A 288358-nucleotide genomic window follows, 5' to 3' on the forward strand; every position below is an offset into this window, starting at 1 on the left:
TTGTAATATTTTCTCAATCTCTTAAATCTAGATAATCAAATCAAGTCCTAGTTTGTAGCATTTGTCGATGTCTGAGGTGTAAATAATCACACGGAAAATTTTACAATCCAGTTCTGCCAAATACTGAATTCTCCCCATTTTGGTTTTGGTCTAGGCCTGTGATCCCTCCCTCTAATGTATTAATAATTTCTCTTTAATTCCCACCATTTGAGATTTGTTTGGAGAGCTGAGACGGCAAGCTTTGTCCATGTTTCAGTCTACATAAGAGGAAGGGCTCAAAGCCAGATCTTCCTGGTCAGATGAAGCCTCCCATAGCCCTTTCTTTATCACTTCACTTTTGCCTTTCTTGCTGGTATAGCTTATATCATATTTGTATTGTCATATTTTTCTGAGTAGATTTTAAATTCTGTGAAAACCAAGAAACTGTGATTTTCCTTCATCTTTATATCTCTGACACATAGTCTTATAATTAGTAGGTACTTAATAAATGTGAGGATCCAGATCTCAAAGCAGCCATCAAAAAGAATCATAGCATTTGGAGCTGGAATCAATTCCTTTTTCCTCCTCTTCTCTTCTCTTTCCATTCCTTCCTGTTCCTGCTTTTCACATCATGTGCCAGGCCAGTTGATCTTATTTCTCCAGGTCTACACCAGGACTGCTCCTGTCTGATTCTCTGACCTAATCCTGCTCTCTTACATCCTTCTCTCATTTCCCATGGCTGTGACTAACAGGAGGTACCTCCTGCCTTTTAGAAATGTGTCCCCTCACTCGGTTTGTTACTGACTTGTTTTTTATTGTAGAATTGCAATGCCCATTTGCCCTTATAAAACAGATCTTCTCACTCTGACTCTCAAAGGATGCTTACAGTCATTTTAAAATTATATTCTTGACAGGATCACAATGCTTTGTGGATCCAGATGCTCTCTTAAAGTGCTAGCTCATCTGTCAGTGGTTGACCAGAAGAAACAATTAGCTTTAAAACAAAGGCATTATCTGGTATAGCAATAGTGAGAACTTACATCAGAGCATTCTCTCTCCCAAAAAAATTCATGCAGGGTCTCTTATAAACAAAGACAGTTTCAGTAGAGAGACTAGGCACTTGGAACTCATCAGTAGACATACACAGGGAACCTATGTGGCCCACATATGTAAGGAGAAGCTGTAAGATCCCTTATCTTGCATTCTTTCTTCTGATCTTGGTATCCAGATCTCCTCCAGACACTGCCCTCCTGGGCCGTGGTGGAGATTGCTTGGCTATATTTTTAATGCTTTTTATTTTCAAAATATATGCATAGGGGCAGCTAGGTGGTACAGTGGATAAAACACCAGTCCTGAAGTCAGGAGGACCTGAGTTCAAATGTGTTCTTAGACACTTAACACTTCCTAGCTGTGTGACCCTGGGCAAGTCACTTAACCCCAATTGCCTCAATAAAATGTGTGTGTGTGTGTGTGTGTGTGTGTGTGTGTGTATGCATAGATAGTTTTCAACGTTCACTTTTGTAAAATCTTGTGTCCCAAAACATTTTCTCCTTCACTCACTTCCATCCCCTCTCCCAAACAGAAGTAATCCAATATATCCTAAACATGGGCTATTCTTCTATACATATTTCTATAATCACCATGCTGCCGAAGAAAAACCAGATGAAAAAAGAAAGAAAACAATGCAAGCAAACAACAACAAAAAAGTGAAAATACTATGTTGTGATCCACATAGTCCTTTCTCTGGATGCAGATGGCTCTCCCTCACAAGACCATTGGAATTGGCCTGAATGCCCTTGATATTGAAAAGAGCCACATCTGACAGAGTTGATGGTCATATAATCTTGCTGTTGCTATGTATAATGTTCTTTCTTGCTTCTAATCACTTCACTCAGCATCAGTTCATGTGAGTCTCTCCAGGCCTCTCTGAAATCACCCTGCTGGTCGTTTCTTATAGAACAATAATATTCCATAACATTCATACACTATAACTTTTCATGGATTGTACTCTTCATTGCCTCCAGCCTCTAACCCAACTAAAATCTTTGGAGGTTTTTCACTTCTAATAAGAAACCACACCTGAACTAACTATGTTACTCTTGTGATCACTGTTCCATGGACTTGCTCTTTCTAGGGTAAGTTGACCCAGCAGTTATTTGGAATTTCAACTGTTTCCAGCTCCTGGATTGGTTAAAATCTTCAATGAGATAAGGCAAGCTGTTTCATAGGGAGCCAGAAGCCTAACCCTAATTGGTGGGAAGTCTCCCCAGTTCTGGCCTCTCTGAGTTGTCCTGCCCATTCCAGGTGCCAAGCTTTCTGTTCTAACCCCTTGTAGAAGCTGGGGGATTTAGGAAGCCACTTTATGAAATCCCTTCTCAGACTGGATGCCTGTGTATTTTCCTGAAGTTTTATTGCAGGATGCAAGATCATTTACTGATGAGCAAAAGAGTCACCTCTTGTTTACCTTCTGTACTTTATAGGAGGCTCTTCAGAATCTCCTTAACTCACTGTGGAGACAGCTTTTTTATGTAGTCCACAAGGGGCATGCCCTCGGGATCTTCTCAGCCAATCAGTAAAAGTTCTCCCTGTTTTCATCCAATGGCCAAAGCCTTCTCGGGCTATCAGGTTGTCTAGGAAACTCCTGCCTACATTGTTGCTGGGTTTAGTGAATTCCTTTATACCACATTAGTGTGTGCGTGTGTGTGTGTGTGTGTGTGTGTGTGTGTTTTAAGGTAAACTCAATTTGATCAGAGCCTTTCCTTGATACACCTCCTTTACATTTATAAAAGCAAAAACTTTCTAGGAATCTTTGGGGGCCACCCATGCCCATTTGCACTCCCACCCCCCAGAATATCATTTTTATAGAGAAGGTCCAAACATTTTTAAGGACCAAACAGGCTAAGTGATCCAGGCAATAATGCTAGGATGGTAACATGGGGATTGGCTACACATACACACACACACACACACACACACACACACACACACACACAGTTGTAGGGCTATTGTTACTGTTACAGCCCAGGTAGAGCTTTTCTAGGTCATCTAGTTCAGACTCTTTGTTTTAGCAGATGAAGAAACTGAGACCTATTGAGGTTAAGGGACAGAAAATAAGTGGCAAAGACCAGATCTATTGCCTACAAAGTTTGGACTCTTCCCACTGCACCACACTGCCTCCCATGGAGTACTGTGGATTTAAAAAGTGAAAAGAATATGAATTTGGCATCAGGCAAGCCACTTCTGTAGCTACTCAATATTAATTAATTATAATTAGCTCCTTCTCTGGGTATGGTTAGAATTTTTCACCGGAAGTCTTTCTGAGTAAAAAACCAGGATGTTTAATATTTTAAAAAGTACGCTTTGATCTGTATTCAATCTCCATAGTTCTCTCTTTGGATGCAGTTTATTGGAGTTGTCTTGGATCACTGTGTAGTTGAGAAGAACTTAGTCTATCATAGTTGATCACCACACAATGCTGTTGTACAATGTTCTCCTGGTTTTGCTCACTTCACTCAGCATCAGTTTATATAAGTTTTTCCAGATAAGTTCTATGTTTGAATCCCAGCTCTCTCAGAACCTAACTAGGTGACTTCAGGGAAATTCCTTTACCTATCTGATCTTCAGTTTCTCCATCTCTTAAGACTGGTGAGGAAATGCAGTGTGAATCACAAATCCTGAGTTCAAATTTTATCTCAGTAGTAAGCCAACTTTATGCCCCTGGTCTTTATGCTTATTTTCTTTCTCTGGGTTTTACTTATTTCAATCCATCAATTAACAATTACAATTAGTCTTTAAATCTTTCCTATAGGCCAATTGGACCAGAGTGTGTCTGTAAAGAAGGGATGTAACATATAAAAAGGCTGGAAAAGTAGATTGGAACTAGTTTGGGAAGAGCTTTAAAAACCCAGCAGAGAAGTCTGGCTTTTATTTTCCAGTAAATGGAGTTTGCTGAGCAGTGGCCCCCATGGTCACACCTGTGCTTTAGGAATATCACCCTGGCAGCTGTGTGGAGAATGGGGTGGGGAGAAGTCTGAAGCAGGGAGACCAGACAGGGAGTGACGCACTAGTGTGTGAGTGGAGAGAAGGGAATGGGTGTTAAAGCTGCTATCAGCGTGGGAAATGTGAAGTGAGAAAGGAAATAATAATAAGGGACTGCCCTAGATCCCTGCTATGTCTTCTCAGTTCAGTCATGGTGACACTCTCTGTGATCCTGGGTGCAGGGACAGAAGGGCTGGGGAATCACTCTGTAAACTGTAAAGTCCTGTGTTATATTCGGAAGTGATTCATCATTCATTAGAAGTAGAAGCATAGATTTCCAGGCTCTCCGGGCCTGAAGCAACCTCTGGGAATAACCACCTGTCCCTGAAGACAGGATATTCTTTTAAATCTACTAAGAACTGTCCAGTCTCCAATCTTGCCCGAAGTCCTCCCTTTCTAAGCAAGACATTCGATTTGATCCCGGCTCTCTTTGCCTTCAGGGATCAAAATACTTCGTACAATCTATCTCTGCAGCCTTCCCGGTTGGTAGGATCTGCTAGGCCTTTAATGGCACAGCCTTCAAGAAGCCATTGTCACCTCCAGGCATGGAGGGAGGCTGCAAAGATAGAGCATATAGCTATCATCTGAAAACATCTCAGAGATGCTCCCCGTTAAGTCAGAGGATGATGAATCATTTGGTCAGCATGATCCTGATAACAGGTATAGAGCAGGGTAGCTTATTGTGAGAAAGCTGGGCATCCTTAAGTGTTAATGCATACATAATTTTTAAAAAGCTTTTTATTTTCAAAATATATGCATAGTTTTCATCAATCATCTTTACAAAACCCTGTGTTCTACAATTTTCTGATTTTTTCTTTCACAACTTGACTAATATGGAAATGTTTAAAATTATTGTAAAAGTATAACCTATATCAGATTACATTGCTGTTTTGGGGAGGAGAGAAAGAAAAGGGGGGAAGGGAAATCAGAATCTAAAAAAATGAAGTTGAAAACTATCTTTAATGTAATTGGTGGTAGTAATGGGGAGTATTCTTAAGAGGAAAAGAAGAAAAAAGCCTAAAGGCTTCTGATCCCAAATTATTGTTGATAGTTGATGTTTTCTCCATACTTGGGATGCTCTTCCTCCTCACTCCCTAGCTTTTTTCAAATTTCAAATAAAATTCACTTTCTAGAGCAAGTTTTTTCTCTCTTGATTATCTCCAATTTATCCCGTCTTTAGTTTTGTTTGTACATTATTATTAGCATGTTATCTCCCTCATAAAAGATTGGGAGCTCTTCTAGAACAGGAACTATTTTCTTTTACCTTATTATTTTTTTTTATCTCTTGTACCTTTCATACAGTAGGTGCTAAAAAAGTGTTCATTGGCTAAATAGAACAGTGTCCCACAAAATCTCTCTAAAGTAGGTGTTCTTAGCCACTAGACCATCTAACTGCCTCTTTTTCATATGTTTCTAATTCTTATATCTGTATTGGAAGCCAAGCAAGGCAGATATTTTATCTGTGTGAGAGGAGGAAATAGACCTATAGAGGTGAATGGACATAACTAGGGTCTCACAAGTGACTGAGCCCTGACTAGAACTTAGATCTCTAGACTTTTCTCCCAGATCCTTTTCTCCCAACTTGGGCTGCTTCCTTTTTAACTGGGCAGAATTTCAGTTATTTAGGAGAGAAGGATGTTATCATCCACTGAGGACTTTTCAGGAAAACAAGTTTATCTAAAACCTCATGCTGAGAAAAATCCAAACAAGGGAAGGGAAGAGAGTAGCATTTGAACTCTATACTCTTGAGGATGGGGTTAGAGAATGGGGGGAAGAGAAGGAACTCAGGACCAGATGTGCCTTATCTCTGATTACATTTTAGCAAGCAGCAGCAATGACAGAGCTTTAGTTAGTGTTCACTGCCTGGAAGGCCAAAACACAATTCTCGAGGTCAATATGTCCAAAGAACTCTTAAGGAGTTTCTCGTCTATCTCTTTCATCTCTCAGACCATCATGCTTCCAGAGCACTTTTTCTCCTCCAGCCCCCCCAATATCAAAGGCTCCCTGGGATCAGTTGCTATAAGGACAGAAGGGAATGAGCCCCTCAAACCCCACTTCCAACTGTGGGCCCTCTGAAGGCTATGCTGGGCTCTGTGCCCAGTATGCTGAGGACTAGCCAACTGTCTGGATCTTTGTTTTATACTCGTCAGGAACTCTGTGTTCCTGGATGGGATGGACAGATAAAGAAGCCTGTGAAGAGAGCTCTGGAGGTCATTCTGTCCCCCTGATAAGAAGCCTGAGCATGTCTAAAATAAATGGAGACATTTCCCCCTCTTCCCTTTCTTAGTCTCTAGACCTATCTTATTTTCTTGTTTGATTCTTCAAACTTTGGCTTTAGGGAAAAGAAAAAGAGTGTCTGCTCTCGTTTTACAGAAGTGGAAACAGGCTTACTGAGAGGAATGGGCAAGACTGAGGTTGTACATCCAATACATGGAGGGACCCCTGATCAACACTGATGAGAAGTCCAACCATTGTGCCTGTGGTTGCATTTCATTGGCTTCTTACAGCAGATCTGAAAGTGAACTTCACAGAGGGGAGAATCAATGCCCAGAGAGGAGAGATCACCTAACCTAAAAAGGACACATAGCTTTTAGGATTAGAGCTAATTCTCGAGCTCAGGACTCTTGTCCTCTAGAGAGGGTTCTACAGTCAATTCTCTCCCTAAATTCTCTCATTCTATGGCCTTCTGGATAATTCAAATCAGGAATATTGTAGGGGAAGAAAAGTAAGGAAGCGAGCATTTACTGAGGACCTGGAGATGTCGTAGCTGCCTAAATCTCAACATGCTCAAAACAGAACCTTTTTTTTTTTTTTTTTTTTGCTGAGGCAATTGGGACTTATTAAGTGACTTGCCCAGAGTCACATAGCTAGGAAGTATTAAATGTCTGAGGCCAGATTTGAACTCTAGCCCTCCTGACTTCAGGGATGATGCTCTATCCACTGTACCATCTAGCTGCCCCCAGAACCCTTTTTCTTTTACCCTGATCTTATCTCCCCTGCAAAACTTTGCAATCTCTGGCCCCCTGGGTTCTTCACCTTGAAGTTATCTGTTTCTGCACCTTTTCTCATCCAGCCTAGTCTTGTCATTTTTTACCTCTGTGAGAGCTTTCACCACCTACTCCATGACTCCCATACCAGTTCAGACCTTCATCTCATCTTAGCTGACCTGCTGCAGGAGCCTCCAAGCTGGCTCTCCCTCCTTCAGGACTCTTTCCTGTCTCCCATCCACTCTCCTCATAGCTGCCAAAGGGACTTTCCTAGAGCACAGATGTGATCATGAGTCTCTACAGTGAATTCCAATGGCTCCCAATAAATTCTAGTTTTTAAAGCTCTTTACAGCTTGCCTTCCAGTCTTCTCATATAATTTCCTTTATTTCTTTCAAAATCATAGCAGTGCAAAAATGATCTCTAATATCCTTTCTGGGTCTGATGTTTCTGTGACCTGTGACCCATTATTTGTAAGTCTTTGTGTTAAGTCTCAGTGTGAGTAATCTGAGATGTATTTGTTTAGAGCTGGGGGTGTGTGAAAGAGAAGGGACAAACATAGGACTGTCTGTCTCAAAATATCAGTGTGAATGAAGTAGGACAAGAACTAAAAAAGTTAGGAAAAAGTTGGGGCTAAGAGGCTTGAGGATTTGCTGGGAAACAGCTACCCCAACCCTCCTTCCACCATTCCTGTATTTGCTTCTTCAGAGCCTGGAATCCCCACCTTGGGTAAATACTATCTCCTTTCCTCTGAGCCTTAGATCCGGGTCAACCACTCCCAGGTCTTGCCAGCATAACCCTTTGTTTCAAAGGATCCAGATATACTTTGGGGACTTCTTTCACCAGGAGCTCATTCATACTACCCTAGTGAAATTGAAACTTCAATATCTGACAGCCCTTGTGCTCTGGAATATAGTCTTCTCCCTTAAAAGCACATGGATTCACAAGGCTCATAATGTCTACAGTTTTATTTTAGAAAATTAGAGCATATCTATTTTTGGGACAGCTAGATGGCCCAGTGGATAAAGCACTGGCCCTGAAGTCAGGAGGAACTGAGTTCAAATCCTCAGCCACTTAACACTTACTAGCTGTGAGACCCTGGGCAAGTCAACCTCAATCGCCTCTCAAAAGACAATAACAAAAGAAAATATCTCTTCTCTTAAATTAGTAACCTTCCCCCTAGAGATCTGTACAGTCTTAATCACAGGATATACCTGGGGATATTGCTTTGTCTGACCCAAACAACTGTCTAAATCTTTGCCAAGTAATAGCTTTTTCTGGCCTGTAGTCTTCTCATTTATGGCAAGGGTCGGGGGAAAAGTAGGGGCAAGGAATGTGTAATCTTATGTGCCCTAGAAGGAGCATGAATAGTTACCATTTTGCTTGGGAGAATCCTCTACCCCAGAATTTCAGAGTATTGAGGTCAAGTATCCCTGTGATTTGTAGTATTGAAGAGTTATGGGTAAACCTGGAATGTTTAAGTTCAGGGGCTACCTTGCTCTGGGGTTCTGTGAGGGGAAGTAAAGGAGACCTTCCTCATACCCTGGCCATACTCAATCTCTGGTGACATCATAGAGGGATTCACCCAATCCCCAGGGGAGTCCAATCTCTGCCCCTCCCTTGGGACCTCATCACCCAGGTAACCTAACAATTGGCTTGGCTGGAAACAGGTCTCAGCTGTCTATCCCAAAGAAGGGGGTGGGGGGTGGAGGGGCAGGGGGGCCTTCTCCCTATCTCCTAGAGTGGGGAGGACACTGAGGCAACCCTTTTCCACCCTCTGTCTGTCTGGATGGTGAGTAAGAGCAGACTCTTTCTCCTCCTAATATTTCCTCCAACCTGGTCAGCTTAAGGTTTAACCCAAGGCCTTTCCTTGCCTTCTCTCAGTTCACTGGAACTTGTATTGCTTGCTTCCACTGAGGGTGGATGACATTAAAGCTAACTCAATCCAACTCTAAGGACCTGAGGCCCAGAGATAGATTAGGGACTTGATCAACATTATGTAACTAGTCAAAAACAAAGCTAGAACCTGCTGCCATTGTTTCACTGTTTTCCCATCTATAAAATGTTGGGAACTGAACCAGTTAAGATTCTGTGCTTGTGGCCAAATTAAAGCCAGGTTTGAATCAAGGAGGAAGGAGATTTAGTGTCAATAAATGTTTCTTTGATGAATTAATGAACAAAGGAATGAATGACTGAATTAAAAGCAGGTCCTCTGAGAACTGTTGTAGAGAGGGGTACAGGGCAAAGAGCCCTGGGCTGAGACCTGAAAGCCCTACATTTTATATAGGATTTCTGTCAGTTGCTTTCTTTCTTGGACCCTCAGTTCCTCCTCAGGTCAAATAGGGACAAAGACCCCAAAGGGAGAGTATTAAAGTGCATTGGAAAAAGAATCTCAGGACTTAGAACTGGAAGAAGCCTTAAAGATGATCTATTCTTTAACCCTGTCATTTTACAGAAAGAGAGGCTGGGAGACCCTGAGAGCAGAAGTCCAAAGATCAAAGGTCACACAGATCACACAGATCACACAGGGTGACTCCTAAATAGGTTTTAGTGTGAAGGGGCATTACTGGGAAAAGAGAGCAGTTTATTTGATAATCAGCTAGAGGTGCTCCCTCTGCTCTCCCAGCTCAGTCTACCACTACTTCACCCCCACCCCACCCTCTGACTCCTAGGGGAAACATTGAGGTGGCACTCTGTGAATAGAATGTCCCTGTCTGTTTCCCTGGACAACCCTTCCTCTGGACTAGAACTAAGGGTTAATGGTTAATCTGTTTGGCCTTGGGCTGCAATTTCTATTTCTCTGGTTTTTCACCTATTTGCTTTGTTGTCTCCTTCAAAAACTAAGTGTTTCCTGTGGGTAGAGGGGACTGGTCTTCAGTTCTGGGAAGGGGCTGGCTCACTGAGGCTGCATTCCTCTCCCCTGCCCATTCCTACATTTGAGTCTGAGAGCAGCATCTTTTCTCGGAAGATCCTTAGTCTGAAGTGGAATGACTGGAGAAGGGAGACCTCTCCCTCGCCTCCATCCCCATTGTCCCCTTGTCTCTTCCTCCTTGGGGTCAGGGTGTCTTTGTATTACTTTTGCTACCTCCAGCCAGTCTTTCTTATTGTAGGAGTTCTAAACCCTTGATTCCCAGTTCTAGGAAGGATTAGCCAAGAAAAGGTATAATCTTAGATTCAGAATAAGGGAAAATATTTGTCCAAAGTCACATATCTAGTCACTGGGAATATTAGAGCACCAAATCAGTGACATCCATTCACATTGAGTTTTCACCTTTCCTTTCATCCCCAGTGTCTAAGCTGGCTAGCCCATTGTAAGTACATAATAAATGCTTGTGGAACAACTCACTGATATCTTAGACCTCAAAAATCAGTTTAATGAGCATCCAGTCCACTTCCTTCATTTTGTTGAAAGGAAAATCAAGGCCCTAAGGTCAGATGACTTAATTAAGTCAAATAGCAAGTTAGAGGCAGAACAACGGGCTCAGTCTCCTAGCTTCCCATCAAACATTTTAAAAATTCATCTTTGCAGAGCTCTACCTGATATAAAGTATTAACCATACTATAATCCAGCTCTTTCTTAAAATAAATATTGCAATACACAAATAAATAATACAATACAATTATAAACCATTAATTTTGTTTTAGAACAATTTATTCATTACTAAATGAGGAATACAAGTATGTATATTTCTAGAGAATCTATAAACAGTTGCTATTTTGCCAAACAGGTCAAGCCGGGAATCATGATTTGCTTTACAGAAGAATTCTTCGATATACAGAAGGGTCCCTTGTAGGGCCTGTTTGAGTCCCAGCGTCTTGGTTGTGCTTAAAATAGACTCAGCTGCACCAAGATTCCTGGGTGCCTATAGCTCTTCAAGAACACAGCTATTTCTGAGCACCTGCCACAGCCACCCCTGGTCTTTCTATTAGTGCTTTCCCGAGAGAATTCTGTTAGGTTTAGCTTTGCACCCTAGTGGGAGGTGGGGAAATAGAAGAGGCACACTGACAGTTAGATTCTATCATCTTCCCCAGGTCTCACAGAGCTGGCCAAGGTGGGTAGAGTTGGAACAGAACAGCCTTGGATTCCAGGATTCCACAAATTAGAAGCTTGAGCAAAGTCCCTCTACCTTCTGAGACTTAGTTTCCTCATCTGTAAGATGAAGGTTAGCTGGGTTTAGGGATTCCTTTTAGCAGCCTAGGGGAGAGTAAAACAAATATGGGAGTTGGAAGCCTCTGAGACCTGGATTAAAGTTGTCAGCTCCAACATTTACCAGTTGTGTGATGTTAGGCATGGGACTTAACTTGTTTGAACCTTAGTTTCCTCATTTACAAAGTGGTAGTAATGATCCTTGTAATGTCTGTTGGCAGGGAGGGTAAGGGCCTCCCCCATTCTTTTTTTTTTCTTTTTGGAGAACTCTGTATACCTTAAAATGCTATGAAATTTGGAATTTTTACTAGTATTACTATGACAATGCATATACAGCACTTTATATGTTACTTCATTTGATCCTTACAATAACCTTTTAAGTGCTATTATCCTCATTTTACAGAATTTAATGGTGGTAGTGGTAGCAACAGCAGTAGCAATCTTAGATTTCTTTTAGAACCTAAATTTTCAGAACTGGAACCCAACCCAATCATTCTATAGATGATGAAGTAGTTTCAGAAAAGGGAAGACCTTTACATACAGTGTTAAATGTTTGTTGCACTGAAGGTCTAGCTCAAAATCCTATGATCACCATGCACTGGATACATGGAGAGTAGGGGAAATACCCAGACTGGGAGCCTGCTGATCCAGATTCTACCTCTCCAGGGCTGACCAGCTTTGTGCTCTGGGTTGTATCTTCTCCTTTTCTGAACCTCTAGTGGCTGTCATTCTTGGACATGTCAGGGACATCAAGTGTGTGCAAGGTTCCCAGTTCAGCTGCCTTGTTTGTGTGTATGATTTTGGGCAAGACCTTCCATAAAACCCTTCCTCTCTGGGCCTCAGTTTCCTAAAACTCAAACAGGGATGATATTTGTCCGGTAAGCCTCAGAAGAAAGGAACTTTAAAGGGATACAAAATTAGAAGCTGTTCTTATCTGTTCTCGGGGAAGGTCTAAGTGTGTATACAAGTCAACATTTAGTGTAGGCCTTTGTTTTTGAAGTGGTACAATGTGCAAGAACTCTGGTAGCGTTTGGTGCTGAGCTCCGACTCAGCCTGGCCAAGGATGTCCTGGTCTTCGGGGGAGGGGAAGATCATCTCTCCAGGCTAAGCACTTCCCCTGCTTAGCTACCTTCTCCCCTCCCCCATCTTCCCCTTCCCTCTTCTCCCTCCTTCCCCCACTTTTCCCTCAAATCTTCCCCTCCTTTCTCCTCCCCCATCCTTCCCTTCCCCTCCTCCTCATTTTCTCCCCTCCTCCCTATTTTCTCCCCTTCCTCCTCTTCTTCTCCTCCCCTCCTTCCCTGCCTCCTCCTCTTACTCAGGTCCCTCCTTAACCCTCCTCCTCTTTGAAATGAGGGAGTTCGGTTAGACGATCCGGCAAGTGCTTTGGAGTGCCAGATTTCGAGATCCCGGCTCCCACTCCTTAGCTGGGACCAACTCCGGCGCTCTCCCCTAGGCCGTCCTCCCCCTTGGCAATCCTCCCTAACTCCATCCCCCGCGGGCCATCCCACCCCCGTCTCTCTTCTCCCCAGGCCCCACCCCTTTCCCAGCCCCCTCCTCTCCTGTCCCCTCCTCTTTCCTGACCTTCCCTCCCTCTATTCTCACCTGGCCCCCTGCCCCGCAGCCCCCTCTCCCCTCGGGCGAGGCCGGGAGAGGCCAGGCTGGGACTGGCCGGGCGGGGCAGGGTGGGGCGGGGAGGAGAGGGAGAAGCTGGAGACTGTGTAGCGGTGGGGAGGCGGTGGAGAGGTGAGGTGGGGGCGGGCGCTAGGACCCGGGGGGAGGGCGGGGCGGGGCTGGGCTGCGGGCGGGCGGCTCATCAGCTTCACCTCCGCAGCTTGGAAAAACCCCAGCTGGAGCGGGCGCCGGCTCGGGGGCCGGGAGGGGTCCGAGGGAGAAGGGCGGCCAAGGGACCGGGAGTCGGGCGAGCGGCGGCCTCCGAGTCCAGTCCCCTCGCCCCCTCAGAGAAGCAGCGGCCCCGGGTTGCAGCGGCAGCAGAGGCGGAGACTCTTGCACCCCGGGCCTGGGCGGGGGCGGCCGCCGGAGCAGGTGAGATGTCTGGCCCGGCCGGGGCCGGAAGGACCTGCGCGGAGCCCGTCACTGTCCCATCCCCGTCCCCCAAGCCCTCCATCTCCGTGCATGCAGCCCCTGCAGATAGAGTTAGTCGCAGCTCCGGGCCCCTTTGGGTTCCGAGAGAGGACCATGCCAGCCTTTCTTCTGTCCTCGTCAACTTGGGGTCCCCCAAGCCCCTCAGAGCCCCTGGTTTGCCCTGCTAACCTGGGACACCCTCGATCCCTTCCAGGATCAGACCTCATCCGGCCCCAGGACACCCTCCCTCTAGGAGCCTTCTGTGGGTCTTCACTATCCTCGAATCCTCTCCAGCTCTATTGCTCCCTTTGAATCTCTCCTTTGCTGATCTCGCCAAGTTTCCAGCTCTCCCTGTTTCCGAGGCCCCGGAATTCCCATCTTAGCCCTGGGGACACCTCTGTCCCAAAGATCTCCTTGGAGCTCCCTCTGCCTTATCCCTGAAGTCGGCTCTGCGCCCGCTTCTGTGTTCCGGGATCCTAGACTTGGCTTTATTCTGCTCAGCTCCCAAGGTCCTCTTGCACCTTTACATCGGGCCCCATGTCTCCTCTTTCCTCCCTGTCACTTTCCCCTCAGTTTCCCCTAGGTTCTCCTAATTGTTATTCGCTCAGAGCCTTGAGACTTTCCAGTTTCTTACATATGCCCCAAGATGCCTCAGTTTCTTCTTTTATACCTTCATTCTCCTCTGTTGAATGACATGACAGTCTGCTGTCCCTTCTTTTTCCTAGGACCTGATATTCGCTCTACTTTTCCCCATTCCCTCCTCCCCCCCAGTCTTCCTATGTCCCACAGACCGGTTTTTCTGCTCTGTTCTTCCTTGGAGGTGGGATTTGGAATTGCCCCCTGAAGGGTTCCCTCTGGGTTCTAGGGAAAGTACCCATTCAACTCTCTCCCCTGGTTGGGGATGGATGGACTGGTGGGGGTCCATTCTGACCCTTCTTGAGCCTCAGAGTATTGGCTATTGTGCGGTGGGGATTTGTGTGTATTCTTGTCCTCACCTCGAACCCCAGTCCCTTTCCCAGTCCTCTCTTAGCCCCTCCCCCATTCTGCCCAGAGGATAGGATATGGCCCTCAGCTTATGGTACACTGTATTCCTGCTCCCCTCTCTCCCACTCCTGTTCTCATTGTCTAAGTTGTCTTGCTCACTCCAGTCCCCAAACCGGTCTTTCAGGTCCGGGGAAGGCTGATTCAGCCTTGGCAGAGGCTTCTGCCCTGGTGAGGACCTGGGTCCTGGAGGTTCCTCCCCCTCGATCCTCCCTTCTCCATGGAGTCCTCAGACCCTGATGGACCCCAGGCCCCCCGACCAGCACTGGGCAGAGACAGCGTGCAAGTGCCCGATGACCACGACTTCCAGAACTTCAGAGCTGAGTGTGAGGCTGAAGCAGGCTGGAACCTGACCTACAGCAAGGGCGGCTTGGGGGTGTGGGTGCAGGCTATGGAACTAGATCGGCCCCTTCACAAGATCAAGGTAAGGACCCTGGGTCAGTTGCACTGCCACTGCCTTCTGGGAGAACAACAGGAAGGGGGTGGGGAGATGGTGCCAGGTCTGGCATCTTCATCACTCATAAAACCCTGGAGCTAGAAAGATCTTGGAGGTGAGATTATTTATAAATGAATAAATATAAAATAAATGGGGAAATCGAGGCTCAGAGAATACTGTGGGCTTGTCCAAGGTCACCCAGTAAGTCATGGATGGAGCCATAACTCCAGTCCAGTTCTCCTAGCCTCCAGCCCACTTTCTTTTCCTACCCCAGCTACCCAGTTCTTTAAGAAATTCTCTTTTCCCTAAAGATAATTCTCTCTCCAGTGTTTTAAGTACTTTTCATCAACACCTTTGGGATGGAAGGTCATGCATTATCAGTAGCTTGCAAAGGAGGAAACCAAGGTACAATCACACAGTAAGTCAAAGGCAAAGTCAGGTGTCAAGTCTTTCTTTCTCCATGCTCCCCTTAATATTCTACTTGGCTTCCTGAGACCTTGTCTTAATAACAATTCTCAGATTTTATATAGCCTTACAGTTTACAAAACCCTTTCTTTACAACCATCTCTATGAAGTATGCAGTAGAGATAGCTGTGTATCCATTTTACAAATGGGAAAAATGTAGGCAAGAAAAGAGAAGTGATTTGACCAATATCCTCTATGAAGTCTGTAAGAATGGGCAAGACTTGTGTTCAGATTTCTTTTTCACTGACAGAGGTCAGAAACTGTTCTCCCCCTCCCCCAGCCTTCACTGCCTTATATTCCAAGCCTCCTACTTTCCAATTATCTTGGGCCTGGTGGTCTTAGTGTTTCCCTTTTACTTAAGCAGAATAGAGGCTCAGGGCCTGGTTCTGTTAAGATTTTGTTCCCACTCTGAGGGGTGACTCTATCACTATTTGAATTTTCTCTTGTAACTATGAACAACGCCAATTTTTTTTTTTTTTGCTCTGTGTCCTGATCCCCTGCCTTTGCACAAAGATCCCCTCGTCACTACTGTTCAGCTGAGCCCCTTTGCCCCACTCTTCCAGGACCACCACCAGGCAGCAGTTCAATATTCCCGATAATATTTTTACTTGGTCATATCAGCTTGGGCAGAGCAGGGCTTCTCTGCAGTTCAACCAGGGAAGATTTCCATGATAGAGAGGATTATTGCATCTCTTAATTATTCCTCTGCAACTATTGGCCTTCCCTCAAGGGCTGGCTCCCCCTAGAACTGTCAGTACAAGAACAGAGCAAATGATATATATATATATATATATATATATATATATATATATATATATATATATATATATATATATTATATATATATATATATACACACACATATATACATACATATATATATATACATATATATATACATACATATATATATACATACATATATATATACATACATATATACACACATATATATACATATATATATACATATATACACATATATATACACACACATACATATATATACACACACATACATATATATATATATATATACATATAGATAGATAGATAGATAGATAGATATAGATATGTATATACACACATATGCAGAGCTCAGGACACAGGGAAAAAACTGCATCTACCCCCAATCTTTGTCAAGTTAGATAGCTAGAATTAAATCGAGAAAGACCTAGGTACAAACCCTCAAATTCTCTGTCACATACCAGCGCTGTGATCTGGGCCATCACTCTTGAACTATACTCTCTTCAGTTCTAAAATGGGAATAATTGTGCCTCCCATAACCTATCTCACAAGGGTACAGTGTCTTAGGTGAGATGATGTATGCAAACCTTTAAAAATGCTTATGGTACCTGGCATGTAGTAGGTGCTTAATAAATGCTTATTGAACTGACTGACAGTTGTCAGGTCTGCTTATTTGGTTGAGGGGACGGGAGCACAATATTCCTTCTCATTAATCTAATACTTTGGGATTATAGGAGACAGTAGGAAAGGGGGAGTCCCCTTCTGTGAATCCTATTTCTTTCTTTTGAGTCCTCAGCTCTTGGCTCACCTTTAGTGGGAAGATTTCTGGGTTCCATTTATCCTTTTTGGCTCTTTGTCTTTTTTAAGTGCTTAATATTTTGTACTCACATCCTAGATTGGGAGTTGAGAAAGGGGCCAACATCTTCCAACTCAGGCTGGGGCTCCCTGAGATCAAGGGCTCTTTCTTTTTGCCCATCCATAGTACCCTACATCAGCAATGCATCATTCAGAGTCTGGAGATTTGAGTTCAGGTCTTTGCTTCCCTCTTTGCTCTCAGATTTCATCTCTCTAATTTCACTTGCATACATACACACCATGCCTTGCTGGGTGGGATAGAATGGGAACATCCATCTATGAAATGGAAACTGTTGGCAACTATTTATTTCTGAGGGAGCATGTTAATTCTGTCCAGTGAGAAAGTTCTTTCCCATCATTTCATCTCACAAAACCTTTTCTGTCATTGTGGGAAGGGGTATATGTCTCAAATGAAGGTATCTCCAACTAGTGGTAACTGTTGAGATCCTCTGATTTCATGATATATTGGAAAAGTTTATCTTTCTGCAGAGACCACTGCCATGCCTGGTGTGCTCCAGGATGTTGTGTCCTGTGCAACGTAAGCCAGAGGATTATTAATTGATTTCTACAAACTTGTTTTTTGAAAACTATTTTAATATGACAGTTTCTTTTGTGATCATATTTAAAATCATGATTCTGAAAAGGAACATGGGGATTTTACCAAGCTACCAAAGGGGTCTCAGACACCAAACTAGATTAAGAATCCCCAGATTTTCTCCTAATGCCAGCCCTATCCTCAGGCAGTCTCCCACTGGCTTGCTGCAGAGAAGCAGATTGGGAAGTATGGCATGGCTAGTTTATGACCCAACTTACAGAGGGAATGGGGAAACAAGGAGAGTCATGGGCAAGATATTAGAGCTAGAAAGAGCCTGGAATATAGAGATTGGCAGAGAGTGGGAACACTCTTGGAGATGATCTCATCAGTGGCCCTCGTGCAGAGAAAGGGTCCCCTGAGGTCACCTGGCAAATTGGTGGTAAACCTGGTTCTGAATTTCAAACTTAGGGCTCTTCTGTTATTCTAACATTTATGTCCTTGACCGTGATACTCAGTTTTCAGGGACTAGAACCAGCTCCTCTCCTAGGAGAGAGTTTCATGGGATAAAATTTGTTTCCCTTTACTTCTCAGAGATTGCCCCTGTGCCTTCTGCACATCCTACTGTGAAATTTCAGAGCTGGGCAACAACTTCTCTTCCCCTCCTTCAGGTCTTTTTTTCTGTCATCTTTTTCTATAAATCTCTCTCTCTCTGGGCTTCCTGTTAGTGTTTATTTCTCAAAAAGTATGAGTAGAGGGGGTGGGGGGAGACAAACTCACTGACCTCAACTCCATCCTACCTCATCTAGGTACCATAATTCCAATACCCGGTATCACCCTCCCACTCCTGTCCTGCCTCCATATGTAAACTCATTGAGAGGAGAGATACTTTGGTTTCCATGTTTGTATCTCAGCTTTGCATGTAATAGTAACTTAATAGATGATTATTGAATTGCATTGAGTCAGAGACCCTCCTCCAGTGTTCTGTGGGCTATAGAGGGAGCAATTCATTTCATGGAATATTTTCTCAGGAAGAAGACACGGTGTCCCGCTTTCAGAGAGCCTCCCAGAGCAGTTGACACGATAACCCTGGCAGCCTGGACTATAGACCCTTGGGGAAGAACAGATGCAGGCCTGGGAGGGGCTCTCCCAGGAGGGGGGACAAGCATCACTTCTCTGGTTGCCTTTTGGCCCTTAGTCCCTCAGGGCCTCTGAAGGCTCTTCTGTTGTCGTCTGAGACTGGTATTTTAATTCAATTCAGCAAGATTGATGCCATCCCTCCACTGTGCTGAACTCTGTGCTCTAAGCTGGAGGAAATGAAAGGTTTAGCCCTCATGGAAGCAGCTCAGTCTAGTAGAGGGAGTTAAGGCTCTCTGATAGATAATTCAATTAGACATTTGTTACGTGCCAGGCACTGTGCTGGATGTGGGGAATATAAAGACAAGAATGATAAAATCCCTGCAGGGAGCATCTAAGAGGAGGTGATGTCTTGGGCAAGTCTAGAAAGGAAGCTAAGGATTCTGAGGGGCAGAGATAAGGTGGAGGGCTGTTTATGTCAGGCATGAAGACAGCCTTTGAGAAAGCAATCCCTCAAGAAGCCATCTTTAAAGCAGTTACTATGTGTCCATCACAGAGGAAGATAAATCAGTCCTACTCTGAAGAAGTTTACATTCTAATGGGAGAAACCACATGTAAATATCTCAGTAGACATACAATGTATCAGAGTTTACAAAGGCATTCTGAGAAGGGAAAGTCTTAGCCCCCAGAGAGCAGCAGGAAAGACCTCCTACAGAGACTGAGGGAGGTGGGCAGAGGTATGAAGGTTCTCAGAACTAGTAATACAATTCACAATAGTATTCTCTTCATACATTTAATAAATATACTGGGGCAGAACTTTGAACTGGACACTAATGAAAAAACAAAATGTAGATAAGACTTGGCCCCCCTGCCTTCACCGAGTTCACAGTCAGCTGGAATGGCACGTGTTGCCAATAAGTAAACACAATACCATTTTATTTGTTGAATGTGCTAGAAAGGTACAAAAATCTATGAGAGTAATGGGAGGTCAGAAGGGCCTTCCTGGAGGGGAGAGATCATTTGTGCTGGGCCTTAATGATGGATAGGAGGAATTCAAAAAGTGAAGAGGATGGAAAGAAGGAGGAAGGCTCTTCAAATTGAGGAGAAAGACTGAACTGAAGCAGAGTTGGAAGGGCACATTCAGGGTAGAAGCAATTCTCTTCTGGCTTTTACTGAAAGCTTGCTCTCTTAAGTAATTTCGGTCTTGTCTGATACCTTGTGACTCTCTTTGGGGTTTTCTTGTTTAATTGAATTTAATATTTTATTTTCCCCCAATTACATGTAAAACAACTTTTAAATTTGTTTTAAAAACTTTTGAGTTCCAGATTCTCCCCCTTCTCCTTCCTCCACATTGAGGAGGCACATGTGAAGTTATATAAAACATATTTGGGATTGTCTTGGCAAGGTGCTGGAGTGGTTTGCCATTTTCTTCAATTCATTTTAGAGGTGAGGAAACTGAGTCACATAGAGTTAAGTGACTTTCCCAAGTTCACATAGCTAGTAAGTGTCTAAGCTGTTGAACTCATGAAGATGAATCTTCCTGATTCTAAGCCCACTGCTCTAGCCACTGTGCCACCTGCTAACTGCCTTTCCCTGTTGTTTAGCGTGTACTGTTTGGTATAGAACAGAAGTGTAAGAAGACAGAAAAGAGGGGCATTGAATGCTGGGCAAAAGAGTTCGAGCAAGGGATCCACTGAAAGTTATTAAGAGTGGAAGTGTGACGTGGCCAGATCACTGGCAGTTGTTGGAAGCTTATATAGGTCAGAATGGGGTGAGATGGAGTCAGGAGGCCATGCACATGTGGATTATGGGACACTAATCTAGAGAATCCACAGCCATTGGATCCTAGAAACAGGAGAGGTAAGAGGTAAAAGCTATTGTTGATATTTCCTATTCTTTGTTTTTCTTTGAGGGTTTATTTAACACAAATGTTCAAAGCTTTACCCATCTGTCTCCTTTGAATTGGGTTGGGGTTCAGTGGCTGAAAGTGGTTGCTCTCTCTGCAAGTGACTTTATGGTATTTAAAGGAAATTTGTGAACAATCTGTGCTCAGAAAGATTTGCTACTCTCAGGAACACTAGTATCCTTGACACTGGGTACTGAATCCTTCCTGGAAGCCTTTGGAGAGCTTGTGCAAGTCTTATTGTTTCCATAACTGAGACTGAGCATCACAGTCTGGCCTGTGAATGCACTTGAAGCCTCATGTCAGTGTCTCTTGGTCTACACCAGCTTTGCTTGCTCTCATCAGTTCTTTTCTTTACTACTTTAGGCATCCCAACGGATCTGAAGGCAAGCATGTTGCTGTGGAAGAGATAGCAGCTTCTGTGAGCACAGAGCAGCTCCCTGTAGCAGGGGCTGTTGAGAGACAGATGCACTTTATATTGTGTAAGGTGACTTAGGATGAGTCCTGGCAGGGGGCCCTAATGGGTTTATATATATAAAAAAAGGGAATGGGGAAGGCTGAGACCGGATTCACTTTTTTCCCCAGACCTTTTGGTATTTGCCAGAAGATCAGAATAAGATGAGACCTTGTTCAGGGCTTCCCAAAGACCCGACCCCCAACCTACCCCAGGGATAGAAAAGGAAGAAATAGTGTGAATAGATTGAGTGTGTGTGTGTGTGTGTGAAGAGGGCAGGTGAAGACTACAGAACATACCTTTTTCCCCTTTCTGGACTTCTCAGCTCTCATCCCTTTGACAGTCACTTGATCTAACATAGAATGATATAGTCTTAAGACCAATAGCACTTTTAGAAGTCATCCAACACACTCTGTTCATGATGAGGAATTTCTTACTACAATACTTCTGAAAAGTGGTCATCTGGGAAGCTCAACAAGCTTCAACCCAAGTTAGGAAATTTGAACCAAGATTTATTGTCCCACTAACTGGGAAGGAAGGACAGGCTAGCATGACCATATTCATTTTAAAGATGAGGATATTAATGCCCTGAGAAAAGAAAAATGATCTGTCCAAAATCACTCAAATAAGTTACATAGACAAGACTGGGCCCCAGATTTCCTTCTTTAAGTCTGTCCCAGTCAAGTCCTTTGGGGCAGAGAACAGGCCACTTGACAAATGGGTAAAGAGTTTGACTTGGAGTTAGGAAAGCAAGAGTGAGTCCTGATCAGCTTTGCAACACACTGAGCTCTCTGTCTTGGTTTTTTCATGTGTAAAATGGGGAATAATAATAGCACTTACCAGTTCATATACACGCAGTCTATTGTCATCATCAGTATTATTACTAATACATTTTTGTAAAGTTTATAGAATGCTTTCCTTTTAACCCATTGAAAGAAATTTTTCTTTTTAATTTTTTATTAAAGCTTTTTATTTTTAAAACATGTATGGATAATTTTTAAACATTAACTCTTACAAAATCTTGTGTTTCAATTTTCCCTCAGAGAAATTATTATACAAATAGAATTGTACCCATTTTTTCAGATTAGGAAACAGACTTCATGAAATTACAGGGTACAGAGTCTTAACTCAAACCTAGATTTCTTTGAAAAGTCTATTTCCAGGTTCTTTCTCCTTGTTTCTTTGCTCAGATTGTTTCTCCCTACTAGGGTCACAGGGAATAGATGAATAGGTACCATCTAGATGAATGGGTGTATCACCCTGGCTCTGTAAAGAGTTGAATGAAACTAGTAGTAATAAAAATAGCTGGCACTTATATAATACTTTCAGGTTTACAAAGCATTTGCTAACATCTCATTTTATTTGCAACCCAGTCTATTGAGCAAAGTGCTATTATCATTCCCATTTTCTTGATGAGAAAATTCTGGCTCTGGTGACAGAATGCCAGTATCTGAGGCAAGATTTTAGTTGGGCTTCCTGACTCTGGACCTAGTACTCTGTCCACTGTGCCTAAGGTTGGCTTAGAGGACCTCTTTCCTCAAGCCAGGGTCCTTTCCATTGATACTGACATACAAGCTTTCAGGGACAAATGGGAGCTTCCCTTATAGATTGAGAATCTTCGGGACTCTTATAGAATGAAATATGTCATTGATACTCTCCCCTATGAAGACACATGGTTTTTCTTTACTCTTACTCCTAGGATAGAGGTGGAAAGCCATACATACCCATTATCCCCTCTTCCTCTCTCTCCTTTTACTCTCCTGCCCATCCCCCAGCTATTGCTCCAGACCAGCTGCTGCTTACCTTCAGGGTTGGGCCTGGGTAGAGCAGCCCCCTCTCCTACCTCCAGTGTAAACATAGGAAAGACCAAAGGGCCTGTCCCTTCTTTGTACTCCCATCTGGCTCTGGGTTAATATATAAGCAGGCTGATATCCCCTTATCCCTGTTTTGTTTTTGGAACTCTTTTTATCCCAGCCTGAGATAGTTAGGGGGCAAATGTATCATGAATAGACTCTACTAGTTGAACCAACTTTTCCTCCTTTAAGAGCTGGAGGGCACCTAGATTCTGTTCTCTTGCATTCCAAGAGTGATCCTTCCCTTCATCTCTTCTTCCCTGGTCAGCCTCTTCCTTTCCTGTGACCCCAACCTTCTGGACATTTGATTCACCCAGTCTTAAAATTCTAGAATTACAGGATTTGGGAAAGGATGTAAAAATAAAAGTTTTATATAAATGTGAACCACTTGTACCAGTGAGGGCCCAGAGACATAATGGGGTCTTGCCCCAAATCACAAAGTGACTCACTGTGACAGAACCAAAGTTCCAACTCTATAAGCCAGGGCTTTCCTCACTATGTTGTTCTGACTCAGTCTTTTCCCTTTGTGTCCCATAAACACATACTCTAGTTTTAGCACCTCTTTCCTTCTGTCCTGTATCTATAAATATATTTCTCCTTTGGGTCCTGTTCCCTTGCTGAGAACTCTTGAGGCCAGCCACTTGGGAACAGGGGAGCAGAGAAAACCATCTCTTTTCCTCCATACGATGTCTGTCCGTCTTCTGTCTTTCTCTCTCCCCTGATCTCTAGATTATGTCAACTCAATAGCTAGGTATTAAATATTTGAAGTTTGGGGGGGAGTTCTGTTAATAGAGAGTTAAGAGAAGCTTCCATAATTCTTCCCCAAATAAGGGGGAACTCTTAGAATTCTTAGAGGCAGTGTGGCTTTAGGACAGATCCCATCTCAGAAGCAGGACAGCCATCGTCCAGGTCCAATTATCCCTGATACTTTCTGGCTGTGAGATATAGTCCCTTACCTTCTCAGAATCCTGGTTATTCCCTTAATATTATAGGCTGCCTACCTAAATTGGAGAGGACAATTCGCCATACTAATGAAATTATAGATCCAGATATCTCCCATCTATTCCTGCTCTATTCATTTCGTTATATTGGCTTTTGTGCTTGGGGTTTTGTATCAATTAGACTGCCTCATAGGGAGATAGGGACAGATCTAGGGATCCTATTCTTGGGGACACAGAGTTGGAGAAAAATGGTTCCCTGACTTTGGGGAATTCCCCAACTCTTGAGTAGGAGACAAGATTCATACAGATGGCTCTAAAGCCACACACAGCACACACACTTTAGCACTGGTAAAGTTTGAAAGAGTGAGATCAAATTCATATGTTTCCTCTTATAGAATGAAATATATCATTGATACTTTCCCCTATGAAGACACATGGTTTTTCTTTACTCTTATTAGGAGATTCCTAAGTCAGCCTCCTAGGGTAGAGGTAGAAAGCCATATATACCTCTCTCCCCTTCTCTTGTGTTTCCTTTTACTTTCTTCTCACCTTCTTGAAGACTTACTTCCTATTATCTGGGGTCTCAGCCTCCTAGACATTAGCCATTGTTTCCTTTATTTCTTTGGGCCTCAGTTTCCTGCTCTGTGAATTTCAATTTAATAGATGTATTAAGACTTCTCTTGCAGGCTGTGCTCAGTCCCTTATGTCCTGGGTGTGATGGGGGTGGGGAGTTTAGATGTCCCACTTTGGGAAAAGATAGAAGCTTGACTACCTAGCTGTTGGTGTTCAGTCCAAGAGGTTTGCTGGCTGACCTTTTGGTCTCTTCTGGCCCTTGACTAAAGTTTCCTCTGTTCCTCCACTTTCTTTGAGCTTTTCCTCCAGCCACTTCCCAGAAATTACTCCCAGGTTCAGAGATAGAACATCAGATGTCCTCTGGGTCAGGAATCCATTCTGGGACATATTTGACAAGTGGTCATCCGACAACTGCTTAAAGACCTTCACTTCTCTCCTCTCTTCTCCGGCTACATCCAGGCCCCATACCATTTGTTCTCTGAACTGGCATCTGTTCCTCTCCCTTCTACTGAGATCTGAGCTGGATCCCAATGAGGGCTTAGTGTCCAGAATTCCCAGGCATTCCTAGGACAGATAGCTCTCTCACACTGACTTGCTTTGTGACTTTGGACAAATAACTCCCCTTCTCTGGGTCACTTTTTCTTCCTGTTATAAAATAGTTGATGGAAGCTGCAGGGACCATCCATGTGGACAAATGAAATACTTTTTGTTTACAACATGCAGCCTTCCTATAAAAAAAAAGTGGAGGTCTCTGTCTGGTTTAGGACAGCTGGCTAAGCTTGATCGTTCCCCTCCATACAATGAAAAAAAATTAAGAGGTTGGGCTATACATGATCACTGATACTCTGAATTTCCAAGATACAGGGCACCATTAGAGTAGATGGGCAGAGACTAAAAGAAGACAAAACTGGAATCTGTCCAGCTTAGGAAGGGGGATGGAGAGGAATGCTCTGTTTATACTCTATATACCCCAGACTAGAATGGTTCCCCTTGGAAGATGATAGAGTCTCTACAAAATCAGTTCAAGTCCCAACATTTTGGGAAAAGAGGAAGAGGAAACACTGTTTCCATCTTTGGGGATGGGAAGAACAGCCTGGATGGGGAGGCAGCAGATTGTAGCAGAAAGCCTTACAGTCAGGAGGATCTGGATTCCAGTGGAACTGTTTGAACCTGGTCCATTTAACCATGATTCCTACATCCTCAAAAGGGAAATATGATAAACCCTGCCCTCCCTCCTTCCTCTAACTTTGTAAATGTGTGCTGTACTGTAGTAGAAACAGGAGCTGTTATTAGTTAACAAACAATACAAGGTAACATAATCAAGTACTTCCCTGAGTGCTGGAGCTTGGGTTGAAGAATGGCCACAGGTTGGAGAGCAAACAGATCTTCTGAGTTCTGGACTGGTCTAGGGAGACCCCTGAAAGAGAGGGAGCTGAGCTGGGTCTTGGAGGTTCGTTGAAAAATGGAGTTTTGAGGCAGGTCTAAGCTGGACAGGAAGGAGATCCCAACTATCCTGCACAGTGGAATTCACTGGAATGGATTGTCCTCCCCTAGGGTGGGGGTAGTCTTGTTTTTGTCCCTCTCCTTTATCTTCCAAGTGCCTCCCATGGTACCTTCCCTGTAGTAGGTGTCTACTGATCGATTGATTGATGGTATTGAGTACAGGTAGACCTAGTGGGGAATCTGAAGGGAAACCACCTTCCCCAGAAGGGTCCAGGTTTGTGATAGAGATTGGTCATGGAAAGAATCACAGAATGTCGGAGCTGGAAGGGGCTTCACTTACGGGAGTAGTGACGAGATTACACGGCATGCAGGTTATCTGAAGAAACAGACCCAGAAACCAGTCCATTGCTTCTTGGGCTCTCGGGCTGAAAACTGCCTCTAGAAATATGTGTATGTGTGTTTCTCAATTTTAGGAAATGCTGTGGTAGTGGACTTAGTGACCACCTGGCCTCCTCCAGTCCTGAGCACACCCAGCCCAGGGTGTGTCTATTCAGACTGATGGAGAAGGGCCAGGAGAGGTGAAAGTCAGAGTACCCACCTCAGAGCTGGCTTTATGCCCATTCCCCTCCACCCCCTCAGGGGTTGGGCCCTTTAAACTTTAATGAAGTTGGGCTCAGTTTCCAGCGGAGACTCTTTAAAGTTTCAAGAGCCTAGAGAAAGGAGGAAGGGAAGCAGAGAGACAGATGGATTTCCTTTCTCTTGCTCATTTCCATGCTTGGCTAGACTTCTGACCAAGGCCGAGCCAAGCGGGGGTGGGTGAGATATGACCTCTTTGGCCTTTAGAGCTGGACTGAACAAAATGGAAGTGGGGAATAAGAGGTGGCATGGGGGGCAAGCGTGAAACTTGGGAGGGCCTGATTGCTACAGTGGTTAAAAGGGGATAAAAGTTTAGACAGATCAGATATCACAGCCAGAAAGGATCTCTGAGATCATCTGGTCTGACTTCCAGGAGGCCTCAGTTTCCCTATCTGTAAAATGAGTCCCCAGGACTAAGTGATCTCTGAAGTTCTTTCAGGGTCAGACATATAATCCTCCTGGGAAACTGCAGCCAATAGCAGCAACTGGTTTTAGGAGATGGAAAACCCAAATTCAAATTCTAGGTCTGACAGTTGCTAAATTGTATACACTTTGGGAAATTCTTTTTCTGAGCCTCAGTTTCCACATCTGTCAAAGAGAAACAGTAATCCTGTCACTGTCTTCAGTGACAATGTTTATAGACAGCCTGGGACTTAAAGTCAGGAGACTGAACTTCTAAATCCACCAGCGAGCTATGTTATCTTTGACAAGTGATTTTAGCTTTCCAAGCATTGATTCCCTCATCTGTAAAGTGGAGATAATAATACCTCACAGGAGTGCTATAAGGATCAAATGAGAAAGTAGATATAAGCAAATGTCTTCTCTATGGATTATTATTTTTAATAACTATAAGTGAAAAATATTTTGAGAAAATGAGTGGTAAGAAAAACTTGGACTGAGGAGTCAGGATTTAGGTTAGAATTGTGGCTCAGCTTATTCTGTGGTCTTAACCAAATATCCTCTGGGTTTCCTAGAAGAGGTGACATTACAGTTTTGTTTGGAAAGAAAATGCAACTGTTCTGAGATTCAGTCAGTAAGGGAATGGGGAAAGAAGTGCTTGCCTGACTAGTAGTGCGGCAGGCTGAGAGATGAGGGAGCGGGCTCTGCCATAGTAGTCCAGTTTGGCCTGAGGGGGGCTTTCATGGAGAAAAGTGGGGGAGAACTGATAGAATGTTGAATGCACAGGTGGCAGGAGGGATGGGAGCAAAGCTCAAAGAGTGAGAGCCAAGCACTCTGGTAGGAACGTTATTTAGTGGGCAAGAGGGAGCTACTGAATGGGGTTTTAAGCAGAGGAGGGCATGACTGACCACATCAGTGTATGAGGATGATTAGTCTGTCAGCCTGAGAAGGATGGATGCGAGGTAGGGAGAGGATGTGGGAGGCTGGGAGGCCTATTTGGAGACTTTCAGGAGTCCAGGAGGATCATCTATTGAACCTGCGGTGATGGCAGCTGCACAGAGAGCAGGACACTAGGTTAAGAGGTGGGACAACAGGACCTGGTGACTGATTGGACAGAAGAGCTTGGGGGGGAAAGATAAGGCTGAGGAAGTGGTGGGGCCTCTGACAAACAGGGAAGGAGGAGCCTCTTTGGGGAGCGAGAGGCAATAAATAGAAGCTGCTGAGTGTTTGGTTATTTCGTGTTCTAATTATTCTAGACTATTATTTAATCATTAAAGCAGAACCTCTAGGAGGCAGCACATGGGCTGCCAATTTCAGTTACGCTCTTCTTTAAAGTAATAAAGCTAAATATAGGTTTTTATTTGTTTTTTGTTTATTGATAAAGAGAGAGACAATGGCTCCTTCTTAGTTGAGGACTCCTTGAGGACAGAAGCTGTTTGTGCTCAGGATATATCTGTTCTGAAGTCAGGAGCACTATCTCCCCCCTTAGGAGTCCTGAGAGTGAAGGCTGAGGTTTTTCTTGCCTTCTCCTATATTCCTTTCATTGCTCCCTCCTCAGAGCTCCCAGAAGGTGCTCCATTTTGTGACTTACCTTTCCGGAAGCAACATCCCACTGAGTCTGAGTCAGGAACATTTGAGTCCCACTCCTGCCTCAGGCAGGATTTTAGCTCTGTGATATTGGGCAAGGTACTTCATTTCTCTGTTTCCTCATTGTTTTCCAATGAAGGGGTTGAACTCTGTGATCCCCAAGGCCTCTTCTAGATCCAAACTTAAGACCCGATCATCTCTTGGGATATGACTATCCTCTAACCAGCTGACTCACAGCTTTGCCATCTGTCTCAGAGTAGGGTTGGGGAGAGGGAGCCTAGGACCCTTAGCAGCTTTTCTGGCAGCCCCATCCCACCCCACCCCCAAATCCCCCAGGACCAGAGCCCTGACCAGGCTACAGTCAGCTTGGAGCCAGTCTGGGAGAGCAGAGGGTTCTGAGGGAAGGCAATGCAGAAAGAGTATGTGGCTCTAAGGGGCAGTGTGTGTATTTGTGAGACTGGGTGATTCATCCTTGGTCACTGCAGCAACAACATTGCATCGGATCCAATTATTTTTGTGGGTCTGTTTCCCAGCTCTTCCTTCTCTCTGCTTTTCCCCAGCTTTTCTCCCTTCCTAGCAGTCAGCTTTGGCTCTTTTCCCTTCCAGTCACTTTTTGTCTTTTCATTTCACTTGGTCTTTCTCTCTCTTCCTGTTTCTCTCCCAGTCCCCCTCTTAACCTCTCTGTTTCCAGCCTTTCTTCCTGTCTCTTTGTCCCTTAGTATTTCTCGCCACCTCCTTTCTGGCCTCACTGTCTCTGTTTACTTTTTCCAGTCTTTGTGGCTCCTTCCATTTCACCCCTTCTCTCCCTTTCTTCTTGTTTCTTCTCCCCTTCCTTTTGATTTCTTACTCTGACTAGTCTGGGCCTCTGGGTGGAAGGGCAAGTCATGGGGGTGGGATACAGAAGAAAATCAGGAGAGGGGCTCCATGTTGGGCTCAGGGTTAGGAGAAACCTTGGAATCGGGGAAGGATGTGTCTGATGGTCTGGTTACTACACTGCTGGTCCTAGAGTCCTCCAGGGAATGGGTGTCCAGGGAAACAGGGCTAGAGAGCAGGGAGGATGAGTCACTTGCAGAGAAAGGGGAGAGGGAGGAGACACTGAAATAGCTTCCTTAGGTCTGCATGGAGCAGAGGTCCAAAGATGATTTCTGCTGCACTAAGCGGCTTCTCCAGGATATAGTCAGGCTGAAATTCAGTCCAGTGGAATCCCTCCCTTCCCTCCTCCCCAAGCATCTTTCCTTTTTTCTCTTTTACTATCCAGCTGAACAATATTTAGTTAAGGCATCCAGAGATCAAAAAGTGCCTTTTCGTCTCTATACATTATATTGTGTTGTGTTGTGTTATATCATCATATTATATATGTAATATAGAATTATATATAATATAGGCTATATTATTTATGTAAAATCATTACTTGGTTGGAAGGCTGGAAACAGAGAGGTTAAAAGAGGGACTGGGAGAGAAACAGGAAGAGAGAGAAAGACCAAGTGAAACGAAAAGACAGAAAGTGACTGGAAGGGGAAAGAGCCAGAGCTGACTGCTAGGAAGAGAGAAAAGCTGGGGAAAAGCAGAGCGAAGGAAGAGCTGAGAAACAGACCCACAGAAATGTCCAAGCTTGGTATAGAAGAAGGAACCACAATCTTGGAGACAGAAGGCCAAGGTTTGAGTCCCAGTTCTGGCCTTTATTACTCTCTGAAAGTTAGTCATTGCACCCTGAGCCTCAGTTTCCCTTGGGGTCTATAACATGCTAACTCTCTCCCAGGGTGGTTGTGAGGGAGATGCTTTGAAACCTTAACAAGATACAGAAATGGGAGAGTAACTATTATTGTTTATCTTTCTCTATGTGTGAATTTTCTTAATAAAATAATGTATGATGGAAAGACCACTAGATTGGAAGGCACAGAACTTCTTTGTCCTCAGTCATTTCCAGACATATACCAATTCCTCCAAAGAGCACCCTATCTCAAAAAGAAACTTTAAAGCAAAACCAGCTAACAAAATGACTGTGTTTGACACTGTGTGAAACATTCTGAACCTCCAGTCCGCACCTCTTTACCTGTAGAAGGGTGGTGTGATTATCATGTATCCTCCACAGCTAAGATTAGTCATTGTCATTCCTTAGACTTTGGCTTTGTTTTTTGGTTCACATATATGAAGAAAATAACTCATCTTTGTAGAATGCTTTTGAGTTTTCAAAGTACTTTTACATCTTAGGGATTATAATAATTTATAAATTATTCTCTTGGTTCTATTCCCTACATTCTGCATCAGTTCATACAAATCTTCCTATATTTCTAGGAATTCTTTATATTCATTGTTTCCTATGGTACACAAGTATTATTTTGTTATATTCATATATCATGATTTGCTTAGCTGTCCCTTGATTAGTGGGCATCCACTTCGTTTCTAGTTACTATGAATATTTTAGTACATATGGGACCATTTTCCTCTCATCTTTTAGCTCTTTGAAGTAAATACTTAATAGTAGGATCTCTATATCAAGGAGTATAAACAATTTAGTGACTTTCCCCAAATAATTCCAAATTATTGGACCATAACACACACATCCTTTCATTTTGCATTTTTTCTAAATAAATCATGTTTTTTTGGTCACTCAAAAATCCCCTTTTATCTTTCTTTTTACCCCCTCCCCATTGAAACCAAAAGAAAGGCATTACAAACACATATAGTTGAGCAAAAACCATCTCCAAATTAACCAAGTTTGTGTGTGTGTGTGTGTATGTGTGTGTGTGAGAGAGAGAGAGAGAGACACACACACACACACACACACACATACACACACACACAGACAGGGAGAGAGAAGAAAGAAAGAGAGATGGAGACAGAGACGGAGAGAGAGAGAGACAGAGATGGAGAGAGAAAGACAGACAGACAGAGAAAGAGATGCGAATGAGATTCATGCATCAGCTTCTCCCTCATTGGTATATTCATCTTTACAATTGGGCAAATTGGACCTCAGAGAGGTAAGTGACATTGGCCCAACCAAACATTTGAACCCAAATCCTCAGACTTTGAGTCCATATCCTGCTGCACAATTAGGGTTTGAACCAGAGTAGGGTTCTTGCTCCTTTCAGTGGCCAGGGCCCCGTTGGCACTTGGTCTCGGAAGTCTAGGGGCTCTTTCTCAGAGTCTATTTATGAGCTGGGAGTGGGCTTGCACGCCTGTGATCTCTTCTGCAGGGGAGGCTGAGGCCAATGGGACCCATGAGCCCAGCAGCGGGCTAGGCTCATAGGGCTGTTGGAATGAAGCCTTGGGAAATTGAGAAGGGGGTTATGAAGAATAGCACCAGGCTGCCTGGGGAGGGGGGGGAAACCTGCCTGCCCAGGTTAGAATTGGAGCAAGTCAAGCTGCTATGTCAGCTATCACAGGCTGGCGTGTGAGTGGCCAGATTTCTGCAGAGGAGACTCAGTACCAAAAAGTCTTTTTCTTTAAAGCCATAGAATAAAATACATAGAAGTGTAAAGAAAGTCAGTTACAGTGAAATGCAGTTTTTGAGATATTTTTAAAAATAATTCTTAGAACCCAAGTTAAGATTAAACCCCAGGATTAGATTATCTCTTAAAAATTTTTTCCAGCTCCATTCCTACTCTTCTATAACAATTCTAGTTTTTGGAGTGTCCGGTACTTTTAATGTCATCTTCCTCCTTTGAAATTCTCTGTTTCTCATCCTGATGTTTCCACTTAAGGAGCCAGATGACCCTGGGCATGTCATTTATTTCTCTGAATCTCACTTTGCACATCTATCACAGAGGGCTAATCATCTCTGCATTCCTTTTCCTGCAGGCCACTTGTGGGGAATCTGAGATTAAGGCAGGGTAATTTAGTAAACCATGGAGCAATGGAAGAATGTGAATGCTGCTAGTCTTGCTGTTAATACTTCCTCTGTTCTGCAGTAGCTATCTTTGGGGGGGAAACCAAAGCCCTAACCCAGTGTTGAGTGCAGCTTAATGATTCAGCAGCTCAATTCCCACTGCTGCTTTGCTGCAGGGAAATTTAGCCAGACACTCAGACCTTTGTGAACAGCTTGAGGTTTGGGGTTTTTATGTTTTTTTTGGTGTGTGTGTGTATGTGTGTGTGTATTTTTTAAAGAAGTAAGCCGCCTAAGTTATCCCAAAAGGCGCTCCTAAAAACTCCAAGGCGGCAGGGAAACAATGCTCAATTAAAAGTCTGGTTAATGTTTATCCTAACAGCATATTCATTTTAGAGATGTGCATTGTATGCTAGCAGCAAGGTGTGTGTGTGTGTGTGTGTGTGTGTGTGATTTTCTGCTGTACCAGGGTCTCTTTTATGATCTTGCATGCAGCTTATTCAAGTCTATTTTATTTTTTCATTGTATTTGTTTGTTAGGTTTGCCATACAGTGTTTTTATTTAACATTTTTTATGACATCTTATATGTATATGTGTGTATACACTTATATGTGTGTACACATACCCACATTCTTCACACCAACACGCTCCTTCCCCTTTCTCTAGCCAGTGAACTCTTACAAAAATAAAAAAGAAAGGAGAAAAAAAAAAAAAGCAGTTTAGCACTATTCAACACATCGGAGGGATCTGACGGTATATGCAATCATAAACTTTTTTTTAATGTTAAAAAAGTTTTATCTCTGACTTACTGATTAATTAATAAGCATTTATTAAGTACCCATCATGTGCCAGGACTGTGCTAAGTGCCAGGGATACAAATAGAAATAAAAAAAACTTACAGTGTAGTGGGGGGGAAGAACAACCCACAAAAGGAAGCAGAATGGGATTGGGGAAGGTATCCAGAATAGGGGTGTGATGGAGAAGTCCCAACATCTCCAAAAGGATAGAAAATTGTGGTGGTCCCCTTCCTCAGAAGCTCTGCAGTTCCTGGCCCTGGCCTCCAGTCAGAGGAACCATTCAGAAGGGCAGAGGGCATTGATGAGATCTGAGGACCAGGCAGATTCAATCTTGCAGCATAATGAGATTTCCTAATGAATTTCCTGGGGAAGGAAGGCATGATGGAGACTTGCAAAAAGTCCACGAGCTATGAAGCTGGTTGGAAATGGGGGTTTTGGCTTGAGAACATAGTCATTTCTGTCAACGTCTGCTCCCTCCCATGCCCCAGGGACCTTTCCTTGTCACCAAAAAACCCAGGTAAGCCAAACCAGCCCAGTGACCTCATTGATCGAGGTGGGGGCATCCCACACCCACAATCCCTTCCTGCATAAAAGAGGGAGGGAGCGCATTTTATCCCTTCCCTAGGCCAAGATTATCTCAGTGCACACTGTGTTTGGCTTTATTCTAGGGCTCTTTGTTCACTTTAGCAGGACTCTTTTGTGTATGATTTTCCTGCTGCTGCTGAAGTCTCCATCAGTTCTTCTGTGTCTTCTCAGACTTCTCTGAATTCCTCTGCTCATCATTTCTTAAACAACGCCCTCAGATTTCCTTGCAGTCACATCCTGCAGTTTGGCCATTCACCTCAGGCCCTTTGAGAAGAGTTGGGCGCGGCTTGAGCGCCCGCTGGGGTCCGAGCTCAGGATGGCTCCACTAGTGCAGCCCAAGGCTGGTCTCATGGGTCCAGCTGAAGTACCAAGGCTTCCTGCGTGGCTCCAGTGGAAAAGGGTTTCTGTTTCCCAAAGACCAGCCTCATAACTCACACCTCTGTTACCACCTCAGCTTTATAAATGACTTTTCTCACAATCTTATGAGAAGGGGGAGGTCCTAATGTATCCCCATCTTGCAGTGAGAGGCAGGCTTGCTTTCCTGCTCTGCTGTTGAATTGTAGGCTCCTAGAATCATAGCATCTTAATAGTATAACAAGTGACTTGCCCATGGCGTTTGCCTAGAATAATTAATATTGGCCTAGCAAGGGATTTATGCAGCAAGGGTGTGGGATGCCACCCACAGACCAATGAGGTCACTAGGCTGGCTCAGCATAACTTTTTTTTGTTTGTTTATTTTTTGGGTGACAAATACATGACGCAGAATTTGAACCCAGGCAGGCTATAAAAGCCAAACAATGAATTTTATTTTTTTGCCCTAGAGGTGATAGGGAGCCACTGAATAGATGTATAGCATAATTATACCTCTGCTTTAGGAAGATCACTTTGGCAGCTGAGATGAAGGAAGGAAAGAAACAAGCATTTATTATTGAAGTTGGGGGTGGGGGGTGGGAAAGAAAACCACTAAAAGCAAGGACTCCAACCAGAAGACTATTGCAAGGGTTCAAGCCATGAGGTGATAAAGGCCTGAACCAGTGTATGTGAGGAGGGGCAGATAGGGAGCTCAGCAGATAGAACTCCAAGCCTGGAGTCGTGCATTCAAATGTGGCTTTAAATGCTTACTGGCTGTGTGAGGCTGGGCAAGTCACTTAATCCTGGTTGCCTTGATTTCCTTAGCTGGAGAGAAGGAAAGATAGTATTTTTTTGTTTTTTCTTTTTTTAATAATAGCTTTTTATTTTCAAAATATACCCAAAGATAGTTTTCAACATTCACCCTTGCAAAACTTTGTGGTCCAAATTTTTCTCCCTCCCTTCCCCACTCCCTCCCCTAGAAAGCAAGCAATTCAATATAGGTTAAACATGTGCAATTCTTCTACGCATATTTCCACATTTATCATGCTGCACAAGAAAGATCAGATCAAAATGGAAAAAAGGGAGAAAAAAAGGAAAAGAAAACAGGCAAATTACTACAAAAAAGATGAAAATACTATTTTGTGATCCACATTCAGTTCCCACAGTCCTCTTTTTGGATGTACATGGTTCTCTCCATCACAAGTCTACTGGAATTGGCTTGAATTACCTTATTGTTGAAAAGAACCACATCCATCAGACTTGATTATCATACAATCTTTCTGTTACTGGGTACAGTGTTCTCTTGGTTCTGCTCACTTCATTTAGTATCAGTTCATGTCAGTCTCTCCAGGCCTCTCTGAAATCCTCCTGCTGATCATTTCTTATAGAACAATAATATTCCATAGCATTCTTATGTCATAACTTATTTAGCCATTCTCCAACTGCTAGGCAAGGAATGATTTTTTACTGTGAAAATGACAATTATAATAGCTTGCATTAGTGTGGCATTTTATAGTTTTCAAAATGCTTTACAAGTAATGATCTTCTGATTTTTCTTGTGCAGCATAATAAATGTGGAAATATGTTTGAAGAATTGCAGATGTTTAACCTGTATTGGATTACTTGCTTTCTAGGGGAAAGAGGGAGAAAAATTTGGAGTACAAGGTTTTACAAGAGTGAATGTTGAAAACTATCTTTTCATGTATTTTGAAAATAAAAAGCTATTATTAAAAATTTTTTAAAATAATGATCTTGCATATTTATCTTCACAATAGCCCTGAAAAGGGCGGGTGGGTCGATGCTGTTATTATCACTTTACATCACTTGACATACACTTTACATTGACACTTTTACATGCATTATCACTTTACATAAGTGATAGGCAATAGAATTTACATGACTGGACTAGGTTTTATATGTTTGAGGTTGGATTTGAACCGAGATTTTGATTCCAGATTTGACACTTTAACCACTGCATCACCTATGTACCTTAAAGAGGGACTCTGTTCTGCATTGTCAAAGACAATGGGAGGCAACACGGGAGGCAGCAAGATCTTGGCTCTTTTGAAGTATGTGGGGCACAGAGGTTTATAGCTACCTCATTATCCTTATTAAAAATTATTGGTCATTTCTAGCATGATTTTGGTGATGGGTCTTTGGTCAGTAATGCAGCTCCCCATGGTGCACAGTGCTCCACTTCCCTGGCTCCCTGCCCAGGGTCTCCTGGGTCTAGTTCCTGTGGATCATCCTACATTGGTGTAGCTCAGTCTCTCCTCCCAATGGCTGACTTTCTGGGGCTCCTCAAACCTGGGCACTGACCTTTGTCCCTCTGTCTGTCCACCTGTAGTGTCGGATGGAGTGCCGAGATGTACCGGCCGAGACACTCTATGATGTGCTGCATGACATCGAGTACCGTAAGAAGTGGGACAGCAATGTGATTGAGACCTTTGACATCGCCCGTCTTACTGTGAACGCTGATGTGGGCTACTACTCCTGTGAGGACCTGGGACTCTCTCCTCGATCTCCAAGCTCTTCCTTCTCACTTATCTTTCCTGAGCTCCCCTTCTCACACAATCATAGAATTTGAGAATATGGAACCATAAATCTCTTAAGCTACAGTCTTTTTAAGACTCTACTCATGGTGTCTCAGAATCATGAAATTTTAGCATGATAATCTAGTGCTTTAATATTTGTGAAGCACTTTTGTATGCATTATTTGAACCTCCCAGAAAAATTCTGAGGTATTTCTAGAGATATTATCCCCATTTTACAGATGAAGAAACTGAGATTCAGAGAATTTTAAGTCCAGAATCATATAGTTAAAAAATGTTTAGATTGGGTTTGAAGTCAGGTCTTACTCCCAGGTCTAAAACACGATCCTCTCTGCCAGGCCCTAAAGATTAGAATCTCAGATATTGAGAGCCAAAAGGTTGTGTGGTCTAATATCCTTTCTTATTCAGGAATCCTTTAATGCTTCCTTGACACCAGGGTAACTCAGTCTTTGCTTAAAGAGCCTCAGTGATGGTCATTGCCTCCTTCCCTCCTGATGCAACTCGCTTCTTCATTGTGGCAAAGTCCCAACTGACATTTACAATTTTTAAGTATTTTAATATTATTAAACATTTATTTTTGTCTCCACCCAACCTTTTCCCTCCTTTCCTGCCCTGTCCCTACCATCCCCTAACAAACAACAAATACTTATAATGTATATGCATAGTGAAGCAAACAAATTACTACACTAACCATGACCAAAAATGTATCTCATTCTATTTATTTAGTCCCCTTTCTTTTTTTGAGATGTCTTTTAGACTCATAGTTAATCATATTACTTTGTTCAGTTCTTTGAGTCATCTAAAATTGTTTTCACAAAATTTTTATTGTATCACTTGTTTTGCTCACTCCATATCAGTTCATACAAGTCTTGCCCAGTTTCTCTGAGAATGTCCCTTTCATCATTTCTCACAGCACTATAATATTCCATTATACTTCTGTACAATAATCGGTACAGCCCTCTCCCAATTGATGGAGTATCCCCTTGGTTTCCAGTTCCTTGCCACCTGAAACAGTTTTTTTTATTTTTATATGTATAGGATGTATATTCCTCTTTGTTTGCTCTTGTTGGTGTAGTGTCCTAGTATTGTAGGTCAGATCCTTATGTTGATCAGAAATCTTTCTATAACTTCCCTCCATCGATTCTAGTTTTGTTCTCTGGAATCAGGCAGCACAAATTTATCCTCTCTGTTCTAAGCTAGCTTTTCACGAATGCAAAAATCGTGTTCCTCTCGCCTTCCCTTTTTTCCTTCCCCCATCTCACTTCTCTTTTCCTAGTATTTCCCCTTTACTCACCCTGTCTATATTAACCAAAGTCTCCCTGGGAGCTTGCCCTGTTCAGGATGGTGTCATGTGTCTGACAGGAGAAGGAGATCTTTCTCTGTCCCAGAGGAGCTCCCAGCCTGGGAAGGGGAAGTGATTATCCTCGACAGGAAACAATTAGAGAAAGCCAGTGTTCCTGCGTGTGGCTCTGCCATGCTCAGGGCTGAGGGGGCCTTAACCTCAGGCCTAGGTTAAGCACAGAAGGCCATCTGGGGACGGGAGGATTGCTGGGAGGCCGGCTGGCTAGCCCTCGGACCACTGCTACCCCTCAATGGCCCAGTAACTCTTAGTGGAGCATCTGGGAGGGAGCCTGAAGCCCCTCTGGGAGGGACTTGTAAGATGTGATATGGCCTGTAATTTCCAGTCTAATGGCCCTTTTCTTCTGCTTAGGGAGGTGTCCGAAACCCCTGAAGAACCGGGACGTCATCACTCTCCGGTCCTGGCTGCCCATGGGAGCTGATTACATCATCATGAATTACTCAGTCAAGCACCCAGTGAGTGTGCTGGAAGCCAGGCGCCGTTGGGAGCCTTAAGAACAGTTCTAGAACTGGCTCGAGAACTTGACCCAATGCATTATTTGGGGCAAGTTCCTTCCTTTTTCTGAGGCTCAGTTTTTCCCATTTCTGAGATGGGGTTGACATTGGTTTCCACTTACAACTGATCCATGAAGAGAATAGATAGGAAGGTGCTTTGGGAAGGATGAAGCCCTGGACAACTTGAGTCCAGTGCTCTAAATGCTTAGAGACACCAGCTGTGCGCAGGGCTGGGGTCTGGGCATCCTGAGTGAGGTGGAGTGACAGTGCCATGCGGTGGACAGAACGCAAGTCTTAGAGCTTAAGTTTTTTTTTTAATTTATTTTATTATAGCTTTTTATTTACAAAACATGCATAATTTTTCAACCTTGACCCTTGCAAAATCTTCTGTTCCAAATTTTCTCCTCCTTCCTCCTATCTCCTTCCCCAGATGGCAGGTAGTCCAATACATATGAAAATATATGTTAAATCCAATATATGTTTACATATTTATACAGTTATCTTGATGTACAAGAAAAATTGGATCTAGAAAAGAAAAAAACTGAGAAGGAAAACAAAAATGCAAGCAAACAACAACAGAAAGAGTGAAAATGCTATGTTGTGGTCCACATTCAGTTCCCACAGTCTTCTCTCTGGGTGTAGATGGCTCTCTTCATCACTGCACAAATGGAACTGGTTTGAATCATCTCATTGTTGAAGAGAGCCACGGCCATCAGAATTGATCATTGTATAGTCTTCTTGTTGCCGTGTATAATGTTCTCCTGGTTCTACAGAGCTTGAGTTTTAATCCTATAATTGACCCACGATGTGACCAAGTTATCTGTTCCAGTCTTAGTTTTCCTAACTGTAAAAAAATGCAACAATATACCTTTGAGGGAAGAAAGCCATTTTGGTTAGTCTTAAAAATATGAAGGATTATGTTCCAAGACTTAGTCATCCAGAATCACAGCACTGAGAGCTGCAAGGGACTCTAAAGATCATTTACTCCAGCCCACTATCTCGTCCTGCCATGTTCTTGCATCATGGTCTTGTCTCTGCCCTTACTTCCAGGTTATTCTGCTGTGTCTACCCTCAGTTCCTTCAGACTCTGAGATTACATATCTTGTGGGTTGACCAGTGGTCTTTGGCTCTAACTCGTGCTATCTGATGAATTCACCTCATTTCTCCTGGCCTGTTTCCTCATTTGTTAAGTAGGAACCATAACTGACAAATTAATCCACATATGTGAGGGGAAAGTTTTTTTTTTTAATGAACCTCAGAGTTCTAGAAAAATGGCAAGTGTTATTCTTTCCCTGATCAGAATCCTGTAGTGGGGGCTGGGAAACCTGGGTTCACATCCTGGATGAACCTACTTGCTACTTGTGCTGCATGCTATGGGGCAGTCCCCCGTCCTTCTCTGGGCTTCAGTTTTCTGCTTTTTAAAAATTGAGGTTAAACTAAATGACCTCTGAGGTGATTGTTTGAAACCTGAGTGTCATGACCACAGGAAAAAAATTGTTCAATAAAGATGCAAATGTTAAAAAAAGAAAAACTAAAGGTTATGAAGAAACTCAGTTTAGTAGGGGAATGAAAAGAATAATTTTATAACAAAGACATTGATTATTTAAAACCTTGAAGTGGGAAAGGGCTGAGGATAGGCGAGAGCTGGGAAAATAGGAGAGAGGTAGAGATTCAGATTGAGTCTCAGATGATTCTAGAAGTGTAACAGGAACAAGGTGAAATAGAGCCCAGAGTACAGCCCAGAGAAGAAAGTATGAAAAGATGTTTGTGGGTAAGAGGGCAATTTAGAGGGACTTCCCTTCTCTAATGTCTTAGAGAATGGCCTCTGTTACTTCTCTCTTCTTCCTGCCTCAGGTGCCAGCCATGGCTGTACCTCATGCCTATCCTTCCCTTCCTAGAAATACCCACCCCGAAAAGACCTGGTCCGAGCTGTGTCCATCCAGACGGGCTACCTCATCCAGAGCACAGGCCCCAAGAGCTCTGTCATCACCTACCTGGCCCAGGTAGACCCCAAAGGTGAGACACTGCACCTGCCCTGCCCCCTTCTCCTCTTGTCCTTTCCCTTCTGAGCATTTCCCACCCCAAAACAGAGCAATATATCTGTCCTTAGCCTTCTTCCACACCCTCCATGCCCTGATGTGTCCTTTGCCTTGTGCCAGGTGAAGTGGTAGGGCATGAGTAGGAAATATAGGTTACAAATTGGAACTCTTAATGAGGGAAGCCCCTTCAAGGAGCTTGCCATCTGGTAGGGGCCCAGACAGAAGCAGGTAACGCTAATTCAGAATGATACATGATAAATGCTTTAAAGAGCTGTCAGAAGTTAAGCAGAGAGCCTGTGTTTGGCAAACAGTGTTACAGATCAGAGAGCCTGGAAGATGAGGCTTAGAGGAAAACTTTTGGATTTGAAGATTAGCTCAAGTTATTCATGGGCACTGAGGATGATAAGAGACGGGGAAGGAGTGAATAATAAGAAATGACTCCTGGACATTTCTGGCTATGGGAAAAGCTGGAGAAGGGGGTAGGGTGTGTGGCCACCCTTTTTTATGGTTCACCCTGTTTGTCCTAGGAGTTGGGCTTAATCTCTATTTATTAGGTTGTGAGACATAACCTAACCTGTCATAGGAGTAGACTCCTGGGTGGCAGGAGTCAAGTGCTCTGGATCCAGGTTTTTCTACTTGCCAGCTCTGTGATCTTGGACAAATCCATTTTCTTTGACTAGAGTCAATTGTATTTTTTTTCCTCTTGTTAAGTGGGAATAATTTAGGGCAGCTAGATGACACTTTCTAGTTATGTGACCTTGGGCAAGTCACTTAAACTCAACTGCCTTAAAAAACAAAGAAACAAACAAACAAAAAAAACACACACACACACCCTCAAATGGGAATAATTTGACATCATACCTTCAAGGACTTTGCCAGCTTTAAAATCTTATAAATTCTCTTCTTGCTATTCCTCTTCCTTCCAGTAACAGATAAATGTCATTAGTCTCTAAGCCACTATTTGTCTACTCTTTTCTCCATGAAAAATTGTAATTTATTGTCTTTGGAGTCAAAGGTGGGGGGGACAAGAGGAAGGAATTGGAGAACAGGAAGAGAGAACACCTGAATTTTTGGGAGACAATTATGGTAGAGTGGAAAAGGAATGAATTCCAACTATGGACCCTCACACCAACTGTGACCCTCAGGTCTATGTTTGGATTTGGGTTGGGGAGCTATGGGGAAGCAAGGAAGAGAAAGGAGTTAGATTGTGCTCCTATCCAACTTTCCCTGCTCACCTCTACTCCTTGGAACCATGGACTCCTTTCAAGACTCAGCTCAAGTACCACTTGAAACTTCCTGTTTCCTCACTTTGGATTTCCTAGTTAATGTCTTCTATGTACTTATCTGTGAAGATTCATATATCATAAGCTCTCAAGGGCAAAAACTATTTATACAGTTAGGTACTTAATAAATGCTGCCTTGATTGACTGACCTTGAGGACCAGGAGAGAGGGTAGAGCCTGGAAGAGAGGGAGGAAACTGAGAAGGAGGACCCCTTTGAGTCAGAAGTGTAGTTTATCAGAGGTGTGGCTTAGCAGATAGAACATTCACTGGACTTGGAGTGACTACCTGGATTTAAATCTTACCTCAGTTCTTAGCAGATGGGGCAGGTCACTTGATTACTCAACCTCATTTTTACTTAAAAAGGAGAAACAAAAATAGCCCTACCTCTTAGTGTGAGGCAGTGTGACATTGTGGACAAAGCCAGCTCCCCAACCAGGAAGATTTGAACTTACGACTTGTCTGGCTGGGTGACTTTAGGCCAGTCATTCCCCACCTCTTAGGGCTCTAGGAGACTCTATGTTAACTTCTCCTACCCTCACTTAGGAGAAGGATTTTCCTCTCTCAGTGAAATCAGTGTTCAATCTCTGTCCTTCCTGTATCCAAGGACACATCATGGGACATCAGAGAGAGCACTGGATTCGAGGGTCAAAGACCATTTATTACCTACTTGATCTTGGGCAAGTAACTTAAGCTTTTTGAGCCTCAGTTTCTTCATCTGTAATAAGTGGGTAAGGTGAGAAAGCCTGTATGGTCTTGTGGCAGGTGAAAGATGAAATGACTTGAGGAAACAAAAGTTTGATCTTCCAAGCAATTGATTTTTTATGCTACGCCTGCCACTTCTCCAACACATCAATACCAGCCCCTTCCTCAGCTTAGGCCTGACCCCAAATATAGGGGGAAACAAGACTTCTATACATTGAAAACAATTACTCAAATAAGGCCAATCAATGAAATGGAGACAGTATAACATTAGGTAACCTGCACTTTTATCCCTTAACCAAGGACCTAGAATATCAAGACCAGTAATTCAGCCAGATAAAAGGACTTTTCTCATAGTTGTGCATCTTAAGCAACCCGTGTTTCTTATTTGAAAACTGGCCCCATACTGATCAGTCAACTAAGTTTCCATGTTCTTTTAATTGTTCACAGATACTTGAGGGGAGGAGTAGGAATCCTTTTTTCTGATTTTAGGAAACTACATGTTCACATTCCCCCTCACGACTTGGAAGTGTCCCTAATCTTCTCTCAAATTACAAATCAGATTACCTAATGTTGTATTGTTTCCTATTAGTTTGTTGACCTTATTTGATTTTTTTTAACATATAAAAGTCTGTCTCCCCCTATATTTAGGGTCAGGCCTAAGCTGAGGTGGTCTGGTTCCAGTTTGTTGGGTAATTAGCATGTATTTCTTAATAAATCTATATGCTTAGAAGAATGAACCTTTGTTTCCTCAGTCATTTCATCTTTCACACACCAAAATCTCTTTCAGCTCTAAACCTTTGAAACTATAATCCTAAGGTGATTGTGTTTTCTCCTACATTATCCAGTATATATATATATATATATATATATTTCCCTTCCAACCCCCCTCTGGGAAACAAAACAAAACAAAAACCAACACACATAGTCAAACAAAACAAACTCCCATATTGGCCACATTAAAAAATGATACTTCTTTCCCTATGTTCCATTTTCCTCTCAGCTTGGAGGTGTGGCTGTCATACTGCTTTACCAGTCTTTCAGATTATGGTTGATCAGAGAGCTTAAGTCTTTCAAAATGAATTTTTTATGGCGTCATTTTTATAGTACAAATTATTTTCCTGGCTCTGCTCACTTCTCTTTTAGTCAGTTCAAAATGATGCCTGCTTTCCCACATGATCCTTATTTGTATAGACTTTTAATAAGTCCTTTCTACCCCCATTCTTCCCTTTTCCTGCCTTGGTATATATTTTCTTCCTTCTTTTAAGAGTACCAGAGTATAACAAAAACCATATTGGGGATGCTTGTATTTCCTCCCCTTCTCCCACAAAATCCATCTTTCTCCACCCATTTTAAGTTTTTACCCAACTCGAGTTTTTTCATCAAGAATGCTTGGAAGTTTTTTTTATCACATTAAAGGTCAATTTTTTCTTCTGTAGGATTATATTATATTTTACTGAATATTTTATTTTGTCACTATAAGCCTCTATCCTTTGCCTTTCAGAGTTTTATATCCTAAGCTCTCTGCATAGTGTCAGCTATTGGATCTTTTGTGTGAGCCTGACTGTGGTTGGGACTTGGACTGTTTCTTCCTCATGCTTTACAGTATTTTTATTAATTTTTTTTTGACATGGAAGCTCTGAATTTTCACTGTAATGTTCCTAGAAATTTCATTTTGGAGCTTTTTTTTCAGGAGGTAACTGATGGATTCTTTTTATTTTCATTTTGTCTTCTGATTCAGAGGTCTAGACTATGTCCTTTCATGATTTCTTGAAATATGGAGCTTTTTTTTCAGGAGGTAACTGATGGATTCTTTTTATTTTCATTTTGCCTTCTGATTCAGAGGTCTAGACTATGTCCTTTCATGATTTCTTGAAATATGGAATTGAGATTTGTTAGTTTGTTTTGGTTATGGCTTTCAGGTAGTTCAGTGAGCCTTAAGTTACTCTCCCTGATCCTTTTTCCAGGTCAGTTATTCTTGATATGAGCTTCCTATGTTTTCAGTCATTTGACTTTGTTTTATTATTTCTTGTTTTTTTCACAGTCATTAATTTGTTTGGTTCCTTCTTATTTTTATTTTGTATTCTTGTGTCAGACTATTAATTCTCTTTCTAAATCTTTTTTCTGTAGCTCTCATTTCTTTTCTAATTCTTACCTTCATTTATACTGTTTTTAAACTCTTGTATTATTTCTTCTGACATAGTCTTGTAGACAAGCTCTGTGTATGTGCCTATATGTGTGTGTTTTTCTTTGCGACTTTTCTTGTAGATGTGTTGATATTTTTTTCTTTGAGTTTGTGTAAATGGACATCTTTGGCCTTGAAACAGTAGTTTTTATTTATTTTTTTCTTTTTTTATTTCTTCTTCTAGTTGGTTGGGTAGCAACATAGTGTTGCTGGTTTTGTTGGAAGCACTGGGGGCAAAGTCTGAAATCCTGCTCCTCCTTGTAGAACCTCTTCACTTATCCCTCTATATACTTCCTCCAAGCTTCTATTGTGTTACAGCACTGAGTCTACAATCTCTGCTCTTGAATACTGTTCTAGGCCAAGGGCTGAGTGAAATAAGATTTATTGGCTTAACTTGAAACTCTGAGCATCCTTTTGGATTTTGTCTTATTTTGGTCATTTTGTCTTTCAATTTAAATTTTAATATTTACTCTCAGTTCCAAAAGAATCCTTGCTCACTCATTGAAAAGGTAAAGAAATGCTGTAGCCCACTATACAGATGAAATCTGTATTTTCACATTAAATATGTAGAAAAAGAAAAACAAGAAAAATAGGGTGGGGGGAATGCTTCAGTTTTCTGCTACCAATTCTCTTTCTGGAGTTAATGTTTTTCATCATGAATCTTTTGGAATTGCTGTATTTCACTGTGTTGAAAAATTGGGTATCCTGTTAAGGCCCACAACCTCTCTCCACCTCCTCTTGTGCCTGGAGACAGGGCATCCTGTGCTCTGTGCTGCAGCCCTAGCTTGGAACTCTAGGCAGGATGTCTGTGATCCTGGCCTACCCTTATTCCGTGGTTCCTGTTCTGGACACTCACTCATGATCAGATTTGTGATCTTGAACTGGAAAGATGACCCTCGGTAGTTGCTCTTTCCATCTTAGCTTTGTGTACACAACACACACACACATACAACACTTCATAGCACAATTTATATGCATTATATGTTTGCATACTACATGTATATGTGTGTAAATTATGTATGCATATATAAAATATAATTTCTACTTAACGGATTATACACTTATAGGTGCATATATACATAAACTATACTTTGCAAACCTTATATCACTTTTGTAAATGTGATCTGTTACTATTCACACCTATTCAGCCTCCAAGCATTTAAAAAAATAAGTGCCTGCTGTCTGTGGAGTCAGTGTGTGTGTGCCCATTTGGCTGATCAGGCACAAATATAACTAGAGCCCTCAGTGACAAGATAAATGTGCCCCAGAGTTGCAAACCTAGGGGTACTTGGGAAGTGTTTTTCTCTAGGAGAACCTACTTTCTGCTTCTCAGGATCAGGATAGGCTTCATGGAGGAGGTGGCATATTGAAACCTTAAAGCCCTCTAGAAATGGAAGCTATCATATGTTATTCCAATGAGAGAAGGAAGGGAATGTGGTTCAGAGTCTAAGTTTCAGGTACACCTGGCATTTTTATCCTTCTCTGCTTTATCTTTGCCAGGCAATCCTCTCCATTTAAAAAAAAAAAGTCCTTGGGACAGAGTCCCCTTTTGTGACTAATGCTGTCACTAACCAGCCTGGACATGTACTTTTCCTTTTTAGTCACTAGAGACACAGGTTGTGTTTTTTGGAAGTCACCAGTAGGGGCCTGTGGAAAGAAATGAAATCCAGCAGACCTAGAGCATCCAGAACTGATCATTAGCAGGGACTGGCAAAGGGCCTTGATGTGGCCACAGTGGCTCTCTTCACTTTGCAGACCTTCTGACTTTGGCCCTTCTGAGTGAGCATCTCACTGCCTCTGAAGAGCACCTCTCACTATCTTCTTCCTAGCTTCCCTCAACTTACCTGGAGCACGGTTTTTATTTCTGGATTCTCCCTCACTCCAGAATTACAGTGTCTACCTGAAAATCAGCATGTATCTGAACAGAAATCTCCCCTGTGGTTCCCCAGAGAGCAGCCTCCACCTTAGTCAGCAAGCCTTAATTAAACACTGTACCAGCACTGTGATAAGTGCCGGGGATACAAAGCAAGGCGTAAGCAGTCCCAGCTCTCAGGGAGCTCCCCCTCTAATGGGAAAGACACTATGAAATAACAACGTGCATACAAGAAGGAACCAGGAGTGGGGGGAGCCAGAAGCGGCCTTCTTTGGGTGACCCTCCGGAAGGGTGAACCTCTTCCCAAAGGAGCTATTTCATTTGATGCTATCTGGTGTTTAGAAAATTTGTTGTGAGCTGGTCTACGCCTCTATATGTTCCCCATGGAGCTCACATGTCCTGCCTTCAGAGGCCAAGCAGAACAAATCAATTCTCCTTTCTACATGAAAGAAGGAAGAAATAAGGGAGTAACTTGCCTATAGTTACCCAGTTACCGAGTAAGAATTACCCAGGACCCATATTTAGCTCTGGTTCCAAGTACAGAGCTCTTTCCACCATTATATTCCACTGCTCTCTAAGGAGAGAAATGGTAGTCACCAATCTCAGCTCTGGACAAGATTGCCTCAAGCCAAGAGTTAGAACTCAGGTTACTTTAGAATCAATAAAAGCCCTGGGCCCTGGCTAGCACCTATTGGGAGGTTAAAACTGTGAGTCAACAAGTCCTCCTTAGTGACAAGCACTGTCTTGGGTGCTGAGGAAAGAGACAAAGGCAGCCCCTTTCTGCCCCTTCCCCTAATACACACACGCTAAGCCACAGCACTGAGTATATGGTGTAAGAAAAAGGTAGTCATCTGGCTATGTAGAAAAGGTTTGAAGAGAACAGTTCCTGTGGTTGTCCTTTGCCAAAGGAAGGGGCTTTAAAAATTGTTATCACTTTGTAGATGATTCCATACTAAATACTTACTGCACATATTGGTTGTGGACATTTAAATGTTGAAGCTCAGGGTCTTATGATGAAGACTTAATCTATGTGGCAGTGAAAAATATAAAGCCTTGTAAACTCGGAGGGGAGAGGGTGATACTGAGAAGAGATATGTCCAAGAAGGCTTCCTGGAGGAGGAAGCTTGTGAGTTGGCTTTTAAAGAGTGGGGTAGAAATTCAATGGAAACCGAGGGTGGGTGATCATCTAGGAGTGAGGAACAGTGTGAGCAAAGGCATGAAGGCGGATTGTGCAAGGGGCACAGGAAACACACCAAGTTTTATAGTTTGGTTGGGATACCATGTGTCTCTAGATGGAAGATCAGAGAAGCTTCCAGCATGGAAAGCCTTGATGTGAACTTTATTCAGCAGTAAGATATATGAACATTGTAGGTAGGTGAATAATGGTATTCCTGAGAAAATTGTGAAGTCAGATGCATATGAGTGGCTTTGGATATGTTGACTTGAGGTGCCAGTGAAGAAGACCCTGCAGGGAGTTGCAGAAGCCACTTTTCCAAGATATCTGTAGGTAGAAGGAGAGAGACTGATGGAAGAATGAAGCTCTAAGGGACCTTGTAGACCACAGAGTCCAAATTGCTGATTTTTAGGTGTCATGTGGCCAGATTTCAAATATATATGTGTGTGTGTGTGTGTGTGTGTGTGTATTGTACCTTTTGTTTTCAGAGGCTCTTGGAATGTCTTTTGGCTCCCACTTTGTCCACATTCCCATTTCAAACGTTTCCTTCCTTGATGGTGTTGAGACTTTAGAGAGCATCTCATCTCACCCCATGCTGAATGGGAAGCTTTTCATTTTCCCTAATTGTTGATTATTCAACCCCCAATAGGAGAATGTATGGAGTTTAGGAAAAGCTTTTCAATGATCAAAGCCACACAAAAGGTTAATAATCTATCTTATGTGATAGTGAGTTTCTCTTCACTTGGAGGAGCTCAAGCAGAGCTGGATGAGCCATCTGTCAGGAATATTGGAGAGGAGATTCCTGCTCAGGCAGATGTAGGAGAGATCCCTTCTGCGGTGCCCTCCAGCTCCCAGACCTCAGTTCTTTGTTTTCAGTCACTCTTCTGTTTTCACAGGATCCTTACCCAAATGGGTAGTGAATAAGTCATCTCAGTTCTTGGCTCCCAAGGTGAGTGCCTGGTGAGTGGGGTGGAAGGTGGGAAAGTTGCTGAGAGCAGTAGTGGAGGGCCAGGTCATGGATGTGGGTGGATGGGGGAGCCAGGGATGCAGGAAGTGTGGCTGTGTAGCCCTGATTCTGGTGCCCTCTCTTCTCTCCTCTGTTTGCTCTGGTCCCGGTGGTATAGGCGATGAAGAAGATGTACAAGGCATGCATGAAGTATCCAGAATGGAAACAGAAGCATCGACCCCACTTCAAGCCGTGGCTGCATCCAGAGCAAAGCCCCCTGCCCAGCGTGGCCCTGTCAGAGCTGTCTGTCCAGCATGCTGACTCCCTAGAAAATATTGATGAAAGCACTGTGGCAGAGAGCCGGGACGAGCGGGGGGCGGGGGGCGAAGGCAGTGATGATGACTCCTCTCTTAACTGAGGGATCTGTCAGAACCTTGGGGTGCCCCGGGCCAGTTTCCCCCTGTCCTGCTGCTGGAGGGGAGGGGAAGAGAAGGCTGGGATCTGGGCCAAGCTACTTTATGTCTACCTTCTCCCAGAGAAGGGGAGAGGGCTTCTGGTGAATTTTCCCCCTACCTTGGGGTTGATGATAACCCCTGGGGGGTGCCTCTTCCCCAACCCAGGCTGGTCCCCTTCTCCTAGGGCAGGGGTGGGAAATGGGGGTGGCAGATTTTGTATAGAAATAACCCCCATTAAACTGATACAACAACCACAGCCTTGGGTCAGGGCCCTAATTTTTCTCCATTTCTCTCTGCCTTTTCAGCTTTTTCCTGTTAAATCATTTATTCATCTGTTCTGTAATGCAACTTTAATCATTTATTCTTTAATCATTGATTCATCTAATGCGTTTTTCCCTAATTATCCAGTCTTGCATTTATTCTTCTACCCCTTCATTCAGCCCTTCAGTTTTATCATTTTTTTAATCTTTGACACATTCTTTTATTGATTCATTTATTCATCTAGTTGTTTGTCCATTCATTCATTCTATAAGTCTGCACTAAGTACAGATCCTCCTTTCCTTGTTTCCTATACTTAGCCAAATTCTATGGTCATTAATAATTTGCTTTCTAATGGGGAAAACTTTGGGGTTATTCATTTGAAAGGCCCTCCTGAACTGAAGATCCTGGGGAGCTCTTAGTGTAGCTGTAGGATATGTATCCTATACAGGAAGCAAGAAAGCCTAACCAGAGGTTGTGATGGCTCCTGTGCTGAGTCTCTGGGCTCTTTGACCCATCAACTTTGGGTGGATGTCTGGGACCTAATTATTTTTTTAAAATAGCCTTTTATTTTTAAAATAAGATGCAGAGAAAGTTTTCAACATTCACCTCTGAAAAACCCTGCATTTCAAATCTTTCTCCCTCCTTTCCCCCTACTCCCTTCCCCCAGACAGCAAGCAATCTAATGTACACTAAACATGTGCATTTCCTCTACATATATTTCTGTACATAAGAAAAATTGGATCAAAAAGAAAAAAAAGCAAACAAAAAAGGTGAAAATACAATGTTGTGATCCACATTTCCGTAGTCCTCTTTCTAGACGCAGATGGCTCTCTCCGATGCACATCTATTGGAATTGGTATGGGGCCCAATTTTTGAAGGCCCTTAGGGGTCTCACTGTTTCTCTGCTCCCCTGGCTCTAACTCAAAAGTCTTCCACACCTTCGTGGTCCTGAGCTTCCTTTACTCTTTGATTTAGAAGAGCTACTATTTTGATCCCCAATTACCTCTTCCCCTCTCCTTATTGTTTCCACTGTTTCTGGAGGCATTCGGGTTTAGTTCCCATTTTTACTTTCTGGCCTCTAAACATTGGATACCCAGTGTGTACATATAACCAGATGCAGAAGTTACACCAAAGGGGCCTGTGTCTTCTACATCAATCCCAGTCTTCTCTGTGTTGCTGGCCACCTCATGGCCCCGAAGGAGAACAGACTCAACATCCTGTCACTCACCTTACCCATGAGTTTAGGACTTGTTCACCCAAGTGCACCAAACCCAGTCCTTGATCCATTTTTATACTTTAAGTTCCCTCTCCGTGAACTGGTTGAGTAAGCCTACCCAGGCCAGAGTGGGTTTGGGGAGCTCTGCCAATTATGAAAAAAACCCACATAATTGTTAATTATATTTTATCTTTAAGGATCTCTGGCTTTAGTGTTAGTACTTCTTAAGGATATCATTCAGCACTCCCTCTCCTCCCCCTAGTCTTTATGGAGAAAGCAACTTCCAAACTCATCCCTCCTGGGATATCCTTGGGATGATCCAGTCATAGGCTCCTAGATCAAGACCTGGAAAGACCTTGGGGACTCTCTTCACATACAAGGAAACAGTCTCAGGATATTGTCACTTATGGGTTCCCATAAGTTGTAAGTGTCAGAAGTGAGATTTAAACATCCCCACCCAATGGCACACACTGGTCCCTTGAGTATGTCAGAGCTTATTTCTTCTATAGCCTATGAAGACCCCAGGGGTTCTCCCTAACTAGTGAGTGTCTAGATAACTATAGAAATGTTAGCTCTTATTGTGAGGCAGAAGGGCATACATGGAAAATTTTTAATAATAAATTGCGTGTCTGCAGTGTCTTGATTACAATCCTTTGAGGAAAGTAATATAGGGATTATTTCCATTTTTATAGAGAGAGCCAGTCCAAAGAGAGGGATATGACTTAAGGTCACACATTTGATCAGTGGCAGAGTGGAGGCTCTAACAATATGACGACATCTCTCTATATGGGGCTTGCTGAGTGATTGCCTTACACCCATTATCTCAGCTCACAACCTTAGGTAGCAGATAATGTTATTCCCCCATTTTTTTTTTTTTTAATACAAATGAGGAAGCTCAGAAAGATTAAGCTACTTGTCCTTAGTTACATAGCTACAAAGTGTTGGAAGTAGGAGTAGAAATCAAGTCTCTTTTGACTTCCAAGTCCAGGAGAGTATTTGTATTTTATTGCCAAATCACCTACTCCCTCACCAAGAGAAACAGGTACGGGGCTCTTTTCATCTCAGGTTATCTTTGTTTCCCATATCACTCCAGGAATTTATACAGCAATCTCCATTCTTTCTGGGGAGTTATGAGCCTGAGTGTGGTTAGGGCCCAGGGAAGGATAAAGATGGCTAGCAGCGTGGGCTGAAATGGTCAAAGAAACTGCCTGGAATTGGTGGCAGTAGAATTTGGAAGAGTGGTAGCATAAGGGAAAGAATACTGATTATGCTTGGCTGAGACTCCTTAGCTGAATGACCTTAAGTAATTCTTAAGTCACTTTCTTTGATTGGGATTCAGTTTCTTCGTCTGTAAGATTAAAATACTTTTTCATTCATATCTCAGAATTGTGAGCAAAGTATCTTGTATACCTTTAACCGTCTTAGAAATGAGAACCAATATGTAGAAAGAGCACAAAATTTGGGGTTCAAATCTTGGTTCCGGTGTGATTTCCTCACTCCGGATCTTAGTTTCCTCATCTGTAAAATAAAGGGATCGGACTAGATGGCTTCTAAGGTCCCTTCAGATTTTATATCTGTGATTCGATCTGGTCTCCACCAGCATTTTGTAAAACCGTTTAAAGACAACTCCATCCCACCCCATAATTCTGGCTCCTCGAGCGCCCTCTAGGAGGTGTCCTAACACCGGTCCCACTCAGGGAAAGTTACCCCCGGGCTTGGGAAGTTGCAGTTCTTGGTCAGAAACAGTGCCATTGCAGTAGCCTGCAGTTTGAGGGGGGTGGAGGATGGGAAGAGAAAAACCTAATCCCTTGGTGAGACACATACAGGGGAAAGGGGCCTGCTCGGAGTCATGCTACTAGCTTATCAATGGCTAACTGAGTGGGACCAGTACGCCTCCCTCCCTGAATCAGAGATCTTCATTGACTGTCCCCTCTCTCCCGTCCCTTGCTTAGGAATCTCGGATCTAGGAATGCCCACTAACTCTCGGATCTAGACTACCTAGCTCATTCTTTCAAGATCTTGACCGAGCCAATACGCTATTTATTAGGCACCTACTTGGGGTTTTCACATTTCTATGTACCAAATACTGTGCTAAGTGCTAGGGATACAAAGAAAGGGAAAAAAAAAAATCCGGTTCTCCAGGATGCTCAAAATCTGGTGAGCGAGACAATTCTGCTAATAAGGTACAGCCAGTGTAATGCAGACTGGAGTTAATTTCAGGGGGGAGGCACTAGTATTATTAGACCGGCAAAGGCATCTTGCAAGAAGTGGGATCTTCACTGAGAAGTCAGGCGGCAGAGATGGGGAGGAAGAGCATGGGGAACAGCTAGGGAAATTTCCCGGGGCGGGAGATGGAATCAGTGTCCCTGGATTGCAGAGTGAGGTGCTGGGGTGAAGTGTAAGAAGGTTGGCAAGATGGGAAAGGGGTAGGTGATGAAAACTAAGAAGAATTTTGCTCAGAGTTGGGGACGGATCAGGGACATCCCTGAGGAAGGCGGAAACAGAGTTAGATCAGGAAAGGGAGCCTAGGGACCAACTCTTGTTTTGGCTTAGAGAGAAAGATGGTCTTCCAAAGTCTCACGAGGACCAAGTACCAGAGGCTACATACATTCGAACTCAAGTCCCATTCCTATGCCCAATGCAACGTCTTCATCTCACCGACGGGAGAGCCAGCCAGCCAGCGAGGAGAGGAAGAGACAAGACAGAGAAACAGAAAGACAGCCCAGACGGACTCCGCAAGCGACAGCCTGACCCAGAGGAGGCGGGCCCGGCTCCCCCAACCCCCAGCTCAGCCTCGGCCCCGGCCCCTCCCCGGGGGCGTCACGTGGGGCGGGCGGAAGCTCGGGGGGCCGGGGCTGCAGCAAGTTCGCGGAGGCGCAGAGAGAGCTCGGACGCCTGGGTCCGCGCTGCGCGGTAGCCAGGTCAGTACTTCTCCTCGACCCCTGGTTCTCCCATTTTCCCGATTGATAAACTGAGGAGTCTTATCTAGTCTCAAGATGTCCTAGGATCCTGGGAGGTTACCTTTGACCCACGCCTGCCCCTCCCACTGGTCATTTTATCCCGCCAGCAGCCCGTGAGGCGGCGGGGTGGGGGTGGGGGTGGGGGCGATGAGGGGGTTCGAGAGCCAAAGAAGTGAGGTAGAGAGGCAGGCCCTAGCCAACCAGACCAGAAAGGCTTCCTGGAGGTAGCGTCCCAGGGTGCGAGAAAGGGGCTCAGGGAGCCTTGCATGGGAGACAGGCCACTCATTCTCTAACCTAGACTTGTATTCTAACTCGAGATGGGGCTTGGGGTCAGTCAGTTCTCTTTGGGTATCATTTTGTTCTGTAAAGTCCGATCTTCAAGTGTCCTTCCAGTTGTGATGGTCTGTGGCTCCCTCGGTGTCTCGGAGATCTGCGGCCCCTAGATCATCCTAGCAAGGGGGAGACACAACACACTGAAGTCCTTGTGGGCTGGCTTGGAGGGAGCAGCAGCCCTGAGTGGATGCCGGGAGCTCCTCAGGGGGAGGCTCCCAGGCCAGTTTGAGTCAGCCAGCCAGCCAGCCAGCGAGCACCGAGCTCTGTTTCAGCAATGAGTGGCTCAGATTTGAGGGGGTTTAGGCCAGGAAGTTCCCTGGGGAGGGAGGTATCTGGGAGGAGCTAGGTGGAGAGGGAGGGCGCTTCACCGAGGGTCTCAATGAGCCACCAGGATTGAAGTGCTTCTTGGTATTGTCACTACCTCCTTTGGGTCAGCAGAGCCCTCCACTTTTCTGCCAAAGGTGAGTCTTCTGGTGCTGGTAGGAGGCTAGGGCAGTTTTAGTTCAGAATTGGGTCACGGGGGATCTGGACCCCGGGCACTGGAGGGACCTGATCCAGGCAGGACCTTGGAGTGATTAGAAAATGCAAAAAGACAAATAACCCGAAAAGCTGAACTTTAGGAGGCGATGTGATTGTGGAGAAAGATCCTAGTCCTGTGTCAGGAGACCTGACTTAAAGTCATGCCTCGGACCCTTACTAGGCATTTGACTTAAGCCAAATCGCTCTTCAGGCTCTGGGTCTCAGTATCATCATCTGTAAAATGGGGGTTAAAATTCCTGTACCATCCACTTCACAGAGCTGCGGTAATGAAAGTGTAGAAATGACACATGTCAACCTTAAGCTGCTATAGAAGTGGGAAGTTATGGTTAAACCTAGATGGGGCCCCAAACTCAGGACTTAGGGCTCAATAAGGTGTCATTTTCAGCTGGCTTCTTATGTGGGATAAGGAAGTCTCTCTAAGGGACTCTGAAGGCCAGGAAAGAATCTAGACCAGACTTCTTGATTGCTATTTTAGGCTTCCAAAAAAGTCTGTCCCATCCTTCCTTCCAGATGTCTCTTTATGTTCTGTGACCATTCTGGCTACCCTCTTCTGCAAGGGTCAAGTCCTTTTCCCCTTCTTCGTCTTTGCCCAAGATGTTTTTCCTACTCTGTTTGAATGCTTCTCATCCCCCATCCAGATTCAGGTTAAGTACCAGCCCCTCCAGGAAAGCCACCCTAACTCCCACTTCAACTTTGATCTATCCCTTCTTTGTGTTCCATTAACCCTTAGAACCAAAGCCTTGTTCTGCTTTTTTCTATGTGAATTTGATCTCTCTCATACTGTGACCTAATCTGAACATACTCATCTTTCCTTCACCTCTTGCCCAATCCTTGGGGAGAGAAGCATTTGGGCTGGAGGGGAGCATAGAGATGACAGACTCAGAAGAGGTTATGACCTATCCTGTTAGGCAAGATTTGGATCTGAACTTTTCCCCATTCTCTGCCTGGTCCCTTAGCTACCCCCTCCCCTTCATCCTTAGCTCTCCAGCCCTGACACTCTCTCCCCCTACTCCCCTTCAGTTGGCTGGCTGTTGTCTAGGAGACTAGACCATAGTGGGACGAGTGGCTGAGACTCGTGCTTGCTCCCTTCCTAGATGTGACCCCAAGGATCACCCCAAGCTCTGTTCCTCTGAGGAGACTTGGGGCCCTAGAGAAAAGAATGCCCTCAGAAAGCCAGCCGGCTAAAGGGGAGGGGGAGTTTCTGAGCTCAGCTAAAGGCCCCCCCTCCGACCCTGGGGGGACCCAGAGCTCTAAGCAGTCCAGGCCCAGGGAACAAATGGCTTCTGTTCTTTAGAGAGGGGGAGGGGGAAGAGGGAGCTGGGCTCCTGGCCCGTCCAGCCGCTGACCTCAGGATACAGCCACCCGTCACCACAGGGGGCTGACTCTCCTTCCTTTCTCACCCAAGCCTCTTAACCCTTGGGGCTCTGGAAGGATTACCTTCTGGCCTTGGTCTAAAGGGAAGCCATGGTCTCTGGCTTCATTGATGTTCTGGTTTGAATGGGCTGGCCTTACCCTGCCCCTCCCAGGCTCTGAGGCCTTGGAAAGTAGAATTTACATTGTCAAGAGGTCTGGAGATTCTTAGGTTTGCAATGAGAAAAGGCCATGCCGGAGCAGTTCTAAGCCTCCACGAAAAGCCTTTCCCAGTTCCCTAAAATGCTAAGGCCTTCCCGTGTATCTCTTGTCCGTACATAGTGATTTACAGAGTGTTTTCTCCGTTTTGAAGGTAAGCTCCTTGAAAGCAGGATTCTTTTTGCCTCTCTTTGAATCCCTATTTTTTAGCACAGTGCTTGGCAAACAGTAAACATTTAATAAAGGTACATTAACTTACTGATGACTGTTGCAGAATAGGAAAAGGGACAAGCTTTCCATTCAGACCTTCATTACGGCTCTTCTGTACAAGAGTGAGAAAATTGCTATTTTTCAGGTGAGAAAATTGAGGTTCATCCCAAGTCCAAGCTAGGAAAGCAGGGTCCTAGCTCATCCCAGTTCTGCCCCAGTCTTTCTGCGGGGGAAGGGTTGCCCAATCTCCTCTGTGAAATGATGAGGGGGTTGGATTAGACTAGAAGATCTCCCAGAAATTCAGGGCATCTCATCTGACCTGCCTCAGAGCAGGGACCCTCCCTACGTGGTGTCAACAGCAAATGGCCAACTAGACTTGATGGGCAGCTCATCACTTTCCAGGACCGCCCACTCATCTTTGTGATAATAGTCATTGTTACAATGTTTTCTCTCTATCAAGCTTCATCTTTGTGATAATAGTCATTGTTACAATGTTTTCTCTCTATCAAGTTTCACTTTGCCTTTTTGTAACTTCTTCCTTTTGTTCTGCCAGGCAGAATAACTCTAACTCTTTGAGGGCCCTGCCTTCTAGAGCCTCAGTCTGCTTTACTGGTCTTTTTTTTTGGGTGGGATGGGAAGCTATGAGTTTTTGCCTCTGTAAAATTGTGCCCTTAGGGGTTCCAGGACCCTCCTTTGGGCATAGATGGGGTGAGGTTCAGAAGCTATTCTGCTGGTTTCCTCTCTTTGAGCAAAGATCTCATCTCATTTCTGAGACAGATGGACACAAAAGCTGCAATCCTATTTTTTCTTAAGGGACCATTTTTAACAATAACACTTCTTAAATGGATCATGGTGCTATTTATATTTTCCTGAGTTCCCTGTCTGAGGATCCCCCTGGAATTGTTCCAGCTGAAGCATCTTAACCTGGCTTCACTGGAACCCCTTGAATGTCAGAGACAGTCTGGGAGCCCGTGGGTTTATCCCTACTGTGGTAGTTCCATTGGGTATCCTGGGGAAACTGAGCCCTAAAGCCTGGAGAGGATGCTTCACACCACCCTCCATTGAGGAAGTGATGGGGACAGGTGATAGGGTATAGGCCAGCTTGCCTGGGTCTGGGATCATAGAGAGAGGAGTTGTAGCTTATGTGGCTTCTCTGAGCCTACTTCATATCACTCAAGGTCTTAAAATAGGGAATTGGGGTGAAGTGTGAAAAGCAGCTTTCTTCCTCTATCAAGGATCAGGATGATGTGCCAAGGATAGAGACTTGATTTTAATTCTTTTTTTTTTCCTTTTTTCTTTTATTTTATTAAAGCTTTTTATTTTCAAAACATATGTATGGATAGTTTTTCAACACTGACCCTTGCAAAATATTGTGTTCCAAATTTTCCCTTTTTCCCCAATTCCCTCCCTTAGATGGCAAATAATTCAATATATGTTAAACATGTTAAAATATATGTTAAATCCAATATGTGTGTGTGTGTGTATGTGTGTGTGTGTGTGTGTATGTGTATGTGTATGTGTATGTATATATATATATACATACATACACATACACATACACATACACATACACACACACACATATTGGATTATTGTGCTGCACAAGAAAAAGTTGATTTACTTCTTTCAGCATTTCTTTAGATACCTACTGTGTGTCTAATTGTTCATCTACAGAGATAAAAAGATAAAGGGGATTACAGTATAACGTACAAAAATGTTTTATGTACAGAGATGTCTATACTACAAGGGAGAATAAGATCAGTGCAAAGGAGAGAGAGATTCATGAAAAGGGCTATGGGAAATGTGAAGTAGCAGAAATCCCTTTTTTTAAAAAATCAGGATATTACTACATTTTATTTTATGTTAATAAATAAACAGAATTTTTGTCATTTTCTTCCTAAAACATCAAATATATTCTATTTAAAGCAAGAAACATTTATTAATTCCCTTTTGTGTTTGCAGCATCATACAAAGACTAATGAATAAACATAGATGTTCGTGGAGGGGCTGCTCTCTGGACCTGCAGCTCAGAAATTCTTCTATTTTTCTTTTAAAGTTTCAGTATGCTATTGTAATATGTGTTTGGGAAATGTAGTCCACTAAAATTAATAAACACACCACACTAGTCTGATAGTTTATATGATATTTTGAACTTAGAAACCAGTGTCTCTGCAAGGAGGGAGAAGATGTAAGTTTCTTTTTTTTTTTTTTTTTTCCCTTCTGGGCTAAACTTGGTTATATAATTACTCAGTGTCCAGTTTCAAGTTTTGTTGTTGTTGTTGTTTTTTTTTTTTTTTTTTTTTTTTTTTTTGGTTCTTTCCACTTACATTATTGTAGTCATTGTGAAGGAAAAATCTCTCTGAAATTAGAGGCCGGATAGGGAAGACTTCTTGGAGAGAGGTGTGATCTAAGCTAAACTTTGAAGGAAGGAACTCTTATTGGCATGAATTGGTCTCCAGAATTGGGATGAGCAACACCTTGGGAATGAGAGGACAAGAGGAGGATGGGGAACACTAGTGCAACCCAATTTGACTGGAGCACAGATTTACTTTAATGGGAGTAGACAGGTAGGTTGGAATCTACCTGCAGGCCTTGAGTGCCAGACTAAGAGGTACAACTTTGTTCAGTGGAGAGCCATTGGCAGGTGGTGCTATTGCCAGATCTCTGTGTTAGGAAGATCACTTTGGCAGTGCATGGATAGTAGATGGCAGAAGGAAAGAGACTGGAGGCACTCTGATGCCTATGTGAGTGGAGAGGAGGGAATAAATGTAAGGAGATTTAATAAGGGAGAGTCAGCAGATTGGGCAATCAGATATGGAGGATGAGTCAGGGAAAAGGAAGAATTAAAATTGGGAGGTGGGAGAAGATAATGGGTTGGGTTTTAGATATATGTTGCCTTTGAGATGAGGGGCGCCTTTCAGGCTTTTGGAAATGAAGAACTGGAGCTCGTGGGAGTGATTGGGGCCAGAGATTGAATTTATGGATTATCTGCATGGCAGTGATAATTAAATACATGGGAGTGAATGAGATCACCAAGAGAGAATAGCAAGTCAGCACTGGTGACACCCACTCAGAGGCAGTTAGAGGAAAAAGATGCATCAGTGAGGAGTGTTCATGCAGCTTACAGAGAACCAGGAGAAAGTTTGGTGTCTCAGGAGCCAGATGATCTTTGGGTGCAAGGAAGAGGAGGCTCTTAAGAGTGCCAGATACTGCAGAAAAATCAAGGAGGAATGACCAAAGAAAGACTGTTAATGCAGTTTAGCAGCTGAGCCAAGTTTTGGTGACTTTGGAGAGACTGGTTTTAATGGAATTGGGGTAAAAATCTGATTGGAAGATATTTCAGAATGAGTGAGTGGGAAAAGTAGGAAACTAGAAAGGAAACAGTGGTGGAAGTAGAAGCAAGTATAGACTCTTCTTCCTAGAGGCTTGGGCTACATAGGTCACAGAGAGATGGGATTGAAGGGTTGAAAGAAGGTGAAAAGTCTACAGGGGAAAGGTTGAAATTGAACAATCCTTCTGCTCCACCAACCTGTCTGACCATTCCTCACTGGATAAGCCCTAGCAATTTAGAACTCACAATACTCCCCCCCCCCCAAGTATACATGTATTTTTTTCAAAAATATTTCATCTCAATAGTAGTTTATTTTATTTTTCCAAATACAGGTAAAGATAATTTTCAATATTCCTTTTCATGAAACTTTGGTGTTTGAGATTTTTTTCCCTTCTTCCCTCCCTAAGACAGCAAGCATTCTGACACAGACTAAATATGTACAGTAAAGACACCAATTCTAATAACTGTTCAGTTATTTCAATTGTGTTTAATTCTTCATGACCTGTGGGGTTTTCTTGGCAAAGATACTAGAGTGGTTTGCCATTTCCTTCTTCAGTTCACTTTACAGATAAGGAAACTGAGGCAAATAGGTTAAAGTTACTTGCCCACGGTCACACAGCTGGGAACCTCTTACCTCCTCCTACACTAATGCCACCCATTTATATAGTGATTTAAGACTGGTTAAGCATTTTACATATATTATCTTATTGCATTTTTACACCAAACCTATGAGGCAGGTGCTATTACGATCCTGTTTTTCAGATGAGGAAACTGAGGCTTAGATTCAGTAAGTTGTTAAGGGCTAGCTAGTAAATGTCTGAGGTAGCATTTGAACCCAGGACTTCCTGACTCCCAGACCAATGCTCTATAATGTCTGCACTATGTTGCCTTCCAGTAAAGAGAGATTGAAGATACAGGAGGGAGAGATAGCAGATAATTGATGGACCAGAGTCCTGGAAGATGTACCGAGCGCTTGGTCTTGGTAGGCTTTGAGAAGCCTTTGAGAATGGAATAGAGGGGGTGGCGAGGTTGAGGACCTGGTGAGCTCTCGAGGTGTTGAGGAAGGGGAGATGCAAGGATTCACATCAGGATGAGCCTTCTTTGAACAGGTGGAGGTGAAATCTTTGGTTGAGAAAGACGCAAGGATGGAAGTGGGAACTTAAGTGAGAGAGGTCTTAATATCATAGATTTAGAGCTAGAAGAGTTCATAAAGGCCTTTTAGTACAGCCTCTTGATTTTATAGATGAGGAATCTGAGGCAATGAAATAGTCAAACATCATGTTCCTGGTTACACAGCTAGTAATTGTTACAGGTGGGGTTCATATTTAGTTTTTTGATTTCAAATAGAAGTAAAAGTTTGGAAAAGCTGCTGGTTCTCCTGACTGTAGGTCTGTGACACTCCTTATTCTTCACTGCTCTCTCATGTGCTTCAGAATTGCACTCACTCCTCAGCCCCAACACATCCCAAACAACTCTTTACCCCTAGATTTCTCCTATTTTTAACTTTGGGGGCATTTTGAATTCTTCTCTTTCCCTCACCATTTCATATTTAATCAGCTGTTTTTATTTTTGATAATTCTGCCCCTGTGCCATGTTTCACATATGTTCCCACTAGTCTATTTCTATTGTTACCCCACTATCCCCAGGGCTTTATTGTCCCATGAGAAGGATGTCAGAGTGGTATAATGGAAAAGCTTCTGTCTAAGACATGGATTCAAATTCTACTTCTGACACTGACCCTTTGTGTGATCTGGGGCAGGTCACAATTTTCTCATGTAAAATAGGGGAGTTGGGCTAGTGGCTTCTGAGGTCCTTTCTAGTTCTAGAACTGTAGTCCTATGATCTTTTAAGACTATTGTGATAGATCTCTAATTAATAGTTTTCCCATCTTCACTTCCTCCCTTCTTTAAACTTTGAGTGATAACACTACTTCTCTACTCATATAACCACTCCTCTGGTACAGGGTCTTCTCTACTTTGTGCCTGGGCTGTTGCAACAGCCTGCTTGTTGGTTTTTCTAACTCTAGTCTCTCATCACTGCAGCCCATCCTCCATTCAGCTGCCAACGTGGTCTCCTTAAAGCAAGGCTCCAAGTCTTCTCTTAGCCCTGATGCCCAATACAGAGCACAGCACACAGTGTGCATTTAATATTTATTATATTTTATTCAATTTTACCTCTTTTGGTTCTAATTTCCTAATGTGGAAAATGGAAATAATAGTTATTTTTTTCTCCTATGTCTTTATCATGGGTCATTTTATTTATTATTTATTTTTAAATGTTTAATTGTTGCTGATATTTTGTTTCAGTTTATCTTCATCTCTGAATATATCCCTCACTATACCTTTACTTAGCCAGATATTTCTTGTAACAAAGAACAAAAAAAGGAAAGGGAAAAAAAGCAGTTCAGTAAAATTAATCAAAAATATCAACTGAATATGATAGTATCTGCTATGTTCTACACCCATAATTCCCAAGCTCTGCTGCAGAGATGCAAGGAAGGTCCATTTTCTTAGCTCTTCTCTAAGATGAAGGCTGTTATTACAACTGACTAACATTCAATTTCTTTGTTTTTTCCCCCATTATTCCTTCCATTTGCATTGGTATAGTCATTATATATATTCTTTTCTTCATTCTATTTCTTACCTTCTGCATCAGTTCATATAGTTCATAGGAAATAATAATTTTTGCACTGCCTACTTATCTCACAAAACCATGGCTAGGAAAGCATGTGAAGATAGTAAATTCCTATAGAAAACTGAAATTGCTGAGTTTAGCTCCCTCCATTAAAACTGTTTGCCTCCTGGGTCTTGGTCCTGGACCTCTGAAGGGAGACAGGCAGACTCAGTCAGTTCTGCCACTGCCTTATCAAGCTTCGTCTACTTCCCTTTTGCTCTGGTCCTTAGCTTCTCCATCTGTAAAATAAATGTGTTGTTTTAACTGGTCTTTTTAGCCCCTTTCAGTCTTTTAGGCTGTGATCCAAAGTTCTGGCTTAAGGGCCTCTCCCAACATCAGCCCCGCTCCCCCAACCTGAGGGGGTGGGGTATGTGGATGAAAACTAGTTGGACAAGATTGGTGAGATTGTGGGTGGAGAGAGAGAGAGAGGTTGAAATCATTTCTCTGGGGGAGGGAACATTGACTGAATCTTATAGGTGAGAGCAGATTTCCTGGACAGAAGGACCTCTAGAGAAGAAGGAAAGATCCACCCCTTCCAGGTCTGCTTTTTATCCCCTGCTTTGAGCTCTACCTTTGTGTAGTGTATAGACTGTTAAAGCAGGAAGAAATCTGAGAATACTGAATGTTAGAGCACACTTCAGCAAACTTTTATGTGGTACCTGCTAAGAGCAAGGCCTTGGACATGCTGCTAGGGTTATAATGGCCCAAACCAAATGATTGTGTACTGAAGGAATAGATATTCCTCTTAAGGATGCAACATATACAGAGATAAGTAAATAAAAAAATTAAAAGAGAGAGAGTAAGAACCATGGGAGAGAACATTAATAACTGTGGCAGAGGGGATTCAAGGAAGGCTTCTTATAGCCAGAATGCTTTGAAGGAAGCTAAGAATTCTAAGTCAGTATTGAGGAGGGAGTGCATTCTTTTTTTTTTTTTTAAATTAAAGCTTTTTATTCTCAAAACATATATATATATATATATATATATATAAATAATTTTCAACATTTACCCTTACAAAACTTTGTGTTCCAAATTTTTTTCTCTCCCTTCCCCCATTCCCTCCCTAAATGACAAGTAATCCAATATATGTTAAACATGTGCAGTTCCTCTATACATATTTCCACAATTATGCTGCACAAGAAAAATCAGATCAAAAAGGGAAAAATATGAGAAAGAAAACAAAATGCAAGCAAACAGCAAAAGAGTGAAAATACTATATTGTGATCCATACTCAGTTCTCACAGTCCTCTCTCTGGGTGTAGATGTCTTTCTTCATCACAAAACCATTGGAATTGGCTTGAATCATTCATTGTGGAAAAGAGCCATGTCCAAAAGAATTGATCATTGTATAATTTTGCTGTCACCATGTACAATGAATGATCTGGTTCTGCTCATTTCACTCAGCATCAGTTCATGTAAGTCTCTCCAAGCCTCTCTGTATTCATCCTGTTGGTCATTTCTTATAGAACAATAATATTCCATAACATTCATATATATAAAACTTATTTAGCCTTTCTGCAACTGATGGGCATCCACTTGGTTTCCAGTTTGTTGACACTACAAAAAGTGCTGGCACAAACATTTTTTGCACATGTGGGTCCCTTTGAGGGAATGCATTCTTGGTTTGGAACATGACTCATGCCAAGCCATGGAAGTAAATTATGAAGTGCCAGGTTTGCAGAATAGCAGGTAGGACAAACACTAGTTGAGCCTAGGAAATCGTCCAGGAGACCCCAGGGAAGGAGTGGTGAGCCCATGGATTTGTGTAATTAACTTTTTTCAACATTCATTTTTCTAAAATTTTGAGCTCCAAGTTTTTCTCCCTCTGTCCTTTCCCTCCCCCCTTCCCAAGACAGCAAGCAATCTGATATAGATATGTAATTAACATTTTAAAAAAATATATTCTAATAGTATTTTATTTTTCCAAATATGTGTAAAAATAATTTTCAACATTCACCTTCGCAAAACTTTGTGTTACACATTTTTCTTCCTTTTTCTCTCTCTTCCTTCTCTCCTAGACAGCAAACAACCCAATAGAGGTTAAACATGTGTAATTCTTCTAAACATATTTCCATATTCATTATGTTGTGCAAGAAAAATCAGATCAAAAGGGAGAAAAATTTGAGAAAGGGAAAAAAAAACAAGCAAACAACAACAAAAAAGTGAAAATACTATATTTTGATCTACATTCACTCTCCATACTTCTCTCTCCGAATGTGGATGGCATTTTCCATCACAAGTCTATTGGAATTGTCTTGAATAATCTCATTATTGAAAAGAGTGAAGTCCATCACAGCTGATCATCACCTAATCTTGTTGCTGTGTACAAGTCCTCTTGGTTAATTTTCACTCAGCACGAGTTCATGTAAGTTTTTCCAGACTTTTCTGAAATCAGTCTGTTGATCATTTCTTATACAACAATCATATTCCATTACATTCATATACCATAACTTATTCAGCCATTTCTCAATTGAAGGGCATCCACTCAATTTCCATTTTCTTATCATTACAAGAAGGGTTGCTACAAACATTTTTACACATGTGGGTCTTTTCCCCTCTTTTATGATTTCTTTGGGATACAGATCCAATAGAGCCACTGCTGGATCAGAGGGTATGCACAGTAGGCCATAATTAACTCTTGAATACTTCTTTTTCCGAAGTTGTCTCTTACCCCCTCTATCTTCTGCCCTATATGGTTCATCTTGGGGAGCTGCTCCCTACTAAGATCTCTCAACTCCCAGAAATCTTTTTTTATCCAGACCTCCAGGGAAAGCTATCCTTCTGACTTTTGGGTTGGCTAGTGTAGGCATTTGGGATTTAGGACTGGAAAGGACCTCAGAGATTGTCTAATTTTAATTTATTTATTTTCCTCTCCTAATTTATTTATTTATTATTTTTTAAAAACACACATTGCTTTATGAACTATGTTGGGAGAGAAAAATCAGAGCAAAAGGGAAAAACCATGGGAGAGATTAAAAAAAAAAAAACAGAAAAAAGAAGTGAATATAGTGTGAGTCTAATTCTGTCCACAGAATTCTTCTTCCTATTTTACAAAGAGAAAATTGAGACCCAGCCGTGTTAAGTCACTTGCTCAAGGTTGAGCCCTACTCTTCTAAATCCAAGTACAGCTAGCCCACCCACCCCTATCCCAATAAGCCTGGCCCAGTCAAGCATCTAAAAATAAAACTAGTTAAGATAAAAGCACCTAAAATGTGCCATCAGAATTTGTTTTGTTTTCTCAACAAACATTGCACCAGAGACAGAGGTCCCTTTGGATCATAGTATCAGAAAGAACCTTAGTCAAACTTCCTCATTTTATAGTTGAGAAAATTAAGGACTAGAGAAGTTAATTTGTTCAAGATCATACAGGCATCAAGAGGTAAAGGCAGCATTTGAACCTAGGTTCTCCAAATCCAAAGACAGTGCTCTTTGTACTATACCATCTCTTATTTTTATCTTGACCACCCAAAAGGTGTTAATATAAAACATTGTTAGAATATAAGCTCCTTGAGGTCAGGGAATGTCTTTCTTGTTTGTAAGTAAATAAGTTTGCTGAACTTAGCATATTTGGCAAATGGTGTGTGCTTCATCAATGCATTTTCATTCATTCATTTATTCATTCATTAATAACACAATTGAAATATCCTTGCTGTCTAGAACCTTGAGCAGTTACCAATGCATCTGACCTTTGCTTTTTCACTGGCAGAAGTTTGAAATCCATATCCTAGAATGACTTCTATCTTTCACTTCCATGCCCCATTCTGTGGTTTAGCTTGTAGAGACAGTTTTGTAGAGACACTTAATTTCTGTTTCTCTCAGATTCCTCATTTGCAAAATGGGAATAATTATAGTATTTATTTCACAGTGTTGTAAGGATCAAATGAAATACTATCTGTAAAATTCCTTGCAAACCTTAAAATGATATATAAATGTTGTTATTACCATCACCACCATCATCATTATCATACTGATTTATAGGTGTTATTTTCCTATTGGTTCAATCTCTGTGCTGCAAACACTGAACTGAAATGTTTTTGTTTCCCATGTTGTCCCTATGCCTGGAATCCTCTTCTTGCCTCTGCCTCCTGGCTTCAACATTTAGTTCCTATGCTTGCCACCTTTGGTAGGACATCTTTTCTGGTTCCCCGGGTCCTAATGCCTTGTGTTTATTTGATATTATATATGCTTATAGACAGACATGTGGTAAATAGAGTGTAAGTACCTGAAGGGAAGTCATTGTTCCATTTTTTTTGTCTTGATATCTCCAGTGTCTAGCACATTGTAGGTACTTAAATGCCTGTTGATTGATTGATTGTGATATTGGTATGGCTAAGTGGTGCAGGCGATTAATTCCTATGCTTGCCACCTTTGGTAGAACATTTTTTTTGGTTCCCCGGGTCCTAATGCCTTATGTTTATTTATATATGCTTATAGATGGACACGTACATAGAGTGTAAATACCTGAAAGAAAGGTATTGTTCCATTTTTTTTTTGTCTTGATATCTCCAGTGCCTAGAACATTGTAGGTACTTAAATGCCTGTTGATTAATTGATTGTGATATTGGTACAACTAAGTGATACAGTCGATAATATTTTGGACCTTGAATTAGGTAAGCCTGAGTTCACATCCTGACTGAGACACTTAATAGCCCTGTGACCCAAGGTAAATCATGTAATCCTCGGCTTCAATTTACTCATACAGTCATTGTGAGGATCCAGTGAATTAATAGTTGTAAAGTGTTATATTAATGCTAGTGATGATGATGATGAAAGTGACAACAAAAGTAGTAGGTCTTTGTGACTGGAAGGGAGGCAACATAGGTGGAGCTGAGTGAACAAAGGGCTTGGAATAAGTTCCCAGTCCCTGATACCTGAGATGCTGTGTGACCTTAATCAAGTCCCTTTCCTATTTCTCATCTTTGCAATGAAGATGGTGAACTGAATGATTTCTGATGTTCTTTCCAGGTCTGGCATTCATTATTTGATAGAATATAAGCTCTATGAGAACAAGAACTGGCTTCCCTAGCACTAAGTACAGTACCTGACATATAGTAGGTGCTTACTCATTGCTTGTTGGATTTTGAGTGATGTATAGTTCTCACATTTTATGTTCTGGGGTCCCTTCTGGTTTTGATGGTCTGTGTTTTCTTTCACTCTGACAATATATTTTTTTGTGAATTTTATCTCCTCTCCCTGCTTCCTTGGGGATGGTGATCTGAAAGCCTGGGAAAAGGAAGGATGAAGAGTAAAGAGCCCAGACTCTGGGCTCAGGCTGGGGATAAACCCGAGTTCTTTCTGTCAGGATCAGAAACTTAGCTGATTGATAGCTCCATGGGGAGTGAACCTGGAGTTTTGGGGGCATATTTATCTTGGAAGATTGACCAGCCAATAAGCTTTTATTAAATGCTTCTTTCATGCTTTGCAATAGGAATACAAAATAAGGAAGTTTGCCTTCTGTCAGATGTAGCTCCCATCAGCTCCCAGGACCTCTCAAGTGAGAGATGAAGAAAGATAAGGTTGGAGGGAGTCCTTCATGTTAGATCATGTGTATAATAGAAAAGAAGAGAGAAATAATAATAATAACAGCTCCCATTTCCATATCAATAATCTGAGTCATTAATAGGAACAAGAGCCAACAAAGTCCCACTTTGAGGTTTATAGAATGCTTCAAAGATTTTATTTTATCTTTAATTAGCTCCCTAAATTAGGTGGTAGAAATATTTTGAGGAGTAGGAGACCAAGGCTTGGAGAAGGTCACATGTGATTCAAGGACACATAAGCAGCCAAGTTGAATCTGGACCTTCATTTCTCTGATTCAAAAACCTAGGGCCCCTTTCATCAGGGACAAGGGCCCCCATAATGCACCATCATCTGTTCCAGTCATTGGCCTGAAAACCCACTTTTGTCATCCCCAGGGTCTCTAGCATTGGCAGAGAGCATTGAGGGAGGAGGGGAAATTGGAGCAGTTGTGGCTAATGTTCTTAGTTTGGGTTTGGGGGTGGGGAACATCCCAGACCAGGTCCCCTCATTATCTCCATTCTGGAACAGGGCCAAGAGTTAGGTGGTATGAGGGATCTTAGGCCTGGTATCATAGTCTCTACTCCACCACTGACCACTGGGGTCTTGTGAGGTCTTGACTTCTTTTTTTGTAGTGATGCTGGTAATCTCTGAAGTCTTTAAGATTCTCAGGTTGTCTGCCTTTTAACCCAGATCCTTAGGGTATTGGGGGTCTTGGCTGAGAACCTTGCCTGAAAAAAATTGAGGCCATTTGCTGAGAGCTCTCCTCCCCTCCTCCTCAAGTTACATCTCTTGTATTCTCATACTGCCTCCCCTTTCACCTTGACTCACATGAAGAGTTGACCTTTCTCCTTGTCAAGGGAAATGCTTCTACATGCACAAGTCATTCCATCCCATCTTGCCCACCTCCATCATCCTCAATCTCTCTTCAGTCTGCCCCTCTCTGCTGACTGCTTCCCAGTCATCTACAAACACGTCTATGTTTCCTCCACTCTCAGAAGCTCCTCACTGTCCATCTTCAATAACTATAGTCCTATGTCTCATTTCCCTGTACTCCTCCACTTCCTTTCCTCTTACCCTCTTCCTAAATGCAGTCTGGCTTCTGACCTCGCCATTTGGCTTCTTTTCTTCGAGGTTACTAATGATTTCTTGGTTTCCAAAGCCAATGGTCTTTTCTCAGTCCTCTTCTCTTCAGCCTTTCTTGGTACTCTCTTCTTTTTAGATTACTATTTCTTTTTCTTCCCACCTCTCTGACTATTTATTCCTTTTCTTTTTTCTTTCTATTTTCTTGCAGAGGCAATTGGGGTTAAGTGATTTTCTCAGGGTCCCACAGATAAGAAGTGAAGGTAGGTCCTCCTGGATTCAGGACCAGTACTCTATTACTATGCCATCTAGCATTTCTGACTATTCCTTTTCAATACCCTTTTGCTGAATTTGCGTCTAAGCTCCATTTGCTAATCATGGTATCCTCCAAGGCTCTGCTCTGAATTCTTTTTTCTCTTCCTACTGTAATGTTTCACTGGGTTCATCAGCTCCCATGCAGATGATTCTCAATGAATTTTCTAGCTCTAATCTTTCTTCTGACTTTTGGTCTTGAATCTCCAACTGCCTGTTGGACATCTCTAACTGCTTGTCCCATGGACATTTAAAATTTAACATGTATAAATTTGAACTCATTAATTCCCCTCCTCCAAATCTTCCTCTATTCCTGACTTCCGTATTATTGTTGAGGGCACTGCCATCCTCCCATTTACCTAGACTCACAATCTAGGCATTATCCTTCCTTTGCCCATAGCCAAATCTGTTGCCAAGTCTTGCTGATTCTTTCTTTTATTTTTATAATAGCTTTTTATTTTTCAGAATACAAACAAAGATTGTTTTCAATATTCACCTTTGCAAAACCTCATGTTCCAAATTTTTCTCTCTTCTTTCTTTCCTCCTTTCTCTAGACAATAAGTAATCCAATATAGGTTTACCGTGTGCATTTCTTCTAAATATATTTCCATATTTATCATGCTGCACAAGAAAAATCAGATGAAGGAAGAAAAAATGAGAAAGAAAAAAACAAGTAAGCAAAGAACAACAAAAAAGGGTGAAAATGCTATGTTGTGATCTGCATTAGGCCTCCATCGTCCTCTCTCTTGCTGATTCTTCCTTTTCAGCTTCAGTTGTACAAGCCACTTTTTCTGCTGTAATAGTGCCATCAGCCTGGGACAAGCCCTTATCACCTCATGCTGAACTATTGCAATAACCTGCTGATGAGTCTGCTTGCTATGAGTCTTTCTCCAGTTTGGTCCATTCCCGACTCAACTGTCAAAGAGATCTTTCTAAAATTCAGGCTCAACTATATTACCCATCCCACCATACCCCAATTCACTAAACTATAAGGCAGCTTGGGGCTGCCATAGTACATGGAGTTCTGGGCTTGGAGTCAGAAAGCCTCATCTTCCTGAATTCAAATCCAACATCAGACTTTAGCTGTGTGACCCTGGACAAGTTATTTCATCCTGTTTGCCTCAGTTTCCTCATCTGTAAAATGAGCTGGAGGGCAAACCACTCCAGTATCTTTGCCAAGAAAACCTCAAATGGGGTTATGAAGAGTCGGACACAACTTAAAGACTCAACCACAACATTCACTAAATGCTTAGCTAAAGTCATTGACTTCCTCCAAAATCAACTCAAGATCAACTATAAAATTCTCTGGTTTTTAAACCTTTAGAACTTGATCTTCTACCTTTTTAGTTTGTTTTTCCCCCCATACCTTATCTCCCTCCACATATTCTAAAATCCAGTGACACTGGCCTCCTTGCTGTTCTTGGAACAAGAACTCTATCTCTCAACTCTACGCATTTTCTCTGGCTGTCTCCCTCACCAGAAATACTCTCCATCATCTCTGTCTCCTGGCTTTCCTGGCTTCCTTCTAGTCACAGCTCAAGTCTTCTCTCTGCCAGTCTTCCCCACTCCCGTCATACTCTATAGACCCTTCTTTCTGGGATCGCTTTGGATATTTCTGCTCCATTTCTTGTATATAGTTTGCATGTTGTCTCTGCTGTTAGATTGGGAACACTTTTAAGGCAGGCATTTTGCTTTTGCCCTTTTTAGTATTTTCAGCAATTATTGTAGTCCCTTGCACAGAGCAGGTGCTTAATAAATACTTGTTGACTTGATTTGTGATCCTCAGCCAAAGAGGTTGGATCTCTCAAGAGGATCCAGTCCAGTTCCTGCATTATACCCATTAACCAAACACTTCTCTGATCCTCCCCTGTACTGATGAGGAGCTTTTGCTCTACCTTGATTCACATATCATTGTCTTCCTTCCAATGTCTCTCATTTCTTTTCTCAAGTCTCCCACAGCTCCCTAGTCCTCTTCCCTCAGCAGAGGACTTCATTTGACATTTCCCTGAAAGAAAGGTGGCTCATTGACAGCTCTCCTTTCCAATGGTACACTTTTAAAGCACCATCATCCCTCTCTCTCTCCTCCTTGGCTCAGAGGATGGTTCTTCTTGCTAATGACAGCCCTTGATCCCTCCCTCTCCCATCATTTCTTCTTCCTCTATAATTTTCAGTTTCTTCTTATCTAGGTTTATTAGCTCCTTATCTGATGCCTACCAATACGCTCAGAACTCCTCTATCCTTTAAAAACAAACAAACCAACCAACTAACTCTTCTTTGGATCCTACCATCACTTCAAGCTTTCATCTTGTATCTCTCCTCCCTTTCACAGCCAGACTCCTAGAAAAAAATGCTGTATATACTTGTTGACTCCACTTTCTCATCTCCCACTCACTTTCTCAACCCTTTGCAATCTGGTGTTTGTCCCTACCATTTGACTAAAACTGTTCTTTTCCACCTTCCAGCTCTGATCATTCTCTCTCTGTGTCTCTCTCTTTTTCTATCTTTCTGTCTCTGTGTCTCTTTCTGTCTGTCTCTCTAGGCCTCCCTCTCTCTCCCTCTGTCTCTGTTTCTGTCTCTCTCTGTCTCTTTCTGTTTTTCTCTTATCTCTTTCTTTTTCTCTCTTTCTGCCCCTCTCTTCCTCTCTGTCTCTGCCTCTGCCTCTTGTCTTTTCTCTGTCTCTCTGTCTCTATCTCTATATCTCTCTTTCTCTTTCCCCCTTTTCTTCTCTTCCTCATCCTCTTCCCCCTAAATCTAATGAATGGTCTTTTCCCTCAAACTTCATTCTTCTTGACCCTTTCCTCCTTGGTATTTTTTCATCCCTAGGTTTTCCTGACACAGAAGTCTCCTGGTTCTTCTCCTGTCTCTTAGACTAACTCTTTTCCTCCTTTACAAGCTCACTATCCACATGTTGCCTTCAGAGGTTTTTTCTGAGCTCTTTCCTCTCCTCTCTCTGTACCAGAATTCTTAACCTGGGGTCGGGAAATCAAAATTGTTTGTGGTGACTGTATTTCAATAAGATTGGTTTCCTTTGTCATCTTTTTTATTTTATTTTATGCATTTTAAAGTATTATTTTGAGAAAGGGTCCATAGATCTCATTGCCCAAAGATTCAATAAAAGGTTAAGGATTCCTACTCTACTCTCTGTGGGGTCTCATTAGCTCCTAGGGGTTCAGCTATCATGTCTTATTTGGTCCCAGACTCTTTCCCTCTCCATAGTTCTGACAAATGTTTATGTAAATCTACTTTAGGTCCAAGTCATATACTCTTTGGGAGTTTGTTTTGGTTTCATCATAATCCAGCTTCACCACCTAGAACATACTCTTAACTTTATATTTTTCCTCAAATTCTATAGCTAATCAACTGTCAAATGTTTTCAGTCTTGCATCCTCACTATCCCTTGCATCCATCCCCTTCTCTCTTTTCAAACCACATTTACCTTAGTACAGACTCTTCTTTCCTTTCATCTGCATGATTGTAATAGGTCCCCATGCATCTCAGCTTTCTTTTCATTCTCCAGAATTGTCAAATTGTTATTCCTAAAGCACAGATATAATCATTTTACTTCCCTGCTCAGGAAACATCATTGGCTTCCTATTGCCTTTGGGGTAAAGTACAAACTTTTTTGTTTGGTACTTAAAACTATTCACAATCTGGCTCTAACTTCTCTTTTCTGGGTGACTACATATCACTCCCTGATGCATATATTGGCTGTACTGCAGTTAGGCTAGCTTACTTGCTGTTCTGTTTCCTAGTGATTCCATTTCCCACCTCTGTACCTTTGCTCGGGCTGTTTCCCATGTTTGGGATGTTCTTTCTCGTCTCGTTAGCTTCTCGGAACCCTAAGCTCCCTTCGTTGTTTTTCCTTCATTCTCAGAGAGGACCAGTGACATCAGAAGAGTAATGTCTTGACTTGCAAGTGAATTGGCTTGTAAGTAAGGTAGAGCTGTGCAAAGTCATCAGCTTCATTCTTCTTCAGAAGTCTTTTTCAGACTTCAGACTGTCATCTGAGTCCAGTGGCAAGATGTAGGTCAGGAGAATTGAAGATGACTCTGGATGCACCGGGAAGTCATGGTCTAAGCTGAGGTTTTCCCCAGGTCTTAAGTTGTATGAGCCAACATCCATGCAGTGATTTAAGACTAGGTAAAAAATGAAGTAAAAAATCTCCAGGTTTGCCTTCAAACTGGTAGTTCTGGGATTCTGGCCAGGACAAAACAATTGCTATTTATGCTCACTCTCAGCCATCAAAACCTAAATAATGATCTATGATTACTGTGTATTTAAAATCAGCCGGAGTCAGGAATTTAGGTTAAGGGAAAAATCTTCAATTTTTATTCTTTTTGAGGTGAGGGGGAATTGCGATAGCAATATGGGCAGCTGTGATAGGAAGCCAGCCAGCAGAGGTGAAGGGGGATCGGAGGTAAAGGGGGTTCACGATAGCAATGCGAGCAGCTGTGTCAAGAAACCAGCCAGCAGTCTTTTTCTGCTTCCTTTTCCACTCCCCTGCCTCCACCCACCAAAATCGTCATTTCCTATACAACACATCAGGACTTGCACAAAGAGTGGGGGGGGAGCATTCTTTCTCCAAGCATATATATTAATAGAGTATAGTCCAATTACTATTTAGCCTCATGTGCTTGGGACCTCAGTGCATCAAGTCGAGCCTTAGCCCATTACATCTCCTGCTTTCTTTTATTTTAGAACACAGGTAGTCATGCCATCCCTGACTCCTCAGGGAGGTCAGACCCCCCCAAGGGTAGGTGATCACACCCTCCCTGACTTCTTAGGAAGGGAGGTGAAAGCACCAAAGGGAAGTGGGGGTTGCTATAGGGTTTCTTGGCTGAAGGGTCTTATTATGCACAAACCCATCAGCATGGGAGGTATTACACAAGCACATAGCAATAACGCAGAGGCTATTAGTGATGACCCTCCCCACAGTCAGTGCAGGCTTGATGTGGTGTAACAAACATGAATTGTACACACAAGTAAAGGTATAACAAACAATATAAATCAACATGGTGTTGTAAAAGATTGCCAGAAGTCCTAGAAGGAGAGTATGTAAACAGCAGTCACACATACATCTTCTTTAGCAGCCAAGAGATAGTCCAAAACCAATCTATTGTCCATTGCTTCACATATCAGGGAATCCAATGATTCCCCCCAAGTTTTTGAAGTCCTGCAGAAGTCTTTTTATGTGGTAGGGAAGCCAATGATTCCAGCAGATTTTGAAGTCCTGTAACAATCTTATCATTTCTCAGAAAATCCAATAATTCCTGAGGGCTTTCAAGTATTATATCTCAAAGAATCCAATGATTCCTGAGGGTTTTCAAGTTCTACAACAATCTTATGTCTCAGAGAATCCAATGATTCCTGAGGGTTTTCAAGTTCTACAACAATCTTATGTCTCAGAGAATCCAATGATTCCTGAGGGTTTTCAAGTCCTACAACAATCTTATCATGTCTCAGAGAATCCAATGATTCCTGAGGGTTTTGAAGTCCAACAATTTTCTATGTCCATGAGTCAAACGCCATAACTGCCACGCTCTTTCAATGGTGAGCACAATCAGCAACAGAACTACTTGATATTTCTTGGGTCTTCTCCTTCGTTTCAAGGATCTGCTTCATCTCTCTGCGATGGACAAGGTGAATACAGCTCATTGGCACCCATCTGATTCCTTCTCCTTCTGTAAAAAATACAAGCAAACTCTCTTCCCCAAACAGTTAACCTATCTAATTCCCTTCTATTTACCACTTTATGGATCTCTCCACATCACCTGGCGATTATCTAAAGATAGTGGAGCTATTTGCACTGGACACTGCCCTGCTGTGTTAAAAGGTCTGTAACCTCCCCAACTGTAATCCTGAGTATTTTTCTGTTGGTTGATGATATCGGAGTCCTGAATTTCTAAAGACTCTCTGAGTGTAACCTCAGTTGCTAACATGCCCCACTTATCTTTTGATTGATACTTTGGAGCTGTGCCCTACCTCTCATTTCTCCGGATCAATCTACATTCAGAGGCCCAGTGAAAGCCTCGGTTACATTTTGGACATAGGGTTTTGGGTTTTATTCTCTCACCCTGTCTTCTCATTCTATCTCCATATCTACAATGAGCTCTCAAATGTCCAACTTTTCCACACTGAAAGCATCTACAAGTTTCTCTAGAATTCCTTTGCCAAGAAGGATCCTGTCTTTCCATATTTGACATAGTTTGGGTATAATAAGTATTTGTTTCCACTGTGGCACAGAGCCTTATGATCTCCTCTAAAGGAACATTCTTGTGCAGTCCTTGTAGAATTCTTCTGCAAACCTCATTAGCATTTTCCTTAGCAAGTTGACTTATCAAAATGTCTGTTACTGCATTTTCCCCATTAGTTCTTGTGATATCTGTCTGCAAACGTCCCACAAAGTCAGCAAAGGGTTCATTTGGCGTTTGTGTTATTTTTGTGAAGGCCTCACCCTTGTCATCTTTATTGTGGAGAGAAGCCCACGCTTTGATAGCATTAGCAGCAATTTGCTCATATGCTGCTCTGGAATAATTAATCTGTACTGCGACATCTGCATAGGAACCTACACCTGTTAGTAGGTCATAGGTGATTGCAGCATGAACTCCACTTTGACTATTTTATTGGGCTTGTATCCTACAGAGCTCACTATATTCAGAAAGACACAAGTAGTTTTGTCCAGGTTCTAAGCATACCCTTGCTATAGATTTCCAGTCATTAGGGGTTAAGATTTCTTTTTTTTTTTTTAATTTTTATTTAATAATTACTTTATATTGACACTCGTTTCTGTTCCGATTTTTTTTCCCCTCCCTCCCTCCACCCCCTCCCCTAGATGGCAAGCAGTCCTTTATATGTTGGATATGTTGCAGTATATCCTAGATACAATATATGTTTGCAGAACCGAACAGTTCTCTTATTGCATAGGGAGAATAGGGGTTAAGATTTCAAAAGCCAAATTCTGTAATAACATCTTAACATAAGTTGATGTAACCCCATAAAGAGTGCAAGCCTTTTTCAGGTCTTTAAGGATTTCTATATCAAAGGGAGCATATTTTCTACTTTCTTGACCTGAAGAATTAAACTGTTGAATTACAGGAAAAATGTGATGTTAAAATTATGATACATCTCTTCCTTCCGCCTTGGCCTTAATTAATCCCTTTTGCAATCTAGTCATAGGAGCCACTGGATGCTGAGGGGTTGGTGCTGGTGCTGTCACTGCCCCTCCCCCCCCCACTACCTCTCCTCCCTCCATCCTGGAGGGTGGAGTTGATGGAGGAGAGTCAATTACCTGCTCCTTAGGTAGGGCTGAAGTTCCTCAGATTCACCACACCCTTGAGCCTCACTTAGGTCTCCATGCCCTGTGGGGATATGGTCATTAATCTGTTCATTATCTTCCTCCTTTATCTCAGGCTTCCCCATTTGGCTATTCCTAGAGCTTTTTCCCTTTCTTCTATAACTTATCCGATTTCTTAAGGCCAACTGTATTATATTGTATAAATAGAATGCCTTCATGGAAATTGAATGAGGACCATTTTCATTGTAATATGCGGAGAGCTGTTGCCCAATTAATGTCCAATTATCTGGAGAGATTTGTTCTTCCTCTAAGAACCAAGGGGAGGTGCATTTTAATGTACCCAGAAGTCTAGCTGTCTGCTCCCAAGTTATAAGTAGCCCTTGTCCTTCTATCAGCTTAAACATGCTTTCCATAGCGCCACTCCTGGGTGGGGTTGGGGGGTTAGGGGAGGGATGGAGAATCTTTAGCTAGCATCTGTCCCATTTTAGCCAAAAAGTTACTAGTTTAGTCTTTAAGAAAATAAGTTCCCTGCTTGTCTATTATATTACTCACCTAAGTTCCTGATCCCTGGAGACTTCTTCAGTGAAAGTAGAGTCCTTGGTTCCCACGCTTGGGCGCCAAATGTGATGACCACATATTTAAAATCAGCCAGAGTCAAGAATTCAGGTTAAGGGAAAAATCTTCAATCTTTATTCTTTTTGAGGTGAGAGGGGATTGCGATAGCAATATGGGCAGCTATGACAGGAAGCCAGCCAGCAGAGGTGAAGGGGGATCGGAGGTGAAGGGAGGTCACGATAGCAATGTGAGCAGCTGTTTCAAGAAACCAGCCAGCAGTCTCTCTTTCTGCTTCCTTTTCCACTCCCCTGCCTCCACCCACCAAAATCGTCATTTCCTATACAACACATCAGGACTTGCACAAAGAGTGGACGGGGGCCATTCTTTCTCCAAGCATATATATTAATAGAGTATGTCCAATTACTATTTAGCCTCATGTGCTTGGGACCTCAGTGCATCAACTGGAGCCTCAGCCCATTACAATGATCAAGTGAGGGTTGGGCTGGGACCTATTGTTGACCAATCACTAAACTTTTTCCACCTTTCACCTTCCCTGTTGCTGAAGGGTCACCACCTCCCCAACCCCCTGGTCCCCAGCTCTGAACCTAGGAGTCACCCTGGATTCCTTACTCCCTCATCCCCCACTTCCAATCTGTTGCCAAAGTCTGTCAGTTTCCCATTTGTAGTATTTCCCAAGTATGCCTTTCTTTCCTGACACTGCCCCAACCCTAATGCAGACTCTCATCCTCCTCCTTGAACTTTACTTTGTAAGTTAGAAAAAAAAAAGCTATGCAAAACCAATCAAGAAAGCAACCACTTTTGATATAGTAAGCAATATTCTGCCTCAGTAGTTCCCTATCCCAAAAAGAAGGAAATGTGTTTTATTATTTGTTTTTTGGGTCCAAGATCCCTAACTCCTCCCCTTCCCTTTTTAAGTTTTTCAACTTAATTTTTTAAATGAATATGCATTTATTTTCTTTCATTCCAAATTCCTTCACCCTAATAAAAATAAATAAGAATAAAATCCTTGTAACAAATCAGCATAGTCTGTCTGCATAGTCAAGTCAAACAAATCCCAATGTCATCCAGGCCCTCATATCTCTCATTCTTCCTCCTGCTTCCATCATATCTCTGACAGGATCTGGGTAACTGCTTCATCATAGTGGACTTACAGTGGGCCATCGCATGGAGACAATTTCTTAAGGCAAACTCCTCATTTTACAGAGGAGGAAACTTAGGTCCAGAAAGAAAATAAATTTTTCAAAGGCTATCCAACAGCAGTGGCAGAGCCCATCCAAGACCCTTTTCTACATCATCCTACTTGACAGAGACTTTTAAAAAGCATGGCCTTTGGAATTAATTCTAATAGGTTAATTCTCATTTTTGGCTCTCTTTATATGTGAGGCTTCATGAATGTCTCCTTATAAAAGGGAGATGATCCAGCATTCTCAAAGGCTGTGCTGTTGGTACATGTCAGACCCCACCTAGATGAAAGCTCATAGAACTTGTAAAGTTTGTGCTTTTATAAAGTTTGTTCTATGAGCTCCCAGCTCTGAGATTCTCTATGAATCTAAGTTCCAAAGATTCTAAATTTCCAAAAAAGTATAGTCAGCATTGGACTGTATACCTGTCATCCGGGGACCAGCTTCTCCCATTGCCAAGATACACATCTCCACAACTTTGGCCCCCAGGGAATAAACCTTTTTTTTCTTTTTTGGACTACTGCTCTTTATTAAGAACTATCTGCTAAGGAAATAACAGAAAAAGAAACTGAAGTGTGTGTAATTATAATGACCAAGAAACTCGGCTGTTTTTTTCCTTGGAGAAAAATGTACGTCCCTCTTTTTTTTATAAGGGCGGGGGACAATATTACTCAATCCACACTGGCCATTGTATTCCTCATCTCTTTCCCTTTGTATAAGCCTGGAACATTTTTATGCGCTAGGTCTTTCCTAATATTCCCATTTGTTTTGTGATACTTCTCCCACCGCTTTGTCTCTTGGAGTCATTTCTTTGTGTATGTATTCTTCCCTGCTATCCTCACTCCTCCCCATATTTTGAGCTTCTTGAAATAAGGACAGTTTCCATTTGTTTTCTTTACACATTAGGCACTTAGTAATTGCTTATTGAATTGAGCAGCAACATTAAAGAAATCATGGATCCTTGATATATTTAAATGTTACAGTAATTAATGGTGATAATCTGAGACTGAGTAGTGTGTTATAAAGGAAAAGCCAGGAAGAATAAGTTCAAGTTTTGCTTCTGACATATATAAAAGCTCATTTTACATGAGCAAATCATTATAATCTCTTGATAGCCCCAAGCAGCTTAAAGATTTTAAGCTGTAAAAGAGTGACTGATTCATACCAATGGAAAGAATTTCCATACTGGAACTTCCCCTCACCCCCAATAAAATCACAGGTCTGAACAATCTCCCTTACTCCCTTACTCCCTTCTCCCAACTCAAATCAAAAAAAAATCTGAAAATGGAAGAAGGAGATGCCCAGGTATAACTAAATTCAGGTGATTTGGAAAGATGAAATAGGAAAAAAAGATTTTCATTAGGGAGTATGAATAGTTTATAGGAGGCTATGATAAGTAGAAGAGGTAGTGATACTCATAGCTTCTGTTACTTTCATATGAATGTGCACAGGAGCCAAAGCATAGTTGGACAAACTGCTTAATTGTGCCTCAATTTCTTCATCTGTAAAATGAGGGGGTTCTACTAGATAGCCTCAGATCTGGTTATATGGATACTTTAATCCTTTCAACCCTAGATCTGTGATTTGGCCATTTTGTTTCAAGTCTAGTTGTGCTCTTTATCAGCTTTGTGATCTTGAGGAAAGTCCCTATGCCCATTTCTGAGTCTTAATTCTATCCTCCAAAAAGTGAAGGGATTGTGTTTGGGGCGCTGTAGAGACATTGTCAGATCAAAGGGTTTGCACAGTTTGGCCCTTTGGGTGTAGCTCCAGAATGGTTGGATCGGTTCATAATTCCACCAACAATGTATTAGTGCCCCCGTCTTCCTACATCTCCTCTAACATTTATCATTGCCTTTTCCTGGAAGATAATCTCTTACTTATATGTCAGGGATCACTCTGATGGTATAATAAGTATCTCCCAGGGACGAGCCTGTCTTTGGTCTCTTAGTGGCCATGGAGGGAGGGAGGGTGAAATTGCAGCAATATTGTGTCAGTATACTATGTACCTCTCAGCCAGAGGGAGGATATAGATAATCAGTGACCTGTCCCAAGGCCAGTCATAGTCAGCAGAGTCAGAATGCCATGGAATTTAGAATCTAGAAGGCACATCATAGGCCCAGCCTCTAGTGACAGGAGTCATTAGCTTTCAAGCAGTCCTGCTCATTTGTGGACAGTCTTAATTATTATGAGGTTTTCCGTTATATCCAGGGGAAACCTGCTTCTCTGACAACTCTTCTTCTGCTCCTACTTTTTCCTTCTGAAACCACACAGAGCATAATTTCTCCCTCCAGTGTTAGCAGTTCTTTAGACAATTGAACACAGAATAATAATACAGAGAGACTTCAACTTTTCATATACCTGCTTTCTATGCTTGAAAATAATAATTTAGAAATTCCTGATCTTTCTCACTGAGAGGTTCATCTTTCAGATGATAGAAGAAATGATAAATGAGTAGAGGTGGTAAGATCAGGCAGGACTAATACTAGTTGGGGGTTTAGGGGGAAGAGAGCTTTATAAAAAGGCAACTTTTAGGTTTTACAATTGTCAATGCTAAAAAAATACCCATGCATATATCTTGTAAATAAAAAGCTATAATATTAAAAAGGCAAATTTTACCTCAATTATAATGTTAGAAAAATGTTTTATTGACTTTTTGTAGTTATATAAAAGTAATTAAATTTCCTCTTGGTGATACCTCCTAGAGAACTGTCTCCTAGTATCATTTAGATCTCAGGACATCAATTAGAAATCGGAACTTTTCTGATTTCTGAAAGGATAGGAGGGAGTGAGCTTCCTGTCACTGGAGGTCCTCAAGCAGAGTCTGTCCAGGAGATTGTGGAAGAGATCCTCGTAAAGAGATGGAGGTGGGGATCATTTCAGCTCAGGGAGACTGCGGTTTTACCCAGGAAGATGGACATTCAGAAGAAGGAGGGATTCTAGAGAGTCTTGACAGATTGGGAGTGAGGAGGAGATTGATGGGAAGAGAGATGAACCTGAGCAAAGGTAAGAGAGGCTGCGGGTCCAGTTTGAGTGGAGGCAAGCATGCCAGTGCTTTTCTTCCTTCTCCTAGTTAGGTGGTAGAGTTAGGAGAGAACCTGAGTTCAAATCCAGCTATATGATTCTGGGCAAGTCATTTACCATTATTGCCTCCAAAATCCCTTTAAAATAGGTCCCACCTTACCTAAAAAGAAAAAAAAAAAAAAACAAACAACAAAAAACTATAATGAGGAGTCATAGCAGATTCCTGAATTGAGACCTGTTGGTCAGACCTGCGCTATAGGAGGTGACTAGCCTCATGGGTAGGGAGGGTAAAGAGAGCCCACTAAGACTGATGAGCAGGCTCTGCAATTGTTCTATAATTATTGAGGCTGAGACAACTGTGATCTATACCTAAATGGAGACTTTAAGACTTTAGAAACAGCAGTCTTAGGTTCCTTTTCTGTGCTAGTTTTTAGGGATGTCCTTTTACTTCTTTCATTTCCTGTGAGTTTCTTTTCCCTCACTTTCTTTTAATAGATGGAGTGCCTTTCTGAGGTCACAGCCTGAAGTTCAGTGCAAGTTCAGATAAGAACGTGATGTTTGCCTTCCGGTCCCATTGTTGGCCCCTATTGGGTTCCCCTTTTGGGCAGAGACAGATAAAAGACCTGTCCTTCCCATTCCAGGTCTCATCATTGCAGACAAAGGGCTGTTTCTCCACAGACTGGCATCCTGATCCCTTTTCCAGAATCTCTTTCTCTGATGGCTATGGACGGGGCTGGCAGAAAGAACAGCACCTTCCCTTCCTCCCTCCCCCCCCCCCCTTATGCCATGAAATTTCTTCTCTGTCTGAACTCCTCCCCTCACAGGATTCTACTGAAAAACCTCCTCTGCCCCTTGGCATATTTGTGCCACCTGTCTCCTTTCAGATGCCCATCTCCTCGGGGAAGACAGTCTCTTGATTGCATGGCAGGAAGTGTTCACCTCCTGGTAGTGTAACAGGAATAAGTAAGTCCCAATGGCAAGTCTTTGTTCTTCCGGTAGCTATGGTAGCTGTTGGTTTGATGGTTATCAGTGATACCCATCACAGAAGCGTACAGTTGGTGGGAAGGTTGGTGGTGAGGACCTGAATAAGAATATTTCCTACTGAACAGGCAAATGGTTGTTCAATCCTAGCCTAAAGACCTTTTCTGAGGGAGAACTCATGTCCTATGGAGATAGCCCGTTTGGGCTAGTTCTAGGAAGTTGTTCCTGACCATTAAGATCTGCTTCTCCATAGCTTTCACCTATTTCTCCTAATTCTGTTTTCTGAGATCAAGCAAAACATGTTAAGTCTCCTTTCTTTTCTAAAAATAATTAGACATTTTGTTAGAAACATTTTATTGAATGTCAGAACATTGTTTAGTAACTGTTTACATTTAAATGAACTGATTTCAGTGTAGGAAGTATCATATAACAGCTGGTCTGTCCCTTATTAATTAGTGCTCATTCATTTTTTCTTTTGTGTTGCAGACTATGTACTGTTTTCTCCAATTTCTTCTTTCTTCAATTTTTTTCAAAAAGAGCTCTCCAGACTCTATATTTCTCATTCTTGATTGATGTTATAGCATTCTACTACATTAATGTGCCATAATTTAATTATTCCCCTTATTATAGGACATTTAGATTGCTTCTAGGTGCACATGTGTTTGTGTGTGTGTGTGTGTGTGTGTGTGTGTGTGTGTGTGTGTGTGTTTTCATTTTTAGTAAGGTTTTTCATGGCATTTTTTTAACAATGGAGTTATTGGGTCAAAAGATAAGTAATTGTGTTCACTTTTTTTAGAGTACTGCCGGATTGCCCCCCAAAAGGATAACATAGGTTAGAAATTCCATCAGTAATGACAGGGTGTGTCTGTTTCTCCACAACCCTGGCAGCATTGAATTTCATTGCTTTTAATTTTTTAAAATAGTATTTCATTTTTCTAAATACATGTAAAGATAGTTTTCAGTATTCATTTTTGTAAAATTCTGTCTTCTAAATTTTTCTTTCTTTCTCTTCCCTCCCCCCTCCTTAAGATAACAAGCAATATGATATGGGTTAAATATGTGCAATCCTTCCCCTTCCCACCTTTGAATAGTATCTTATTTTTCTAAATATATGCAAAGATAGTTTTCATCATTCACCTTTGCAAAACCTTATGTTTCTTTTTTTTATTATTATAACTTCTTATTTACAAAACATATGCATGGGTAATTTTTCAACCTTGACCCTTGCAAAACCTTCTGTTCCTGCTTTTTCCCTCCTTTCCCTCACTCCTTCCCTTAGATGGCAGGTAGTCCAATATATATTAAATATGTTAAAGTATATGTTAAGTACAATATATGTATATGTATTTATACAGTTATCTTGCTGCTCAAAAAAAGATCAGATCTAGAAAGAAGGTAAAAAATCTGAGAAGGAAAACAAAAATGCAAGCAGACAATAACAGAAAGAGTGGAAATGCTATGTTGTGGTCCACACTCATTTCCCATAGTTCTCTCTCTGGGTGTAGCTGATTCTCTTCATTACTGAACAAATGGAACTGGTTTGGTTCATCTCATTGTTGAAGAGAGCCACTTCCATCAGAACTGATCCTCATATAGTCTTGTTGTTGAAGTATATAATGATCTCCTGGTTCTACTCTCTTAGTGTCACTTCATGTAAGTCTCTCCAGGCCTTTCTGAAATCATCCTGCTGGTCATTTCTTATAGAACAATAATATTCCTGAACATTCATATACCACAATTTATTCAGCCATTCTCCAACTGATGGTTATCCACTCAGTGTCCAGTTTCTGGCCACTACAAAGAGGGTTGCCACAAATATTTTTACACATGTAGGTCCCTTTCCCTTCTTTAAGATCTCTTTGGGGATAAGCCCAGCAGTAACACTGCTAGATCAAAGAGTATGCACAGTTTGATAACTTTTTGAGTTAGGTTCCAAATTGCTCTCCAGAATGAAAACCTTATGTTTCAAATTTTTCTTCTCTCTTCCCCTCCTCCTTCCTCTGACAGCAAGCAATTCAATATATGTTAAACATGATGCAATTCTTTTAAACATTTTCCGTATTTATCATGTTGTGCAAGAAAAATCAGACCAAAAGAGGAGAGGGGGGAAACCACAAGAAAGAAAAAAAATGAGAAAACAAACAAAAATGGTGAAAAAGCTATATTTTGGTCCACATTCAGTCTCTATAGTTCTCCCTCTGGATGTGATTGGCATTTTCCATCCCAAGTGCATTGGAATTGCCTGCATCATCACATTGTTGAGAAGAGCCAACTCCATCACAATTCATTATCACATGACCTTGCTATTACTATGTACAGTGTTCTCTTGGTTCTGCTTACTTTATACAGCATTAGTCCATGTAGATCTTTCCAGGCTTTTCTGAAATCAGCCTGCTCATTATTTCTTATAGAACAAGGATATTCCATTACCTTTATATACCATAACTTAATCAGCCATTCCTCAGCTGATGGATGTCCATTAAATTTCCAGTTCATTGTCACTACAAAAAGAATTCGTTGCTTTTTTTTTTTCCTTGTTTTTTTCTGAGGCAAATGGGATTAAGTGACTTTCCCAGGGGTCACACAGTTAGGAAGTGTTAAGTGTCTTGAGATCAGATTTGAACTCAGGTCCTCCTGACTTAAAGGCTAGTGCTGAGTTCATTGCTCTTAATTTATTTTATGGAGTTGATAGATGTGAAGTAGGACTTTAAAGTTGTTTTAATTTTCATCTCTTTGATTATCTATGAAGTTTAGCATTTTCAAGTGACCAAAAACAATTTCTTTACTCTTTTGAAAGTTGTTCATGACTTTTGAGTATTCATCAATTATTCAAGAAATCAATAAACATTTATTAAGTATCTAAAGCATAGTCTAAATAGTAGTATTGAGCATAAAATTAAATAAATTATGTAAAGTGCTTTACACATCTTAAAACAACTATATAAATGCTAAATAAATAATAATAATCATCACTTTCTCATAAAGTGAATACCCTCCAATTTTTTTCAGGTATACCTAACTCTTTTTGCTTCTCATAACCTTTCAAGTATTTGAAGAAAGCTATTATACAGTGATTTTGGTAGCCTGCTGGATAATAGTGATTTCTTGGGTGGTATAATCTCAGTATGGAATATTTCTCCATATCTGATATATATATATATATATATATATATATATATATATATATATATATATATATACACATATATATATATATATATATATATATGTAATGTATCTGAATCCATGAGATAATGTATATTAGATCTGTAATCTGTCTGAGTCCATGTGTGTTGTGTAAGGTGTAGCCTGAGATGTGTCCCATTCCATGTTGCCTCTGTCTCTCAGGTACATCTTGAGCACTCACTGGGTTATGACATCTTGTAGATCTAGTCCAGGTAATGATAACAGATTTATAGTAGCTTCTTCATCTGAGTGCTCTTGTATCTCTATATTCCACACCTATTTCTGTCCTTCTTGTAGGTTTTCTTTATTTTTCCTTCTCCCCCTCTACCTCTTCCCTGATTCATCCTTCATATTAATCTTCCTTATTCATAGATCTGGCCAGTGTCACTCCTCTATTTAATAACAGATTCCTAACAATGAATTACCTACAAAAACTTATGTTTCATATGTGGCATTCAATGTCCTCTGCATGTAAGGCCGCCCTGTTTTCCAGGAGCATGTTAGATCTTACTGGCTTGCCTTCTCTCTGAGATTACTTGTATAGATCTTGTCCGCACATCTATCTATCCATCTATCTATCCATGCATCCATCTATCTATCTATCTATCTATCTATCTATTTAATATGTTGTTTCTCCTATCAGAATGGAAGTTCCTTCATGACAGGGATTAGTTTTTTGCTTCTTTTTGTATACCAATACTTAGCACAATATCTGGCTTATAGTATGCTTAATAAATGTATATAATTGGGGGAGGTGGAACCAAGATGGAAAAGAGAAGACAGAAACTCGCCTGCGTTCTTCCCAGTTTCCCTTGGAAAAAAAAAACATTAAATCAAGTCTCTAAAAGAATTGTGGAGTGACAGAATCCACAAAAAGATGGAGTGAAATAATTTTCTATCCCAACATAACTCAAAAGGGTTCAGGAAAGGTCTGTCTCATTTAGGTAAAAGGGGAGTGCAACTCACTGAAGACAATGTCTGGACAAGCCAGCAGGATGCTGTTACCACGACACAGATCAGCAAAAATTCCCAAGGTTTTGGCTCAGCAGTGGCATCGAAGGCCATCTGTGAGTCCTCCAGTCCCAGCACAGCAGACAAACTGCCAATCCTGGAGCCTCGGGCACAACAAGTGTGATTAGCCTGGGTCACTCTAGTCCATTGTACAAACCACCCACCCTTTAGACCCCGATGTAGAAAACTAGTGACCAGGTCCCTATCCCCCAGTGAAAGAAACTTAGGACAGTGCCCCCTTTACCTCAGGAGCAGACCCTAACTTTAAAAAAGGAGTAAAAAACAAGGAGCTCTGACCACAGAAAGCTACAATGGAAATAGGAAAGGTCAAAATACAAAGTCAGTAGGGGATAACAATGTCAAAATTCCTATATGTGAACCCTCAAAGGGGACTACGAATTGATCTCAAGTTCTATTTTTCTCAATAGTATTTTTTTCAAATACATGTAAAATAGTTTTCAGCATTCATTTTTGTAAGATTTTGTATTCCAAATTTTTTCTCCCTCTCTCCCTTACCTTTCCTCTTCCCCAGATAGCAAGTAATCTGATATAGGTTATAACTGTACAATTCTTATGGGTTTATTTCCATATTTGTCATGTTGTGCAAGAAAAATCAGATCAAAGTGTTCTCTTGGTTCTATTCATTTCACTTAGCATCTCCAGTTTCTATAGGCTTCTCTGAAATCATCCTGCTTATCATTTCTTCTAGAACTATAATATTCCAAAACTTTGATATACCATAACTTATTCAGCCATTCCCCAACTAATGGGCATCCACTCAGTTTCCAATTTCTTTCCACTACAAAAAGGGCTGCCACAAACATTTTTGCACATGTTAAGTCCTTTCCCCTTTTTAATGATCTTTTTGGAAAACATACCTGGTAGTGACACTACTGGATTGAAGGGTATGCAAAGGTATCAAAGGGTAGCCCTTTGAGCATAATTCCATATTGCTCTCCAGAATGGTTGGATCAGTTCACAATTCCATAAATTGGCTTTATTAAAAAAAAAACTAACAAAATAGATACATTTTTAGTTAATTTGATTAGAAAAAAAGAAAGAAGAAAATCCAATTACCAGTATCAGAAATGAAAAGGGTCAATTCAACAATAATGAATAGGAAATTAAAGCAATAATCAGGAACTGTTTTGTCCAACTGTGTGCCAGTAAATCTGACAATTTAAATCAAATGGATAAATATTTACAAAAATATAAATTGCCTGGAAAAACAGGAGAAGAAATAAAATATTTAAATCACCTCATTTTAGAAAAAGAAATTGATCAAGCCATAAGTGACATCCCCAAGGAAAAAAATCTTCAGGGCCAGATGAATTTGCAAGTGAATTCTACTAAACATTTAAGGAACACTTAATTTCAATATTATGAACTATTTGGAAAAATCAGCAAAGGAGTTCAACCAAATTCCTCTTATAACATAAATATGGTTCTGATACCTAAACTAGGAAGAGCCAAAACAGAGAAAGAAAACTATAGCCCAATTTCCTTAATGAATATTGATGTAAAAAAATAATTAAAATATTAGCAGAGATTACATCAACTTATGAGGATAATACACTGTGACCAGATGGGATTTATAACAGGGTTGTATGGAAGGCTGCATAGGCTGGTTGAATATTAGAAAAATATTAGTATTATTGACCATATCAATAAAAAAATCAACAGAAACCATATGATTACCTCAATAAATGTGGAAAAAGCTTTTTACAAAAACATTCCCATTCATAATAAAAAAAATTAGAGAGTATAGGAATAAATGTGGCTTTCCTTAAAATAAGTAATATCAGCAAGCATAATCTATAATGGGGTTAAGCTAGAAGCTTAGTAACAACATTGGCAAAACAAAGATGCCCATTATCACCACTATTATTCAATATTGTACTTGAATGTTAGCTTTAGTAGTAAGAGAAAAAGAAATCGAAGGAATTGGAGTAGACAATGAGGAAACAAAACTATCACTCTTTGAAGATGATATGTTATACTCAGATAATCTTAGCGAATCAACTAAAAAACCTACTTTAAATAATTAACAAATTCAGCAAAGTTGTAGTATATAAAATGAACCCACACAAATCATCAGCATTTCTTTGTATTAGCTCCAAAGCTCAGTAGTAAGAGATTAAAAAGAAATTCCATTTAAAGTAACTGTAAACAATATAAAATACTTGAGACTGTACTTGCCAAGACAAACCCAGGAACTATATGAACACAATTATAAAATACTTTTCATACAGATAAAGTCAGATTTAAACAATTGGAAAAATACTAATTGCTTATGAGTAGAGCAAACCAATATAACAAAAATGACAATTCTACCTAAATTAATGGATTCATTCAGTGCCATACTAATCAAACTACAAAAAAAAAAATGTTATAGAACTAAAAAACAGAAAACAAAAACAAAACCAGCAAAATTTACCTGGGAGAACAAAAGATCAAGAATACCAGAGGAATTAAGGGGAAAAAAAATTGCAAAGGAAGGTGATCTAGCCATACCAAATCCAAAACTATATTTTAAAGTAGAAGTCCTCAAAATTATTTGACATTGGCTAAGAAATAGAGATAATAGATTAAGCATGCAAGACACAGTAATAAATGATTATAGTAACCTACTGTTTGATAAACTCAAAGACTCCAGCTTCTGTGATAAGAACTCACCGTTTGACAAAAACTATTGGGAAAACTATAAAATAGTATGGCAGAAACTATGTATAGACCTTACACCATGAGATCCTGATACATGATTTAGACATAAAAGGTGATGTCATAAGCAAATTAGGAGTGCAAGGAATAGTTTACCTGTCAGATTTATAAAGAAGGGAAAAATTTATTACCAAATAAGAGAAAACATAATGAACTTCAAGATGGATAATTCTGATTACATTAAATTGAAAAGTTTTTGCACAAACAAAGCTAATGCAACCAAGATTAGAAGGAAAACAGAAAGCTGGGAAACAATTTTTACAGTGAATGTAATAATAAAGGCCTAATTTCTTAAATATAGAGAGAATTGAATCAGATTTATAAGAACACAAGTCATTCCTTAATTGATATATGATCAAAGAATATGAACAGGAAGTTTTCAGATGAAATATTTTTCTTTTAAAATTTTTCAGTAGTATTTTATTTTCCCAATATATGTAAAGATAGTTTTCAACACTTTTTTTTTCTGTGCCACTTTGAGGTTAGTTTATTAACATATTCATATCTCCAAGTTATTGGCATCTTTTGATGTTTTGCTGATTTGGAACTGTGGAGTTCTGGAATTTACTTTGAGATTTATCTATCATAGGACCAGAATGCTGACAAACAATACCTGTATGGTTTCTCCTAATTCAATACATATTAGCAGAATATGAATTTTGGTTAATATATGACCCAATTTATAAATTATACTCCTTTCATTTTGGGCATGATTTTTTTCAATAGTATTTTATATTTCCAAGTACATGAAAAGATAGTTTTCAACATTTACCTCTGCTATGTCTTGTATTCCAAATTTTTCTCCCTCCTCCCCTCCCTCCCTTCTTCCCTTTCTCCTTCTTCCTCAAGATAGCAAGCAATCCAATATAAGTTAAACATGTGCAGTTCTTCTAAACATTTTTCCATATCTGTCCTGCTATGCAAGAAAAATCAGATCAAAAGGGAAAAAAAGAGGAGAAATAATAAAAAAAAAAAAAGCAAACAAACAACATCAACAAAAAGAGTGAAAATATTATGCTTTGATCCAAATTCAGTCTCCATAGTCTTTTTTTGTATGTAGATGGCACTTTCCATCCCAATTCTATTACATTTGCCTTGAATCACCTCATTTTAACATTCATTTTTGTAAGACTTTTGTTTCAAATTTTTCTTTCTCCCTTTCTTATCTCCCCTCTACCCAAGACAGCAAGCAATCTGATATATGTTAAATATGTGCAATTCTTCTAAACATATTTCCATATTTGCCACATTGTGCAAGAAAAATTAGACCAAAAGGAACAACCATGAGAAGGAAAAAACCAGAAACAAACAGCAACAACAAAAAAGGGTAAAAATACTAGGTTTTGATCCATATTCAGCCTCCATAGTTTTCTCTCTGGGTGCCAATGGCATTTACCATCTCAAGTTTATTGTAATTGCCTTGAATCACTACAATGTTGTGAAGAGCCAAGTCTGTCATAGTTTATCATCACATAATCTTGTTACTGTGTCCAATCTTGGTTTTGTTCACTTCACTCACCATCAGTTCATGTAAGTCTTTCCAGGCTTTTCTGAAATCAGCCTGCTTATCAGATGAAGAAATTAAAACCATTTATCTCTAGTCATATATGAAAAAATGCTCTAAATCAGTAGAGAAATACAAATTAAAACACTCTGAAGTACCACTTCACATCCATCAGATTGGCTAATATGACACAAAAGGAAAATGAAATATTGGAGAAGAAATGGAAAAATTGAAATATGCATTGTCGGTGAAGTTGTGAACTGATTCAACCATTCTGGAGACCAATTTGGATCTATGCCCAAAGGACTATAAAACCCTTTCATTTAGCAGTATCACAACTAGGTCATATGTACAAAAGATATGTACATGTACAAAATTTTGTAGCAGTTCTTTTTGTTGTGGCAAAGAATTAGAACTTGAGTGGGTGCCCATTAGTTGGAGACTGGCTGAATAAGTGTATGAATGTAATGGAATGCTATTGGGCTATAAGATGTGATATGCAGATGGATGTCAGAAAAACTTGGAAAGACTTATATGATCTAATGTCTAATGAAGTGAGCAAGACCAGGAGAATATTGTATACTGTATCAGCAAGATTACATGATGATCAGCTATGATAGATTTTGCTCTTCTCAGTAATATAAGAATCCAAGACAGTTCCAAAAGACTCATGATGGAAAATGCTATCCACATCTAGAGAAAGTCTTAATTTAGACTTAATTTAGACTAAATTAATACTATGGAGACTTAATTTAGATGAAAACATACTATTTTCACTTTTTTGTTGTTTTTTGTGGCTTTTTCCTTTTGTTCTGTTTCCTCTTTCACAATATGACTAATATGAAAATGTTTACATGCTTGCATATGTATAGTCTTTATCTGTTTGCTTGTTGTCTGGGGGAAGAAGAGAGGTAGAAAAAAATCTTAAACTCAAAATTTTATTAAAAATGGATGTTGAAAACTATCTTTAAATGTACTTGGAAAAAATAAAAAAAAACTATTTACCAAAAAACCCTTGTGATTTAATGGATCCCAGAGTCATCATTCAAATCCAGCCTTTTGCCTCCAAGTCTAGGACTTTTTTTGTCTACCAGTTACCTTCTTGGGCCGTGACTTGGGAGACAAAAAAGTTGAGTGTCCTGTGTATGTGAGAAGCAAAAATCTTAGGGTTAAGTGACAGGGGTAGACTGACATCTCCAGGTAATGTAACCAAGAAGAAGGGGAAGGCAGAAATCTCCAGATGATGTGGCAGGCAAGAGTAGGCAGAAATCTCTGGGTAATATAATGGGTGGAAGGCCAAAATCTCTGGCTGATATGATGGGGATAGGCAGAAATCTCCCGGTGATGTGACAAAGAAGGGTCAGGTAGATATTTCAAGGTGAAGAGAGGGGAGAGTGTTTGGGAATGGGAATGATCAGAGACTAGCCCATGTCCCGGCTTCAAGGCTGTTTCCTCTGGCAGGGGGAAGCTGGCCAGGCCTGAGGGTGGGGGAAGGCTTTCTGGGCTGGGCTGAATGAGCCTTTCGCTTCCTCCTTCCCTTCCTCGCCCATAGACTGGTTCCTCATCTGGGGCCGGAGCAGGTGGAAAGACCAGAGCTGGGGCTGAGCCTCACTGCCTACAGGTAGCAAGGGGGGATGGGGTCTGGGCGGGGAAGCGGTTTTTGGGGCTCAGAGGAAGAGCTGGGAGGGGAGAAGGGCTTGGGGAGTGTTGGGGGGCGAGGTTCTGGGAGAGTCAAGGAATATTGCCAATTGTTGTTGTGTTTTTTCTATGTGGTTTGCAGTGGGTGTGTCCCAGGGTTCGCATGGGGCGAGTGTGAGCATTTGTGCTCAGCTCTGGATGGGGTGGGGGGTTTGGGAATGGGATAGCTGTGGGCGCTGTGAGAACTCAGGGTCATGGACATCTGTGGAGGGAAGCATCAGTGGTCTAGTTGTGTTTGTGTGCCTTGTGTGCCGTGTTTGTGCTGTTGTGTGTCGTACTGGGCTGGCAAAGCCCGGTGTTTTCCCTGCTCTGGGTGCTGTTGCCTGGGAGCCGGTGGGATGTTGGGGAGCAATGGGGTTGTGCACTGGCCACAAGCAGGGTGTGGGGGGCTCATGAGGCAGGCCCGGGCCTGGGTGGGGACAGATTTCATGTGGAGTGGTTGGCTGGTGGGAGAGTTGTGTGCTGCTCATGCTGTGGGTTTGTGCCCTGTGTCGTACAGCCCCGAGCATGTATTTGTGGGATGGTACATGGTGGGAGAAGGGCCTCCGTGGCATGGGTCCTTGGAGTAGACTGCAGTTCTTGTGTATTTCCATCTTGGTCCTTGCCGAGCCCTGAGCTCAAGGAGACCCAGCTCCCAGGCCCTGGATCCATGCTTTTGGGGGTGGACCACATGTGGGCTGTGGCCCTTGGGCTCAGGGCCTGGAGACCCTCCCCCTCTGAGGCATCTGAGCTCAGGGGCAGCAGGATCCAGTAGAATGGGCACTGACTCTGGAATTAGAAGACTGGATTCAAATCTTGCCTCCTGTTGCTTCATAACTGTGGGACCTTGCTCGTGGTTCCCAGGATCCCGGACCCTCGCCCAGGACCCAGAACCCAGCGCCCTTCCTCTGTGCCTCCTGGGCAGTGAGTTCCCACACATCCTCTTCTTCGAGCTGCTGGGGCCGACTCCTTCCTCTGGGCCTGGCCAGACCGGGACCGAGGAGGATCAGCGGGGAGGCTGCTTGGGATTTGAAGAAGTTCGGGCTCTCTGAAGTTGTGACAGACCTGAGTCAGTCATGGGGAGCGCTATGCAAATGTGTTTCCTCAACATTTCCTGGGCTTGAGAGGCGGGGGAAGGGAAGGCCAGTCAGACTCCTGTGGAGGCCTAGTGGGGCCGGCCTCCGAGGTAGAAGAACAGCCTAGACACAGAGGGGGGCTCCTCCTTGAGGGGCCGTGGGTAGGGTTAAAGTCAGGAAACCCCGGAGGCTGGTGAGCTGGGTGCTCTTGGGTTTGCCTCAGTTTCCTCACCTGCAAGATGAGCCAGAGAAGGAAAGAAATGGCATACTGCCCTCCAGACGGGGGGTGGACATGGGGGGCCTTCCTTGTATGGGCCCCCTCAGTGTCAGGGACAAGGCAGTTGATTAGGGGGCATCAATAGACCAATAGGGCTCAGTGAGGGGGATGCAGGTCAGTGTTAACAAAGAGTAATTAAGCCCTGGGCTTGTTATTCACTAAGTGCTGAGGATGAATGCAAAAGCAGAGAGGCAGTGTGCAATGGTGTGTATATACCTAAAAGGTTCTTCAACCAACCAGCAAACATTTATTATTTTTTATTGATATATTTATTATTTATTTATTGACGTAATGTGTCAATCACTGTGACCTAAGTGTTGGACATACAAAAAGATGTAAAAGAAAATTCCTTCCTTCAAGGAACTTGCAATCTAATGGAGGAGACAGAGTCTAATATCTGTATACCTAAAGGAGGCATGAATCAATCAATAAGCATTTATCAAGCATCTGATATGCTCCTGGCACTGTGCTAAGTACTAAAGATACAAGAAAAGGCAAAAATGCAAACCCTGTCTTCAAGGACTTCATATTTTTTATTATAGCTTTTAATTGACAGTACATAAGCATGGGTAAATTTTCAACATTGTCCCTTGCACTCACTTCTGTTCTGATTTTTCCCTTCCCTCCCTCCACCCCTTCCCTAGATGGCAAGTAGTCTTATACATGTTAAACATGTTAAAGTGAATCTTAAATACAATATATGTGTACACATCTGTACAGTTCTCTTGCTGCATGAGAAAAATCGGACCTAGAAAGAAGGTAAAAATGACCTGGGGAAAAAAACAAAAATGCAGGCAAGGACTTCATAGGCAACACATAATTACATAGTTAAAAGGTAGATTAATTAACAAGCATTTAATAAGAATCCATGTACCAAGGACTATTGATATATTAATCAATCAAACATTTATTCGTTGCATATGTACCTACAGAGATAAGAGATACTTTCTGCCCTCAGGAAGCTTCCAATCTAAAGAGGGAGACTATGTAAATAATTATATAACTGAAAAATCATGCAGTGAAAATGGAAAGTAATCCCAGATGGAGAAGTCATCTGAGTTGAGTTGAGTCTTAAAGGAAGCCAGATGAGCTGGGAGCTGGGAGTCAGGCAAGGAGGGGAACCTTTCAGGCATGGGACATAGTGCAAATATTTGGAGGTGGGAGATGGAGAGGTGTGAATGGCAGCTTGGTCTCTCTATGGCAGAGGTAATAGTATAATGGACTTGGATTTAGGAAAAACTGGTTTTGCATTTTGGCCCTCTCTGTGACCCGGGGCAAGCCCTTCATGTCCTCCCTTATAAAATGGCAATAGATACAGTGCCCGCCTGACACCGTGGAACACTAGAGTTTTGGGTGATATTTGGGATGAACACCTTCAGCGTCCTCTTGTTTTCTCCAATTTATCTTCTCTCTTTCTTTTGTCTCCCTCACCAGTGCACCTTTGTATCCCTTCCACTTAGCACAGTGCCTGGCATATAGCAGGTATTTATTAAATGCCTTTTGATCTGTCTTTGCCTTTGGGGTGATGAGAATAGCAGGATGACTTAAAATGGCCGAGATAATGCTAATAGAGCACTTTAAGATTTGCAAAGCACTTTATACATATTTTTTTCTTATTTCATTCTCCCAATAACCCTGGGAGGAAGGGGTTATTATTAGTCCCATTGAGGTATATACGCTAAGTGGTTTGCCCACCATCGTCACATAGCTAGTGAATATCCGAAGCAGAATCTGAACTTGGGTCTAGTACTCTAGCCACCACACTACCCAGTTGCCTCTATAACATATAATTAGTATTTTTTATTAATACTAAAATGAAGAAAAAATAATAAAATTAATAGTAAAAATAGTAATGTAAAAATGAATGGCAAAATGAAGTAAAATAAAAATAATAAAATAGTGATATGAAGAACACTTCTTGTCATGCTTTAAAGCTTACAGAGAGCTTTTTTACTACCCATTTTACTAATGAGGGAAACTGAGGCCCAGAGAAGGGAAAGACTTGCCCAAGTTCATCGGCCACTAAGTCCCAGTGCCAGACTTTAACATTGTCTCCTGACTCTGAATTCCCTCTCTGAGGTAGCTGATGACTGAGCAGTAGCTAGCAGTAACTATGAATTCTTTTGCCTGAGTCAGAAACCCAAAAACCAGTAATGGGGTCGATAGGACAGAGGACAGTTTAACCAGTGATATAATTAAGCTTGAAAAGCCTTCCTGCAGAGGTGTATTCTAGAGAGAACAGCCCCATACTCTTTTCAGTGGTTGGTCCAGAGAGGAGGGGAGAGTGGCCACCTCCTCTGGTCCCATGTGGAAGCCAGGCTTAGCTTGGAACATCAGCCAGAGAGCATCCAGAAGGGTGCAGGGTCTCCAGTTAGTGCCACAAGAGAAGAGTAATGGCGGCTGTGATCAGTTCCAGATATTTGGAGGGCTGCCCCATGGGATCACTGGACTGACAGGTTGTAGAAGGGATCCCTCGCTAGGTCTGGCTGCACAGGGCTTGTGGTTAAGTTCTGTGGGTCTCTTGGGACTTCTTGGACTCTCAGTGTATGACAGCTTGCTCTGCTGACTCTTGCCACTTTTTTGGTGAGTTCAGTCCCTAGTCTGACCTTCCTTCTTGGCCTTCTGATTTCTCTCCATTTCTTCTCCAGCTCCAGTACCAGACCTTGCTTCGTCACCCATCCTCTTCCAGGGCCATTCCACTGTCCTACTAACATTGGGCTCAAGAGCCTTCCTCCTCCGGCCTCTGCCCCTGCAGTACCTGCCTCCGAGGCCATGGGGAACCCCCTCTCATAGTCCCTGCCTCAAGAAGCATCCTGCCAGCCTCAGCAGTCAGGTAAATAGGGCCGGAGTAACCTTTGGGAATGGGAGGGAGGCGCTGCTGTGGGAGGAAGGATCTGCATGTGTTCGGGGAAGGGGTTGGCAGAGGGCGAATGGGAGCTCCTGGGAGGGGACCTTCCAGACAGGGAGCTTTTGATTGCCTGATCCTGCCTTAACTTTCTCTCTCTCACTTTTCACATTCCCCCTTCATACTTTTTCTCCTTCAGTCTTGCTTCTTCCTTGTTTTGTACAATCTTTCTCTGCCTCTTTTTTTTTTAGAAAATAAATTAAAATTTTATCTTTTATTTTCATTTCCCACTGTATTCCTCTTTTTCCCTCTTCCCAGAGAGCTATCCTTTGTAATAAAAATAATTTTTTAAAGAAGGAAAAAAGATCAGCAGACTTCCATTTTATTTAAAAATTATTAAATTCACATATATTATTTATTTATTATTAATATATTAAAATTATTTTAAAAAATTTTTAAGTCCCATGGTTCTCATCTTCTGCAGAGAAGCAAGAGGTGATTAGAATCTCTTCATTTTTGGTATCTCTGCTTGATTATTCAGTGCCATTCCCCCTACCTTTAGTCGATCTGGGGCTCCCCATCCTGTGAGAGTTCACCCCTCACCCCCATTTCTGACCTGGTTCTGGCTTCTGTCTGTGTGTATGTGTCTGGCTCTAGATGCAGGCAGGGATGAGCTGAAGTTCCAGAAGAGCTGCCCTCCTGTCCCCCAGACCATGGCGGAGGAGCTGGGGGATGCGCTGCCTGTGACGGAGTGGCTGCGGGCGTTGCATCTGGAGCAGTATGCCGGGCACTTTGAGCAGTACGGGCTGGTGTGGGCAGCAGACTGCCAGAGCCTGAGCGATGGACAGCTCCTCCACATGGGCGTCACGATGCCCGGACATCGCCGAAGGATCCTGTCTGGCCTCCAGAGGGCCTATGTCTCGGCCCCTGAGGAGCCTCGGGGACCCGTCCCTGCTCCTGCCCCTCGGGGGCTCCCCCGGCCCGTGCCCGCCAAGCGCCACGTCTTTCGCTCCTCCCCAGCCCTAGCCCCAGCCCTGCCCGATCCAGCCACGGCCCCCGAAGCGGCCCCTATGCCAGTGCTAGCTTCAGCACCAGTCTCAGCCTCAGTCTCAGTCCCATCCCTAGTGCTGGCTCCCACCTTAGTTCCTTCTTCGGCTTTTGCCCCACCGATCCCTCCACGAAGGAGCTGCCAACCTCCTTATCCCTTTGCTCCTCTGGAACCTGGCTCATTGAGGGACCCCAAGCTGCCTCCACTACCCGCCAAACGACACCAGGTAGAAGGCAGGGCCCCCTCCATCCCACCTCGGACCAGCCCGTGCAAGTCTCTGATGAGGTAAGGAGGTAGTGGGGGGCTGGCGGGGGGACATAACTCTGGCCTTGGGGATCTTGGAAGGGGAGACCTGGTCCCCGCCTTTGATAAGCTTTTGGACCGCGAGGAAGACATGGCTTAGGACTCTGGGGACTCAGATCAATTCTAGGGAGAGAGAGTTTCCTGAAGGAGGCAAAACTTGAATTTAGACTATGAAATTTGGGCGACAGAAGTTTTCAGTAGGTAAAAATAGAGGTGGGATAATACTCTTGGCAGAGAGGAAGTGGGGAACAAAAATTCAAGGCAGGAAAATTCTAGATAGGCCTGGAGCCCTCCAGCTGGAGAGGAGGATCCCGTCTGGTGAGAGAAAGAAGTTGGGCAGCCTTGACTTACGTAATCTGGTTTTTCTTTAAAAATGGGTCACTTTGGATGAGTCTCATTAGCTTTTAGGACAGGGTCATTGAACTGTTAGCTCAGAATGGTGGCGCCATTGATAGAATTTACCTAGATATTAGCAAACATTTGACAAACTCTCCCTACTCTCCTTGTGAAAAGACAGAGAGATGGAGGCTAGATTCGTAGATGGATTCCTTATTGGGTGAATGACTGGACCCAAGACTAGTCATTAGTGACCTGGTTGCTAGCTGGCAGGAGGTCTCCAGTGGAGCGCCCATGGATTTGGGGCCCGGACTGTCAAAACATTTTTGTCTTCAATTTGACAAAGATATGGAAATAAAGGAAGATACAAGAAGACAGGGCTGAAACAAATTTGCAGTTGACTCCGTGGCAGGAAGGGATACTTTGAATCAAAGAGTCAAGATTCCCCCAATCTTGACTGGCTAGGATGTTTGAATAAGAGGAAATTGAAGAGTAATAACCGAAAGTCTTATATTTGGTTTAAAATAACGAGCCTCTCCAGCATAGGTGGGGAAAGATTGGCTAGACAGCAGTTGTGACAATGATCTGGGAGGTGTTAAATCAACAACCAAGAAAGTCCAAATGATGGCAGGTTCTATCGAGCAGAAATCAAGGATTAGGGAGGGGTCCTCCTCTGCCCCAGAATGCTTCTGCACTATTGCCTTCAGTTCTAGAAGCTCAGTGGGAAGTTGAAGAACATCCAGAGGACAAGAGGGCAGCCAGGATGGCGAAGAGTCTGGAGACCCTCCCTCATGAAGGTTTACTAGAAAACTGGGGAGATGTAAACCGGAGAAGAGGGGAAGATGTCATATCTGTCCTTAATGATTGGAAGTGGCCTCCACGAGGCAGCTTAGACTTGGTCTGCCTGATCTCAGGGGTGGGAGGGAGAAGGAGGAGTGATGGATGTGGAGAAATGCAGAGGTAGGGGCCCGATGAGATCCAAGAGTTAGAAAAATCAAAGTTGAGGAAAAGCCTGAAGAGCCATTTATTGGTAGGAGGTGGAGGGACTTTCGTGCATGTAGACTAGAGGACCTCTCTTCTGATTTACAGCTTGTGCTCCAAAGTATCCATTGGTATTGAAAAAGTGAGCCCAATGGCAGTATGACTGATTTTTTTTAAACACCAGGCTTGTGTGACCAGTAGAAACCTGGAAGAACTGCTTCCTCAGTCTGATGGGGCAGGCCCAGTCTTTGCATATGTTAATATTTCCTTTTGCAGTCTGTTTGTGGGTAGTGGTGAGCCAAAACAGGTTCTAAACAGGGGATGGATGTGGTTAGAAGTGGGCTGTGGACGGTGTTTGTGGCCCCTTTGCACAGGAGTCTAGAAAAAAAGAGGATGCTAGAAATCTCTCAGGAGTAGAGATGGTAGGATAGGCAGGAGCCATGGGATCAGACAGCTGAAGATGGAGAGAAAGGAACAAATGTTTGTATCAGGTTTTTTCTTTTTCTGTGTGTGTTCTAGTAGATTTCTCTTTTTTTGTGTGATTTTCTGTGTTTCTCTCTATTTTTTTAAAGTTACAATGTTTTATTTGTTGAAATTAACTAGAAATGGTTACTAAATAACTTTAGGTAGCTGAATTGATTCTCAATATTTCATTTTTCACAGAACATCTTAACTACTTAAAATTTTTAATAGTATTTTATTTTTAATTACATATAAAGATTATTTTCAACATTCATTTTTGTAAATAGTGTTCTAAATTTTTCTCCTTTTTTTACCTTCCCCCCTCCCCAAGACAGCAAGCAATTTGATAAGTTAAATATGTGCATTTTAAACATATTTCCATATTTGTCATATTGTGCAAGAAAAACCAGATCAAAAGAAAAAAAATGAGAAAGAAAAAAACAAAAAGATGAAAATACAATGCTTCGATCTGTGTTGAGTCTCCATGGTTCTCTCTCTGGATGGGATTGGTATTTTCCATCCCAAATCTTTTGGAATTGCCTTGAATCACTACATTGTTAAAAAGAGCCAAATCTATCACATCAGGATTTTGAGTTCCAATTTTTCTTCCTCCCTCCCCAAGACAGCGAGCAATCTGATATAGGTTATACATGTACAAACATTTTAAACATATTTACATATTAGTTAAACCATTTAATTCTAACAAAGGAAAAGAAAGGCAGATGAAAAAAGCAAAATAAATGGCTTAGAGAAATCCAAGTTTTCCTCTGCAGACTTACTGTGAAGTTCTTTTTTAGAAAGCTGTGTTAACAGTTAAAGTGCTTCCACATACACCAGCTAATTTCATCCTCACAAAAATTTTCCCATTTTACAAATGAGGAAATCCACTCAGGTTGCCCAGTGTCACACAGCTAATAAGTGAGAGAGCCAGGTCTTATGTGTTTTCTCTTCTTTTTTTTTTGAGTCTCTTAATCTCTCCCTTTTGTGTCTGTCTATTCCATCTCTTCATTCTTCTGTTTCTCTTTCCCCCTCTTATTTGTAACTTTCTCTCTTTCTACATTCCTCCCCAGGTCTCTTCATTTCTCCCTGTCTGTCTTTCCCTCTCTCCATTGTTCATCTCTCCCTCCATTCCCTTCTCCATTTTTTCCATCTCTTCTGCTATTCCTCTCTCTCTCTCTCTCTCTCTCTCTCTCTCTCTCTCTCTCTCTCTCTCATTTGAGTTTTCTCCTTATCTAGAAGTCAGAAGCTAGAAGTAGAGAGGTCAGGGAGGAGACTTCCATCTTGGGGATGAGGTCCATGAGCATAGAGAGGAGGGGAAGCTACACGAGGCTCTGGGCAGGGAGATGAGACAAAGCTGATCTGAGAGTGGACTGAATTGGTGAGGGATGGAGGGGAGTGGATGGTATTGGTACCTCAATCAGAGTCACAGCTAAGGCCCAGCAGAGGGAATCCTGGAAGTGCAGGATTGGAGGAGGCTGTGCAGGGCATTAGGTTCCTCTATTCCTGGCTTTCTCCAAGACTCAGTTCGCAATCCCTTTTATCAGGAAGATTACCTCTAGTTATATATCTTTTATTTAGGTACATAGATTTTGATGTTGTCCCTCCCCTTAGATCTCAGCTTCTTGTGGATAGAGACATTGTTTTTACCTATTCATACTTCTAGTACTTAGCAAAAATGCTCTGCATTCAGTCAGTGCTCAATAAATGCTTGTTAATTGACTTCCAGAGCTGGGACCCACAGTTTTGGAAGTAAGATCTAGTCTTGACTTTAGTTTCATGCCTCCCTCTAGTGGCAGATCTCTGGTCTGACACTTTCCAACTGCAAGATTCTGTTTGCCCTCCCCTCCTCAATTCCCCCTCCCCATCTCAATTCCCCATAGAGGAACCCTATCATAGAGTCCATCATAGATGGGAGGAGATGTACCCTGGTTTTGGGGGTATCTTCTAATCTGTCTGAAGAGAGAGGACTCACATCCAGGGAGTAGACAAAAGAAGGACTCAAAAATCAAAAGCCAGACCACATAGGAGCTTTAAGAAAGGGATGATTTTTGTGGTTTGGTTCTGGGGGGATTGCCTGGAAGAAGCAGGACTGGAACTGGTCTCTGAGGACTTAGGAATGTGGGGAGAGGAGGGAGGAGCGACAGTACTTTCTGACTGAGCGATGGTCTCCAAGTGTTTGGAATTTCTCTGATTTGGGTCAAAGGGAAGGTTGAAACAAGGAAAACAGGATCTCTCCAGGGTTACTTCAATGTCCCTCAAGCCTCCTCCTCCTGAATCTAAACCGGGAGTGAGGTGTTAGATGGGTAGGAATGACAGACAGCAGCTGGAGCCTGGATCCAAAGCTGGCTTCCTGATTGGGGGTGGGAGATGCCAGGATGGGCAATGGGGCAGGGATGTAGCTACCTGCATAGAGTGCAGAACCAGTTCTTGAGAGAGAGGAACAAAGACAACATAGGAGCTCTCTCTTTTTCTGCCTTTCTGTCTCTTTCTGTCTCTGTTTCTCTCTTCTTTCCTCTTTCTCTCTCTGTCTCTGCCTTTCTCAGTCTGTCTTTCTTCCCTACCAGAGGTTCTCTCTGTTTCTCTCTTAAGTCTCAGTTTCTGTCTCTTTCCTCCCACCCCTGTCTCTCTTTTTCCGGTCCTTTTTCTATTTCACCCCCTGCTTTTCTTCCCCCCTTCCTTCTCTCTGTCCCTGTCTCTTGTCTCTTTCTCTTTCTCTCTTTCCCTCCCTCTCTTCCTCCCTCCCTCCTATCCCCCTTTCTTCTGTGTATATCTGCTTCTGTCACCCATTCTTTGTCTCTCTTTTCTCTCTTGTTTCCTCTTTTTCTTTTATTCTCTTTTATTTTCCTGCATCTTTCTCTCTTTTTCTTTCTTTGCTTCTTTTTACTCATCTGTTTTTATCTGTCTTTCTTTGGCCCTCATCTCTTTCTGACTCTGAATCTTTTCTGTTTCTTTTTTCTCTGCCTCTTTCACTCCCAGAGTCAATAAGCATTATTAAGCTCTGGTCTAAACGTGAAGAATAAAAAGAAAGAAAAAAAAATCTAACCCTTGTCCTTGAGCAGCTCACAATCTAATGGACAAGACAATCTGTAAATAATAACTCCACCCACTCTATAGAATAAGTAAAGGAGGGCACTGGAGGAGAGAAGAGGGCCTGGTAGAAAGCTTGGCAGAAAGTCAGCTTTTTGGGTGAGTCTCGCAGAAGTCTGAGAAGCTTGGAAGGAGCCACAGGGAGGAGGCGTGCTCCAAGCTGGGGGCAGGTGCAGATGAAGTGTCCAGAGAGTGAATATCCTTTGGAGGGAGCAGCAAGAGAGCCCAGGGCATAGCATCATTGAGTTCCTGGAGGGGGAGCAAGGTGTGAGAAGGGCTGAGGTGAGGACTGTTGACATTTGGAGGTGATAGGAAACTACTACAGTTTAGTGAGTAAAGGCTGACATGGTCTAACGTGTGCTTTAGGAAAATTTCCTTGGCTTATGAGCGAGGCTGGATGGAGTGGGGAAGGAAGAGACCAGGAACTGCTCTCTGATAGGAGAGCTATTGCAGCAGCCCTGCTGTGAGGAAATGAGAGCGTGTACTGGGAGGCAGCTATGTCAGAGGAAGGGAAAGGGGACAAAAATGAGAGATGTCATAAAGACAGAAACACATATTGATATTGAATAGGTGGGAGTCACAAATGCAACTTTTTGAGGGAATGGTCTTCAGAAGGAGTAGGCTTGTTCTCCTTGGCTCCCGGTGCAGAACTAATAATAATGATGACTACACACATTTATATAGTGCTTATTCTTTATATATATATATATATATATATGTATATATATATATATATAATTTTATTTTATAATAACTTTATATTGACAGAATCCATGCCAGGGTAATTTTTTTTTACAACATTATCCCTTTGCACTCTCTTCTGTTCCGATTTTTCCCCTCCCTCCCTCCACCCCCTCCCTAGATGGCAAGCAGTCCTATATATGTTAGCTATGTTGCAGTATATCCTAGATACAATATATGTGTGCAGAACCGAACAGTTCTCTTGTTGCACAGGGAGAATTGGATTCAGAAGGTAGAAATAACCCGGGAAGAAAAACAAAAATGCAAATAGTTCACATTCATTTCCCAGTGTTCTTTCTTTGGGTGTAGCTACTTCTGTCCATCATTTATCAATTGAAACTGAGTTAGGTCTCATTGTCAAAGAAATCCACTTCCATCAGAATACATCCTCATACAATATCATTGTCGAAGTGTATAATGATCTCCTGGTTCTGCTCATTTCACTCAGCATCAGTTCATGTAAGTCTCGCCAGTCCTCTCTGTATTCATCCTGCTGGTCATTCCTTACAGAGCAATAATATTCCATAACATTCATATACCACAATTTACCCAGCCATTCTCCAATTGATGGGCATCCATTCATTTTCCAGCTTCTAGCCTATAGTGCTTATTCTATAGCGGACACATTGCTAAGTGCTTTACAAATATTATCTCACTTGATCCTCAACAACTGGGAAGTAGATGTTATTATTGTCCCCATTTTTCAAATGAGGCAGATGGATCACATAGCTAATAAGGGTCTGATGCCAAACTTAACTCAAGTCCTCCTCACCCCAGGCTGCTGGACTATCTGGCTGCCAGAGCAGTGGGAAAGAAATGAAGTTTGGATCTACATAAAGAAGAGTATAAGAGCTGAGCTCTCTCCTTGATACAAAGGGAAAGATAAAAGTTTAGATGAGGCTCAGTCTCTGGCTTATAGTAAGGAAAAGACATGGAGAGAGAAATAGATTAGATTAGACTATGACAATTCAATTTATAAGCATTAATGAAGTGCCTACTGTTTGCAGAGTCCCATACTGGGGGAGAAGAAAGGTTAGATCAGGCTTAGTTCCTGTTCTTTATAGGGACTTCTTATTATATAATATATATAAGTGGTGTTCTTATTCCTCATGTTTAGACCAGAGCTTAATCTTGTTGACTCTGGGAGAGAGACAGAGAAAAAAAGAAACAAAGAGAAAAGATTCAGATTCAGAAAGAGATGAGGTCCAAAGAATATATATATATTTACATTTATGAACAATTTTTTCCCCTGAGGCAATTAGGATTAAGTGACTTGCCCAGGTTCACACAGCTAGGAAGGATTAAGTGTCTGACTCCAAATTTGAATTCAGGTCCTCCTGACTTCAAGACTGCTGCTCTATCCACTGCGCCCACTTGGCTGTCTCTGTTTTTATAGATCTTGAGGACTGGTAGGAGAATTAGACAGAAACATAGGTAATGACAGTACCCACTGTTGTATTAGGTAAATGCAGCACAAGTATGCAAATTAAAGACTTCTGAGGTTTAGAGCTGGGGGAAAGGGGTTTCATGGAGAAGGTGCCACAAATAGTTGGATTTTAAAGGAGACGGAGGCATTCAGCAGCTGAAAAGAACTTGAAGGAAGGCGCAGGCTCACTAGGGAGCCACCAAGAGATGTAGAGGAAGGAATTCTTTAAGGCGGCTGGTAGTACAATGGTAAGAGTGCTGAGTCTGGAGTCAGGAAGACCTGAATTCAAATTTAGCTCAGATACTTATTAGCGGTGTGACTAAGCTAGTTACTTCCCTTCCTTCTGCCTCAATTTCCTTAGCTGTAAAAAAGGGGGGTAACAATAACTCCTACCTCCCAAAATAGTTGTGATTATCAGATGAGGTAATTTAGTCTTTTATTACAATGTCTGACATATAGTAGGTGCTTTATAAATGCTTGTTACCTTGCCTTGACATGACTCTCCAGCATTAGCTCCATGATCCCCAAAGAGGGAGGAGACCCACTGAAATCGGTAGGTCTTGAGGACTGATGGTGAATGATGGAGGAGAGGGCAGCCTGGAGGTTCTGTGGTGGGGAGGTGCCCTCATCCAGCCTGACCTCCTTGGGGCTGCCCTGATGATATTTCGTCCATGTGGTTCAGCTTCTGCTCAAAGACCCGGGAAGGAGGGGTCACCCTCTCACGAGGCACCCTGCCCCCCACCCCCGACAGTTCTGCTTTGTAGGAAGTTTGTCTTCATCTTGAACCTTCATTTTTCTCCTTTTCCACCCACTGCCTCTCTGCTGCCTCCTAAGGCCCAGTACAAGCCGGATCTCTCTTCTCCGTGACCGGCTTGAGAGCAGCCATCTTATCTCCCCCACCCCACGTCCTTGCTTCTCTGGCTCAGCATACCCAGCTCTTCAGACAAGAAGTCTCCCTCTGGAATTGCGGGCTCCCTCCCTGTTCCGGCCACCTTCCTCTGGACTCGTTCCAACCTGCCATTGTCCTGAAGTTGTTCCACCCAGAATGGGCCCAGGGCTGCCTGTGTGGTCCCTGCCGCCACCACTTATCAGCTGCGTGATCTTGGGCAGGTCACTTCCCTTTTTTGGGGAGCCTTTACTTCTGAGTTGAATTGAATGCTCTCCAGATTCCCTAATCCTCTGAGTTAGACAGAGAAAGGCGCCTTCCTTCAAGTGACAGTTAGGGGCACTTGTGGTCAGTAAAGCTAAACAGACTCGGGGCAGGTGAGGAGGCGATTGTCCTTCCCAGGGACATTCTACGGCGGTTGCCCCATTTTGGAGTGGACCTTGGCAAGCCCCGGTGGGCCCAAAGGAGGCTGACCATGAGAGGAGGGGATTGGAGACCATGGCATCTGAAAACACTGGAGAGGTCTGGCTTGAATAAAATCTTTGGGAGAGACATGAGAGCTGTCTTTGAAAGGCCCCCATGTTGGAAGAGGGATTAGTGTGGCCCCAGAGGGCAGAACTAGGAGCTTAGCTGTAGGGATGTAAAGGAAACCCCACCAGCGAGGAGAGGTGTCCGGCACTGGCCTGGGCTGGAAGCATTTGTTGAGATGGGAGTCCCCTGGGGGGAGTACAGTAGGCCTATTACTTCCTTTTAGGTGGGCTGTTCTCCTAATGCATCTGAGTGTCAAGTCCACCCCAGAGCTTTTCACACATTCTGTTGTTAACCACACTCCTCCAGTCTGCTTTTGTGAAGGATTTCTAACTCTGTGGTCAGAGGACCTTGGCTCAAGCCACGCCTCTAATGCTTTTTCCTTTGTGTCTGGATGACCTTCCCCTTCCTGAGCCTCAGTTTCCTCATCTGTAAAATGAGGGAATTGGACTGAGCAACTATGAAGATCCCTTCCACATCCACCCATCATTGTTCCCATGAAATGTATTAGAGTTGATTTTTGAGCCCAACTGCAGAGCTTTTAGTCTATTAAATTTTATTTCATTATAAAGGTTTGTGAAACACTTTACAAAAATGCCATTTCATTCTCACAAAAACTTTGGAAGTAGGTGCTGTTATTACCCTATTTTACAGCTGAAGAAACTGAGGCAGATAGAAAGTGACTTGACCTGGATCACGTGGCTAGTAAGTGTCTGAGACTGAATTTGAAATTGGATTTTCCTAACTCCAGGCCCACAGCTCTCTCCACTGCACCATTAGAGGTATCTTATCCGATTCAGTCCATCATTTTAACCTGTCTAGAGCTTTTGGTTACTGATTTTGTCATGCCGTGTGTTAGATGTTCTTCATAGTTGGGGGTTAGCTGCACATTTGATGATCACGCCATCCAATGCCTTCCTCCAAATTACAGATATAAATGCTAAACTAAGCAAGGTAAAAGATGGATCCCTGGGGTCCTCCACTGGAAACCTCCTTGCTTGTTTCCTCATATGTAAAATGAGGGAATTGGACTCAGTGGCCTCCACAATCCTTTCTAGCTCAAAGGTAATGATCCTGGGTTGTTGTGAAGATCAAATGAGGTAACATTTGTTAAGTGCTTAGCATATTGCCTGGCACATAGTTACTTAAATAAGTACATCTATCCTCCCTTCTCCCTTCCTCCCTCTCTCCCTCTCTCCTTCTTTCCTTCCCTCCCTCCCTCCCTTTATCCCTCTCTCTCCCTTCCTCTCTCTCTCCCTCCCTCCCTCCCTTCCTTCCTTCCTCCCTCTCTCCCTCCCTCTCTTCCTCCTTCCCTTTCTTCCTTCCTCCCTTTCTCCCTCCCTCCCTTCCTTCCTTCCTTATCTCCCTCTCTCCTTCCCTCCCTCCCTTCCTCCCTCTCTCCTTCCCTCCCTTCCTCCTTATCTCCCTCTCTCCTCTCCCTTCCTCCCTCCCTCTCTCCCTATCTCTCTTCCTCCCTCCCTCTCTCCTTTCCTCCCTCCCTCCCTCCCTCCCTCCCTTCCTTCCTTCCTTCCTTCCTTCCTTCCTTCCTTCCTTCCTTCCTTCCTTCCTTCCTTCCTTCCTTCCTTCCTTCTTCTCTCTCTCTCTCCCTCTTTCTCTTTGTCTTCTTCCTTCCTTCTGTCCCTAGATGTCTTCATGCAAAGGAGTAATGTGGCTACTTCTGTGTATCGGAGGGGTTATAGCCAGGACTGATGATTTCAGTAAGGGCTGGTCGAGATGCCCTCTGAAGTTCTTGCCAACTCTGACTTCATTGCTGTGAGGTCATTGCTGAGACATCTCATGAAAATCTGTGATTTTTGTGTGTGTGTGTGTGTGTGTGTGTGTGTGTGTGTGTGTGTCCATGTCCATGTGTCTTCCTGTTCTCTGTGTTGGGGGGGAGGTATGGAGAAGGGGAGGGTCGCTTTCCATCTGTGTTTCACTGTTTGGCCATCTGTGCTTGCATATGTATCCATCTGTGTGTGTTTACTTTCACAATAAGTGCTAAAATAAACTTGGGATAACACCTTGGGGCAGTAGTCTCAGGTATTCCCAGGCTTGGAGTTCAGCCTGGGGGTGACCTGGAGTCAGGGACCCCTCTAGCTTTGAGTATTTCTGTCTGCTCTGTGTGTGTGTATGTATATCTAGGGATATAGAATTATATATTCATACAGGGCATCTGAGCTAGTCAGGATCTTAGAGATTATTGAGTCCAAGTCCCTCAAAGGAGGAAACTGAGGTCCAAACATGGAAAGATCTAGCCCAAGATCTTAGAGCATTTCTAAGAATTGGAACTGAAACCCATGTCTCCCAGCTCCTACGATGCTTTTTCTATCAAATGGAGGCTCCCCATGCAGATCTTGGAAGGCCACTGGGACTGCCCTTACTTTAACCAATCCCTGGCCTCCCACCTGCTCTGCCAGGACTGTTCTGTGAGGATGACCAAGGTGATACGAGTATATCGAATGGTATGATGTCATAGAGAGCTCCTTGGGCTGGGGAGCCTGGAAAACCGGCTTCTGCTTTTGCTGAGGTACTTCCCTACTCTGGGTTTCATTTTCCCCCTCTATAAAGAGAGGGAATTAGTCTAGATACCCTCAAGTTCTAAATGCCCCCCCCAGTCCCTCTGGAAAACCTTGTCCTTTCCTAGCCAATCCCAGACCCCCAAGTGGATGGTCACTTGTTGCTAGGGAAGCTCTGGGGAAGATTTTGGTTCTCTTGAAGGGGGGAGACCCTTATCATAGCACAGAACTGAGTAGAGGAAGGGGGGACACCCTCAGACTCTTACCTCCTTTCCTGGCTAGCTGTATCAATAAAAGGTGGCACATAATTGGGGAGGGAATGAAGAAATTTGGGGGCAGACAGTCTGGGGGCACTGGGGAGGAAGTATCTGCCCCAGGGGATTGTGGGTGGCTTTTTTCATTTTCTCTTTGTGGGATCATGTTTTCAGGAAGTATCAAGTGGTGAAGGGGGAGAGGCGGGGAGCAGGAAGCAGGCGGAGCATTGGACTGAGCATAGAGACACACAAACACGGGTGCCTATACACAATCGGAAAATAGATGGACATTCCCAGTCACATACTTATCACCTCAGCCTTGAGCACCCACTGATGGAAACCTGTAGATACACAGAACGATCCCACAGACATACACTGACAGACAGCACACTACAAAAAAGCACTCGCACAAACACATGCCCGCATCACAGATCCTGTTAGACACAGCTGGACAGAGAAAGAGAGAGGAGGACGAAGAGGATACGACTTGAGGGTGAGCGGGTGTGCTGTCCGTCAGTCAGTCCGGGCAGAGCCCCTGGTAGAGCAATCTGGGGAGTCTGGGAAGGCGTGTGCTGCAGGGGCTTAGTGTGGGTCTTGTTCCTGAGGCTCTCCCCTCTAAGGGACTCGTATTTTGCCTGCATTCTCTCCTCTCTAGTGAATTCTTTGCTGATTTCAGGATTTTTTGGTATTTTCTTTTATCTTGCTCTTCTCTTCATCTCTTGTACTGTCTCTCACTTTTCATTCTGTCTTCCCCTTACTTTCTCTTTTCTCTGGGTCTGATTTTGTTCAAGTTTCTATTTCTTCCATTGAGTTGATTTCTTCTTTTTATTCTTTTCTTCTGCTTCTCCATCTGTCTCCTTTTCTCTCTTCTTTTCCTTCCTCTCCTCTCCCTCCTTCTGCCCTTCTTTTCTTCTTCCCTCTCCCCTCTCTCCCTTCTTCCTTTCTCCCCCTTTTCTTTTTTTCTTTTGTTTCCTCTTCTTTCTTTCCCCTTCTCTTTTCTCTCTCACTTTCCTTCCTTCTCCTGTAATTCTAGGTATTTGTCTCTATAAGATTATCTCTGGTGGTGTTCTTCCTTCTCCCCTGACTCTATCCTCTGAGAAATGCTTGCTTAACATGGAGACGGCCAGTATAAGAAGAAAAGAATGAAGTATTTCTCTTTTTCCTTCCCCTCCTTAGCCAGGAAAATGGACCCATGGGTCCCAGACTCTCAGGCTGTAAACCTCACCCCCTGAACCCCAGGGTTGTATGTGGCTTTTTCAGGACAAGACTTGTCTGGGGATGTGGTTCTGTGTAGCTGCCTCCTTCCCCCATCACCTTTCCCAGAGACTGTGGTTAAGATAACCTTGGCAAAGTATGACTGGATTTTTGTTCCCTCCTCCCTTCCCTCCCTTTCTTCTGAGACTTTAGAACTGATTAATTCAGTGTCTGAGGTACTAGGAACACCTGGGTCAGAAAATAACCAATTACATATGCTAGGGCCAGAGCTTGTCCTGATGGGGTCCAAAGCTAAAGTTTGTTTATATTTGTCATACATAGACTTAAACCTAGAAGTGGGAATCTGTAACTGGTCAAAAATCTCTTCTAAATACCTCTGACAAGAGCCTCTGCTTAGACACCCCGGGGGGGGGGGGGGGGGCTTGCTTACTCCTGGAGCAGCCCAGCCCACTTTGGGACAGCTCTGGTTGTTGTGAATGAGGAGATAGGTCAGGGCAGATTGGTAGATGAAAGTACTTGGTGAAAAGGGTTCGGACTCTTGGGAGGGGCCTCCACAGGAGGTCAATCCCTAGAGACTGGCTGGGCAGGGAAGGCTTCTGGAAGACAGGGTAGCTTGAGCTTAAAGGATGAGGAGGATGCAGATAAGAGTACAGAGAGTTTCCCATATATAAGGGGCAAGTAGACAGGGGAAGAGCTGGAATGACTCTGGCTTATATGGAGAGATGTGAAGGAGCCTTAACTGGCTGGAAGGTCCTCTGTGGCTGGGAGCTGGGAGAGATGAGGATGAGAGAGAAAGAAGATCGAAGGCAGATTCCAGTGACAATACTGAGGAAACTGGACATCCCCTAGATCATAGGGGAGCCATGGCAGGTTCCTGAGCTAAAAAAGTGACATGGTCATCAATTGTTATAGAAAGCTAAACTTGACTCCACATACAGAAAGGACAGAGGCTACTGCTATTTTCCAGAATAGAGAGACTGAGATCTGAGCGAGATGGGGAAGAGAGAGGAGGTGGCCAGTATCTCTATTTCTCTTTGCTTCTGTTTTTTCCTCCCTTTCTCTTTATGCCTTTGACTATCAACATCCCCATCTCTTTGTATTTCTCTATATTTTTGTATCCATCTCTTTTTTTCTCTATGTAGCAGAGGATAGATAGGAGGAATCTGGCCATGAGGGACTGAGGCCTGAGCTCATTTGGAGATACTGAAGATAGAAATCATAGGGTGGATGTGGAGAAAGACCCTTGCCCTGTCCAGACTTTTATTCTAGAGAGACAGATAGTGAATTGTAGCACAGGAGAGGGTGATTGGGCCCCCCCTAAGGTAATAGTAACTGATATTTCCATGTTATAGTGGAGTTTACAAAATGCTTTACATATGTTGTCTGCCTTTTGTGGTGTAGGGGCTTAATAAATTCTTTTCTAAATGAATTGACCTTCATTTGAGACTCACAACTACCCTAAGCAGTGGGTGATATAATTATTATTTCCTCCTCCCATTTTCCAGAGCAGGATGAAGTGACTTATTCTTCTAAGAGAATAGGGTAGAGAGTGGGGATTTAAATACTGGTTTTCCTGATTCCAAGTCAAGCATTCCAGATACTGGACCTCTCTGAAACTTTGCTTTAAGACAGCAAGACACAGGCAGGAAGAGGCTGGGGATAGATCTGAGTTCTGGGTATCAAGAGGGAGCCTAGTTTCTGCAGGAAGTCCCTGACACTAACCTTGGGGTGAACCTATTGATTTTTTGGGTCTTGTGAGGCTGGGAAGGACTAGGGCTGATTCAGTCCAACTCAGAGGAAGCAGGTTACTACACAGAGAGAAGAGTGGAGAAAGTGGAGGAGGAAGACTAGAATTGAGCGTATCCTGGGCTAGGGAATAAATGAGACCTGTGGGACAGGTTCCAAGAAAAACCTGTCAGACGTTTGGGGCTTCCTCTGTTCATCAGCTGCTCTTTATTAGCATAGGTAGGGTACTGGACTTGGGCTGAGAAATGATTAAATTCAAATTCTGCCTCAGGTCCTTACTAGCTATATATTGTTATCTAAGCTCTCAGCTTCAGTTTCCTTATGATTGGATTGCTATGAGGGTCAAATGAAATAACATATATAAAGTACTTTGTAAATCTTAAAGCATTCTCCACATTCTATCTCCTGTTATCATTTCAGCCCCGATGGTAACCACTAGGATCATACAGGCTGGGGCTTGTCTGTCCAAGAGTTTGAATGTAGTCATCATAAGTTCTAGATTAACGAATGGATGATGGTTCCTTTGTCCGGCCACCTATGAATCATCCTACTTCTCAGAAAGGAAGCTCGGCCCCTGGGTCCTGGACTGAAGATGTCTGGCTCCAGGAGTGAAGACTGACCCTGTGAGTCAGTCTTTGCTAAGGCCGATGGCGTACTGTGGAGATTAGTCCTAGAGATTGGAGACTGCTCCTCCGGCTGATCTCTGCTACCAGGGAGCTGGCACACAGCACAGTGCCCTGCTGCAGGGCTTGTGTAGGAGCGAAGAGCTCTCATGTTACAAACCCATAGGGAGATATTGTAAAGATACCTACCAGGCACCTGCTATGTATAAAGTCTCCACTGGGCAAAGAGATTACAAAGATAGCTACAATGTAAACACTGCCCTCAGGAAACAACCCATAGTTTAGTAGTACAAAGTGTCATTTGTGACCAGTGTAAAGGAGAAACCCAGACAAAGAGTTATAGGAGAATTTGAGTAGGAAGAGACTGTTTTCATCTGTTCTTGTGGAGGAAAGATGGGGCAGAGTAGGAAGGTTCCTGGCGCTAAGGTGGGCCCTGAACTCAGCCCTGAAGGAAGAGAGTGGTGGAGATGAGGAAGGAGTGCATTCCAGGCTTCAGTGATGGAGAGCCAGTGTGACTTCCTGAACATGTAAATGGTTTGTGTAGTTCCATCATCTAGTCTGGTGTGAAATGAGGCTGGAAAGGGAAAATAAGAGCTAGATTAGGGAGGGCCCTGAATGCCAGGCTAAAATGAGTTTGTATTTTGTCATGTAGGTAATAAAGGAACCACTGAAGGACTCTGAAGCATGTTGGTGACATGGGTATACCTTACGTCTGTGTTAATGCTTTAGGAAGATTATTTGTAGCTATGTGAAGAATGAATTGCAGACTATTAGGGAGACTGAAAGGGGACCGTGTTCAGAAAAGGGAAAAAACTTCACTTAGAAACAGGTTCTTGAATTCTGAAGGAGACAAAGGATTTTCAAGAAATAATGAAGGATAGTATTCCATCCTTCTTCTCCTTCTCCTCCTTCTCCTCCTCCTCCAGAATCACACAGCTAGTAAGTATTAAGTGTCTGAGGCCAAGTTTGAACTCAGATTCTCCTGACTCCAGGGCTGGTGCTCTTAACACTGTGCTATCTAGTTGCCCCACAGCATTTGAGGGAAAGAGTGATGTGTTGTCTGTAACATTAGGAAAATAATTAATGGTGTATGAAAGATGGCTTGAATTTGGGAGAGATTCTAGGAGGGGAAAAAACTGCAAGAAAACCATGGAGTTTCCACGATTTGGGAAGGTTTAAGCTATTCTACAAGCTTTGGGTAGTTAGGAAGAGGTTGTTCCTAACCTGATGCAAGAAAGACCAGGTGAGTCACTGGACAGAGTGCTTATCCATTATATCAGCTAGAAAGGCAGAGTCTGCATTTCAGAGTGGAAAACCAGGAGGGTAAACAACCTTTGGAGAAAAGGGACCAATGGGACCAAAGGCAAAGAACCAGTGGAACCTTAGACAGCATATGGGGCAAGGGGATGCCACTAAATAAGGGGGAGACACTGAGCCCTGTGGCTGCGAGTGTAGGGCCCTGCAGGTCTTCTGTGTCACTGTGGGAGCCTGGTAGGCTGACCCACCGGGGCCATGGGGAACCACCCAGGAGCCTGCATCCAAAAGGAAACCAACAAGTCACTTGTCAGAGGGACAGCAGATTCCCTAGTGTGGGTAATAAGAAGAGACCTGAGTTCTAGCTCTAGTTCTATCACTTCCTAACTGTATGACCTTGGTGCTGATAAAAGCTCTGAAGTCACAAGTTCTGGGTTCAATTCCCCCATCTGATACTAGTGTAACTTTGGGAAGCCCTTTGATTTCTCTGAATGTAAGTGACCTCATCTATAGATGGGAAGATTGGACCAGATGATGCCTAAGGCCCCTTTCAGCTCTAGATTCATAATCCTGTGACCCTTTTTACTCTTCAGTTTCCTCTTTTGTAAAATACAGCCAGTCATCCTTGCTTTACCAAAAAAAACCCTAGCCTAGGAGCTCTATTAGGGGACAGAACTAGACCTATTGTTTCATTGGTATAGGAAGTTCCCAGTGTAGAAACTCCCTCTACCATAGTAGGCCATCGTGCTCTCAGCAACTGAGTCTTAGAAAGTTGCCTTTAATATAGAGAGGCAAGACTCGAAGCTGACTTTGAGACTAGCTTTCTCTTCCCAGTGATACACTGCTTCTTTCTGATAGTTTATTATTCACATTATTAGGCCATCATCTTTAGCCTCCTTCTGGCTGAGCCAGAAAGAAGAGCGAATGTCCATCCCCAGCAAGGCTGGCCTGGCTACAGGACTTGGCTGTCTAGTGGAGGCCTCTATATTTGGTGCTGGATTATGTCCAGAGCAGAGTAGCCACAGGAAGGAGGAAATGAGACGCCATGTCCAAGATCAACTGAAGGACCGGGGGATGTTGGCCTGTTGGACAGAAGCTTTAAGAGGAACATGATAGCAATCTAGAAGTATCTGTGAATCTGTCACGTGGAGGGACATGGTTCTCCTTGGCCCCAGAAGTCAAAACTACAAGTAGCAAATGGGGGGAAGTTGTATGGAAAGAGATTTCTTTTAATATAAATAGAACCTCTTAAAAATGAGAACTGTTTAAAAGTAGAATAAAACTTTTGGAGAAAGTAATTCTTTGTCACTGGAGGTCTTCAAGCAGTGGCTGGCTGGTGACTTGCCTAGAATGATAGTGTTGTTTGAGTATGGGTTGGACTAGTTGTTTCTTAGCCACTAAGTACATGTGGGGTCTTGGCTTAGTGCCCTTTCCCACTCTGAGCCTCAGTTTCTCTCTGAGGAAAATTAGATGAGATCACCAGCTATGATGAGGTCCCTCCCAGATATGGCAGTCTGTGCTTCCTTACCCCAACTTCCTTTTAAACATTGCTTTGAAAATTCTAGATTTGCCTCCTGAATGGAGACAGGACTTTGTCTTCCACTTACCTTTCACCCTGAGTCCAGGAAAGTCCCCAGGAGACCAGCCCGGGAGAGGCTCAATGGCCACTTCATTTCTGGGCCCCAAGGAGATAGAGGGAAGATAGGTAGTTAATAAGTCGGGATGGGCTGAGATTGTAGATAGGTTTCGTAGCTATAATTTTCCCTTAAGGAAATCAAGTCGAGTGCTGAGCTGTCTCTGTTTCCCCTTTTTCCACTTCTCAGTCAGCAAATCTTTGCTGACGGGAAAACTATTGACCAAGGCTTCCCCAAGTAGGGCGGGACTGGAGTCGGGTGACCAGAGATATATTCTGTGAGACTGGAGCTGGGCCTTGAAGGAGAGGAATCTTTGCAGAGAGGTAGGGAATACATCTTGATGACTAGCTTGTGGTGGCAGGCCCGAGGTTAGAACTGTTATTTTGGGCTGCCAGGAGATATCGAGAGAGACCAGAAGAGTTTTTACAGTGTGCTTCCTGGTAGCCCAGAGTTCCAGGAGCTTCCTTGAAAGAACCTCCTGGTGGTAACAGACATTCATTCTTGCTTTGTTTCCCCTTGGCTTCTGCCAACAGGGCTGCGTCAGATCTTTGAGGCCTGCCAACAAATTCACAAGTCTTTCCTGATGACCCTTGAGTACACTCCTTTAAGCTCAGGGTCATTGTGGGAAAGACAGGAGGAAGAAGAATTCTAAGGCTTTGGTATTTTACCCTGCAGATTAATAGGGAGCTACCAAAGGTTTTTTGAGGAGAGTAATGAGGTCAGGCTTATATCTTTTGGCATTTGTGTGGAGGATGGATTGAAGAGAAAAAACTGAAAGCAGGAACACCAATTAGGAGGTGTCTCCCAGAAAAGAGGAGAAGGCTTGAACTAGATGGTAGCTGGGTCAGTGGGGATGAGAAGATGGATATAAGAAATGGTACTGAGGTAAATTCACCAGTTGATTGGGCATAATCAGTGAGGGAAGATGCCAAGATGACTCTGAAGTTACAAATTTGGGTTAATGGGAAGAGAATGATGGTGTCCTCATCAAAGTTGAGGGGTAGTTAGGTGGTACAGTGGATAGATACACCGGCCCTGGAACTGGGGGAATCTTGAGTTCAAATATGCCCTCAAATATTTTCTAGCTGAGTGACTTTAGGCAAGTCACTTAATTTTGGTTGCTGCTGTTTATTTACAATTGTAAATTGAAGAATTCTTCAAGGCTAAGGATTACCCCAAATACTAAATTTTCCCAAAGTTCATCTAGTTCATGGCTAGGCTTCACACAACACCAAATCTGTTTTTTTCCTGAATTCCTAATAATCATTGTTTGTTAGGGCGAAGTGATTGTTCTCGGTATTGTGTGAAGCCAATTGTAAAAAAAAAAAAAAAAAAGTCGTTAAGTTTGGAGTAGAGGTGGTGGAGGGATGGGGAAGGTAATCGAACCCATGGGAACTGCTGAGATCACTAAAAAGAGAAGTATCAGGATAGAACTCAGGGCTATCCATTTGAAAAGTATAGGAAATAATACGAAGATCCGTCAAAGGAAAATGAAAAAAGGAAGGAAGGAAATAAGCATTTATGAAGTGCCTAGTAAGTACTGTGCCAGGCACTATGCTAAGCACCTTATAAATATTACCTTTTTTGATCTTCATAGCAGCCCTGTGAGGTAGGGGTGACCACTATCTCCCTTTTTTGTAGGTGAGGAAAGTGAGATGAACTGACTGCGGGCCCAGCAAGTCTTTCTGACTGTGGGGCCCAGAAGTCCATGCACCATGGGGCTACCCAGTTGCCCAAGCTGACCTTTCTAGACTTAATGAACATCACCAGTCTTTGTGTGTGTTGCGTTCCAGTCAAATAGGCTTTCTGTTCTTTATACCAAGGAGTTTAAAGTATTAAAGTCAGCTCCGAAGAGCCAGTTGTTAAATTTTCAGTGTGACCATTTATACTTCAAAAATTATACCTCAAAAAAAAAAAAATTAGGGTTTGATTTATCATTTTGTTGATTGCCTAGACTAAAAGTGATAAAGACAATGTAAATAGTGCTGATACGGCTTTGAATAGATTGTGTCTTTGGAGAGCAGATTGTTAAACATTTACTCCTATACTCCTGCTTATCTTGTGTGTTTTTTGGCCAGGCAGCTGGGATTAAGTTACTTGTTCCAGACCACACAGCTAAGATGACACTTAAGTGTTAAGTTTCTGAGGTCGGATTTGAGTTCAGGTCCTCCTGAGTCCCGGGTGGGTACTCTATTCACTGCACTATCTGGCTGCCTCGATCGCTGCTTATCTGTGACATTCTATCCCCTGCCTCTGTACCTGTGTATAGGATATCCTCCATGCCTGGATTAGTGGGGGGAAAGAAAGGAATGTTTACTGCTGTTGAGTCACTTCAGTCGTGTACGACTCCTTCATGGCTCCATTTGGGGTTTTCTTGGCAAAGACACTGGAATGCTTTGCCATTTCCTTCTCCAGCTCATTTTATAGGGGAAGAATTGAGGCTGACAGAGCTAGGGGACTTGTCTGGGTAGTAAGTGTCTGAGGCCAGATTTGAACTCAGTTCTTCCTGCTGCTCTATCCACTGCACCATCTAGCTGCTCCATCTATTAAGCACCAGCTGTGTAATAGATGCTGTGCTAAGGCATAAGACTGCCTTCTTGCCTCTTCCTTGTGTCGTCACTATCTCTGAAGTTCGCTGACTGATCCTTGTCTACAGGAAGCCAATTGACCACCCCAATTGATTGTGTCATGCTCCTTCCAGATTACTTTGTATTGTTATCACTTTGTGTCTGTTTCATGTATATTCTGCTTTGCTTTTCCAATTATACATTGTTTCCCTCCCATAGAATATAAGCTTCTTGAAGGCAAGAGACTGTTTCATTTTTCACTTTGTCTGGCACAGTGCCTGGCAAAGAGTAACATTTAATAAATGTTAAGTAAATGAATGTGGGGATATTCTCTAAGTTTCCTTCTGGCTAGTTCAGAATATAAAGTATAGGTCTTGGCTGGGTTACCCTGAGCAAGTCATTTAAGCCTCAGTTTCCTCTTTTGTAAATGAGCTAGAGAAGGAAATGGCCAGCCATTCTAATACCTTTGCTAAGAAGACCCCAAATGAGGTCATGAGGAGTCAGACGTGACTAATACAACTCAACTTCCACCACCAGTTTCCTTCTAGCTCTACATCTGGGACTTTATCCTCCAGTTACTTTGTATCACTGTTTTCCTCTCTGTGTTAGAGAAAGATGTCGAGTTGCTAGTTGTGCAGGGAGTAGGAGAGAAGACAGAGGCAACTTGGGTCAGAGCTGAGGGAGACTAGCCAACAAAGGTGGTGGTGGGGACAGCAAGGAGATTCCTCTGGGGATGGGCAGATGGACAGGAAGACGCTTCTCCTGGCACTACCCTGTTGTTCTGGGGCATCGTACAAAATGGGATCACCACGAATCCATTTGATCCATTGCATCTTCTTCTCCGAAAGCCTCCCTACAGAAGAGGAGAAGTCCCCGGAGCCCAAACTTGATGCACCTCCTTCCCCCCTTGCCTGGATTCCCTCCCAGCCTCCTCTACTTTCCCGCAGTGCTCCAGAAATTCCCCCAAAGCCCTCCCGCCTGCTGCCTGAGTTTGGTGAGTCTGTTTTTTCTGAATTCCTAATAATCATTGTTTCATAGGGCGAAGTGATTGTTCTTGGTATTGTGTGAAGCCTAGCCATGAACTAGATGAACTTTAGGAAAATTTAGTATTTGGGGTAATCCTTAGCCTTGAAGAAATCTTCTCAAATAGTTTCTTTTCAGTTTTCTTGTAGATTTCCCTTGGTGTCTTTCCATCCCGGTAGACACCCAACCATTTGTGGTGGGGGGAGGCAAACCTAACCTGGGGCTGATATTAATTCTTGAATTTAGTTCAAGAAGATAGTAAGAGAGCACATTGGCACTGAGTTCAACGTTGCTTCTCCAGAAGCTTCAAAATTTCCATGAATGTTACACTCTAGACCTGCAGACTAGAGTCTTTTCGGCTCACTGCCTGGTTTCCATTTGGCTTCCCCTTCCATTCCACTAGCCAGAAGCTGATTTTTTGTTAGTCCCTCTTTGGTTTCTATTGGGCTCACAGCCTGCCTTCTGTTATAACCTGGGTAGGAGGTCTGGACCATTATTTCCAGAGTTCTAGCTGAGGGTGTTTAACCCCATTGCATCTTTTTTGACTATCCAATTAAAAGGTTTTCCTTGTCCTGGGCCATCTGTCAGTTCTGGGAGCAGAAACCCATTCCTGTCTAAGCTCCTCCATCCCACCCCACCCTTCATAAGGACGGGGATTGAATACGCTAGTCGGGCAGCCCCATTCTATTGTAAGACACACTGATATTAAGAAGTTTTTCCCCTGTATTTAGCCAAATTTCCCTCCCTGTGGTTTCCACATATTGTTCTGAGTTCTGTCCTCTAGGGACAAGTAGAACTTGTCTATGTCTTTTCTGCATAATAGTCCTTCAACTGACTTAATGTTCATCTCAAGCCTTTTCTTCTCCAAACTAAGAACCTCTCCATTTCTTTTATCCAAACCGCATCTGGCCGAGCTCTAGCTCTCTCTCTGTCCTGGTTCACATCTGGACAAGCTCCATCTTGTAAATTTTTCACCAGGTCTTCCACCAGTGGTCACCAGATGACCATTAGTCCCCAGGGCCACACAAGCGCCTGGCCAGGCACAAAATTCATTTCTGGTCCTTCCCATGGTATCCCCATCCCAGTGGTCCTGAGTGATAGAGTATCCTTCTCCCCCCTTAGACCTCATGGCCTCCTCCCTCCATCCCCACAGGATGTTGCTAGCTAGTCGACACCAGGAGTGGGCTGAACACCCTTTTTTCCTTTCACACTGCTTGTTATAAATAGCATTTCCTTCCCCATTCCACTTTTATTCTGAAAGGGCAAGATGAGGACAGCTTGGGTCAATGGAGACATTTCCCAGGATCTTAGGATTTAGAGCAGTGACAAGACTTCAGATAATACCACATCCAGCCCCTGATAGTATAGAGGAGGAAACTTAGACTCAAGAAAAGTGACTTCTCTTCAACACAGAGCTAGAAAGCAGCAATTTTAATTCTAACCTAGATCCTTTGACTTTTTATGCTGTCCTCTTTTTTACTCATGTGTTCTGTTGTTTCTGACATCAGAAATTCTGCCCACTCTCTAAGATAGTGCTTAGATTAGCCTCGAGTTTCCTGGATGATCTAGTAGTTCCTTGTTTTGTCGCTATGGGCCTGTTTCCTGGGGAAAGAAGTGAATGCAGCCAGACCTGGAGGGTGGGAGCCTCCACCTGTGTGCCAGTTCGGACTCCAGGCTTACCTCTTGTGCTTCTCTTACAGATGATTCAGACTATGATGATCTCCCAGAAGAAGGGCCACCAGCCCCAGACCCCAACCCAGTGATGGTCAACAAGGTAGGGACTATTGTGTGAGCTTAGGTGGGCAATGGTCATTTGTCTCCACAAAGGCTCAATGTCTGTGTTCTCATGAGGCTGTCTTTCTGTCTTTTTTGTCTGTGTGGGACCACCTGTTCACACCTGTCTCCACAGGGAAAGCTGTCTGTCTCATCTGTTTGCCCAACCACAGGGTTGGTGCCCAACCCCTGGGAAGGAGGTGGGAGGGTTGAAATCTCCAGCCTTTTGTGGCAGAAGGTAGGGGTAGCCTAGAAGAGGGGCCATGGGCTCCAGAGAGCAGGGTAACCACAGGACAGTATACAGCAAACATCCAAGACTTCCCCTTGCTGTATGCAGAGCCTTCTGTAAAGATACAGCCCCTGCCGTCTTTGATCTCACAGTGTGGTTGGGGGTAAGGGAAGATGGAGTACAGTAAACATGGAAGATGTGGAAGCTGGAGTGGAAGCCTTGTGCCTCTTCTCCCACCTCTCATCATTCAGGAGAGAAGCTGGAGAGCCAGAAGGACCCAATCCTGGTCAGCCCAAGCCCACTTGGCAGTCTGAGCAGGACAGGGCCTTTCTCTTCTTGGACCCCTTGTGGGTGGATATTGGAGGGCAGGAGACACTTGATTATTAGAGAGGATTAACCAGGGTTTCCCACTTCCTCCCAAGCTGAATTCTCCATGAGGGTGGCTAATGAGGCTAGACTCTTGGTATACGTGGGCCAGTTTGTGTCTGTGGGGGTATGTGGATGGATAGGCTCTTTGTGGGACTAGAAGGCCAGTAGAGGGGTGAGGGGACCTGAGAGGGGAGAGCCTGATCTGGGGTCCCTGGTGGGAGCAGGAGGAGCCATCCTTGGAAGATGTCCCGAGGGCTGTGAGCTTGACCAGCCTGCTGAGTGAAGGTGACGAGCCTGAGGAGGAGTTCCATGACTATGAGGACATCCCCAAGTAGGAGCTGAGACCCTCCCTCCCTGGGTTCTTCCTGCTCCCTCTTCCTTGCTGCCCTCTCCATCCCTCCAGTGTCTGTCAGGAGCTCCTCCAAATGCCTCCCTTGCCTCTCCTGCCTTCCCTGGGGTTCCCTCTTCCAATGGGGAGGCTCTTCTCATCCCTTACCCACCCTGTCCCTGTGCTTTCCCCAGTGGCACATGGGATGATATTGGTCTGAGATCCCCAAGCTTCAGCAGCTCCTTAGTCCCAGAAGTCCCTCCGACTCCTATGGAGGGGCTGCCCTCAACTCCTTCCACACCTGTCATCAAGGTTGGCTGGCTGAACAAGAACCCACCTCAGGGGTAAGTCTCTCCTGCCCCCCATCCCTCACTCCTGACCCCCTTGTTCATCATGTTTAAAAATGTGCTGCATCAATGAATTCTGTCTGTAAGATCCCCCATCAGTAAGGCTTAGAAATTTCCTGTGGATGAGCTTAGAGGTCTCTCCTACAAGGGCTCTGGGGCATACAGTAGGGAAGGGCTGTGAGGTCCTAGGGCCTCAAGGAGATTCCTTCTACCAAGAGCAGTTTGCTAAGCTTCCTGCAGTCTCCGCCATCCCTCTAAGTCTAGGCGTGCTTTCTAGTCCCGCCTTTTGCCTGCCCCCGCCCCCAGAATCACGGGATCTCTTCTTCAGTTGAAGGCCGCCCCCTCTTCCCCCTTCCCTCCCCCCGCCCCACAAGTGGATGGCAGAGCAGGCCTCCCAGTCCAGGTCTTCATCCCTGGGCAGGGCAGGGTTGGGGGTGGGGGGGGGTGGGAGGGAAGATGGGGCCGCCATGGAGTGGAGGACCCTGGAAACCTGACTGTGCTGTCTTCCTTCAAGGCCCCACATCTCCTCCACCGCCAGATCCTACATCTATCAGAAGCGCTGGGTCAAGTTGGACTCTGATTATCTGCGCTACTTTGACAGTGACAAGGTGAGCCTCCCGGGGATTTGGACTGAGCCCTGACCCTGGTCTCCAAGTGGAGCACTGATCCTAAGGGAGCTCATGGCTCAGTGTTGGGGGGCCGGGGGCAGGAAGTTCTGAGCCCAGTCTGGCTGTAGACATTTTCTGGCTCTGTGTGACTTTGGACAAGCCATTTTATCTGCATCTGCCTTTGTTTCCTCAGCTGTAAAATGGGCTTAATAGTACTCAGCCCTATCCTACTCTTCGAGTCTTTTATATGGATCAAATGAAAATTAGCCCAGTACCTGGCTCACAGTAGGCTCTGCATAATGCTTATTCCTCACGATGTCCTATCCTGTCATTCACTGAAACCTGATCTCCACCTGGACTAGGGTCTCACCTTAGATTGAGCCAGGCCCATACTGAAGCCCTGTTCTTTCATTAGCCCTGCAGAGAAGGGAGGGATAAGGAAGGAGAAGCCGTGTGAGGGAGTGCTGGAGGGTGGGCCAAAAGGAGCCAGGTCCCTGAGTGACTCGCCTCCCGGATGGTCCTCCTCCTTCCCCTCTGATGCTCTAGGATGCTTACTCGAAGCGTTTCATCCCTGTCTCCTGCATCTCTCGAGTTTCCGGCATCAGCGATCAGAAATTCGAAGTCATCACGCACAATCGAACCTTTGTCTTCCGGACTGAGAGTGATGGTGAGGGGGATAAAGGAGGGGTGAGGAAGGGGCGTCTAAGAAGGATGCACAGTCCCTTTCCTAGCACTGCTCCCCCTGCCTCCTATCCCAGACTGAGGGAGAGACAGACCCCACATCCACAACGCGAGCTGATCAGAGCTGGGGGTTAACCCCGTAGGGTTTTCTGGCAAGAAGCGATCGTTGAACAGGCGAGGAAAGAGATAATGGCCATTATTTGGTAGAGGGAAAGTAATCCCGGGATCTCAGAATTGGATCTTCCCTTCCCTTGCCCCACGTAGCTGAACGGAAGGACTGGATGCAGGCTCTTCAGCAGGCAATGGAGGAGCAGCGGAGGCGGGCCCAGCTGGAGCCTCCCTGCCCTGGCATCCCTGACCAAGCTGGCAACCTGGAGCTTCGGGGGGTGAAAAACAAGCTCTATGTGGTGGTGGCTGGTGACAAGGTGCTGCTGTATAAGAACTTGGAGGTGAGCATGAGTCCTGAGGAGAACCCAAGGGAGTAGGGGGAGGGGGACAGGATCCTCCCTTCACCCTCATTCCTTCCTCTTATCCCTTTTCTACCTTTATCCCCTCTGTTATACCTCTTGTACCCTCATTCCTCTATACTTTCGTCCCCCTATACCTTATCTCCCCAGCATTCTCATCCCCTGTAGCCTCTTCGTCTTCATCCTCATCACCTTCAATACTCATCCCCCCATACACTTTTTACCCTCAATACCTTCATGCCCCTGCACGTTTTTCCCTCCTACACTCTCATCCCCTCCAATAACTTTATTCTCCTGTACTCTCCTGTACTCCTCCCCAGCATCATGCCCTTATACTTTAATCTCTCTGTACCATCTTCCCCTTGTCACCTCTAATACTTGTATTCCCCCCAATCCCTTTTCCCCTTCAATTCCTTCACTCTCCTGTACCCTCATCTCCTGTACTCTTATCCCCCCAGCATCCTCATCTCCTGTACCTTCATCCCCCATCCCCTCACCTCCCCCAGCATCCTCATCCCCCCATACCTTCATCCCCCCGGCATCCTCACCTCTTCCTCCCATCTCAGCCCCCCACTCCTGTACGCTTTCCTATGTAGAAGTCTAACCCTAGCCCAATCTTCTTCCCAGGAATACCAGTTGGGTATAGGTATTACTGCCATTGACATGAGCGTGGGCAACGTGAAGGACACCGATCGGAGAAGCTTCGATCTCACCACTCCTTATCGGATCTTCAGGTGAGTTCCTCTGACTCTTGTTCCCAAGCACTTGCTTTTCTCATCTCTGATCCCTTTTTTCAGCTTCCCCCTCACTTTGGAGGACTACCCCCCAATATCCCTGCAGCCCCATTTTTGTCTGTGCTCTCAGCCAGTCTTGGGCTCCTCCCACTCCTTCCATCCCAGCCCCTCTTCTCCCCTCAATCCTCCCTTCCCCCAACCCAGTCCCCCTATTTTAGACAACTCCACTCTCCTCATCCCCCTTTCTCAAATCCTTTGTCTTCTGTACTTTTTAACCTTCCTCTTGGATGACCCAGTGCTCTTCAGTCCACGGCTGCTCTCCTGACTCCTCTCCACCTCAAACGGCCATTTTCCAATACCGACACCATTGCGCCCCTGAGCTGTCCAGCCCCTGTCCGATGGGACGTTGACCGAGCTCAGGCGTCTTCCTTTCTCCATCCTTTGTCATCTTTTCCAGCCCCGAGCTCTTTCCTCCCTTTGCCTCCACCTCCCACGGCCCTTGGGCTGCTCCTCTCGCTCCCACGGCCCATCTCCTGGCCCTGTCCCCCTTCGACCAAGCCATGCCCCAGCGCCTCCCTCACCTTGCGCACCACTCCCACTCCCCAGTTTCTCGACTGAGACGGAGCTAGAGAAAGCGGAGTGGCTGGAGGCCATGCAGGACGCCATTGCGGAGGCGCTCTCCACGATGGATGTGGCCGAGCAGATCTGGGCAGACGCCCCTAATCGACTCTGCGCTGACTGTGGGGCCCCCCATCCAGACTGGGCCTCCATCAACCTCTGCCTTGTGATTTGCAAGCGATGCGCAGGTACGCGACGCCCGGCCCAGCCAGGGGGCTCCTGGGGCAGCTGGAGAGGAAGCAGGGCATGGGGGGGAGGGGGGCCTCCGGGCCTCGGGTCCCTGGGGATTCCCATGTGGGACTTTGAGCCTTATCATCAGATGGGAGCGATGGCTAAAGTGCCTGTCCCCGAAGGCTGTGGCAAGGTTCCTGTGAGACCCCACGGAGATTGTTCTCGCAGAGACCCACAAGGAAGGAGCACTGCAGGCGCAGCGTGAGCTGGAGTGGGCACAAGCCCCTCGGTTTGGTTGGAAGGGAGTTCTGTGAGATAAAAGTGCCAGGCTAGATGGCAGTGCTTGTGAAAAAGACCAAGAGGTCTTAGTGGACTGCAAGTCCCTAGACCCCTAGTCTCACAGTTGCAGGGAATCTCAGAGGCCAGTGAGTCTCATTGTCCTTGTGCCCTCAGCGCCTGCCATGGTGACCAACACACAGGAAGTGCTCTACGGGTGCTTGGGGGTTGCTGGTCCAGACCCTGCGGGGACAGGGCTTTGTCCACAGCATTTGGTTCAGTCGGACTTAGCAAGCATTTCTTAAGTATCGACGCCCTGCTGGGTGCTGGGCCGGGCCTGGGGATGCGGGCCCGATGTCACTGCGCACGAGGAGCACGTATGTGCAGTTAATAATGTGCCCTCATCCCCCCACCTAGAGGAGCCCCACGTGGCCTCTTGGGGAGGAGCGTTTGAGCCGGGAGCCCCGCCAGTCTGGGGATCCAAGGAAGCTGGGCCTGAGTCCATGAGGAAAACCTGGGCGCGCGTTCCCCTCAGACACTGATTAGCGAGGTGACTCTGGACAAATCCCCTCCACTCTCTGTGACTCGGTTTCTTCATATATAAAAAGAGGGGGTTGGACTCATTCCCTCGAAAATTGTGCTCTCTGGTGGCCCCCTGGGCGTTGGGGTCTCGCCGACATCAGGGGTGCAACGTGCCCGAGTAAATAAAAGACAGGCAGTTAGGGGAAGGCCGGCACCCGGCAGGGCAGTCAGGGGATCTCCTGGGAGGCAGCGCGTGGGCTGGGCCTTGGGGGGAGTCAGGGATTCCGAGATGGTGGGCCGAGGTGTATCAGGCAGGAGCATCTGGTGCCGCATACAAGTGGTAGAAAGACCGCCCCGTGTAGGGAAGCGTCGGTTTGTGTGTGGGGTGAGGGCAGAAGGCTGGGGAATAACGGTCCCAGGCAGGAGAGAGAGTTAGAATCAGACTCAGATCTTCGAATGCTGAACGTGGGACTGTGTCCGGTCTAAAAGGCCGCAGGGAGCCACAGAAGCTTTTTGAGCTGGGAGCGACACACCCAGGTCTGCGTGTGAGGAAGATCTCTTTGGCAGCTGTGGGGAGGACAGCTTGGAGTGGGGGCAGGGGCTTGAGGCGAGGAGGTCTGTAATAGGGTGGGTGAGAGGTGATGAGAGCCCGGCTCTCCAGGGAAATGCCCCTGTGAATGGAGAGGCTGGACAGATGGGAGCCGGGTTACTGTACTGGATCTGGCAAAGGGATTCCGTTGGATTGAGTGAGAGTGGAAAGCCACATTTGGGAATATTTTTGTGACTGAAAGAAATAGGGAAGTGGGAGGGAGGGGATGCTGCAGGGGAGGAAACAATTAAGTCAGATTGCTGGGAAGTTTTCCTTATGTCCAGTGGAAAATGGCCTTTCTTGACTAGAACCCAGGTCTCGTAGCTCCCGCTTCCATTTCTCATTCCATTTTCTCTTTTGCCCCTCTTCTTTCTTTCCTTATTTCTCTGTCCCTATTCCCCAGCCCCTCTCTTCCTCTAGAGGAGACATAGAAAAGGGCTGCTTAGGGGGTAGGGAAAAGTGAGGAAGGGGAAGGCTTCATACCTGGTCAGCCGTTCACTTACCACCCTTGTATCCCTCTGTCCCCAGGGGAGCATCGATGGCTAGGGCCTTCGGTCTCCAAGGTTCGAAGCTTAAAGATGGACCGGAAGGTATGGACAGAGGATCTGATTGAGGTGAGGACGTCATTCTCTCCCTTTCCTTTTCCCAGAATTTTCTGTTTTTGCAGCAGAGAGATGGACTCTTGACTACCCTCAATTCTACGCCCGCCCCCCTCAACCTCCCCCGCCCCAAGATCAAAAAAAGCCCAACCCAAGCAGCAGCTGAGTCTGGAGACTCTAAAATCAAAGGAAGCCCCCTCCCTGGCCCAGCCCCCAAGAGTGACCCTTTGGGCCCAGACAGGAATATTTGGCCGGAAATCAGTGGGGTGTGTGTGTGTTGGGTTGGGGAGCTGGGGTAGAGGGCTGGTTTCCAAAATCCCGCCCTCCTCATCAGGAGACAGACAGATGCTCCCCACCCCCACCCCAAGCTTTGAGAACCTCAGGAATGTAACGTTCCAGATGTTGGGTGGGGTAGAGCTGGCAGCCGAAGGCTCCTCTATCCCTCCCCGATAAATGTCTGTCTTTCTGTTCCCTTGATGTCTCCCCACTCCCTAAATACTTTACTTTCTCATTTACTCCCTCAATGTCTGTGTATTTATCTGTCTATCCTCTTCCTAAATATGTTTTCTAAATAGGTGTCCATCTATCTGTCCTCTAAATATCCATCTGTCTTTCCTTTAAATACCTGTCTATTTGGTTGTTTACTTTTTAAATGTCTGCCCATCTATCCAGCTCCTGAATATTGGTCTGTTTTTGCCCAAAGGCTGCACCTTGGGCCCAGAGTCGGATGGGGAGAAGTTTAAGTACTGACTTGTTAGATCCTCCCAGGCTTTGGGTCTCAGTTTCCCTTTTTGGAGAGAAGGGCACGGCCCATTAGGAAGGGGCCCCGAGGGTGACAATGCCAGCTACAACATCCCCTCCTCCAAATCCTGTGTCCTCAGCTCTTCCATCACCTGGGAAATGAAGCTGGGAGGCGGTTCTGGGCAGCCAACGTCCCCCCCAGTGAAGCCCTGCACCCCAGCAGCAGCCCCGAGGACCGGCGACATCACCTGGAGGCCAAGTACCGGGAGGGCAAGTACCGCCGTTACCACCGTTTCTTCGGCAAGCAGGAAGAGCTGGATAAGGTCAGCCTGAGGGGGTGCGCCGGGGGCAACCGAGCCAGCTGCCTCGTACCCTTAACCTGTCCCCGAGACTGGCAGCTGTGCCGTCCTGGGTGCTGGAAGTGTGAGAGACTGCTCGGGACAGCCTAGGGCTGGGCGATGGAGTCCTGGGGGACCAAGAACCCTCTGCTGGGTGGGGTGCCCTGTCCCCCCCTCAGTCCTGTCTCTCTCGCCTCGACGCAATTCTCCCTAGTCTCATCCTTTCTCTTTTCTCCTAAAATAAAATAAGTAGTAATAAATTTAATAATGATGATGAAGTAATAATAATAATGATAATAGAGACTGACATGTGTCTGTCCCAAAAACCCTCCTTTGGTTTTAAGCCTTAATAAGACTTTTGGGTCATCCTCTGTTACAGTTTAAGGTCTGTCCTATTTTCATTTCTTAACAAATTTGGGAGGTCAGTATCGGGAAAACCACTGTTTGCCCCGTTTTTGCTTGCTAGGAGTAGAGCTAGAAGGGATTTGGGTTCCCCCTCATCCAGTGCCTTCTCTTCTTTTGCTGATGATGTGAGACCCCCCCACCCAGAGGTAAAGGGTCACAGTTCATAACAAAGCCCCTAGACGTGGAATTATAACCAGGGTCCTTAGAACATAGTGTGTTGAATTTCTGAATCTAAGGGGCTCTTGGAGATCAATTTAATCTGTTCCCTTATTTCATGAGTGGGGAGACCTAGATAAAGAGGTCATATATAGGGGATGAACATCAGAACCAAGACAAGAAGGTTTAGAGTTAGTATAAAAATAATGTGAAAAAAACCCTGGGCTCTGGAGTCAGAAGTTCTAGGCCTTAGTTTCCCCACCTGTAAAATGAAGGGATTAGATTTGCTAATCCTTAAAGTCTCTTCCAACTCTGATATTCTGTATTCTAAGGCCCCTCCCAGTTCAGACACTCTGCATTCTAAGATTCTCCAACTCTGACATCCTGTGTTCTAAGTCTCCTCCCAGTTCTGATGTTCTGGGTTTTAAGGGCCCTCCCGGCTCTGACATCCTGTGTTCTAAGGGCCCTTCCATCTGTGACATTCTGTGTTCTAAGGGCCCTCCCGGCTCTGACATCCTGTGTTCTAAGGGCCCTCCCGGCTCTGACATCCTGTGTTCTAAGATCCCTCCTGGCTCTGACATCCTGTGTTCTAAGGGCCCTCCCGGCTCTGACCTCCTGTGTTCTAAGGGCCCTCCCGGCTCTGACATCCTGTGTTCTAAGGGCCCTCCAGGCTCTGACATCCTGTGTTCTAAGGGCCCTCCCGGCTCTGACATCCTGTGTTCTAAGGGCCCTCCCGGCTCTGACATCCTGTGTTCTAAGGGCCCTCCCCGCTCTGACATTTTGTGTTCTAAGTCTCCTCCTAGTTCTGATGTTCTGGGTTCTAAGACCCTCCCATCTTGGACATTCTGTGTTCTAAGGGCCCTCCCGGCTCTGACCTGTGACTTTCTAAGGGCCCTCCCGGCTTGGCTGTTTTGTGTTTTCCGAGCTGATGATCCTGTTCTAACCCAAGCCTCCTGTCCCTACTCCGCTCCACCAGCTGCTCCCCTCCCTTCCCTCTTCTGTCTTGCACCCTCCCTTCTTGCCGCTATGTCCTGCCAAAGGGAGCAGGCCTGACGCCCAGTGCTATTTCCTGCTGGGTTCATGGAAACCAGCTGGACTGCTCCAAACCAGTTCCCCTCGGCCCCATACCCCTCTCCCTCCCTAGGTGTATTAAGGGTCCACACCTGAGGCTTCAGGGGCTCCAGACCCTGGATGATACAGGTCCAGGGCACGAGTGGTTTGGGGGACTTCTTTGGGCCATTTGGGACCTCGGATGACGTTTCCATTGTAGCCTCTGCTATGAACTAGGAGGATGGACACCTGGGTTCCCACTCCTCTCCCTCCCTGAGTACACAGGCTCCCCTGAGTGTGTGTGTGTGTGTGTGTCTGTGTGTGTGCATGTGTGTGTGTGTGTGTGTGTGTGTGTGTCTGTGTGTGTGTGTGCACACGTGTCCTGAGGCAGGGGTTGTGGACAGCCCCGAGGAACCATCCCTCCCACCTCCCAGGAAGCCCCACCCCAGCCCAGTCCTGAAGCTGAGCCTCCTCGGAGCTGGACGGACCCAGGCGTGTGGCTCCCCAGACCTGCTCCGGGTGCAGGAATTGGCTGGTTCGGGCCCTGGGCGGGCCGGGCGGCTCCCATTGGAGGGGCCAGCAGGCGGGCGGTGAGGAATTCACATGTGGGAGGACTTTGCTGTAGAACCATCCTTCCTCAGCCCGTCCTTCCCTCCCCTCCCCAAAGTCCTGAGAGACGCAGAGCCCTGAGAGAGCTCAAGCTGGATTTCGCCCGAGACCCCGACCCAGACTCAGGACACAACTGCCGTGGGGGGTACCTAGCCAGGGGGAAGCCTGTGACCCTGACCTGGCCCTCACTTCCACTTCTCCCCCTTCTTTCGTCTTCCCTCTTTCTCCCTTCTCTTTCTCTCCTTCCTTTATGTCATCCCCTGGTCTGCTTCTCCAGGACTTCCCTTCTCCCCTCATCAGTGGGTCTCTCCTCTTCCCCTGACCCCTGGCTTGTCTGTCTCTACTTTTAGACTCCCTCTCCTTCTCTCTCTCCTCCAGATCCCTGGCCTTCCTTCCTCAGATTCCCTTCTAGCCCCCCCCCCCAAATCTTTTTCTTCTTTTGCCCTTTTCTCTCCTTTTCTTTTTCTCCCGTTGCCCCTTCCTCCTCCCTGCATCTGCAGAATTCTTCCTCTGTCTCTCCTGGTCTGTCCTCCCTCCTTCCTCATCCTCTCTTTCCCCCTGGATCCCTCTCCCCTTCGCTGGGTGCGCTCTTTTTCTGTCCCTCCCCCAACTCCAGCTTTCTCTTCCTCCTCTTCTTTCCTTGTCCTCTGTTTCCCCCATTTTTGACATTTCTTGTGTCTCCAACCCTTCACAAGAGCCTCCCCTTTTTCTCCATCCCTGAGTCTCTCCCTGCCTCTCTGTCTTCTTCTGTCTCTTTCTCTCCTCTCCTGTTTTCCCCACCCCCCACTCCCATCTCTTTGCTCCCTGTACTCTCTGGCTCCCATTGCTCCGAGAAGGGGGAGAGGCTTGAGGAGGCAGAGGAGGCCGTCTCTCTCCTGGGCCTGACCCAGCTCAATCTCACCCCCAGGCCCTTTGTGTGGCTGTCACTACCACTGACCTCGAAGAGACCCAGGCCCTGCTGGGCTGCGGGGCAGCCATCAACTGCTTCTCAGGGGACCCTGAAGCCCCCACGCCCTTGGCCGTGGCCAGGCAGGCCGGCCAGAGGCTGCAGATGGAGTTTCTCAGGAACAACCAGACCTCGGGTAAGGGGGAGGGATTGGCCACAGACACATCCGTGTGTACGGGCTGGGGGAGGTGTGTGACCATGTGCCAGTCTGCCTCTGGGTCAGCGTTTGGGGGTCTCGAGTTTGGGTGTGTTTGCTTGTTGTGTGAGTGAATGAGCTCCAGAAGCAGGAAAGCGAGAGTGCCCTTGTCAGTGTGAGCTGGTCTGCCCAGCAGGAGTGGGGGGCTCAAGAGTGGCCCAGTACCCCAGAACAGACCTGGCCTCCCCCACTGCATCCTGCAGGGGCTGGGGGCCCGAGGGTTGGGGTCCTGGTCACTCAGGTTCAGGGCCCCAGGAGTGGAGTAAGGAATCACTTTTCTGGGCCTCAGGGAGCTCTGAAACAGAGAGGGGAGATGCGAGCCCTGCCTTCAGGGAATCTCCCTGTCTGCCCAGAATGATGGAATAAGCATTTATTAAGCATTTACTATGTACCAGACTCCTGCCTTCAGGGAAATTCTCTGTTTACCTTAAAGATGGAATAAGCATTTATTAAGCATCTACTATATATAAGACCCAGCCTTCAGGGAAACTCTACCTAGAAGAATGGAATAAGCATTTATTTATTAAGCATCTACTATGTATTAGGCCCCTGCCTTCAGGGAAACTCTCTACCTAGAAGGATGGAATAAGCGATTATTTAGCATCTACTGTGGACCAGGCCCTGTGCTAAGCACTTCACAGATACTCTTATTTGATCCTCAAACAGCCCTGTAAAGTAGGTACTATTATTGTCCCCATTTGATAATTAAGGAAACAGATAAAAGTTAAAGTGATTTACCCAGGGCCACACAGCTGGTCAGTGTCTAAGGCACATTTGACTCTGGCTCCAGCTCTTTATCCTCTGGGTCACCCAGCAGGATGAACTTGGGCTGCAGCTTGGGAGGGGGCTTCTCTCTCCGAGCTTGGAGTGACCCTGTGAGCGACTGTCCCACTTCCCTTCCACCCTTGGCCAGTAGGGGCCTGGGCTGGTGACTTCCTGGAACCTTTGTCTGGATAGGGGGAAGACCACCCAGCCAGGAGCCATGGCAGGCGCAGTGTTCCCACAGAGGGGGTGGGGGCTGGCTGGCCCAGACTCCTAGCCCACCCGGACCGAGGCAGGGGGTCTCGGGGGGCTGGGGAGCGTCAGCCAGTCAGTCACTGGAAGCTGATGAAGTGTCTGCTGAGACTGCACACTGCACTTGGCGCGAGAGGAGATTTGGCTCAGACGTGGTTCCTGGCTTTGTGGAGTGTGCTTTCTGGGTGAAGGAGAAGCCCCCTCCTCCCTGGCCCTGCCCCAGGCATCACACACACACACACACACACACACACACACACACACACACACAATGTCACATGTTCAGTGCATCAGAGAGATTCTTGGTCCAGGAGGGCGGGCCCTGACTCCCAGCGCATGGAGGATGTTGGGGGGTGCGCCTCCTTAGACTCACAGACTTAGAACTTGAAGGCCCTCCAGCCTTCCTCGTGTGAATGTAAGAGAACAGTGAGGGCCAGGAAAGGGTGCCCGAAGTCCCAAAGGCTGGGCAGTAGCAGAGCCCAGAGTTTGAGCCAGGCTCTCTGATTCCTATGTCACATGGGATATTTGAGGGGTTGGACCTGCTGAGTTGGGGGGGGTGGTCAGGAGAACCTGCCCGTCGTTGACCTTTTGCTCCCTTCCTTGGGCTTGTTCTCCCCCCCCCTCCAGAGATGCCCCGGCTGGACCCCGTCAGCCTCGTGGAAAAGCATTACTCAGTCATTCAGCCCACCGTGAGCCACAGCGGCTTCCTCTTCAAGACAGCCTCCGTGGCCAAGCCCCTGCAGGAGCGCCGGTCCCGAGAAGGTGAGCGCGTTCCCCCCCGCCGGCCTCTGGGCCCTGGCTTCCGTCCCTCAGGAACTCAGACCCTGGTAGGCACTGAGGGGGGTGGGGGGGTCCTGCCCTCACAAAGCTTGTAATCCGGCAGGCACAGCGTGGCTGGGTGAGGCTGGAGGGCACGGTGACGTGGCAGGAGAAATCAGGGGGGGCTTCTTGGGGGGGTGTGGAGCTGGGGTTGTTTTGAAGGATTGGTAGGAATTCAGTCAGTGAGACGGAGAGAGGGCATTCCAGGCATAAAAAAGTCCTAAGCAAAGGCATGGTGGTGGGAGAGCTGAACTCAAGTTCCAGTTCTTCTACACAAGGCTTGCTTCTCTTAGTTGCTAGTTCTGTTCCTCCTCCATCAAAACCAAAAACCTTATCTTGGACTGATTCTTTATATTATAAAATTTATTTATATATACATAATATCATATATAATATATTCTATATATATGTAATATGTATTATATGCATATATTATATATAATTATATAATTCATATATATTATATATAATTTTCGTACATATATAATTATATGCAGGTTATTTGTCCAATAGAATTGAGAGTTCTCTGAAGGCAGAGCCTGTTTTATTTGTCTTTGCACCTTCAGTGTCTGGCACTTGGCAGATGGCAATAAATGTGTTTTTTAAATGAATGAATGAATGACTATTTGCGGGGCAGGGTCATCCAGTTTAATTAGAATGTTAAATGGAGAGCTTGTGAAGGGACATGGTAGGCGATGCACCTGGAAGGTAGGGGGGCACCGGTTCGTATTCTGCCTGATCATTCTCAACTCAACACAGCATTTTTCCAGGGCTAATAACAGCACATCAAAAAGACTGTGATTTATTTTTTCATCCTGTTTTAAAACCCTCATGAGTCTTTGGAGAAGGAAAATTGAACTATTCTACAATCAGGCATTTCCTGGGAGCATTGGAAAGAGAGAACCGGGTCCCATTCTTGGGGGGCTCCACAGTCTTAGCCAGGAAAGCCAACTATGACCACCCTTGTAGAGTATTGTGACCCCGGTCACCATAGGGAGCTTCTCAGAAAGGGTCAGTGATGGAAGATTTCTTGGAAGAAGTCCCATAGCTCCCTAGAGAGGAGGTTTAGGGGCACCGGAGCCCCCCAGTGTGGGGCGCAGGGAGGAAAGGAGGGGGTAGTGTGGAAATCGAAGAGAGAGGATGTAGAAGAGGAAGGATCCCAACCTCCCTCCCCCTTCTCCCTCTTGCTTTGGGCAGAGTTCAGCCGACGCTGGTGTGTTCTCAGCGAGGGTGTCCTGAGCTACTATGAGAATGAGCGGGCCGTCGTGCCCAATGGAGAGATCCGCGTCAGTGAGATCGTGTGCCTGTCTGTCCCCCCATCTGACGCCCATGGGTGAGCTCCCCGCCATCCCTCTCGCCGCCAGCCCCCGCACTCTCTGGAGGTCCAGCCCGCCTGGACCAACTCTCCTTTCCCTTGAAAAATCTTCCCACCAGCTCTCCCTTCTTTATCTCAGAGTTTGACCAGTAGAGCTGCTCCTCTCCATCATGGTTGGAAAGCGCTTGAGCTCGCTGGAGCAGTTAGGTGCGCAGGGTTCTAGTCCCAACTCTCTCTCTGTAGGATCTTGGGCAAATTTTCCCCACATTTGAATTCTGAACTCCGATGATTCTGTGATTCTGCAATTCTCTGTGCTGGGATTCCATCTTTTGTGTTTCTGAAATCCTCTATTCCAAGGTTCTAGAATTCCAAGTTTTTCTGTATTCCAAGATTGGAGAATCCTGTTTTCTATTTCTAGGATTCTAAAATTCCATGTTCCAAGATTATGTATTCTGTGATCTAGAACTGTGAGCAACACTCTTCAAGGTGTCACCGCTCCCTCCTTCCCCTTCTCCCCCCATTCCCAAATCCCCGTAGTTCTACCCTCTCTGCCAAGGCTGGAGAACAAGGGAACTACGTACAGACTGAACCCTCAGGGCTGAGGAGAGTCTGGGTGGGTTGAACCAAAGAAGAAAAGTGGAGGGACAGATGTGGAGAGAAGACAGAGGTTGGGTGATAGGGATGTACAGGAGGGAAGGTGAGGGAGGGGTGGGAGAGAGGGAAGGAGGGAAGCAGAGAGGGAAGGTGAGGGAGGGATGGGAGAGAGGGAAGGAGGGAAGCAGAGAGGGAAGGTGAGGGAGGGATGGGAGAGAGGGAGGGAAGCAGAGAAAGGTGAGGGAGGGATGGGAGAGAGGGAGGGAAGCAGAGAGGGAAGGTGAGGGAGAGATGGGAGAGAGGGAGGGAAGCAGAGAGGGAAGGTGAGGGAGGGATGGGAGAGAGGGAGGGAAGCAGAGAGGGAAGGTGAGGGAGGGATGGGAGAGAGGGAGGGAAGCAGAGAGAGGTGAGGGAGGGATGGGAGGGAGGGAGGGAAGCAGAGAGGGAAAGTGAGGGAGGGATGGGAGAGAGGGAGGGAAGCAGAGAAAGGTGAGGGAGGGATGGGAGAGAGGGAGGGAAGCAGAAAGGGAAGGTGAGGGAGGGATGGAGAGAGGGAAGGAGGGAAGCAGAGAGGGAAGTGAGGGAGGGATGGGAGGGAGGGAGGAGGGAAGCAGAGAGGGAAGGTGAGGGAGGGATGGGAGAGAGGGAGGGAAGCAGAAAGGAAGGTGAGGGAGGGATGGGAGAGAGGAGGGAAGCAGAGAGGGAAGGTGAGGAGGGATGGGAGAGAGGGAGGGAAGCAGAGAGAGGTGAGGGAGGGATGGGAGGAGGGAGGGAAGCAGAGAGGGAAAGTGAGGGAGGGATGGGAGAGAGGGAGGGAAGCAGAGAGGAAGGTGAGGGAGGGATGGGAGAGAGGGAGGGAAGCAGAGAGGGAAGGTGAGGGAGGGATGGGAGAGAGGGAGGGAAGCAGAGAAAGGTGAGGGAGGGATGGGAGAGAGGGAGGGAAGCAGAGAGGGAAGGTAAGGGAGGGATGGGAGAGAGAGGGAGGGAGGGAAGCAGAGAGGGAAGGTGAGGGAGGGATGGGAGAGAGGGAAGGAGGGAAGCAGAGAGGGAAGGTGAGGGAGGGATGGGAGAGAGGGAAGGAGGGAAGCAGAGAGGGAAGGTAAGGGAGGGATGGGAGAGAGGGAAGGAGGGAAGCAGAGAGGGAAGGTGAGGGAGGGATGGGAGAGAGGGAGGGAAGCAGAGAGGGAAGGTAAGGGAGGGATGGGAGAGAGGGAAGGAGGGAAGCAGAGAGGGAAGGTGAGGGAGGGATGGGAGAGAGGGAAGGAGGGAAGCAGAGAGGGAAGGTGAGGGAGGGATGGGAGAGGGAGGGAGGGATGGGAGAGAGAGGGAAGGTGAGGGAGGGATGGGAGAGAGGGAAGGAGGGAAGCAGAGAGGGAAGGTGAGGGAGGGATGGGAGAGAGGGAGGGAAGCAGAGAGGGAAGGTGAGGGAGGGATGGGAGAGAGGGAGGGAAGCAGAGAGAGGTGAGGGAGGGATGGGAGAGAGGGAAGGAAGCAGAGAAGGTGAGGGAGGGATGGGAGGGAGGGAGGGAAGCAGAGAGGGAAAGTGAGGGAGGGATGGGAGAGAGGGAGGGAAGCAGAGAGGGAGGTGAGGGAGGGATGGGAGAGAGGGAGGGAAGCAGAGAGGGAAGGTGAGGGAGGGATGGGAGAGAGGGAGGGAAGCAGAGAGAGGTGAGGGAGGGATGGGAGAGAGGGAAGGTGAGAGGCGGTGGGTGAGGGTAGAGTGCCCGGCCCCCTTTCTCCTCTCCCATGCCTTTGTCCCTTTCTCTCCAGCTTTGACAGCACTTTCGAAGTGTACACAGAGACTGAGAGAATGTATCTGTTTGGATCAGAAAGCCGAGACCTGGCCCGTGAATGGGTCAGGTGCATTGCCAAGGTGAGCGGGCTTTGTGGGCGTGGGGAGGTGGCGGGCGGGCCCTCCCGAGATGAGAGCATTTGCAAGTCTCCTGACTAAGGGATGGTCAGAGGAGCCCAGAGACGGGCCATGTCCTTACTGCTGGAGCAGCCAGGGGGCTTCCCCAAGAAGGAAAGACTTGGCTTTCTGGGCATTGAGGGGGGAAGGCGAGGAGGGCCAGGATCCAGCTGCTGGCTTTCCTTCTCATTCCAGACGCCTACAGCTTTGATGTTGTTAAGCCCCCATTTCATTCATCTTCTCTTCCCCTTTGCTTTTCCATTCTATGAACGTGGGGGACCAAGCTAAGACTGAGCCTCGGGAGAAAACCTGAGAGGGAGGCGGGGGGAGATGACAGTGGAAGTACTTTTTCAGGCACCGAGGCTCCTGTGATTTGGGCTTCTGACTGGTGAGGGATGCTGGGGGGCTGCCTAGAATAAGTCAGATCTCCTGCCCGGAGGCAGGGGGCTGCCGGAGCTGACCTCACTGCCTCCCCCCCTTCCTTCCCCCAGGCCTTCGTGCCGGCCCATGCGGAGGAGCTGCTGTGCAGGGACTTTGAGCGTCTGGGCCGCCTCTCCTACAAGGCCGGCCTCAGCCTGCAGCGGACCCAGGAGGGTTGGTTCGCATTGTCCAGGTCTGAGCTCCGGGTGGTCTTCAAGGAGAGCCCCAGCGAGGAGGCCCTACAGCTCCGAAAGCTGCAAGAGCTATGTAGGCAGGACTCTGACTCAGCCCCCTCAGCCCCTCCCCAAAGGTCGCTCGGGAACCCTGTGCCTTTAGAAGGCACTTGTCTCCCTGGGCCCATTCCCTCATTTGGAGAATTGGGGGGAGAATTTGCCCCGGCTGCTCTCGGAGTTGTCTCCTTTCGGAGGCTGGGGTGCTGCCATCCCATCGACTCCCTGCAGGATCCTGCTCAGGGATCCTTTCCTCTCTCACAAAGGGAGGGGGATGGCCCGCATGACCCCTGAGGCCCCCTCCAGCTCTGGGTCCTGCCTGAAGGCTCCAGGCCCCTGCACAGCGTCACGGGGGCTGACCCACCTGCACACGTCCCATACTGCGGGCCTGAGGGCTAGGGAACGGGAGGGCAGGGGGCACAGGTAGGGTGTGTGTCTGAACCTGTCCTCTCCCTCCCCAGCGATCGAGGGGGATAAGGAAGTGCTCGTGCTGGTGGAGAGGGGGAGGTGAGAACGGGGACCCCGGGGGGAGGGGAGGCTGCGCCCATCAGCCCCCAGCGGTCTGCAGGGAGCCCCTCGCACGGGGCATCTCCTTGGGACTGAGGGGCCTTGGGGTGGAGGGAGGAAGCGGCATTTCCCATAAGCCACCAAGTGGATTTCCCAAAACAGAAGGTAGCTGTGCGCTTGGCTACAAACAGCGGAATAGGAACAGGGCGTCAGGGGGGGCAAGAGGAGGGGGGAGGCTTCAGTGGCAGACGAGACCCCCAGCAGCCAGAGCTGCCAGAGCTGAAGCTGCTGCCCCAGGAGGTGGGGATCCCCCCCACCCGAGCAGGGGCTGCAGGGCCACCTGGCGATTCCTGCTGAGACACAGGCTGGGTGAGGGTGCTCCCTGAGCCTCTGTCCTGCTTCGAGGCCGTGGTTCTGGCCTCTCTTGCCATTAGCTTCTGTGACCTTGGAGAAGACCTTCTCTTCCCAGCAGCATTTTATTTTTTTAATTACTCGTAAAGGCAGTTTTCAGCGTGGACTTTTGTGAGGTTTTTCTCTCTTCCTTCTCTCCACCCAGATGTACACGCGATCTGAGGTGCTGTGTGCAATACCTGGGCACACATTTCCGTACCTTCCCCTTCCCAGACCCCCGTTTTCTCATCTCTAGGAGGCTGGGGTTGGGCTGGGTGATTGATCCTGAGGGATCCTTCTTTCTGAGGGTTCCCAAGGGAGCCGGGGATGGGGTCGGGGGTGAACCCCACGGATTCCCTGGAGGTGACACTGACTGGGCTCTGTGCCCAGGACCTTGTACATCCAGGGAGAAAGGAAGCTGGACTTCACCGGGTGGCTGGGGGCCATCCAGAAGGCCGCAGCGAGCTCTGGGGACACGCTGTCTGAGCAGCAGCTGGGGGACTCCGACATCCCCGTCATCGTCTACCGCTGCATCGACTACATCACGCAGTGCGGTGAGAGGCGGGGCCGGGTCAGGGAGGCCCCCTCCCTCCTTCGGGGCTCGGCGAACCCCCCCTGACGCCCCTCCTTGCCTCCCGTTGCCCAGGATTGACCTCGGAGGGCATCTACCGCAAGTGTGGGCAGACGTCAAAGACGCAGCGGGTACTGGAGAGCCTGCGTCGGGACGCCCGCTCGGTGCACCTCAAGGAGGGCGAGCACCACGTGGATGATGTGTCCTCCGCCCTCAAGCGCTTCCTGAGGGACCTCCCCGACGGGCTCTTCACCCGGACTCAGCGCTCTGCTTGGCTCGATACGGCAGGTGCTGCTGCTGGGGGAGTCTGGGGGCCACTGACGGGGCCGGCAGAAAGACCGGGCCAGCGGCGGACGGACGGACGGACAAACGCACTGATGGGGCTGGCAGAAAGGTCGGGCCAGCGGCGGACGGACGGACGGACGCACTGACGGGAGTGGCAGAAAGGCTGGGCCAGAGGCGGACGGACGGATGGACGGACGGATGCACTGACGGGGCCGGCAGAAAGGCCGGGCCAGCGACGGACGGGCGGACGGACAGACGGACGCACTGACAGGGCCGGCAGAAAGGCTGGGTCAGCAGCGGATGGAGGGATGGACGGATGGACAGACAGATGCACTGACAGGGCCGGCAGAAAGGCTGGGTCAGCAGCGGACGGACGGATGCACTGACGGGGCCGGCAGAAAGGCCGGGCCAGCGATGGAGGGGCGGACGGACAGATGGACGCACTGACAGGGCCGGCAGAAAGGCTGGATCAGCGGCGGACGGACGAATGGACGGACGGACGCACTGACGGGGCCGGCAGAAAGGCTGGGCCAGCGGCGGACGGACAGACAGACGCACTGACGGGGCCGGTAGAAAGGCCGGGCCAGAGGCGGACGGACGGATGGACGGACGCACTGATGGGGCCGGCAAGAAGGCTGGGCCAACGGCGGACGGACGGACACACTGACTGTAGGATAGATGGGCCTGCAGCCGAGCCAGCATGGCAAAGAGCCCCAAGATAGCACGCTGAAGGGGCTGAAGTTTGGCCGGGGAGAGTGGAGACTTCGGGGTGACCCGAGAGCTCTCCCCCCAGCCAGAAGGGATGGCTGGGGGAGACTTGCACTGCTTGGCCCCAGAATGCAGAAACAAGAGCCATATGGGGTGGGTAGGATGGAGTCTCAAGGTGGCAAACCTAGGCTGGAGGTAAATAAGACCCAATTCGGCCTTCCCCCTTGGAAGGGGCGCTCCCTCCTCTACTCCCCCCACCCCACCCCGTGGAGGTCTCCAGACCAAGGCTGAATGACCACTTTGGGTCTGTTGTGGGAGGTTCCTTCTCAGCCACTTTCCTGCCCCTCTGATTTTGTGACTGACAGATGGGCAGGCGGATCTGCTCACTAATAAATGAATTGACTGACTGATAGAAGAACCGATCAAATGATTGGCTGGCTGAGTGACCAGACCACCAACAGACTGAGTAACTCAACGACTGACTGACTGACCCACTTCCCCAGCTCTGCAGGCCTTTCCCTTGCCTCCCTCTCCTGCTAGACGCCCAGTTCTTTGTGCATTGGACAGAACAACTCCTGTCCTCGCCACCTTCCAGCCTCTGGGGTTTGTTATATGTGTGAAAGGACCCAGGGTGGGTGCTGGGGAAACCTGGCAGGGCTTGGGAAGAAAATCCGAGGGCCTGGACCTCATACTTTGCCATCTCCTCTTCCCAGCCATCGAGAATGAGGAAGAGAAGATTTCTAGGTACCAAGAACTCTTGGGGCTCTTGCCTCCTGTCAACCGGGCCACAGTGAAGGCCCTAATCAGCCATCTGTACTGGTGAGAGCCAAGCAAGACACAGTTTCTGTCTTCTCCCTCCCCTGTCCCACCAATGCCCCATGCTGGGAACTCCTCCTCCTCCTGGGAAGTCTCTCTCTTTTCTCCTCCAGGCCCAAGAATCATCCGGGTTGTGTCACTGCAATTGCTTATTGCTTTTTTCTGTCTTGGGGTCTTTTTCTAATGTCCCTGGGCATCCCAAGGAAAGGGGATTGTGAGGTCTATCACATTAGGGGAAGGGGAACCCTGAGTCTAGATCTTCTTAACCCTTCATAGTGTACAGTGCTTCTCGGAGACCAATCAGATGAATACCCACAACTTGGCAATCGTATTTGGGCCCACGCTGTTCCAGACAGATGGTCAGGACTACAAGGTTGGCCGAGTAGTGGAGGACCTCATCGATCACTACGTCCGAGTGTTCAGTGTACGTCTCAGGCGGTGGTGATGACAGAAAAACTGGGATGTCTGGGGCGGGGACGGGACAGCTGTTTATGACAGACATTGCCCTGGAGAGGGAATCAGGACATCTAGTGTTCTAGGGCTGCTGCTATCTCTAGCTGGCCGTGTGATCTTGAATAAGTCATTTTCTTGTGTTCGATTTTCCTCTTTATAAAAAGAAAGAATCAGATTAGATGTTGTCTCTCGAGTTCCTTAGAAATAGAACATAAAATGTTAAAGCTGAAGAGACCTTAGAACAGAAGAGGAGGCAACATGCATGGGAAGGTGGAAAAATGAGGGTTTTAGAGTCAGAGATCCTGAATTCTAATCCTGCTTTTGTTTCTTTGTAACTGATCTCAGACAAGTTCTGGTGCTATGTGCAAGTCAGGTTATCTTCTACTTGTTTCCTCATCTGTAAACTGAGGGGCTTGAACGAGATGAACTCTGTACTTCTAAGATTTATAAGAAAAGCAGGATATAGAATGTCATTGCTGGCAGGGACCTCAGGCATCCTCTAGTTGTCTAAGATTGTACAACTCCATGATAAAAGACTAGCCCCACCCATATTGTGCACACAAAAAGGCTTTTGTAAAAAAAAAAAGGACTCCTAATTTTACAGTTGGGGAAACTGAGGTCCACAAAGGGAAAGGATTTTCCTGTTGTCACACAAGGAGCCCTCACATCCAGTGATTTCCTCTGGGATCCTAGTGGGGAATTTGAGAGAGGGTCATTAGACCAGCCACCTTCCTCCTCACAGGCAATATCCCCTTCTTCTTCCTCAGTTCTTTGTTCTCTCCCTCTCCCCACAGGTGGATGAGGAAGAGCTGAGGAAACAGCGAGAAGAGATCACAGCCATTGTCAAGATGCGAGTGGCAGGCTCAGCCAGCGGGACACAGGTAGGATGGCCCAGCAGCTCCAGCCAGGCTGCAGCCTTCTCTGGCTTTGGCTTTTGCTCTTACTCTCCTTTCTGACTTTTCTTCATTGACTCCAAGGCACTAGGGAAGGAGATCCCCTTCTGCTCCTAGCGGGCTGCCGCTGGGTCCTGCCTGTCCTTTCCCTTACCCCTTCTCTTCCTCAAGTTTTTTCATTCCTTCACTTGGGTAACAAGCATCTATTAAGTGTTCACAGTCTATTAGGCACTATGCTTTTCTAGGGATAAGGGCTATATAAGGACCCAAATCCAAAAACCCCACACCCTGCCTTCAATTTATCTATCCTTTTATTTGTTTGGCAAGGCAAGTGGGGTTAAGTGACTTGCCCAGGATCACACAACTAGTAAGTGCTAAGTGTCTGAGGTTGGATTTGAACTCAGGACTTCCTGTTTCTGGGCTGGTACTTATTCCATGTACCACCCAATTGCCCCAACAAGCGTTTATTAAATGTTTTCCATGACCAGGGACTGGGCTTAGTGCTGGGGATACTTTTGTATTGTGGTTTAGTCTGTTTTCAGTCATGTCAGTCTGTGACCCCATTTGGGGTTTTCTTGGCAAAGATACTGGAATGGCTTGCCTTTCCCTCCCCAGCTCATGTTACAGATGAGGAAACTGAGCAGACAGGGTGAAGTGACTCCCACAGTTAGGAAGGGTCTGAGGTTGGATTTGAACTCGTGAAGATGAGCTTTCCAGACTCCAGGCCTGGGACTCGGTGTACTGTGGCGCCACCTAGCTGTCTTAGCTGGTGATACAAAAAATGGGGTCCCTGCTCTCAAGGAGTTCCCTGCCTGAGTGGGGAGACTATAAACAAACAGTCAGGGCAGAGATGGCCGGGGCAGCGCCTAGAGGGACTGTGATCTCGGGGGAAGGCTCTGGGGGTGGGGGAGCAGGGAGCCTGGGGAAGGCGGAGTGGGGGCTGGGCAGGACGAAGGCGGCGGGCTCTGGGGCTCGCACCCATGCTCCTTCCAAGGCGATGCTGAGGGGCCAGGGCGGAGGCCACGGGTCTGGGGTTGGAAGGAGGCTCCCGGAGGCCACAGATCCCAGGGATCTCGGGGGCACAGACCCCGCCCATCCAGCCTCTGCTTCAAGGGGAGCCCCTCCTCCGTCTGCACCTAACAGCTGGCCGCCTGCCGGCGCTGGGGGTGCGAGGCGTAGTTCCTCACAGCCCTGTGAGGCCGCCAGCGGGGGCCTGAACTCCCCTTTGCAGAGCGGGCGACGGGCTCAGCCGAGGTTGTTACTGACCTGGGCCCCAGAGCTGGTCATTGCCACAGGATCTGAAGTCACCCCCGCCTGCGCCGCTTTCTGTCTCCAGGGGTTATGGAGACTTGGGGAGAGGAAGCCCCTTACCTGCTGCCCCAAGGCCCTCACTTTGGGATAGCTTGTCCACGGCTTGGATGCTCTGCCTTACACCTGCCTTTGTACCTTTTCCTGATGGCTCCTTAGCTGGCACTTCTGTAGCCGCTGCCCCACCCACCACCACACGGCAGCCCTCTGACTCCGAGCTGAACACCTGCTGGAGTTGGGGGGCGGGGTTAGCAGCCCCTGGGGTGAGGCAGAAGCAGCCGCTGTGGTCCCTGGAGGAGCAGCCCTCTGCTCTGTGCCGGGGAGAGGCGGCCATCCCTTTGTCCTTGGCCGGCCCAGTGACCGCCTTCCACCAAGTTCCCTTTGGTCAGACCCCCCTTTTTCCCCTCCCCTCAGGGACCGCCCACTGTTCTCTGCGGCCAGAGCCCTGATTTCTCTCCCCTCTGTCTCTGCAGACCTTTTCCCGGTAGCTCCCCGCTCTGCCTTCCAACCTCAGAGACACCTCCTCCGGGAGAGGGCAGGTCCCCAAGAGGGTGGGGGTGAGTGATACGGCGAAGCCCCAGGACTCAGGAGAGCACTGATTTTCGAGCTAGAAGGATGGGGAATGACTCAGGTGCCTCCCTGAGGGAGCTTGGGAGAGGGCAGCTGGGCCACGGGCCGTGGGAGGTAACTGTGACGCACAGAAGAACGGAATGGGGGTCAGGGAAGCAGTCTGCTGCGAGAGCTTTCTGCGCGCCGCTCAGGGCTAGGTGCGGGGATAGAGAGGTCAGTGGGAAACTGAAACAGAAAGGCTTCAGAAGATCTAAGCAGGAGCAATGACTTCCATCCGGGAGGAGGCTCCCTGGGGGTGGGCGGCACTAGCCGGTCAGACATCAGCGCATAAGGGAGGCCAGAACAAATAAGAATAAGGGTCGCATTTCTATAGCAACAGCCATGTGCCCTCAGGCTCTGTGGGTGCCTAAGGCTTTGAAAATGCACATTTGAGTCTCACTACGTTCCTGGCAGGTAGATGTTATTATTGGCCCCATTTCACAGTTGAGAAAATCGTGAGGAGGTTAAGGGACTTGCCCTGCATCCCACAGCTAGAACTTGGGCCCTCCTGCCTCCAGGCCCGTGCCCCAGCCCTGCACTATTGTTTCAAGGAATAGCAAGTGGTTCAATTTGGCTGCAATGGAGGATGTAATAGTAACAACGATGATGATGATGATGATGAAAGTAATAACAATAATACTCCCATTTCTTTAAGGTTTTACAGTTTACAAAGTCTTTTCCTTTTAGAATCATCTAGATGGCACCATAGATAGAGGATTAAACCTGGAGTCAAGTAATTTTAATTAAAATATGACCTCAGACACTTTCTGGCAAATCACTTTATGTCTGTCTGCCTCAGTTTTCTCAATTATAAAATGGGGATAATAATAGCACCTCCCTTCCACTGCTCTGAAGATTAAATGAGATATTTGTAAAGCACTAAGTACATAATACTTAATAAATGCTTATTTCCTTCTAAAAATTATTGATGTCTTTATTAACATCACGTGTGTGTGTACATGTCTATTCCTATTCCTAGATCCCAAAAATCATCACTTGTAATAAAGCTTTATAGAGAAAGGAAAAATAAATTCAGCAAAACTAACAAATACTACATGTGTGTCTGATCGTGTGTATAAGGTTTAACAGCCCAGTACCTCGTCTAAAAAAGGAAGGGAAGTGAATTTTTAAAATAGCTTGAATTACATGGCATTCAGATTTTTGGTGTGTTTGGGTTAGCTGTGTGGTACAGTATAAAGAACTCTGGGCCTGGAGACAGAAATACCTGAGTTCAAATATAGCCTCAGACACGAACTACCTTTGTGACCCTAAGCAAGTGACTTAACCACTGGCTGAACCTTAACCCTAACCCTCAGTTTTCTCTTCTGTGAAATGGGCATAACAACAATTTCTTCCTCTGTGAAATAGGCGTAATAACAATTTCCTTTTCTGTGAAATGGGTGTAATAATAATATCTGTCTTGAAGGGTTGTTGTGTGGATCATATGAGATATCTTTAAATATCTTTTAAAATATTTTAAAACCTTTTTTAAAATTATTAGGATGTTAAGAAATAATTTTAAAATCTTTTTAAATTAAAAAAAAATCTTTAAAAATGCTTAGCATAGTTCCTGACACATGGTAGTTGCTATAGAATTGTTGACTATAATTGCTGTTGTTTGTTCTTCCCATTTACATTATCATTGTATGCTGTTTTTCTGATGCTGCTTATTTCACTTTGTATCAGTTCATAGAAGTCTTCTCATGCTTCTCTGTATTCTTCATATTCATGGTTTCTCGTGGTGTAGGAATATTCCTCTACTTGGAAAGCCATTCCCCAATTGGTAGACATCTTCTTTGTTTCCAGTTTTTTGCTAAGAAGATTCTTTTCTAACAGCCCTGGGTGATAGGTCGTTCTCAGTCATGTCTGACTCTTCATGGCTCCATTTGGGATTATTTTTCTTGGCTGGATAATGGAGTGGTTTGGCGTTTCATTCTCCACCTCATTTACAGATAAGGAAACTGAAGCAAATGGGGTGAAGTGATTTGCCTGAGGTCACACAGTTAATGAGTGTCTGAGGCTGGATTTGAACTCAGAGAGATGAGCCTTCCTGATTTCCAGGCTTGGCGCTCTAACCACTGTACCACACAGCTGCCCCAGATCAAGAATAGCTATCTCTATTTTACAGAAGAGGGATCTGAAACTTAGAGGATTTGTGACCTAAGGCTACTTAACCCATGTCTAGTGCTCTTTTCCTCCATCTTGAGGCTACTTTGAGGTTCCCTGTTGGTTCTACCTGAACTGGATTCATCTCATCCTCCCCAAGGGGAAGGACAGATTTGTAGCAACTTCCATTCAAAGATTCTAAGAACACAGATAAGTTAATTCCTCTGTTCTGGACCAAGGCCTCCCTCCTTACCCCCCCAACAGAGGTAGAGTGGTCCTCAATGGGAATCTAATCCCAGCTTTATACTAATTCACCCTTAGCACAAAGGATCTGTTTTCATATTCTGTCTACCTGGCAACATGTAGAAGGAAGCTGCTGGAGCACCAGTGTGTGTTCTCTAGGTGAAATGGCTGACCCTGCTCTTTCCTTTTCACCCTCTCTGACTCCCTCTCTTCTCCCCTCCATAGCATGCTGGAGATTTCATCTGCACTGTATACCTGGAAAAGAAGGCAACTGAGACCGAGCAACATGTTAAGGTAAGGAACTCCAGTGCCCAGTCTTGGAGCCTGCACGTGTCGCTGTCCTTGGTGCTGTTGCCCATTATCCAGCCTGTGAAACAGATTACTTGGTGTATTCTTGTGAGGTCAGTCTGCTAGAGAGCTCAGCGCTGGTCTGAGGAAAATTCAGAACTTATACAGGGCAGCCATAGAACCAGGCTTTGGCCAAAGTTAAAGAGATGATTATAGTAACGATAGCTCTGTTTATATGGTGTTTTCCTCAAAAATAGGTCTGTGAGGTGGTGGAAAGTGCCAAGTTGAGGATTCTCAATTTTTGGTGTGAATGAACTGAAGCTCACAGAATGAGTTTGCCTCTAGTCACACAGTTAGCATCAATAGCACCTCCCATGTCTGAGGCACTTTGAGGTATAATGGCTCTGTGCAGTAGTTGGCAAAAATATTATCATTTTGGAGATGGGAAAACTGAGGCTTAGGAAAGTAAGATTTATTTAGAATCAGTAGGAAGTTGGTGTGAGGAAGAAAACTTTAATCCTAGACTTCTGATGGGGATGGCCTTCCCCATCATTGATATCTGAAGGGAGCTTGGAGAGTGTGGTCCCTTAAGGATGAAATAAGGTGGTTCTAGCTAACCCAGTCAAATCCAGAGGTCCTACAGTGTTAATATCGAGCAGGAAAGAGCTTCATAGTTCTAGTTGGCCAATTTTCTTATTTACTAGATGAAGAAACTAAGATCCAGAGAGGTCACACAGCTAGTAAATTTATGAGGCAGGATTTGAATCCAAGACTTTAGACTACAACTCCAATCTTCTTTCCACTCTACCTTGCTGGGAGGCACTTGGACTGAAGTCTGGAGTTCTGGATGAGGCTTTCCCTCATGTCTCAGATTTTGGGGGAGAGTGTCTTATCTTTTGACTTTATGCTTCTTCCCCTCAGATCCCAGCTTCCATGACAGCCCAGGAGCTCACCATGGAGATCTTAGATCGTAGGAACGTGAGGATAAAGGAGAAGGACTATTGGACCTGTTTTGAAGTCAATGAGAGGGAAGAAGCAGGTAAGTAGCCTTTGGAATATACATGGAGTAAACTAGCAGAGATTCATGCTAGATTTTGATATTCTATGGTCTTGTGAATAGGACTGCTCACTACAGCAGTTTGTGTGAGGGTTCTCTGTGTGAATATTGGAAATGTAAAATAAAGACTTGATTAATTTCTCCCACCCATTTCACTTTCTACATTTAACAGCAAAGGCTTCTCTAAAATAGTAATTATGTGTTAACTACATCTGTATTAAGAGAATGAAAAGGAGAAAATTCATGCACAAGATTTATATGTACAAATTATATGCATTGAGTAATATCTTGTATAGCTAGCTTCCAGAAGTCTAGAGACAGAAGAGTGGTGGGTATTATAGTTTTCCATATCTTCATCTAGGTGGGGGAGATATGATAGCTCTTTTTTTCCCAATTTGTACAGGAAAAGTTGCATCTTAGGCTCCTCTTCCCCTCCCTTTCAGAAGGTTCACAATGGTGTTGGGTGGCAGTATTTTACCTATCTATTTCTATATCTGAACTTTGGGATCATTAAATATAGTAACTGGTTAAGAGGAATGAGAATATGAAATTGAAATATTCCTCGATTTTCTCCATGTTGGCTAACAAAGAGCACAGAAGTAGAGTATTTTATCTATGACCCCAGGTACTGTGAGACCAATTGGGTTGAATTCAGTCCCACATAGGGAAGTAAGGAGAATTTCTCATCTGGTTTTAGGGGTGACAGAAAAAGAAAGTCAGATACATAAGTATACAGAAGATTAACCAGTTAATATGAACATGAAGCTTTCGGGTGAATCTGTCATAAAATTTCCTGACTTTTGCCAGGAGGATAGCCTCAGGTCGTTCTTTTAAGTGAAAATCAAAAGCCCTCTGATGGAGATGTTTATAGCTTTTCTCCTGGGATTCTATGAATGAAAGTTAGCTCAGAAGAGGGAAAAACTACATAAGGATCACCAAAGGCTGGGGGAGGCTTTAATTATTAATATAACTGCCCATAAATACGTATATATACGAATGTATCTATTCTTTAGTAAGCAGTGTCAATTTATTTACATTCCCCAAAAGAAAGATGACACTTGTAGTTATAAAATTCAAAAAAAAAAATAATTATATCCTTATACAAATCTCGAGAAGGGTCATAGAAATCACAAACTAGATATAATAAAATGTATCACAATGGTTAGCACTATAGCATCATGATGATGATGGGATAAGCACTGTAGACCCTTGGCAACTTACCGTCCTGTCCTGGGGTGGGAATAATAGCACTGATGTTGGTATACATGATGGTGACTGTGGAGACTGGGGGTTGGTCACGAAGGGGAGGAAAATGGTGATAATGTGTAATAATAATTATCACAGATCTAAGAATTGCAAATGGCTTCAAAAGTGAAATGTCTGCTCCATACCTGAACAGAAATCCTTTCTACGACATCTCCCAGAGAGGCCATTCATTTTCTGCTTGAGCACCTCAATTGAGGAAAGGATCCACTCCTATTCTGCTTCCAAGCATCTTTTATGCATTGCAAACCACACTAAAAAAATCTGCACCTTCTTATCTCATGTAGCTCTTTTTCTGTGTTTCCCATAAATTTTGTAAACAGTACTCCTGTGGCATTCTAATGGCCTTTCCCTTCTAAGGCAGAGATCCCTCACAGGATCCAAGACAGAATTCAGGGAGCGTGTGGACTTGAATGGGTAAAAATCACATATTCATTTCAATATAGTTGGGTTTTGTTTTTGGCAAGGCATTTGAGATTAGGGTCACACAGCTAGTGAGAATCAAGTATTTGAGTTCAGATTTGAACTCAGGACTTCCTGAGTCCAGGGCCAGTGTCCTATCCAATGCCCTATTCAGCTGCCGGAATATAATTAGTTTTCTTTGTAAACTTATATTATTTTGTTTTGTTTTGTGTAATTAAAAATATTATTCTGAGGAGTCAGCAGACTACCAAAAGGACTTATGAACAAAAACAAAATAAGAATTCCTAGATTTTTTTTTTCATATTGCAAGAATATCTGATAGAGCTCTTAACTTGACTAGTGACTGGCTCATTTGCCTTTCTTATCATGCATCCCTTGGGGATCTCTTAGTTATGCATCCTTTAGATTTCCCCCTGTATCCCTTCTCCTATCTCTCAGAACTATCCTTTATAACAAAGAATTTTTTAAAAATTCTTTAAAATTTAAAAAAAAGAAAAAGAGGAAGAAGAAAAAAGAAACTCAGCAATGAACATACCCTAAACATCTGACATAAGCTTTATTCCACCCTCGTGGACCACCACAGAGGCGTGGGGAAAGATGTCTTTTCATATTTCTTCACTGAGGCTAACCAAACTTGCTCTTCAGTTTCACAACATCCAGTTTTGATGTGTTGTGATGACGGTTCTTTCCACTTACATTGCTGTAGTCATTGTAGATACTTTTTCCTGGCTCTTTTGACCTCACTATGCATCAGTTTCCTGGATAGCTCTTACACAATATTTTACGTGCACAAGTTATTTTTGGAAATGGGCTGCCAGTCTCTTTACACCCGCCATGCATCTTCCCATTGACCTTTGAGTCTCCTGCGATTTTAAGTTTTGCAGATTGAGTGAGTCATGACTTGAAGGCGTCCCTAGAAGAGGGCTAACATTGGTGTTAAAATGATGGTTTTTTGTTTCAGGGGTTAGCTTGAGACTGTCGGAAGAATTGGACAGTTTCCAATGTACCATCCTGTCCGTTTTCTTCCTCATCACTTCTGGACCCAATTAATTGTCCAACTGCTGTGTCTAAGACGTATTAATGGATCAACTTTGGCTTTTTCTTCCAACTTCTTCATCACTTATCTTTCCTGTGAAAATTATAGGATGAACTCTTTTGAGTGATTGTAAATTTCATTTAGGAATCACTTCTGTGTTCTAGCTTTTGATGTCATCAGCCCAAACCTGTCTTTCTACCTCACAGCAACATTATTATAAGGAAAGTGCCAATGTCAGTAATTTAAATTGGAACAATTCATAGTGCTGTTTACATAGCTTGCTATTAGCTTCCTCTCTTTTTCAGGATTAGAATTTAATTTTTAATTCTTTTCTGGGCCAATTTTGTCTTGAGGATATTAAGCCATGGGCTGCAACCTTTTCTTTTTCTGATTTTGAAATCTGCTCTCCCCAACCTAGTGTAGCTTACACTAAGCCAAGTTTGTCTCTTCTCTATAATGAGCTCTCTCACCAAGTGGTCATTTCCCCCCAGGGTTCCTGTGGTTTTTTTTTTTTCAGCAACCAGCACTTCCTACTTGATTATAATTAGATTCAAAAATGACATTTCCCCTTCTCCTACTTTCTCTACCTTCTAAAGGATAAAACTGTGATTAAGAATTCATTATTAGCTTTTTGGCAGATAATGAACTCCAGTAGATGTCTGGGTAGTTGGGCCTCTCAACATCATTGTGGAGAATGCATTTAGGGGTCTCCTCAAACTTGTTAAATAGGGGGCCAGTTCACTGTCCCTCAAACTGTTGGAGGACCGGACTATAGTAAAAATAAAAACTTTGTTTGTGGGCCTTTAAATAAAGAAACTTCATAGTCCTGGATGAGGAGGATAAACGTCCTCAGCTGCCGCATCTGGTCCGCGGGCTGTAGTTTGAGGACCCCTGCGCTACATTATACCCCCATGTTGGATCTATTATCTATTTCCCTGCTACTTGTTTCCCACTCCTCATCTCTTCTCTCCTTCTGTCTGGGTGGGCTCTGTGGTATATTCCCATGATTAGTACTTCTTCTGTTTCCCCTGACCCTCATCCGAGCGCTCTCCCCATGATTTCCTCCTGTGGTTCCTTGGTTTCCTCAGTGCGGCAGTGATTCTGATGTTAATGGCTGATCACGAAAGTCATCAATGATTCTGGTGATGATTTGTCTTGCTAGAGATGGGGATAGTGACACTGGTGATGCAAGTATCATTGCTGGGGATTGATTGGAGATGAAAAGAGTGATGATCAGAAATATGGTTCCAATAATAATAGCTACTATTGGATAACAATCAAAGATAAAGTTCCAATAATGATAATTATGATATTGATGGTTGAGAGGGTGAGAAGGCGGCAGTGATGCTGCCAGTGACTGATGTAGTGATAATGAAGGTAATAGTCATGGCCACCCTGATGGAGACAGAGATAGCAGCGATTGTGCTGCAGCATCTGTAGAACGAGTGGCTACCGCACCATCTTGGTGATATTGGCTATTGACAGCATTGTTGATGATGATGTTGCTCTCCACAGAGAGGCCCCTGCACTACACTGAGAAAGTCCTCCCTATCTTGCACAGCCTGGGGACTGACAGTCATCTGGTGGTAAAGAAGTACCTGGCCATGGAGGCCATGCTCATGTACCTCGGTAAGAAGCTTCTTACTTAGTTACTTATCCTCCCCCACTCCAAAGTCCTTTTCATTTCACTTTCAGACATTGGCCTGTATTCAATTTCTGTCTTAAGTGGGGATACAGGCTGTGTCCTATATCAAAATAAAAAATGTTTTTATTTTTGCCGTAAAACACCACATTAGCTATTATTATCTTTTTTTTTTCATAAAGTATAAATCCCATTTCTAATTTAGGAATAATAAGTTACTCAATGATCTGGTCACAAAGAGACATAAGGGATATTATCTCATAAACTAGATGTGACTAGAAAAAAAAAAAAAACGAGGATGCAAACAAATACAGCGATGTTGAAACTACTTTATATAAATGTGAATTATAGAGAGAGGGAAAAAGCACCCATGCTGTATATAGTACAGGAGCAAAGAAACTATATATAAGCCCACAGGTTTCATATGTAATCTGCATTTTTGTTTTCTGTATATTTTAAAATGTTCATTTTTGCTAATGTTTTAAATTTAAATTTTGGCAGTTTTCTAGTTTTTAATTCATGGGAAGGTTGGTAACAATATACATACACATTTATATATAATATTAATTATTTCACTTTACTTATCTGTCAGAGCCTTCCCCTTTCTGGATTTGTCGTACTTCGGGGGTTAAAATGATATAAGCAGCTCAGCCCTGACCCTTATCTTCTTGAAGAATCACAAGCCTGAGGGTGTCCTCCATCCTCGTGTCTGAGGGAACCTTGTCCTTAGGGAGCTTCCCGCTTGATGGGTCTCGTTCCTTAGGCCCTGGTGGGGCCGGGTCTGGGTCCTGCCCCGGGGAGCCCCTGGTCCCCCCTCATCGCCTCTGCTCTCCCTTCCCAGCCAGCAAGGTGGGGGACACCAAGCACGGCATGATGAAGTTCCGTGAGGATCGGAGCCTCCTGGGCCTGGGTCTTCCCACGGGCAGCTTCCACGACCGCTACTTCATGCTCAACAGGAGCTGCCTCCGGCTCTTCAAGGAGATCCGGGTGAGTGTTGGGCCCACTGCCGTGCCCCTGCGGCCGAGGCAAGCGGACCCCTCCCGGGCAGGGCCCTTTGCCCCGACCGAGAGGCGGGTTGTGGGCTTTCTCAGGCCCTGGTCCGCGGTGCCCTGTGCTGGGCCCTGGCAGGGCCATGTTGTGTCATGGCTGGTCTCTGCTCTGGGGATGAGCCCCGTTTCTCGGGGTGACCGGCACCCTCACCCTGACCTGCCTCCCGTCCCAGCATCGTCCCCTGGCATCCCCCTCTGCGCACATGGTCCTCAGCCCCGCCAGGGACGCACCCCACCCTGGCCTCCCTAACCCCCCAATCCTCTGTCAAACAGAACCCGAAGCAGCACAGTGGGGGCCCTGAGAACGTGAGTAGTTGCCAAGCCTCGGGCCGGCTCCCGCGGCCGGCTGCCGCAGCCTCGCTGCCTTACACACCGAGGGGAAGAGTCGGGCCAGGGTGGGTGGGCACGGCTCGGGGCACGGCTCCTCTGCAGCTCCGCGCCCGGCAGGAGGGCAGCTTCCTGGCACCGGGCTCTGCCCGCAGCCGCCTCTGCTCGCTTCCTTCCAGCGGCCGCACTGACCAGGTCTCCGGGCACTTCGTGCAGGAGGCTCTGCCGGCCACTGCCTTGGCTAGCTGTGCTTCAGTCGGGCCTGGGGCCCAGTGCCAGGCGCAGGCTCACTGGGGGATCGTGGCCACTCTCTCCTTTCTGCAGCTTCACTTTCCCCGCTTAGATTCAGAGGCCTCCTAGTCTCCCCTTCCTGGGCGGGCCCTCTCAGAAGCTGGTTCTAAGTAGCCTTTTGTGTGCTAGACTTGCACCAGAGAGTTGGGGCTCCTTTGGTCCCCTTCCTCTCCACTGCCTCTCATTTCCACTGATTCCCCAACCTCAACACCAAGACCAAGGTATCCATGTGTCTTGAACATAAAAATTACAGGTGTGCCGAGCAATTATCACTCCCATTTTACAGCTCAGATAACTGAGGCTCAGAGAGCTTAAATGACTCCTCGGGGATGGCCCAGCTTGTGCCTGGGGCCCCTCGGAAAGCATCAGGTTTGGGATTTTTACCCAGGTGAAGACCAGCTTCTCCTGGCCCCCTGCCTAGTGCTCTTAGACATCAGGCTGCCTCCTCTTCTCAGACCTTCAGACACAGACTTCCTTGCTTTCCTGATTTTCAGTCTCCTGGCCCCGAGGAAATTATTCTGCACCTCTCTCCGACCTCTCTCTAAGTTGAGTTCTTGTTCCACTGTCTTGAGATGCTTCTCTTTGGAGACTTTAAGAGGGGTCCGGCTGTCCTTCACGTGGCTGGGCCAGCTCCCTGGCCCTCGTGGCCTTAGCTCCTGCCTCTTACTCTCTCCTGACCCCGGGGAGCACCATCAGCTCAGGCTCTGAGCCATCCGGCTTGGGCCCGGCCCTCAGATTAGCCTTCCTTCTTTGCTCCTTTTTAATCAGCCTCCATCCGATGTGGTGGCAGTTGGCTGGGTCGGTTACCGTGGCCCTGCCGCACGCCTTCCCAGCCTCCAGTGGGGTCCCGGGCCCCTTTTGTTGCTCCCCAGGGCTGCTGCTCCTCCTGGCCCCCCTTTCCCTTATCCCCATCCTGACTGCCTTTTGCCTTTTTGTCGAGCACGAACCCTGTATGAAAGCACACAGCTGCTGATGTTCTCTCTCAGCTTCCCAGAGGTCCCCAGCCAGATTTATCTCCATCTCCAAGAAAACCCCAGTGTGAGAGCTGTTTCTCACTGCCCTCTGCCCGGCCTCCCCCCAGCCTCCCTCCTCCACAAGGGAAGGGCTCCCTCAAGCTGGATTCAGCATTTCTAGGTAGACACTTCCAAGAGCACATCTGGCCTGGCTATCAGTGCCCTCCCTTCCCTCTGTTTTGTGTACAGTGGTTCCTAAAGAAAGCACACAGTCCCTTTCAGTTTTTGAAGAGTGTTTGTTCCCGATAACTCCATCTGTGAATGCTCATGTCTGGGGCATTCCTGCAGTGTGTGGGAAGCTGGGCCGGGAATGACCTCTGTAAGCCAAAAATCCAAGATTCCATCAGCTTAGGATTCTGCAATTTGAAGATTCCAGAAGCTTGCGGCTCTTTTTTCAAACTATTCTGATTTCTAGCTTTTGTTTTTATATCACTCTTTTCCCTTCTGAACATAAGCCCGCCCCTTCCCTTCCTCATCCCTTGGAACAAAGCAAAAAGGGCTTCAGTTTTTGCCAATATAAGCAAAGCTAGTCAGCACAGCTAAGGTCTAATAGTTCTGCCATGTTCCAGACGCAGCTCTTCAGTGCTTCAAAGACTGCAACATTTCAGCCATTTTCCCCTCATTTCTGACTCTCTGTGGCCCCTTCTGGGGTTTTCTTGGCAAAGACAGGGCAGCGTTTTGCCATTTCCTTCTGCAGTTCATTTTCCAGTTGAGGAAACTGAGGCAGACGGGATTAAGGGACTTGACCGGGATCATGCACTAGCCAGATTTGAACTTGGGAAGGGTGAGCCTTCCAGAGTCCAGCCCCCTGCCACCCACTGCCCACACAGGACAGGGGCCCTCCAAAGCTAGGCTTCTGTGGGTCTCCGAGTCAGTGGTTGTGAAGGCAGCTTGGGCTGAGGGGAGCGGGGGCTGAACTTGGACCCGGGAGACCCAGAGCCGGTGGTCTCGATGGCCCTTCTGCTGCACGAAAAGATGCTCCCACCCTGCCCACTTCACAGGGCCAGTGTGAGCCTCCCCTTAGCCAGGCAGAGCTATTGCTACAGGAACAGGCTGGGCTTTAAGAGTCAGAGGCCCTGGTGCACAAAAAGGCGACCTGGACTCCCTCCCTCCTGGGACCTTGGGCAGACGCTTCTCCCTGGATCGGCCTTCAGGGGGTCGGAATCGGCGGTTTGGCTGAGCTCGCTTCCCAAGGCAGATCAATGATTCCGAGTCCTGGGCCCGAGATCCGGAGATTCTCGAGGAGCAGGGAGATAAACCTTGGGGAGGGGGCTCGTGAGCGGGCGGGCCCCGGGCAGGAAGGACACCTCCCTCCGAGGGCTGGCCAGCAGGATTCAGGGTGTCCCAGAGACATGCAGGTCAGGCTGGGCGTCAGGGATCCCAGGCTTGCTCAGGCACAAAGGAAGAATGGCGGCATTCGGGCAGGTGTGCCCGTAAATAGGTAACAACCTGCTCCTCTCCTGATGACACACTTTTAAGGATTAATCCACTTTATTATTTTCTCAGTCTAGAAATCAATGAACAATAAATCAAGTCCCAGTAGCATCTGTGCATTTCTGGGGAATAAAGGCTCACAATGGATATTTAACAATTGAATCTTAAGTTGACTCTAGCACATCCCTTGAGTTAAGGGTGAGAAAGACTTGCCTCTGCCCCTTACTGCTTGAGTGATCTTGATCTTAACCCCTTTAAGCCTTAGTTTCCCCCTCTGTAAGATGAGAGGGGTTGGGCTACTTGGCTTCTGAGGCCCTTTCTAGCTGTAGATCTGGAAAGTCCATAGAAAGAGGTTTTCTTGGATCTTGAAGGGGCTACCCAAGTCCCCTCTTTGTCTGGTCCCCTTGGACCCCCTGCTCAGCTCTTTTTTTCCTGGACTCCCAGGACCCTGAGGGAAGTTGGGGAAGGTTCCCCACCCTGAGCCCTCTGCACCAGCAGCCTCCCTTTCTCCGCTGGACCTTGGTGGTCTGTTCCAGGGAAAAGCCAGTCAGTGAGCTTGTGTTCCCCAGCCTCTCAGTGGGGCACTAGAAAGCTTTTTTTTTTTTTTAAAGCATTGAGCCTCTAATATTTACCCAAGTGTCTGAATTCTGTTTAACCTGGCACTAAATAAGAATCAGGAAACTTGGATTTGAGTCACAGCCCTGCCCCTGCCTCACCAGGGCCCCTGGAGCAAATGTCTTGTTCATTCCAGACCTCAATTTCCTACTCTGTAAAGTGGGGGAGCCGGGGCTTAGACTGTCACGGCTTTCACGACTTTCCAGTCTTCCCTGTTTTTGCTTTTTCCAAACTAAACCTCAGACCAAGGTCCCCAGCCAAGCTCCCTGGAGATTCCCTGTCACACGGGATCTGGGATCCGCCACCTCTCAGCCCCACTTCTTTCTCTCCTTTCACTGCTCTATCAGGTGCCTTTTCTAGGGGGTCCCCCAGGAGGGGCCTGAGAGGGCCATCTAGAGGGAAATCTTCTCTGGGCTGGAGGTACCCTGGGATTTCTGAAGCTTATTCTCTATACCAATGTTCCCCAGTCTTTCCCAGTCTGGGGAATTTCTCGATTATGTAGAAAGCTTTTTTGTGCTTTGAGCTTTCTCTGCAGCAGCCTCACTTCCTCAATGCTTCTGAGGTCTGCCCTTGGGCCTGAGCAAGAGCCTGGCTGGGGACCTGGGGCCCAGGGTTCCATTCTCAGCTCTGTCCCTGACTCACTGGAGCCCCTTAAACATTAGTGTCCCCTGGGTCTCAGCTGACTTCTCTGTATAATGGGGGAATTGGAGATCAGGTACCATCTCTCTCTTTCCCTCCCCACTGTCTCTGTCTCTGTCTCTTTTTCTATCTTTCTCTTGGTGTCTGTCTCTTATTTCTGTCTCTTATCTCTGTGTCTGTGTGTCTCTCACTGAGAGTCTCTCACCTTTTCCTCACTTCCCCTCTTTGTCTCTCCCTGTCTCTCCCTCTCTCTCTGTATTTGTGTGTCTCTGTCTCTGTCTTTGTCTCTGTCTCTCTGTCTCTCTCCATTTCCCTTTATCCATTTTACCTCTCCTTTCCTCCTCTTCCTTTCTTTCTTCTCCAATCTCTTCCTGTCTCTATTGCATTCTCTCTATATCCCTCCCTCTTTTCTCCCCCTTCTTCCTCCTTTCCTCCCTCCTTTTCTAATTCCTCCCTTGTTTCTTCCCTCTCTTTTTCTTCTTTTTCCCTTTTCCCCTCCTTCTCTTCCTCCTTTCTTCCTTATCCCTCTCTTCTTCCCTCCCTTCCTATCCATCCCCCCATTTCTCCTTTCCCTTCTCTCTTCCCTTCTTATCCCTCCCTCCCAATCTTCTTCCTTCCTTTGCCCCTCTCCCTCCCTCTGCCTTTCCCTTTTCTTCCCTTCCCTCCCTCTCTCCCCTGTCTCCCCTCTCCCTCTTCTTTTCTCCCTCTCTCCTTCCTCCTCTACCTCCTTCCCCTTTCCCCTCTTCCCTCTCCCTCTCTTCCTTTTCTTCCCTCCCTTCCCTCTTCCTCCCTTTTTCTTCCCTCCTCTCTCTTCTTCCCTCTCCCCCTCCTTTTTCCTCTTCCCTTCCCTCCCTCTTTCCCTCTCTCTCTCCCCTTTCTCTTCCCTCTCTCCCTCCATCTTCCTCCCTCTCCCTCTCTTCCTCCTCTACTTCTTCCCTTCCTCCCTTCCCTTCTCTCCCTCCCCTCCCTCCTTTTTCCTCTCCCTTTTCTTCCCTTCCTCTCTCTCCCCTTTCCCTGTCCCCCCCCGCCCTTTTCCCCTCTGCCTCTCCCATTCCTTTCCCCCTTCCACCTCAAATATCCTGACTCATTTACAGAAATGACACGGAGACATCCAGATTTACATACACCCAGCCTCCTCACATGGGGCTATTCATTTATGGATCTGGCTTCCCTGAGCTATAAGGTTCTTCATCTGATGTCTGGCCAGGTGTGCTGACAGGCCAGCCCAGGACCTTAGAGATTCATGATCCGTTGGAGTTCCGCCTGAATACTGCCTGGTCTCCTCTCTTCTAAAACCCGAAGTCTTCCATGGCCTCTGTTAGTTTTCCGCTCCCCCACCACCGTGCTCACTAACTCGGTGGAGAAGCCCTGCCCCGCGGGCGGCTTCTTCCAGTCCTGCCACCTGGCCCCCTTCATGTTGGCAGTCCAAAATGTTCTTAAGTCAGAGCTCAGTTTCTTCCACACTTTGTCCCCGGTGTCCTCCATGCCTATGGCTCAGCTCGTTTGCAGCGTGTGGACTGGCTTGGTCTAGGGGCAGAGTCTGCTTCAGTCCCTGCCCTAGCCCAGCTTGGTCTGGATGCATTTTTCCGGGCCTGTAGCCCAATTTCTCTCATGCTTGCTGCTTGAGGTCACATAGGCTTTGTTAGATAAAAACCCATTTTCAGGGCTGGGGCTAAGCTCTGGATAACCGGATAGAAAAGAGCTAGCTCCTTTTGGTGTAAGAAATGTGGAAGAAGGCAGTGAAGGAAGGACCTTGAGTTCAGTGTCCCCTCCCCGGTATAGAACTGTCTCTGTAAACTTTGGTGATGTCACAAAGGGTCTCTAGCAGCCCCCAGAATACTTGTCAACCTCCTCCTCCCCAGCCCGAGGTATATTTATGGCTGGAAGACCCTCTCGGAGACTGGGATTTCTGAGCTATAACTGAAGGTAGGACTCTGCCCTTCTGTCTGGGAATGGTGCTCTGTCCTGGACATGACAAGGGAAGGAGGAATGACTGTGCTAGACAGCCAGTAGGGAGGGCAGTTGGGTGGGGAGGACCCTCGGGGCGTGTTCTCTGAGTGTCAGTGTCCGGTGGGCGCGATTGCTGCCTTCCTGCACTTGGGATGCTGCCCCATAGATGATAGTTCTGACACATTTGGCCTTAGGGGAGCCCTAGGAATTGCACAGAAGGTGGTTTAAGCTGGATATCTAGAAAAAATGCCCAACACCTGGAGCCCGCTACTGGAGTCCTGGGCCACCCCTTCCCACCTCCCCAGGAAGTAGGTTCCCCCCTCACTGCTGGAGGCCATGATCAGGGATCTTGTAGAAGGGAGTGTTGTTCAGATGCAGGCCAGTCTGCACTGGGTGGTCCTTCTAGATCCCTCTCTGCAGTGTCTGAGGCTCTGATCCTCGCCCAACCAGCCTTACGGAATTATGAGCATTAACTATACTTACTATGTGTGAGTCAAGGAAGGGCTTTGCCAGCCTGAATGTGTTATATACTATAACCGCTATTTTTGACCACCTGTGTTTATCCAGGACAAATCATACCATCTACTCAGCCATGAGGTCCTTCTTTGTAAAATGAATAATAAATCGTGCCCTCCTTTTCTCATAGGACTGTTAAAAGTGCTGTAGACTGCCCACTGCCAGAGAAATGGGAATTATTTCCTACTCAGCTGGGGGCTCAGTGGTTAGAGCACTGGATGGATTTGGAGTTAGGGAGACAAGCTCAAATCCAACCTTGAGACACTGAATAGCTATGTGATCCCGGGCAAGTCGCTGAGCCTCCTTGCCTCAATGTCCACATCTGTAAAGTGGGGTTGTAGTGAGGGGAAAATGAAGCATTGTAGAATGCTTGCACAGTGCCTGGCACATAGTAGGCTCTATATAAAAGCTTATTTCTTTTTCTTCTCTTCCTATTTTCTTTCTTCAGAGGAGCCGTACCCAGGGGCTTATGCTGGGGTGGGGGAGGGAGGAACAGACTCTGCCTCTGACCCCATTTTCCGGTTGTAAGTGGTTTTATCTCCCCTGCCCCACCGCAGTTCCTTTGCTACTCCCCAGGGTGCCTGGAGGGAGGGAGCCAGCCAGCCTTTGGGAGGGGCTAACTGAAGTGGGGAGGCAGAGGGAAGAGCCCCCCGCCTCCTCGCCTCCATCAGTCAGCCTGTAGCTGCCCGCCCCTATCAGGAGTCCCGACCGTGCCTTGCTTGTCGCAGCTTTGACGTGTCTCCCCCCGTTTGTGACGGGTTCCCAGCAGAGCTGAAGGCGAGCTGGGGGCCCTGCTCAGAGGCCCAGAGCTGGGCCTTTCCCCTCACACAGTCAGCCCTCAATTGTTGGCAGCTGAGAGACGCAGTGAACAAAACTGATCTGAAGTCGGGACGACTCAGCCTCACGCCCTGCCTCAGACACTTAGTGGCCGTGGATGCTGGGCAGGTCCTTTAACTCCCCTTCCCTCAGTTTCCTCAAATGTAAAACGGGGATAATGAAAAGCTCCCGCCTCACAAAGTTGTCGTGAGGATCCGATGCGTCTGACATTTGTGAAGTGCTTGGTAGCCCTCCAGGTACTGACAGATGCACCATCATCATCATTTATCCTTCACAATGGGGCGAGGAAAGAAACAGATGGGGAGCGTTCCCAGATTTGGAGTCAGAAAAGCCCGTTCAGAGCTCCTCTAGCTAATGGTTTTTAAAGGGGCTTCATCCTTCTGGGCCTCTAGTTCTGTCTGTGAAAGGGGAAAAGTTATACACACCCTGCCCACCCCACGGGGCCACAGTGAAGATCCAATCAGAAAGCACGGAGAAATAACGGTGAAATGTCGCAGGAAGTCGGCCCCACTCTGGATGAGTGCGCCGTTTCAGCCGATAGCTCGTCAGGCTGCAGATCGTTGAGAGCTGACTGTCTGATGGTGGCAAATGTGGGGAGCCCCCGACTTTAGGGGTGGGGGTCGCGGGGGGGGTGCAGGTGACCTGAGTACACTGATCCAGGAAGCTGGATGGAGAGGTGGCAGAGGGGGTGGGATTGGGAGTCATGGAGAAAGGGGAGCTGGGAAAGATTGGGAGGTAATAAGAGAAGTAGCAGGGGCCAGGTAGGGTGACATGGGTTTCTCCCAACTTCCTGTTTGATTTTTGAATATACTGTTCCCCTCTTCATTGATCCTTTGTTTATCCCTTGGTCCATCAAATAAGGGAATTGGGCTTAATGGTCTTTATCGTCCAGATCTGACATTCTCTGTTTGAAGGTCCCTGTTCTAGTCTCATGTCTGACACCGCCTATTCTAAAGTCCCTCCCAGCTCTGACATTCTGTGTTCTAAGGCCCCTCTTATCTCTGATACCCCCCGTTCTAAAGTCTCTCCCACGTCTGACGTCCCTGTTCTAAAGTCTCTCCCGCGTCTGACGTCCCCGTTCTAAAGTCTCTCCCGCGTCTGACGTCCCCGTTCTAAAGTCTCTCCCATGTCTGAAACTTTGTGTTCTAAGGCCCCTCCCGTCTCTGACAACCCTGTTCTAAAGTCTCTCCCAGATTTGACATCCCTGGCCTGAAGTCCCTCCCATTTCTGACGTTCTATGTTTGAAGGCCCTTCGAGGGTCCCCCCAGCTCTGAATGTATGTTCCAAATCTGTGTGTGTTCCAAAACAGCTCTGACTATTCTAAAGACCTTTACAGTTTGGGCCCCTGTTTGGATTTAAGTGCAGGTCAGATTTGAGGAGAAGAAAAAGGGGAGGTGGGAGCTAATAGAAAGCTGAGCTGCTCCCGATGGGAGCCGCCTGCAACACGTCGTCCACCTTCCCAGACCCAGACTGAGGCAGCCCTTTCACTCTCTTCCCTTCCCTCTTCTATCCCCTTCTGGCTTCCCTGCTCTCAGAGTCACAAGCCAGAAAAAGAATGGCCCACTAAGAGCCTCACCATCTACCTGGGGGTGAAGAAGAAGTTACGACCACCTACATGGTAAGTCCAGGAAAATATCCATCAATGAACAACCAATTAGCATTTATTGAACAGTTGACCATTTGTTCCAAACACTGTGCTAAGCACTGGGACTGCAAAGGAAAGCAAAAATAGTTCCTGCCTTCAAGAAGCTTACATTCTAGCTGGGGAGCCAACATGGAGATAATTAGGCACGTACAAGTTATATTCAGTAGAGATGGAGAGAAATCCCATATGGGAAGGCACAGGCAGCAGGAGGAACTGGAAAAGATCTGCTTTTAGTGGGAGGCTGCAATTTGGGCTGTCTTGAAAGGAGCTTGGGAATTGAAGCAGTGTGGGTGAGGAAGGAGGCGGGGAGGGAGTATTACAGACATTACAAGCTAATGCAGAGTCACGGAGATGGGATGGAGGGTCACATCTGAAGAGCAGCGAGTTGGCTCATTTGTCTGGTTGGTAAAATGAGTGGAGAGGGTGACTAAAGTGGAGAAACTGGAAAGCTAAAAGGGGGCCAGGTTCTGAAGAGCTTTCAGTACCAGATGGAGGACTCTGGAGAGAATAGGAGTTGATGGAGTTTATTGAGTGTCTGGGGGCAGGGAGGTGGCCTGTACATTAGAAAAATCACTTTGGCGGCTGAAAAGAGCGGGTTGGGGTGGGGTGAGACCTGAGGTAGTGAGAGCAATTTGGAGGCTATTTTAATAGTCCAGGTCAGTTAGCCCATGTACGTTAACAAGAGCCTACTGTGTATTAAGCACTTTGCTTTGTATGGCCAGGGATGGGGTAAGGAGGATCTGAAAGATACTGTGGAGGTAGAAATGATTTAGAATTTGGCACCCGCTCAATGTAGATCTCACGGGAAACATGGTAACTTGGAGGCTCCTGGTACATGGACTCCCAACCTTCAGGGAAGCCCCGGGGTGTCAGGCAGACCCCACTCTGGGAGTTCAGGTTCTTAAGTACTTTAGGACATCACGGAGGGAGGAAAAGAGAGGAGGAGGTGTCTTTGTTGATTGGTGACAATAGAGGAAGGCTTCTTGGAGCTGGTGAGACATGGGGTGGATCTTAGAAGATGAGATTTGGAGAGGTGCGGGGAATGCCTTCCAAAAATCACAGGGATGGGAATGAGAGGATGAGTGTAGTCAGTAACTTGGCGAGTAAGGGTCAGGATGAGGGGGGTGTCCTTTGGCAAGGAGGGCTGGGTTCTGGGCTTTAGCTCGTGGGTTCCCTGGCTCCTAGCCCCTGACACATGGCAGATGGGGGAAAGAGAAGGCATGTGGTTTCCCATCTGCTTGCCTGCGGGTTCCCCAGAGATCTCCATGGTAACCCAACAATGCTGCCTGTTGCTAAGTGATGAAGGCGTGGGTAGGGGAGACTCACCCCTGACCCGCATCCCTCACCTGTTTCTCCCCCTGTAGCTGGGGTCTCACCGTGGTACATGAGACGGAGAAACGTGAGAGACAGCAGTGGTGAGTAGGGGGTGTGCGCAAGGCCCCAGGCTGAGGATGGGGAGGGAACACACCTAATAGGTTTCAAGCTGGGTAATGGATGAAGTCTACTTAATGAGGAAGATATGTTCTGAGCAGCAGTCTGACACCATGGAAGGAATATGAATTCTAGAGCCGAGAACGTGGGTTCGGATCTCACCAAATGCCAGATACTTAACTAGTCTGTCACTGAATCCTGACTGCCTCAGTTTCCTCATCTGTAATGAAAGGATTAGGTGGCTTTTAAGTCCCCTTCAGCTCTGAATCTAAGATTCAGGATAATGGACCCCGAGTTCACACCCTGGCCCTTCTCCTTGGCCCCCTGTGTGAGTTGGGGCAATTCCTTCCCCTTTGTGGCTCTTGATGGCCTTATCCCTAAAGGAAGAGCATTGGTTAAAGATCTGTAGGCCCCAGGGGGCCCAGCTTCTCCGTTCCCAGGCTCCAGTAAGCTGTGGTCACGTGCCACTTTTGCTTTAGGTACCTTTGCTGTGACACTCAGATGGAGCTCAGAGAGTGGTTTGCCACCTTCTTTCTCCTGCAGGTATTGGGTCCGGAGGGCCAGGGCTGGGGAGTCGGGAGGGCTGAGGCCAGTGGGGAGCCGGGAGGGCCGGGGCTGGGGAGCCGGGAGGGCCGGGGCTGGGGAGCCGGGAGGGCCGGGGCTGGGGAGCCGGGAGGGCCGGGGCTGGGGAGTCGGGAGGGCCGGGGCTGGGGAGCCGGGAGGGCCGGGGCTGGGGAGTCAGGAGAGCTGGGGCCAGTGGGGAGCCGGGAGGGCCGGGGCTGGGGAGTCGGGAGGGCTGGGGCCAGTGGGGAGCCGGGAGGGCCGGGGCCAATGGGGACCCGGGAGGGCCGGGACCAGTGGGGAGCCGGGAGGGCCGGGGCTGGGGAGCCGGGAGGGCCAGGGCTGGGGAGTCGGGAGGGCCGGGGCTGGGGAGTCGAGAGGGCCAGGACCAATGGGGACCCGGGAGGGGAGAAACCTGGGAAGGAGAAGGGTCTGGGCTGAGGAGTGAGGTGGGCCAGGGCTGGGCCTGGGGTCCTCCCAGCCGCCCAATTAACTGCCTGCTTCCTGCCCCCAGCATGGAGAGACCGTGTGGCCTTCTGAGCCCTCCAAGGTGGTTCGGCCTGCCCCTGAGTCGAGGCTGGGCAGCGTGTCACTCATCCCCTTGAGGGGCAGTGAGAATGAAATGAGGAGGAGTGTGGCCGCCTTCACTTCTGACCCCCTGTCTGTAAGTCTGAGCCCCTTCCCACCTTCTCCGGGGAAGCTGCCAGCGTCTGACCTGTTCCCTTCTCTCCCACCACTGATATCTGAGAGTAGTGAAGGTCCTCTTCATGCTAAATGCCCGAAAAGAATCTGGCAATGAGCTTAGACAACATCAGGTGCTGGGCCCAGGAGAAGTCGGGCAAGAGGCCTGAAGGAAATTGCGGGGAAGGAGGGGGTCTGTCTCCTCCAGACCCCATCCCTAAAATGTACAAGTCACCGAATATTCCCACAGGCCTTACACATCCCTTCCCAGACCCCCAGCCTAGGAGACCAGTGAGAATAGGGTCCGTATCTATCCCCACAGTGCATTGGAAGGATCCAAGCCTGGAGTAAGGGCCAGGATGGGAAGGGGATTCCCCAAAACTGCTTGGGCCAGTTTTGCCTTGTAAAGGGGTAATGAAAGAATTATGGGATAAGAAGAGAAGAATTGGCATTCACATTAAGTCATACTTGCCTCCCTCATCCTCTTAAACATTCTCCTTTTTTTGTTGTTGCCATTAACAAGATAAGTTTAATTAAAGGATTCCTATAATATCAGAGGATCCAAGATATTTTCATGTATCTGTGTTTTTAAAATAATGATAATTTTTATTTTTCAAAATACATGTAAAGATAGTTTTTCAACATTCACCTTTGAAAATCTTGTGTTTCAATTTTTTTCCCTCCCTCCCCAATTCCCCCTTCCTCAGGACAGCAAGTAATCTAACATAGGTTAAACATGTGCACTTCTTCTAAACATATTGCCACATTTATATGCTGCACAAGAAAAATCAGATCAAAAAGGGAAAAAATAAGGAGAAAACCAAGCAAATAACTACCCAAAAGGTGCAAATACTATACCATGATCTACATTGTTTTCCTAGTCTTCTTTCTGGATATGGATGTAATTTTCCATTACAACTGAACATTCTCCTTAAAGCTACATCTTTTCTTGTCCCTCATCCTTTTAAACTGTACCTCCCCAGAATTATGTCATCTTCAGTGTCCATCCCTATTTCTGGCAAAGCTAGTTACTAACCTTGTGACTGGGGTAAGACTCTTTTACTCTATGGGCTTTCCTCCTTTGTAGAATGAGATGTTTAGTTTTCCATATCTTTCACTCTTAAGATTCTCTGTCTGGTACTTGTAGATTCTTAATCTCTCTTACTGCTGGTATGATGGAAATCTAGACCAGAAGCCAGAAGAAATTGGCTTTGCCATTTACTAGCTCTTTCGTCCTTCCCCTTTCTAAGCCTCAGTTTCCCCTTTTGTAGAATGATCAAATTTAAATAGGTGATCTCTATAAAACAATTTTTGGGCAATTTGACCGGTATGGCACTGAACAAGTAGACTGTCACTTCTTAAAAAGAAGCTCTGAAGTCGTTCCTACTATTACAATTTTAGAGCAAGGGACACATAAGATCACTTAGGTGGCTCTCTTCCACAATGAGATAATTCAGGACAGTTCCAATGGTCTTGTGATGAAGAGAACCCAGAGAGAAGTCGGGAACTGCATGTGGGTTACAACATAGTATTTTCACTTTTTTGTTATTTGCTTGCATTTTGTTTTCTTTCTCATTTTTTTCCTTTTTGATCTGATTTTTCTTATGTAGCATGATACTTATGGAAATATGTTTAGAAGAATTGCACATGTTTAACATAATGCTGATTACTTGCCATCTAGAGGAGGGAGGGGGTGGAAGGAGGAAGAAAAATTTTGTAAGGGTGAATGTTGAAAATTATCCATGAATATATTTTGAAAATAAAAGGCTTTAATTAAAAAAAATTAAATAAAAATTTTTAAAAAGATCACTTAGAACATCAAAGCATGAATCACATTGGAGATCAAGCTCCTTAATAGGGACCAGGACCTTTTTTTCCCCATCTATTTCAATATAATTGGTTCTCTTGGGAATCCTGCCTTTTAAGCATTACTATTCTGAGAAGGGTCCTGTAGGCTGCCTCATACTGCCTGATGAGAAGTGCATGATGCCAAAAAGATTAAAAACTCCTAGTCTAGAACAGACTATCAGATTTGGGAAGGACCTGAGAGCATACACTGACGATACTGGGAGAAACCTTAGAATATTAGAAATTAGAACAATAGAAAAAACTGGAAGGAACCTAGGATATAGAAAGTCAAAGCTCAAAGGGGCCCTAGAACATAGAATATCAGAACTGGAAGAGACCTTAGGACATAGATTTTTCTTTTTTAAATAATAATAGCTTTTTACTTTTCCAAATACATGCAAAGTAGTTCTCCACATCCTCCTTTGCAAAACCTTGTGTTCCAAATTTTTCTCCCTCCCCACCTCCCCCTTTCCTTAGACATCAAATAATCCAATATGGGTTAAACATGTGCAATTATTCTAAACATATTTACATATTTATCATGCTGCACAACGAAAATCAGATCAAAGGGAGAAAAAATGAGAGAGAAAAAAGCCAAGCAAGCAAATAAAAACAAAAAGGTGAAAATACTATGTCATGCTCCACATTCATTCCCATAGTCCTCTTTTTGGATGCAGATAGTCCTCTTAATCACAAGTCTATTGGAATTATCTTGAATTACCTCATTGTTGAAAATAACCAAGTCCATCAGAGTTGATTATCACATAATCTTCTTGCTGCCGTGTGCAGTGTTCTTTTGATTCTGTTCATTTCACTTAGCATCAGTTCATGTAAGTCTCTCCAGGCCTCTGTGAAATCATCCTTTTAATAATTTCTTTTTTTCTTTTTTGCTGAGACAATTGGAGTTAAGTGACTTGCAAAATAATCGTTTCTTATAGAACAATAATATTTCCTAACCTTCATATACCACAACTTATCCAGCCATTCTCCAATTGATGGGCATCCGCTCAGTTTCCAGTTTCTTGCCACTACAAAAAGACCTGCCACAAACATTTTTGTACATATGGGTCCCTTTCTCTCCTTTGGGATATAGACCCAGTGGAGACTCTGCTGGATCAAAGGGTATGCACAGTTTGATAATCCTTTGGACATAGTTCCAAATTTCTCTCCAGAATGGATGAATCAAGAAAGTAGCTGCCTGAGAACCATTCTATTTGCGCTCCTTTATCTATCCCCTGACCCCCATCCCTCATTTTGCTGGAGGCCAGAGGACTTGGCTCAGATCACTGAGTGAACAATACTTAGACTGGAATCTGGGGCACATGACCGGTGCACTCCGTTTTCCCTCTTCAAAATCCCCTCTTTTCTCTTTGTAAAACTCCCTTTGCAGAGGGGGTAAGAGGAAGGAGTCTCTCCCAGTCACCCCTGCCTTCTGCTCTTTTTGTCATTTCTTACCCCCTCCAGGTCTTCCAATTTTTTATTATTCCAGACTCTTTTTTTTTTTTAATTCCAGACTTTCAAAGCTGGACAAACCCTCGGAGCCCATGTTGTCCGACTCTGCGCAAATGTTCAGAGCCCCTCTGCAGCCACATTTCACCCCCCACTCAGAAGAGAATGGGGTTATTTCCTGATATCTGTTTGCTCTTTCTGACAGGCTCAAAGTCCACCGTGACCAGGTGCTGCCCCCAGCACCCCTGACATGAGAGGGGGCCAGATATTGTCGTCTCCACAGGAGAGAAGCATAGACCTCATGAGGAAGGCCAGTTAGAGCTGCTTGCTCATCCCATCAAGACTCTATCCTGGACTTTGTACGTGTTGGGAAAGAAGATTCTCACCTCCCAGAGTTGCGGGGGGCAGAGTTAGCTATGGTGCATCAGAATAAGTGAGGGCAGATCTCCTATTTTTCCCTCTTTATCTCCACCTACCTTCTCCCTTCATCCAGGACCTTTTTCTTTTTAAAAAAATAATATAAAATATCTGTATATTTTACGTTAAGAGGTTTGTGTTTGGTAACATATCGGTATGGGTTCCTATCCAGACCCAGAAATTCAGCTTAATCTCACCTCCAGTTTTTTCCCCAGAGCCTTTATATGGGACAACCCCCTCCCCGCCCCCCCAGGTTCAGCTCAGCTCCAGATCTTGGAGAGAGAGATAGGAAGTGACCCGAAGCTTCTTCTCAAACAGCACTCAGTCCATCTGGGTACTGGAAGGGGAAGGGATTCCCACACAGTCTGGGGGATGCCAGGGGATTCAGTATTCAAGCAGTGAGATAAATCATGGATTGGATTGTCTGGACATTAGTGACACTACACTGAAGCTAACAGACTTTGCCCCTTCATCCCTACAACTGAACCCCCACTGCTTCCTTAGATTGGATGGATCCTTAAAGATTGTCTGTCTAGTGCAACCCCCTATTTTCTAGAGGGGAAAACTGAGACTCAAGATCTCATAATCTAGGATTAGAATTCAAGCCCCAGCTCAGCAGTAACCCTGGACAGATGAACCTCCAGGGAGTCGTCAATACAGCCCAGCATTTCCCAGGAGGCAGGTAGGGAAAATGAGCCTTTCTGAGTAGCTCCTTCAATTCCCTGGGAATGGTCTAAGATGCCCACCTGCCTGCCTGGGCCCAGAACTTCATTGTTCTTCCCTGCCATAGCTCACCCTATGGCTCCAAGAAGATCACAGTAAAACTGAGAATCTTACAACTCCTAAAATCAGAAAATATTAGACAGAGGCAAAGAACTTCAGTATCCCAGAATCTCAAGACTAGAATCTTAGAGACCATCCTATTAATGGATTCATTTATTCATTCATTATGAATGTTATTTGTCATTTCATCCTTCTGGGGAACTTCCAGTGTGAAAATTCCCACTTTGGAATTTGGAGCAGCCCCTTGTCAATAATCCTTCTATCCTCTGTGCTTCCTTTTCTTGCCTTGGTGTTTACCAAGAACCTTAGAGGTGATCAGATATAACCTGCTTTGTCATTCAGCTGGCTATAATGGGCTATTCAATTTAAATCACAGCATAGGCTCTTCTCTTCTAGGGAGCTGCCTTCATCCAGGACTTTTTTTCTAAAAGAAATAAGTATAAATATACAAAATTATAAAAAAGTATTAAAAAGATATAAAATATCCTACTTCTGGGCTCCTAGCTAAACAAATCCGGATTCAGGAATCCAGTTTAGGATATCGCCCTCCCTGCCTCATTCCCCGCTGATTTCCTCCATGTGGTAGGTCTCCCTTTCCTGACCTCTCAAGGATTCCTGCTCGTTTGGAGTGTACCAGTGGTATGTGATGGGCTTGGACGGGTGTTGCTTAGCGTATGGGTGGGGGAGTTGTGTTCCCCGTTCAGCAGAAACGATTAATACTGAGGTCAGGAGCCCATCAGCAGAGTCTGACTTGCCGTTTTCCTCGATCGATGCCAGTCGAACCCAGGAGAGTAGACGCTCCCAGGGCTCTGATTGACCCCTTCTAGATGGCACGCAAAGCTTTTCCCGTCCCTGATACCCGGACCAACGGGGTTCAGTCAGCCTGGGGGAGAGAAATAAAATCTTATAACTAACCAAGCATTTTTGGAAGGCTGTCATGGGAAAGAGGGCTCACCCATATTCCTCGTGGCCCCAGAGACAGAACCAGGAACAATGGGTGGAGGTTGCAGAAAGAAATATTTAAAGAAAAAGTGAAGGATCCGAGCTCTACCGAAGTGGTTGCTTCTGGAGCCGGTGTTCTCCGTGGAGGTCACCAAACACAGGATGGACGAACTTTTCCTTGGAAACGTAGTAAGGAAGATTGCTATTCCCGCCCAGGGTTGAACTAGAAGGGTCCTTTCCAACTCTTGAGACTGCTTGATTAGATAATGGGCAGCTTCCTTTGTAGTGTCCAGTAACCCCCTTCTCGAAGTCCTTTGCAATATTTGCTCTGCAGGATTCCTTCTGTTGAATCTCGAGGTGTTTTTCTCTGTTCCCTTTGAAGGAAGGCAGAGAACAGTAGTGGACTTTAATCTGGGGGACCTCAATTCAAGCCCTCCCTACAATTCCCTAGGTGACACTCACTTTAGGGAAGAAGCTAAGCTAGTTGAATTGAGCACAGCTGCCCACCAGGTGGCAGTGCGGGACAGTGCACTGAGGGACATTTGCTCACCTCCAGGTTTTTTCCAGAGCCTCTTATATGGGGGATCTCTCCCCTCCTTCCCCCTACCCTCCCCCAGGTTCGGCTCAGCTCCAGCTCTTGGGGGGAGAAATAGGAGCTGACCTGAACTCTCTTCTCAAAGAGCCCTCAGTCCGACTGGAGACCTAGAAAGGGATCTGATCACACACTGGACAGTTAGAAGGGTTACAGGGAGACAAGATTGTGGGGGGCTTGTAGGAGGGAGAGAACATTGCTAAGGGGGAAGGAGGATCAGAGATAGCATGGAAGGAAGACCTGGAAGGATGGGAGAACTTTCAGTAGTGGGAGATGAAGGGTGGTGAGGACATTTTAGGCAGAACGGGAGCAAAATATCTTAGAGATGAGAGAATGAGTAGACTGCTGTGGAGATGGAAAATCTTCAGTTTATAGCTGGATCAGCAGAGACAGTGTTTGGGAATGGGACTCTGGAGAGGGAGGCTGGAACCAGAATGTCAAGCTGAGGCTTTCCAGATTTGGCCATGGGGACGTTAGAAGACCCATGTTAGGTTCCTGAACAAGGGAAAGATGAGGGAAGAGCTGAGCTGTGAAAAAAAGATTCTGGCCCCCCAGTGCAGGAAAGACGGAAGGAGGTGGCCATAAGCTGGCTCCAGTCTTTAGGAAGGAAAAAGAGGGGCCTAGGCTGGCTGGGGGATTCTGGGGATGGAAAACAGGGACACAGACCTTTTTTCCCTCTGTTTCCCCCTCTGAGTGCCTGTTTCTTCTCTTTGAATTTCTCTTATTCTTTCTCTCTGTCCATCTGTGTCTGTATTGTTTCTCCATCCCTGTGCCTCCTCTTATCACCATCTCTTTCTTTTTCTGGGACTGTATTTCTCCCTCTTGTGTCAGTGTCTGTATCTCTCCATGTCAGTCTCTTCCTTTTCCTCCCCCTTCTTGACAAACTATTGATTGCTCCCGATGGGCCTGCTCTGGGTGTGTCAGGAAGTGGATCTGGGAGTCAGAGGAAGAGACAAAGTGAGTGAATGGTCTTTAACCTCCAGCCCTTCTCAGACTCCATAGAGACCGGGGGTTATCATTGTTGGGGAGGAAACGGAGAGGGTCAGGCCCCAGATCTTCTCCTCTCAATTCTTGTTCTTGTTCAATTCTTTCTGACTCTTGGTGACCCCAATGGGTTTTGTTTTTTCTTTGGCAAAGACACTGGAGTGATTTACCATTTCCTTCTCCACCTCTGTATTCAAACAACTCCTGAAATTCTTCCTTTTCTAGGGAGACTTCCTAAATTGAGTGGGAAGAGGTCTCACAATCCCCATAGTCCCTTTCTGCCTAAACCGTCATTGAACAAATATTTGACAGTACATCTCTTAATAGCAGGAATTAGTCTAGGATTAGAGAGACAGACATGTCCTATGCTCAAGGAGACCTAGCAGAGTAAATGTAGGCTGATAGATAAAATAGAGACATACCAATAATACAATATACTTTGGCAGCAGGGTCTTAGGAGCAGGGTGTGGGAGCTCAGAGAAAAAGAAAACACTATCAATTAAGGCTTCAGAAAGGGCTTCCTGGGAAATTAGTACCAAATCAGGATATGAAGGATGGAGGGAATTTACAGAGGTAGAAAATGAAAAATGGGAGAAGGGATACAAGGGAGGACTAAGAAATTATTCTTCCCTGGACAAACTACATCCTTAGGTATGGAAAGATGGTGTGAGCGACTCCTGAGCCATATCAGTGATATTTGAAAGATCATGGAAAACAGGAGCGGTACCACAGAGCCAAAAAAGGAAGGAGCCCAATTTTCAAAAAAAAAAAAAATTTGCAATGGTTCAACTAGTAAGCTTGACTTGAGTTCCTGAAAAGATTCTAGAACTGATCATTATTAGCAAGATGGTTGGTGAACTCCTGGAAAGGAAGCAATGATTCCAATGAGCACCCTAGCTTTCAGAATGATTCATAACCTTGATTTTTTTTTTTAAAAGAGGATTACCACAGACCTGTCTTCAGTGGATAATGAAGCTGTATTAAGATTTTGCCAATGCTAGGCACCACACTAAGTGATACAAAGAGCAAATAATCCCTGTCTTCAACTTATATCCCAATGTGAGAGCCACCATGTATAGATCTGTACATACAAGATTAATAGCCTTGAGAGGAGGATGCTAGCACCTGGGAAGGACCAGGAAAAGACCCCTTGTAGAATGGCATTTGAGCTGAGTGTTAAAGGAAGCCAGGTAGTCTAGGATGTGCCCAGGAGGAGGGAAGAAGACAGCCCCAACAAAGGAATGGCGTGAAGAACGAGTAGTGTGATTGGAGTATAGAATGAGTGTGGGGGAGTGGAGTAATTTGACAGCTAGGAGACACTGTGGATAGACCTCAGACACTTGTTGTGTGACCCTGGGTAACTCATTTAGCCCCATTTATCTCAGATTTCCTTATCTATAAAATGATCTAGAGTAGGGTCAGGCAAAACAGTCCAATACCTTTGCTAAGAAACCCCAAATGAGGTCACAAAGAGAGTCAAAGATGACCAAAATGATGAACAAGCAGGAGAGTAATGTGCTAAAAGGCTAAAAGGAGAGGCAGAGTTGGGTTACAAATTATTTTCATTCTGGCAACTGGACAATCCAATAGTTGAATGAACCCAAAATGTAGTGGTTAATTTGGAAGGAAGTCTCCTAAAGAGGCAGTATCAGGCACTGGAGAAAAGCACTAACATTGTAATCTGTGGACCCGAATTAGAATCCCAGCTCTTCCACTTGCTACCTGCGCAACCTAACTTTCTCGTGAGCCTCCATTTTCTTCTATTTAGAAGGAAGGTTCTAGTTAAGACACTCTCTAAAAGTTTCCTTTCAGCTCTCTTATCTATGATCCTAAAAGAAGTGTCCCAGGGAGCTGAGCTGCTGGCCAGTATTATCAACAACAGAGAAAGGTATACGTGGATGGTGTAGTTAGCAGATTTATGGATGATCCAAGCTGGGAGAGATGCTTAACCCTCTAGAGGAAAGAGTGCTGGCTAGACTACTGAGCTAAATTTAATAAGGTGAACTTGAATAGGAATAAACATAAAGCTTTTCTCTTGGGTTTGGGAAAATCAGCTTCATAATTTACAAGACCAGGGAAGCGTGTGAGATGATGTTGCTGTTTTTGAGGGCAGCTGGGTAGAACAGTGGAAAGAGTACCAGGTCTGGAATCAGGAAGATTTGAGTTTAAATATCATCTCAGACATTAGCTGTGTGACTCTGAACAAGTCACTTAACCCTACTTGCCTTAGTTTCCTCATCTGTAAAATGAGTTGGAGAAGGAAATGATTGTACACCAATATTAGCCAAGAAAATCCCACATGGGCTTATGAAGACATCATTAAATTAATTGAAAAATAAAATCTAGAAAGAACAATTAAGGAAAGGCTGTGAGTTCATACTTTATGAGGGCCATTTGATAGAACTGGGGATGTTTAATCTGAAGAGGAAATTAAGGGGCTCCTATTTGCTGTCTTCAAGTATCTGAAAAACATATAGAAGAGGAATTGGACATTTTCTATTTGGCCCTAGAGAGTAGAATTGGAAATGTTTGGTGGAAATTGCAGAGGGGCAAATCTAAGATTGATGACAAGGAGGGATGGTGACCCCAGGGGCAGGGAGGCTGGTGGCTGCCGCAGTTGACCAGGCAGAATGAGAAGGGGCTAGATACAGAGACATTGTGTAGGGGTTTAGGGGAGATGAGACATAGAACCTGATTGAGTTACACTGCTTAATCAGTGTGACCACTCTGACTAAAGGAGGGAATGAATATTCATCCGTCTCCCGAAGCATAACTCCTATCTCTGGTTGGGAGAGGAGCATATTCCAGGTGGTTGCTCAGCAAATCTCCCATTGATCAATCACGCCTCTTCCCCCACTCCTTGCAGCTGTCAGCTTCCTCAGTCGACTTCTTCCTCCCTGGAGAAGACACCCACAAGCACTGGCTGCCAGCACTGAGCCCGTCCCTGTATGACTCTCCGGTGTGAATCTAGTGTCTGGAGTAATCTCATACAATTTCTGGCCTCTGGGATGAGACCATAAACAGTACTGGGTTCTCCAACAAAGTCGAGTCTCCTCCCTCCCCCCATATACTGCTTACAATGTATTTAGTGATATAGATTAGGGGGGCTCATGGGCATCCCCTCTGCCATGAGATTAGTAATAACTAACACTTAAATAATTGCTAATATTTGTATCATCACATTCTTGTTGATATCCCCTAAAAGTCAGAAATTAGTAGTATTGTTACAGTTAAGGAAACGGAGGCAGTTAAGGGGCTTGCCCATGACCACATAGTTAAGTAACTGCCTGAAGCAGGAAGTGAAGCCAGCTCTCCCCTAATGCCGGGCCAGACGTGCTTTCCACCATAATACCAGATGCCTTTCCTATTGAATCTAAAAGTTTTGGCTGCTCTTGGATCAGGCCCCGATCTGAGATGTTTCTCAGCAGGCTCACTGACAGAGGTATCCTACCTTAGGAACCTCGAAGGAGCCCTTTGGACCTAAGGGAATTAGTCAGTGCCTTGTTCTTTTCCTGAAGTCCCCCATCAATGATACCCAGCTAAACACACACACATATACCCCTACCCAGTGGGCTATAACTAGTAAATTTTTGTATTGGGGTCTAGAACCACATTCAATGTAAGCAACATGAAACAGTCTCATTTGAGGAGAAAGCACAATTTAAGTCCTTATGCTTAGGTTATCAGTTTTTTTGCTTTGATGAAGCAGAGCAGCTGGGGTTTTCCTCCAAGGCTCTGAATTTAGAGGGCACCCATAACATTGGAAGTTTTTTGATACTTAGAAATGATAAAACTTGTCACTACTTAGAATTATTAGTGAAAATGGGAAGCTCCTGTTCTTCCCCTAGCCCCGTCCATACCATAACCCCATTCACTCTTCCTGACAACCAAAGGGATTTTTAACTTGGAATCTACAAACTTGGTTTTAAAAAAAATACATATTTTGATGACCATTAAGATATAATTGATTTTCTTTGTGGTTCTCTATATTTTATTTTAATCATTTAAAAACAGTATTCTGAGAAGGCGTCTATAGGCTTTACTAGACTGCCAGGGAGCCTAAGACAAAGAAGGTCTTAAAATCTCTGTCTCCCCCCAGAGAAGGTGGCGTCCTCCCTCTTTCCTAAAGCAAGAGAGCACAAAGAGCTGTGTATCTTGGGTGTCTTCTTGCTATAATCCCCAAGCACTGGACACTATTTCCCAAACCCTACTCCCACCCCTTCCTTCCTCTGCATGTCCTAGGCCATGGAAATTTCCGTACTTTCTCTGCTCTAGCTACAGTTTCTGCCGTTGTACTTATCACCCTGGAGACACAGATGGACTGGAGTCTCTCCCCCTCCTTCTCCCCCCCCCCCACCTTTGTCTCTCTCTCCTCGTCTCTTTCTCTATCTCCATCTCTTCCTCTCCACCTCTGTGTCTGTCTGTCTGTCTGTCTGTCTGTCTGTCTCTCTCTCTCACACACACACACACACACACACACACACACACACACACACCCTATAAAGAAATGCATTAAGAGATCCAGGAATCTTGTTCCTTCTCTACAACTACCTCTTCCTCCTCTTTACTTTTCCTTCTTCTCTCTTCCTCTTCTTCCTCTTCCTCCTCCTCTCATTCCCTTTCACTTCCTCCTCTTCACCCTTCCTCTCCTCCTCCTCCTCCTTTCCTCCTTAGCTTTCTCCTCCTTTTCCCTCTCTCACCTAGATACAAGGAGACAGATGAGAGGGTGTCTGGATAATTCTACCATTCATTTCCAGGGACTTTTGTCTGCCTCTTTCATAACATCTCTGAGTTTCTTGGTCCGTGTCTCTGTGTTGGGGTCTTAGTTTTTCCTTACAGTCTTCCTCTAAGTCTCTGTGCTGTGTATTCCTTCTCCAACCCCATGTCATTTTAAGTCTGTGTCTATCTCTATTTCTGCCTGTCTCTGTTTCTATGTTTGTGACTGTTTTGGTCTCTGTCTTTGTCTCTGTATCTCTGTCTCTATTTCTGTCTCTGTATCTATCTTTGTGTGTCTATTTCTGTCCTGTCCCTATGTCTGTCTCTATTTCCATCTGTGTCTGTCTCTATTTTTGCCCCTGTCTCTGCCTTTGTCTCTCTAATTTTGTCTCTCATGTATTCATTCTTTTGCATGTGTCTCTGTTTCTGTCTCAATTTCTGGCATGTGTGTGTGTGTGTTTCTGTGTCTCTGACCCTGTATTTATGACCTTTAGGGTCTCTGAATTTCCTTCTGAGGTATACCAAGAGGGGCTATGTCTCCCCCTCAAACCAAGAGTTCCTGGGGCACTTATTCCTGGGAGGGAGGGGACAGATGAATGGACTAGCATCTAATAGGCACAGTCTCCCTATCCTGAAAGAATACAGCCAATTCAGTCAAACACACTTCAGTTCCTCTCAGTCTTTTCTACCCTCCCCCAAGAATGGAGACAAATGCTACATGTGTCTTAGCACTATGACTACCGGCGTCATGGCAACACAGCTGGGAGGGGAGCACATCCTCCCCCTCATCATCTTCATCCTCACCCTTCCCATTAGGAGCATCAACCAACCCCCAACCCCCTAGCTCTTCACACTGTGCCTTTCCCTGGGATAAAGAGATCCAGTACTTTATCTCTGACTCTACAGCCTTTCAAACAGGTGTCCAGTGACCCAATTCTACTCTTTTTCTAATAACACTACTACTAATATCAGTAACACCAGATCTATGCCTTATAACTAGTCCTAGGATTATTATTCTCATTTTACATATGAGGAAATGAAAATCTGAGAATATGAGCTTGCTTGAAGTTATATCAGTAGCAGGTCCAGAATTTGGACTCAGGTTTTGACACCCCCCAAAAAAGTATCATTCTCACCCATTCCTTGTCCCCAGACCATGATATTTTTTCTATCCAACCTGCCAACATAGAGACAGGAAATAATCATGCTTATTTTTGTCCTGGTCAGGAGGTCCATTTCATAACAAAGATCCCATGTGATGTAATCAATTCAGAACTGCTTTTTGTCCAGCTCTTCCTTGAGCTTCCAGAGAAGTTTTATTTTCTCTTCGTGCCTCACCCCCAGCACAATCACTTTAGCCCTGATGTCACATATATAGATACACACACGACATAGAGAATGTCAGACTGGGAGTGGTCTTGGAAACAAAAAATGTAGAAATATTACAGGGAAATGTCTTTAATTGGTGCAACTTTAAATACTACACTTCCCCTATTTCCCTCTGTCTCAGAGTCCCTTCCCCTCAACATGGAGTTTAGAGGCCCTGTCATCTCAGATTTCTCATTTGGAAGAAAAGAGCCCTTCCTGAGCTGAGAAAGAAAACCCATTCTACCCATGCAGATAAGCTCAACTTTATAGCCTGGCAGAGTTTATTGAGGGGGATGGTGACTTGCCCAGGGTCACATAACCAGGTGTTGGACTCAATTCCTTAAGTCTCTACCCATTATACCTTTTTGACCTAGTTGTGTGACCCTGGATAGGTCACTGAATCTTGTTTACCTCAGTTTCCTCATATATAAAATGAGTGGAGAAGGAAGTGGCAAACCACCCCAGTATTTTTGCCAAGAAAACCTCAAATGGGGTCATGAAGAACTGGACATAACTGAAAATGAATGACCACCAACAGAATGGTTTGAGAATGGTCAGAAAGTGGAGTGACATTGGTTTGGTTCTGGGAAAGATAAAATGAAAGTTCACTTGCTGAAACCCTAAGTTCTAGGGACAGAATCTATCTGTTCCATTGGAAAAAGGGGGAGGAGAAAGAGGGAAAGGAGGAGAAAGGGAAGTGGAGTAGTTGAAATGTGCATTTGATTTGGAGACAGAATTCCTCATTTTACAAATGAACTGAGAAGAGAGAGAAAGGGAGTGAGGGCGGGGAGAGGGGGATGGATAGAGATTTTTAAAAATTATGTCAGAGCAGAGCTCAGCTCTCCTTGTTCTTAGGCCAGAGTTTTTCCCACTTTACCAAGCTTGAGTGTGAAATTGCTCACACAAAGGAGGAGGTGTTTATTCCTGTGATTTCTTGTCCCTCGGGCTCTTCCAGTCTTAAGGGGACCTAAGCTTCTTTGTCAGTTCTGGGCAATTTCAGGGACCCTTCCATCTTCCCTCCCTTCCCCCCATTGGGAAATATGACAGGCATTTATGAGCTGTCATAGATGACAAACTTGGGAGTGATGGTACAGGTGCCAAAGTGACAGGTGCTAGAGGCAGTGAGGGAGAAAGAGCAGGGGCAGGAACCTCCGTGTCAGCCTGCCCCAGAAGGGAGCAATAGATGCTGTATGAGCTCCCCCTTCCTTATTAGCCAGGAATGCTTTAGAGGGGATCCTTGATCTAGCAGTAAGGTCAGACTAGATGCCTTCTGAGGCCCTGCCATCTTGAAGATCTTGCTATGATCCTCTGGGGGACCAGGCTGAAAATAAGACTTTTTTTTTCTGATGATCAGCATGCATTCCACAATATAACAGGATTCCTTGAGAGGATGCTCCTGTCATTGAAGCATCCAACCAGAGGTGAAATGCCCTCCCTGTCAGGGAAGCCATATACGGCCTTGAACCTGAACACCAGTGGTAGAGGCTTTCTAAAGTCTCATTCGGATCTGAAATTTCATGAATCTGATTTTATGAGAGACTAAGCTCAACATAAGGAATCTTTTGACAGAATTATTCCACAGTGGAATGGATTTCTTTAGTATATAGTGAGCTGACTTCCCCACCATGCTCCAATCCCAGGGAAACTATCCAAACAAAAACTGTCTGATTCCTTTACAACCTTGTCAGGAAGACTACAGGTAGTATTTTTGAACTGGGAAAGAGATCAGACAAATGCGCTTTGAGGTTCTTTCCAACTATGAATATCTCTGCCTAGAGTGAGATAGTCTAAGGTCCTAAGACTCTGTGACCATGGAAGGGGTTGTGTGGGTAGCAGAAAAATGAGGAAGGAGTAGAGAACATGGGTATCACCTCTTGGACACTTCTAGGCAAGCGTCTGTAAAGAATTATCTAGGTTTTTTTGTGTGTGTAGTCTCCTGTCAGGCTAGTTTTGTGTCACCATCTACATAAAACATGCCAAAATTCTGCCCTGATGAGCCACACACCTCATTTGCCTACATCAGCTTCCAGTGGCACCAGCTTCTCCTTGGAGCCTATACAAGGAAACTCTGCCTTTAGCTCCAGAGCTTGAAACATCTATTAACTGATCACCTTCTCTGATCCCAAAGGTCTCTGAATCATTTGGATCTTCCCAGTCCTTGAACTCCAAGACTTGAAGAATAATGGACATGTTTGTTAATACAAAGTCAGAAAATAATGCATCAAAGGAAGGTGATAATAACATTTGTTTGCAAAGCACTTTCCCCAACAATCTTGTGAGAAAACCAGTACCTATGTGATTATTCTTATTTTATAAACAAAGAAGTGGAGATACAATTTGCTTGTGATCACACTGTCAGGTTTTGAAGGGAGATTTGAGCCTAGATTGAGCCTTGATTCTAAATTTAGCACTCCATTCACTAGACCATAATACCTAGTAGAGAAAACTACCCACTTCCAGATTGGATGGACTTTCTGTAAACTTCTAATTATTTCTAGGTTCAAGTTCCTCTTCAGGTCTGACAGGACCATTCTGACCTTTTCTTTGTTGGGAATGGTTGCAGGGAAAGATGGTATGTTCTTAGAATGTGAAATGTAGGATTTGACCAATGATCTCTGGATGACTGATTCATCCTTTCCATTTCAAGCTTACTATCAGTCATTCAGGAGTGATGGCCTGGTGAACCTATGGTGAGGCTCTCTGTATCTTCCCTTTTCATTTCTTGAATTCCTACTCACTCCATTAAACCCTCAAATTCATCTCCACCAGAAAGCCTTCCACAATACCTTGTGGGTGATAACTTTCCTGCTTGGATCTCAAAGACTACTATTCTTGCCCCTCCCTGATGTAGGGATAAGGATAAGCCTGGATTTGTGATTTCAATGATGTAGGAAATTCCTCAATGAGGAAACTCCCTGTAGCAATGTAGGTTGACACCTTCTTTGTTTGTTTTTTTAAATAAAAGCTTTTTATTTTTCCAAATATGTGCAAAGATAGTTTTCAACATTTACCCTTGCAAAACTTTGCGTTCATATTTTTCTCCCTTCTTTCCCCCGCCCTTATATAGTAAGTAATCCAATATAGATTAAACATGTGCAGTTCTTCTAAACATATTTCCACATTTATCATGCTGCACAAGGAAAATCAGATCAAAAAGGAAAAAAAAATGACAGGAAAAAAAGCAAACAACAAAAAGGTGAAAATATTATGTTGTGATCTACATTCAGTCCCCGTAACTCTCTCTGAATGTAGATAGCTTTTCCATTACAAATCTATTGGAATTGGTCTGAATCACCTCAATGTTAAGAAGAGATGAGTCCATCACAGTTGATCATCACATAATCTTGTTGTTGCCATGTACAATGATCTCCTGGTTCTGCTCATTTCACTTAGCATCAGTTCATGTAATTCTCTCCAGGCTTTTCTGAAATCATACTACTCATCTTTTTTTATAGAACAATAATATTCCATGACATTCATATACCATAACTTAATCAACCATTCCCCAATAGATGAACATCTACTGTTTCTAGTTCCTTGCTACCACAAAAAAGAGCTGCTACAAACATTTTTGCACACATAGGTCCCTTTTCCCTTTTTATGATCTCTTTGGAATACAGACCCCATAAAGACACTGCTGGATCAAAGGGTATGTATGCTTTCATAGTTCTTTGGGCATAGTTTCAAATTACTCTACTGAATGATTACATCAGTTCACAACTCCATCAACAATGTATTAATGTCCCTGCTTTTCCACATTCCCTCCAATATTTATCATTTTTTTCCTGTCATCTTAGCCAATCTGAGATGTTTGAAGTGGTACCTCAGAGTTGTCTTAATTTTTGGCACCTTCTTTGTAACTTGTAATCTTAACACCCAAAAATTAAGTGACTTACTTGTTCAGAGTGACACAGAGTCACACCTATGTCAGAGGTGGGACTTGAACCCAGGACTTTCTGGTTTCAAGTCCTATTCTTAACTATTATACCATGTTGCCTCTCAGCGATTTAGTTATTCCTGTATGTGTCTTTTCTATCCTAAACTGGGAACTCCAAATATAATTTGAATTGAATTGCTCACTCATTATCTCAGGTCAGAAAAGGGGATTCAAAAGTGCTTATTATGTGCTTCACTTTTGCTTCCTCTTTCTGGTGTAGGTAATTTGAGTGGAGAGGGATTGGACTTCACTGGACTGGCCAGGTCCCAAAAAACTGATGAAAGAGCTGGGGATGGTACAAAGAAACCTGGATATAGATAGGCATCTAATGACTGAGTTTGAATCCTAACTGTCACTTACACTGTGACTGAACAAGTTTGGACTTCAGTTTCCTCATCTTAAAACAGGGGGGTTGGACTACAGTCTCTGAGCTGCCTTTCAGCTCTGAGTCTTAAGATATCTGGGTTTATGAGAAGTGGCCAGTAGCCCAGATCTCCTTTGATTTCTAGTCACTTTGCTACATAATTTCCTAAAAAAAAAAATTTAACTTTACTTTGGCTATGAATCATGGGGACAAGAAGTTCACTGTGTCCCCCATCTAGGCTGGGGAAACAGCCATTACCCCTATCCCCAGGGAGAGTTCTGAAATCCTTTCTTTAAAAATTCTCCCCACCTGCAGTTCTTTTCTAGGTTGGGGGCTGGGGGTGCTCTCCAGGGTTCTGAACCCTCCTTTAGCATTAACATTCAGTAAATAGCATGTTAGGCTCCAGATGCCGCATGGTCATCTGGGAAGGGGCGGGTCTTGCTTACTTAACCACATTGTCAGTCCTCTTTAAGGCAGGATCCAGGCTTTATGCATTCAATTTAGTTCAACAAACATTCATTATGAGACTATCTGCGTGAGGCAGACACAAGGACAGAGCACAGTCCCTGACCTCATGGAGTTTGTTATCTTAAAGCGTGGCTATGAGTACAGAAATAATTGAAACAAGCTAGGGTTCAAGGGAGAAAACGCTGCAAGGAAATTTGCACAGGGAAAGAACATTTTGTGCTGGGGAGAGAGGTATGGAGATCAGAGGAGGTTTTCTGAAAAAAATAACATTTGGATTTGATCTTAAAGGGACAGCAAAATTTCAACTAGTGGTGATGTAAAGGGAATGAACTCTAGCCAGGGTTGAAGATCTGTTTCATTAAATAGAGGCAGGAAAGAGCATGAATGAGAACAAAGAAATAATTCAATTTTCTGGAATGCAAAATAAATGAATGGGGAATAGTATAAGCTAATGCTTGAAGGGTTGGAACTAGTTTAAGGAGAACTTTGACTGCCATACAAACGTTTATATATTATCATCCAGGCAAGTTTTTGGTTTGAGGAATGACATAGAAAATTGAAATAGGGAGAGACTAGATTCATGGAGGCCAGTTAAGAGGTATTATCACAATCCAGACAATTGAACTAGTGTAGGAGTGGTATAAGTAGAAAGTGGAAGAAAAGATATATTGTGAAATCAACAGGGTGAAGAGGAAGAAGGAGTAAAAGAGGATGCTCAGGTACTTGTTTGGATTATGGGAAAGATGACAGTGCAGAAATGGAGAAATTGGGAGAAAGGATAGACTTAGGAAGGAAGATAATAAGCTCAGCTTTGGACATGTCAAGTTTGAAAAGCTAGCAAGACTTCCAGGCAAAGACATTCACCTAGGGGATAGCTGAGGTTATAGGTCTAAAGATCAAGGCAAAGATTTGGGTTGGAGAGATCTCTTTGGCATCCATTTATACAGAGATTAGAGTTTTGGAAGCCTTGGTATGATGAATAAGAGAGAAAATGTAGAGAATAAAAGTCGTAGGACGGAGCTTTGAGGAACACAAAAGGAGTAATAGAAAGAATATGACACCACTGATGGAGATAGAAACAAGAGTGGAATGTAGTCTCTTAAAGGAAGCAATTATTTCTTCTTGGTCTTTGTAACCCCAATATCTCTCCGTTCATTTCACATTGTAGGAATGTAGCAAGACAGGTACAAATCATTGCAATAATAGGGTAAAGTTCTCTGTGATGGCAGAGAGGCATAAGAATAGAAAGACTAGAGGACATTACAGTAGCAATGATATAGGAATAGAAGAGATATGTCCAATTTCTCTGGAGCATATATTGCAAGGAGGGGAGTGTTAAGGCTGAAAAGATAGGACAACCTCAGTTTGTGGATGGCTTTAAAAAGCAGTGAAAGAAGACACAATTATACATGTGTGGGCCATAGGGAGCCATGGAAGGATTCCAAGCAGAATAGAAGCATGAGCAGATGTATGTATAAGGAAGGTAATCCCTATAAAGTTGGGATCATGACTGTGAACTTTATTGGGCAGATGAAAATGTTGAAGTTGTACATGATGATGATTATAATAATGATGAAGATGAGGAAAATGATAACACATTTCTAAAAAGTGCTTTGAAATTTACAAAGCAATTCCTTCATAGCAACCTGTATGGTAGGTAGTGTTGAATACCATCAATTATTGTTGAGGGAATATGGTCTCACACTGAAAGTAGCTAGGTTTTGACAAAGTTATTGTATTAATTATGTATAAATCATTGTAAGGAGAACTGGTTTGGCCAGTGATACTAAGTCTTTCTCTCTTAGAAATATTGATAAAGACTTTTAAAAGGCAATGTTTGAAAGGTCAATTATTGGAAATTTTAAAATATTGGTGTTTCTGAATATAATTCAACATTACTACTGTCCTATTATATGTTACTCTAGTTTTGTTAAAAATTTAACAACTTGTTATTAAAAATTCACAAATCTAAATGTATAATTTTAATAAATAAGCTTTCAAATGTTTTCTGTAAGCGTATAGGTATTTCAGTACTGGAATTATCAAAATTTTAAATGCCCTAAGACTTTTGAGAAGTATATAACATAATAAAAGAAGAAAACAAACATTTGTTTGGCTCCTACAATGTGCTAGGCACTGTGCTGACCCCTTTATAAATATTATCTCATTTAATTCTCACAGCAACTCTGGAAGGTATCATCCTCATTTTATAGTTGAGGAAACTGAAGCAGAGGTGAAGTGACTTATTTAGGGTCATATAGCTAGGAAGTGTCTAAGGCAGAATTTGAATCTGGGTCTGCTAGACTCTAGGCCAGGTGCTCTATTCAACTGCCCCACCTAGCTGTTAATGAAGTATAATATAATAAAATAAATACAATACAATATAATGTAACATAATACAATACAATATGATGTGATATGCTACAATGTGATATGATATAATATAAATACAATACAATGTTATCTATACTATATAATGTTATAAAATGGAGAAATAAATCAACTGGGAATGATTGGACCGAAAAGGATATTATTCCACATATAGCAATGTTTTCTGACAAAAACACATCTTTCTTTCTTTTTTTTTTTTTTGCTGAGGCAATTGGGGTTAAGTGACTTGCCCAGGGTCACATAGCTAGGAAATGTTAAGTGTCTGAGGTCAGATTTGAACTCAGTTCCTCCTGACTTCAAGACTGGTGCTCTATCCACTGCACCACCGAACTGCCCCCAAAACATATTTTCTTAAGACACTTAGGTTATATATTTCAAAATTGACTGCTTATAGAGAAGGGAAACTAGGCTGTGCAATATTATGTTTCATAAGGAAGTCTTAGTTGTCTAATTTTTAAGCAGACACAAACAACTTTTCTGTTTCTTGACTCAAGGTCTAGACAGAGGGTCTAGAGGATTTTTCTTACCTCCACATCATTTTACAGATGGGAAAAACAGCAAGTAACAGAAACAGGAAGAAGGATGGGAAAAAAGGTCAGATGAAGTTGGATGATGAAGGGCTTTGAATAGCAGGCTAAGGAGTTTGAGCTTTATTTAAAGACCAGAGACACATTTTACCCAAAGGATGTAGACTCTAGTCTCTGACTCAAAGTGGAACACACCTTCTATTAAGTGTGTCTCTACAAGGAATGTCATGGAACTGTAATATAGTCATAGAAATGCCCAAATTGAAGGGGGCTTCAGAGTATTTAGCCCAATCCCTATTAAAGAGCAATCTGCTTTACAACTCCACCCAAAGTGTAGTTTCAGCCTCTGCTTGAACACTTTCAGAGATGCAGAGCTTATTACCACTAGAGGCTGTCCATTTCATTGTGTCTGTTTCTGGAGTATCTTTGGAATCAGATATGTTTGGCTCAAAGTATGATTCTTCAGTCCATTCCTGAATTTCTTCCTCAAATTAACTGTTTCTCATTATGTTCCAATCTCAAGGACAATCACCAGAAAAAAAAATCTGCCCCAGAATCATGTCCATGTATGGGTTTTATCCTGCTCTATCCTCTCAGTTTATTCCCAGTGATGGGGAAAAGCATGATAATAATCAGCAACATTTTTATTATTCCTTCATTTGTTTCCCAAACAACCACCACATTAGCCCTGGAAGTACTGTTTTGGGGTTTGGAGGGGGTTAGAGAAGGAAAGTGATATAACTAAGTGCCAGTTACATTTTTTAAGGAAGTCTGGACACTACATTTAAGAATGGATAGCAATAAGATGAAAATCATCCAGAGGAAGGCAGCCAGTATGTTGAAGGTTCTCAAGTCCAAACTATATGATAGAGTCAACAGAAGAAATTGAGAGGAGGGTATGGTAACTGGCATCAAGTGTGATTGTTCTGTGAAAAGATTGTTCTGTTTGTTCTGAAGAGGATAGAAGTAGGAATAATGGGTGAAAGTTAAAAAAAAAAAAGCACATTTAAGCTTGGTATAAGGAAAACCTCCTTGTGATTAAGGCTACGCCAAAGTGGAATGGACTGCCTTAAGAGGGAGTAACCTCTCCTTTCCTGGAGGTCTTCAAGCAAAGATTAGATGACCACCTTTTGGCTGTATTGTAGCTGTAATTCTTTTTTGGCATAGAGGTCCAACTAAGAAACTTACTAGTTGTCTGATCCTCAGCAAGTCACTTAAGTCTCTTTACCTCGGATTCCTAATCTGTCAGATGAATTGGAAAAGGAAATGGCAAACCATTTGAATATCTTTGGCTAGAAAATCCCTAATGGAGTCACAGAGAGTAAGATGCGACTGTAACAATTCAACAACAGCAATCAGCAACCAGCACCACTATTACCACTATCACCTAGATGGCCACCGAGGTCCTTTCTAACTCTGAAATTCTGTAACATTGTGAAGTCTCTTCTCCCTTATATTAAGGCCAGATCCAATTGTCTGAGATTCTTTCCCTTATCCTCAAATCCTATTTTTGCCCTCTTGGATCTAGAAGAAACATGCTTCCTCCTCCCCCTAGCAAAACCCCAGAGGAATTGGAAGACAGTGATGGTGGCCCCTTGATGAGGATGGAGATGACAGTTGATAATGGTTCACATTGGGAACTCTATATTATTCCCAGTGTCATGGTGTTGCTGGGCTGTGGCTGTGAGGGCTGAGCAAGGCCAGAACTCCCCAGGGGCCAAGGGCAGGTAATTTGCAGAACATTGATTCTGAGGCTAAGGCGGGAACAGTCCCAGAGCGGCAAGAGGATGAATGAAGCAGAACTAATGATCTGCAACAGCTGCGACATTCCCATGCTGCCCAAGGCCCCAGCTGCAGTCTTGACCTGAGAGACTGATGTAGGTGATGGTGAGGAAGGAGTGAGGATCTTTGACTGGGCATTCTTATTTTAAGGGGAGAGGAGGAGAAGGAGGGGGCAGGAGACACAACTCCAGCTAGAAGGGACCCCCCGCCTTGTGAAGGAGGGCCCCCCTCCATGCTTTGAAGGAAAGGATCCCTACCCTCCAAAAGACCTAGGGCTGGGAGTTAAATTGGAGTCCAAGTTTCTTCACTTGAAGGAACAGGCAATATTTCATCTGCAGAATTAAAGATGGGGAAACACTATAGCTGTCTTCAAGTATTTGAAGGACTGTCATGGTGAAGAGGGATTAGACTTGTTCTGCTTGGCCCCAGAGGGCAGCAATGGATGGAAACTGCAAAGAAGTGAATTTAATCTTGATGTTGGGGAAAATGTCCTAATAATGAGAGCTTTCCAAAAATACAGTGGATATAGTAGGTTCCTGCTCACTGAAGATCTTTATGCAAAGGCCATATGTCATAGAGGGAATTCCCACTCAGGTAAAGAAGATAGTATAGTACAGTGGGAATAGCTCTCTCTCTGAAATCAGAAGATCCAAATTAAAATCATGCCTCCCATGATTAATATCTACAGAATCTTAGATAAATTGTTTAACCTCCTTGGAAAAGAAGGAAGGAAACAAGCATTCATCAAGTGCCTACTGTGTGCCAGACACTGGGTTATATGCTTTGAGTACTTCATTTTTTCTTCACAACAATCCTGGTACAATAACTATTCCCATTTTACAGATGAGTAAACTAAAACAGACCTAGGTTAAGTGACTTTCCTAGAATCACACAGTAAAAATTTGAGGCTGGATCAGTTTCTTCATTTGTAAAATGAGGGGGTTGGACTAAATGGGCTCTGGAGTCCTCTTCTGAAAGATCATGGGACCCTGTCCATACTCAGTCCAAACTAAAGAGGAGAGATTACCGGTTGATTTAGTAAGCAGGTCTGAGGAACTTCAGATATTTTCAGATTAGTCTCTCATTGGAAGATAGTGTAAGACTGATTTCAATGCAGCATGGTGGATTCAAATTGAATGGGAAGTTTTAATAGTAAGGAAGATCGTCAGAACCTGGAAGGAAATAAGTAAGAGTAAAAAGGAAATCCAAGGCCAAAAATCACCATCCTCAGAGGCAGAGATCCACAGAAGACAAGTTCTCCAAAGCTTCCTTCCAAGCCTATTTCTAGAGCATGATGGGTGATGACTTTGTCTTCAGATAAGTCTTTAGCTCAGGCTATAAAACTTTGTTCATTCCTCTCTACTCATTCCCTTCCAACTCTCAGAGAATGGAGAGAGTGGTAAAGTAATAAGGAAGGATGAGAGACAACACAAGGATATGGAACTGCTAATTGATTGCTGGAGAGAAGATCCCATTCTGTCTGACTTTTCTCATCCTCTCTATTCATTGCTTCTCCTTTTGTTTATAGGTTCATAGGATTTAGATCTGGACTTTAGAATTCATCCAGTTCACTTTTCTCATTTTGTAGATAAAGAAATGAAGATTAAAGGAGAGGAACTGATTTTTCCAATGTACTCCTGGGTAGCAAATAACCTTTTTTTCCTTTTCTTGTCCTTTTCTTCCTGATCTTCTAGTGCTATAGTCACACTGCAACCCTAGTGAATGTAGCTCAGATAAGTCTGTGTTCCTGCTCTTCTTTCCTCTTCCTCTCCTGTCTATTCTCTACCTCCCCCATCTTTATTTTTTCTTCATAAGAAGGAAAAGTTCCTGAGTTTTATGGGAGCACAATAGAAGAAAAATCTAGTAAGCCTAAGATAACCTTTCACTTTGGACCTTCCCCAGCATTTGGGATGGGAGAAGAGGGGTCCGTTGTGTGGAGCAGCTTAGTGATCCCTGGAGCAAGAAGGCTGGTTTAGGGAAAGCAGTCTACATCTCACTTCTCCTAATAAGATCCCATCTGGCCCTGGCTGGTCCTATTAGCTTAGCTGGTACTACGACCTAGGAATATTTTCACATTTCATCTTAGCTTACAAGACAAGAGACAATGGTGTCCATCTTCTTTAAACTCCTCATTTTAGACAGAAGAAACTTAAGGCCAGAAAGGTAGAGAAGGGCAAAGCTTAACCAGAAGTCATGTCTCTGCCTGTTCAGTGTTTATTCCACAATCCTGAAATGCCTCATCCAGGCTTCTGGTGACTCCAATTCAGAGGACTTCTCTTGTCCCAGTTCCCATACTCTCCCAAAAGGTGGTGTGTGTGTGTGTGTGTGTGTGTGTGTGTGTGTGTGTGCTGTAACTCTGGAATGAAAGGTGTGATATTTGCATTATTACATAAGCCAGAAAAAAAGGCAGATAGAAGGGGACTTTTTCAAAGTTAAGAGGCTAATGAAGGTTGGAATTGGCTCATCTGTAGGACTCCAATCCACATCCTGGCTTCACAAAATGTGTATAACAGTAATCAGGCAGTTCTAAGATTGAAGAAGGAACCACGGAATGATTCACTTTATTATTATAGCCTGGAGAAGTTCTGGGTAGGAAGGTGGCAAAGTGGACAGAGAATTGGACTTGAAATCAGGAAGTCATGTTCCTGAATTCAAATTTGATCTTAGACACTTAGTGTGACCTTTGGCAAGTCACTGAACCCTATTTGCCTCAGTTTCCTCATCTGTAAAATGAGCTAGAGAAGGAAATGGCAAACCATTGTAATATCTCTGCTAGGAAAACCCCAATTGGGGTCAGAGAGTAGACACGACTAAACAACAACAAAGGGGAAGTTCTGCCTTTGTGGGAGAAGTCACTGTCGAATACTTTTTCTCTCTTCATTTCCTCCAATTCTCATATCTTCTTCCTTATTGTATCAGAATTAGGTTTGTGTTCCAAGAAGGGAGTAGAATGAATAAAACCCTTTCTTCCAAACCCCAGCCTGCATTTACTGAAACAACATTCTATGTGTTTTCTTACTATACCACTGACTTCTGCTCTGGCCAGACTGCATCTAGAATATTGGATTCAGTTCTGAGCACCATATTTGAGAAAGGATATTAATAAGCTAGAACTCATTAAGTGAGAAATCACCAGCATGGTAAGAGGACTTGAAGTCAAATCCTGGGAAGAGTCATTGTAAATATTGGTACTATTTAATTTGGAGAAAAGGATATGATGGCTCTCTTCAAGTGTTTGAAGGGCTATCATGTGGTAGAGGGATTAACCTTCTTTTGATTGACCTGAAGGTCAGAACTAGGGGGTGAGACAGACAGAGAAAATGATTTAATTGAGGACAATTTTTATAACAGAGCTTTCCCAAAATCTTTTGGTGTTAGGGATTTTTTGGCAGGCAATTGGGGTTATGTGACTCTGTCTGGGGTCATATACTGGTATCAAGTGTCTAAGGTGTAATTTGAATTCAAGTCCTTTTGATTCTAGGACCAGTGCTCTATCCACTGGGCAACCTAGCTGCCTCTTTCCCAAAGTCTTAATGGGCTGCCTTGGTAGGCATTTCTTCTCCATCACTAACGATCTTTAAGCAGAGCCTGCATGCTGGGGAGAAAGTTCTTGAAGGATGAGTTGGACTAGATAAAGACAATAAATGTTCTTTTCATAAGGCTTTAAGGTTAAAATAAAACAGTCTTCATTTGAACTTCATAACATAGAGGTTTCATTGTTGCCCTCATTTTGTAGATGAGAAAGCTAAAATTCAGAGTGACTTGTCTAGGGTCATACTGTTAGTGTCAAAGGTGATATTTGAACTCTTCATTTGCCTCACTTTATGTTCAGAAGTCTCTCTGCTGAATATTACCTTCAGCCTGAGGATCAGCCAGGTCCATCTCTAGAATTTCTTCCAATATAATTCCAGGCTTCCCCACTGCCAGGCCCAAAAGGAAAGCATTCTTTTGGGCTGAGTATTCACCATTAGGAGCTATGAAATTAGGGAGCAAAGATTTGGTGACTTTTATGAACAGAGCATTTCCTTTACAAACAACTTTGTAGCAGGGCAAGAAAAATTGCCTCCATTTTATAGAGATGAAAACTGAGTCTAGAGATATATAGTGACTAAAATGTTTAATCTGGAAGAAATCTCAAAGGTCATTTATTCCAACCTGAACCTGATTTAAAAACCTCTCTATGATACCATCAATGATTCAGTTCCACAAAGAATTTTGCTAGGTGCTAGTGATTTAGAGAGAGGAGAATGAAATAATACCTGACTTCAGGAAGCTCACATGCTACTAGATGGTTATCAGTTTTCTGCCTGAAGACTACTAGTGATGGTGGGGGACTCATAACACCACATATACAGCATGTAAAATCAAGAAGAAGAGAGACCTTAAAGGAGAGGATATGTGTGATTGTGTGTGTGTGTGTGTGTGTGTGTGTGTGTGTGCGTGTGCGTATGTGTGTGTGTGTGTGTGCACTTGTAGCTGCCTGTGAGTTCAAGTATATTGGAGACTAAAGTCAAAGGTTGAATCCAGGATTTGGTTGGAGACAAGGTTGGGGCTCAGCCTGGGTCAAGGGTCAAGTAGAAAATGTTAGAATCATAGAGTCTCAGAGCTGAATAAGACCCTAGAGAACAGTTATTCTATCCTGTTGTTGTTCAGTCACATCTGATTCTTTGTGACTCTGTGGATCGAAACTTGCCACCACTATCTATGGGATTTTCTTGCAAAAATACTAGAGTGATTTGCCATTTCTTTCTTTGGTGAATTAAGGCAAACAGAGGTTAAACGACTTGTGTCTGAGGCTGGACTTGAATGAAGGTCTTCCTAACTCCAGGCCCAGTACTCTAACCATTGAGCAGCCCAATCCAGCCCTGCACCTGAAGAAAAGTCCCCTTTAAAACTAATATCCAATAAGTAGGTTATTCAGTCTTCACTTATTGCCAGAAAACTCTATCCAACTCTTGACTTAGCCCCTCATGCTTTTGGACAACACTGATTATTAGGAAGTTTTCCTTAACATTGAACCTAAATTTGTCTCCCTGGCACTTCAGTGATATTGACCCAAGTCACCAATCCTTGCACTTGCTCCATTCCCAAGGTTCCCAAATGCCTATCTTTACTTGCCCTCAACTGATTTGTCCAATTTAAGTGGTATCTACTCTTTGGGTAATTGCTTTTTAAAAGAGGAGTTTCTGAACCCAAACATAAGTCTATTTGCTGGAATAAAAAAGTGAAGATCTTTGGAGCACATTTGGAGCAGGGAGAAAGCCTTCCTGTATGTACCACTTCCCCAGCATCCTTCTCTCTACTCTTGGCGTCATTCCCCGCCCTCTCCTCCACCAGAAGAACATAGGTCAGCCAATTTGCCTGGCCACTTCTGAAAGGCTGCCAACCTCTGACTTTCCCTGCCTGTGTTTTTGTGCCACATTTATTGTTCTGTATGCCTATGCCTCGTGAGGCTCCCTGACAGGAGCCCAGCCCCCCTCCTAGGCTCGGGCTGCTGTAGACTCCACATGGTGAGGTGTGTGTGTGTGTTGGGGGGTATTGTTCTTTTTTAGGCTCCCTTGGGATTCAGGAAAAGTTCCTGACTTCTTGTTTTCCACCATCATCTTTCCCCCAGCTCCTAATCTCCCCCTTTCTCCCAACACTCTAGGACCCTGCAATGGGGGAGTTGTCTAGGTCTCCGTAGGTCTCTCTCTCTCTCTCTCTCTCTCTCTCTCTCTCTCTCTCTCTCTCTCTCTCTCTCTCTCTTTTCTTCTGTCTCTCCTCGCTTTGTCCTCCCTCTCTCTGCCTTTCTCCCAGCTCTCCTCCCTCCCTCTGCATTATCAGACCTGCTCCGGCATCGGTCTCCTAGCTAAGCCGAGTCCCCTCAGGGAACTGAGCGGTGCAAGCACCAGAGGAAGGAGGCCGATGGAGCACAGAGAGAAGAAAGCAGCCAACGAGCTAGCGCTGTCCGGGAGAGGCCGGGAGAAAGCGGCCAGAGCTGACCTGGGCCGGGCCGGGCCGGGCCGGGCCGGGGATGGGAGGGAGCTCCCTTCTCTCCCTTCCCTTCCTCTCTTCTCTCTCGGAGCCTTCTAGTCCTTACCCCTCCTCTTCCCTCCCCTCCCTTCCCTTCTTCAGCTCCGCCCCTGCCTTCCCCTCCGGGCCCCGCCCCTCCCCCCTGGGGCTGAGTGGCCCCGCCCGGGCCGGGCCGGGCGCCGGAGGATGAGGAGCGATGGGGCAGGCGTGCGGCCACTCCATCCTGTGTCGGAGCCAGCAGTGCCCGGCGCGGCCCGGGGAGCCCGAGCCGTGAGTGTCCGCTGTCCGGGGCTGCTCAGGGGTGGCCAGGGCGGCCAGCGGCGGGGGGAGCCACGAGTGTCGGGCCGGGCCGAGGGGTAGGAGGGAGGGGCCAGGGATCTGGGGTGTGGGAGCTAGTATGTGTGTAAGGGAGTATCAGATCGGAGAGAGTCTGGGGTCCTAGCTGAGTCTACAGTCGGTTCAAGGGGGATCGCCTAGGCAGGGGGGTGGAGTGTTGGATGGGCTCGGGGCCGAGTCCAGAGAGACCGGGGGAGGGGGGTGTTCTGCTCCAGGAGTGTCAGCGAGGGTCGGGAGGGGGAATCTGAGCCCTGGGAATGGGGATTGGGTGCGAAGAGAGTGGGAAGGATAATGGATCGGAAGAAAAGCCAAGGAAGGATGGGGAAGCAGGCAGTCGAGTGGGCTTGGATTTGGGGGACTGAGTGGCCCGGGGCGGGAGTCCAGGAGGGGCATGTGCGGGGGAGGGATATGGGCTCCCATAGCCACTTTGGCCAACTTTACTGGCTAGTCCAGGAGAAAAGGAGCGAAGAGAGCAGCGTGAAGAGTATCCCCTCCTTCTGGGACCGGATAATTCCAAACCACGGATAATTGTGAATCCTTGCTTTCATCCGCTCTCCGTGTGGACAGTGCAGGGGGACTCGTAGGGGTTTCGAAAGAGAAGGATTGGGAGTAAGCAGGCCAGGTGGGGCCAGGGTGAGCCACTGGGTGCCAAAGGAAGGGGTGGGGGAGAGAGAAAACCTCTATGGGATCAGGGCTGTCTCTTCGAGAGCTCTGGGGATCCTGGCCTTTCTCTATGGATTCTAGATCGAGGAAAGTAGGGGGCTGGGGTGGAGGGTGGGGTGGAGAGCGAGAAGAGCCCGGTGTGTGCACGTGTGTGCTCACGCACGTGTGTGAGGGGGCCGGGCACGTGCGAGGGGCTAGGAGCCAGGGAGGGGAGGCAAGGAGAGAGGGAGGAAGGCGGCGCCCCGCAGGTGGGATCGCAGCAGAGTCTGCCTGCGCCTGCGAGGGGCTTAGTGGGTGGTTGAGATTGAAGCTTGTGGTGGTGGGGGCGGCCACGTGTGAGCTAGGAGACTGTTCCTGTGTGTAGGTGTGTGTGCCCAGAGCTTCTTTGTGTGTGTGTGTGTGTGTGTGTGTGTGTGTATGTGTGTGTGTGTGTGTGACTGTGATTTTGGATATCTGAATGCCAGACAGTTTGCAAAGATTGTGTTTGTAAATTGTATGTGTGTGCACTTCTGTGAAAAGAATGTACTTGTGTATTATTATGTTTATAGACATATATCTATATAGGGTCTGTGTATGTATTTGGGAAGGGAAATTATTTCCCCAATATTTTATGTATATCTCTGTGTGAATGAATATGTGTCTATGTAGACACAGACATATATTACAAAGACAAATACATAAAATAGATACGTAGAAGAAATTCACATATCTGTTCACATCCATAATTGATAGACAGATATAGTTCTGCACATAGAGAATGATTCTTCCTTACTTTGTTAATTTTCTGGGGAGCTCCTAATTGATGGGGAACCTTCCTTTCTACAAGTACAACCCCAACTCGAACTCCCACACCCATTATTTGAATGAGAGACACATCCTAGAATGTATACAGTTACCACTGGGACAGACCTTAGAAATCACCTAATGCAATCCCCTCAGTTTTACAGAGGGGGAAACTGAGGACCAGGGAGAGGAAGGGACATGTCCAAGATCATGTAATATAGGTCAGAGCCAGAGCTAGACCAGATATCCTTATACTTACTAATTAGTACACAAAGCACACACATATGAATGTGTATATATTTTATATACAAACATATTCCTAACCCAACTATAATGAGTATCTCTACAGATAATGGGAGTGGGGAGGAGGATGGACATATGTAGAGGAGATGTCTTGCCATAAATTAGGAGCTCTCCAGCAATACCCTTTCTTGATCTTAACGGACTTGATAACTTCTTTGTGTGAGTATGTGTGTATCTGTGGGCAAATTATAGGTTTTTATGCAGATATATGCAGCTAGCTATAATTTTTAGGGTTTGCAAATCACTTCACATATTAATTCATTTGATCACAAACAGGTGAAGTGTCTGAATAAATATGTATATATGCATGGGTGAGTGTGTCTCTGGGGCTGTGTCTGTGTTTAGGACTGCATTTTTTAATATTTGAAGTGTCTATTTTATCAGAGATGTGATAGGCTTTTAGCTGATTTGGGACAAAACTTTCAAGTCCCCTGGAGCTCCCTTTCTGTGTCTATATCTTGCCATTCTAGCACCTTTCATTCTTTGGTAGCCATGTGCCCTCCCCCACAATGGACCCATGCAGTGTGGGCATATCTGGAAGTGTACTGGAAAAGGAGTCGGGGCTCATGGGTTTTGAATTCTAGTCTTGAATTTTGTGTCCTTGAACTACTTTAATTCCCTGGGTCTCAGTTTCTTTATTTCTAAAATTAGGTGAGTGCATTAGATAACCTGTAAACTTTAATCCAACTTAAATACTTTGAGCTTTTCAGAATGTGATGGCAGAGGGAAGTGCTTAACCAAAAAGGAAGAGACTTGAATGGAGACGTACACTTAGATGGTAAGATATAAGGGATAGTCTGGGCTTGAGGCCTACTCATTCTCTCCTTTACCACCTCCCAGGTCAATGCCACATTCTTGGAGAAGTTCTCCTGGATCGGGGTAAAGAGGAAAAGTCTCTGAATTTAGATTCAGGAAACCTGGATTTAGACTCAGGAAACCTGGTTTCTAGACTTGGTTCTGCCTCTTGTTCACTCTATGTATGTTCACTCTATATATCAAGGCCATTTTTTCCTCTCTTGGTTTCAGGTTCTTTTCTTTCTCTAAAGTGAGTTGGACCCCAAGATCTCTATAGTTCCTTTAACTTCAGTATTCTATTATTTGATTAATCATGGAAACACTGGCAATTTGTATAAGATTTAAGGTTTTCAAAACTACACAAATACCACATTTTGTCTTTACAACTACCTTGGTAAATAGTGCTGTTATAATCACATTTTACAGATGAGGAGACTGAGGCAGACAGCATCATATAGCTAATATCCGAGCATCGTATAGCTAATATGGATTTGGACTCAGATCTTCCTGATTGTAGATTCAATGCTTTGTCCAATTTACCAGCTATGATTCCTTCCCCAAAGAATCTATGAATCTATGATTCCTTCCCCAATGTGACATTCTATGTATATCAGTTTACTTTTTAATTACATATATATTTTTCACTTCTACTCCTCACCTAATTATGTTATGAAGCCTCCCATTTTCCAAATCATTCCTGAAAGAATATTGAAAGGATACATATGTTACTTAAGAGCAACTATGGAGTAACAAAAATATTTTCAAGGGAATAGTCTCTAAACTGACAGGAGGGGCATGGAATTAGTGGCTCCTTTGGGGCAGGGAAATTTTGGAAAGATAAGATAAGTAGAATTTGAAGAGCATTACAGAAAAAGAGGATAGTGTGAGTAAAATAGCAATGAGATGACTGTACATAGGGGTTTGAAGGGAAGGGGGTTGGGATTGGAGCAATGGGATTTGACTATAGAAACAAGCTAGGAGCAGATCATGGGGAGCCTTGAATGACAGGTTGAAAAGTCTAGAATCAGGGAATATGGGGAGTCATGGGAAGTTCCTGAGGGGACATTTTCAAATCTGGGCTGAAGAAAAGTGGTTGTGTCCCTCTGTGTAGGAAGAATGCAAAGAGAGAAACTGAAGGCAGAGAGATCGGTGGGGAAAGTTGTTGCAGTTATCTGGGCAGGTGGGTAAGAATTTTTATCCTGGACCTTGGAAATGGAGAGAGGAAGAAGTTGAATACAGAGACTTTAGATAGGAAGAAGGAACAGGATTTGAGGATTAATTAAATGTGGGGCAGGAAAGGGAAGAAGCAGGGAAGAAGCCCAGATCTATATACCAAGGGGTCAGGGAGGTTTCCCATCGACAGAGGAGTCAGAGGAGCAAATGACTTTAGAGGTGTCCTGGAATGGGGACATGGTTGATATTAAGGGCCAGAGGGATGTTCAGGGCAAGGTATCCAGCAAAGGGTTGACCTGCTTCTCCACTCAGAGACACTTCCTGGAGGCAAAAGTCCTATCCCCCCATTCAGAGCAAATGCTTCCTGAGAGTAAGTATCTTGCTCCCCTCCATAGAGCCCTGGGATCTTTTGGTATAAAGGTAAAGGCTCCCCTATTTCATGCTCTTCCCTCTCCCACCCCAGCCCAGGGCTGGGTCTCTTGCTGACAGACATTAAAGTATCTCCCCAGGTTGGGGGGGTTAGGGGGAGGGGTTGGCAGGGTGTGGAGCAGTAATATCAGCTTCCCTCTTCAGTACCGGCACCACAAAGGTTATATACCCCCTCCTCCTACATCCTTCCCCTCCCCACCTCTCCACTAGCCCCTCTCTGCCCCTCTTCCTTCCTTCCCATTCCCTGTCTGAGTCCCCGTGGGCCTGCTGATGGCTTGGCTGGGCTGTGGCCAGGCTGGGGGTGGGCAGGGTTGGAAGGAAAGAAGGGACAAGGATCTCTCAATTAAGCCTCTCCCCTCATTAATGGTCTGGTGACTTTCCCCTCAGCCCCTTCCTCTTTTTACTTCAGGGAGTCACTGGATTTCCGCTGAGTGTCCCACCACCTAGATGTGACACCAGATCCTTGCCTCTGCTCTTCCCTCCCTCCTTTGCTTTTTGTCTCTCCAAATCACATATTTTCAGGCCCTGCCTTAAGCCCCACTTCCTCCAGGAAGCCTGCCCTGACCTCCCAGCCCAAGGTCAAGCTTCTCAGAGTTCCTTTAGAGGAGACAGCCAAGAGACCTGGTGTCCATTTCAAGCTCTGTCACTGATTTGCTTTGTGATCCTGGATAGATCCCTCTCACCCTCAGTTTCCCTATTTATGGAAATCAGTAAAAAAAAAACCTTTACAAATTACACAGAAGGAAATAAAAGAGTAGGGAACTTAAAGTATATTCTTATCCTGTTAGGTAGGTCTCCTTCATTCTTACCTAGAATGACAAGAGTACAATGCCCTGTAAAGAGTAGTGATTTGATAATACAACACAACACAATACAATAGAATACAGACACATATTTTGTAAAAGCAAATTATACCTAAAAAATTCATAGATTATTTTACAAGTCTTTTCTTACTATATCTTACTAGGAAGGTAAAATGAACATGCTGGAAGTTCTCAAGAGAACAGGACACGGAAGACTCAAGGGTGAGACCATCTGGGCAAAGCTCATAGATTTGACCAGAAAGAAGCTGAGGACAAAAAAAGAGTTCCATCTCTTGTCTAGGATTTGAACTCAGACCCTTTGATTCCTAATTCAGCCCTCCTTCCTCTGCCTTGTGTTTGTGGAGTCAGTGAGGAAGAAACATTGGATTGGAGAGCTGGAAAGGAATTTAGAAGTCACCGACTCCAAATTCCTCATTTTATAAAGAGAGGAACTAAGGCATAGAGATTAAGTGATTTGCTCATGGTTACCCAGGTATTAAGTCCAGATCTCCCTGAGTCCAAGTGCATTGCTCTATCCATCAGTCCCTGGAGTCTTTCAATACTGGAGAGAAGAGTGTCAGGGTCTCAAAAGTAGTTTAAGGCATTTTGCTTTTCTTTTGCAGGCCAAGGAAGGGGGTGGCAGGTTCCAGGACAGGAAGGAAAGATATACTTTTTTTTTCCCCTCAGGGAACTTCCAGTAATTTTTAAAGGTTAAATATATGCTGAGCTAATGGGGAGCAAAGATGTTTACTCCCAGGGGAGGGAGCAGGTCTTGTCTATTTCCTTCTGTAATGCCCTGCAAACAATAGTGGCTTAATAAATGTTTGCTGTAGATTATGACCAGTTTGGGGGTAGTTATCAGAAGAAGGGAGTTTCCAAAACAGGCATTGTGGTGCAGTATGCTGGAATCACAGGATATAGGGTCAAAGCCCAGATGTACCCTTTACCACATCTGTGCTCCCATACATTACTCAGATTCATTGAGCCTCAGTTTCTTCAGCTGTAAAAAGAGGAAGTAGTATTAGATAATCCTTAAGATTTCTTCTAGCTCTAGATTCTGTGATCCTAAGAAACAGCAGATAAAATATAAGAAAGGGAAGTAGGGAGCCAAATTTCAGGACAGGTGGATAGCTAGGTGATATGCTGGATAGAGCACTAGATCTGGAGTCAGGAGAACCTGAGTTCAAATCTAACCTCAAACACTTACCAGCTTGTGACTCTGGGCAAGTCACTTCACCTTGTTTTGCCTCACTTTCTTTATCTGCAAAATGAGCTAGAGAAGGAAATGGCAAACCACTCCAGTATTTTTGCCAAGAAAACTTCTAAATGGGGTTGTGGGGACTCAGACACGACTAAACAACAATAGCAAAACAATTTGGGAATATAGTCTTATGTGGCAAGGGTTATTAATGGCCTCCTGGACATAAATAGAGAGGCTGATATTTCATTTGCCTCCTTTCCTCTCCACTTCAAGAAAGAAGAATTTTAGGAGGGATTATTAATTGATGACATTTCATTCATTATTTATTCAACAAACATTAAGCACCTATGGTGTACACACTCCTGTGCTTGGTGTTGAGGGAGGATAAAGATACAAAAACTAACTATAATTGACTTTTAAATGGCAAATCAATCAGCAAACATTTCCTATGCCTACTTAGAGCCAGACACACTACATGCAGATACAAAGACTAAAACCACCCCTACCCTTGATTTATGAATTCAAAATTGCAAGGAGTCATCGAGTTCAGGGCTCCTTGAACTTTTTCCACTGGATACACTTTTTGGCCCCCCAAAATTTTATATGACCCTGAGTATATAGTACGTAAAATAGGCAAGTAAATCAAATATAATTATAAAATATGATAATTAAATCACAAAGAAATTTATTTTGAAACAATTCTTTGGGATCCATATAATTTTACCATTTATTAAAGATGAAAGCAAATCTGCATACTAATCAAATGAATGTGCTTTTTTATATTTACATAAAAGAATTAAACCTTTTACTGTTGTCAAATTTTTCATGTTGCCCAAATTCATTTGTGTGACCCCCCCCCCCCCATTGGAGTCATGACCCACAGTTAAAGAAACTATTCCAATGTCACATTTTGCAAACCAGGAAAGTGAGGCTTGGGGATAGGAGTTAAGTTACCTAAGTTCCAATAGATACTGATTGGTAATATCAGGGCTTGAATCTGTGTAGCCTGATTCTAAATCTAAGAGATCACTATGCCATGCTTTTTCCCCTGGATGTTTGCAAAGCAATGGACAAGATCTTTGATCATCATCATAAGTCTGGGAGGGGAGGCAGCCTGGTACATGAGCAGCACTGACTTGAGTCTGAACAACTCAGTTCTGATTCTGCTTCTGATACTGCCTACCTGTGGGACTTGGTCTCAGTTTCCTCATCGGTAAAGTGAACAGAGTTATGCTAGATAGATGACTTTGGATGTCTTTTCCAGCACTCTCTTTATGTCCCTATGTTCTTGGTGTGAAGGATTGCCTTTGAAAATACATGGAGCCAAAGCATTTCCAAAAGACCCATAAAGAAAAATGCTATTTACCTCCAGTCAGAAAACTGATGAACTCTGAGGGCAGATTGAAGCATACTTTTTAAATACTTTTTAATTTATCTTTCTTTTTTGTGTTTTCTTTTGCAACATGAATAACATGGAAATATGTTTTGCATGACTTCATATTTATTATTGATATATTGCTTGCCTTCTTGAGGAGTGAGGGAGGGCTAGGTGGGAAAAGCCAATTTGGAACTCAAATTTTAGAATAATGAATATTAATTTTATGCATAATTGGGAAATATTCAACAAAATAAATATAAAAATATTTTTTAAAGAAAAGAAAATACATGGAGATCCGGAATGGTGGTCATTAATCAAGGTATATGTTTTTGTTAGCTCCATTCTACAGATGAGAAAGAAAGGTTAAGACTTAGATACCATGTATATCTATGGCAAGATTTACATCCAATTCCTCTTGACCTGAACTTCAGCTTGCCAGTTGGTAAAGCTTCCTGCTTCATAAGGCATGAATCCTGCCCTCATGCAGTTTACAGTTCAAAAGATATAGAGATAACTTTTTTCAAGTTAAATTTTATTTTTTCAAGTAATGAGCATTTATTTTCTTTTTCCTCCCCCTCATTTATTCTCTTTCTCCCCCTCTCCATCAAAAAAGAAAAAGCCCAACAACCTTTGCAACAAATATACATAGTTGAACAAATCAAATTCCCACATTAGCCAAGTCCAAAAAACATGTCTCCTTCTGCATATTTAGCCCTTCAACTCTGTCAGGAAATTGTATGCTGATGTTGGGCTTCTGAAATCATGGCTGGTCTTTATTCTGATAATGAGTTTTTAAATCTGAGTTTTATACAATGTTGCATACTCATAGAGGTGATAAAACTGAGATTCTGGGAAATTAAATTACTTGCTTAAGCTCATATGCCCAGTAAACAGCAGAATTAGAATTTGGAACCTAGTGATCTCCTGAGGTCCCAAGGAGCTCTCCCAATTCTTTTTGTAGCCATGCCCTGGGAAGCATTTCCTGTCTGTAACAATGGGCTTGAGGTGGGGCGGAATATCCCCAAGTTTGTCTTGGAGAGCAGGAGGAGGACGTCAGCATCAAAGGAGATGTTTTAATTCAGACTCCTTCCTCATCTGGATCTCCCATTTGGCAAGTCCCTTAGTTTCTTCATCTATAAATGAGGGCATTGGGCTGGACTTGGTTTTTGATTGTTGTCGAGGACCAAAATGACATCACTATGTTGGAGTCGAGACTTCCAGTGCTGAATGTGTGATCTGATTTATCATGCCATATATGTGTGTATGTCTATCATAGATTTAGACTGGAAAGGTCCTCACCCTTAATCTATTCCTGGCTTCAGAGAAAAGGTCTACTTAGGGGGGCCTGGAAGGAAGAAAAGGATTTAACAAGCAAAAAAAGAGCTGAAAATGCATCCCTGGCAAGGGGTAGCCTGAGTAGAGGAGGCAGATAGTATGGCTTGGCTGGAACATAAAAGGAGTGGAAATGAGGATCATGTAATATGGGAGGGAGGGAGGTTGGAGTTATATTGGGAAGGATGTGGATTGCCAGATGGAAGAATCTGAATTTTTAAAATCATAAATCAGGGGTTCTTTAACTTTTTTGGGGGGTTGCCTCTTTGGCAGGTTGGAGAATTTTATGGACCCTTCTCAGAATCATGTTTTTAAATGAATAAGAAACATAAAATTACAAAGGAAACCAATTATATTGAAATAAAAATGATTTCTCTTGTTCCCTACCTAACTCTATGAAGGGTGAATAAAGAACTGAGCCTGGAGTCAGAAAGACCAAATTCAAATTCAACTTCAGACACTCATTAGCAGTGTGACCCTGGCAACTAATTTTGCCACTGTCCACCTCAATTTCCTCAACTGAGAATAATAATACCACCTATCTCACAATGTTGTGAGGATCAAATGAGATGATATTTGTGTCCAGCACATAGTAGGTGCTTGACAGATGTTTGTTATCTCCTCACCCTTCTCTATCCATAGTCCTCTCCTCTGGACCCCAGATTTAGAAGGCCTGTTCTAGAGGTAATAGGGAACCACTAAAACTTTTTAAGGTGGGAGAGGATGTAATTGAAGAGACTGGAGGCAAAACTAGTTAGGAAGCTACAGTAATAGTCCAGGCTAGAGATGAGGAAAGCCTGAGGTGTGTGTAGGGGGTGGGGGTGGGGAGAAGCGTGGGTCCCAGAGGTTTTGCTAAGACAGAACTGGTAAAACTTGATATCTGATTGGTTGTGAAGGGGACAAGGAGAGGCAGGAGTCAAGGTGACTGAAACTTGGAGTATGAGAATATCAAAAAGAAGGGTGCTAGGAGAAGGGAGAAGACCACTAGGTGGTGCTATAGTGCATTTGGACCTGTTGTCTGGAAGTCTCGTCTTCTTGAGTTCAAATCTCAGACACTTAGTAGCAGTGTGACCCTGGGAAAGATACTTTTCCTTATTCGCCTCAGTTTCCTCATCTGTAAAACAAGCTGGAGGAGGAAATGGCCATCCACTGTACTATTTCTGCCAAGGAAACCCCAAATGTGGTCACGATGAGTCAGGAATGACTGAACAACAGCAGGAGGAAGGAGAAGCTGATGAATTCAGATTTGGGCATGCTGAGTTTGCCTCCTGGAAGTGAGGAGGTTAAGAAGGAGTGCCCACGGAAGCCAAGTTACTTTGAGTTCTCTCCCACCCCGGACCAGAGCCAGCCCTGGTCAGTGCTGGTCAGTGCTGGTCCCTAGGCATGAGAGGTTTAAAAGGCTTTGCAGAATTTAGGATGGAGAGAAGGGAGGGGAGAAAAATCAACATTTACTAAGCGCCCGCTCTGTGCCAGGCACTGTGATGAGCAGTGCACCGATATTATCTCAGCTGGTCCTCAGAAGATGAGGCTGGTCTCCTGGCTTTTTTCTGAGGCTCCTGCATGTCCCCCTCCCCCAATCAGCTGAACTCCACAGTGGAAAAGACAGGGAGAAAGTAGGAGAGGATCCAAGGTCCAAAGGAAGGGGGCATGGACACAGTTCCTGCCCCCAGTCAGGGAATCTGAGAATGGAAAATGCGTTGATGACAAAATGTGGCTGGGAGAGGGGGGAGATCGGGAGGGAGTGGGGAGATGGGGAGGGAGTGGGGAAAGGAAGCTGGAAAGTCAAGCTATATATGTATGTGTGTGCCTGTCTCTATCTTTCTGTCTTCCCCTGATTCTCCATCTGTTGCTGCCTCTTTCTATCTTTCTTCCCATCCATCTCTCTGGCTTTCTATCTTTGTTTTTTTCCCTTAATCTCTTTCAGTCTTTTCCCCTCTTTCTGTGTTTTTCTTCTTTCTGCTTCTGTTCAGTAAGCACTGGCTGCCTCATTTAGTCCAGGAAAGGTCCCAGGTGGACAAGGGACATCACTTTCAGCTGAGGCCAGCTTTTCTTCACTAACCAAACTTTTCACCAATCCTCCCACAGGAAGAGAAGACAGGGCATGAGGGCAGATATCAGGAGGGCTTAGTCCTTTCCAGGCTTAAGACAGTGTGTCAGTAAGGGCCTTTCTTATTTTCTGGGTGATCCCCTTATTTCCCAGGGCCCCACAAAGGAGGAGTAAGATGCCTTAGGGGGACTCATGGAGAAAGGAGAAAATACACAATGAGAGATAGGCTTCTGTCCATTCTCTTCCTTCTCTATCTTTATCTTTCCCTATCTTGGAGAATCTCCCTAACTGATCAACTCTGTGTTCTTCTGGTTTTTATTTTGTTTATTTTTTATTCTATTTGTCCTTCTCCCTGTCTCCCTGTCTGATGTCTTTTGTCTCAGTCATTTTTTTCCTCTCTCTGTCTTCCTAGAATAATAGAATTTAGAAAGAGGAGGGGCCTACTCCAACACCCTCATTTTCTAGAGGAAGAAATGAAGGCTGGAGAGATTAAATGATTTGCTTAAAACCACATAGGAAGGAGGTTTCAGATTTGGGTTCCAAATTCTGCCCTTCTGACTCCAAATCCACACGGAATGGTATGGATCTCTCTTCCTGTCTATCTTTGACTTTGTTCACCTTCTGTCTCTTATCCCTTTTCTTTTTCTCTTTTCTCTACTGTGGAGGAAGGCATCTCATCCCTTTGGCCTTTGTAAGGAGCATAAAAAGGGAAGGAAGGACTGGGGAGTAGGGAAGCAGGGTACTTCCTTCTAGTTCTGGCCTTTTGTAAGAACAGGAGGAAGCTGTGGGTTCTCCCCATGCCCACAATAGTGCCCAGAATACACATACCCATTCTGGCTGCTTAGACATGGGACCTCGACTGAGAGAGCTGGCATCTGCTATTGCCTCTCGGTTATTCCTGGAGTCAGTGCCCCTGCAAAGGATGGGTGACTTCCCTTTCAAGGCCTGCCTCTGCTGGCTCCTCAATTTCTGGTAAGATCCCCTTATCTGGGAGTCTCAGCCCTTCCCTTCTGATTGTAGACAAGTCCTTTTTTCCCCAAGACACATCACTGAGTTTCTTTCCTATTAAATGAGCAGAATTAGAGAAGAGGGTCTTTAAGGACTCTTGTATGAGTTTATGAATCTGGTTCTTCCTCACTTGCTGAGTGATCTTAAGATGCTCTTCTTCTCCTCTGAACCTCAGGTTGCCCATTGGGGTCAGACTTAATGGTTTCTAAGGATCTTTTGTATTCCCGTGCTCTGCCCACTACATCACACTGTCTCTCAGCTATTTCTGTCTTTCCATGTCAGCTTCTCTCTGTTTCTCTGGCTTCTCCTCTCAGCTCCCCTCCGTTAGATGGGGAGTGACCTGTGACAGACTTGCCCCTTTCTTCTTTTACCTATATGATTGAGGTAAAGGGAGGGGTGGGGTTCAGAAAATGGAGCCTGGTAGAGAACTGCGTACATGGTGGCAGGGTCAGGGGTCTCCCCTGAATGTAGTCATACTGCTGATTGCATGCATGGGGGAAATGTGGTGGGTAAGTGGATGCAGGTTCCCATGCCCATTTCAAGAAAAACACATGCAAATGTATGGAAAACAGATGCAAATCAGCTCTGCCCTGAGCTCTGGCCTTTGGGTCTGGAATGTGGACTCTGAAGCTCCCTTTGTGCCCCCCTCCCCATAGGGACAGCTGTGGCAGCTGAGTTCTTCTGAGAGCTCTGCCCATCACGAAAGAGCCTCTGGATATGGGGGTGTGGGGAGTCTTGCTCCCAAGTCAGCTGTGGCACTCTCCCCCCTTTTCTCCTCAGGGACAGCAATATATTTAGCAACAGGGATGTTTTCACACATTCATCATCCTCCATTGTTACAAAGCCCAGGGCTCTGGCTGGCACAGGGAGAGGCTGTGTCCCGAGTGATGTGACAGCTTCCTGAGGTCACCCTGCCTCACCCCTGCTCCCCTTCTCACTCCTTCTACCCCACTGCCCTTTGAAACATATAGGAGAAGGCTCAGGTTACAGTGAGAGGGACTGATGTCAGACCTAGACTTATTAACCCCTTGTATTAAGGGCACGAGGGACTTTAATGACCTAGTCCAGTCCTATGGCCAAGGTCACTCAACATGTGCCTGCAAGACCAGGGCTCTTGACCCCTTTCTACCACATTAGACTTGTGGGAGAATTTTCCAAATGCTGCTGGTGAGAGGTGACTGAAGACACTCTCACGGTGGGGAAGTAACAGAGATGATGTGTCATAGTAGAGTCAGGAAAACCTGGATTTGAGTTTTCCTTCTGACAATTCATAGCTGTGTGATTGACCAAGTTACTTAACTCCTATGAGCCCTAGTTCCTCATCTGTGAAATGGGTACAGTTCCAGTAGTCTGGCTCACAGAGCTTTTCTGAGACTCAGGTGGGCTATACAGCTCTTGGAGATTTTTAGGGAATTCTATAAATGTCCGTTCTAATAGTTAGGGTCAGGAGGAAAGACAGAGGATGGATAAGATGAACTTTCCAGGTCCATCTAGGGATTCCAGAGACACTATCAGTGCCCTTCATTCCATAGAATAACCAAGTTCCTGGATAGTTTCATACAGAGCAGATTGCTGTGAATCCAGGCACATAGTCTGTCCTGATTCTCTGTTTGGCTCTAGACAGCAGAACCAGGAACCATGGGTGAAAGTTACAAATAGCTAAATTTAAAATTGGAGTCAAGAAAGACTTCCTAATAATGAGAGCCACCCAAAGAGAGGATGGAGAAGTGGTGGATTTATCCTTTGATGGAGGTCTTCTGGAAGAAAACGATCACTTACTCCAAATATTCTTGTGGAGATTCCTTTTGTGTTTGGGTTGGTTTATTTGGCTATGATCCCTTCCGTTTCTCCATTTCTGTGAAGCTTAGCTTGCTCTTGGCTCTGATATTCTATATCCTAGGGTTCTTTCTGGCTTCTGTGATTCTAAGGAGCAGTCAAAGGTGATTCAAGGGCTTCTGACTGGGTAACCAACAAATCCTATAGTATTTCAGTATTCAGAGTCATTACAATGATGGAATTGCCTTCCCACAGATTAAGATCCCTTAATAGACTGAAATGAGAACTTTTGGTCAAGTAAGGCTTGGAGGCCCATGGATGAGGATGGTTCAGAAACTACAAGATGATTTTTCAGCATTTATTCATTTCTTCTCATCTCTTTCCCTATAGGAATATCTTCCAACCCTGGGACAATAATTCATAATTTCAGTTCCTGGAATTTTACTCTCTACTACTTCCTTAAGTCTGTAGTTACGTATCTAATAGAACTGGACTTCTGGGGGGATTATGGCCTTGGAGTCAAGAAGACCTGAGTGCAAATTCAATCTCAGACACTATCTGTGTAACCTTGGGCAGGCCACCTAACTCAGTTTGCCCCAGTTTCCTCTACTATAAAATGGGAATAATAATAATAAGCACTTACTTTGTAGGGTCGTTTTCAGGATAAAATGAGATATTTGTAAAATGTTTAGTGCAGTTCTTGGCACATAGTAGGCACTAGAAAAATGCTTATTCCTTTCCTTGTCCCCATTCATAGATCACCAGTAGGTGCTAGCATTTAAACAGAAATGGGCGAGAGCATGTATTTGCCCTCTGCAGTACAACTTAGAGCTCATTGTCCACTGGAGGCTTGGAACCTTCTCTGTAGTTCATATGGCTTGACATCACAAAGTCTATTCCTGTGGGCTATGATTTCTGGCATTTAAAACATTTGCAAGTACACCAAATATTAAAAAGCAACTCTCATTGCATTCACCATGTGTGTTTTCCCTCTACATAGCCACATACAACTGTTCTCTTGACAGAAATATTCTTTAAAGTCAGAGACAAGATGGTAGAGGCCATGGAATGCAGGGCTTAGATTTAGAGGATATGGGATGGAATCCCATTGTAGAAACTTGCTAGCTGAGAACTCAACCTCTCAAATACTCCATTTCATCCATAAAATAAGGGTATTCAAGAATATGAATATCTTGGGGCAGCTAATTGGTATAGTGGATAGAGCACCAGCACTGAAGGCAGGAGGACCTGAGTTCAAATCTGGTCTCAGACACTTAACACTTCCTGGCTGTGTGACCCTGGCAAGTCACTTAATCCAATTGCCTTAGGAAAGGAAGGAAGGAAGAAAGAAAGAAAGGAAGAAAGAAAGAAAGGAAGGAAGAATATGGTTATCTTGCTCACAATTTATGAGGAAAGCTTTTCACAAACCTTAAAAGAGTCAAAGGGAGGGCAACTAGATAGCTGAGTGGCTAGAACACTGGTTTAAATCTGAATGAAGACACTTAATGCTTGCTAGCTGTGTGACCCTGGGCAAGTCACTTAACCCCACTTGTCTCCCCCCCCCAAAAAAAAATCATAGATATGTGGACTACTATTATGGTTCTGTCTTCAGCCTGTGCCTTGATTTCTCAATCCTGTGAACTTAAAATCTTGTAAAAAAAGAGTCTCCTTAAAAGTGAGTCACAGTGGGCTAAAGAGGACTAAATGTGTGTTCTAGTCCCAGTTTTGACAGTTGCGCAGCCTCAGTTTCAGCACATCCAAAATGGAGTTAATGTTTGAACTACTCATCTTAAGGAATTGTGAGGAAAATATTTTCTTTTAAGGACATGACAAAGTAGTAGTTATTAGTGATAATAATAATAACCATGAATTAAAAATTTTGTATTAAGCACTAGAGACTGTTCTATGTTCTGGGAATGTAAATATAAAAGTTTGACACTGCCTGCCTTCAAAGAACTAGGAGAGGGATAACTTACATAGGGAGGGGAATTTTGGTCTGGAGTATCACAAGGATGGTACATGTAGCCCAGAGACAGCAAATCGTCATGCCTTTTTGAGAAGCAATGTGAGTATTGATTTGGTTACTGTTCCCAGACCAAGAGGAAGAGGATTACACAGCTGGCAAATGGTCACAATAGCCTGGGTGAATGGTCCAATGGGATGAAATGGGGTGAAATATGGTCTGGTTTGGGGCAATCTAGGTATATAATAGGCTAGGTGAGTTTGCACTCATTAATCAATCAGCTCACCTTCAAGGCATACCTCCAAAGCTGAGTGGATTAACTACCCCAGTGAGTAAGAGAATGATTTCTGAAGGTCATCATTCCAAGGAGGTTTGCCTTATTATGTGGGACATGTTCGAGTTTGTCCCATAAATACCAAGGGTAAGGTATTGAAGCAATAATCAGGAGATTAAAAGTGACCTCAGAACTTGGAGGGGATTTTGTCTTGGAACCAATAGCAACCTAGTCACCTTTGCTGAGGGTAGAAGTCAAGAATAATTTATTAAACACTTATTATATAATGTTCACCGTGCTAAGCACTGGACACACATTCAAGGAAAAAGCAAATCCCTGGCCTAGAGGAGCTTACTTAACACAGGAGAGGGAGCTGAAATAGGGGAGGAGGGAGAGCTATAGGAACATGTTGATGTAGTCTACAGAGTGACGAGTTGCTGCTTTGTTTCCTTTTTTCAAAGTGAAAATTCTTGGAGAAACTCTCCGATGGCAAGGAAAGAAATGGGCAGAATCTCCATTGTTAGGCAGTAGGAAGGTATTTCTACCTGTTAAAAGGTTAAAATAGGGCAGTGTCCTGGACAGGGCCTTTGAATTACTGTGTGTGTGTGTGTGTGTGTGTGTGTGTGTGCGCTCATGCATGCATTGAGTGGTTATGATTAAGCACATTTGTAAGGACAGTTCTCTGTGAGTGAGTAATCATCCATGTATAAGTAGACATTTTTGTGTGGCCATGTTCTTTTCCATGATCCAAAGTGATTCCAGTTGTCTGGATTTCTTCTTTCTCCTTTGCCCTGGCCCTGACTATTTCTAATCAACAGAGATAGATGATTTAGAGGGTAGAGAAATAGGGTTAAAGCTGGTTGGGTCCCCAGTTTCACACTGATGGCTCATTCACTACAGAATTCAATGTAACTAAAAAAACTATTAAGTGCCTACTGAGTGCAATCTGAGCATGGAGATTGGGGAGGGAGATCAAACAAGCTTAGCTATAATTTACAGTTTGGTATGGATATCAAGTCGAGAATCCTGATAAATAAATGGGGCTGGGGGTTGTATGAGTGGGGATGTGCATGAGCACATACATGTGTATGTGTAGTGCTCTGTGAGGATTGAATAGGAGGAGCAAGAAAGATTTCCTGGAGAATGCAGCATTTCAGCTGGGCTTTCAAGGTGGGGTAGAAATTCAGCAGGGAAAAAGTAGTGGGAGGATGTGCCAGGTAAAGGGAACAGCTTGAACGAGGAAAGATGCGGAGGTGTAAGAGTGGGTGGTAGGTTCAAGGACAGGGAATCTTCCAATTTATCTGAAGCATAAGGAAATACCTTAAACCAAGCCTGAGTACCAAACTCTGAAGGAACTGCTGTTGGGGAAGGGAAAGGCTACACAGTGATTTGGAGATCTAAAGTCAGATAATCTTACTCTCTTCCTCGAACGAATTTGTGTTTCTCATTCTTCAGGGGGAAAAAAGATCAGGGAGAGATGCTGTTAACCTGGGAAGGGTTTCCAGAAGAGGTGGCACCTAAGGCAGTTCCTTAGATTAAAGGATCTTCCCAGGTTCCAGATCTGATGTCCTGGCTATTGTACTTGTTGTACAACCTCAGACAAGTGACTGTTTCTCACTGACTCAGTTTCCTCATCTGTGAAATGACTTAACTAGATAACCACTTAGGCATTTCCCAGCTCTGTGTTCTAACTGGACACCAAAAATAGGTCCTAAGCCCAGTCCCATTTGGTCAGTAAGCAACTGACTCATTTTTAATGTAAATAGCAGTCATTTCTACTTTGGCCAGAAACCCTGATGGTTTTCCTCTCCCAGATTCATTCATTCATTCATTTATTTACTCATTTCGATTTTTTTTGGACTAGGTAAAAGATGAGATTTTTTGCCTTAATCACTGAATAGGTGCAGCCTCAGTCAAACTGAGACCTGTAGAAGATCTTAGCTTAAAAAAGCCCAAGTCTCCCATTTTATCCAAGGCCATCTCCGGTGGTTCTAATCTATATCTGGCCAGTGGACCCAGATGGCTCTGGAGGGGAAAGTGAGGCAGATGACCTTGCCTAGCCTCCCTCACTTAAATCCAATGCACTTGCAAATCATAGCATCTTCTCCCTAATGTCATGATCCTCTCAAGAATGAAGGACTAACAATTATCCAGTCTAAATCTAATAATGTGCCTGTCCCCTTCCAGCAACAAATGCGATCAGTGCCCCCTTCCCAGCCCCAGGCCCAGTATGTGGTGAGGTAGTTTTTCCTCTGAGTTCTCATTTAGGCTCCCTTTCCAAGGGATGGAAAAAAAACCCGGCTTCCTGTGGATCTGCCCTTTATCTTCGGTTGGGTGGAAAGAGGATCAAACCCCAGGATATTTAGACTTTTCCTTAACTGCCATTACCTTTGCCTTTGATAAATCAGCAGGGGCCGGCCTGGCCAGCCTGTTTCTTCCTCCTCTTGGTGGGGAGGCTTGGAAGTCAAGGCTGCCTGGATGAGCTGGGGCCAGGATTTTCTGAGAGGAGTATTCAGCTAATAGAATCACAGGAGCTTTGAATGGTAGGGTTTAAAGGAATCTGAGGATGTAGAACATAGACAGTCAAAGCTGTTAGAGACCTTTGAGATCATCTCCATTTACAGAAGAGATTGAGAAGTTATATGCCAAAAGACATGGCCAGCACACACACACACACACACACACACACACACACACACACACACACACACCCTCCTATCAAATCAACAGCAGAATCAACAACAGAAACAGAATTGAGTCTCAGGTCTTCTGTCTTCTGGCTCCAGGGCTCTCTCTGCCACTTTATGCTACTACCCTGATTGAATTTGACACACCTTCCCTACTTGTCTATGAGCTACACGAGTCCAGGAAACATATTTCACCTCAACTTTTATTTTTCCCTTTAGATTTCTCACTGTAGAAATAGAATCTCAAGGTCAGAAAGGAGATAAGAATTAAACCCATCCAACTTTGACCATGAATCAATTCTCTTTGTAGTTTTCCTAACAAGTAATCACCCAGCTTCCCATGGAAGACCTTTTGAGAGCCCATTTCCTCTTTGGAATAGGATGAGGACCTGTGATTTCACTAATGTAGGGGAACTTCCACTAATGCTGGTCGAGTTATCTTCTCTGCTTTAATGGTTTTAGAGAGGTACCTTGTTTGTGAGAGGTTAAGTAACCTATTCAGGATCCTACCACCAATTCCAAGGAAGGACTTGGATCCAAATCTGAGTTCTCCTAACTTGTGAACCAACTATCTAGCTGTCACATCAAAACATGCTGTTTCTCTGCTTAAGATTAGTTTTAATTGGCCAAAAGTATTTCTTTTCATTTCTTCCTTCCTTTTTCTTTCCTTTTCTCTCCTTTTCTTTCTTTTTTTTTCTTCCTTCCTTCCTTCCTTCCTTCCTTCCTTCCTTCCTTCCTTCCTTCCTTCCTTCCTTCCTTTTCTTTCTTTCTTTCTTTCTTTCTTTCTTTCTTTCTTTCTTTCTTTCTTTCTTTCTTTCTTTCTTTCTTTCTTTCTTTCTTTCTTTCTTTCTTCTTTCTTTCTTTCTTTCTTTCTTTCTTTCTTTCTTTCTTTCTCAACCATTTCAGTCATATCTGACTCTGTGACCCTATCCACCTCACCATCTAGCTACTCCTTTATTTCTTTATAATGAATCCAGAGCCATCACTGCAACTTCTCTCAGTGTCTTGTAGTACTCTTGGTCTGGAGCTAGGCATAGCAAGTCTATTCTTCATGACAATTTTTCAGATGCCCAAAGAAAACTTGCATGACTTTCTTATGATTTCTCTTTTTTGTTTTAAGCATTCTTGGTTCCTTCACCTGACCTTCATATGGTATAGTCTCCAATCCCCACCATTTCAGTCATCTTGACACTCTCCACTTTGTCAATGTTTCCCAAGGTCTCTTTCTCCCCTGTCTTTGAAGCTAAAATCTCCCCTTAAATATAGCCCTAGAACTGAAGAAAATATCTCTAACTAGGGCAGAATATGGTGGGACTCTCAGATCTGTTATTCTGGACACTATTTCTGTCATTCAGCCAAGGATTGCATTTTGCATGAACTGTTTTTGGTTGCTATGTTGCATTGTTGAGTTATATTGCACTTGAAGTTGATTAATCTCATAAGATCTTTTTTTCAGATGAATTGCTATCTAGTCCTGCCTTCCCCATCTTATACTTATGCGGATAATTTTTCTTAATCCCATTTGATACACTACTTGATTACTTGAGTTGTATTTATCTCAATTAAATTTCATTCTATCTGATCCATCTATCTGATTGTTCTTTATGATTACTGCTTCTTTTTCTAAATGTTTTTGTTGTATCTTTAATAATACATTACAGAAAATTATCAGCAATTTAAGTTGAATTCACTAGCCTTTAGTTTTGGATATTGCCCTTTTTCTTTATTGTAAATAAGGCTATTTAGTACATTTATGTAGTTATAAAGCACCTTTCTCTTTTTTGATGACCTCTCATCAATCACAGGCAGTGAGTCAGCAATCACATCTACCATTTCTTTCATATCCTGCATGTAGTTTTTAAAGGTTTGGTGACTTGAACTCACCTACGTCTGTTTGATGTTCTATTATTATTCTTTTATCTTGGGCTCTCTATTAGCATTTTTGTTTTGTCCTTTCTGGTCCAAGGATCATTCTCCTTGGTGCAGAAAACAGAAGCAAAATAAATATTGCTCTCTGCTATTCCTTATCATTGTCCTATCTATACCAAGCAATAGTCCCATTCCTTTTTCCTTCCTTTTCTTTTCCCCATTGTAGTGAGATACTTGCACATTTTAGTATTTTTATCAGTGCTCATCAGCTTCACCTACTTCTGAGCTGAAAGCTGTGGATATTATTCCTAAGGGACCATGGCATGATTTGGGATTCTTCCCTTATTACCTCTCCTGGCTCCAATTTTCTGTATCTGGTATTTAAATCTAAGCCAATCTATAAGTTCCATACATCTATCTCTTCTAACAACTCATCCTTTTCTTTCTCATCAGAATTGTTTCTGTTTGTGTCTTCAGAATTTAACATTCCTATGAGCTTCTCATCTCTCCTGGGATGACTTCCCATGCAGAATTTTAGGCCACAGGATCCTATCCATTCCTCTCTGAATCCTTTGAAACTTGCTTTCTCTAATTCTAAATCTGTGTGTCAGAAAGAGACTGATTCTCCTTCCTCCTCCCATATCATGGACTCTGTAATTGAATGGTCATTTCCCTGCCCTGTTCAAGGTTCCTATCATCTCTGCATCAGTGACCAGTGGCTTCCTGTTTCATCAGAATCAGGTCTAGAATAGCAGTTTCTTTCATCATTTTCCTTCTCCTTTTAAAGAACAAACTTATTATAAAGGCAAGTCACACACTTATCAGTTGCTAAGCTTTTGGCACTTTGAGGCTCTGTGATTTATTTAACCTGTAATATATGTATACTATAGTTATCTATGGTCCTGTCTTATCCTTCTACTTGTCTGTGAGAAAAGACACAATGTCTTATCTAAAGTTTGAGTCCAGTGCCCAGCATAAGACTCTGAGCACAGTAAGTCCTTAGTACATTTTTTGTCAAATTGAACTAGATTGGATTGGAAAATAGGCCTTGGTCTCAGGGAACTCATAATTCTTAGGGCTAGGTGATCAGACAGGGGCATACTTACTTACAACAGCAGGCTAGATGAGATCAGGGCTGTAGGAGAAAGAGAGATATAACTCTAAAGAGAGACAGAAAGACTCCTGGGTCTAGGGGATCAGAGAAGACTTCCTAGAGGTACTAGTATTGTATTAGGGTTTAAATGAATAGAGAGTAGACAGAACACTAGAGTCAGGAGAAATAGTTTTGAATCTTAGCTCTCTCCTAGATATATATAGGGCATATAGATGAATCTCATTTTCCTTATCCATGGAAGTATGGAAATAATAATCCTTGTTGTACCATCTTTACAGGGCTGTTGTAAAAAAAAGTGCCTTACAAACTTTGAGACTTTAGAAATAGGACTGTTATTATAATTGTCTTAATGAATAGAATTTGAACTGGCAGAGGTGGGTAGAAGTGAGAGGGAAGAAAGGCAAGATTTCCTAAAATGAAAGCAGGAAACTTCAGGGCATGCTCAAGGATGTTCAAAGGACATATAGTCACACAGTTTGACAAGAATGGAGGGTGTGATTTGGGGAACATGTAGGGGGAGGGACTGGGAAGTAGATCTGAGCTACCCTTAGAAGAGAGCTGTTATGTTTTTCTTAAGCCTTGCTATCATGATAGAGGTCTCTTCAGGGGTCAAGGAGACTGAGAGAAGTAGCTTTCTTTAGATTTCTGATGTAACTGCTTGTTACACAGAAGTAAGGGAGCCCATTGTTCTCTCACTCTCAACTGAGGCACTGGGAGCTTAGATTTCAATTGGTTAATCAATCAACAAGCAATTATTAAATGCCCATTATGTGCTGGTCTCTATTAGACATAGATGATATAAATATGAAATTGAAATAATTCCTTTCCTTGAGGAACTCTTTTGGAAGATGAGGAAAATACAACATAGTCACAGATAAATAAATGCAAGACAGAGGATGTCCCAGAAGTTTTAATTCAGCTTTCAATGCTTAACACTGCATTTACACTCTTGGGACACTTCTTATGTTAAAAAATCAATATGAAGTAATGAAGGGGGTTATTAACAAGCGGTAGAATCAGTAAGGTCCATTTGAAGGAGCTGGTACTTGAGCTGAGCCTTGAAGGGATTAGGGGTTTCAAGAGGTTGAAGTAAGGAGGGAGAGCATTCTAATCATGGGGAGAGCTTATACAAACATGTAAAGATGAGAGATGGATTGCTTGTTCAGGGGATAAGACAGGTTGGCTGGTTGGTCTATAGAATACATAGAGGGAAGTAACATGTACCAAGTCTGTAAAGGTAGACTGCAGACAGATTTGGAAAGGCTTTAAATGCCAAGTAGAGATGCTGGAGGGAAGGGGAAAGGAAAGTCAAGATTTTTGAAGAGTAGGGGATCCAAAATCTGGGTGTATTTGTGAGCACCAGGAAATGAGCCAGTGGATAAAGAGAGATTGAAAATTATGGAGAGAAAGGGTTTGATTCAAAGGGCAATGAGGAGATAGAATCTCTCAGAGGAGAATGGAGGAGGTAAGCTCAAAGACACAAGTAGAGAGGTTGGTTTTAGCCAGGAGAAGGCTCATCTTCTTAGGAACAAAGGAGGAGAAAGTGGATGAGGATAATAAATTTGGATTTGGAATTTGGGAGGAGAGAAAACTGTAGAGGTACAGATCCAATTTTTCTTTTTTTTTTTAATAATTATTTTTATTTTTTTAATTAAGGCTTTTTATTTTTCAAAATAAATGCATGGACAATTCTTCAACATTAGCCCTTGCAAAACCTTGTGTTCCAGTTTTCCCCTCCTTCCCCCACGCCCTCCTCTAGATGGCAAGTAATCAAATATATGTTAAACATGGTAGAAATATACACTAAATTCAATATATGCATACATATTTATACAATTACCATGCTGCACAAGAAAAATCAAATCAAACCAGTAAAAAAAAAGAGAAGCAAAATAAAGTTCAAGCAAACAACAACAAAAAGAGTGAGAATGCTATGTGGTGAATCACATTCAGTTCCACTGTTCTCTCTCTGGATGCAGATGGTGCTCTTCATCATTGAACAATTGGAACTGGTTTGAATCACCTCATTGTTGAAGAGAGCCATGTCCATCAGAATTGATCATTATATAGTCTTGTTGTTGCCTTTGTATAATGGTCTCCTGGTTCTGCTACTTTCATTCAGCATCAGTTCATGTCAGTCACCCCAGGCCTTTCTGAAATCATCCTGCTGGTCATTTCTTACAGAACAATAATATTCCATTACATTCATATACCATAATTTATTCAGCCATTCTCCAATTGATGGGCACCCACTCAGTTTCCAGTTTCTAGCCATAAACATTTTTGCACATGTGGGTCCCTTTCTCTCCTTTAAGATTTCTTTGGGATATAAGCCCAGTAGAAGGGTCAAAGGGTATGCATAGTTTGATAACTTTTTGAGCATAGTTCCAAATTGCTCTCCAGAATGATTGGATCCATTTACAATACCACCAACAATGTATTAGTGAAGGACCCAATTTTTCAGTGAAGTATGTGACCTTCTGAGAGGGAGAGGAGGGATGTGTTGTGTGGTGATGTAGATGACTTGAGGAGAAAAGAGAAAGTTTTGATCAGATGCAGTCAGAAATGTACTAGAGAGTCAATCAGGGAAAAGCAAAAGGATTGGTTTGCATCATTGAGGACCCAGTAGGCAAGAGATAAAATAAATTTGTACTGTACCCACTCAGCCTAATTGTATGGCTTTCTCTAATAGCATGGAGGTAGATAGTGGGAATAATGCAGGGCTGTGGTTTGGGAAGAAATGATCAAAAATAAGATGATGAAGCCATGGACCCAAGCTGAACTGGTTAACTCCATAGTCAGAATTTTGAAAAAAGGAAAAGGCTGGAACAGAGGTGATGATTGTGGGATTAAAACTATACCTCTTCTGTCTGTGGACAGGGATGATGCATGTATTGATGAATGAAGTCAGGAGAAAAGAACACAATATAGCATTGGAGAAATGGCTCTGAATAAGGAATAAGAAAATCTGGGGTTTAGTTCAAATTCAGCTGTTTAGGAGCTATATGACCTTGTTCCTTCTCTTTGGGTCTCATAGAATCATAATTCTGCATTGTATGTTCTAATTTTTCTTCTAATTCTGATGTTTTATTGTCTATAAAGTAGCTTCTGCCTCAGACATTCCATGTTTTAAGGCCACTTTTGACCAACATTCTAACGTCCCTTCTCATATATCCCTTCTCATTCTAATATGCTGTAAATCTCAATAGGGCAAGTCCATGGAGGGAATAGCTGGACTTGGTAATTTAACTAGATTGTGATGAGATTAGTCATAGTAGGGAGATGTGAAGAGGGGGTGGACAGGTTTGATGAAGTGTAAAGTGAACCATTGAGTCCATTATCATAGAGGTTAGAACTTGGCAATGTTCAACATGGCCAGGGAGGGGAAAAAGAAGGGCAGAGACAGAAGTAGAGAAGTGTTTAATATTCTGAGGACTTCCTCTGCTATTTTACTCTCAAACTGGAGCCTTTTTGAGTGTAGAAACAGTTACTTTTCCCTTAGACTGAAAGATATATTTCCTTTTTCCTCCTGGTAGAGAGCAAAATCCCCTTTCCACAGACTAAATATAATGACAGCTTCTTCTCTTAGAAAATTCTTTACTTATTTGACCTTAATTTCTTTCACTGCAATGGTGACTATGTCTGTATCTTTGAGGTTGACTCTTATAAGGCTGCTGGCAGAGAGAGAACTCTGGCCCTTAAATGTGATTTGGATTTGAAACTAAGGGTCTGAAATCTTGTAGGTCTGAGGATGGTTGAGAAGTCAGGGACCTAAGCTTTTAGTAACTGTTTGAGAGAAATCCACATTTTGATTCTAATTCTCAGTGTCTGTTCTGGACTGTGCTCTGAGATGCTAATTTATTAAGAGGCTAATTTATCAATCCCAGGTCTCAGAGAAGGTTCTGGTTCTTGATTAACATGAAGTGTTACTGTGTGAAACTGAATTAGAGAAACAAAAGCTGTGGCTCTTCCTCCAATCCTTGACTCTTGATTTCTCCTCACAGCAACACATGGTCATAGAAAGACGCTGACAGACAAAACCAACATTTAGAAACTCATAATGAAGATGGACACATAAGCTCATATAAACACACATAAGCTGGCACACACTGACATAGACACAAGCCCACACTGCTGATTACACACAGACGTACACAGAAAAACATAGACCCATTAGCCAATACCTCTTTAAGTTATACATATATAGGCACAAAGAACATATAAATACATATACATTACACAAACAGAAACAAGTATAATTACACAGAGAGACATTGAGAGACATGTGCATTCATTCTCAGAAAAGTAGAGACAGATTGGAGGGAAAAGAAAAACAATTCAAAGAATCAAGGGCTGATTCAGCACCATAGACAGTGTTAAAGACTAGGTTGGGATATAAACTCAGGGTCGCAGCTTTCTGGTTGAGACTGCTGGTGGGGACTTTCCAACATACCAGTCAATAAATGTACACTGAATACCTACTGTATGTAATCCAGTAACTGTTTTTAAACTCCAACAGGATGAAAAGCCTTTTACTTGACACTGATGAATATTTTGATAAGAAAAAACTTACAAGTCCCAAAGAACTTACAGTCCAAGAAAGAGTGAAGATACAAAGATAATTATAATATATAATATATATAATATAATTATAATATATATAATATATAATACTATATAAGTGTTTCAAAGAAGTTTGAGCAAAGTGCTACATGAGATTTGAGATAGAAAGTAGTTGTTGACTGGAGAAGGCTTACTACTAAAAGGGACATTTGAACTGAGGAAGAGAGGAAGGGAGGTAATTCTAGCAATAAATAATAGTGTGAACAAAGGCATAAAAGTAGGATGGTGAAGAACATGTTCTGGGTGAGGACTGTGGAGAAGGGGGAGTTGTTCAATGTGATTATAGCATAGGGAATATAAAATTAGGCCTCTTTTCCAGAGGGAGTTACCAGGTTGTAGAAAGTCTTGACTTTTAAGCCAAGGAGTTTGAATTTTAATAGGGAGGCAATAAGGAACCAATGAAGGATTATGAATAGAGTAGTATATACATGATTTATGTACAAGATTAGATTGGATATATTAGAAGAGTGGACTAGGAAGGTTTAGAGAGTGGAGGTGAAAAGACCCAACATTTGCTAGTCTTAATGGATGTTGATGTAATGGGAGTAGGAATAGAGAGAAGAGAAAATATTTTAGAGATGCTGTGGACTTTGACTTGACAGAAATTGGTAACAGAACTTAAAGTAGAGGGAGGCTCTGGGCTCAGTCCCTCTGGGTTTGTGTTGGGAGTATTATTGGAGGTGGGGTTTCTCATTCCAACCATGCTACCAATCAACATGTGGAAAATTGACTTCAGGAAAATCATTCTCCTTTCACTGGTATTTAGTTTTTTTCTTGGTAAAATGGGAATAATGGCCCCTAATCTCCCTCCCTCAGAGATCCATGGAGGGAATCAAATGAAATAATGTCTAGGAAGGGGCTTGATACCTACAGAAGTTGGGAAAATGACCAGCTCTCCTCCCCTGTTCAGCCAAATCTCTAGAAAGAGTTTGTATTCTTTGTCTCCACTTAACTTTGCCACCCACTCAGTCTTCAGCTCCCTATAATCTGCCTTCTTTCTCTAGCACTCAACTAGAATAGCTCTCTCCAAAGTCACTGACAATCTGCTAATCACCAATCCAAAAAGCCTTTTCTCAGTCCTCATTCCCCTCACCTCTCCTCATTATTTGACTCTGTTGGAAACCCTCAGCCCTCTGTCTATGCCACTATTTTCTCTGGGCTTTGATAATTACTACTCATATGACCTTGGATGACAACAGCAACAACATTTGACATTATTTAGCACTTTTAAGTTTGCAAAACACTTTACATGCATTATTTCATGTAGTCTCACAACAACCCTGTGAGGTAGGTACTACAGCGATTGTTTTCATTTTGCAGATGAGAAAGATGAGGCTTAGAGTGGTTAAGTGACTTACCCATAGTTATACTGTTCTTAATTGTTAAAAGCAGGACCTGAATCCTAGTCTTCCAGAATCCAGAATCCAATTAATCTGTAAACATTTATTCATTGTGTGCTATGTTTTCAGCACCATAGATGCTTGGGCACCTGAGTGTCAGTTCCCTCACCTGTTAAAATGGAGGGGGTGTTGGAATACATCATAAGATCCTAGATCTAGATGAGCTCTAGGGAATTCTTCCAACTCTATATCCATTTTCCTTGTTGTGAATGTCCTTTAAGACTCAATTCTACATTTCCTTAGCTTCTCTGTCTAGACTTTCACCCCAGTCAATCTTATTCAATCCCATGGTTTCAATTATCACTTCTATTTGGATGACTCCAAAATCAATATATTTGTCCCCAGCCTTTTCTCTGAAGTCCAACCTTACACCTACAATTTCCTGTAGGATATCACCCATGTGTCCTGTTGTCACCTCAAACTCAGCAAACTCAAACTCAAACTCCAAACTAAACTCATTATTTTCCATGCCAAACCCACCTCTCTCTTCACTGCACTTACTTCAACTGTTAATAGCACAATTATCCTTTTGGTCACAAAGTCTTGAAATTTAGGAATTATATTTGACTGTTCTCTCTCCGTCAGTCCCCCACCGTTAGTGAATTTGCCAAGTTCTCTCATTTCCACCTTCACTTTACAAAGATTCACTCCTGCTCCTATAACCACGTCATCTACACCATCATAATAACTTCTAAACTGGAGCCTAGCTCCATCACCCTTCACACACAATTAACTTAATCTTCCTAATGTACAAATTTAAATATGTTACTCCCCTGCACAAAGACCTCTTCTGGTCCCCTATTGACTGTAGGAGAAAGTATGATTGTTTAATCTTTATATTACAGTCAGTATGAGTGACTTTGCTGTCAATTGGCTTTCTGTTCTATCCTGGTTGTCTGCATTTGCTCACATTGTCCTCAAGATATGAAACAAGTCCCCGTTCCTCATCTTCTCATCTCCACTCTTTAAAAGCCTTTCCCTTCCTTCAAGGGTCACCTTCTTCAGAAAGCCAATCCCCTCATGTGAAAGTGAAGAATGAATGAACAAAAAGCATTTACTTCATGCTTATTATTGGCTACTTTTGTGTCCCATATAGAGATGGTGTGTTCCCTTAGGTAAGGAAGGGGACAGATTGATGAACCATCACATAGGAAGAATTACCATCCAGCCTTCAGCAATTATTCACTGTGTGACTCTGGACAAGTCATAGTTCTGAATTTCAGTTTCCTCAGCTATAAAATGGAACTTATAATAACATTTTATTCTCAGAGTTATTGTGAGTATCAAATGAAATAACATATGTAAAGTACCTTGAAAACCTTAAAGTGCTACAAGCTATTATTAATATCATTACTATGTCCCAGGTATACATATTAATTGGTGGAAACACATAAAGGGGAGATAGTTTCTGTCCTCCAGGAACATACATTCCAACATAGGGAAACAGCATATATAATGAATGGTAGCCAGAGAAAGTGGTTTTGATTTGGGAAATCATAGAGATGATAAAGAGTGGAGCCAAAAAAGAGTTGATTGACATGCCCTTTCCTGAAGTGATGGTAGCATTGATTTGATTGTTGGTAAGGATAAGATTGGTATCCTGTTGGCAGGATAGATGGCAAGAAGATGGCTGTACAATTTGGAACTATGCTCAAAAAGTTATCAAACTGTGCATACCCTTTGATCCAGCAGTGTTTCTACTGGGCTTATACCCCAAAGAGATACTAAAGAAGGGAAAGAGACCTGTATGTGCCAAAATGTTTGTGGCAGCCCTGTTTGTATTGGCTAGAAGCTGGAAAATGAATGAATGCCCATCAATTGGAGAATGGTTGAGTAAATTGTGGTATATGAACATTATGGAATATTATTGTTCTGTAAGTAATGACCAGCAGGATGAATACAGAGAGGACTGGCGAGACTTACATGAACTGATGCTAAGTGAAATGAGCAGAACCAGGAGATCATTATATACCTCAACAACGATACTGTTTGAGGATGTATTCTGATGGAAGTAGATCTCTTCGATAAAAAGATCTAATTCAGTTTCAATTGATCAAGGATGGACAGAAGCAGCTACACCCAAAGAAAGAACATTGGGAAATGAATATAAACTGCTTACATTTTTGTTTTTCTTCCCAGGTTATTTATACCTTCTGAATCCATTTCTCCCTGTGCAACAAGAGAACTGTTTGGTTCTGCACACATATATTGTATCTAGAATATACTGTAACCTATTTAACATGTAAAGGACTGCTTGCCATCTGGGGGAGAGGGTGGAGGGAGGGAGGGGAAAAATCAGAACAAAAGTGAGTGCAAAGGATAATGCTGTAAAAAAAAAAAAGAAGATGGCTGTAGTGGATAGCTGGATGGAATATAATCTACCACTTTCTGGTATTTCCATATTTATGTCTGATGCTCCTATTCACTTAACTATTTTCTTTTGTTTAGTCATTTTCAGTGTTGGTTGATTCTTTGTGACCCTTTTAGTTTTTTTTCCAAAGATAATTGAAGTGGTTTGCCATTTTTTTCTCCAGTTCATTTTACAGATGAGAAGCTAAATGACTTGACAAGGGTCACACAGCTGATAAGTGTCTGAGACTAGACTTGAACTCAGGAAGATGATTCTTCCTGACTCCAGATCTGGCACTCTGTGCACTATCACACCACCTAGCTCGTGTCATTTGTGATGTATGTAGATGCATGGAATAATCATTGCATGATGTAGTTACAGATGGGGTATTTAATGCCTATCAGATCATTAGAAGTCCAATATCCAGAATGAGGTAATAGTTCCCTCTTGTTTCCCCACTCTCCTTTCTCCCCACTCCCCCATATCTGATAGTCTGTATCAGATCTCATATGGAAGATTATGGTTGTTTCTGAAATCACCTTTTAGGAAGGATTTTGATAAGCTTAAGTGCATTCATAAGAATGTAATGACTGAAAACTATGTCTGAGGAAGAGACTGAGTGGGCAGATGATGGCTGTTTTTAAGTTTGGGAAGGTATGTCCTGTGGAAGAGGAGTTTGGTCCCAAGGATAGGTTTTCAACCCAAAGCCTCCAATAGGTTCAGGACCCAGGAAATGCTGGGTTTATGTAGGTATGAGGTGAGCCTCAAGACCATGAGAACAGGAAAATTTAGAAATGAATGGAAGAGGAAAGCCCAAGGGCCAAGGGCAGTTTTCCTAAATCAGTTCCAAGTAAAAATCTGATACTTGGGCCATGAAACTGTCTTCATTTCCCCCACTGCCTCCACACATGCAACTCTAAGAATGCCTTTTCTAGGATTTATCTGCACAGGAAAAGAAAATAAAGACACAAGAGTAATAGACCAGGAGAATGGACTTAGATATGTGGAAAATATATCTACATGAAAAACAGTACTACATTACTTGTCTCTTAAGCTCATGTCTATAACTAGGGTAAGACAACCAGGGTTTTGCCCCAGGACACTGAAATTTAGAGGTCTCCAGCTGTACAGATATTCCTTCTGCAGATAGAAACATTTGAGATGAGCCCTTAGTTACCATGAAAAATTAGTTGACATAGGGGACTACTTAATGTTAGACTTCTTTCCCCTGCAGTTCTTCTCTCACCAACACTGAGACTTCGTGGTATTTCTTATCCTGGGGGTCAGTATCCCAGGGTTTCTGTTTTTGCCCTCATAGAGTAATATTCTGGATCTCTTCTCTTATGGAGCCTTTGTCTTAAGGGCTGAGATCACCTTGCCCATTTTGTGGCAGTTGCTTAAAGTGCCAAAGTAACAAGTGATAGCTCTATTTAAGCTTTCTAGAATAATTCTAAAGTAAGTGTTCTCAGACTTCTCCAGGAACTCAGTATTATTTAAGAATCAGGCTACTTCAAGGCTTCCAAAGAGAATGTGGTCTTTTGACCTTGAACATCTCTAGGATGATTCTAGTTTGCTCAGCTAAGTGCAACATATGCCTATTGGTCTATTATACAATCTTGGGATCATTCCCAGCCAATCAGAAATTCTCCAGAGAATCTTTTTCCTATTACCATGTATTCATTTAGCTTATTGATGTCTCTTCTAAGGGAGAAAACATGCTATGAAAGAGTAGCTTTCTCATCACTGCAAAAATAATTACTCCAATATATAGGTGACCCCCAGCACTTTAAAAGATTCAGCTCTTCTTTCTTTACATTAACAGTATGATTCAATTGGAAAAACTACTGAATCTGAATCAGAAGACCTATGTTTGAATACTTGCTCTGCCTCTTAGTGCCTCTGTGACCTTGGTCATACTTTCTGGGGCTCAGTTAGATTATCTGTAAAGTGAATATATTATATCAGATGATGTCTAAAGTCCTTTCCAGTTTTCAATTGATGATGTTAGTAACCAGAGGTATCCCACAGTGGAACAGACTACCCTCCAGAGAAAATCAATTTTCCATCATTGGAGAAATCCAAGTTGAATCTGGAGGAAATAATTGTTCTGGAAGAGGTTCATTTAGGCACTCTTGGATAGATAAGTAAATGGGATAGAAAAGGAGAGAGAGTGAGAGATAGAGACAGAAAAACACACACAGAGAGAAACAGAGAGGGAGAAGAGAGGAAGAGAAAGGAGAGAGAGAGGAGACAGGAAGAGGGGTGGAGAGAGAGAGAGAGTGAGAGAGAGAGAGAGAGGAAGGAGAGAGAGAGAAAGAAAAGAGAGAGAGAGAGAGAGAAAGAGAGAGAGAGAGAGAGAGAGAGAGAGAGAGAGGAAGGGAGAGAAATAGGGTAGAGAGAGGGATCTGAGGGAGAAAGAGAGGAAACAAGAGAGAGCCTAAAAACTGTGGCTCTGTCGAAATGTATGCTTGGGAATAAGGCTATCTGTTTCAGAAGGAAATCCCCTGGGTTGAGTGATGGTCAGCATCAGAGAGGGAGCTCTGAGTTTCAGTGTCAGATAGGGCCCCTGAAGAATCAAGGTTTGTGCATGTCATACTTCATGCATGTTTCAGATTGGATATCCCTGAGGGCAGGATCTGTGTGTCAGGAGGGAGTCCCTTGAGCAATCTGTGTGTTTCTGTTAGTTTAGGGATCCCTGGGCAGGATCTGTGTGTGTATGTCAGGCAAGGGACCCCTAGGTTTATATCTATGTGACTGTGTCAGATTGAGTTCCCTAGAGCAGGGCTGCCTTATGTTCCTCACATAGTCCAGAAAGGCTGAGTTCAGGTTGGCAGAGCAGAAAGGAAGCTGCTTTGATGTTGAGAATGATCCTGTTGAATGTAGTTATTGCAGCCAAAATCAGCTGTATTCACTATTCCACACTCTATATAAATTGAGGCATGGGTAACAAGACAAATGGTAATAATAATTAATCTAGCAAAATAAAAAAAATCAACTGATAATCCAGAAAACTTTGTCTTTTGGCTTGAATAGGCACTCTAGGATTTCTGCTGAAATTTCCTTTCCATATTGGTCTCAGGCTAAGAAAAATGTATTTTCTTTCTTCTTAAAGTACACAGGGAAAAGAGGTAGAAATCTCAGCATGAATAATCCACAAAGTGGATAATTGATATAGAAGAAGAATAGACTGTCAGAACACTGGAATATAGAACATAGAATGGCAGAGGTGGAAAGAACCTTACAAACCATCTAGTGACAAACTCCTTGTTTTAAACAACTAAAAACTAGGGCTATAGAAAGAAGAGTCTTGGGTAAAGTTGTATAGAGCAAATTTAAATGTCATGATTCCTAGTGCAGTGCCCTTTCCATTATATTAAGCCTCCATGGAAGAAGCGTATAGCCAAGATAAACTCCTTTTTCCTATTTGCTTCTTCACCTACCTGTGGGTCATAGACCCCAAACTCCTGGGTAACCCCCCTGAGATGTGGGTGTCTCTCTACCCAGTTCCATAACCAAATATTAAAGCAATTATGTAACTAGCAATAAATTACTTAAGGGAGTGACTCATATGACTTAATTAGAGCAAGGCAGAGAGAAGATTAAGGTATTTTTAGAGCATACACCTCTCTCACCCCTCAGCTTGTGGATTCCTGGTTTCCCAGGGAGAAGAGATGAGGATGGGACCTGACTCCTGGAGGACCATTGTGACTCACATTTACATAGTGCTTTATGATTTCCAAAGCATTTCTCACATATCACTCCTCCTCAAGATAATGCAAATATTAATGCAAAAATGTAATAATATTAATGCAGTATGCAAAACCATAATACAATGATAATGCAAAAAAACCCTATTTTATAGATAAAGGAGTTGAAGCCTAATGAGATGAATAACATTCCTAAGGTCACATTGCTAATAAGTAGCAGAAGCCAGACTAGAGCCCAGTTGGTGGTGTAGAGGAAACGATACTGGGTTTGGTGTAAGAATGCCTGTGTTTTAATACAAGTTCTGTAACTTCTTTGATTTTTGAAATCATCTTTTGAGTCAGAGATTTTGAGCTGGAAGTAATCTTAGAGAACATCTAATCCAACTAGTTCATTTTACAGATGAAGAAACTGAAGCTTAGAGGGATTAAATGGCTTTTTCAAAGTCATACAGGTTAATGGAAGAGTCCAATTCAAATTTAGGACTCCTGACTTCAAATCTATGATCTTTAGTTTCCTTGCTTGTACAATGAGAAGTTTATGTTATATAATATAAGGTCCCTGACTTCTCTGAGATGCTGGTCCACTGTATTCTTTCAATTGCATTGATTGCCTTTCAATGATAGAGTTCTAATATGACTGCCCTACAGTCCCACTGATAAAGTGCACTGATGTAGTGAAAAGTGGTTGAAGTTAGATACTAAAACCTGCTGAGCCTTTATGGTAATGAAGCAATGGGGCAAGATTTTAAGGGGCTTGATAGTATGTGTTATCTATCTCAGCCTCCCTTACAGTGGAGCAAGACACAAGTCGCACATATACATTACAATGGGAAAGACAACATATAAATGGGAGCAGGAAAGTGTGTGTGTGTGTGTGGAAATATATGGACAGCAGCTTTTTCTGTGAAGTATTAAAAAGCTTGGAATGGAACAATAAAAGACAAAAGTTCATCTACTAAGGGTGAAAGGGGAGTAGCATTTGGTGGTGGTGGGGAGGAGATCATAGAGGATTTTGTATAGAAGGTGATGTTTGAACGGTATCATAAATGAAGAATAGGATTCTCTGAGGAAGATGTAAGAAGCTAGTGTATTTCAGTGCAAAAACATAGAGACTGGAGGAAAGTTGTGTATAAGTAGCAGAGGAGAAGGCTGGTTTGACAAAACCATAGAGTGCAGGAAGGAGAGTAACACATAGAGAGGCTATAAAAATGGGTTGGAGCCATGTTATGAAGTCCTTTAAAAAGCAATTAGAATAGTTTTTATTTTATTCTAGAGGCGATAGGAAGTTATTGGAATTTATTGAGAAGGGAAGTGACATGGTCATTTCTGAATATAAGGAAAATCATTTTGACATTTGTTGTGGGGAATATAGATTTGAGTTGGTAGCAACTTGAGGCAGGGAGATCAATTAGGAGGTGGTTATGATAGTCAGAAAAAAAGTGATGAGTATGACCTGAGATGGTGACTGAATAGAAAAGGAGCTAGATATGGAGAGGTATGACATTTTATTTTTGCTAAATGAATGAATGGGCTGGGAAGGGAAATGGATAAAGTAACCCTAATGATCTTTCCTGTGTGACAATTCTGGGTTCTTTTTCTTTTCTCTTGTGTCTCCCCACCATCTCCAGGGACTTTTTTTTAGGAAGCTGCCATGGTAAAAATTTCAGCACCATGGAGAGTTCTAGCGCACCTTTTCCACAAGAAAAAGTTGTTGATGGCTCTGGGCTCAAATCTATCCTGGGTTACAGTTTCTGAAGAGACAAAAGGAGGAATAGGAGATCAAGATCCTTCCCTCCAGGAACTCACAGCTTAAATCACACCTAGAATATAGAATATAAGGAACAGAGAACAAGACAAAAACAACAAAGAATCAAGGATCAGACTGTATGGTCTCAAGTGCTAAAGGCCATGACAGCTCAAAGGAATTCAATGGTCAGAACAGACTCCTTGGAGGAGAAGGAAAGAGGAAAAGGTGGGAAGGAGAAAATTTGGAGGGAGTGGGGCTTTCAGGACAGTAGTTTCAGCAAATGCTTGAAGCTGGAATGGGTCAGACATATATGTGGTGCTGTGAAGCATAAAACCCTGTTGTGACAGGGAAACAGGGAGAGATAAACCTGAAAAAATCTGGGAGTTTAGGATCAGACTAATCTCAAATGTCAGGTGGAGGAGTTTGGATTTTCTCCTGTTAAGAAATTCCTTATGACTAAAACTCCCTCTATGATTAAAAGCCCTTTTTATAATAATAGAAATAATAATAATAGCCAGAATTTATATATCATACTATGCATTATGTACACTTTGCAAATATTAACTCAATCCTCTCAACAACCCTTTAAAATGGGTGTCATTATTATTCTACTTTACTTTTGAGGAAACTAAGCAAATGGAGGACTTGTCCAGGATCACACAGTTATTAAATGTCTGGGGCTTGATTTGAACTCATGTTCCCAACCCTCTATCCACTTTGCCATTAGAGCCTGACAACAGGTGTCTATTGGAGATAGGATAGGAATTTTATGGATGAAAATCTGAAGTCGAGATAGAAGGAAGTGACTTGTCCAAAGTCACCCAACAGATTAGTAACAGAGCCAGAACAAGAACCAGGTTTTCTTGAATGTCAAAGTAATACTTTTTTCATTATACATGATACATTCTCCATAGACTATGGAGATAATGTCAGATTAATCTGGAATTCCAGCAGCCCTCAGATCTCCCCAGTGGTGGTTGGGAATACCGCTTCCCAACTACCCATCTATTCTTAAATCTGCTCCAGGATTTTGAGGCCCTAAGCACCTATTTTATGGTTCTAAGATTGAAAATTCTGCTAAATTGATTTAATAGGTATTTATGAAGGGCCTTCTATATTCATGGGACAGGTCCAGGTGCAATGGGTGGAAATTACAAAGAGGCAGATTTAGCTTTGATATTAGGGGGAAAATAACAACACACCCAGCAACTTCTTAACTATTAGAGCTGTTCAAAAGTAGAAGGGACTGCTTTGAGAGGTGGTGATTCCTTCTCTGTAAAAGTTTTACCAGAGGATGAATAACCACTTATCAGATATATTATAGTAGGGATCCCTTTCATATATGGACTGGACTATGTAAATATACAAGATCTCTTTCAATTTTCAAAAATCTCTGTTTCTATGAATTCTGTCATTCTAAAATTTAAAATTCAGTGATTCTGAGATTCTAAATGCTGAAATTACAAATTCTATGATTCTATGGTTCTAAATTCTGTAATTCTAAGATTTTTGATTCTGTGATTCTGAGATTACATATTTTATGATTCTAAGATTCTAAACTGTGGTATTTGGGTATTCTAAGATTCCATTTCTCTTACATGATTGGCACATGGGATGCTGGATACAGACTTGTGTTGTTCTCTTCTTCCTCTCTTCAAGAGTATGAAAGCTGGAAGGAGAAGCATTTGGATCTAGTTGAAGTAGACAAAAGTATTTAACCCTAATATCCCACTTCAATACTAGAGGTCCTTCCCTGCTTCCCCAGCCCCCACCCCAATTCCAGTGGCTAGTTCTTTCTCCAGCTCCTGCTGAGTGTCTCCTCACACCTCACCCAGCTCCCTGGGCTCCAGTGATGAATTAGTAATGACAAGTCTGGGCATCTCTATGGTGATAGCTAAAGGAGTTGGCCCTGGGCAAAGGGGGCAAGCTAAGGAGGGTGAGAGCTCCTATGGCTAGGTCTTTGCTAAGACAGCATTTTCCTTTGGGAAAGATGTAGTGAGTGTTGAGAGACCCTCCGGATGTGATTGCATTTGATATGTACAGGCTGGTGGTTGGCATCCAGGCTGACTTGAATCCTGGTCTAACTTTCCCAATGGTTTGAGCTTCACTCACTAATGTCCCATCTGTATATTCATGTAGGAAAATGTAGGGAGGAAAATGTCAAAGACCCAAGCAGTTTTCTCAGCCATCCCTAACTATCCTTCCTTCCCCTCAAGTCAGGGAGACTTGAACTTATAGCGTGTCTCCAGCAGTGGAGAAGGGCTGCTTCAACTCATCTTTGTTCCCTTCCCGTGCCTCTTGTGATCTGTTGTCTCAGGATGGGAGACAATAGTCAGTCAGGAACTGAGCTCAGGGTTGGAACTAGAACACAGATTGGAGTTTAAATCCCACGTTTAAAGCAGAGTCTGAGCTTAGTCTGGGGATGGAGCTTAATTAAATTATGTGATAGGAATATATTTGGAACTCAGACATTTTCTGGTTGGTTAAGGGGTCAGTCTGCATTTGAGGTCATATTTCAGTCTGGCATAGGACTAAATTTATGTATGACTTCTTGGTTTGTCAAGTTCATTGGCTGAATTATGGTCTGACAGATGGGGAAACTGATTTACAGAGAGAGGGAATCTCATATTCTGCAAAAAGTAGATATTAAAATCTGGTCTGTGGTTCTACAAGTCTCCCAACTCTTAGCCTTACATGTCTCAGCCCTCCCTCAGGCACAGCTTCCTCTTCTCCCTAGTCGCCTGACACACACCCATGCTTTCCAGCTGTCCTAGTGATGAATTGGCTTCTGGGAGCTGTACAGCTCTCTGTGGAAGCCCAGATGCCAGCCTTGTTAGCCTCCTAATTACCATGGAGGCCCAAGAGCTAAACCAATCTATCTTTCCCTGAAGCAGCCTCTTTCTCTTCCTTATACAATGAGAGATATTTCTTTTTAAAAACAAACTAGAAGGCATGCTGGGCAAAGAATAAGGAGACCTGGATTTGAATCCTATCTCAGATGTTTCTTAGTTCTGTGACCGGGGGCAAGGCATTTAACCTCTCAGGATGAATCAGTTTCCTCATTTGTAAAATGAAAATAATAATTTTTACAATTCCACTTACACCTAACAAGTTGTTGTGAGAAAAATACATTGTAAATGTTTATGAAAGTAATTTATTAAATTGCAAATGTTTCGTGGATGTTGATGAATAGAACAAGTTTCATTTTATGAGCTTTAGAAGTGGGATTAAGGTCCTTCCAAATTCTGACATTCTATGTTCTCAAGTTTCTCCCAGCTCTGACATTTTCTGCTATAAGTCCTTCCCAGCTTTGACATGGGTCTTTTCTAGCTCTAAAATTCTGAGTTCTGGGACCCTTCTCAGATCTAAGAAGTTTCAAATCTAAGTTTCAAGGATCTTTCTAGCTCTAGCATATGTTCAAACAGCCTTCCAAGATCTGACATCTTATATCTATGGAATTTTCTGGAGATGACATTTCATAATTCTAATGGACTTTCAGTTTTAATTGCTTATGAATCTAAGAATATGAGCTTCCCAGGCGAGGCATGTGGGGTCCGCTGTCATATAGAGCCAGGAAGTGTCTTAGAAGAGGACAAGATACTATCTTAAGGTGGGATGGAGGCAAATGAAGACTAAGAGAGATTAGCAATAGTCAGTAATGGGGATGGGAATAAATATCCAGCCAGAAAAGCCTTTGTCTCTGAGCTACTACAACACTGTGGTCCATCTTGCTCATGTCAATTCCTTTCTCATTAACTAATGACTTATTCATTGGGAGGGTTGATGCAGAGATAGAGAACTTGAATGCATAATATATATAAAAAGATAATGTGGAGTATTGAATAAAGAGCTGTTCACTGATCCGAGAAGATCTGACACATACTGTTTGTGTGATACTGGATATGTCATTTAACTTCTGAGTATTCTGGACAATATTAAGCATAAGTTGAAGAGAAGTTGATGACCTTCCTTGATAGAGGGATTTTCCTCATTCAGAAGCTCATTTTATTAAAGAGATCAGAGGTCCAGGCTTTATTCTTTATCCTTATGAGAGGTATATGTGGAAACAAAATGTTAGGGGACTTACCAATGAGGAAGGATCAGAGCAGGTTTCCCACAGGAGGTGGGCTTTTAAGAATCTGGGCTTTAAAGAATAATTAAGAATTCAATAGGAGGGGATGGAACATGTATGAGGGAAGTAGTTGTGCTTTCTTTCTCTTGTCTATAAATAAGCATTTATTAAGCACCTACTATGTGCCACACTAAGTGTGGGTCGAGGGAATGAAGAAGGACAAAGACAAAAACTCAGCACTGAGCATAGACTTTGCACATAGCATTGTAGACACATTGACACACAGACAGGGTCCCAGACATCCATACATAAAGGCATACATCTCAGGGCATCTTCTGTCAAAGGTTCCTCCCCAACTCTTCGCTTCCACTGAAGTTTAATCACGAGAGTGTTTCAGCCAGTTTTCCCAGCCCCCAGTTCTCCCCATCCTCCAATTCCTGATAGACCTATCTGTCCTCCTTCCTCTTATGGCCCTACTCAAATTTTGCCTTATATTATAGGACATTATTATAGATTTAGAGCTGAAAGGGAATTTTAGAGGCCATCTAGTCCATTTTATAGATTAGGAAAGTTGAATCCCAAGTTGCCTTTGGTCACACTACAAAGTTGACTAAATCCAGCACTCTTTCCATGGGCACATGATGTGTGATTTTGTCTGATCTGTTGCACAGACTGTGAGCTCCCTGAGGGCACGGTCATAGGTTTTGATCCTCTGTTTGCTTATCCAGCACTGGAACTCAGCATACAATAGGTATCAGTCAGTGCTTGATGAATGTCATCAAAGAGAGCTGAAAGCAGCAGAAATTTATACCAACATGAGCCAGTCACAAACCTGTTTTTTGGGGTTGGGTTGGGATTGGTCCTGTTGGTGAAAAGGAGTGTGAATTGGAGAAGGCCTTAGCATGTAAGACAGGAAGAAAGCCCAGGTCTCTCATCACTACCCAGATGCCTCAACCTGGCTCCCTTAACTCAACCTTACTCAGCCCCAGCTCAGCATAGGTATGGCAGCCCATTCCTGCTCAACAATGTCTGCCCAACTCAATCTTGCTCAGCTAAACTCAATTCTTTGTAGACTGGACCAGCTTTTGTAAGCTTGCTCACTCCAGTTAGCCCAGTCAAGTCCAGCCTAGCCTAGTCCAGCCTAGCCTAGTCCAGCCCAGCCCAGCCCAGCCCCCTCCAGCCCAGATTAGGCTAGCCTAGCCCAGATGAATTCAGGCTAAATCCTGCAGTATCTCTTGTCAGGGGATTCTACTTAGAGCAGAGACTGGAGGCTGAGGTAGAGAGACAACTATCGGGCGGGGCTTGATGGGGGAGCAGCCATCGATCCTTCCTTTGCCTTCCAGGAACTCAGCCTCTGGGGAGATCAGGGAACAGCCGGTCGATTTCCCTGAGCTGAGCAGGACAACTTTGGGGGTGGGGAGGAACTGGAAGGGGAAACTTCCAGTGTCAGGACCCTCTTATTTTTCTCTCCTAACTCAGGGTGGCCCTTCCCCCAAACCATGAACACTCCCCTAAAATTCCACATGCTTCTTATGGCTTAGAATAACTTAGATTTATAGCCACATTCTGTCCAACATTACACATTATCCTTAATCTATCCCCTTCTTCTTCATCTCTTTTTTTCATTCTTTCTCTCTTTCCCTCCTTCATTTTCTCCCCTTTTCTTCTCTTCTCCCTTTCTTCATTTCTCCATATTTTCATCATTGTCTTTTACTCCTCCTCTTTTTCTTTCCTTTCTCCTCCCTCCCCTCTTCTTAGATTGATTCCAGTTGAAGGGATAAGAATAGACCTTAAATAACCACCCAGGATGGTCACATATGGGCCCTGAAAAAAATCCATTTGCCACGATGTCCTCCTGACATCCAGAATACATCTTCCAATCAAATCCTTAAATCCCACCTTCCCCTTGCTGAGGATTCTGTAATCCCCACAACAAACAATGAGACCCCTCATTGTCCTACCTGCTCTCCCCCTTTCTTCCTTGGGTCCCTGAGAAGCTTCTGCTTTGTCTTGCCTGGATTAAATGTTGAGGATTCTTTTGGGCCCAGGAGGCAAAGGAAAGTCATGAGGAAAGGGAGTTCCAACAATGGAAAGAGCACTAGGCTCTGAGCCATGACACCTGGGGCTGAATCTTCATTCTGACATTTTCACTTGTGTGGCCCTGGAATCGGTAATTTCTCCTAGTTTTAGCTCTTGTAGAATTAAAATAAAAATCCTTTTAAAGTACGGCTCTTAGCATCAAAAGCAAATGGCTTTGTAAACGTTATAGAAATAAAGTAGACCTTAGCCTCCTCTCATCCAAATGGATCCTTTGTATTTCCCTCAATTCCACATTGAGCTCTCTTGAAGCCTCGGATCTAGGTTTTTTTTTATGATGGTAGAACATTTTCTCATAAAAGTCTCAGCTCTAAGATGGCATCCTCTTCCTTTCCTCCTCCCTTTTCCTTTGCCCCCTGCTGGCATGATCTGTGGCCTTTATGGGATCTTAAGAGGTTTCCAAATCGGCAACCCAAGAAAATTCCTGGAGGAAGCAGGCCAGTGGGAAGGTTTAAGCTCCCGAGCCTTTGAGAAGCATGTAGATCCACCTCCTTGGAGGGGGGCATCTTGGCTGAGCTGATGACAGGTGCTCTTGGCATTATTAACAATAATAGGGAATAATTAACATGATCTTCATAATGAGCTCAGCTGACGTGTTCATCGGTTCCCAGCTCCCCACTGTCCTGTAACCATCACAACAAGAGCTTTGTGACTATTGTGACCTCTCAGAGAAGGTGTGCATGGCAGAGAGGGGGAGGACAGCTAAAAATAATCCCCATGGAGTGGGGAGGGAAGAAAGATAAGGGCAGATCAGTCTGCCCACCACACTTATACTCTACCAGCACTGACTAGAGCTAGGAATGGGGAGATTAAGTGAAATCCCAGAATCCCAGGATCTCCCCCAAAGGGACCTCAAAGGGCTAGATTGCCGAATGATACCACACCAGGAATTCTCCCTTGATAAACACCATCCTGCTCCCAGTGATGGGAATCTCATAGAAGCAGTGTACTCTCATTTTGGGATGGCTCATATCATTAGAATGTTTTCCTTTATATTTAGCCTTAATCTGAATCTCTGCAATACCCCTTTCTCCACTAGTTGCTCCCCATTTTGTCCTCTGGGGCCACAGAGAACAATTCAAATCCTTTCTTAGCCATGATAGTACTTTAAATACTCGAAGAGAATAGTCATGTCTTCTCGTTCAAGTTAAACATTCCCAATTCCTTTAGCTGCTCCAGGTGATGTTATTCTTATCTATCCCTTCCAATTATCTTCTGCTTCCTGGTAAATCCATCATCCTCCCAACCATCTCATTTTGTCACTGTGTATCCTATACAGTTTGTTTCCTCCCTTTAAATCTATTTCTATTCTGATATTCTTATTTCTGTCACTAGCCCCATGGACCTCCCTGACTTTCAGGACTATTTCTGAGCCTTTTCCTCATTCTTACATCCAGTCAATCTTAATTCTGCCTTTCTATTGCCCCAAAGTCTCTCCATCGCCATAGCTTTTACTTGAGCTCAGACCTTAGATTGTCCAGACGATTAGAGTGGCTTCCTTGACAACCTTCCTGTCTCCCCCTTCATACACAGCAGATGCAGAGAAAGGACAGGGAAAGATCCTGAGTTTTGAGGGATTTTGAGGGATCCTGAGACATTGAGGTCTCTGTATAAGACCCTTCTCTCTGGATCTCAGTTTCCTTGTCTATAGAATGAGAGTGTCGAACTAGATGATCACTGTGGTCTCTCAGCTCTTACATCCCATGTTCTATGTCATACAATTGCTCCCAGCTCTGATGTTCTAAGATCTCATGATGGGAGGTTATAATGGTATATAAAGTACAGAACTTTCCCATATTATGGATGGGAAGACTGAGGCATCAGAATGAGACCCAAAGTCATACAGAGCATCTAGGACTTAATCTTTCTTCCAGGCTATGCCTTAAACCTGCAGCTTAAATTGTCCCAGAGATATCGCCACTAGCTCTCTTATTGTCTGGTCTTTGCCTGTCGTCAGCCTCTCAGAGCTTGCCTTCTTCCTTCCCTATCTCTCTATCATCCCATCATCTGCTCCTATATTAGTTGTCTCCTTATTGCTGTCCCTCTGGCTCTCTGCTGCTGCTGCTTCAACATAGCTATCCATCTCCAGCTGCCACCCACCCGCTCTCTAGAATATCCCTTTGGGTCTCAGCCCTCAACTTGTCATTCTCTGGCTCTCTCTCGCTATCTTATGTCTTTTTCAGTGTCAGGCTTTGACTTTGTGTCTGGTCATCTCTCTGTGGCTTTCTCTGCTTCTTCCGGTCTCTCCATATTTCTGTCTTTTCATGTTGTATCTTTATTTATGTTATGCTTTGTCTTTTTGCGTCTGTATTTTAGGCTCCAACTATCTTTAATTAGCTCTTTTTTGTTTCTCAGTCTCTGTTCCTATCACACTCAATCTCTGATGTCCTCTCATTCTATCTTCTTAGTCTTTTCTTTCAGTATCAGTCTCTGTCTCTATTCTCTGCATCTCTCTCTCTTCTCTTGGTCTCTGTCCTTTGTCTTTCTCTCCTTCAGTAACTGTCTTTCGCTTTGTCATTTTGTCCCTCTTTTGTCTCTGTCTCTGTCTTTATCTCTGGTTCCTCCCCCACCCCAATCCTGGACTAACAAGAACAGCTGTCCAGCTGCTGATGACCAGCTGTGGAGAATGTATCTAGAGCCCTGTAAGCTGGTTATACCCATCCCCTCTCCTGCCCATTGGCCTTTTCTCTGGCCCTTCCCAGGAAGCTCTGGAGACTGCAACCCCCACCCCTCATGTTGCTAGGACGCTGGACTTGCAGCACCTGGCTGCCATGGAGACAGCGCCTCAGAGACGGAATTCTGCATCTCTCAGCCCTGCAGGGGCTGCCTCTGCCGATGAACCACTTAAATCAATTCATCAACAAGTGTGCACTGAGTCTTTGCTATCGATCCAACCTGGCCACAGCATAGAAGAAAGAGAGGGAAGAGGAAAAGACTTGAGTTCTAATGCTGAATCTATTAGTGTCTTAATTTGTAACCCTGAGCAAATCTCTTCTTCCTTATAAAATAAAGAGAACACTTTCAGACTCTAATCTAGGATTCAAACAGGAGGAGGAGAAGCGCCCAGATGTCAGGGGGAGAAGATTCATTGGAAGTGATCAGAGAACAGGATTAGAGACATTCAGCTGAGTGATGTATCATGTAAAAATTGTGAGAACTTCAAGGAGGGATAGAGATCCCTGTAGGCTGGGGTTGGGAGAAGAGGTCAGAGAAGATTTGCTGGAAGAGACAGGATTTGAACTGGGCCTTGGAGGATGATGATAAGGGACAGGCTGGGGGAGAGGGAGAAGCCTACATATAGGCAAGATGGAGTGGAAAGAATGCTTAATCTTGGGGTTGAAAGATATCTACCAAGCCTTTCTCTGGCTTTTGGATAAAGCACATAATTTCTTTTAAATCTGACTTTTCTCATCTGAAAATGGGAATGCTGTTGCGTGTACTACCTTCCTCATGGAATCATTGTGAGGAAGAGCTTTCCAAACTAGAAAGGGTGATGTACCTGGCATGGAGGAGCAGGGAGTGGGAAGAAGTCCAGCTAGATTAGGATAAAGGTAAGTATTGGATAAAACATTATAGGAAATCGTTGTGTAGCAATCACCCAATGAGGGGTTCTAGGGAATGATCCCTCTGATCCCTACATTCCTCTGAGCTATATCCTTTGTCTTTTCCCAGATAGTGGGCTTTCCTATTTAACCACATCTCATTCTGTCTGGTTTTTAAAAAATTTTGTTTGTTGTTTTTCTTAAATAAGGAATTGTCAATATCTCAACGAACTTCTCTCCTAACAAAAGACACTGGCTTCCCAGTCTGAGACCTCTCTTAAGCAGTGACCATGTCTCTCCTCACCCCTCAGATTGGGTCCTCCTTCAATATAGGGACACTCTTCGTCCAAGCAAATAGGGGTCCTCAGGAATCATATCTCCAACTTTAGAGGGGGATATCCTCCAGAATAGAGAACAGGTTTCCTTCACAAGATAAGGGCTCTGGGAGGGCAAGGCCATCGTTCAGACCAAGACAGAAGCCACATCTTCCCTTTATTCTGGTACCTTGCCTTATACTTTGCTGAGTCAACTACCTGCCTTTCTTGCCCCCAATTCCAGGTCCCCTGGAATAACTGACTCAGACTCCTTGAAATGACAGGAATAGTCTCTTGGGTAGGCTGGCTGATGAGCAATTCCTCCCCCCAGGCTTTATCAAGTCTGGACAGGCCCCAGGGCATAGCAGGGACTTTGCTTTCTGCTCAGTAACCACCCCCTCTATTCCCTCACTGCTTCATGACAGCATGTCCTTCGATGGCAATATCTTTAGTTAAAGAATAGCAGATCTGGGAGGGACCTAAGAATATAGAATTTCAAAGCTGGGGGAGAGTAGAACCTTAGAACCTAGAAGGCCAGAGCTGGGTGGATCTTTAGATATAGAATATATACTTAGAACAAAAAACCTTAGAATAAAATGTTGACCCTTAGCTCAACACTGAGTAAGTTGAGACCCAGAGCAGGGAAAAGCATTGGCTTTAGAATGTTCTTTCCCATCAGTTTGTGGGGAAAGGGGGAAACTAGCATTTATTAGTCACTTACTATGTGCCAGGCATTATGCAAGCACTTTACACATATCTCATTTGAGTCTTACAATAACCTTGACAGATAGGTGTTATTATCACCCCCATTTTACAGTTGGAGAAACTGAGGCATACATTAAATGACTTGCCCAAGGTCATACAGCAAGTGAACATCTGAGACTGGATTTGAACTCAAGACTTCCTGACTTCAGGACTTTATCCATTTGACTATATAGCTGCCCCAAAGGAGGAGCTGTCTCTTCATTGGGACACTATCCATATTGGGCTCAATATCTGATGTTGACTCAGGAATTCCTTTATTCTTCTGGTCAGTTGGCCTGACTGCAAGAAGAGAAATTAATACCGTTAACCTTTAGTAATCCCTCTCCCTGGGTCTCTTCTGACACTTCCCTGAAAGAACATCCTCTTGTATGCTCAAGGGTGTCTCTATTTCCTCCCCTGCTAAGACCTCATGGCTGCAAAGAAGTTCTATGTTTTATTTTCTTTTAAAAATTAAAATAGTATCAATACTTTTTGTTTGGGGAATATGTATTGTGTTTGTAATATTCCTCACTCCACATCCTCTGCCTCTACAAAAAAAGGGAGAGGTACTTTTTCCTCATTTGCAGCCTGGGCCAGGATTGGTCAGGACAATTCCTATCTATAGCATTTGGCTCCATTTTCATGTTCATTTATGCTATCACAATTATGTTAGGAGTTTTTGCCAGGCTTTTTACTGATTTTCATTGCCCCAAAGGCTCTTCCATCTGGGACCTGCCCTTTATGAATCCTGGGAGAACAGGTGGCTTCTTTGCATGTCATAGACAGACAAGTGAAGATTCTGGAGGGTCTGGGGCTCACCACCCATAGTCTTGCTCATATAGTCCAGCCCCCCTACACTGCAGTGCTCTCTCTTGGTGATTCAATCTTCATAAATCCAGCTTCAGGAATCCAAGCAGCCTGTTAGCATTGAGTCATCCCTGAGGGCCAGCCCTGGGTGTCAGACACACTTAAAGAGTTGGTCTGACATCACTGGGGCCCAGCTGGTTGTGGGTGGGGATGGTCAGAGAATAATTAGACTAGGAGACCGTGCCACAGGCAAGATAAAACAGATGATGAGGACATGTTCAAGAGACACATGGGTGGTCCCTCCAGAGGAATTGAATGTGGAAATAGGCAAATTCTGATGTAACAGAAAGACATAGGTTGATATGCATTAGAACACCTGGGTATGAGCCCTAGATAAGGAGTCACAGGGATCTTGACTCACCATTACTGCCTGTGAACATCACTAAATTTTTCTGAACCTTAATTTCTTCCTTCACAAATGAGGTATTTGGACTAGACAATAGCTAAGGTTCCTTCCAGCTCTAGATGTAACCTATAATCTAATACTAAAACGAGTTTGAAGAAGCCCCAACTCTGCTTTCTTACCTATTTAGGTAGTGTGGGTTTGGAAGCAGAGTACTTAGATTCTGGTGCTCACTTTGAAAACATTCTCTCCACTCTCCATTTCTATAGTACTTCATAGTTTACAAAGCTCTTTACTATCCTAAGATAAGCATTCTTATTTCCACTCTACAAAAGGAAAAACTGAGGCCCAGAGAGTAGAAGATACTACTTAACTGTGGCTCCATTTAAGAGTTGGTAATAACCTACATTTCTATAGCCTTTCAAAGTTTGCAGAATACTTGGTTTTTAACAGTCCTATGAGATGAGTAGTTCGTAGTGTGAGTATCATTATTGCTTTTTTTATGGATAAGGAAATGGAAGCTCTGAGAGACTTGAATGCCTTGCCCATCGTCCCACAGCTAGTAAGTATCTCAAACATTATTCAAATTAATCTCTCTTGATCCATGACGGTTTCTATTGTGGCATTCATTTGCCTCTAGTTCTAGCGAGGTCCTGAAAAGTGGACACTGAGGGAGGTCTGGTGGTGTGTGAAAAGTCTGGTTGTGGGTGGGGTCTGGTGGGGTTAAGAGGTAGAATCTTTGGAAGGACTTCGGGGAATAAGGCAGAGCTAAATTTCTGAAATACCTGAGGAGCATCACAGGAAACTGGGACATATTCATAAGCACCCAGAGGTAGGGGGTAGGAGGGTGGGAGGATTTGCTGCAGAATCTCAGAGCTGGAAGAGACCTCAACTTGAACCTGAACTTGAACAATATCCCCAACGATGTCCAGATTGTGCTTGAAGATATCCAGTGGAGGTTTACTCACTATCTCCTGAGGCATCCCTATTCCATACCAGATAGCTCTGAGAGGAAGCTTTCCCTGGTACTGAATCTCAGTCTGCCTCTTCAACAGTCACATTATTCATTCTTTTATTTTTGCCCCAAAAGGCCACACAGAACACTTATAATCCCTTATAAGTGTTTGATCACTCCCCTTTCCTTCCCTTCATCCCCATTCCTGTCGCAACATCCACGTTGCAGGCACCAGCTGAGGCAGCTAGATGACAGTAGATAAAATGCTGTGTCTGTAGTCAGGAAGACCTGAGTTCAAATTCAGCATTAAACCCCTATTAGCTATGTCACTTAAAAAAAACCCCACAAACCTCTGCCTCAATTTCTCCATCAGTTAAAATGGGGCTAATAAGTAACATCATCCCACTTGCACCGATGTTGTAAGAATAAAATGAGATTATTTGTAAAATGCTTGGCAAATAATAAGCATTATAGAAATGTGTATTTTCTTCTATTCCCTTCCCTGAGCTGGACACAATAGTCCAGATATAGTCTAACCAGAGCAGAAGACTATTGTTATCCTTCATTCTGGACACTGAATGCTTGTATTGTCTAAGATTGCATTAGGTTGGATTTTTTTAGGGGGAAGAAGGGTTACTGTTGGTCCACTAAGACTTCCGTATCTTTTTCACAAAAATTTATTGTTCACCTTGTTGTTGTACTTGTGAAATTTATTTATGTTTGCATCCACGTGTAAGACATTGCATTTGTCTTTAGTAAATCTTAGCATATTTGATTCCCTTGACAATCATTTCAACCAGTTAGTAAAATGTTCATGAAGTAGATGGCACATGCTAAGAACTATGGGATTTATGTTTAAAATGATTGTGACCCTTAAAAAGCCTAGCAAGGAAGACAAGATACAATGCAAAAATAACAAACATTTATCAAGTGCTTTCTGTGTGAAGAGCAAGTCAGGAGGAAGAACACTGTGGTACAGATAAATGGGGATTGAGTGGAGCCCTGAATTCATAAAAAAACTGGGTTAAGCAATCTTGCTGGAAGGGCTGATGTCAAATAAAAGCTTGTTGGTTCACCTACTTGGGTGGGGGACCTGATGAGCTCCTTCCTGGGTGTCAGGAGCCTTTTACTGAATCAGATCTTGAGAGACATTGGGATAGACATGACCCAGGAGACCTTCCTCAGAAATGGTGTAGAGTCTTGTCCAGGCATATGGACCGAATGATCCCTGGGGATTTGGACAGAGTTGGGGCCCCTCCAAATGGTTTCTCTCCTCCCCGGCAACAAATACAATGTGTTGTGATTCAATAGGGACAGCAGGGGGCAGAGGCGAATTGTGGGAGCTGAAATTGTTAGAGGAAGCCTTCAACTTCTTGGTCCCATTGCTAGTTTAATTTGTGAGCTCTCTCTCTTCCTTGCTAATTGCCTTCACTTTTTTGCCCCTTAGAACCAGTGCCATTCACTTCCTCTAATTAATGTGAATTTCCCCTCAATATTATATAGTGAAGCAGAAAGAACTCTAAACTGGGAGCCAGATTTCCCCAGTTCTAGTTCTTACTTATGTCCAGCCGCTCTCTGGCTTTGAACAGCTCCCTTTCCCACTAGTTTCTTCCTCTGTACAACAAAGACCCCTTACAGCCCAAACGTTGGTTCTCCCAGAGTATGCTGGGACATACTTAGCCGCCTGCTCTCAAGGGGAAGTTGCTTGACATACTTTAATACTTTCTTAAGCTTAGACAATCAACAAAACTATAAATCAGGGCCCAGCTTGTGGTCTTTGGTGATTTTCAAAGACTAAAATGCTCACGCTGAAAATTTAACAATCTGTTTGCTGGGTTCCAGGTGGCTCAGGTACAGTTTTGATTCTATTTCTTTCCCAGTGTTGGGAGCGCAGGAAGCCCGGAGTCCCTTTGTGCGTGGATTCCATGGCTTGGATTTTTAGGTGTACGATCTTGAGTAACTTAGCAGGCCTTCTTGGGCCTGCTTTCCAGGGTCCCCAGAGGGCAAGGCTCTTTTTTAGATTGGCTCTGTAAGCTTTACCGGAACAGGGCTGGGGCTGGGAGACTTCTTAGATAAACTTGGTAGCCCTGCACATACGAGGTGCTTAATGGTTAGTGTTGCTTTCTTTCACTTGGACCCTTCCTTCCCCACTGCCCGGGACTTGGCCCCAGGGACAGCGCAGAGGCGGACTCCTGGGAAGGGGCGGGTTTCTCGGATTTCCAAATGTCCATCCCTAGATTGGTGGGGTTTCTGCCAGGCTTCACGCGGCCTGTCCCGGGCCTATCGGGCCCTCGGACCGCACCCGCAGTCTCGGGCCACGTTCAGAACGTTGCGCTGCGCGAAACTGGGGGAGACGTGGTGGGGTGAGTTAGACAGGGGTGAAATGGAACTCTCCCGGGAAGACGCGAGCCGGGTTGAGGCAGAAGGGGGATGAAACGTGGCCAGGAGGGAGCGAGCGCATCCGGAACCGGGGGAACAGAAGCCACCCGGGAGGGGGATGCACTTTGCCGGGGTGGGTGTGAGAGCAAGGCAGCCGCCTAGCCTGGCAGGGAGGGGGAGGGAAGGCTCGGGGAGGCGGGGAGGGGCGGGGCCATCCCAGAGAGGGCGGGCCCTGGGCGGGCCCAGAGGGAGGAGCGCAGCTGGTCGGGCCGGGGAGAGCTTGGCCAGCGGAGGGAGCGGAGCGCTGGCCAGGCTGGCTCGCGGGCAGGTGGGCGGTTGCAAGCATGGTCCTGGTGCTGCAACACATCCTCATCGCCGTTGTCCAATTCCTCAGGCGGGGCCAGCAGGTCTTTCTGAAGCCGGACGAGGAGCCGGCGCCGTCACCGCCGCAGCAGCAGCCTTGCGCCGACACCCTGCAGGTAAGGAAAGCGCGGGCCGGGGTGGGGGTGAGTGGCCGTGCTAGGTGGGGGAGGCACTCTGTAGGTCTCGGGGACCCAAGCGCCTAAGAGCTGGATTCCCCCGAGTACCCTAGTCCCCTGTCCCACAGTGCCCAAAGTCCGACCTCCAAGTACCTTAAGCCCCTGACCCTAAAGTGCCCAATCCCTTCATCCCAAAGAGCCTCCTAACCCTTTCTTAGAGCCTCTAAAATCCAGATGCCAAAGCACCGGAATCTGTGATCTCAAAACGCCGGATCACCTCCTAATCCCAGAGATCCAAGTCTTCCCATCCTGAAGTCGTTACTTCCTCTCCATCCCCAAATCTCTTATTCCTGACTCCATAGCCCCATAATCTTTGGATCTCAACGCTTTTTGCTTTAAACCGGTCTCTCACTCCCTATCTTTCTCTCCTTTCTTCTGTTTCTGTCTTTCTCTTTCTCTCCCAAATCTTTCCCCATCTGTTCTCTTCTCTCTTTCAATTCCCTCCCCCTCTCACTGTTTCTCTCTCCCTCCCTCCCTCCTCCTCCTATGTCTCTCCCTTCCCTTTTCCAATTTCCTTCCCCTTTCTTCTTCCTCTCTCCATCTTTCTCCTCATACCCATTCCTATTTCCCTGCACCCTTCCAACCCACCCTCTTCCCAACCCTCTCCTGATGTCTATGGCTCTGTTTGGTCTCTGCCCCAACCCTTTCTTCATCGAGGGGATATTGGGGAAAATCAGACTGCCCCATGCAGGGGATGGGGGTGAGGATGGGGGTAGGGAGGATTCAGATCCAATCAGTCCCAGGATGGATAACATCTTCAGAGACAGGTCTCTTCACCTGAAGAGAGTGTCTCCAGGTGTTGATATGGGCTGTTTCAGAGGTCTCAGATGTTGCATTAGTGGTTACTGTGTACCAGTTTATATACTTTGTGTCATATGTGTAGAGTATCTTCAGTTGTATTTGATTTGTGTTGTGCTGATGTGAAAAGGAGGGGGTATCCAAATGGGATGTTGTATATGTGTGTGTCTTCTGTACATTATATTTTGTGTCCCTGTGCCGTTTTCTTTAGGGACAAGTAGGACAGGAGGGAAATTGGGCATGGATTTGGGAGGCAACATGGGTATGGTGAAAGGTCACTGGACTTGGGGAACACTTGATTCAAATCCTGTGACCTTAGGCAAATCACTTCACTTCAGTTTGTTCATTTATAAAATATGGGGGTTGGATATTATATCCTTTAAGATTTTTTCCAGCTTTAAATCTATGAACCTATACTCTCTGAATGTCCTAGAAGGAACATGGCTGGTATTCCTCTGTGTGTGTGTGTGTGTGTGTGTGTGTGTGTGGTCACAATGTACAGTTAGAGGGGAATGTCCAAAGTCTGGGTAGGGTTTGTGAGTGTGTTGACATCTGAGTATTGGTCCAAATATCATGTACGTGTGACACTAGGGAGGGAGGAAGGGAAAGAAAGAGACAGAGAGAGATTCAGAAAGAGACAGAGACAGAGAAAGACAGAGAGAATATGAGTCTGAGCTTTAGTGTTAAAGTTTAGATTGTGAGTCTGGATTGCAGCTATGTATGGATGTATGTTTTGCGTTTGTTATGTGTTGTTGGGGAGGGAAATTTTGGGAAACTGGAGTCTGGTATGTATTCCTCTTTGTAGTTTTTATTGTGTGTTCTATATGTCTATATATGTAGTTACATGTTTTGTGTCCATGTTATTAACATGAAATATGTGAGTGCATATATATATATGAATACTTTGTATATATGGATACTTTAGCTACTTTGTTCCCATAGTGGCTGTGTTGGGAATTTAAGGTCCAGTGAATGCTTCTGGCTTTTTGTGGTGTTAGTGTGCCATATCAGTAGCTTATGTCATTTGTGTGAGGTGTGTGTTAACATAAATGAAAAATAATGCGGAGGAGGAGAAGTTCTCATTCTAGGATTTGGGGGAAGAAATATTGGTTCGCCATATGTTGTGACCTTATGGGAGCTGCTCTTCCTCTCTGGTCTCCTACTTCACTACCTCTATTTGAGGTCAGGCTGAAGGAAGTACTTGTGAGTTTGGAGCTATAACTATCTCCTAAACCTTTAGGAGCGCCCTGGGCAAGTTCTCTCCATTCAATGAATCCCACCTTTGGGAGTCCCCTCTCCCCCACTCCCAAACCTGAGAGGAGGAAAAAACACATCAATTCTAGCCAAGAACTCTCATTTCTAGACTGTTCACCAAGCACTTCCTTCAAAATAGGCAATACAGTTATTATCCTCCTTTTTCAGGTGAGGAAACTGAGGTTCAAAGAGGAAAACATATCATGTGCATGTGACACTAGGGAGGGAGGGAGGGAAAGAGAGAGACAGAGATTCCGAAAGACAGAGAGAGAGACAGAGACAGAGACAGGTCACATTAGAAGTTTGTGGCAGATTATTGATTTGAAATTAGGTCCAAATCTTGGTCCAAACTAATGATTTTTTTCCAAAGCACCTTTTTCTTTGTTTCTTTTTCTACAGTGTTTCTAAATGATTTTATCTTCTCCAAGTTTTTCCCCAATCTCTCTGCCTCTGTCTCTGTCTCTCTGTCTCTCCTTCCACCATACCTCTCCTTTTCTTTCCTCTTGGGGGGGTAGGACCAAGAGGAAGAAGGATCATCTTGGAGAAGAGCTCTGTTTTTTTCTCTTTCCAGATTTGAGTTGCTAACAAGGGACAGAGGTGGGTGGCAGTGGTGGTGGTGGTGGTATAAAGGCCTGTTGGGGGTGGGGTGAAGGTCTGTGTGGGAAAAGGAGGAAAATCAGAGAAGATGGAAGGAGTAGAGCAGTAAAAGGGAAAAGGAAGAGGGGAGAAGGAAAGAAAAAGGAGAGGAAGGTAGAAGATACCTGAAGAAAATGGGAAAAAGAAGAGAGAGAGCATGAGGAAAGGAATGACAGAAGAGGCAAGTAGGAAAGGAGATGAAGAAAGAGAAAAGGGAGAGGTGAGAATCCATGCAGTGAATAGCATGCTAGACTTGGAGTCAAGAAGACCTGAGTTTAAATCTGGCCCCAGCAACCTGCTATATGACCCTTGGCAAGTCACTTAATCCTGTTTGCCTCAGTTCCTCATCTGGGAATTGAGTTAGAGAAGGAAATGACAATCCATTCTAGTGTCTTGCCAAGAAACTCTAAATGGGTTTGTGAACTGAAACAACTGAATATGAATAACAACAATGAAAATCCAGAAGAAAAAGGAAGGAGCAGAGAGAAAGTGGGAGCTGAGGAAGAAGAAAAGGAAAGGAGGAGAAGGGGAAGGAAAGAGATGAGAGGAAGTCAACCAACAAGCATTTATGGTCAGCTACTATGTGCCAGTAACTGTGCTGTCAGCATTGGTATTATAAATAAAGGCAAAAACCAATCCCTACTTTTAAGGATTCACATTATAATAAAGGAGATGATGTGCAAACAGCTAACTATAACAAAATAGATACAAGATAAATTGGGAGCAATTGCAGAGTGAAGGCAGTAGGATTAAGGAGGACTGGAAAAGGCTTTTTGTCAAAGTGGGGATTTGAGCTGAGATTTGGAATCAGAAAAGCCAGGAGATTGAGGAAGAAATGAATTCCAGGCAGGCAGGAGTTAAAATGCAGGAGTTGGAAGATGGAATGTCTTGTTAAAAGATTGGCAAGGAGGCCATTGTCAGTGTCTCAAAGGGATGGGGGTGGGGGTGAGAGGTGTAATAAGACTGGAAGATAAGAGGGGTCAGGGCTATGAAGGGCTTTGAACATCAAACAGAGGATTTTATATTTGATTCTGGGGGTGATATGGAGCCATTGGAGTTTATTGAATGGGGGAGCAGTGAGAGGAGGAGATGAGTTGAACAAGGGAGGGGAAGACATGAGATGAGAAGATGGAAAAGGGGAAAGATAAGGAGATGAAGGAGAATGGAAAAGGGGAGGGAAAGAACATAAAGGAGAAGAAATGAGAGAGGAGGAGAAGAAAAAAGGACATAGGTGATAAAGAGAACATCTCTTCTGGTGATGGAAGAAGAGAGGAAAAAATAGGTGAGAGAGGGAAAGAAGGGAGTAAGGAAAAGGCAGAGAGCAGGAGGAGAAATGTATTCTATAAAAGACAGCTGAGTTAGGAGCATCTCAGATGTTGCCCCATGTCTCCTTCCCGTTTCCTGCTCAGCTTTACCTCAGAGTAATGCACAACATCAGGCTAAGCAGAGCAGAGAAATTTTTAATCTGTTCCCTTCTGTTTCTTCTTTTCTCTCCGCCCTCTCAGGGAAAATCTACAAGCATTTATTAAGTGTCTTCTGTGTGCCAGACTTCTCTCTTCCTCTCTGTATCTGTTTTCCTCTCCTATTACCTCTTTCTCCTTTTGGGCGTAACTTCTTCTTCTTTCTTTTACCCTTCTTCCTGTCCATCTCCCTTTTTGTCTCTCCTCATTTGTCACTTTCCTTTCCTCCTCTCGGTCTTTTTCCTTTTCTCTTTCTATCTTGGTATCCCCCCCCATCACTCCCCACTTTCTCATCTCCCCAAGCTCTCTCTAAGCCTCCTATCTGTCTGAATCAACACTTCCTTAGCAGGTTGGAAGGAATTAAGTAAAGTTGACAACAATTTAGCAAGTCACTCTGCAGGTTCAGGAAGGGCATAAGGTGTATTGGTTGTAGAGCTAACCATGAAATCGGGAAGGCCTGAATTCAGATCCTAACTCTTACATGTACATTCTGTGTGAGCTTGGACAAATTTTAGAACCTTTCAGTGCAATGGTAGTTCTCTTAAGCTCTCTGTACTGAGAATACATCTACTTACATTGGAGGAAGGAGTCTTCTCACCTGGAGTTGCCTTTATTAATGAAACTGGGTCTGGAATCTGAAGAGGCAACCAGTGCCTCAGATAATCTATTGGATTTGGAGTCAGTAAGACCTGAATTCAAATACAGCCTCAGACATTTACTAGTATATAGTGTGACTTTAGAAAAGTCGCTTAATTTCTGTTTGCCTCAGTTATAAAATGGGATAATAATAACACCTATCTCCTAGAGCTCTTGTGAGAATCAAATGAGACAATATTTGTAAATCACTTATTGCTTTCTTGCTTCTTTATTCCTGAAGGCTCATCCTTGTCTTGGCTGCCTCATGAGATAATATAAAAGACGAAAGGTTTTATTGTCCTTGAGTTTCCTGGAAAGACAGGTCAAAATCCTAGGAATTAAAGCCCTAGAACATCCCCACTTACAAAAACTACTTGACATGGTATACATTGAGTTATGGAATGCTGGAATGTTAAGAGAGAAGGGAATGGCATCAGGCACCTGTATGTGTATTGGGGTGGAGAACAGAGAGCAAGGTAGGAAGGCTTCCTGGAATCAGAGAATGTTGACCAGAGTCCTAAAGCAGGAAATGGATGAGGAAGGGGCTAGAGGAAGATAGAGGAGAGCACAGAAGCTAAGTGAGATATCCGGTTTGGGGCAAGTATGTTTGGTACATTGAGTCCAATGTATCAAAGAAGGAACCTGAACATTCAAACAGGTGGCTGAGAGTTGCTGTCTGATTCATATAGTAAGTAGCTAATCAATGTTTATTGACTTGTCTCAGGGGCCACTGATCTATAAGACCATTGTTCAAAAGGCTTTCTTATCCATTGTCTATTGAAATTTTACTGTCTGTCCTGTGGGGTGTCTAGGGCAAGGAAGGTCACTTCCATTTGAAAGCGAGTAATGAGAAGGTCCAGGGCAGTTAGATGGCGCAGTGGATAGAATTCTGGCCCTAGAGTTAGGAAAACTACTCTTCCCGAGTTCAAATTTGGCTTCTAACAGTTACCCATTGGGTGACCCTGAACATGTCACTTAACTCTGCCTCATCTGTAAAATGAGCTAGAGAAGGAAATAATCAAACTATTCCAGTATCTTTGCCAAGAAAACTCCAAATGGGGTCATATAGAGTTGGACATGCCTGAAATGACTGAACAATATCAACAAGGTGGAGGTCCAGATTAAAGAAGAAATTGACCCAGAGGTGCACTCAGTTAGTCCAAAGTGGACCCAGAATTTGAACCCACTACTTAGACTTGGCAGTCCTGGTTGTTCCCTTTTGTACAGCACCGCCTCCTTGGCTCTGATCCCAGCCGCCTGTGGTGTGGAAAGGATTATTAATGACCCTCTGGCTCAGGGTTTACGGGCAGGAAACGGCTCCCTGGCCACAGCTGGGGACCTGCTCCATGCTGGCCCCTCCAACCCTGCCAGCTTTCCTTTTAACTGGTGTCAGTGCCTGGGATATCTCCCAGGGTCCCCTTCATCTCACCTACTCTGCCTCTTGGCTTAAGTTCCAAGTTCCTATCCACATCTCTTCCCAACTCCCCAAAAACCCCTTTAAAGGGGATTTTTGCCTTTGTTTTTGTGGTTTTATTTTTCCTATTTCTATTTCTTTGTCTCTGTGCTGCTTTTCTCCAAATCTATGTCTGCTTTTCTCGATCTCTATATTTACTTCTTTCCTTGTCTCTCCCTCCATTTATTCCCTTCTGTCCTTTTTTTCTTTCTGTTTCTCTCTGTGTTTTGATGTCTATTTCTTTTTGTTCCTATCTGATCCTCTCTTCTCATCCGTATTCATACTTCTCTTTGCTAGTCTATTCATCTGTCTCTTGTCTCTCAATCTCTGCTTATCTCTTTCTCTGCTCGTTCCTCTTTCCCATCTGTATTTTTCTGCTTTCTTGCCTCTCTGCCTCCCTATCTGTAGTTGTCTGTCTGTCCATTGGGCTTTTTGTTTTTATCTCAGTGTCTCTTTATGTCTACCCATTTCTGTCTTTCTTTCTCTGTCTCTCCTGTATCTAAGTCTGTGTGTCCATGTTTATTGATTTTTGCCTGTCTGTCTCAGTCTGTGTCCTTTCTTCTGTGTCTCTGTCCATATCTGTTTGTCTTTGTCTGCCTGACTTTGCTTTCATCTGTGTCTCTGTCCGTAAGGCAGCTTCCAGGTTTCTAACGCCACAAGTGCTAAATCTCCCCTTCTCCACACCCCAACTGCTGTTCTAACATGTAAAGAAACCCATCAGAGCAGAGGCTCTAGGACAGAAATCCTTGAACTGAAATCAGGAGACCTGGCTTCTGGTCTTAGCTTTTGCTGCCGATTTGCAAGGTGACTGTGGCCAAGTCTTTCCCTCCTGCCGCCATCTCACCCATCCTCCCAGAGTTTGATTTCTCCGTTTTCAAAAAAAGGGGTTGGCTGATGGTTTGCTCAGCCCCTTCCAGCTCAGATGCCCTAAGATTCTAATATCCTGTGGTTCTAAACATGACTGCCTAGAGGCAGCTGAAGCCACAGGCTCTGTTAACGTCAATTTTTAGTTATTAAAAAAAGTAACAAGCAGCAATGGAGACAGATCTTTAGAAATGCCAGACTATACAGGGATGGGGAGGTGGGGAGAGACAGGAGAAGCTTTTTCTGAGGGGTGGGGCCCAGGATGGCTCAGGAACTCAAAGGGGGTTACAACCTTATCCCTAGATAGCCCCAGTCTGAGGGAGAGCCCTTGCACTGCTTTGGGAAGCAGATGCAGTTTGGGGAAGACTGGAATGAAGGAAGAAGCCATAGCCTCTACCTTTGAGATACCCCAATCTGTACCTCTACTCTTGAGATATCCCAGTCTGGGGGACCCTGACATTTACCCTTGGGAAGGCCTGTATTTAAGTGGGGAGACAACCCCTTCCCTGGGAAAGCCCCCAGTCTGATGGGGAACACAGGGTCCTTGACTGTTTTCATACTGTGCTGGGACTGAATGAGGAGACTCCATAGTCTTGGCTCTAAGGACCCTTCATCTTGCAGAGGGGAGGGAGACACAGCCCCTTTACACACAGTGTCCCACGACTGACCCTAAGAACTTCCTTTCCCCCATTTGGCTGCTTGGGCAGGCGAAGAAGAGGACACAACAATCGAACAACAGCCGTCAGCAGGGCTGGAAGAATGGGAGGGCTGCTTGCCAAGTTCTCCATGGGCCACAGGGGACCATGTGTGCTGGCTGAGGAGGGACCAGCCCTCTTCTCTCTTGGCTTCTCTAGACCGGGTCAGATCCTTTCCTCTTTCTGTCTCCTCCTTGCTTCTGTCCCTGACTCAATGTGTCATCCTGACCAAGTCATTTTCTCTTAGGGTTCTAATCACCAGGGATTCCTGCAGGGAATGTGGCAGAGTGAGCAGAGCTCTGGTTTTGGGGGTCAGGCCAATGGCAATTCTGATAGTAACCAGTTTTGTGACCCTAAGCAAGTCATTATATTTCTTTGATTCTCAGTGTCTTCCTTTATAAAAGGAGCTAATAATTCTTGCACTAATCCCCTCATAGGATGGCAAGGAAGGAACTTTGTCTATCTCAAAGCACCAGAAAAATGGGAGCTATTCTAACCCTATGATGCACATAGACTATGAGCATACCTATACACATGTGCAGGAATATATCATTCTTATTTCACAGTAAGCTCCTTGAGGGTGGGGGCTGTGCTGGTTTTTAAGGGGAAAAAAGCCCTTATATCTTTGAACTGAGCAGAATGTCCTGCCCACCCCTATGGGTGCTTAATAAAGATTTGTTCATTTTTTTCCCTTAATGACCCCCTGAAAGGCACTCAGAACAGGTAGAAACTAACTCTACTTTAGAAATGGAGAAACTACAGCTTGGAAAGAGAAATGATTTCTGCTTGAATTAAGCAAATATTTATTAGGTATTTACTACATGCATTTTATTGTTTGATAAAGTGATGTTGCCAGGGTCTCTTTAAGCTTTGGGTTTAGAGTTAGGAAGTCTGTGTTTGAGGACTGAAGGAAGGAGGTAGAAGAGATCATTTGTATCTAGGGGTCAGGGGTCTAGAAAGGTTTCATGAAGGGGGTGGCATCTGTTGTCATAGAAGAAAGAGAAGAATTTTAAAAGGTAGAGAATTGGATTTAGTCCAAGCACAAACACATGGGATTGGGAAAATACAGGATCCTGTTAGAGAACAAATGTTAGTCCATTTTGGCTAGGATGTATAGTTTGTAATGGGAAGCAAAATGAAATAAGACTGAAAAGAAACATAAGAGCAAAATGGTGAAGATCTAGAGTATTGAGCTAGGTACCCTGTGCTTTATTCTATGAACAATCAGAGCCACTGAAGAGTTTTGAGGGTAGGATGTCTCATAGTTTGACCTGACAAAGAAAGCTTGCTTATTGTAGCAGCTTGGGAAGATGTTCAAGTCTGGAAGCAAAGAGACTAATACAGCAGTGGAGGTAAGAGGTGAAGAGAGGTCTGAATTAGGATAATAACCCTGTGACAAGAGACAGAGGGCTGAATCTTGAGGTAAGAAAACCTGAATTCAAATCCTGTCTCAGATGGTTACTAGTTATGTGACTCTAGGCATGTCACCTTTGTCTCAGTATCTATCTTGAAGAGTTGTTGTGAAGATCAAATAAGATATTTGTAAAGTACTTAACACCATGCCCATCAACATGTAAATGGGGAGTAACCTCAGAAGTTCCTTTCCTCTGTTAATTATTTTCTATTAGTCTCATATGAAGCTTGATTTGTATGTATTTGTTTGTATGTCATCTCTCCTGTTGGATTATAAGTTTCTTGAGGGCAGGGATTGTTTTTTCCTCTTTTTGTATCCCTAGCCTTTACCATAATATCTGGCACATGGTAGATGCTTAATAAAAATTGAATGATTGATTACTACTTACTAGCTACATGACTTTTGTGTTATTCAGTCATTTTTCAGTTGCGTCCAATTCTTTGTGACTTCATTTGGGGGTTTTTTGGTTACTATTAGAGTGGTTTGCTATTTCCTTGTTTAGATGATTTTACAGATGAGGAAACTGATGCAAACAAGGTTAAGTGACTTGCCTAGGGTCATACAGCTAGGAAATATCTGAGGTCAGGAACACGCAGCTGTTCGTGATTCCATACTTTGTGCTTCATCCACTGTATCACCTAGCTGTCCCATGTGACTTTGCATCAGTCACTTTAATTCTCTGAGCCTCAGTTCCTCATCTATAAAATAAGTGGAGTTGATGTGTAGGTCCTTTTTCACTCTGAGTATATTGGGTTCCCTTGTGACTAGGGAAATTAGACTCACATACATAGTATGTTGGAAAGCATCCAGGGCTGGTAGTCTGGAGCTCTGTTCTAGACCCAGTTCCATTCTGGACTTGCTGTATAACTTTGGGCAAATCCCCTCTCCTTTGTGGGCATCAAATTCTCCATTTGTCAAATGAGAAGATTTGACTAGTAGTACTCAATTCCTTTCTAGTTCTGAGAGCCTCCGATTCTAATTGTTAGATTATGGGAGCTTAGTGAAGGAAGAGAGCTGGATGGCCTTCCTGGGGGAAGTGGGGCTTAAGCTGGACTTTGGATGAATAGGGAAGATCTGTAGTGGGAGAGGAAGTGGAGGTCCTTCCATGATCAGCATAGATGGAAAGCTAAGACTTTAGAGGTTGTCTTGTCTAGCCTCTTATTTTACAGAGAAGGAAATTGAGACCAAGGGATACAATGGTACTTGCCCATAGTCAAATAGATAATGAACACCAGAGGTAACATTTGAACCTAGGTCCTCTGACTCCAAAGTTGGTGCAGTCTCTAATACATCACGATATCTCCAGTGTGTGAGCACTCAAAGAAGTATCTCTAAGGACACCCTTGGAAAGGGTCACATTCAGGGAAACCACCCTGCAAACAATCACATTTGGAGGTCTGATAATACTTAAGAGAGATCCATAGAGCTAGCCAGATCCAGAAATACAGCCACACTCTAATTGAGCAACCAGACCCAATGATAGAGCCACACTCAGAGAGGTCCCCATACTCAGCCATACCTAGACATAAAACCATACTCAGGGAGAGCCCCTACTGATAGTCACACTCAGATACAAAGTCACACCCGAGTAAACCTTTCATGTAATAGTCACATAGAGAGACCCCCCCCAAAAAAAGAAAACAACCATACTCACTGATGTAGCCATGGTTGGGAAAATAGTCATACCTAGAAACACAGTCACATTTAAGGAGACTTTAAGAGACCCTCCCAGCCACAGATAATTTTGGAACAGTAACCTTTATGAGATACAGTCCTAGTAGGAGCTATAATTTCACCAAAAGACCCTGTTGAAGGTGGAGTCAGTTTTGTCTGGTGGTGGTGGAGGTGGTGGTGGGACAGAGACCCAGTCAGAGCCATCCTCAAGGAGGCTGATCTACAGGGTGGATAGATGAGACATTCTTCCACCCTAACAGACATGTAGCATCACAAGAACACAAAGGCATTCCCATACATGTGGCATCCAGTGATATCTTCCCCTTAGTGATAGGATCCAAGGAGAGGAAAAAGTGATCCTGGCTCGAAGAATGGGCACAGCTGGGAGCCCAACCCCGGCTTGAGAGCCCCGAGGCTGTTTATTTCTGAGCAATAATGGGTGCCTACTTTCTCTTCCAACCCCCTTCCCCCCCATCACCACATGCTTCAGTTCAAAGCTGCCAAATCAAATCAACCCCCTGCTCCCCAGCCAGCCTGGCACGGGGGCCGACAGCTGACGAAGTTGGGTGGCAGGAGGCAGACTAGATCCTATCTCCCCCTCCCCCTGGAGCCCAGCCAGGCTCAGAATATTCCCTAGCATTCGGGTTTCTAAGCAGGATGAGGGAGACTTGAGCCCTGCTTTCAGGGAGCCTAAAGTCTGAGGGGCTTCACTAGAGCTAGTATCTAATAGAGCTAGAGATCTGAGGCAGGAGGTAGCAGCCCAGAAGAGGATGAATCCAAGGTTTGGAACTCTGGGTGGGCAGAGCAGAGACTCGCCCAGTCCTAATATTTCCTCCTTTATTTTCCTCTGCCCCTCTCCCACCCTCAAGACATTGGCATGCTGTGAAAGAGTGCATTGCAGTCCTGAATTTTTATTGATTCAACCTGCCTAAAACAAAACTCATCATCCCAGTTTGTTCACTGACTCATTGGGAAGTTCCTTCTGCAATATGGGCCCTTAGTTTACTTTTCTATATAAGGAAGATGTTTGTACTTAGGGGCCTTCTACATTAAATATTCTGTCATTGTTCTGAGCTCTCTCAGATTTGACATTTTATATTCTAAGTTCTAAAGTCCCTTCCAGCTCCAAAATCCTATTTTCCAAAGGCCCTTTCAGAGCTAAATCTCAATCTTTTAAGGTCCCCTCCAGTTCTGACATTCTTGGTTTTGAGCCTTTCCCATCTATAAGATTATGTTCTAAGGATCTTTCAGTTTTGACATTCTGTATTCTTTGTCCTGATTCTCTTTGATACTTCTCTCCATTTTCCTTTCATCTCTGTCCTTCTATCTTCTTCTAGACCATGTAAAATCATGTTCTTTTCCTTAACCAGGATCTTCTTCTTGATGTCCCCATTTCTGTCATAAGTGTCATTGTCCTCCAAGTTCTCTAAGCCCGAGTTCTCCCTCTTCCTATGGCTCTGGCCTCTCTTCTCCATCCCTACCTATATCATTAGAGGTCCAAGGAAACTTCTTTCTCTCTCTTTGGCTTTATCCTCTCCTTTCTATCCCCAGCTGGACATTTGAAGGTCTCTCTGCCTGTCTTTCTCTTTTTCTGTCTCTTATCTATCTCTGTGTTTGTGTCTGATTCTCTCCGTGTCTCTCTGTATCTCTCTCTTACTCTGTCTTTCTCTGTCTCTGTGTGTGTGTGTGTCTCCCTCACTCTGTCCTGTCTCTCTGTCTCTATCTACCTGTCTCTGTGTGTGCTTCTTTTTCTCTCTTGTCTCAGCTCTCTCTATGTGTACCTCTCTGTGTGTCTTTCTGTATGTCTGTGTCTTTTTATCTCTGTCTCTGTCTGTCTCTGTCTCTCTCTGTTCCTCTGTATGTCTCTGTGTCTGTCTCTATCTTGTCTGTCTCTTTTTCTCTGTACCTCTCTCTGTGAATCTCTCTGTCTCTCTGACTATCTCTGTCTCTCTCCATCTCTCTGTCAATGTCTCTGTTTCTCCTCTTCCTCCTCTCTTTTCTCCACCCTCCCCTTAACCTTTAGAGGTCTTCTTTCTCACTTTCTTATGACTCTTTCTTCTCCTCTTCATCCCTGTGGGCTTGCTGGAGCCCAGGGTTAAACTGTCCTAATTCCCATAGCTTCATTATTGTAGTCCTGTCTGTTCCTATAGCTCCAAACTGATCCTTCTTCCCTCCATCCCTCTTGCACATGGGGGCTGAAGTCACCTTTCCATAACTTATTCTTTCTCTCCCTTGTTCCATGGTGTGAAAACACCATGTCTCCCATGGCCCCCAGGAATCAAATTTGGATTCCTTATCTAGGTATTACAGTAGCTAGAGTTCAGGAACACATGAGTTCAAATTCAGCCTCAGACACTTCTTTCTAGCTGGATAATCCCAGGCAAGTCACTTGACCTTTATCTACCTCAGTTTCTTCAACTGTAAAATGAGAATAACAATAGAACCCATTTCTCAGGATTCTTCTACTGATCAGATGAGATAATTTTTTAAAAATCCTTATACAGTGCCTGGTACATAATAGATTCTTATTAAATGCTTATTTCTTTCCTTCAGATACTTGAAGACAACAATCATATTTCCTCAAGTATTTATTTTCTTCTCTGGACTAAGCATCCCTAGTTTTCAGTTATTACAATTATCATTGATCATCATGATCACTATTATAATCACCATTATCATTATGAAAGCCTCAGGGGTCAGGCCCAGGCCAAGCCATGTCTCTTTCTTCAACCAGGGATTCTCAGACCAGGAGCTCTTTGAGAGCAAAGACTGTGTCTTTGCCTGAACCTTGGGTCTCTTGCAATAGAATCTTATCTCCCCTTCCAGGCCTTGGGCATCTTGAAGACAGGATTGCATTCATCTCCTCCCTAAGACTTTCCCTCTCTTCTCTCTATTCCAGCTTCCAGTCTTACTTCTAAGCTAGGGGATAAGGGGCAGGGTGGTCAGCTTGGGGCAGGGAGAGTTTTGACTTGATTGCTATTTTAGTGTCTCATCTGTCAAGGTCCCAAGCAGCTGAACAGGATTCTTCTCTCTCCCATCTCCCTATTCCTTCTGTCTTCTCTACCTTTTCCCATTCCACCCTTTCCTTTATCCTGAGGCCTTAACATTCCATCTGGGTATATACTTCAGCCTGCTTTTTATCCCAGGCATAATGTTTTATCCAAGGCATGCAACAGGGGAGACAAGTGTAGGAAGAGGATTCTACCTCTAAACCTGGATCCTATCTTTCCTGAGCTCCTACATAGGGGAGGAGATGGGAAGACTCATGCCCCAGGAAAAGAAAAGATAGAAGAGAGAATCAGGTCCTCAAGAATGAAGGAGTTCAGAGGAAGAGGTCTCAGTATTGATTAAAACGCACAGGAAGGACTTCCTAGAGGAGGAAAGACTTAGATTTAGCCCCAAAAGGCAGAGATTTTTTTTTAATTTAAAATTAAAAATCTTTTGTTTTTAGTCAACTTCATTTCTTAGGTTATCTTTCCTCCCTTCATTAACCATCCCTTTTAAAAGGAAGAAAGAGAAAGAAAAAAGTTCAGTCAAAATAACCAATACATTCAAGCAGTCTGACAGTGTGTACAGTGTTCCTGGGAATACCCATATATGGAAATATCCATATATGGAAATACCCAGAGTCCTTCACTTCTGCAAAGGAGGAGGGAAGGATATTTTAAAAAATCTCCCCCAGAGCTAAGGTTCTTGGTCATTGCATTATATTATGTAATGTTCAGATTTATTCCCTCACTTCCTTGTTATTCTTTCTGTCTACATTGTTGCAAATCATTGTGGATGTTGTCTATCTGCTTCAGGCTAGATCTAGAGTCAGGAAGGCTCATCTTCCTGAGTTCAAATCCAGCTTCAGATCCTTGCTAGCTATGTGACCCTGGGCAAATCACTTTACCCTATTTGCCTCAGTTTTCTCATCTGTTAAATGAACTGAAGAAGGAAATGGCAAACCACTCCAGTATCTTTGTCAAGCAAACCCCAAATGGAATCATAGAACAACCACAACCAATTTCTCGGGTTTGTAAAATACTTTATAAAATGTATAAAGTACCTGTTCAGGTCTTAGTTCATTACTTTTTTATTGGTATTCTTTTAGGATCATCAGTGTAGGCCTATAAAGTAACTTAGAATGTATCTGGCCCAGTCCTTTCACTTTATAAATGAGGAAATTAACCCCTTCCCCCCAAAATGTAATGACTTCTTCAGGATCATGTAGTAAGTGATAGAGATAGGAGTCATCACTTTATTCTCAGGTGTCATGATTTCAAGGCCATTCACTGTCTTGGTTGTCCATATGCAACTTTATGTCTGTCAACATCTGTCCTAAAATGTGATCCTGGAAGTGATAGTAATATTCTGAATGTGTATATTGTCCTTCATTCTCAAAGAGGACCAAAATGACATTGCTATGCTGGGGTCACAGTACAGTGTTTATGACTGGCTGATTAGACTAATATGAACTCAGAAGGTCTACCCACAGGCCAGGCATAAATAGTCCATATTCTAAATATACTCTGACCAGAGCAGAAATCAACAGAATTATCATCTCCTTAGTCCTAAATGTTATGTCTCAAGTAAAAATGAATTGGTATTCATCTGTGCCTTCTTCATCTGGTACTTGTCCCATTGATTTCTTGAGCCCATGTAAAAGACTTCACATTATTCCTTTTCACTTTCCTCATTAGATTTAGCCTAAAGCACTAGCTTGTCTCTTTCTCTAACTTATTGATAAATGTTTTAAACTATTCTAACTTCCAGTTGTAGATCCCTGGAGCTTCTCTCTAGAGATGTCCTTCCCAGTTGATATGGAGCCATTAGTGACAACAGTTGGATAGGTTTTGGTTTAAAAAAAAAAAGGCTTACCAAGTTCTCATCTATCTGACATCTTAAAAAAAAATTTAAGGCAATCAGCATTAAGCGACTTGCCCAGGTCACACAGCTAGTAAATGTCTAAGGCCAGCTTTGGACATAGACCCTTTTGACTCTGAGGCCTCCACTGCACCATCTAGCTAATTCTTCTAATTGACAGCTTGATGTTTTCCAGAAAAACAGCATAAGAGTTTGTCAAATGTTTTGCTAAAGTTATAGGACCCTAATATATATTATAGGACCTTATGATTCTGTATTTGTAGCATCCCCCTAATTAGCTAACCTATCACTTTTTTAGGACTAGAATTTAGTCTGGCATGACCTGTCTTTGAAGAAATCAGGCTGTCTCTTAATAATTATTGCTACTTTTCATAATAATAATAATAGTGCCATATATATGGTGCTTTAATGTTTGCAAAACATGCAAAATCTCATTTAATTTAAGTAATTTTAAAAAACTGTAGCTCTTTATTTTCAAAATATATACAAAGATAATTTTCAATATCCTTGCAAAACCTTGTGTTCAAAATTTTTCTCCCTTTCTTCCCCCACTTCTTCCCTTAGACAACAAGTAATCCAATACGTGTTAAACCTATATAATTCTTGTATGACTATTTCCACAATTATCATGCTGCACAAGGGAAAAATGAGAAATCAAAAACAACAACAAAAAAGGTGAAAAAATTATGTTGTAATCCACATTCAGTCCTGACAGTCCTTCTGAATGCAGATGGCTTTCTCCATCACAAGTCTATTGGAATCAACTTGAATCATCTCATTGTAGAGAAGAGCCACATCCATCAGAATTGATCATCACATAATCTTGTTGTTACTATATATAATGTTCTCCTGGCTCTACTCTAAGTAATTTTGAAAAAAATTAATAATAGCTTTTAATTTTCAAAATATATGCAAAGATTGCTTTCAACATTCACCCTTGCAAGACCCTGTATTCCGTTTTTCTTCCTCCCCTCCTCCTACCATCTCTCCTAGACAGAAAGCAATACAATATATGTTAAACATATGCAACCAAGTAATCTTTTAAAAATGTTTTTACTTATATTTTCTGTCTTCCAAATCACCCTAGATATCCCAAGTATTTTTCCTCCTTTTCCTCCCAGAGAGCCATCTCATAAGACAAATAATTTTTTTAGAGAGGAAAAAAATCAGCACAACTGATCAAAACAGCGAAAGTCTGAAATGTGTATAGTGTAAAATGCTTGTGCACCTCTCATCTCATGAAGGACTAGCTTGCAGATCTCCTTTCATATTTTGTATTTGTATCTTCATTGACTTCTGGTTTATCTTTACATTTTGTTACATTTACTTTTGTTTCTTTGGTATTTCTTTCCTTTCACTTACATTGCTGTGGTTACAATATATGTTGGTTTTTGGCTTTGTTTATTTTGTTCTGTATCAATTCATGTAGATTTTCCCATGCTTCTCTGTATTCATCGCACATCTTTTATCACAGCACAATAATATTCCATTCTATTCATGTACCATTTGTTTAACTATTCTCCAAATAATGGGCATTTATTTTATTTCCAATTCTTTGCTGCCACAAAAAGTGCTACTGTAAATATTTAGAAATATATGGGGACTTTGTTCTTTTTTATGGCTTCCTTTGGGGTGTAAGCCCAGTAATGTGGTCTCTGACTCAAAAGTCATGGACATTTTAGTCACTATATTTGCATAATTCTAATTAAACACTCCTATTTTTTAAACCTCATGACAACACTGGAAGATAGGAAGAATTATCATACCCATTTTATAGATGAGGAAACTAAGGTCCAGACAAAGATTATGTGACTTGCTGATTCTTAGTTCCCCCATTTGGGATTTTCTTGGCAAGGCTACTACAGTGGTTTGCCACTTTTCCACGCTATTTTACAGATAAGGAAATGGAGCAAAATAGGGGAAGTGACTTGCCTAGAATCATACAGCTAGTAACTGTCTATGAGGTTGTCTTTGAACTCAGGAAAAAAATCTTGACTCGAGGCCCAGCCCTCTGTACTGGTATACCACCTAGTGACTTACTACTCAGCCTTAGTAAGTGTCTGAGGCTGGATTGGAATCAGGGAACAAGAGCTGTCTTGACTCCAGGCCCAGCACTCAATCCAACGGGTGCCTAGTGATTTACTACTTAAAGCTAGTGTCTGAAGCTGGATTTGAACTCAGGAAAGAAGAGTTTTCTTGAAGCCAGGGCCATTACTCAATCCTCTGGGCCCTCAGGGGCTTATTGCTTAAAGCTACTAAGTGTCTGAAGCTGGATTAGAATTTAAGGAAGAAGAATCTTTTTGACCTCAGGCCCATCACTTAAACCTCTGGGCCTTTAGTGATTACTACTTAAAGCTAGTAAGTATCTGAAGCAGGCCCAGCATTCAATCCCCTGGGCCCCCAGTGACTTACTACTTAAAGCTACTAAGTTCTGAGGTTGGATTTGAATTTAGATCTTCCTGAGTCCAAATCCAACTCATCCATCATGTCACCTAATTGCCTGCCCAGCTCCATGTAAGAAGTTCTGGAGCTTCGTTGGGATTCCAAGTCAGGTTCAGAGGCTTATGGTTTGCAGACTCCCTTCCTATTTTTGAAAACCAGGAAGGCATTTGCCTTTCTTCTGTGCTGGATCCCCTCTCCCAGACAGTGAGCTCCCTGAGAGCTGAGCCTGGATCTGCTCCTCTTCTTTCTCCCCAGACTGTGAGCTCTCCAGGACTTAATGGCTTTGGGAGGGGCTAAAGAGTAAGGCCAGAGCCCTGGGCCCCCGGGAAACCCAGAGGAAGCTCTCCAGCAGGGGCTAGCCCATCCCCTGCTCATCCTGGTTGGTGGCATCTTGGCGGTTACTAAGCAGAGTAATAACAGCTCTCGGCTTCTCTCTAGGCTGTCGGTGAGTGGCTAATTGGTGTCGATCCTTCATTGCCTGCCCTTCTGCTCTCGGGTGCTGAAGCTCTAGTGTTTCCAATTAGTGTTTCTGGAGCTGTTCGCAAAGCTCGGGCTCCTCCTCCCATGAGATGGGCATTTCTAGGGAGCTGGACAGCCTTCCATGATGACAGCTCTGTCCCCCCTCCCCTTCCCCAGCACTTCTTTGTCTTCCTGCCCAGCCCTGCCCCCTCCCAGCTTAAAGGCTCTTCCCTCATCCTCCTCTTCGTCTTCCTTTTTTGGAACCTTAGTCCTTTCCCCGTGCCTGGCGCCTAGTAAGTGCTTAATAAATGACAGTGTTGTAAGTGGGACAGCTGAAAGTAGCCTCCGTGCCCAGCTCTCCAAGACTCCTTTTACAGATGAGTATTAGAGTCCTTGAGAGGGGGAGAGGATGTGCCCCAGCACCACATCCAAAGCTGGGAAGACGTTTCATTCTTGCCACTTTTCCTTGTTAAACTGTGGTTAGAAAGGGATGGCTTTTTTGCCTCTATATCTTTAGGGCCTAGAACAGTTGGCACTGTTGTCAGCACATAATAAATACTTGTTGATTTTTTAGAAGCTTGGGATACTGATCTGAAGTGTTGATGCTCTCTGCAGGGTTCCCAGCCTGAGATGCACCTGGTCTGACCCAGGTCTGACATGGCCCCTCAAACTCTGTCTTGGGGACCCACCTCCCTTCCCATCTGTACTCCCAAGCTCCCAATCTGTGATTAACGGATACCATACTTAAATTGGAAAGCTCTGTGGAGTCCATTTGGACACATGCATCTAGATACTGCCCCTGAGGACCCAGGTCTGACATGGCTTCTCAAACCCAGTCTTGGGGGCCCACAGTCAGACCCCTTCTCTTTCTCTCCTCACTCCCAATTTGTGATTGATGGATACCGTACTTAAACTGGAAAGCCCTTTGGAGTCCATTTGGATACATATATACATTGAGTCTTTGGTTAGCTCTTGGGTGGGACTCCCCTGCCTTAGACCTCATGCAAACCGTGACCTCAGGGTTTCCAGTGTGACATACAACCCCTTTCCTCATGGGATCCCATCTGACACATATACACAGTCTGAAGTCAGAAGCCCTGAGTTCAATTCCCAGTTCTGGTTTAGTCACTTGATCTTGGTTACAATGACCTCATCTGGAAAATGAGCATTAGCTGACCTCTGAGATCCCTTAGTGTTCGATGATACCGGTGCTATGAAACCTCCCCAGAGGCGACCAGTCTGAAATAGGCATAAGCACAGTCCCTGACCTCAAAACCCGACTGCCACCTTCCCATAAATCCTGGCCAGGAGCCTCCAGTCTCGCTGGGAAGAGCAGAGTCAGAACGATGGGCAGATATGTTAGTGCACCTCCAAGAATGGGCTAAACTGGTGTTGGGCTGGGGTCCCAGCTCATTTCTTGTGAGTTCAGAGAAGAGCAGCACTGTAAGGGAAGACTTTCCAGAGTTGTTGACACCTGAGTGGTCTGCAGAGTATGATTTAAATTGGCAGAAAGAGAGCAGAACCTTCCAAGGGAGGGGACACTCAGAAATTCAGAGTTGAGAAGGAGTCTGAGATTGGGTGGGTGGGGATGGATAAAGTTGAAAAGGGGGCTCGAATTCCCCCTCTCCCTTATTCCTAAGGGGATTCAGGGAAGAGAAGCTAGAAAAGTTCATCTCCGGAGACCTTGAATGCCACCTAAAGGTTCTCCTGAGAAGCCATGGCAGATTCCTGAGCAGGAGGAGTCGCTGTGTGGTCAGACCTGGCTTCCATGATGGGATTTCTGGCTGATTGTGGAGGGGGTTCTGGTTAATTCTGGTCCTTCAGTAGGGGGCTCATCTGGGCCCTGAAGTGTGGTCATTAAGGGACTCTCAGGATGTGGACTTTTAGCTGTACTAATAACAAAAATAACAATAACTGGCATTAATTTAGTGTTGCAGAACCTCTTCCTATCCCCCCCTCCCCTTAATTCCCTTTCACTTTTCTCTTGTCCCTGTCATTGTAACTGGATGCCTAAGTCTGACATCTGCTACTTCTTTCCCTTTTCCCTTCTGACCCCCAACTCCTCCCTACCCACCCTCGGGCTAAATGAGGGGAATTTCTAGGCTTTATTCACAAGGGAAAAAAGAATCTTTGCATTGAGGAATAATGTACCAGGAGGCCATTAGATGTGTGAAGGAAAGAAATAAACGGGAGAGTCCCCTCCCTAATCCTTCTAACAGAATTTTTGATTCTCAGGCCTAGCCAGCCCATCTCAGTCCTTTCCAGCCTGAGAAGCTCCCGATGAGAATGTCATCTTTCCCCCTCTCCCCACCCTTCCTCCACACTGCCAGGCAGTGTGAAGGGGGATTTACCGGCTTGGCTGGGGTGGGGGCGGGGAGCCTGAGAGCAGCTTTCAAGTATCTGAAGAGCTCTTAGAAGAAGAGATTTACTCAGCTCATTCCCAGAGGGTAAGACTAGGAGCACTAGAAGCAGAACCAGACGCAGGTTGCCGTCCAGGTTAGAGAGCTGGCTTCAGAACCAGGATCTGGGTTCAGGTCCTGCCTAGTCATGTCACCAGCCAAGTCACTTTTGACCTTTTCATGGTGACAATTCTCAAGGTTGCAGAGAGGTTCCAACTTGCACTGGCAGAGGAATTTTCCTCAGCAGATGTTCCTTCCACTAGTGAAATCACAGATCTGCTTCTAGCCTTCTCTCCATGGGGAAAACTTATTAGTACTCCAAAGTGTTTCAAAGTAGGAATAGATTTCTCTGGACAATGTTGTGCTAGTAAATGTTTAAAACCAGGGTTTGTTTGTTGTTTTTTTTTGGGGGGGGAGTAACTATGATGCATGTTGGCAAACATTTAACAGCCAGCTCTTGGGGAGGGTGTCCATGATATATGCTTGTGAACATTTAATAACCAGCTCTCTAGAAAATGCATACTTGGCACACAAGTTTAATCTTGTGTTAACAACATTTAATAACCAGCTCTCCAGAAGAAAAAGATGTATTGTGGCATAGTTTCTCTGGACAATGTTGTGCTAGTAAACGTTTAAAGCCGGTTTGGGGCGGGGGGGGGGGGGGGGGGGGGGGGCTTAGAGGAGGGAAGTACCCATGATGTATATGGGAAACATTTAACAGCCAGCTCTTGGGGGGAGTGCCCATGATGTATGCTTGTGAACATTTATTTAACAACTAGCTCTCAAGGGAGCACTCATAATGTGTGCTGACAAATAATTAACAACTAGCTCTTTAGAAAATTCATGTGCGGCATACTTAAATTTAATTTTGTATTCAACAACATTTATTTAACAACCAGCTTTCCAGAAGAAAAAGATGTATATGTTACACAGTTTAAAGTTGAAGCAGAATCATTATTATTTTCTCCATCACTTTCTGAAATCTAGACAATCAACAAAATAATAAATCAAGTCCTGATTAGTAGTATTAATAGTGTTTTCTGATTTCCAAAGTGTACATGCCCACAATGAAAATTTAACATTAGGCTTTCAGCTCAAGCAAGCTTGAGCACACAACCTGGTTTTTCCTCACTGGAGGTCTTCAAGGAGAAAATGGATAACTACTATCAAGAAGACTTTCAAATAAGTAACAGGAATTCAAGGGAGATCTAGCAGTATATATCGAGGGTGGGCAGGAGTATAGGAGGGAAATGAAGCTGGGAAGCACTGAATGAGAAGAGTCTGAGTTCTCTTCCATGAAGCATAGGAAGCCATGGGACTTTCTTGGGCAGGAGAAGAATGTGATTAGGGGTGGACTATGGGAAGATGATTCACTCACCCCATGCATAGGAGGATAGAGGGATAGAACAGTCGTGAGATTCTTGGGAGCCTGTAGCAGGCACTACTTACTTTCCTGTTATCATATTTTAAAAAATTTTTAACGCTTTTGATTTTCAAAATTTATGCATATAGTTTTCCACATTCACCCTTGAAAAATCTTGTGTTCCCAATTTTTTTCTCCCTCCCTTCTCTCCACCTCTCCCTTTGACGGCAAGTAATTTAAATATATGTTAAACATGTGCAATTCTTATATATGTATTTCCACAATGATCATACTGTACAAGAAAAATCAGCTGCTATCATATTTCTTTACCCCAGCCTGGCAGATGAACCAGTCTCATTCTTACCACCCCAAGCTCTGGAGGCCTGGCATCTGGAGTGACCCTTCCACAAGCAGTCTCTTCAGTGCCCCTTATGCCTGCGAGAAGCTGTCTGTTAACAGGTTTATGGCACTGGCTCCAGGCTTGGCAGGTGCCTAGGGCTTAAGGCTGAGTGTGTTTGTGATGCCATCTGCTAATGCCCACCTGTTGGGGCTGAGCAGGGAGCAAGGAGGTTGTGTTCGTATGTGTATTGAGGGTGGGAGCAGAGAGGCACAAAGAGTAGAAATGACTTCATGCACGTCAATGTCTGTTCTTCCCCCCAGATTTAATGGAGGGGACAAAGATGATAAAAACATGATCCTCTTCCTTGGCCTGAGGGAGGGTGTGGCTGATCATGTCCTGACCTTCTGAAGCTTTTCTCATCCTCCTCCTGGAATCAGACCTCTAGGGCACTCCCCTCTTCCCTTGCTTCCCTTCCACTTCGACTCAAATACCCAGTGAATGAGTCCCACTTTCTGAGAAATCTTTATCAGCTGTGGTGTGAGGAGTGTGTGCAATGGATCTTCTTCCTGAAGGGTCATGGCTCAGGGCAGGGGAGCCCCAGGTGGAAAGGAGACTTGGCTTTATTTGACTCTCCTTCCAGGTCTGGGTTTAGAGCAAAAGGCAGAAAGGGGGGAGCTGAAGAAAGGCCTGAGTTGCCTTTTTCCTCCTCCTTCCCCTTTCCTCCCAGTTCTCTAATTTTCAATTTGTAATAATCTCTGACCCTCAGAGCTGAAGGGCCTTCAAAAGCCTCTGGATCAGCTCTCTATTAATGCAGAAAAATTCACTCTCCCTTGTCCTCTTGGGGATATCCAATCTCTGCTCGAACACTTCTAGCAATGGGGAGCTCATCCTCTTCTGTCAACTCCTTTCACTATGGGATTGTGCTGATTGTTAGAGTTCTTCATGTTGGGCAAAATCTCCCTCCCTGAAATTCTCTCTGCATGGGTCCTTATTCTGCCCTCTGGGGACTAATCAGAACAAAAGAAATCATCAGTTGCTCTGGAGGAAGTCTTGGAGCTCTTGGGATCATCTCTTTTCACATGTCAGCCCTTTAGGCAGCTCGGTGGTACAGTGAATAGATTGTGAGGACCAAATGGGATCGTTCTTGTAAAGTGCTTGGCACACAGTAGGAGCTTAATAGAAGCTTGTTTCTTTCCTTCTTTAGTTGTGTGACCCCAAGTTTTTTTCCTCCAGGCAAAGTTCTCCCTAGTTTTTTCAAATACCCCAAGATGACAGCTGCCAGCCCTTTCACTGTCCTAGATGTTCCACAGGGAACTTTTATTGCTTATCAATAATTTTCCTCAAATATGGTACCAGAAATGAGCAGGAGACTAGATGAGGGCTAACCATTTCCTTCAAGGCCTGTCCCACTTCTTGGGACCCTTCCTCACCTCGCTGAACCCTCTGAGCTTCCAAGGCTCTTAGAGTAAGAAAGGAGATTTAACACTGATAGGATGGCTTGTGTCTTGAAGTCCACCCTGCACTCAGCCTCCTGAAGGCCGGGCTCAGCTTGGCTCCTTCTGTCTCTCCTCCTTGAGTCTCCTCAGCCTTCCATACACACATATATACACACAACTCACTCACATACTAAGGGCTCCCCGAGGGCAGGGCCTTCCACAGTGTGGGATAGCTTAGGACTTTGTTGAGGTGGAGGATGGGGGGTACAGGACTGACAAAGTGATAGAAGGGAGAGGATCCTTCAGGGCTTCTTGGGCTGGAAGCCTGCTGGGAGGGGTAGATAGAATACGGGTGGGCCTCTCTTTGTGGCAGAGGGAAGGGAAGGGGCTTTGGGTGGTGAGGAGTCCAGAACAGGCCCCGTGTTCAGGAAATCCTTGGAGGGAACACGGGCTGTCCTGAGCCTCTTGCTGAACAACAACAGGAAACAGCCTTGACACGGGCAATAGCCCATTGTCGCAGGGCCGCTCTTAAGAATTGGATCCTGAGCCAGCTGGGAGTGTAGGGCTGAGCGTGTGGGGCTTCTTGTGTGTGTGTGGGGGGGGGGCAGTGAGCACAGGACCGAGACCTGCACATTGTGTCCATCTGTGAATCTTGCAGTACTTTAGGTAGATGTATATATGCTTTATGTGCAAGAGGGATTGTGACTTGTATAACAAGGTCATTTGTGTGATGGTGTATGATAGTATTTGGGATTGTGAGTGCTGACATATGTGACTTTGTCTCTGTTTTGTTTGTTGTTTTTATTTGACCTTTCCTCTCGAAGAAGACCATGACATCAGGAAGGAGATATCACGACATCCAAGTGAATTGGATTTAAGGGAGGGAGGGCTGTGCAAAGTCACCAGTGTCACTTTCTCCTCCAGAGCCATCTGGGCCCAGAAGCCAGATATAGAGCAGGATGAAGGGAGATGGCCCCAGATAATGCAGTGTGTGGTCATGGTGGAGGAATGGTGTGTGTCTTTGGATAGCATCTGTGGCTCCCTCCTTCAGCTCCAGCCACACCCCCTGTCCCATTTCCCAGAGTAAGGAAGATGCTAAGAAGAGATTTCTGGTCCCTTCTGGGTATGTGCCCCTTGGGACTAGGGCTAGAGGGAATTAACTCCCATGACATAGGAATGAGATGTTATGACCCAGACACAGAACTACCCTGAATTCCCATATTCTGGGGACTGGGAAGGGACTGGAATTCAAATGTCCAGGGTGCAGTGGGATCAGGGTCCATAGCCTGAGGCTAAAAAGAAATCTGAATTCACCTCCCATCTCTCATCAGTCCAGAAAGGATCCCTGAGAGCAATGGGGCAGAGAGAGGAGGGTTTGGGTAATGGAAAGGAATTAGTTCCATTAGTCATTTAATCATCTAGTGTTTATTAAGCATCTACTTACAGGAGTCCTCAAACTACAGCCCACGGGCCAGATGTGGCAGCTGAGGACGTTTATCCCCCTCACCCAGGGCTATGAAGTTTCTTTATTTAAAGGCCCACAAAACAAAGTTTTTGTTTTTACTATAGTCTGGCCCTCCAACAGTCTGAGGGACAGTGAACTGGCCCCCTATTTAAAAAGTTTGAGGACCCCTGAATTATACTGGGCTAAGGGAAAAGATAGTTCCTGCTCTCAAGGATGTCACAGTCTAAGTGGAGAGACAACATACAAATAACTCAATTGAAGATAACCAATTAGTGTCTGGCTCCCCCTTGCTCCCTCTCTGTTTGTCTCTCCCTTCTCCCTCAGTCTTCCTCCTATTGTCTTCGTATGACTCTATGTCTCTATCTTCTCAATACATGTGGCTTTGCATCTCTTCTTCTTCTTCTTCTTCTTCTTCTTCTTCTTCTTCTTCTTCTTCTTCTCCTCTATCTCTGTCTCTTTTTATCTCTGTCTCTATCTCTCTGTCTCCCTATTTTTCTCTGTCTCTCTCTCTGTGTCTCTTTTTATCTCCTTTGGTATCTCTCTGTCTCTCCATCTTTCTTTCTCTGTCTCTGTGGGTGTCTCTCTTTTTCTCTTTCTCTTTCTCTCTGTCTCTGTATTTGTGTCTGTGTCTGTCTCTCTCTGTGTGTCTCTTTTTCTCTCTCTTGGTATCTCTCTGTCTCTCCATCTTTCTTTCTCTGTCTCTCTGTGGGTGTCTCTCTTTTTCTCTTTCTCTTTCTCTCTGTCTCTGTATTTGTGTCTGTGTCTGTGTCTCTCTCTGTCTCTGTCTCCTTTTCTGTCTCTCTTTCTCCCTCTCTCTTTCCAGTGATTTTGGCCATGGCCTTGGTTGCAGCCCTGGGCCCCTGCAGCTTCATTTGATTAGACCAAATTTGTTCACAGAAAACAGAATAACCCCGTTAGCCACACAAGAGCTGGAAGAACAGTGAGCCTGGCCTGACATGGTTTGGGATGTAAGGGGAGGAAAAGAAAAGACGGTGGTGGGTGATGGGGAGGGGGGGGGCTGATGCCATCATACTAGTACCTGAAGCCTGAGGCAATTGTCTCTGCTGCATGTCCTGACCCTGGATCATCCTTACACCCTATGTACTTTCAGAGTACATGGCAGGGAGTAAATGGTAAGACTGTTTGAATGCCAGAGGATTTTGCATTGAATTTAGAGGTTATTGAGATCTTTGTCCCATTTTCTAGAGCCTCAGAGGGTGACGCAGGAGTGTGTCTAGTACATAATGGGAGCTGATGGTGACCCAGGACTGGGTTGTGGGCAAATCAACAAGGCAGCTAGATATCAAAGTGGAGAGAGCGCTGGATCTGAGTTCAGATCTTGCCTGAGTCTCTTCCTTGCTGTTCATCTATAAAGGGAAATGATACTAGAACCTGTCTCCCAGATGTTTTAAAGCTGAAACAAGGTTTAAAGTACTCTGGCTATGATGGTGACTCTTACTAGGGACTTGGGTGAGCAGGAACGGCTTGGGGTCAGGCTCCCCTCACCGCAGTGAGGTATGGCGTCCCCAGGCTGGGGCATGTAGAGTAATGCATGATAGCACACACCTACCCACAATCTCATGTGGACACTCAGGCAACAAACAAGGATTTATTAAACACGACTTACGTGCAGATTCCGTTGCTATAGCAAGTGATACACAGAATTCACAGCTGGACACAGACCTCTCAGCCGCCCGAGTCACACGTACAAACATCAGTAATTGTGTGATCCTGGGCCAGTCATATCACTCTTAGGACCTCAGTTTCCTTCTTTGTGATTCCCCCCCCACACACACACACACAGTCCTTCATAGCCTGTTTGCCTCAGTTCCTCCTCTGTAACATAAGCTGGAGTAGGAAATGGCAAACTGCTTCAGGATCTGTCTCTCTGCCAAAAAAACCCCAAATGGGGTCACAAAGACTGAACATGACTGAACAACAATAACAACTGAAGAGGGCCAAAGTTACCTCAAGAGCAAAACTCTAAACCGTTCACTTCAGGGTCACAAATGTATTTCTCATCATTTGATTTTTAAATATTATTTTCTTTATTTTCTGGTTATATATCTACATAAATTTTTTTTAAAATACACATTTCTTTATGAATCATGTTGGGAGAGAAAAATCAGAACCCAAGAGAAAAATCATGAGAAGAAAAAACAGAAAAAAAGTGAACTCATTTGATTTAAAAAAAAAAAAGCCTTTTGTCCCTGCTATACATCACACAGCCATAAACGTGTATTGTTCGGCCATAGCTGTATTATATAACACAGTCATGCATATGAGCTCTAGAGAGATGCACAGCCAGACAGCGTGCAGCGAGCCGCTCACAGATACATAGCATGGTTACACTCATTTGTGTCATGAGCACTCACACTGTGAAGGCTTGGACTTGAAGAACAGCCACAGTCCCTTACACATCTGACACCCAGACCCAGATCCGCACAGAGACTCCCCCAGAGCTTCCCACTCCCACTGACCAGCCTGCCTCTCACACACAGCCACGCTTTCCCACATCTCACACACAGAAGTCCCGGGCCTGACACATGTGCTCAGGAAATGGCTCTTATGCTGTTGCCCAGCCTGCTGAGAGCTCGATAAGGGCTTAGCAGGAGGTTCCGGATGTTTGCTGTGCTTGGGCCCCTAAAGGCAAATAACATCAGATGTCCCAGTCATTCAAGGGAGGATGGGAAGTGCCAGCCAGGGAAGGGAGAGAGCAAGGGAGATGGGAGAGAGCCAGGGAGGAGGTGAGGATGAAGGGAAGGGAGGAAGGAGAGAGCCAGGGAGGAAGTGAGGATGAAGGGAAGGGAAGAAGGAGAGACATGGAGGAGGTGAGGATGAAGGGAAGGGAGGAAGAAGAGAGCCAGGGAGGAGGTGAGGATAAAGGGAAGGGAGGAAGGAGAGATTCAGGGAGGAGGTGAGGATGAAGGGAAGGGAGGAAGGAGAGATTCAGGGAGGAGTGAGGATGAAGGGAAGGGAGGAAGGAGAGACAAGGTGGAGGTGAGGATGAAGAGAAGGGAGGAAGGAGAGACAAGGAGGAGGTGAGGATGAAGGGAAGGGAGGAAGGAGAGAGCCAGGGAGGAGGTGAGGATGAAGGGAAGGGAGGAAGGAGAGAGCCAGGGAGGAGTGAGGCAGGGAAGAGATGAGGAGACAGTGAGCCAGGGAATGGAGAGTCAGTGGGGAGAATGACTGTTCATCCAGTTTATCAGTCTGGGCTAAACAAAAGCCTAGCTTCATGCAGGAAAGAATCTGGAATGGAATACTGGGAGTTAGACCCTGAGAGAAGCAGAGACACAGATACAAGCTGCCGAGACAGACAGATGGGAGGCAGTGTTTTTGTGGGCCCATTGATTAGCGCACCCCTTCTGTAAAATGAGAGGATTGAGACTCAGGAATCTTGGGGATACTTGTTCCTCCTGGGATGGTAGTCAGAGGCCCCAGGATTAGGAGTAATGGGAGACAGTCAGGGTGAGGGCGGTATGTACTGGGCTGCAAGCTTGGAATGAGTCACAGTATGACAAGGCACCCAAAAGAGACAATGCTATATTTGACTATATTAATAAAAGCCTAGCGTCCAGGGCAGGAAAGGTGATAGTCCCACAGTCCTTTGCCCTCATGAGACCTTATCTGGAATATTATATTCAGTTCTGGGCATCACATCTTAGGAAAGACATTAACAAGAGAAAAGGGTGGAGAGGGGACTGGAGATGCATCACAAATTAAATTTAACTCAATAAGCATTTATTAAGCCCCTTCTGTGAACCAGTTATGGTGCTGTGACTGGACACGTAAAAATCAAAAGCAGTCCTTGGGAATTTATACTCCGAAGGTACAAGGGTTGCTTGGCTTGGAGAAGAGAAGAATATGTATATGTGTGTTTGGGGGGGGGGGGCACTCTTTCTAAATGTTGGAAAGACTATTGTGGACAAAAGAAATCTGACTTTTCCTGCTTGTCCAAAGAGGGAAGAAACATGAGCAGTGGGTTCAGGTTGCAAAGAGTAAGATTTACGTTTAATGGAAGGAAACACTTCCTCACAGTGCAAAGGGGTCGTGAGCTCTCCAGTCCTGGAGGTCTATCGGAGGAAGATATACTTACTCATGTAAGGATTGAACTAGATGGGAAATTCTTAACTTAGTGTCCACAAAGTTTAAAAAAAATTAATAACTGTATTTCAATGTAATTGGTTTTCCTTGCAATACTATGTATTTTATTTTATGCACTTAAAAACCCAAAGGGGTCTGTAGCCCTCACCTGTCTGCCAGACGACTCCAGGACCCCACAGATGTTAAGAACCCCTGAATTAGATGACCAAAGCCCTATTTCACTCTGAGAGTCTGTGATTTGGAGGGAGGGGGATACATGAAATGACCTCTGTGAAATCCTGGAGGGTGGGGCCAAGTGAATGTCAGAAAGGGTTTAGAACACAGCAGATTCCAATTCTTTATCCTGCACTGCCTCATCCCCCTGAACCACCCTCCCCCCAAGCCAATAAAGGACTATTATTAGGAACTATAACACTGCTCAAGCATTCTGTCACATTCTTGCAGCCCAGCTTGGAATAGGAGCAATGCCCAAAACCCAAGGGGGCAGTAAGGAAATTCCCTGGGTGGGGCAAAGTCTCTGATTACTGGTTTAGAGCCTGGTCCCAAGGAAGGGAGCCACCCCCTCCACCCCTACCCCTACCCACCATCCCCACCCACCCCCACTCTCCAGTATCCTCAACCCTGAGCATCACACTCCTGATTGCCTGTTTGTCTGCCTGTATCTGTCTTCCTGTTTCTACCCAGCTCCCAAATATCTCCCCTCTCACCGATTTACTCTCTCCCCCAATCTGTGTCTGGGGAAGGGCCAAGCAGAAGATGCTGCCAAATAGAGCTGGAGGGAATGTTGTCTATAAGTGTTTTGGAGTGTGTGTGTGTGTGTGTGTGTGTGTGTGTGTGTGTATACACCTTGCTGGTTGATGGAGAGACAGAGATGAGTTAAGACAGCCCTTACAAGCACTGGATTTGGAGTGACAAGATTTCTCATGGAATCCCATTTCTTCCATTTGCTCAGTTTTGTCATCTGCCAAATGGAGACGACAGTCCCTCTTGGGACTCTGGTGAGGATCTCATCGGTGGAAATGTGGCGTGATGGCAAGAGCACTGGGTTTAGAATTAGAGCTCTTGGGTTTGAATCTCAACTTGGCTACCTTCTAGCCATGGGACCTTCACAAAGACATTCACCTTAACGTTGTAAAGTGAGGGCATGGACTGGATCTCCGAGCTCCCTTTGAGCCCTGAGCTTCTGTGATTCTGTGTGTTCATGTGCACATGTTCACTGCTGGGTACAGCTTTGTGGGAGGGCGCATGGCTGTGATGGGGCACAGAGCACTGAGCCTGAAGTCATAAAGACTCATCTTCCTGAGTTCAAATCCAGCCTAAGAGACACTATCGGTGTGACCCCGAGCAAGTCATTTAAGACCGTTTGTCTTATCTCCTCATCTGTAAAATGAGCTGGAAAAGGAAATGCAAACTACTCCAGTATCTTTGCCAGGAAAACCCCCAAAGGGGTCATGAAGAGTTGGCCATGACTGAAAAACTACTTAACTACAGCAAACATGACATATTCTTTGTTCTGTGAATGGATTAGTGAAGGTCATGTGTGTGTGCTTTGGGATGTATGACTTTGTGTAGAGATCAGAGTGGATAGCTCTCTGTGTGCACGTGTGTCTGGGTCTTGGCGTGTCTCATTGTGTGAATAAATCAGTGTGTGATATTTGTACACACACATACATACATATACATTGTGCTTTTTGGATAACTGGTTCTCTGTGGTCAGAGTGCAAGGCTGATGGGGGTCGAGGAGAAGGAAGTTTCATGAATCTATATGGGCTCTCTTTAAGGGAGTAACTCTAGTCATCCAAGTTATGGGGGAACGAGGAGGTAAGGCTGTCGAGCTCAGGAGTTCTGAGCTGCAGTGGGTCATGCTGATGGAGTGTTCTTATTAAGTTCAGCATTAATTTGGTTAGGTCTTGTGAACTCAGGGCCTCCAGGTTACCTAATGAGGGTCAGGTAGGTTAGGTAGAAAACAGAGTAGGTCAAAGCTCCTGGGTCCATTAGAGTAGGACTAGGTCCGTAGTGGCCCTTGAATTTCTAGGCTTGACAAGGTAAGGAGATTAATTAAAAAATAAGAAACAATTCTTATTTTTTTTCTGTACTTCTCTTTGTCTTGTGGGCCACCAGATGCTCTGTGTGTGTGTGTGTGTGTGTGAATGTGTGTGTGTGTATGTGTGTGTGTGATGGGGGAGGAAGCATGGTTTGTATTCAGTGAATCCCTATGGAGAAAGGAAAGAGGGGTCTGAAGGCCCACCACAACTTCTACTACTCCATAAGCTGACAGGTATATGGGAATAAGATTTCCCCCTTGAGTGAAGAGAAAAAGAAAGAGCTGAGATTAGGGGGAGTGGAGGCTGATCTCTGGTCTGGCTAACAGGCTAATAAATCTCTCTCCGGTTCTATGTGAATGTTTTTAGCAGAGTTCAGAACCTAATTGGCTCCTTGTCATTTCTCTTCCATAATTCCCTGGAAAGTCTTTGGGGATTATAGGAGAGAAAGGACTCTACTCTCTGCTACTCTGAGTGGTTCAGGAAAATTGGAGCAGCACAGACGGAAGGGACCTCTATGTGGAGATCTCCAGTAGTGAAGAGCTTATTTCTTCCTGAAGCAGCTTGTCCCATCATGGGACACTTCTGCTCCAAAACAAGTTCTTTATATGGAGCTAGAATCTATTTCCCTGTTCAGTCTTGTGCAATTGGATGGCTACTACCCACTTGTCATGATTCATGTGCTTACAAATAATACTGCCAGAAGGAGCCTTAAAAGTATTGCTAAAGGTTATGCTGTTCAGGCAGGAAACTCAAGATTGCAGGGGGAGAGGCAGGGTTTTCACCACTGTTGACTTTCAAAGGCAAGGGATTAAGAAGAGAAAAAAGGAGGAAGTGAAGGAGGGAGAGAATATGGAACTCAAAATTTTAAAGAAATGAATATTTTAAAAATGTGCTTACATGTAATTGAGAAAAAAATTAAAAAAGAAGAGAAGAATACATTTTAAAAGTAAAGCATGGATTACTAAGATGGTGTCTGGAATGCAGTTTGGATTTTGGACCCTGGTTTAAAATACAGGAAGGACAAGCTTCTGGTCAGGGATGGAATACACCTAAAAAGCTCTGGCAAGAATTAATTTGCCTGGAATATTGCAAGCCTAATCAAAATGCTTTCAACTGAAAAAAGAATAAGGAGGAAAAAAGATGAATATGTATATCAACTATACCACTGAACACCCAGAAATTCACAGGAAATAAAATCTAAGAATAGAGCCAGTAAAAAGGTGCATGGCCTGAGAAATTTATTCACACATGCACAAAGTGTGGCTGACAAGTAAGATGAACTAGAAATTCAAAAACAAGTAGGCAAATTTGACATCACTGAAGCTTAGTGGGACAAGAACCATGAGCCTAGAAAGGAGCTTAAACAAATATATTAAATGGAAAAAAAACTTAAACAAATATATATATACACACATATATTTTTTCTGTTTATATGTATATATGAGCATACACACACATATATATCATTTTCCAGTTACATATAAAGCAATTTTTTACATTTGTTTTTAAAACTTTTGAGTTCCAGATGCGCTCTCTTCTTCCTTTTCCCTCCCTCTCCCCCATTGAGAAGACACATGTGAAATTATGCAAAACAAAGAAATAATAAATGTAAAAAGCAAAGGTAAGGATTGAGTTAGAATATCATTGTATACTAAGAAGATATATTTATATTAGGAAATTTAGGAATAAAAGTGGGAAAGCATGGGGGAATATTTGAATAAAGGCAGTAGATAACATAATGCAGAAATGGAAACATGGTCAATAGGCCACATGCCCTCACTACATTCCTAGTTAAAATATAATTGAGAAATATTTAACAAAATAAATAAAAATACAATATAACATAGATAATATTACATTTTAAAACTTAGTCAATATGCAATCTACAGGGATCCTTATATATGACTTACTGGCCACCTGTTTCTAATTGAGTTTGTTATCACTGACTGGCATTATGGATAGAATCCTGGACCTGGAGACAGGAAGACATGAGTTTAAATTCTGCATAAGATTATTACTAATTGTGTGACCCTAGGGAAGGGTCACTTAAACTTTCTCAGTCTCAGTTTTCTCACATGAATAATGAGGAAGTTGGACCAATGACCTTCAAGGTTTCTTTCAGTTCTACATCTGTGATCCTGTAAGGATCAACGAAGACAGAGATAGAAGGGATTTTGCCATCAGAATATACCACAGAACATAGAAATAGAGAAGAGATAAGTAGTTTAGAAAACATCATAAGGCTGGCATAGAGGGAGGCATGTTACAGTAGTGATTTCATTTGTACATACAACTACCCAGGGTTTTCTTTATGCCCAAAACAGGACAACTAATATTTTCTCTTTTTTGTTATTCTATTTATTTAATGTTTTTCCTTGCTACAAAAATAATATTTTCTTGGATTTGAACTTGTAGGATGGTCAAACCCAAAAAGAAGATATTAAAGGTTTGATATGAGCTTGGAAATGGATTCCCAGTGGATTGCCCTATGGATCTTTTCTCATACTCATACTATGTAATGTTTTTGTCAATGATCTGAGTTAAAAAAAAAAAAACTAGATGTATTGTGTGCCATGTTTTCAGATGATACAAAATTTGGAAGGATAGCTACCACTCAAAGACTGAGTGTTCAAATTTTTTTGACATGCAGGAACTTTGGGCTAAATGAAATGAGTAATATTTTAATTGGCATAAATGTAAAATCTTATACAATGGTTTAAGAAATCAACTTTGCAATATAAGTTGAAGAAGATGTGGCTAAAGGATAGTTAATCTGAAAACAGATTTGGATATTAGTGGGCTCAATGCCAAGGACACAATGGTGGGCTACTTTGATAAGGTCCTAACTTTCAGGAATAAGGAGGTAATCAACCACATTCAAAGTATCATGTTCAGTTCTGTGTATTATATTCTAGGAAAGACACTGATAAGACAGAGAACATCCAGAACGGAACATCTAGGAGAGAGAAGGGCAGTGAATTCACATCAGGAAGGAACTGGGGATGTTTAACCTATAGGACAGAAGGCTCAGCAGAGACAAGAAAGTTGTCTTCAAATATCTGAAGGACTTTCATAGGGAAGAGGTACATTAGACTTCCTTTTGGACCTATGGAGTAGAAGTAGAAACAATTTACAAAGAAGTAAATTTAAGCCTGATGTAATTTTAAAACTTCCCTAATAATAAGAGCAATCCAGAAGTGGAATTGGCTATTTTAGCATGTAGTAGGTTTCCCTTCATTAGGAGGGAAATACAAATAAATACAAGTGGATGACCACTTTTCAGAGAGGTTGTAGAGGAATTTTTTTCAGGTGTAGATTTGGTTAGAAGATAACATAAGGCTCTTTCAACTTTGAAATTCTATGATTCAGTGGAGAAAATAATAATCAATTAAACATGGTCCCTGCCCTTAAGGTAGTTAGTCTAGTAGGTTGGTAGGAACCAACATGGATAATTTATATAATTCTATGAGGTTTATAAAACACATTCCTTACCCCCAGTTATTTTAATATCATTCCCATTTTACAAATGAAGAGACTAACCTGATGAATAACTACCACAGCCAGGATTCAAAGATCTCCCAACTACAAGTATAGTGCAATTTCTACCGTGTTAGTGCTTGGCTGCTTCTGCATGGTGCTAATATACATTTTCTGTCCTTTCTTAGGATCAGTAAGATTTACGCATGGTACCAAAACAGGTCATCCCTCAGGTTCTGTGAGACCCTGAGGGAAGGAGATGAGGCAAGAAAGACTGGGATAGGGCTGCTAAAGTAAGGAGGAAGGGAGAGAACTGACCAGTTTTTCCCAGCTCGGCTACCTTGTGCTATATAATTGTTCCACCAAGTTATTTCCAATTATTTCCTGTGTAAATAGTAATTAGCTAAGGTTTGCAGAGGAATTGAAGGAATTTACTGGAGCGAAGGGAACCATGAGACTGGAAACAGGGATGGGGAGCTCCTAGGCTGAAGGAGAGACAAGCCCGTTTTCTTGAGGAGACATGGCTCGTAGTCAAAAGCAGTCTCTCATTTGAGAGTAGAAGCTCAGCTCTGCTCTCAGCCTCCCTCCAGTTTGAGGTGAGGGGCTCACAGGCCTCCTTTGGAAGTCTCTGGTTTGAGGGTCATTCAAGGACATACAAGACTGAGATGAGTGAATGAAGAGAAAATTGAGTCTGGGAAGGAAATGTTGAGGTTCAGTAGGAAGATTGAGTTCAGGTATATACTAGACCTGGCTCTGCCCCAAATATATTAAATAATTTTGGGCAAGTCCCTTCCTTTCTATGGGCCTCAGTTTCCCCTTCTTCAAAATGAGGCTCCTTTTAGTTATACCAGTCTGTGATTCTGCTCTAAGCATCTGAAGTATGGAGATGGAAGGGGTCAGGGCAGATTTCCCAGAGGAGGTGAGTGGCAGCCTTTGTCTTGAAGCCTGTGAGAAAGATAGCTGAGAGAGGAGGGAGCAAGATGAGGGGGAAGACTCTTACTTGGCTTTCCTGGTGGGTAGACAGTGGGGGGTGGTGGGGTAGGAGAAAGCTGCTTCTTTCAGAGCCGGGGAACAAGCTGTCTCCACCCCAGCTGCACCCAGAGATAAGAAAGCATCACAATAAGCAGCTGACAGGGTGGCGGTAATGCAGACGCCCAAGTCCAGGCCCCCCTCCTCCCTCTTCTTTAAGTGAAGCTGCCACAGTTTCCGTGTTTACTGGGCTATAGAACAATCCAGCTCCCTCACCCCTATCCCCACTGCCTTATACTATAAGACCTGACTTACCTAAATTGGAAGTAGAGGGCTGAGAAGCAATCTATCCTAATTTCACTTGTCTGTCATAGGTGTGGGCAGGGGGAAAGAGCTTTAGGGAGCATTTTATCCATTCCTTTGCATCCACCCCTTACTGTGTCTTAGAATTTTAGACTCATATTTATAGCCTAGAGGGATCTTAGAACACGGAATGTCAAAACTGAAAATTAGAGTGAGAATCTTAGAACATGGAGTATCAGAGTTGGTAGGGAAGACTACTTTAGAACATAGATTGTCAGAACTGGAAGGCGCCGACAGGACACCAAATGTCAGAGCTGGTGAAGAACTTTAGAACATAGATTGTCAGAGCTGATGAGGGGATCTGAGAATATCTGCTGTGGGGGTGGGGTGGAGGTGGACCTTAAAACATAAAACATCGAGCAGGGGGAGGCTTCAAAACATAGAATGAAAAATGTTAGAGCAGAGAGGTACCTTAGAAAATAGAACACAGGATATGAGAACCAGAAGAGATCTTAGAACATACACTGTCAGAGATCCTCCCAAAGCAGATTTTGTGATGGCTCAGAGAGGAGCAATGTTTTGCACATTACACAGTGAATGCAAACAGGAGCTAGATCAGATCTTTGGCCTCCTGAATCCCAGGTTAGCGTTTCTACTGTGCTATGGAGGGTCTTTAAATCCTCCAGGGAAGGAGATTCAAAATCCTTTCATTTTCCCATTTCTGAACCTCCCCCTCTCCCCACTTCTCCTTCTCTTAGCTTCACATGCTTGAAATACCTTCCTCTTCCCCATTCACACTTTCACTCCAGTAGTTCCAAACTGACTTTCTCTTGTCTATCAGATTTCCTCTGGGAAGTCTTCCTGGATTGTTTAGAGGAAATGGCATCCTCTGCTTGAACCCACCCTACTTAGTATCTTAACTCTCTCTCTCCCCCCTCCTTTTCCTCCCTCCCCATTTGTCTCTTAGAATATAGTTATTCCATGCAACTCTTATTCCTTAACTTGGTATTTATTGCTGGCTCTGTTTTTGTTGCATCCTGCATTGCCATGTCTGTCTCAGATGGGAAGGAGTGAGTGTGTGATGGTGTTTAAAGCACTGGGCTGGAGCCCAGGATTTTTGGTTTTAAATCTTGCCTCAGATGTTTGCTAGCTAGCTGTATAATCTTTGGACAAGTCAAAGAGTCAGGATGAGGCAGTTAGGAAGGAGAATGCTGTTTGGGATTAAAAGACTTGGGTTTCCATTCCAGGTTTGCCACTGATCCATAGGACTTTGGTCAAGTCACTCCTATTGGCCCATTTGTAAAAGGGGAGGATTGTGCTATTTGACCTGCAAGGTCCCTTCTAGTTTTAAATCTATGATTCTATGAGTCACAGAACTGCAGACTCTTAGGGTGGGATAAATCCACCATTCTCCCTCACCTATTCTTAAGGCTGCCATCTATATATAGCTTTCCTATATTGGCCTTCTAGCCTCTGCTGTATCACCTCCAGTGACAGGAATCTCACTTCTTCCTAAGGCAGTCTGTTCCAATGTGGTCAAGCTCTCCTCATAAGCAAGTCCTTCCTTATGTTTGCTCTAAATCTGTTTTCCTATGCCTGACTTCCTTCCTTTGGTTCTTTCTTCTGAAACTACTGAAGAGAGGTAATGTGTTGGTCAAAAATTCAGAATATTTTGGAAAGGACTCCAGGATCCAATCTAGGCTCTACTCCTGGATTTTAGTAGGTAAGTCTCTTCTATTCCTGGAGTTCTGTTTCCCTATCTATAAAATGATGGTGGCAGAATAGTTGGTCTTTGAAACACCTTTCAGCTCTATACCCTATGATTCCATGATTTGATTCTCAGTGAAGTGGTTCAAATAAGCATCTAAGGGTGAGAGATTACTTACCTTGTCCCCTGAGGTGGAACTCTCCCCAGAATCCCATAACAATGTATTTTTATAAAGATTTTTCTGCCTCCTTTCTGCTTAATGAGGTCACCTTCCCTTTTACTCTACACTTGCCTGCCAGGCACCTTTCCCTTTTCCTCCTCTCCCTCCTTTTCTCCTTGCTTCCCCTTGGCTTCTGCCTTTGTCTCCTGCCTCTCCTTTCTTTCCTTTTCTTTCTTTGACTTTGTCTCCTTCTTCCTTCTCCTCTTTCCTCTTCACTTCTTAGGGAAGACTTTGTGTAAGAAAGGGAAGCCCAAATCCTTCCCTAAGAGAGTCTCTAGTCAATGAGAAATACTGTCCCACCCATAGGAAATCCCGATGGGGATGGGAATGAGGAGACATAGCCCTGCCACAGACCTAAGGAGAGGTGTGACTTTTTTGTTTTCATCAGGAAAACTCCAACATAAGCTGAAAGACTTGGCTTCTGCTCTCAGGGAGTTCTTGATCTGAAGAGGAGACACAACTCTGTCCTCAGGTCCCTAGTCTTTGAAGGGCTGGAGCATATGAGATGCATGTTTATCATGGCAGACAATCACGGATTTACAAGCAACATCAGTCAATAGACTGGGGAATAAAGCTAGGGCTGCTGAAGAAGGATTCCCAAAGAGAGGTGATAGTGGTTTGAGGAGCAAGGAGGAGCAGAGTTTGGGGAGAGGCACTGAGGGCGAAAAGAAGGGAAAGGCATCTGTTGGTGATGAATCCATAGGTGGCCCGGGTGTATTCTACAGTGCATGTGTCTCCAGTGTGACTAAGGGACTGGAGATACAGCCCTGTTGGAATAACAACCGAAGCCCATGTCTTCATGGAACCTGGAAGGCTCAGGTTGAGGGAGAGGGCAAGGAGAATTATTAAAATCATAGAACATTAGATTGGGAAGAGACCTTAGACCATTAAGCATAAAATAAAATGTTATAATTAGAAAGAGCTTCCAAATGCAGGCTGCTAGACCTAGAAGGGTTCTGAGAACATCATTATAACAGACCATCATAGACATTCATTTAGAGTTTTCCAAGTGCTTCACAAAGTATATTGCTCATTTGAACTTCACAGTAGCTCTATGATGTAGGTATTGATTATTATCACAGTTTTACAGACGATAAGACTAAGTTTTAGAGAGTTTGCTGGTTTGCCTATGATAATACAGTTAGTATCTGAGATAGGATTTAACCCTCGGTCTTCCCAACTCCAAATGCAGGACTCTACAAGACCTGAAAGGGACCTGAGAAGCCAATGAGTCCAACCCCTTCATTTTAAAATAAAGAAACTGAGATGTAGATGAATGTTAAGGATCTTCTCAAAGTCACTCAGGCAGGCAATAAACATTTATAAGTTGACTGTTATATGCCAGTTACTCTGCAAAGCTCTGGGGATATAAAGAAAGGCAAAAGATAGTCATGCAATATATTGCTTATCCATACATACTTATTATGTTCAATATGCTGTGGGCTAAAGGAAAGAAAAAAGCAGACCTGCCCTAAGGGAGTCCGGTGTACAATGAGAAAAGAAGGCATTTATCATAGATTGAGTGTTTAATAACTTTACATGAAAGACATGCCAGCACCATTTTCATCAGTTATAAGCTGCTGAATTTGATTTAATAAACTTCTTGCAGCTCTAAATAAGAATTCAGTCAGTAGCTTTTAAGCCAGGAAAGTGCTAGTGCTAGACACTAGACAGCTGCTTAGGACTACACAGGAGAATAATGGAAGGGGCAGAAATCGGGAAAGAGCTTAATGGACCCCAAGGTGATTGAGTTCTCTATTTCCACCCAGGCTGAGCCCTGGACCATAGTAGATTGAGTCTTGACAATAGATTGATTCTGTTTCCCTTTAACTTTGGCTGTAGATTGTCATCTGACTCCAGGCTGAACTGATCCCCCAATTAGACTAAGCTATGGCCTTAGATTGAATCTTAGTTCTAATCCTTAATAGAGTGCCTGGACCTGACCTCAGACTGAGCCCTGACCCTGGCCTTAGCACTGGCCTTAACTCCAAACTGAACTTTGAAGACTATACTGAGCCTCAAACACTTGACCCTAGATCTCACAAAGACACAAGGAGAGAATTCATAATTTTTAGTCAAGCCAGGCTAAGGTGGGTCTGACACTCTCCATGGTGCTGATATGACTCTCAGTGCCAATCCTTGGAATTAAAGATTCACAGGAAGGAGACAGAAAAACTGGGCAACAAATTCTAAGAGGAAAGGGAGGATCTATTGAGGGATACAGACAAGGGTAAGGGGGAGGAGAGGAGATTGATAGGCAAGGATGATAGAGGACGTGAGATTCATGCTGGACTTTAAAAGCTGGGGAGGATTTAAAGAAAAGGAGAGGGAGGACTTTCTAATAAGTAAGAATAATGCAAGTGAAGGCTTGACTGGATGTGTGGGAGAATGAAGAGGCTAGCCCAGCTGAATCTGAGACGCACACAGAAGAGCAGGGGGAGGTGAGGCTGGAGAAACCTGACAGTGGAGAGCCTCAAGTGCTAGCCTGAGGATTTTGGACTCTTTTCTATGGGTTGTGGGAAGCCACAACAAATTCCAGAGCAGACAAGAGATGGGGTCAAAGCTGGCCTGTAGGAAGGTTACTCTGGCCCATGTCCAGGATGAAGAAAGAGTGAGTGGAGGCAGGTAGGTCAGTTAGGAGACTGCAGTTCTGGTAGGAAGACATGGGGCCTGGATTTGGGCCATAGGGCTGGAGAGGAGGTGGATGCAGAAATATTGGAGGAGAAAAAAGGACAGGACTTGTCAGGCTTTTGATGTGAGGGAATTTTAAGGAATCAGAAAATCCTCAGTGTTCAAATCTGGGAGTGAGAAGACTAGTAAAAAAAAAAGACAGGGGCCTCAGCAAGAGGGACAAGTTTTAAGGGAGATAATGAGCCCAATATAGGGTGAAGTTTATATGTGGATAGCAAGACACTCAGTGGGAAACTCAAGCAGGGAGTGGGAGTTGATGATGGTTATAGGAATGTCACATTTTCTTTTATTCAAAGTTCACAGACATTCATAATAATGACTGACATATATAGAACCTTAAGATTTAAAACTTTGCCAGTGAAATGAGCTAATATTTGTTAAAGTGCTTAACACAGTGCCCAATACATAGTTGGGTTTTTTTTGTTCTTTGTTGTAGAAGAGGACCACGACATCAGGGAGGTGATGCCATAACCATGAAGGTGAAATGGATTTAAGTGAGGGAGGCTGGGCAGGGTCACCTGCCTCACCTTCCCCTCCAGAACCATCTGGGTCCAGGGGCAGGATAGAACAGGATGACTGAAGATGGCCCTTTATGCAATGGGAGACCTTGGCCTTTTTAACAGGTCTTTAACAGGTCTCAGTTTGACTGAGGCTGAACCCATTCAGTGATTAAGGCTAGAAAGCGATTGATGCAAAGAATGGTCTTTTTCACCTAGTCCAAATAAATAAATAAATGGATGATAGGTAGATGGATGAATAACTAACTAACCAACTAAACAAACAAATAAACCTGGGAGGGGGAACCTTCAGGGTTTCTGGGAACTTTGAGGAGAAATTGCTGCTCTGTCTTAAGTGTTTGTGACAAGAGAGGAAAGTTGGGAACTGTTTGATATGTGCCACAGATCTGAAGAAAACAGAGTTCAAATTTCAGAAGAAGGACCTATGACCTAAAATTCTACAAGGCCGGACACATAGTAGGTGCTATGTAAATACACCCTCCTTCCCTGCCTCGAAGTGCTTTATATATCTCATCTTATTTGGGTCTCACAACAACCCTGTGATCCAGGTGGTACTGACATTATTATACTCATTTTCTAGATGAAGAAACTGAAGTTCTGAATGGTTAAGTGATTTGCCCAAGTCACACAGCTGGCAGATAGTACTGGTGAGATTTAAAGAACAGTCTCCTGATTCCAAGCTCAACATTCTTTCTACCTGCCTCTACTCTCTCCCTTTCTCCATCCTGGACATGGGCCAGAGTCACCTTCCTATAGGCCATCTTTGAACCCATCTCTTGCCTGCTGAGGAATTTGTTGTGGTTTCCCACAAGCCATAGAAAAGAGTCGAAAATCCTCAAAAGCTCTGCTGAGAATCTCTCACAGAATGAATTTGGCTTTATAGGTTTCCCTTTTTTTTCTTGTCAATTGACCCACATATCAGGCCTGTGAGTAATACAAGGAAGAGTTTGTTTGAGCCACAGAGAGATGAAGGAACTGATCCAAGATCACACATTGAGTTGATGTCTAGAATTCAGACCTCCAGACTCCCAGCCTGATCTTTTCCCCTCTCTCTTT

At 44.1% G+C, this 288358-nt stretch overlaps 3 protein-coding genes and 1 non-coding gene across 9 annotated transcripts in view; all 4 read left to right on the top strand.

Annotated features, from left to right (window-relative positions):
* Positions 1 to 12986: 12986 nt before the first annotated feature.
* STARD10 (StAR related lipid transfer domain containing 10) lies at positions 12987 to 49048 on the top strand. 2 transcript variants are annotated; one of them, XM_051987193.1, is made up of 7 exons: positions 12987 to 13192; positions 14400 to 14696; positions 36080 to 36146; positions 37996 to 38099; positions 40037 to 40154; positions 48288 to 48340; positions 48516 to 49048. In XM_051987193.1, the coding sequence occupies exons 2-7, from the start codon at positions 14493 to 14495 to the stop codon at positions 48753 to 48755; spliced, it is 786 nt and encodes a 261-aa protein (XP_051843153.1). In that variant the 5' UTR covers positions 12987 to 13192; positions 14400 to 14492; the 3' UTR covers positions 48756 to 49048. The 2 variants fall into 2 exon arrangements, with proteins under 2 accessions (XP_051843153.1, XP_051843152.1); XM_051987192.1 differs by having other exon boundaries at positions 12990 to 13192; positions 36080 to 36227.
* LOC127558525 (small Cajal body-specific RNA 3) lies at positions 24770 to 24910 on the top strand. Its single transcript, XR_007952903.1, has one exon. It is a non-coding gene; the product is annotated as a small Cajal body-specific RNA 3 (non-coding RNA).
* A 4061-nt stretch (positions 49049 to 53109) lies between the features above and the next one.
* On the top strand, positions 53110 to 169260 carry ARAP1 (ArfGAP with RhoGAP domain, ankyrin repeat and PH domain 1). 5 transcript variants are annotated; one of them, XM_051987176.1, is made up of 35 exons: positions 53110 to 53190; positions 95951 to 96135; positions 96805 to 97480; positions 118603 to 118748; positions 120478 to 120551; positions 121373 to 121479; positions 121671 to 121820; positions 122338 to 122431; positions 122978 to 123098; positions 123377 to 123561; positions 124207 to 124313; positions 124920 to 125119; positions 127018 to 127103; positions 127970 to 128152; positions 131295 to 131469; positions 133171 to 133305; positions 134560 to 134695; positions 137042 to 137144; positions 137672 to 137867; positions 138292 to 138337; positions 139118 to 139281; positions 139374 to 139586; positions 141005 to 141110; positions 141384 to 141531; positions 142355 to 142441; positions 146945 to 147013; positions 147929 to 148046; positions 152302 to 152415; positions 153270 to 153415; positions 153751 to 153783; positions 162635 to 162717; positions 164109 to 164159; positions 164655 to 164718; positions 165251 to 165400; positions 168920 to 169260. In XM_051987176.1, exons 3-35 carry the CDS (start codon positions 96861 to 96863, stop codon positions 168935 to 168937), a joined length of 4428 nt encoding a protein of 1475 aa, XP_051843136.1. In that variant the 5' UTR covers positions 53110 to 53190; positions 95951 to 96135; positions 96805 to 96860; the 3' UTR covers positions 168938 to 169260. The 5 variants fall into 5 exon arrangements, with proteins under 5 accessions (XP_051843136.1, XP_051843138.1, XP_051843137.1 ...); XM_051987177.1 differs by lacking the exons at positions 53110 to 53190; positions 153751 to 153783; XM_051987180.1 differs by lacking the exons at positions 53110 to 53190; positions 95951 to 96135; positions 96805 to 97480 and adding an exon at positions 108805 to 109208.
* Positions 169261 to 194151: 24891 nt separating this feature from the next.
* The window catches only part of PDE2A (phosphodiesterase 2A), a 179123-nt gene continuing 84916 nt past the window's right edge, over positions 194152 to 288358 (top strand). Inside the window, exons 1-2 of the mRNA XM_051987182.1 lie at positions 194152 to 194267; positions 245466 to 245550. Of these exons, the coding sequence (XP_051843142.1) occupies positions 194194 to 194267; positions 245466 to 245550 (159 nt within the window). The 5' untranslated portion in view covers positions 194152 to 194193. The remainder of the gene's footprint in view (positions 194268 to 245465; positions 245551 to 288358) is intronic.

The sequence above is a fragment of the Antechinus flavipes genome, chromosome 3, assembly GCF_016432865.1.
Source record: "Antechinus flavipes isolate AdamAnt ecotype Samford, QLD, Australia chromosome 3, AdamAnt_v2, whole genome shotgun sequence".
Taxonomy (NCBI): Eukaryota; Metazoa; Chordata; class Mammalia; order Dasyuromorphia; family Dasyuridae; genus Antechinus; species Antechinus flavipes.

Excerpts from the sequence above, each read along its gene's own strand:
- STARD10 (XM_051987192.1), top strand. The coding sequence starts at position 14,493 with ATGGAGTCCTCAGACCCTGATGGACCCCAGGCCCCCCGACCAGCACTG. Across the intron at positions 36,228-37,995 it reads TGATGTGGGCTACTACTCCT|GGAGGTGTCCGAAACCCCTG; the intron begins GTGAGGACCTGG and ends TCTTCTGCTTAG. Across the intron at positions 48,341-48,515 it reads CTCAGTTCTTGGCTCCCAAG|GCGATGAAGAAGATGTACAA; the intron begins GTGAGTGCCTGG and ends CCGGTGGTATAG.
- ARAP1 (XM_051987176.1), top strand. The coding sequence starts at position 96,861 with ATGGCGGAGGAGCTGGGGGATGCGCTGCCTGTGACGGAGTGGCTGCGG. Across the intron at positions 139,587-141,004 it reads TGCTTGGCTCGATACGGCAG|CCATCGAGAATGAGGAAGAG; the intron begins GTGCTGCTGCTG and ends TCCTCTTCCCAG. Across the intron at positions 147,014-147,928 it reads AGACCGAGCAACATGTTAAG|ATCCCAGCTTCCATGACAGC; the intron begins GTAAGGAACTCC and ends TCTTCCCCTCAG.